The sequence below is a fragment of the Ranitomeya variabilis genome, chromosome 5, assembly GCF_051348905.1.
Source record: "Ranitomeya variabilis isolate aRanVar5 chromosome 5, aRanVar5.hap1, whole genome shotgun sequence".
NCBI classification, from domain to species: Eukaryota; Metazoa; Chordata; class Amphibia; order Anura; family Dendrobatidae; genus Ranitomeya; species Ranitomeya variabilis.
Genome location: NC_135236.1, coordinates 210,538,054 through 210,826,411, shown reverse-complemented (window position 1 = coordinate 210,826,411; position 288,358 = coordinate 210,538,054).

The following is a 288,358-nucleotide window of genomic DNA, read 5'->3' as shown; positions in this document are numbered from 1 at the left end:
GTGTATGGCATTTGATACTGACTGGGAAGTCCGGGGTTAAACAGGATGGGTGGGACATGTGTATGGCCGTATATAACCTAGTGGGGTGAGGTATTCCGGTAACCCTGATGAAGAAGAGCTTAGTCTCTTCGAAACGCGTTGGTTGAACCTTTTTCTCCCCTTTCTGTGGAACGCTACGGCGATCCGTACTGTTAGTGACGTCACTAGTAGGCGGGGCCTATCAGCCATCCTACTTTCACTTTTGTTTCCCCTCGTGGTATCCAGGAAGCGCTACCGGCCGGGGTGCTCCTGGTGCCACAGTGTGCCTTTACATCTGGCACAACGTGCTATACACACCCCGGACAACTACCCATACTGCATACAGGGCTCCACCACGCATCACGGAAGTAACCAAGAGGTTCTGGACACGCTACAATAGGTAAGCGTGGCAGCTTCAGTGTTACCTTTGAGTATGTGCGGGTAACTATTAATTACTAGCACAGCGTGAGTCCACTGCGACTGATATTTTTAAGAATAGCAGCAGCCACGCCTGCATTTGAGCATTACATGTGTGTTTCGTCTTATTATATCCTCCTCATTGAAGCGCGGCTTCTAGTTTATTTGTGTATTTTGGTGTTTATGCGGGTGGGTACTACCCGGCGTTGAAGCTCGCAGCTAAGTAGTCTTTGTACCTGTTTGGGCGAGCGCCAGTGTTGACTTTTGTTTCCTGTATTTTCCCAAGTGCCTTTACACTTCGGCAGCCCCCAAATCTCCTTCTCTTCTCCTTTTCTGTTCCTGTTTGCGACGTTTGTTACTTCTCTTTCCCCCAAATACACGGCTTGTTAAACATGGCCCTAAATATTTTATGGCAAGATAGGGACCACCGCATTTCTTTTATTAAGGAGCGATTTATACACAATCAATCAGCGGTAATAGAGTCCAATAAAGCTAGAGGACTGTTGAAAACCCTGGAAAAGCTGTTATATATAGAAATGCGCGATATGTGGGAGATAGCCTCTCTAGAGAAATACATACAAGCACAAACAGCCCCGAAAGGACTAACCATTTATAAGACATTGGCTGGCGATTTTGGGGATCACAATACACAGTTAGAATGGGACAGCATGTTTAAGGAGTTTTCCTTAAAAGCAGTCCAGTTCATAATAAATAAGAGATCCTTGAATCTAAATAAAACCAGTGAGTCCATTGTGGACACGTTCGATCAATTGAAAAAATGTATCAATGTGGGTGATTTCAAAGAACCAGTAGACAACATTTTGTATAGGCTGAAAGAGAAGGAAAAGGACATCATATCCAGAAAAATTAAGAAATTCAAAAGGGATAACATACCAGAGCGGTTATACATAAATAAGGCAGGCCATGCATCATATGAAAGCCCACAGTGTGTATCCAATGAATTGGTAACGCTGGATGAGTACAATCCAACACCGTCTCAGAAAGATTCTGAGATCTCAATGGAATTTTCAGTATACGCCAACTCTAATTCCACACAGTACACTCCGGTTCCGAATCGCCGGGAACCTCCCCTATTAAGTTTAGGTTCCCCGAATGCAATGGCCTGCAATGACCCGTTAGATGTCACCTCATACCTAAATACCCCTACATTGGACAGTACACGGGCAGGACCAAGTGGAATCCCCCGGGGTCCAGCCACTACATCCAATAGGTTCTCTCCACTCTCATTGCATGAGGATGACGAGGAAGTTGTGGAACCTTTGAGACAGCCTGGTCCCCGTGAGGGAGAACATGGAGGGCGGGATTTGAATTGTAGGAAAACGGGTAAGGACATCATCTGTGGTCCTCGCATTCCATCATTGAAATACAATATCACCAATAGTAAGAACAGTAACAAAAGCAATAAAAAAGGTGTACCAACCAATACAAAGGTACCTATATCCCGTCCTTCAAACAAACAGGATTTTTTCAGGGTAAGAACAGCAAAAGCAAAAGAGGTAGGAGGGGGGGGAAACGCTCCAAAAAGAAAATAGATAGCCAGGAGAGTGGCCACGAGCAACAACAACAACAAAAAATATATAATTTGAGTAATTATCAGCTATCAGGCAGTGAAATATCTTTGTTGCAAAAGGGATTGAAATTCTCCCCCACCACTACAGCCAACCCATTCAACCTGTACATCTCCGTGAAAAAATATCTGCGCAATTTAGCGGTAAAAAAACACTTTTTAAAAAAGGAAAATACAACTATTGTGAACGCCAATACAACTGGGTCCGCATTCATCCACACGTCACTGGCGAACCCCTCTAAATTCACCCCTGTGCAGGAGTTCTCTAGCGCTTTCCGCACGTTCGACACATTGGTGACGGCGGACATTAGGAAAATAGGGGGGAAAAAACGTTATAAGAGTGTGTCCCATAACCTAACTGTGCACGAACGAGCAGCCATAAAGGCTTTGCAGGACAATAATGAAATTGTGGTACGGCCGGCGGACAAGGGTGGGGGTATAGTGATTTTGAATAGATCTATGTACCGGGAGGAGTCTATGAGACTACTTAACGATGAAGTTACATACAAAAAACTGGGCTCTGACCCAACTTCACGTTTTGTCAAAAAACTGGACATTCTGTGTTTAAAAGGAAAATCTTTGGGTATTTTGAGCAAAAAAGAATTTGAGTTTGTAATGAATCGTACTCCGAACATAGCGGTCTTTTACCACATCCCCAAATTGCATAAAGATCCAACATGCCCCCCTGGAAGGCCAATCATCTCAGGGATTGGTAGTCTCACTTCCAATCTCTCTAGATACGTTGATATCCACTTACAGAAGTGCATGCCCCTAATCCCGGCCTACTTAAAGGACACGGGTCATGCGTTGCAGGTTCTAGAAACGGTGAAGTGGAAACCCAACTACATTCTAGGAACGCTGGATATAAAGTCGCTATATACGGTGATAAACCAGGACAGGGGTTGTGAGGTGGCCGGTCACTATCTGGAGCTATTAGGCATTTACACCCAAACGCAAACCTTATTCATTCAGGATTGTATCAGATTTATTTTACACCATAATTATTTTCTATACGAGGATCAATTTTTTCTACAAAGGTGGGGCACGGCTATGGGGACTCGTTTTGCCCCTAGCTATGCGAACCTATATGTAGCCAACTGGGAGGAGTCAAAGATCTACTTAAATGGACAACTCCGGGAGGGTCTAATATTTTGGCGAAGATTTATCGACGATATCCTGTTTATATGGGAGGGTGCACGAAATGACCTTGACGGGTTCATATCAAATTTAAATGAAAATGAATATGGCCTGGAATTCACCCCCACAGTCAGCAACACAAGTGTCAACTTTTTGGACCTCAACATTTTTGTTGAGGGCAACCAACTGTGCACCAAATGCTATCGCAAAGAGGTGGATGTGAATAGCTTCATCCACGTTACAAGTTGTCACCTCCCTGTATGGCTCACTAATGTCCCGAAGAGCCAGTTTACCCGCATAAAGCGTAATTGCACAAAGGAGACTGATTATAGAGATGAATCGGAAATCTTAACTCAACAGTTTCTCGAGAAGGGTTATTCACCTACCCTATTGGAACGAGCAAAAAGGGAAATGGCAGTGATACCGAGGAGGGAGTTAATTCACCCGACTAAGCCAGCCACTTTTGAATTGGGTGACATTAGGGACCAGATAGGTCAATTACCGTTTGTTACTCAGTTCCATATGGGGTATTCTCATTTTAGAAAAATAATTGAGAGACATTGGGCAATTTTACGTAATGATAAACTGGTGGGGGAATACTTGCCTTCACACCCACGTTTTGTATTTAGAAAAGCCCAATCCTTGGGACTTATGCTGGCCCCCACTACCAAGCTGGCCATAGGGAAAGGATTAAAACGATCAACAACTTCCTCTCAAACCAATACAGGTTTTACACCGTGCGGCACCTGCTTCGGATGCATAAATACCAGTTTTAAGAAGGAGCGACAATTTACTTTTAGGGACACATGTGGCAGCAGGGAGTTCGCCATTAAGGAAAATATCACCTGTTTTTCAACAGGGGTCATCTATTTGATCCGATGCCCCTGTAACAAATTGTATGTGGGACGGACCAAAAGGTGCCTGATGACCCGAATTAGTGAACATCTGAAAAATATTCAAAAGGGTCACCTAGGCCATCCTTTATCGAAACACTTCGTGGATAAACACAATGGACGGATTAAAGGAGTATTCTTCATGGGTATAGCAAAGGTTTATCAAAATCCGAGAGGGGGGGACTTTATCAGGAAAATGTCGAGGGTGGAAACACAGTGGATTTTCACCCTGGACAGCCTGGCCCCAGGAGGTTTAAACCAGGAGTTAGAATTATTTGCTTTCCAATGATGACGTTTTCTTGGACCGTATCCTATTGGGGATAACGGTGACATCACGGCGCCATTTTTTAATATTAATCTAATTTTTAATATTAATCTAATTTTGATATTAATATTAATCTAATATTCATGTAATGATATGATTGAGGTTGATACAACTTCTAGAGCTGGTAATATTCACAGTGTGGAACACTGGGGTCTACAACCGGATTTAATCTAATATGGGAGTGTATATTGAGTGTATTTTTAGATTTTTAGATATTTATACATCTGCAGGTCATCCTCTGGGCGAACATTTTCTTCCCAGCACTCCCTTGTGGAGGCATAGGTGGATTTGACGCTAAATTGCAGATGCTCTGATCCTGTTTTTTAATTAGATACTATTTATGGTTTTAATTTTAATGTCTCATTTTGTATTTACAGCTAATAAAGGTTTATGGTTTTAATTGTGGTAAACATTACAGTAATTAGTACAAGTGTGGTGGCGTAGAGGTTCTCTACACATTATAACCTACTATCTATGATGTCTAATTCTGTTGAGTGCATGTGTATGGCATTTGATACTGACTGGGAAGTCCGGGGTTAAACAGGATGGGTGGGACATGTGTATGGCCGTATATAACCTAGTGGGGTGAGGTATTCCGGTAACCCTGATGAAGAAGAGCTTAGTCTCTTCGAAACGCGTTGGTTGAACCTTTTTCTCCCCTTTCTGTGGAACGCTACGGCGATCCGTACTGTTAGTGACGTCACTAGTAGGCGGGGCCTATCAGCCATCCTACTTTCACTTTTGTTTCCCCTCGTGGTATCCAGGAAGCGCTACCGGCCGGGGTGCTCCTGGTGCCACAGTGTGCCTTTACATCTGGCACAACGTGCTATACACACCCCGGACAACTACCCATACTGCATACAGGGCTCCACCACGCATCACGGAAGTAACCAAGAGGTTCTGGACACGCTACAATAGGTAAGCGTGGCAGCTTCAGTGTTACCTTTGAGTATGTGCGGGTAACTATTAATTACTAGCACAGCGTGAGTCCACTGCGACTGATATTTTTAAGAATAGCAGCAGCCACGCCTGCATTTGAGCATTACATGTGTGTTTCGTCTTATTATATCCTCCTCATTGAAGCGCGGCTTCTAGTTTATTTCTTTATACAGATCTATTTATGATCTTAAATAATAAGCCTTGGCTGCATCAAGCAGCATACATAGGTGTGGATACTTTCACTGTTGTATTCTGTATCATAACGCTACACATTTGGATATATATGTAAATTGTAGCTTTTCGTTAACAGTGGAGTACTGTACAAAGTATACCTAATAGTAAAGGGGATGAAGGGTAATATGAAATGGAATAATTGGTTTCTGAGAGTAAATAGATTTATTTAGTTTGATACTCCTAGTTCAATAGAGATGTACAGAAACATGCTAAATTACATCCAGAGACATTGTAAGCGTAATAATCTATGGGTGGTACATTGAGATCTGAGGGTCATGTGACCAGGAGCGCCGTAATTATCCACTGAGTACACCCATCAGCAATATACCAGGGTCAGTACCTGTGATCAGCTGACCGGGTGTCCGGTATGATCTGAGAATATACAAATAAACGAGTACCTACTAGGACCTGAGGTCAAATGGTATATAGGTCGTCATTGCGCCTGCACAATTTGCAGCAAATAACTAACGTACCACGGTCAGTATATGTGATCAGCTGACCGGATAGTCTGATATTGTCTCTAGTACGCACTCGCATAAGCGAAATAGCACCGACCAGGACCTGAAGTCACATGGTCTGTATGGACGTCGCAGCGCTAGTGCAAACCCTAGCAAATAATGTAGGAAACCGTCGGGAATGTATAACGCTCGATAATCGAGATGAGCTGACGGGTTCCTATTCTCTTATTGAGAACGCATGGGTAATAGTAAACTAACGCTGACCAGGACCTTAGGTCACATGGTACGGTTGCTATGGTATCCACATAAGCTGTAGAAAATGAAAACTAGCGCTGACCAGGACCTTAGGTCACATGGTACGGTTGCTATGGTACCTACACAAGCTGTAGAAAATGAAAACTAGCGCTGACCAGGACCTTAGGTCACATGGTACGGTTGCTATGGTATCTACACAAGCTGTAGAAAATGAAAATGTGTAGAAACGGATTATAAAGAGAACGCTAGAAGGTATGAGAGAAGTAAGTTAGAATAAGGGGTATCAAATAAATATATGGAAAACATAAGACTAAATATAAAGAAAAGAAATAATTTTTTTTTTTTTTTTCTTGGAATAGTAGGAGGAAGTGATGTCAGACGCTAAAAATTAGCACCACCCTCCAACCCATCTCCCCTCTCTATAAAATGGCAGTGAATAGTGAACAGGTGGGAGACCATTTTTTCTTATACACAGTATCTCGGCATACAGAGAGGTCATACCCTGCCACTGCAGGTGACTTCGTTCGGTTTTCTTTAGCCCGGTTAAACTTCCCCTGATGAACCCCCCAAACGGGTGGGGAAACGCGTAGGGAAGATACACACTTTTGTTCAGGGAGGCTATATCTGACCAGGGGCACTGAAAAATAGGCTCACACTTGGGTACTGCCCTTGTAAGGGCGGGAGTTGACTGCAGAGGGCACGACAGGGTAAAAGAGGCCCCCGTGTTCCCCACTCCCCCCCCCTATGTCGTTTATTTGGTCTTGATGTCCTTTCTCCCCATCATCTGGTCTCTTGGTATATGGAGCAGTATCTGAGGGCCAGCTAACAATTTGGGTGAGATTGTGCCATTTTTTATCTAGTGCACTGTTAATTATGAGCACTTTATGTATACAATTTTGAATTATGTTTTTATTTTTAGGTGTATTAATAAATGCTAAGTTTTACTAGGATTTAAAGGGCTGACTTTGCTGTTAATTATTACAGGGAGAATTTACCCAAAAAAAAGGCCAAGTATTACACAGTGGTTTTCGGTGGCACACAATGAGAGACAGATGCCACACACAGGACTGGCACAGCGGCAGACTTGCCAATCTTTATTTCCCACTAATAATTTTTTTTTTTTACAGGGAGAATTTACCCCCCCAAAAAAAATGGCCCACTATTACACAGTGGTTTTCGGTGGCACACAATGCGAGACAGATGCCACACACAGGACTGGCACAGAGGCAGACTTGCCAATCTTTATCTCCCACTAATTATTTTTTTTTTACAGGGAGAATTTACCCCCAAAAATAAATGGCCAAGTATTACACAGTGGTTTTCTGTGGCACACAATGACAGACAGATGCTACACACAGCAATGGCACAGAGGCAGACTTGCCAATCTTTATCTCCCACTAATTATTTTTTTTTTTTCAGGGAGAATTTAAAAAAAAATAAAAAAAAATTACACACTAGGTTTTCTGTGGCACACAATGAGAGACAGATGCCACACACAGGACTGGCACAGAGGCAGACTTGCCAATCTTTATCTCCCACTAATAATTTTTTTTTTTAAAGGGAGAATTTACCCCAAAAAAAGGCCAAGTATTACACAGTGGTTTTCGGTGGCACACAATGAGAGACAGATGCCACACACAGGACTGGCACAGCGGCAGACTTGCCAATCGTTATCTCTCACTAATAATTTTTTTTTTACAGGGAGAATTTAAAAAAAAAAAATATTACACACTAGGTTTTCTGTGGCACACAATGAGAGACAGATGCCACACACAGGACTGGCACAGAGGCAGACTTGCCAATCTTTATCTCCCACTAATAATTTTTTTTTTTAAAGGGAGAATTTACCCCAAAAAAAGGCCAAGTATTACACAGTGGTTTTCGGTGGCACACAATGAGAGACAGATGCCACACACAGGACTGGCACAGCGGCAGACTTGCCAATCGTTATCTCTCACTAATAATTTTTTTTTTACAGGGAGAATTTAAAAAAAAAAAATATTACACACTAGGTTTTCTGTGGCACACAATGAGAGACAGATGCCACACACAGGACTGGCACAGAGGCAGACTTGCCAATCTTTATCTCCCACTAAAATTTTTTTTTTTACAGGGAGAATTTACCCCCCCCCCAAAAAAAAAAGGCCCAGTATTACACAGTGGTTTTCGGTGGCACACAATGAGAGACAGATGCCACACACAGGACTGGCACAGAGGCAGACTTGCCAATCTTTATCTCCCTGCAGTAATCTCAGGAAAGTATGGCAGGCAGCTATAAAAAGGACTGCTGCACAAAAAAGTGGGGACAAACACACAAGATAGCTGTGCAGAAAGGAAGGAACAACAGGATGTGTGCTTTGAAAAAAGCAGTTGGTTTGCACAGCGGCGTACACACAAAGCAACGCAGCTATCAGGGAGCCTTCTAGGGCAGCCCAATAAGCTACAGCGCTGAGGAAAAAAAAATGTAGCTTCCACTGTCCCTGCAAACAAAAGGTGGTGTTGGACAGTGGAAATCGCTACAGCACAAGCGGTTTGTGGCTTTATGTACCCTGCCTAACGCTCTCCCTGCTTCTGACGAAGCGGCAGCAACCTCTCCCTACGCTCAGATCAGCAGCAGTAAGATGGTGGTCGGCGGGAACGCCCCTTTATAGCCCCTGTGATGCGGCAGAAAGCAAGCCAATCACTGCAATGCCCTTCTCTAAGATGGTGGGGACTGAGATCTATGTCGTCACGCTGCCCACACTCTGCGTCCACCTTCATTGGCTGAGAAATGGCGCTTTTAGCGTCATTGAAACGCGACTTTGGCGTGAAAGTCGCGTACCGCATGGCAGACCCCACACAGGGATCGGGTCGGTTTCATGAGACGCCGACTTTGCCAAAAGTCGGCGACTTATGAAAATAAACGATCCGTTTCGCTCAACCCTAGTGATAAACTAGGGTCTCAATCAATATTGCTTCCCTTATATTTATAACTTGCTTTTTTTTAAAAAAACATCTCCTAGTAGATCAGGAACTTTCATGATTGGATCTGACACCCTTGCCCTGGTCACCTGTATGTGTCTCCTGGTTTGAAGATATACCAGATAGCCGTGGTGTACCAGAGGGACATAGAAACCCTTCCTGGTCAAAGTGTCAGACTATGCACACCATGGGCAAACCTGGGTTTTTTAACCACCCCATTACTACATGAACCTAAGTTCACCGCCAGTTGAAGATGTAAGTGCAGCGCCCCAGAGTCCTGGTCATTGCAGTACTGTCGCTCCGCCACTAAGGGGAGTGATGGTACGTCTGATGGCACTTAAGGAGTTCACCTGACCAGGTATCACAGTCACACATTACACTTCACACTCTGGCCACCAGGGGGAGCAAAGGGTTCTATGTATTAGGCCACTCCTCACAATCTGGTAAAACTGGGGGCTGGATAGGAAGTTAGACAGAAAGCTGACTGGGTTTTGCCCAGGCAACACCTAGTGAGAGAAGAGGTTGCTTGGGAAGATACAGGGGGGTCCCTGTCAGGGGTGGGATCCTGACAGAGGCCTAGCAAAAAGGACAGAACGTTACGGAACCGCGCCTGCAACTTCATTGCGGTGGTATCTTAAGAAAGGATAAGAAGCGAGGTTTATTGTGGAGAAGTGAGAAACGAGATCACAGCACAAAGGCGAAAGAACCAGTAGGAGTCGTGCCCCGAGATCGGCAACATTCTACTGAGGCACCTAGCCGGTGGCCGGAACGCCGAGGAAGTATTGGGCTCTACACATTACTTCAAACCAACGGCAGGGCAGTTAATTATAGGTTGGCTGCCTCACCTAAATCACCTAATGAAGACAACGGAGGCAATTGTGGGAGAGGGGCGTCTCTAGGGTCCCTATAAAATAACTCCAGGCCTACCCCGTCATACGGGTGCATCCTATCCATATCATCTGGGGGATGGAGAGAAAGAACAGAAACATACACGACAGTTGTGAGGACTATCCCGTGGTGCTCAGCAGGAAAGTACTACAACACCCAGGCGCTAGTAGGTAGGCACTGATTTCCACCTGCAAAGGGAATTCTGGATGTGCCTTCGGACCGGCCGGTCTCAGCCAGCCCAGTTAACAGTGCTCTGGATTGCGGATACCGAAGCCTTCAGTAAAGAGGTAAAGAGACTGCAACCCTGTGTTCTCGTTATTTACTGCGACCTACACCACCACCTACACCTTTTATTGGGCGCCCCTTAGCAGGACCACGGACCGGGTCAGGCCACCGTGACATCCTCAGAACCGATAGACCCGGTACCGAGTACCCCGCCGTCCTGCGTCCAGGGGCGCTCCAAAAGCACAAAATATGAAGCATGTCCCAAACACTTTGGCTAATGAGAGAAATTGGCTAAATAAAAAAAAAAAGATATAATGTTGACATACATTCAAAAGAAAATAATTAAATATAAATAAATAATTATACAGGTGAGTTGAGCCCACTTCATCCGTGATTCTTTTCATAATAAGGTGATCTGTGAAAACAAAAAATTATACTAAAGGTGGGTAATGGACAGAGGGATAGTCAGGGAATCATTTTTACTTTACATAACAGTTTAATTTTAGACCCATTGGTTTAGGGTTTTAAGCCTATAAACTCACTCGAGCTTACACATGTTGTAATTTTTATCAATTAAATGAAATAGCACTTTTGTATACTGTACTGTTAATGATTTGATATCAGTAATTTTGCACTGTCACTTTAGAATACCGGGTTACTAGTGTACACTTTAATGCATATAATTAATTAAGGTAATATTTTTCACTTGATATGTTAACAATATGTAATTGTAGCATCCGTTTAAATATCTGAATGTACACACTTAACATTGCTGGAGAAAGGCTCTCAGTAGCCGAAATATTGCCACGCCACTAGGGCTAGTGAAAGTCCTTTTTTTGCATCTTATACAAGCATTGGCATGGGAGTGCTGCCTCTTTATTTCATTTTATATTACATTGCAAGGAAGGGATTCCAAGCGTGGGAGGCCTGGCAGCTGAAGTAATTTTTTTGTGTGCGCTTTCCCAGTTTACTGATAGATAGATAGATAGATAGATAGATAGATAGATAGATAGATAGATAGATAGATAGATAGATACATAGATAGATACATAGATAGATACTTTGATGATATGGTCATGATTAGGGTTGAGCGAAACGGGTCGATCATTTTCAAAAGTCGCCGACTTTTGGCTAAGTCGGCGTCTCATGAAACCCGATCCGACCCCTGTGCTTGTCGGCCATGCGGTACGCGACTTTCGCGCCAAAGTCGCGTTTCAATGACGCGAAAAGCGCCATTTCTCAGCCAATGAAGGTGAACGCAGAGTGTGGGCAGCGTGATGACATAGATCCTGGTCCCCACCATCTTAGAGAAGGGCATTGCAGTGATTGGCTTGCTGTCTGCGGCGTCACAGGGGCTATAAAGGGGCGTTCCCGCCGACCGCCATCTTACTGCTGCTGATCTGAGCTTAGGGACAGGTTGCTGCCGCTTCGTCAGAAGCAGGGAGAGCGTTAGGCAGGGTCCACTAACCACCAAACCGCTTGTGCTGCAGCGATTTCCACTGTCCAACACCACCTTCGGTGTCCAGGGACTGTGGAAGCTATTTTTTTTTTTTTTTCCCCTCAGCGCTGTAGCTCATTGGGCTGCCCTAGAAGGCTCCGTGATAGCTGTATTGCTGTGTGTACGCCACTGTGGAAACCAACTGCTTTTTTCAAAGCACATATCCTCTTGTTCCTTCCTTTCTGCACAGCTATCTTTTTTGTTTGTCCACACTTTTTATTTAATTTGTGCATCAGTCCACTCCTATTGCTGCCTGCCATACCTGGCTTACATTACTGCAGGGAGATAGTAATTGTAGGACAGTCCCTGTTTTTTTTTTGTTTTTTTTGTGGGAGATTAAGATTGGCATTTCTGCTACAGTGCCATCCCTGTGTGTGCCATCTCTCACTGAGTGGGCCATAGAAAGCCTATTTATTTTTTCCGTGATTTGTGTTCTAAATTCTACCTCAACACAAAAACACTACATCAATCAGTGGGAGAAAAATATTGGCCTCAGTCAGGGCTTGTGTGCCACTGCTGTGTGTGCTATCTCTCATTCAGTGGGCTATAGAAAGCCTATTTATTTTTTTTTTTTTTTAATATTATTTGGTTTCTAAAGTCTCGCTGAAAAAAAAAAAAAAACCTAAAAAAACAGTGGGAGAGTAATATTGCCCTTTCAGCTTGTGTGCCAGTCTTGACTCCTGGGTGTGCCACCTCTCTCTAATTGTGGGCCATAGAAAGCCTATTTATTTTTTCCGTGATTTGTGTTCTAAATTCTACCTCAACACAAAAACACTACATCAATCAGTGGGAGAAAAATATTGGCCTCAGTCAGGGCTTGTGTGCCACTGCTGTGTGTGCTATCTCTCATTCAGTGGGCTATAGAAAGCCTATTTATTTATTTTTTTTTTTTCTTATTATTTGGTTTCTAAAGTCTCCCTGAAAAAAAAAAAAAAAACATAAAAAAACAGTGGGAGAGTAATATTGCCCTTTCAGCTTGTGTGCCAGTCTTGACTCCTGGGTGTGCCACCTCTCTCCCTCTCATTCAGTGGGCCATAGAAAGCCTATTTATTTTTTTTTTAAAATATTATTGGGTTTCTAAAGTCTCCCTTAAAAAAAAAAAAAACATAAAAAAACAGTGGGAGAGTAATATTGCCCTTTCAGCTTGTGTGCCAGTCTTGACTCCTGGGTGTGCCACCTCTCTCCCTCTCATTCAGTGGGCCATAGAAAGCCTATTTATTTTTTTTAAAAAATATTATTGGGTTTCTAAAGTCTCCCTTAAAAAACAAAAAATACATAAAAAAACAGTGGGAGAGTAATATTGCCCTTTCAGCTCGTGTGCCAGTCTTGACTCCTGGGTGTGCCACCTCTCTCTCATTCAGTGGGCCATAGAAAGCATTTTTTTTTTCCTTGATTTGTGTTCTAAAATCTACCTCAACACAAAAACACTACATCAATCAGTGGGAGAAAAATATTGGCCTCAGTCAGGGCTTGTGTGCCACTGCTGTGTGTGCTATCTCTCATTCAGTGGGCTATAGAAAGCCTATTTATTTATTTATTTTTTTTCTTATTATTTGGTTTCTAAAGTCTCCCTGAAAAAAAAAAAAAACATAAAAAAACAGTGGGAGAGTAATATTGCCCTTTCAGCTTGTGTGCCAGTCTTGACTCCTGGGTGTGCCACCTCTCTCTCTCATTCAGTGGGCCATTGAAAGGCTATTTTTTTTTTTGGTTTTTTTAATATTATTTGGTTTCTAAAGTCTCCCTGAAAAAAAAAAAAAAAAACATAAAAAAACAGTGGGAGAGTAATATTGCCCTTTCAGCTTGTGTGCCAGTCTTGACTCCTGGGTGTGCCACCTCTCTCCCTCTCATTCAGTGGGCCATAGAAAGCCTATTTTTTTTTTTTTTAAATATTATTGGGTTTCTAAAGTCTCCTTTAAAAAACAAAAAATACATAAAAAAACAGTGGGAGAGTAATATTGCCCTTTCAGCTTGTGTGCCAGTCTTGACTCCTGGGTGTGCCACCTCTCTCTCATTCAGTGGGCCATAAAAAAGCATTTTTTTTTTTTTCCCTTGATTTGTGTTCTAAAATCTACCTCAACACAAAAACACTACATCAATCAGTGGGAGAAAAATATTGGCCTCAGTCAGGGCTTGTGTGCCACTGCTGTGTGTGCTATCTCTCATTCAGTGGGCTATAGAAAGACTATTTATTTATTTATTTTTTTTCTTATTATTTGGTTTCTAAAGTCTCCCTGAAAAAAAAAAAAAAAACATAAAAAAACAGTGGGAGAGTAATATTGCCCTTTCAGCTTGTGTGCCAGTCTTGACTCCTGGGTGTGCCACCTCTCTCCCTCTCATTCAGTGGGCCATAGAAAGCCTATTTATTTTTTTTTTTAAATATTATTGGGTTTCTAAAGTCTCCCTTAAAAAACAAAAAATACATAAAAAAACAGTGGGAGAGTAATATTGCCCTTTCAGCTTGTGTGCCAGTCTTGACTCCTGGGTGTGCCACCTCTCTCTCTCATTCAGTGGGCCATAGAAAGGCTATTTTTTTTTTTGGTTTTTTTAATATTATTTGGTTTCTAAAGTCTCCCTGAAAAAAAAAAAAAAACATAAAAAAACAGTGGGAGAGTAATATTGCCCTTTCAGCTTGTGTGCCAGTCTTGACTCCTGGGTGTGCCACCTCTCTCCCTCTCATTCAGTGGGCCATAGAAAGCCTATTTATTTTTTTTAAAAAATACTATTGGGTTTCTAAAGTCTCCCTTAAAAAACAAAAAATACATAAAAAAAAACAGTGGGAGAGTAATATTGCCCTTTCAGCTTGTGTGCCAGTCTTGACTCCTGGGTGTGCCACCTCTCTCTCTCATTCAGTGGGCCATAGAAAGGCTATTTTTTTTTTTTGTTTTTTTAATATTATTTGGTTTCTAAAGTCTCCCTGAAAAAAAAAAAAAAACATAAAAAAACAGTGGGAGAGTAATATTGCCCTTTCAGCTTGTGTGCCAGTCTTGACTCCTGGGTGTGCCACCTCTCTCCCTCTCATTCAGTGGGCCATAGAAAGCCTATTTATTTTTTTTTTTAAATATTATTGGGTTTCTAAAGTCTCCTTTAAAAAACAAAAAATACATAAAAAAACAGTGGGAGAGTAATTTTGCCCTTTCAGCTTGTGTGCCAGTCTTGACTCCTGGGTGTGCCACCTCTCTCTCATTCAGTGGGCCATAAAAAAGCATTTTTTTTTTTTTCCCTTGATTTGTGTTCTAAAATCTACCTCAACACAAAAACACTACATCAATCAGTGGGAGAAAAATATTGGCCTCAGTCAGGGCTTGTGTGCCACTGCTGTGTGTGCTATCTCTCATTCAGTGGGCTATAGAAAGACTATTTATTTATTTATTTTTTTTCTTATTATTTGGTTTCTAAAGTCTCCCTGAAAAAAAAAAAAAAAACATAAAAAAACAGTGGGAGAGTAATATTGCCCTTTCAGCTTGTGTGCCAGTCTTGACTCCTGGGTGTGCCACCTCTCTCCCTCTCATTCAGTGGGCCATAGAAAGCCTATTTATTTTTTTTTTAAAATATTATTGGGTTTCTAAAGTCTCCCTTAAAAAACAAAAAATACATAAAAAAACAGTGGGAGAGTAATATTGCCCTTTCAGCTTGTGTGCCAGTCTTGACTCCTGGGTGTGCCACCTCTCTCTCTCATTCAGTGGGCCATAGAAAGGCTATTTTTTTTTTGGGTTTTTTTAATATTATTTGGTTTCTAAAGTCTCCCTGAAAAAAAAAAAAAAACATAAAAAAACAGTGGGAGAGTAATATTGCCCTTTCAGCTTGTGTGCCAGTCTTGACTCCTGGGTGTGCCACCTCTCTCCCTCTCATTCAGTGGGCCATAGAAAGCCTATTTATTTTTTTAAAAAAATATTATTGGGTTTCTAAAGTCTCCCTTAAAAAACAAAAAATACATAAAAAAACAGTGGGAGAGTAATATTGCCCTTTCAGCTTGTGTGCCAGTCTTGACTCCTGGGTGTGCCACCTCTCTCTCTCATTCAGTGGGCCATAGAAAGGCTTTTTTTTTTTTTGGTTTTTTTAATATTATTTGGTTTCTAAAGTCTCCCTGAAAAAAAAAAAAAACATAAAAAAACAGTGGGAGAGTAATATTGCCCTTTCAGCTTGTGTGCCAGTCTTGACTCCTGGGTGTGCCACCTCTCTCCCTCTCATTCAGTGGGCCATTGAAAGCCTAATTATTTTTTTTTAAAAATATTATTGGGTTTCTAAAGTCTCCCTTAAAAAACAAAAAATACATAAAAAAACAGTGGGAGAGTAATATTGCCCTTTCAGCTTGTGTGCCAGTCTTGACTCCTGGGTGTGCCACCTCTCTCTCATTCAGTGGGCCATAAAAAAGCATTTTTTTTTTTCCCTTGATTTGTGTTCTAAAATCTACCTCAACACAAAAACACTACATCAATCAGTGGGAGAAAAATATTGGCCTCAGTCAGGGCTTGTGTGCCACTGCTGTGTGTGCTATCTCTCATTCAGTGGGCTATAGAAAGACTATTTATTTATTTATTTTTTTTCTTATTATTTGGTTTCTAAAGTCTCCCTGAAAAAAAAAAAAAAAACATAAAAAAACAGTGGGAGAGTAATATTGCCCTTTCAGCTTGTGTGCCAGTCTTGACTCCTGGGTGTGCCACCTCTCTCCCTCTCATTCAGTGGGCCATAGAAAGCCTATTTATTTTTTTTTTTAAATATTATTGGGTTTCTAAAGTCTCCCTTAAAAAACAAAAAATACATAAAAAAACAGTGGGAGAGTAATATTGCCCTTTCAGCTTGTGTGCCAGTCTTGACTCCTGGGTGTGCCACCTCTCTCTCTCATTCAGTGGGCCATAGAAAGGCTATTTTTTTTTTTGGTTTTTTTAATATTATTTGGTTTCTAAAGTCTCCCTGAAAAAAAAAAAAAAACATAAAAAAACAGTGGGAGAGTAATATTGCCCTTTCAGCTTGTGTGCCAGTCTTGACTCCTGGGTGTGCCACCTCTCTCCCTCTCATTCAGTGGGCCATAGAAAGCCTATTTATTTTTTTTTTTAAATATTATTGGGTTTCTAAAGTCTCCCTTAAAAAACAAAAAATACATAAAAAACAGTGGGAGAGTAATATTGCCCTTTCAGCTTGTGTGCCAGTCTTGACTCCTGGGTGTGCCACCTCTCTCTCTCATTCAGTGGGCCATAGAAAGGCTATTTTTTTTTTTGTTTTTTTAATATTATTTGGTTTCTAAAGTCTCCCTGAAAAAAAAAAAAAAAACATAAAAAAACAGTGGGAGAGTAATATTGCCCTTTCAGCTTGTGTGCCAGTCTTGACTCCTGGGTGTGCCACCTCTCTCCCTCTCATTCAGTGGGCCATAGAAAGCCTATTTATTTTTTTTTTGAAATATTATTGGGTTTCTAAAGTCTCCCTTAAAAAACAAAAAATACATAAAAAACAGTGGGAGAGTAATATTGCCCTTTCAGCTTGTGTGCCAGTCTTGACTCCTGGGTGTGCCACCTCTCTCTCTCTAATTGTGGGCCATAGAAAGCCTTTTTTTTTTTTTTTTTTTTAATATTATTTGGTTTCTAAAGTCTCCCTGAGAAAAAAAAATAAATAAATTAGGTGGGAGATTAATATTGACATTAGTGCTTGAGTGACAGTCCTGCGTGTGTGTCATCTCTGTGATTTTGTGCCACAGAAAACAGAGTGTGTAACATTGTGCCTGATTTTCCTTGTGGTCTCACCAACCTGTTAAGGGATATTGAAATCATACTGAAGTTATAGCTCACCGTGTAAGTTGTTTGACAGCAACAAATAAAGTTACTTTGGTTAAGATTTTAAAACAATGAGGAAGTCTGGTGCAAGAGGTCGTCGTAGGCGTTCATTGTCAGCTGGTAATGATGGTAGTGGTAGTGGAGCATCAGGTGGTCGTGGGGATAAAAATATTCCACCTAAGTCTGGAGCTGTGGAGCCAGTTTCGTCGTCAGGCTACACAAGGCCTCGAACGCTCTCTTTTCTGGGAGTAGGAAAACCGCTTTTAAAGGCGGAGCAGCAACAGCAAGTTTTGGCTTACATTGCAGACTCAGCCTCTAGCTCTTTTGCCTCCTCTTCCGAAACTGGTAAATGTAAAAGCAGCGCGTCGCTTGTGGATGTTCACGGTCAGGGACAAGTCGCTTCCTTGTCCTCCTCAGCAAAAACTACAACAAGAGAGAAGGATGCAGCAGGCGACACAACGGGTCACTCCATGGAGCTCTTTACACATACCGTCCCTGGCTTAGAAAGTGAAACATTTAACAGGCCATGCCCATTACAAGTATATTCTGACATGGAGTGCACTGATGCACAGCCACAGCCAGAGTACTATGCTGCTCCTTTGACTCAGACCACCACATTGCCCTCTCAGGGTACAGATCCACAATCAGACCCTGATGAGACTATGTTGCCCCGCCACGAACGCTATACCACCGACCGACACAGTGACACAGACGAAGTTGCACACGAGCTCGAAGAGGAGGTAATAGATGACCCAGTTATTGACCCCGATTGGCAGCCATTGGGGGAACAGGGTGCAGGCGGCAGTAGTTCAGAAGCGGAGGTGGAGGAGGGGCCGCAGCAGGCATCAACATCGCAACAGGTTCCATCTGCCGGGCCCGTATCTGGCCCAAAACGCGTGTCAAAGCCAAAACCTGTTGGAGCACAGCGTTGCCATCCGGTTAAAGCTCAGTCTGCAATCCCTGAAAAGGGATCCGAGTCTAGGAAGAGTGCAGTCTGGCATTTTTTTAAACAACATCCAACTGATCAGCGCAAAGTCATCTGTCAAAAATGTTCAACTAGCTTAAGCAGAGGTCAGAATCTGAAAAGTCTAAATACTAGTTGCATGCATAGACACTTAACCACCATGCATTTTCAAGCCTGGACTAACTACCAAACGTCCCTCAAGGTTGTAGCACCCTCGGCCAATGAAGCTAGTCAGCAACGCAACATCCCTTCCGTCACTGTAAGGCCACCATTTTCCGCACCACCGGCAGTATCTGTGCAGGTTTCTTTGCCAGCCAAAAGCAGTCAGGGTCAGGGAATCACCAGTTTTGTAGGAGGAAATATTGCATCTAGGGCACCGGCGGAAACAATACCGTCTCCAACCGTCTCTCAGTCTGCCATGTACACCGGCACACCCGAAAGTTCCACGATCTCCAGCTCTCCAGTCCAGCTCACCCTACATGAGACTCTGGTTAGAAAAAGGAAGTACTTATCCTCGCATCCGCGTACACAGTGTTTTAACGCCCACATAGCTAGACTAATCTCGTTAGAGATGATGCCCTACCGGTTAGTTGAAAGCGAAGCTTTCAAAGCCCTGATGGAGTACGCTGAACCACGATACGAGCTACCCAGTCGACACTTTTTTTCCAGAAAAGCCATCCCAGCCCTGCACCAGCATGTTAAACAGCGCATCGTCCATGCACTCAGGCAATCTGTGAGTACAAAGGTGCACCTGACTACAGATGCATGGACCAGTAGGCATGGCCAGGGACGTTATGTGTCCATCACGGCACACTGGGTGAATGTGGTGGATGCAGGGTCCACAGGCGACATCAATTTAGGGACAGTTGTGCCTAGCCCACGGTCTAGGAAACAGTTGGCTGTAGGCGTTCGCACCCCCTCCTCCTCCTCCTCCTCGTCCTCCTGCAGAAGCTACAGCTCTTCCACAGAACGCAGTCTGCCAACCACTCCATCGGCAGATGACACTGTTGCACACCAGTTGTCCCATTATGGGCCAGCTACTGCCAAGCGTCAGCAGGCTGTATTGGCTATGAAGTGCTTGGGCGACAACAGACACACCGCGGAAGTTCTGTCCGAGTTCTTGCAACAAGAAACGCAGTCGTGGCTGGGCACAGTAGATCTTGAGGCAGGCAAGGTAGTGAGTGATAACGGAAGGAATTTCATGGCTGCCATCTCCCTTTCCCAACTGAAACACATTCCTTGCCTGGCTCACACCTTAAACCTGGTGGTGCAGTGCTTATTGAAAACTTATCCTGGGTTCTCCGACCTGCTCCTCAAAGTGCGTGCACTTTGCTCACATATCCGACGTTCGCCTGTACACGCCAGCCGTATGCAGACCTATCAGCGGTCTTTGAACCTTCCCCAGCATCGCCTAATCATAGACGTTGCAACAAGGTGGAACTCAACACTGCACATGCTTCAGAGACTGTGCGAACAGAGGCGTGCTGTTATTTATTTGTGGGAGGATACACGGGCAGGCAGTAGGATGGCAGACATGGAGTTGTCAGGTGTGCAGTGGTCTAAGATACAAGACATGTGTCAAGTCCTTCAGTGTTTTGAGGAATGCACACGGCTGGTTAGTGCAGACAACGCCGTAATAAGCATGAGCATCCCCCTAATGCGTCTGCTGATGCAAAGTTTGACGCACATAAAGGAGCAGGCGTCTGCACCAGAGGAAGAGGAAAGCCTTGATGACAGTCAGCCATTGTCTGGTCAGGGCAGTGTACAGGACGAGGTAGCGGGTGAAGAGGAGGTGGAGGACGAGGAGGATGATGGGGATGAGTATATTTTTAATGCCGAACCTTTCCCGGGGGCACAGGAAATTGGTTGCGTGTCACGGCCGGGTTCTGGTTTTTTGAGGGACACAAGTGACGTAGATTTGCCTGCAACTGCCCCTCAACCAATCACAACCGGAGATTTGACAACTGGAACTTTGGCCCACATGGCGGATTATGCCTTACGTATCCTAAAAAGGGACACACGCATTACGAAAATGATGAACGATGACGATTACTGGTTGGCCTGCCTCCTTGATCCACGCTATAAAGGCAAATTGCAAAATATTATGCCACATGAGAACTTGGAACTAATATTAGCAACCAAACAATCAACTCTTGTTGACCGTTTGCTTCAGGCATTCCCAGCACACAGCGCACGTGATCGTTCTCACACGAGCTCCAGGGGGCAGCAGACTAGGAGTGTTAGGGGTGCACACATCAGAAGTGGCGTTGGACAGAGGGGTTTTCTGACCAGGTTGTGGAGTGATTTTGCTATGACCGCAGACAGGACAGGTACTGCTGCATCAATTGAAAGTGACAGGAGACAACATTTGTCCAGTATGGTTACTAACTATTTTTCATCCCTTATCGATGTTCTCCCTCAACCGTCATTCCCATTTGATTACTGGGCCTCCAAATTAGACACCTGGCCAGAATTGGCAGAATATGCATTGCAGGAGCTTGCTTGCCCGGCAGCAAGTGTCCTATCAGAAAGAGTATTCAGTGCTGCAGGTTCAATATTAACCGAAAAAAGGACTCGTCTGGCTACCCAAAATGTTGACGATCTAACATTCATTAAAATGAACCACAACTGGATTTCGAAATCTTTTGCCCCACCTTGCCCGGCCGACACCTAGCTTTCCTATGAAAAGCTCTTGCCTGTGAATTACTTTTCTAATGTCTAATTTGCTGCAGCTGATTGTACAGCATACGACATGTTTACACCTCCCTAAATGGCAAAACTCCCCACACGGGGCCGTGGTATCGCGACTTGGCGCAAGCACCCGTGAGACTGCTGTTTGTCTGAAGAGGTGGGTGTGCTCGCTTTTGGTTGACGGCATTGCTACTGGGTCCCTCATAGTACAATGTAGTGTCTCTGGCGGTGGTGGTGCGCACCCAACGTCAGACACACCGTTGTAACATGAGGGGCCCTGGGGCGGTCCCGCCGGCCTCAAGAGAGTTCCCCCCTACCCCAGCTCAAAATGTGCTCTACCACGTGCAAAATTATGTCGCACAGCTCCACCAATCTTTAGTCTATTCGCTGACATCATTCAATGTCTGGCACTGACAATACAAATTTGTAGACATCTATGATGCAACTTAAAGTAGTCTGTGTCTGTGTCCTATATTGGCACCATTAAATAGTTACTGCCAAATTACTATGTCAGAAACTCAGCAGATGAGCCCACCCCTGTACCTAAGTATGCCACCTTTTTTTTTGTTTTGGTTGTTTTGCGAGACATTAACATCTATTTATATTTTGGGAGTACTGGGACAGACACTCCTTGCACTACTCCTCCACTCACCACCAAGCTGCCCGTGTATCCATGTAACCGCTGTAAAACTGCCATGAGCCTATTGTTTGTTATTTTAGGCCTTTGAAGCCTGTCTGCGGTCCCTCCTTCCACTAGTCCTCCACTGACCAGACCACTGCTGCCCGTGTACCCCTGGAACCAATTATAAAGTGCCTACAGCCAGCCCATTTTTTTATGTTAGGCCTTTGAAGCCTGTCTGCGGTCCCTCCTTCCACTAGTCCTCCACTGGCCAGACCACTGCTGCCCGTGTACCCCTGGAACCAATTATAAAGTGCCTACAGCCAGCCCATTTTTTTATGTTAGGCCTTTGAAGCCTGTCTGCGGTCCCTCCTTCCACTAGTCCTCCACTGGCCAGACCACTGCTGCCCGTGTACCCCTGGAACCAATTATAAAGTGCCTACAGCCAGCCCATTTTTTTATGTTAGGCCTTTGAAGCCTGTCTGCGGTCCCTCCTTCCACTAGTCCTCCACTGGCCAGACCACTGCTGCCCGTGTACCCCTGGAACCAATTATAAAGTGCCTACAGCCAGCCCATTTTTTTATGTTAGGCCTTTGAAGCCTGTCTGCGGTCCCTCCTTCCACTAGTCCTCCACTGACCAGACCACTGCTGCCCGTGTACCCCTGGAACCAATTATAAAGTGCCTACAGCCAGCCCATTTTTTTATGTTAGGCCTTTGAAGCCTGTCTGCGGTCCCTCCTTCCACTAGTCCTCCACTGGCCAGACCACTGCTGCCCGAGTACCCCTGGAACCAATTATAAAGTGCCTACAGCCAGCCCATTTTTTTATGTTAGGCCTTTGAAGCCTGTCTGCGGTCCCTCCTTCCACTAGTCCTCCACTGACCAGACCACTGCTGCCCGTGTACCCCTGGAACCAATTATAAAGTGCCTACAGCCAGCCCATTTTTTTTATGTTAGGCCTTTGAAGCCTGTCTGCGGTCCCTCCTTCCACTAGTCCTCCACTGGCCAGACCACTGCTGCCCGTGTACCCCTGGAACCAATTATAAAGTGCCTACAGCCAGCCCATTTTTTTATGTTAGGCCTTTGAAGCCTGTCTGCGGTCCCTCCTTCCACTAGTCCTCCACTGGCCAGACCACTGCTGCCCGTGTACCCCTGAAACCAATTATAAAGTGCCTACAGCCAGCCCATTTTTTTATGTTAGGCCTTTGAAGCCTGTCTGCGGTCCCTACTTGCAATACTCCTCCACTGACCACAATGCTGCCTGGAGTGCCTGCCTGTGTATCCATGTAACCGATGTAAAACTGCCATGACTGCCTACTGTTTGTTATTTTAGGCCTTTGATAGCCTGTCTGCGGCCCCTACTTGCAATACTCCTCCACTGACCACAATGCTGCCTGGAGTGCCTGCCTGTGTATCCATGTAACCGATGTAAAACTGCCATGACTGCCTACTGTTTGTTATTTTAGGCCTTTGATAGCCTGTCTGCGGCCCCTACTTGCAATACTCCTCCACTGACCACAATGCTGCCTGGAGTGCCTGCCTGTGTATCCATGTAACCGATGTAAAACTGCCATGACTGCCTACTGTTTGTTATTTTAGGCCTTTGATAGCCTGTCTGCGGCCCCTACTTGCAATACTCCTCCACTGACCACAATGCTGCCTGGAGTGCCTGCCTGTGTATCCATGTAACCGATGTAAAACTGCCATGACTGCCTACTGTTTGTTATTTTAGGCCTTTGATAGCCTGTCTGCGGCCCCTACTTGCAATACTCCTCCACTGACCACAATGCTGCCTGGAGTGCCTGCCTGTGTATCCATGTAACCGATGTAAAACTGCCATGAGTGCCTACTGTTTGGTATTTTAGGCCTTTGATAGCCTGTCTGCAGCCCCTACTTGCAATACTCCTCCACTGACCACACCAATGCTGCCCGTGTACCCCTGGAACCTATTTAAAAGTTCATAGAGCCTAGTTATATATTTTATTTACTATTAATAAGGCCATGATGGACTACGCTGTACCACGCTACAAGCTAACCAGTCGACACTTCTTTTGCGAGAAAAGCCATCCCAACCCTCCACCAGCATGTAGAAGACCACATTGTCCATGCACTCTGGCAATCTGTGAGTACAAAGGTGCACCTGACAACAGACGCATGGACCTGTAGGCATGGCCACGGAAGATTACGTGTCCATTACGGCGCAATGGGTTAATGTGGTGGATGCATGGTCCACAGGGGACAGCCTACTAAGTCTGTCTGCAGTCCCTAATTCAAATTGTCCTCCACTGTCTAAATTGGAGCTTCCACCTTCTGGCTTTCGGCCTATAGTATCAGAAATTAAACTGCATTTGGCCTTCAACTTTGGTTAGGGCCTACTAACGGCTTCTGCTCCTCCCTGGTGTTGCCCTCAACTAAATAAAGCTGAGCTTCAACCTTCCGGCTCTCATTAAGTGGTTTTTAAAAAAAAAAATGGTGGTTAGGGCCTACTAACGGCTTCTGCCCCTCCCTGGTGTTGCCCTCAACTAAATAAAGCTGAGCTTCAACCTTCTGCTCCAAATTACCATTTTAAAAAATGCAATAGGCTTTTCCGGCCTACTAAAGGTGTCTGTCTGTGTGCCCCTGCCTGGTGTTGTCCTCAACTAAATAAAGCTGAGCTTCAACCTTCTGCTCCAAATTACCATTTTAAAAAATGCAATAGGCTTTTCCGGCCTACTAAAGGTGTCTGTCTGTGTTCCCCTGCCTGGTGTTGTCCTCAACTAAATAAAGCTGAGCTTCAACCTTCTGCTCCAAATTACCATTTTAAAAAATGCAATAGGCTTTTCCGGCCTACTAAAGGTGTCTGTCTGTGTTCCCCTGCCTGGTGTTGTCCTCAACTAAATAAAGCTGAGCTTCAACCTTCTGCTCCAAATTACCATTTTAAAAAATGCAATAGGCTTTTCCGGCCTACTAAAGGTGTCTGTCTGTGTGCCCCTGCCTGGTGTTGCCCTCAACTAAATAAAGCTGAGCTTCAACCTTCTGCTCCAAATTACCATTTTAAAAAATGCAATAGGCTTTTCCGGCCTACTAAAGGTGTCTGTCTGTGTGCCCCTGCCTGGTGTTGTCCTCAACTAAATAAAGCTGAGCTTCAACCTTCTGCTCCAAATTACCATTTTAAAAAATGCAATAGGCTTTTCCGGCCTACTAAAGGTGTCTGTCTGTGTGCCCCTGCCTGGTGTTGCCCTCAACTAAATAAAGCTGAGCTTCAACCTTCTGCTCCAAATTACCATTTTAAAAAATGCAATAGGCTTTTCCGGCCTACTAAAGGTGTCTGTCTGTGTGCCCCTGCCTGGTGTTGTCCTCAACTAAATAAAGCTGAGCTTCAACCTTCTGCTCCAAATTACCATTTTAAAAAATGCAATAGGCTTTTCCGGCCTACTAAAGGTGTCTGTCTGTGTGCCCCTGCCTGGTGTTGTCCTCAACTAAATAAAGCTGAGCTTCAACCTTCTGCTCCAAATTACCATTTTAAAAAATGCAATAGGCTTTTCCGGCCTACTAAAGGTGTCTGTCTGTGTGCCCCTGCCTGGTGTTGCCCTCAACTAAATAAAGCTGAGCTTCAACCTTCTGCTCCAAATTACCATTTTAAAAAATGCAATAGGCTTTTCCGGCCTACTAAAGGTGTCTGTCTGTGTTCCCCTGCCTGGTGTTGTCCTCAACTAAATAAAGCTGAGCTTCAACCTTCTGCTCCAAATTACCATTTTAAAAAATGCAATAGGCTTTTCCGGCCTACTAAAGGTGTCTGTCTGTGTTCCCCTGCCTGGTGTTGTCCTCAACTAAATAAAGCTGAGCTTCAACCTTCTGCTCCAAATTACCATTTTAAAAAAGGCAATAGGCTTTTCCGGCCTACTAAAGGTGTCTGTCTATGTGCCCCTGCCTGGTGTTGCCCTCAACTAAATAAAGCTGAGCTTCAACCTTCTGCTCCAAATTACCATTTTAAAAAATGCAATAGGCTTTTCCGGCCTACTAAAGGTGTCTGTCTGTGTGCCCCTGCCTGGTGTTGTCCTCAACTAAATAAAGCTGAGCTTCAACCTTCTGCTCCAAATTACCATTTTAAAAAATGCAATAGGCTTTTCCGGCCTACTAAAGGTGTCTGTCTGTGTGCCCCTGCCTGGTGTTGCCCTCAACTAAATAAAGCTGAGCTTCAACCTTCTGCTCCAAATTACCATTTTAAAAAATGCAATAGGCTTTTCCGGCCTACTAAAGGTGTCTGTCTGTGTTCCCCTGCCTGGTGTTGTCCTCAACTAAATAAAGCTGAGCTTCAACCTTCTGCTCCAAATTACCATTTTAAAAAATGCAATAGGCTTTTCCGGCCTACTAAAGGTGTCTGTCTGTGTGCCCCTGCCTGGTGTTGCCCTCAACTAAATAAAGCTGAGCTTCAACCTTCTGCTCCAAATTACCATTTTAAAAAATGCAATAGGCTTTTCCGGCCTACTAAAGGTGTCTGTCTGTGTGCACCTGCCTGGTGTTGTCCTCAACTAAATAAAGCTGAGCTTCAACCTTCTGCTCCAAATTACCATTTTAAAAAATGCAATAGGCTTTTCCGGCCTACTAAAGGTGTCTGTCTGTGTGCCCCTGCCTGGTGTTGCCCTCAACTAAATAAAGCTGAGCTTCAACCTTCTGCTCCAAATTACCATTTTAAAAAATGCAATAGGCTTTTCCGGCCTACTAAAGGTGTCTGTCTGTGTTCCCCTGCCTGGTGTTGTCCTCAACTAAATAAAGCTGAGCTTCAACCTTCTGCTCCAAATTACCATTTTAAAAAATGCAATAGGCTTTTCCGGCCTACTAAAGGTGTCTGTCTGTGTGCCCCTGCCTGGTGTTGTCCTCAACTAAATAAAGCTGAGCTTCAACCTTCTGCTCCAAATTACCATTTTAAAAAATGCAATAGGCTTTTCCGGCCTACTAAAGGTGTCTGTCTGTGTGCCCCTGCCTGGTGTTGTCCTCAACTAAATAAAGCTGAGCTTCAACCTTCTGCTCCAAATTACCATTTTAAAAAATGCAATAGGCTTTTCCGGCCTACTAAAGGTGTCTGTCTGTGTGCCCCTGCCTGGTGTTGCCCTCAACTAAATAAAGCTGAGCTTCAACCTTCTGCTCCAAATTACCATTTTAAAAAATGCAATAGGCTTTTCCGGCCTACTAAAGGTGTCTGTCTGTGTTCCCCTGCCTGGTGTTGTCCTCAACTAAATAAAGCTGAGCTTCAACCTTCTGCTCCAAATTACCATTTTAAAAAATGCAATAGGCTTTTCCGGCCTACTAAAGGTGTCTGTCTGTGTTCCCCTGCCTGGTGTTGTCCTCAACTAAATAAAGCTGAGCTTCAACCTTCTGCTCCAAATTACCATTTTAAAAAATGCAATAGGCTTTTCCGGCCTACTAAAGGTGTCTGTCTGTGTGCCCCTGCCTGGTGTTGTCCTCAACTAAATAAAGCTGAGCTTCAACCTTCTGCTCCAAATTACCATTTTAAAAAATGCAATAGGCTTTTCCGGCCTACTAAAGGTGTCTGTCTGTGTGCCCCTGCCTGGTGTTGCCCTCAACTAAATAAAGCTGAGCTTCAACCTTCTGCTCCAAATTACCATTTTAAAAAATGCAATAGGCTTTTCCGGCCTACTAAAGGTGTCTGTCTGTGTGCCCCTGCCTGGTGTTGTCCTCAACTAAATAAAGCTGAGCTTCAACCTTCCGGCTCTCATTAAGTGGTTTTTAAAAAAAAAAATGGTGGTTAGGGCCTACTAACGGCTTCTGCCCCTCCCTGGTGTTGTCCTCAACTGAACAAAGCTGAGCTTCCACATTCTGGCTTTCGCCCTATACTATCAGATATTAAACTGCATTTGGCCTACTAGTGTGGTTAGGCCCTTGAAACAGTGTCTGCTGCTCTTGGGTTTGCTACTCCACTGAACAAAGCAATGCCGCCTGTTTAGTCCTGTTACCAATTTTGAACTGCATTTAGCCTACTTTATTCTTTGGCCCTATATCTGTTTCCTCCTCATCTTGCCCATTGCCCAGCCACTGCTAAATGAGTCTGCTGGTACATTGACCTAGACCACTACATTCCCCTTGTACTCTACACAGCCAGAATCTGACCCTGCTGAAAGTAAGGTTCCCCTTCCCGCATGTTATACCACCTTACACAGGGACAAAGAGGAAGGTGCAGATGAAAGTGCAGGTTCCTTCATCAGGTGGGGGGGCATACTCGTTGGCGACGTCACTGGCACAGGGCCCCTCAGAGTACGCAAAAGTGTCGCTGCTGGTGGGAGGCGCCCCCGCCATGCAAACACACCGCCGTACTTTGAGGGGCCCTGTGCCAGTGCCAATGCGAACAAGTGGGCCCCCCCCTGCTTGCTCAGGATCACAGCACTTGCAACGTTTAAATACTTACCTTTCCCTGCAACACCGCCGTGACGTAGTCCGCATTTCCTGGGCCCACGAAAAACTTGAGCCAGCCCTACTCCCCCCACAACTTTCCCCCAATTCCCTATGCCCAACTATTATTATACAGTTAATTAAGATTGGCAAGCTTCAGAAACAAGAATGGATGTTTTTGGCATTAAAATGGGCACTGTAGGTGTTTTCCTGGCCTCCACTCACTGCCGACTATGCTTCCCCATTGACTTGCATTGGGTTTCGTGTTTTGGTCGATCCCCGACTTTTAGCGATAATCGGCCGACTGCACTCGACTCGACTCTGGACAAAATCGGGTTTCCCAAAACCCTACTCGATCTTAAAAAAATGAAAGTCGCTCAACCCTAGTCATGATTATTTTTTTTGCAATTTCATTTTTAGGTGAAATCACTAAAAAGTGTAAATTGTAGTAAATGCACATACTATCTATCAGTATGTTATTTTGTTTTATTGTTTAATATCTGAAAAGGGGGCATTTCACTAACAATTTAATTCACTTGTAATTTGTTTTTTTTCATTTTAAATAGGTAATGAGGTGTCGACCAAAACCCACACAGTCATTAATTTCACAGAATTTATGACTAAATTGATCAAGGTGTTCACATGATCATATTATATATGCAGGTACAAGGAACAACTAAGATTAATGTACTATGGAGACTGTTGTTTGTCCAGCACCTCTGTTTGATGTTATTGATCTAATGAATGCTCTTATCTTGCAAATGGCAGCTAGACACATTAACTGCGGCATGATTTATTCAATGTGATCAGTGGGTGATATTCAGTGTTAATCAGATGTCCAGATATTGTTATCATTTACTTAGGCTTTTAATTTATATTTAATTGAAAGGGTATGGGTTTAATGTAAGGCCACCAAGCGCCGCCTCCTTCTATTCATATTGTTTAAATAGCTCAGTCATTTATCATTCCTAGAGGCCAATAACTTTCTTAGTAATAAGTATATTGCATAGTTATTGACTTACATACAAAGTATGTAGAGCAAAAACATATATTTTTACATTTACACGCACTTTCTAGGCATGTGATATGGGAATGATATTTGTAGCATATTAATTAATTTGGCCAACGCTGAAATATTTCTACCCCTATTCAACTAGCTGTAATTATTGTTGTAGGGGTACAAATATTAAAAGATATCTTCTATGGATAACGTTATCTTTTATTTTCTGTTCTATTCTAGTTTTGCTTTTAATTTTCTGTTAAAGTGTCTATTTAGGTATGTAACTATTTGTAATTATAATATAACTAGAACCTGTTTGGCAATGACAAGCAGCGTTAAGGTCACAAAATGCAGTCAAAGATGTTCTAAAGAGATTAACACAGAAATGCCAAGCTGAGTCAATACAATCTGGTAGTCTGGAAAGAGATACAAAGCCATTACTAAAGCTCCAATACTCCACAGGACCACATTGAAAGCCATTATCTAAAAATTCAGACAACTTGGAACAGTGTTGAATCTTTTCTAGAGGGACGAGCCTACCAAAATTTCACTTAGATTGCATCAACGACTAAAGAACCCAGTTGAATACCAAAATAACGGCAGAACTCAGTTATCTCAGTAAAGGTCAGTATATATGATTCTAAAATATAAGATACTTGACCGAAATTACTGCAAGGGGAAATCTGTATGACACAACTGCTGACAAAAAATGACACAAATGCTAGCCTCACATTTGCCAAAAAACATTTAGATGATCTGCAAAACTTTGGGGATAATATTCTGTGGACTGATGAGTCAAAAGTAGTGTTGAGCATTCCGATACTGCAAGTAGCGGGTATCGGCCAATATTTTCTGTATCGGAATTCCGATACCGAGTTCCGATATTTTTGCGATATCGGAAATCGGAATCGGAAGTGTGCGGTGCGTATGGTTCCCAGGGTCTGGAGGAGAGGAGACTCTCCTTCAGGCCCTGGGATCCATATTCATGTAAAAAATAAATAATAAAAATAAAAAATATTGATATACTCACCCCTCCGGCGGACCCTGGCGCTTAGCGGTGCCTCCGTTCCTAAGAATGCAGGGAGGGAATGACCTTCGATGACGTCGCGGCTTGTGATTGGTCGCGTGAGCGGTCACATGAGCGGTCACGCGACCTATCACAAGCTGCGACGTCATCGAAGGTCCTTCACTCTCATTCTTAGGGAACGGAGGCAGACGCTTGGACCGGTGAGAGCCGGGGCCGTCAGAGGGGTGAGTATATCAATATTTTTTATTTTTATTCTTTATTTTATACATGATTATGGATCCCAGGGCCTGAAGGAGAGTTTCCTCTCCTTCAGACCCTGGGAACCATTCCGATATTTTGTGTCCCATTGATATGCATTTGTATCGGGTATCGGTATCGGCGATATCCGATATTTTTTGTGTATCGGCCGATCCAATCCGATACCGATACCTTTGCATATCAGAAGGTATCGCTCAACACTAGTCAAAAGTGGAACATTTTAGACATGGGTCTTGTTACATCTAATGTAAAGCTAACACTTCATTTCACCAGAAAATCATCATATCAACATAAAAAAGTGATAGCATTGTAACGGTGTGGAGCTGCTTTGCTTTTGTAGAACCTGTAAAATTTGTTAGAATGGATGAACTCATGAAAACAGCCCCTCGTTCTCTGTCAGAAAATCCTGAAGGAGATTGTCCACCTATCAGATCATGACATAAAGCTGAAGCACAGTTTAGTTATGCAGCAGTCAAATTATCCATAGAGTGTCTATATCTGAATAGCTCAAAAGTAACAAAATAATAGTTTAAAGGAGTTTTTCCACGGAATAAAAATAAGTTCCACAATTGGATATTTTTTTTATAAAATGTTCCTGTGCAGAGATAATCTAATAAATGTGCCCCTGCAATCCTATACTGTTATGTCTGTAAACTCTTTGCTTCCTCCTCTGCCCAGGACCTGTGGTATGATGAGACCATGTTCCTGCAAGGTCAAGCACGTCCATTGCACAGTGCACAGCAGGGGCACATTCATAACATTATCTCAGCATGGAGAGATTTTTTTTTAACCCCTTTCTGACCTCGGACGGGATAGTACGTCTGAGGTCAGAACCCCCGCTTTGATGCAGGGCTCCGGCGGTGAGCCCGCATCAAAGCCGGGACATGTCAGCTGTTTTGACCAGCTGACATGTGCCCGCAATAGCGGCGGGTGAAATCGCGATTCACCCACCGCTATTAACTAGTTAAATGCCACTGTCAAACGCAGACAGCGGCATTTAACCGGCGCTTCCGGCCGGGCGGCCGGAAATGAGCGCATCGCCGACCCCCATCACATGATCGGGAGTCAGCGATGCATCAGAACGGTAACCATAGAGGTCCTTGAGACCTCTATGGTTACTGATGCAGGCCTGCTGTGAGTGCCCCCTGTGGTCGGCGCTCACAGCACACCTGCATTTCTGCTGCATAGCAGCGATCTGATGATCCCTGCTATGTAGCAGAGGCGATCGAGTTGTGCCAGCTTCTAGCCTCCCATGGAGGCTATTGAAGCATGGAGAAAGTAAAAAAAAAGTGAAAAAAATATAAAACTTTAAATCACCCCCCTTTCGCACAAATGAAAATAAATCAATAAAAAAAATCAAACCTTCGCATATTTAGTATCGCCGCGTTCATAATCACCAGATCTATCAATAAAAAAAGTATTAATCTGATTGCTAAACAGCGTAGCGATAAAAAAATTTGAAACGCCAGAATTACATTTTTTTGGTTGCCGCGACATTGCATTAAAATGCAATAACGGGCGATCAAAAGAACGTATCTGCACCAAAATGATATAATTAAAAATGCCAGCTCAGCATGCAAAAAATAAGCCATCAACCAACCCCAGATCATGAAAAATGGAGACGCTACGAGTATCTGAAAATGGCGCAATTTTTTTTATTTTTTTTAGCAAAGTTTTGAATTTTTTTCACCACTTAGATAAAAAATAACCTAGTCATGTTAGGTGTCTATGAACTCGTACTGATGTGGAGAATCATAATGGCAGGTCAGTTTTAGCATTTAGTGAACCTAGCAAAAAAGCCAAACAAAAAACAAGTGTGGGACTGCACTTTTTTTGCAATTTCACCGCACTTGGAATTTTTTTCCCATTTTCTAGTACATGACATGGTAAAACCAATGATGTCGTTCAAAAGTACAACTTGTCCCGCAAAAAATAAACCCTCACATGGCCATTTTATTGGAAAAATATAAAAGTTATGGCTCTGGGAAGGAGGGGAGTGAAAAACAAACACGGAAAAATGGAAAAATCCCAAGGTCATGAAGGGGATAATGACTTCCTATTGTGGACCTTATTTTCATTCCAAGATCTAGTGAAAAAAATTAACTTTTCTCCATGGGAAAACCCCTTTAAACTGACTAAAGTCCCTTTGAGATTCTGTGCCAAGACCTTTAAGCATTTCAAGACAGAATACCCTCCATTGTAGCCAAACAGACATTTCTGCAAAGCAAAATTACCAAAGCCATGTAAAAGACTCACTGTAAGTTGTTGCAAGTGTTTGATTGTAGTTACTTTTAAACATGAGTGATAAAAAGTTTCAAAAAAATAACATACACGTGCTTCTCACTAAATTAGAATATCACCAAAAAGTTAATTTATTTAAGTTCTTCAATTCAAAAAGTGAAACTCATATATAAGTATTATATAGTCACTACAGAGTAATCTATTTCAAGTGTAAATTTCTGTTAATGTCGAAAAATATGGCTTACAGCCAATGCAAAACCAAAATATATTATCTCAGAAAATTTGAATAATTAACAAAAAAAAACCTGCAAAGACTTCCTAAGTGCTTAAAACGATCCCTTAGTCTGTTTGAGCGGGCTTCACAATCATGGGGAAGACTGCTGACTTGACAGATGTCCAGAAGGCTGTCATTGACACACACCACAAGGAGGGTAAGCCTCAAAAGGTCATTGCAAATGAAGCTGGCTGTTCACAGAGTGCTGTGTCCAAGCTTTTTAATGGAAAGTTGAGTGGATGGAAAAAGTGTGGTAGAAAAAGGTGCACAAGCAACCGGGATAACCATAGCCTTGAAAGGATTGTTAAGAAAAGGCCATTCACAATTTGGGGGAGATTCACAAGGAGTGGACTGCCGCTGGAGTCATTGCTTCAAAAGCCACCACACACAGACGTATCCAGGACAGGGGCTACAAGTGTCACATTCCTTGTGTCAAGTCACTCATGACCCATAGACAACGCCAGAAACATCACACCTGGGCCAAAAAGAAAATGAACTGGACTGTTGCTCAGTGGTCCAAGATGGAAATTTCATTCTCCAGCAGGACTTGGCACCTGTCCACACTGCCAAAAGTGCCAGTACCTGGTTTAAAAACAACAGTATCACTATGCTTGATTGGCCAGCAAACTCACCTGACCTTAACCCCATAGAGAAACTATGGGGTATTGTCAGGAGGAAGATGAGAAACACCAGACCCAACAATGCAGATGAGCTGAAGGATGCTAGTAAAGCAACCTGGGCTTCCATAACACCTCAGCAGTGCCACAGACTAATCACCTTCATGCCACGCCACATTGATGCAGTAATTGATGCAAAAGGAGCCCCAACCAAGCATTGAGTTCATTTACTGAACATACATTTCAGTAGGCCATTTCGGATTTTGAAATCATTTTTTCAAGCTGGTGTTATAAAGTATTCTAATTTACTAAGATAATGACTTTTGGGTTTTTATTGGCTGTAAGCCATAATCATCAACATTAACAGAAATAAACACTTGAAATAGATCACTGTGTTTGTAATGGCTTTGAATAATATATGAGTTTCACTTTTTGTATTGAAGAACTTAAATAAATTAACTTTTTGATGATATTCTAATTCAGTGAGAAGCACTTGTAGAATGATCATTGAAAATCCTCTCTGGCAGAATCTAATAGGCCTTTGAACGTGGCAAACCTGGAGGCCGCTGTTACGCTATGTGTCATCATACCAACTTATTGGCACCCTGTGATTGCGTTGCAGGGGGCCTTGAGCTTGGGCTAAAAAAGGAAGCATTTTTCCCTGTCAAACTCATCATGCAAAATCGTTATTGACTGCAACATCTGAGTAGTTAAAGGGGTATTCCCATCTCCAAGATCCTATCCCAAAATGTAGTAGGTGTTCTAATAATTTTAGTAAATAGTGCCAATTAGAATTGTAGTATAGTTCTTCTGATTAGCTATGTTGTTTTCCCCATGTGCAGAACATTGCCGTAGCTTAGATCTTAGATCACTTGAAACTGCTGGGATCAGAGCTAGTTCTGGACCCAGTAGATGCACTGGGAGCTCAACTGCACATTACAGCTTGAACCCGCTGTAGATAGGACAGACACATCATCTGTGCATGCTGCATAATGATGAAGTACAAGCACTGTATATAACCGAGCAGCAAGTCACATCACATCAGTGCCTATGTGTACATTATTTTCCGTTAAGATAGGTTAAACAACTGCGTAATAAATGCAAAAATTAATCTAATTTGCTATTGAAAGTCATATTCCTATCCTAAAATTTAGCCACTTTCATGTATCTGTACAGCCAAGTGGTCAGGGAAATCATATGAGGCCCGACATTAAACATATGTTGTGTCCCCTTAATTGCCAGGATTGTAGGGGTCCTTGTGGTATGCCGTAAATTTGTGAAATGATATAAACCCCTTTAAAAAACTGATTTGATTGGCCAGTAAATAAATAAACATCATGTGTAAATTCACGAGCGTTGCTTAAGCTTCTGATAGGGATCGCAGTGTGCACTATTTGTCGAGAGCATTTAAGCTTTCCAAAAAACAACAGATAATTGCTGATCTGCTTAATTAAAGAAAGTCATTTTCTGTCACATTTGCAAGGACAAATTAAATAATTAACCTTAGTTAATGAGAGATAATAAGATTACACCCTTGTAATGAATAAAGGAAAATTTCCAGAAATTACCAAGCATGCCTTCTAGATAATGGTGATTTTCAGAAAAGTACAATGGTTAGTAAATTTCTAAATGCCTGTAAAGCAGTGAGGATTTTTATTCTTTGTAGCATTAAGATGTAACTTGAGATAAATGGGTAATTTAAGTCTGTTAATGAGTATTTATGTAGATGCATTAGACAGGTATACAAATTGACATCATATTGATAACATGAACATTTTCATTTACAGTGACCAGTGCCACCATGAAGATAGATGAATGGTGTATCTTGTGTTCACTACTCTAATGATGATATAATTAGATTCACTGATTTACCCTCCGTGCTTATGGGCCGGTTGCAATAGGGTAATGAAAGAGAGACAGTACTTAACATCTAGTAGGATCGACAAATATAAGGCAAGAGCAAAATCATGTCTAAAAATAATTAATCTATATTGTACATTAGATGTTTAGAAATGCTTATTAGTTTTTTTATTTTTAGCTTTGATGGTAGGTTAGTGGCAAAAATGAATATAGCAAAAGTTGGTAACTAACCACTTTGACATTCTGAAGCTTGCACAGAGACTGGGGGCAGCACCACCTAACTGATCATAATTAAAGGTCCCTTATTTATTTCCTCCTAGATTTTTTGTTAGTTTCTTGATATTAGTGTTTCTATTTAGAACTCCTTTTATTGGCATGGCTTGTCTGGCTCCTCTTTCCTGATTTGTACAGAATATCAGGCACTGCTAAATCATCAAAGTCTTTGGCAAATCTGACTACTCTACTGCATTATTCGCTACTATACCTGGCAGATTTGCCTACTTGGCTTTTTATTCTTTCTGGACAACTTACTAAAAAATCACAGACAGACAATATTTTTTTACTGACACATTGAAAAATCATAATAATAAAAATGTGGTATTGCTGTAAATGTATTGACCCGAAGAATAAAGCTGCCTTATCAATTTTACCCCACACGGAAAAGCATAAATAAAAAAAATAAAACAAAATCCTAAATTGATGGTTTTGTTCATTCTTCCTCCCAAAAATCAGAAAAGAAAGCAATCAAGAAAGGTCATGTGACTGAAAATGGTACCAATAAAAACATCAAATTGTCCAGCAAAAAACTAGCACTCATATGACTTTGTCGGCAAAAATATGGAAATATTATACCTATCAAATATGGGGATGCAAAACGTTTTTTCAATAAACAGCGTCTTTTACTGTGTGATGGCAGCCAAACATAAAAAAGTGATATAAATCTATTATCACTGTAATTGCACCGACCCAAAGAATAAAGTCACCTAATCACTTATGCCACACGAGGAACGGTGTAAAAAAATAAATACAACCCATTCTTGAGCTACTACTAATGTTTTCATTGTGTCTCCCAAAGACAGGTTTTGCTCACATCTATCCTCTGAGCCCTTATATTGGGGTTTCTGTGTAAATCTCTGCAATACGTGATTCAGACGGAACCCTTGGTGGTAGATTCACTATAAAAAGGCAGATGGAGGCACTGTGGACGCCAACTGGCCTATGATCCAGGGGTGTCCATTTTTTATGCATGAATAAAAGCATGGCTGGCCACTGTTTTGTGCCCTTCTGAAATAAAGGACAACGCTAAACAGATGTCAGACACAGTTCAGAGTAACTCTTCTGTCTCATAGTGAATGGATCCCTCTGGAGTTTCATCTGAATCATGTTCTTGGAGATTTAGATGGAAACCTTAATGTAAGTGCTCAGCGTAGAGCACAGGATAAATGTGATCCCAAATGTTATGTAAAATGTTCCCAATTAAAGCTTCAACTCATTCCATTTAGCATCCACGTGTTTGCCATTTCTGTAACAATGAGAGCCAGCCTTATTTACGGGTGCATGTTTTAGGAGACATGAGCTGGGCACTACCACATACTAGGCGCTAAAATGTACTGGTGACTATGAAGTACTGGGCACTACAATAGCAGTTTGCAAATTTCACTCTACAACATCCACTGCTGCTTGTTTCTGGAAAATACCCATTGAGTTAACCCATTCACCACCAGAGCTTTTTTCGGTTTTGCGTTTTCGTTTGCTGCTCCCATCCTTTCCAGAGCCATAACTATTTTATTTTTCTGTCAACATGGCAATGTGAGGGCTTGTTTTTTGTGGGACGAGTTGTACTTTTGAACAACACCATTGGTTTTACAATGTTGTGAACTAGAAAACAGGAAAAACATTCCAAGTGCAGTGAAATTGCAAAGAAAGTGCAGTCCCACACTTTCCTTTTGTTTGGCTTTTTTGCTAGCTTCACTAAATGCTAAAACTGACCAGCCATTATGATTCTCCAGGTCATTTCGTGTTCATAAACACCAAACATGTCTAGGCTCTTTTTTATCTAAGTGGTGAAAAAAATCCAAACTTTGCTTTAAAAAAAAAAAAAAAAGTGCAATTTTTTTCTCCAATTTTGATGATCTGGGGTTGGGTGAGGAATTATTTTTTTGTGCGCCAAGTTGATGTTTTTTGTGGTACCATTTTGGTGTAGATATGTTCTTTTGATCGCCTGTTATTACATTTTCATGCAATGTCATGGCGACCAAAAAAACGTAATTCTGGCATTTTGACTTTTTTTTACCACTATGCCGTTTAGCAATCAGGTTAATCTTGGTTGTCATGCCGACACACAAATGACTCCCGATCACGTGACGAGTCAGCAGTGTGCATATTTCCGGCCCGATGGCTGGAAACGCGCATTACGTGCCGCTGTCAAAGCTTGACAGCGGCATTTAACTAGTTGATAGGCGTGGGTGGAACACGATTCCACCCATGCCTATTGCGGGCACATGTCAGCTGTTCAAAACAGCTGACATGTCCTGGCTTTGATGCGGACTCACCGCCGGTGCCCACATCAAAGCGGGGGTACTGCCATCGGACATACTATTCCGATGGCAGTAAGGGGTTAAAATCGACACTAGACCTGTAGATAGATTCATAAAGGGGTATAATATCCCAAATAAGGTCACTTTAGGGGGGAATCTGCTTTTCTAGGACTTAGACGCTCTGTATATGAAGTCCACAAACTATTCTAAGAAAATCTGTGTTTTAGGAGGCAAATAGTGCTCCATCTATCCCGAGTCTCCCCGTATAGCAAAGTAGTACTGTACAGCCACATATAGGGTATTTCTACATTTAGTAGAAATTGTAGGACAAGGTTTTATGCTATTTTTACCATTTCCTAGTGTGAAAATGTAAAATCTGCGGCTAAAATTACATTTTGGTGGCAAAAATGTAATTATTTTTTCTTCACTGCGCAATGGTATAAAATTCTGGGGACACATCTGTAGTGTCAATAGGATCACTGCATGCCCTAGATGAATTCATTGAAATATGTAGTTTGTAAAATGGGGGTCACTTATGTTGGTTCTGCTGTTCTGGCACCTCAGGGGCTCTACCAATACGAGGTGGCACCCTCAAACCATTGCAGCAAAATCTGAACTCCAATATGGCGCTCCTTCCCTTTTGAACTTTTCACTGTGCCTGAAAAATAGTTTTTGACCACATATGGAGTATCGGTGTAATCAGGAGATATTGCACAATTAATTTTGGGGTCCATTTTCTCATGCTATCCTTCTGAAAATAAAAAAAACTGGGTCTAAAACAACATTTTTTTGTGGGAAAAATATTTTTTTTTCTCAATTTCACAGACCAAAATTCTGTGAAGCACCTTTGGGTTCAAGGTGCTCACCGCACAAATAGATAAATTCCTTGAGGGGTCTATTTTCCAAAACGGGGTCACTTATGGTTGGTTTACTCTGTTTAGGCACATCAGTAGCTCTCCAAACACGACATGGCGTCCGCTCTTGGTTCCAGCATTTTTTGTGTTCAAAAAGTAAAAATGTGCTTCTTTCCTTACAAGACCTGCTATGCGCCCAAACAGTGGATTTCCCCAACATATAGGGTATCAGCGAACTCAAGAGAAATTGCAAATAGCAAATTTGGGGCTGAAGTAAAATTTGTGAGGAAAAAAGTCAAATGTTCATTTCAGTTAGCTATTAAAAGTTATTAACCACAGAGGACTCTCAATTCTAAATATTTTTCTATCCACTGGTTAACACGGTACCAAGATATATATCTTTCCTGTATCAAAATGGAGGATACCAGAATGTACCGCATCTTTATGGAACTAAAACCACTTCTGAAGAAACGTGCACAAATGGACGACATTTTTTTCCTATCTAAATGCAAAAAGCAGAATCTAACCCCCAAAGGACTCTGGATTACAAACCCAATTCTTCATACCTACAATACCCATTATGCACAAAACCTTTGTCACAGGACTTCTGAGATTAAGGAATCACCTTTTGCATGTCTGCTACAGCATAAAAGAGTAAAGTCCAAGGGCAATTTGAAACTCTGAGAAAAACACTTACAGTAGACACAGACCAAAAATTACAAACTATGGACCTATCTGATTCATAACAAGGAAAAGAAACTACGCAGATTGCGTCTCAATTCAGGACTCTATGCAAATAGATATAAAACAAAGCCAAAACCTGACAACTTGGACAACCACTCCATTCCAGACACAAAAGCATCTAACTGTGACATTAATGTTTCAGATTATAAACCCAACAAAGTGGAGCTGGCCGGCCGTGCTTTCCAGAGGACTCTCATTTTGTCCTACTAAGGCCCTGGATAAAACTAAACTCTGCAGTGATGTGGAACATTTTTTTCAGGAGACTGCGCCTGAGGGAAAATTTTAATGATACAGAGGATTCAGAAAACACTCGGACTGAAGGAAAAGGGATCCTAACAACCAAGAAGAGGTCAGACTGGACACCTCCACCTGGACGCAACCCTTATTTGGATAAATATATAGACTTCTTCAGACATTTGATAAAATCCACCATCATAGACACTAACAGGAGACAAGCATCCAACGTCAGTGCCCAGGATAGAAAGGCCATACAGTCTCTGAAAACCAACCAAGAAATCATCATCAAACCTGCTGACAAGGGTGGTGCAATTGTCATGATGAACACATCAGGCTATATGAAGGAAGCAAACAGACAACTTATGGACACACGCTACTACAAAAAATTGGAGTCGGATCCTACACAGGACTATTACAAGGAACTAAACAAGTTAGTATCTTGTCTGCCCAACGAATCCATAAGAGCCGATGACCTGATACCAGGAAGTCCAAGAACAGGGACATTCTACATGCTTCCCAAAATCCACAAATCTGGAAATCCAGGAAGACCAATTATTTCATGTGTGGGCACCCTTACTGAGCAGGTATCTTGGTAGAGGGTATTCATAAACCACTGGTAAATTATACACCCAGCTTCATTCAGGACACAACTGACCAACTGAATAAACTATCAGCAATAGGTCCTCTACCAAAAGGAACCATCCTAGCCACCATGGATGTGAAATCTTTGTACTCTAATATCCTACACCAGGATATATTAAATGCCTGCAAATTCTTCCTGGAAAACACAGAGACTGATGCTGATTCTGTGCTGAAACTTATAAAATTCATCCTCACCGCAATTACTTTGAATTTGACAACAAGATATATCTACAGAAGACTGGCACAGCAATGGAAAGTAAAATGGCCCCACAGTATGCAAATCTTTTCATGGCCAAGCTTGAAAGCGACTTTTGTCCTCATGTCCCATCAGGCCCCTGGCCTACTACTGCTAAATTGATGATATTTTAATCATCTGGACGGAGTCTGAGCCACAGCTAAAGATGTTCCATGAACAGTCTAATCAATTTCATCCTACCATCAACTTGACACTCAACTACTCCTGCACTGAAATTAACTTTTTGGACATCATCATTAAGCTGCTGAACAATGAAATAGAATAAACCCAAGAAGAAAATTAGCTGTTTACGGTTCACCCACATTGCTCACAACCTCAGTGGGGGAGCATATAAATAGGGAGAACCACCAATAATTATAAAGAGGACACTCCTGCAATATTAAGAACCAAAAAAGAATTGGAGTATATGTCCAAAAGATTAATATTCCAAATTTTATTAAATAAATAGCACAGATAACAAGACAAACATTTAAGCAACACATAAATATATATATATATATATATATATACATAGATTCAGTTAAAGTGGGTAGTACAGACCAAAAAACCGGTGCTGTCCATTTCCAACGCCGTATAAATATAACAAGTAATGTGCATAATGCAAAGTTTTGTACCAAGACACAGGGGACATATGTTGGGTCGTATATAAAAACACCCGTGCAGCCCTGTACACAGGCTAGCACTCAGGTAGCCAATAGTCAAAAACCCGACCTCCTGCACTTACCACAAAGATGGCGTCAGACCTGGACAGCACCGTTGCCCCAACGCGCGTTTCGCGTCGGCTTCGTCAGGGTGTTTTTATATACGACCCAACATATGTCCCCTGTGTCTTGGTACAAAACTTTGCATTATGCACATTACTTGTTATATTTATACGGCGTTGGTAATGGACAGCACCGGTTTTTTGGTCTGTACTACCCACTTTAACTGAATCTATGTATATATATATATTTATGTGTTGCTTAAATGTTTGTCTTGTTATCTGTGCTATTTATTTAATAAAATTTGGAATATTAATCTTTTGGACATATACTCCAATTCTTTTTTGGTTCTGAACAATGAAATAGAAGCATCCCTGTATCAGAAGCCAATCGACCTTCCAACATACCTTAAATGAGACAGTTTCCATCCAAAACACATAAAAAATTATATTGTCTACAGCCAAGCCATCAGATACAATCGTATATATATTCCAACCCCATGGATAAAGATGAACACCTTGGTCGCCTTAGAAAGACCTTTTTGAATCAGGGCTACCATCCAAGAACAATTGAGAACCAGATTACAAGAGCCACCAGAATATCAAGGAATCCCCTGCTACATTACAAAGCTAAAGAAGAAAACAACCTGGTGCCTCTAGTGGTCACCTACAATCCAAATCAGGAGGTGCTAAGGGGAGCTGTAGGGAAATTACAACCTTAACAACAAAAAGTTGCTCGCTTGTAATCCATTTTTCCAGACCCCTCACTACTGTGTTTTAGGCAGCCCCCAAATCTAAGAAATATCATTGTCAGAAGCTCCCTGTCCTCTCCAACAGCTGCAGGAACCTTTCCTTGCAATCAGAAAAAATGTAAACATGTCCACTTATAATGACTACGGACAAGATAAAGATCCCCAATTCACATCAGGACTACAAGGTACCAGGCTTTCAGCTGCGTCACTTCTAATGTGGTGCACCTAATCATTTGTACTAAATGTCCAACTGGGGGACTGTATGTAGGAGAGACAGGGCAGAAACTGAGAACAAGAATGAACTCTCAGCGCCATACAATAAGAGAAAAAAGAATGGATCTACCTGTGGCAATACTTTTTTGTCTTCCCAATCATAACATTATGGACATGAAATTACTTGTATTAAAAGGTAACTTCAAATCTCAAAGAGACAGACGAGTTTGGGAGTATAATCTGATGATGATCTTTGTCACTCTTAGTGCAGGAATGAATGTGTCGCATGGATTTATGTCTCTTTACATCAACTAAGGAACTAAGCAGTTTGCTCCTCAGACCATGTGGGGTCATCACAACAGAACCAGACCCCAATCAGAGGACAATAAAACATTCCTTATCTAAGAACTGGTCCAATATGTATGGACATAACTGTTTATCACTCATGGTAATTCTGTTTCATGTCACCCGTCTTATCTGTTTTTTTTTCCTTTTTCTGTGATGTGTTGTGCATAAATATATGAATTATTTCCATGCTGGGATCCACCAGTATGAAGGGGGCTGAGGAGCTGTACCTGTTCTACGCAGGACAGATACTGGCATCTGTCTGTAACAACAGCTACCAGAGGGAGCTCCAGTCACTGCTATAGAAACATATAGATGTTGCTGTGGGTGGGTTACTATGCTACAGGTCCCCATCACTGTATTCTTGGGAATCTCTTACTTACCATATTCTGCTAAATTATGGTTTTGCAGTATATAGAACAAGCAATAAAAAAGATTGCAGGTTCAACTCCCTTTAAGGGACTAAACAAAATGTAAAAATATAAAATAAAATAAAAATAAGTAAAGAAAAAACACTGTGAAACATGAGAATTGCCATTTTTCAGTTGGAGTACTTCTCATAGGAAATGTAAGAAATAGCAATGCAAACATTGTACGTACCCCAAAATGGTTTCCATGATGTCACTCAAACAACAAGCAAAGTTCAGAATTTTTTAATGCACTAAACTATAATAAAAAAAATCCAGTACAAGATTGGTAACATCATAGTGAATCTTATTTGTAATAGATGATCGAATCTGCCAAGATTCGAATTGGTGAACTCACACAGGAAAATTTGATGCGCAGTAAAGTTATTCGATGCAAATTAAATGTTCCTTACTATAACAAATGTAGGATGTAAAAAAAAATTGAATACATGACCACTAATGCTGCCATTCATGCAGCAAACTATCCATCATCCAACTTTTTTTCCCTCTTCCACGTCATGCTCATCCACTATGGCTACTATGGTCTCTTCATTCTAGGTCATGTCTTCCAGCTTGACTAGACCTCTGATGTCACTGCGAGTAATGCTGACATTAAATATTAAATTAAAAAAAAGAAAATTTTGTTTGTAAAGTTCCTCAGGAGAACTGCCAAAAGTTCTCGTATGCCTAGGCATCACATTTGCAGCAGGTCATAACAGCCAAAGGAAATTCTGCAAAGTGTTTAACTTGAAAGAATTGGATAACACTTAGACTGCAATAGTCATTAAAAGTTACATTTTCTGTTGAATTTGGAAATTATGTTGAGTTATTTAATTTTTTTAATAAATTTAGCTTATAAACCTGATTTGCAATTGGGGTTGAATCAGTTGAGTTGTAATTATAGATGTCAGTAAAAAGTAGTAACTCAATACATTTTTGCTTCCCTCAATTTCTTTTTCTATATTGTTGATACTGATGGAATTTTTGGCCTCCTGGCTCTAGTCGTTCCGTCATAACCAGTCCATCACCATCATTATATAATATCCTTTTGTCCATATTTCCTCCATCTGAAAAAAAGTGGGAAAAAGAATGAAGGCTATTAGATAAGGTTCCAATTGTAAATTTTGTAAAAATATTAGAAAGGGCAACATAAATTAAACTAGTACCCACTGCTTCAAGAAAAATCCAAAAGAACAAGAGACTCATATAAGCAACTGAAGAACATATAGATTTCTTGCAGATACAGGACCTGGTCAGCTATAAATCTGGGCCCCCAGGGCTAAAATAGTTACCGAATCACCATCTAGAAAGTTATTAATTAAATAATTACAAAGGAAAAATATAATAATCACTTTTTAAATATTATATTAATTATACAGTTTGTCTTTTGAATAAAATGAAATATGTCTCAATGTAATATAGCAAAATAATTGTATAGAGTGAGGAGATAGTGAAATAGAGTGATAGATATATGATAGATAATAGATATTTGTGATGTATGTGCATTTATGCATGTATTGAACAATGTTTACTGCAGACATCTCCGAACAGTAGAGCAATTACATTAAATCATAACATCTTTGTCCCAGCCTACGGAGCTAACAGCAAGGTCTCATTACAGAAGGAATATAACACCATCATTTCCTTGGTCCCAGAGGACACAGACACATAACATAAATAAATTATGTACGAACTGTTAGAAATCAAATCACACTGCTGATATATAATATTGGTACAATAAGTGTAATGCAAATCGAAGAATATTCCGCCTTTGTAAGAGTGATTTGACTATGATTGCAGCAATCTAGGACAAAGCTTACGAGCGCATCTTACAAGCTTTCATTAATTAAATGGCTCTTCAATTATCATAAAAACTAAATCATGGGATATTTACAACTGTCTTATAATTTAAGTAAGTTTTGCAAATGGCCATGAAGGAATAGGACTCATTCTGCCTGTGTTTTCATCAAAGCTTCCCAGCAGTGGTTGAGTTCTGATCGAAGGCAAAATCCATTTGAGTTAACATAGTAACCTCAAGGGGATGTTAAAATGATTCTTGAATAATTTTCAAATCTAATTGTGTTTGCTCTTCAAACTGCTGTAAGGCCTTTTCAAAATTCATTGGCAAACAAGTAAAATCCTACAGGATTTTATGATTTATCTGGTAAGATTTCATTGTGAGCGTTAAAGCAGAAATAAGCAGCAGCTTCTGAGGCGCTCTGCCTTTAAACACACAGTTTTACAGATCAATTTGTCCTTCAGTATCGCGCTGGTTTACTATGAATATGCAAAAGCCACAGGATGTGAACTAGGGGATCTTCAGACTATAGTGTTACACAATAACTCTGTACAAGCCGCATAGTAAGTCTACTACGACAACCAGTGCTGCAGTATCTACCTGGCAGCCTGTCTAAAATACGCTTTGCCTTTTGGCACAAGTCTCATCATTATGTTCTAATATCTGTGGTATTCCAAAGAATATCAGGTAAAACTGAATCATTTCTGTTAATAGGTTCCTATCTATCTATACAATTCAAACATGTAAAATATCACATTATTTTCGAGAAACTGTGAGCACCATAAAGGTAGAGATAAAAAACAACTTTATATATGTAGTTATTTGTTATATATAATATATTGTAGCTATATATAAAATAACTAAAATTTATTATAAACTATATATATATATATATATATATATACAGTGTATATATATATATATATACACATATACATATAATGACAATGTCTGTAAAAAAAATATTATGGAATAATGGCACTATGTAAGTGAGTAAAATAAATTTATAATATTCAACTAAATATATACTGTCGATATTGATAATCTTTATGGTTTTCATTCTCTACTCATCTCCTTATTCCCAGTTTATCAATGTCATAATGTGATAACTTTTTGTCCTCTGTGTCCATATTTCCACAAGATGAAAAAGAGAGAAAAACATTAGATAATGTCAGAAATGTTAGAAAAAATATTAGAAAGGGCATATATGTATGTCCAAAAAACTCATTACAACATTAACAGCAAAAAGTTCTCATGCATCAATTGTGGAATTATGACATAAAGAAAGAAAGCAAAAAAAAAAAATACTATGTGCATAAAAATACTCTTAAAGATCTATAAAACTCTGATGAGCTTTTTTTAATATCACACTTTATAATAGTATGAAAGAATTCATTAATTTAGACATGAGACAATTTTACAATGAAATCTTTAACCATCGGTTTAGAGTCCAAATTGGCTGAATCATGGTGCGAAAGAAGGTTAAGTTGGGAAATGGAAGAAAAGACAAAAAAGGCTGAAATTACTCCAAAAGAGGAATAAAAAGCATAGTAACAACGCATGGATCTATCTATTTATCGATCTTTGATTTATTTATCTATCTCACTATCTTTATATCTATCTATCCCATATCTATCTATCTATCTATCTATCTATCTATCTATCTATCTATCTATCTATCTATCTCACTATCTATATATCTATCTATCCATCTGTCTGTCTGTGTCTATCTATCTATCTCTGCTGCATTTCTTTCTATATATCTATTAGCAGAGCAGCATACATAACTCACATTAGCACTGGGAACGACTTTTGCATCACTCTTAAGGAAAATTATTCACTTTATAATTAGTCTCTGTCCATCTTTAGCTTTTTCCAGTCAATAAGATGTAACTGGATGTTTCTTTCTCGCCATTCAGCAGATGAGTAAATGGTGCTCATTAGCATTGGGTACAGCAAAACCTCAACAGCTTCCAGTCAATAGGAAATCAGGGACTAATGTTACAAGTTTGCTTCTTCTGTGAAGAGGTTACAGGATGTAAAAGCACATACAGCTAATTGCTTTATATATTTATTTGTTTCTTAGCAAATCTTTCAGTGTTGCTCAATATCAGCGACCTAAAAAGTCTGGCATATCAACAAACCATTTTTTTTTTGACAGTTCACTATGTGATGTATACATTTTTATTTATGGCTATGATTATGGCTTTAGATCTTGTGATAACTGTTTTTGTTCATGTGCAATATTCTTAAGAATTTCTATAACTTATAAAGATACCTGTTAATAGAAAATATTCTGAGTTTCAATGTGAAACGTGTATATCACTAAAGTGATTGAACAAGTTAGGCAACAAGTGTGATGACTGCAAGCTGATTTCCTATTGCTGTGAATAGTAGGTGAACAGCGGGCAATGGACGTTCATGAACCCATGTTTAGTAAGGGAAGCTTCACATGAACGCGTTTGGTCCAACTTTGGACCCAGTGTCAGACTGGGGCGAAAAAGCCCCACCAATAACCTCAGGGCCGCACTTTTCAACTACATGCAAGTGTGACGTTATCCTCAATCACAAATTTATATAACACTGAAGGGGGTATATTGTTAAATGAATACGATGCCTCCAAAGTGTGTACACAGCGATTCAAGTATATTATGCCAAGTTCTGCTCATATAAGAGAGTGCTGGCCCACTCCTGCACAGGGGCCCACCGGAGGAGTCTCATGTTCTCCTGTGGGCCAGTCCAAGCATTGTCAATGAAAAAATGGACAGCACAAGGAGAAAACTCAGATCAATATTATTCAATAGGAAAGTGCAGATGAGCCATTTTTTTCATGTACCGAATCTTCGCATGAAAAAAATCCCATGCCCTAGCTTCCACATGTTGGATGAGACTAATTCAAGTCTGAGTGCAAAAAAATTGGATTTCGTACAGTGCCACTTTATAGCATCTGATTTTTACATATACATTGCAAACTGTATTTAGCCTTGTACATTTTTTATATAATTGCTGCGGTAGATTAACGGATTGCACACGGATTGTACAAGGATTTACAAATGAGAAAATAACTTGTCGGCGTTTTCTGGACTATTTTTATATGATCATATGAAACACAATATTGTAATTATTTACTCCCAAATCCATACTTTTTCAGTAAGTCTATATTCATACAACTGTATTTTCAGCCCTGATTTCTGTCAATGGAAAAAAGTGACAGCACTCACATCAATGTTATTGAACAAGGCTGCTCAGAACCTTTCTTTCTACACGAATTGAATTCCTGCTTGAAAAAAAATTGTAACATGCCTCATTCTCTCCCGTGTTTTGGATGACACTCGCCTAATCAAGTGTATGGGTGCACGAAAAAAAAAATCGGATCCTATACTGTTCAACCCTAGCGTCCTATTTATACAGATAAATTGCCATTTTTATCAACGGAAACTGTTTTTGGCATTATAAATTTTATTCACTGCTAATGAATGAAAACAAATGGCGTATATAAGATAATACAGATGAAAAATTGTCCAATTTTTTTTTATGAAATTTTTTTTTATATATGCTTGTGTGATTTTAGCCTCATAAAAAATATGAAATCTCAGCGACTCAATAATATTTGCTGAAAAAGGACAAAACTGCAATATGATATACAGTCCATGTAACAGACTTGTGAGCGCTATGCTAATAGCTACACGTGTTTGGAAGCATAATAAAGTCACTCTGTAGCTGGTGTTTATGTTAACATTTTCACCCCTTTTTCTTTTTATACTTGTTTTAACTCAATATACTGAAAAGAAACACTTTAACCCTCTTACTGCTCAGTGACACCATCTGTGAAATCCCGTGTAATTAAGTTAGGCCAGGATTAAATGAATGAGACTACTTGTGTATGGGGCAGTGTGCTCCAGTTATCCGAGTGTCATATTCACAAGCTTTGTGTACATATCATTGTATGTTATTGCTTTTGCTCCTGTCTACACTTTTTGTTTGTTTTGATAATTTTTCAATAATATTGATGCATCTGAATAGTGAAGTAATTGGCATCAAATATTTGATATTCCACTATTTAGTTAAGCCCTTGACTGGAGGATGCTATTTCCTTTTGCCAGTGGTGGTATAAACCAATATGTAAGCATGAAAGGAGAGTAAGTGCAGAGAATTTTTCAGGGTTTGTAAAAGGAAAGTGTAACATTTTCTTACAACTGGAAATCAACGCTTTAAGGGATGTCCTCAAGTTTCAATATCTATGGGGATAACATCCTAATTGATGGGGGTCTAGCCTCTGGATTCTCTACTGATTTCAAGAACTGGATGTGAATGTAGCAATGGTCGATCATGTGCACTGTAGCTCCATTCATTCTTATGGGAGTGTTAAAGACCAGCTGAAAGCAGAATGAATGGGGTGCCAGTGCACATGATCCACCATGGCTCCATTCACATGGGTCTCTTCAGTGATCGGGAAGTTATGGCTTATTGATAGTAAAAAGCATAGCTTGCCCGATGAGTGATAATAGTCTAACTATGGCTAAGCACATGTAGAGGTTTTGCGCTCCCAAAATGTACGACCACCTCCAATGTGTGACTCTTGAATGAAGCCCTCAAAATATCACCACAAAGTGATACTAAAGCTTGTGGCTATTTGACTGGTCTATCTGTAAAATTTAGACTATTGCTGCTTTTATGACTGATGTTTTAAGGGGAATCAGCACTTGATTTTTCCCAACTATTTTGATAGCAACATAATGTAGAAACAGAGACCCTGATTCTAGCAATATGTCATTAACTGGGCTGTTTGCTGTACTTTTGATTATATCATTGTTTTATAAGCAGGAGAGTAAGGAACTAGTAAACCTGCTGCCACTTAGTCCTCATTATATTCATTAGCTCTGTATAACCGTGCCCCCACCACTGATTGTCAGGTTCTTTTCTATAAACAATGTACAAAGAAAGCTGTTGATCAGTGGAGTGAGAGGAGAACAGGTACATCCACAGAAATTAAAACAGTGACTTCATTAAAACAAAAGTAAACAGCAGCACAGTAAGTGGCACATCGCTGGAATCAGGGTCTCTGCCCATACATCCGCTGCTTTCTGATGAGATAGGTTGTACATATCGGTAACACAATGATTAAATGTGCCACACATAAATGAGCCTTTTGTGGGATGGATCTATCATGTGCACTATCCCAAAGGAGTTTTCTACCATTATATTATTACTAGATGGAGGCCTGATGATATCGCATCGGGAGGGCGGTAATGTCACGATGGGGGCAGGCTTTGCAGTGTTGAGAATCTCTCCCCCATGTGCTCACCCACCTATCCACTCTCTCTTTCCCCATGTGCTGACTTCTCCCGTCTGTGCTCCTAAAGGCATCCTGTGATAATCTAATGACTTTTGCTTCAGGGGACTCATGTGCTTGACGCCTACGCTTATATGCATTGTTTTTCTCCCAGCGATGCTGTTGCTCTTCAAGAGTCTCATTTGCCCGTTGTTGTCTTCGACATTGTGCCTTTGCTGCTTTCCTTTCATTGTCATTGGCGCACTTTTTAAGAGGAGCCATGTTGGCATTGATATTTGCTTTTTAAAGGGGTTTTCCCACGAACAAAAGTTCATTTTAAAAATTGTCTGTGTCTGACCATGTACCGAACATACCACAGCTCCTGGACAGGGGAGGAAGCAAGAGACAATACTGACATTACAGCAGGAGATTGCAGAGGAAACATTTTGTGAGGCCAAATATTTTTTTAAAAACAGTGAAATATTTTATCTCACAAAATGAATCCACTGTGATCCCCTGCTGTAATGTCAGTATTATCTTTTGCTTCCTCCCCTGCCCAGGAGATGTGGTATGTTCGGTACATGGTCAGACACAGACAATTTTTAAAATGAACTTTTGTTCATTGGAAAACCCCTTTAATGTGACCAGCTTCCTCTGCCTGTAGACACGTCGCGCATCTGCCTACGGGATCAGCCGAATGATTCACTGCGCCTGCGCGTAATTCATGCAGGCGCAGTAAATCAGACTGCCACCATCTTTGTGCAGACAGATAGAGGCGGTCACATTAAAACTGCGCATGCGCTCCTCCTGTACAAAGATGGCAGCAATCAGTGAATCATTCGGCTGATCCTGGCGGTGGCGTGTTCGCGATGGTGTTCCGCTGGTGGTACCATGCAAGAGACTGCGTGAGTTTGTGAGTGTGAGTGTATGTATGTGAGTGTGTGTGAGTGTATGAGTGTGTGTGTGTGTGAATGTGAGTGTGAATGTGAGTGTGTGAGTGTGTGTGTGTGAGTGGGTGAGTGTGTAAGTGTGTGAGTATGTGTGAGTGTGAGTGTGTGTGAATGTGAGTGTATGAGTGTGAGTGTGTGAGTATGTGTGAGTGTGTGTGTGGTACGTACGGTGTATAGAGTGTGTGTGGCGTGACGGTGTTCCGCTGGTGGTACCGTGCAATAGGTTGGTAGCAGCAGCAGCAATTTCCATATTGAGACACCCATCACTTGGGTGTCCCAATATGATGGTCGGTGAACTTCCTCCATGACATCTGGACAGAAAAGGAAATGAAAACATTACATGGCAATTATATAAATAGATTACAATTATGCATGCACTGTTTTATACAGACAGCTTTCAAAAACAATATCTCCATGTATACAATAATAAAGTGTATTGACTATTTTTACTTTATTGTAAAAGCAGAGAGTGACATTTTATATTGTAAGCTCACAAGAAGTAATATTCTGAGAAATTACATAAATGGCACTACACTTCTTCCGAGACTAATATGAAAACTTACATTAAAGGGGTTGTCCAGTCACAACATATTGATGACTTATCCATGGAATACGTTGTCATTATCACATCAGTGACAACCGGCACCCTTACCCATCAGCTGTTATTAGCTCTGGTTGCCTCTTAAATGGAAACACTTTAAACAGCAAAACTCAGCTCTGTTAAATGTGTGACAGCCATAGTCAGGTAATGCAGAATAGCTCCTATCAAAATAATAGTAATAGCTGATTAGTATGGGTGCCAGGTGTCGGACCACCGCCGATGAAATATTGATGACCTTTGATACATTGGCTCCTTCTAAATTGCATGGTTTGTAATATATTAAAACAGTTAGGCCACGTTCAATCGCTCAGTATTTTGTGAGTTTTTTACCTCAGTATTTGTCATAAAAAACATCTACAATAATCTTAACCCCTTTCTGACATTGGACATACTATCCCGTCGAGGTGGGGTGGGCCCGTATGACCACCGACGGGATAGTACGTCCAGAGCGATCGGCGGCGCTCACGGGGGGAGCGCGGCCAATCGCGGCCGGGTGTCAGCTGACTATCGCAGCTGACATCCGGCACTATGTGCCAGGAGCAGTCACGGACCGCCCCCAGCACATTAACCCCTGGCACACTGCGATCAAACATGATCGCGGTGTGCCGGCGGTACAGGGAAGCATCGTGCAGGGAGGGGGCTCCCTGCGTGCTTCCCTGAGACCCCCGGAGCAACGCGATGTGATTGCGTTGCTCTGAGGGTCTCCTACCTCCTTCCTCGCTGCAGGTCCCGGATCCAAGATGGCCGCGGCATCCGGGTCCTGCAGGGAGGGAGGTGGCTTACCGAGTGCCTGCTCACAGCAAGCGCTTGGTAAGCCTGCAGTGCTGTGAGGCAGATCGGTGATCTGACAGAGTGCTGTGCATACTGTCAGATCACCGATCTGTGATGTCCCCCCTGGGACAAAGTAAAAAAAAAAAAATTTCAACATGTGTAAAAAATAAATAAAATAAAAAATTCCTAAATAAAGAAAAAAAAAATTTATTATTCCCATAAATACATTTCTTTATCTAAATAAAATAAAAACAATAAAAGTACATATATTTAGTATCGCCGCGTCCGTAACGACCCCACCTATAAAACTATATCACTAGTTAACCCCTTCAGTGAACACCGCAGGAAAAAAAAAAAAGAGGCAAAAAAACCGCTTTATTATCATACAGCAGAACTAAAAGTGGAATAACACGTGATCAAAAAGACGGAAATAAACAACCATGGTACCGCTGAAAATGTCATCTTGTCCCGCAAAAAACGAGCCGCCATACAGCATCATCAAGAAAAAAAGAAAAAAGTTATAGTCCTCAGAATAAAGCGATGCCAAAATAATTATTTATTCTATAAAATAGTTTTTATCGTATAAAAGCGCCAAAACATAAAAAAATGATATATGAAATGAGGTATCTCTGTAATCGTACTGACCTGAAGAATAAAACTGCTTTATCAATTTTACCAAACATGGAACGGTATAAACGCCTCCCCCCAAAAAATTCATGAATAGCTGTTTTTTTGTCATTCTGCCTCACAAAAATCGGAATAAAAAGCGATCAAAAACTGTCACGTGCCCGATCATGTTACCAATAAAAACGTCAACTCGTTTCGCAAAAAACAAGCCCTCACATAACTCTGTGGACCAAAATTTGGAAAAATTATAGGTCTCAAAATGTGGAGACGCAAAAACTTTTTTGCTATAAAATGCGTCTTTTAGTGTGTGACAGCTGCCAATCATAAAAATCCGCTAAAAAATGCTATAAAAGTAAATCAAACCCCCCTTCATCACCCCCTTAGTTAGGGAAAAATAATAAAATTTAAAAAAGTATTTATTTCCATTTTCCCATTAGGGTTAGGGCTAGGGCTAGGGTTAGGGTTAGGGTTAGGGCTAGGGTTAGGGTTAGGGTTAGGGCTAGGGTTAGGGTTGGGGTTAGGGTTAAGGTTGGGGCTAGGGTTGGAGCTAAAGTTAGGGTTAGGGTTGGGGCTAAAGTTAGGGTTAGGGTTGGGGCTAAAGTTAGGGTTAGGGTTTGGATTACATTTACGGTTGGGATTAGGGTTGGGATTAGAGTTAGGGGTGTGTCAGGGTTAGGGGTGTGGTTAGGGTTACCGTTGGGATTAGGGTTAGGGGTGTGTTTGAATTAGGAATTCAGTTAGAATTGGGGAGTTTCCACTGTTTAGGCACATCAGGGGCTCTCCAAACGCGACATGGCGTCCGATCTCAATTCCAGCCAATTCTGCATTGAAAAAGTAAAACAGTTCTCCTTCCCTTCCGAGCTTTACCGTGCGCCTAAACAGGGGTTTACCCCAACATATGGGGCATCAGTGTACTCGGGACAAATTGTACAACAACTTTTGGGGTCCAAGTTCTCTTGTTACCCTTGGGAAAATATAAATTTGGGGGGCTAAAAATCATTTTTGTGGGAAAAAAAATATTTTTTATTTTCACGGCTCTGCGTTGTAAACTGTAGTGAAACACTTGGGGGTTCAAAGTTCTCACAACACATCTGGATAAGTTCCTTGGGAGGTCTAGTTTCCAATATGGGGTCACTTGTGGGGGGTTTCTACTGTTTGGGTACATCAGGGGCTCTGCAAATGCAACGTGACGCCTGCAAACCAATCCATCTAAGTCTGCATTCCAAATGGCGCTCCTTCCCTCCCGAGCTCTGCCATGCGCCCAAACAGTGGTTCCCCCCCACATATGGGGTATCAGCGTACTCAGGACAAATTGGACAACAACTTTTGGTGTCCAATTTATCATGTTACCCTTGTGAAAATACAAAACTGGGGGCTAAAAAATCATTTTTGTGAAAAAAAAAGAATTTTTATTTTCACGGCTCTGCGTTATAAACTGTAGTGAAACACTTGGGGGATCAAAGCTCTCAAAACACATCTAGATAAGTTCCTTAGGGGGTCTACTTTCCAAAATCATGTCACTTGTGGGGGGTTTAATATTTAGGCACATCAGGGGCTCTCCAAACCCGACATGGCGTCCCATCTTAATTCCAGTCAATTTTGCATTGAAAAGTCGAATGGCGCTCCTTCCCTTCCGAGCTCTGCCATGCGCCCAAACAGTCATTTACCCCTACATATGGGGTATCAGCATACTCAGGACAAATTGCACAACAACTTTTGTGGTCTAATTTCTTCTCTTACCCTTGGGAAAATAAAAAATTGGGGGCGAAAAGTTAATTTTTGTGAAAAAATATGATTTTTTATTTTTACGGCTCTGCATTATAAACTTCTGTGAAGCACTTGGTGGGTCAAAGTGCTCACCACACATCTAGATAAGTTCCTTAAGGGGTCTACTTTCCAAAATGGTGTCACTTGTGGGGGGTTTCAATGTTTAGGCACATCAGGGGCTCTCCAAACGCAACATGGGGTCCCATCTTAATTCCAGTCAATTTTGCATTGAAAAGTCAAATGGCGCTCCTTCCCTTCCGAGCTCTGCTATGTGCCCAAACAGTGGTTTACCCCCACATATGGGGTATCGGCGTACTCAGGACTAATTGCACAACAACATTTTGGGTCCAACTTCTTCTCTTACCCTTGGGAAAATAAAAAATTGGGGGCGAAAATATAATTTTTGTGAAAAAATATGATTTTTTATTTTTACGGCTCTGCATTATAAACTTCTGTGAAGCACTTGGTGGGTCAAAGTGCTCACCACACATCTAGATAAGTTCCTTAGGGGGTCTACTTTCCAAAATGGTATCACTTGTGGGGGTTTTCAATGTTTAGGCACATCAGGGGCTCTCCAAACGCAGCATGGTGTTCCATCTCAATTCCAGTCAATTTTGCATTGAAAAGTCAAATGGCGCTCCTTTCCTTCCGAGCTCTGCGGTGCTTCCATACAGTGGTTTACCCCCACATATGGGGTATCAGTGTACTCAGCACAAATTGTACAACTTGTGGGGTCCATTTTCTCCTGTTACCCTTGGTAAAATTAAACAAATTGGAGCTGAAATAAATTTTGTGTAAAAAAAATGTAAATGTTAATTTTTATTTAAACATTCCAAAAAATCCTGTGAAACACGTGAAGGGTTAATACATTTCTTGAATGTTGTTTTGAGCACCTTGAGGGGTGCAGATTTTAGAATGGTGTCACACTTGGGTATTTTCTATCATATAGACCCCTCAAAATGACTTCAAATGAGATGTGGTCCCTAAAAAAAATGGTGTTGCAAAAATGAGAAATTGCTTGTCAACTTTTAACCCTTATAACTCCCTACCAAAAAAAAAAATTTCGTTCCTAAATTGTGCTGATGTAAAGTAGACATGTGGGAAATGTTACCTATTAAGTATTTTGTGTGACATATCTCTGTGATTTAAGGGCATAAAAATTCTAAGTTGGAAAATTGCGAAATTTTCAAAATTTTCGCCAAATTTCCATTTTTTTCACAAATAAACGCAAGTTATATCGAAGAAATGTTACCACTATCATGAAGTACAATATATCACGAGAAAACATTGTCCCTTGAAGCGTTCCAGAGTTATAACCTCATAAAGGGACAGTGGTCAGAATTGTAAAAATTGGCCCGGTCATTAACGTGCAAACAACCCTTGGGGGTAAAGGGGTTAATACAAGTCATTACTGGTACCAAAGGAGATAGGACCCTGCCCGTGAGGACTCACATTCTACAATGAATGGGTGAGGATACAGTAGGCAAGGGTAGAGCTGGTCATGCAGCGGTTTGGTGGATCAGTGGTTACTGCAGGTTGTAGGCTTGTCGGAAGAGGTAGGTCTTCAGGTTCTTTTTGAAGGTTTCCATGGTAGGCGAGAGTCTGTGGGGTAGAGAGTTACAGAGTATAGGGGGATGCGAGGGAGAAATCTTGAAGGCCATTGTGGGAAGGGGAGATAAGAGTGGAGTATAGAAGAAGATCTTGTGAGGATGGGAGGTTGAGTGCTGGTAAGTACAGGGAGATGAGGTCACAGATGTATGGAGGAGACAGGTTGTGGATGGTTTGTATGCCATGGTTAGGGTTTTGAACTGGAGTCATTGGGTAATAGGGAGCCAGTGCAGGGATTGACAGAGGGGCGAGGCTGCGGAATAGCGGGGGGACAGGTGGATTAGTCAGGCAGCAGAGTTTAGAATAGATTGGAGGGGTGCAAGAGTGTTTGAGGGTAGGTCACAGAGCAGGAGGTTGCAGTAGTCAAGGTGGGAGATGATGAGGGCATGGACTAGGGTTTTTGCATATTCTTGTTTGAGGAATGTACGGATCCGTGAAATATTTTTGAGTTGAAGTCGGCAGGAAGTGGAAAGGTCTTGGCTATGTGGATTGAAGGAGAGATCAGTGTCAAGGCAGTGAGCGTGTATCAGATGTTACCATTTCAACTCATCCTTCTGTATACGTTCAGAACAGATTCTTGTGTGATTTTATGTGAGATCCACTGGACATATTCATATTAATTTTCACGGTCATGGCATCTGCACTTTGGGTCTACAGCATAATACACAACCTATCTGTACACAATATTATATAATCCATGTTACTACAAAACCCATTATACATACATTTGATAACTAAAAAGGCTGTGGAGTATAATAACTTCTTGCAAGCAAATATATCTATTCTTTAGGCTTTTTACTATCCGCAGGCACTCATCTATTCTGAAATGATAATGATACAGAATCATTTCTTAATAGATATGCTGCAGCTTATTAGCATTTTGCTGAAAACATTCTAACAACAGAAACCAAAATAATTGCATTTCCACCAGTGAATCCTGGATTCAAAGGTAACATGTTTCCAGTCTATATTTCAGCAAGGGTGTTGCTTGCCATTAAGACTCTGAGTGGCACGTAGCTTAGGGAGCCACTTCTGTAACAAAGAGGTTGAAATCAATAAGGAATCTTTATTGCCATAATTTGTGCTGCTGCATAACCTCAGTGAGTCTTCCTATAATTTCCTCCGCATTATACTCTTCAGCATGCCTCTGCCCTATTATACACATGTCCTTTACCACTAACATAGATTTACTGGCAATGTAAAAAAAATGTAGGAACGATTAGAAGAGAGTGTTCATTACTACGCTGGTGGCTTGAAGATAATGTTACTGACTAAGGGAAAACTGTCCTAGAATACAGATATCCTGGTTTCTTTTGCTGCTAATGAAGAACATTAGACGTTAGAAGCGGTCATGTATTGAAAAACATGCTGAACAATACGATATCTTATATTCTGTATATACAAAGTTATGTTACATCATTGATATATTAAAAAATTGCATAAATTCAGTTAAACATACAGACAAAACAATATAAATGTTAGCATATATATATAAATGTACTAGATGGTGGCCCGATTCTAACGCATCGGGTATTCTAGAATATGTATGCGTAGTGTATAGCACAGCCCACGCAGTACATTGCGCAGCCCATGCAGTACATTGCGCAGCCCACACAGTACATTGCGCAGCCCAAGCAGTATATTGCGCAGCCCACGCAGTACATTGCTCAGCCAACGCAGTACATTGCGCAGCCAACACAGTACATTGCGTAGCCAGCGCAGTACATTGCGCAGCGCACGCAGTACATTGCACAGCCCACTTAGTACATTGCGCAGCCCACGTAGTATATTGCGCAGCCCACGTAGTATATTGCACAGCCCACGTTGTACATTGCGCAGCCCATGTAGTATATTGCGCAGCCCACATTGTACATTGCGCAGCCCACATTGTACATTGCGCAGCCCACGTAGTATATTGCCCAGCCCATGTAGTATATTGCCCAGCCCATGTACACTGTGTTCCAAATTATTATACAAATAATATTTCCTCATATTTTCTCTAAATTACCTATCTGAATTGCAGTCATTGTTATTTTCCAGTCATCTACTATTCTAGTATAATTGCAATGTTTTGGAACAAACTGCCTATGAAAACAGTATCTTTTAAAAAAAAATAAACACTCAAAATGCATGTTCCAAATTATTATGCACAGCAGAGTTTTCAACCTTTTTTATTTTATTTTGAACAAAAAAATGGTCAATTGTGAAGTTATAAGCATTATCAGCTTATTACAAAACGAAATCAAACAGTTTTCAAGTGAAAACTTTATTCTAGGTGATGTTACATTTGCACATAGGACCCCTTGTTCGAAAGAAGCTTCTGAACTCTCTCGTCCATTGAATTTGTCAGTGTTTGGATGGTTTCTGCTTCAATTATTTTGCATGTGGACAGAATACCCTCCCAGAGCTGTTGCTTAGATGTGAACTGCCTCCCGCCATCATAGACACTCCTTTTGATGATGCTCCAGAGGTTCTCAATGGGGTTGAGGCCAGGGGAAGATGGTAGCCATACCATAAGTTTGTCCTCTTTTATGCCCATAGCAGCCAGAGATGCAGATGTTTTTTGCAGCATGAGATGGTGCATTATTATGCATGAAAATGATCTTGCTGCGGAAAGCACGGTTCTTCCTCTTGAACCATGGCAGGAAGTGTTTTTAGAAACTCCACATAGATTATGGAATTCATCTTTACCCCTTCAGGGATCATAAAGGAGCTGACAATCTCTCTCCCCATTATTCCAGCCCAAAACATTACTCCACCTCCTCCTTGTTGGCGCCTTAGCCATGTTTTCATGGGGTGTCCATCAACCAGCCATCCTCCACTCCATCCATCTGGACCATCGAGCATTGCACGGCACTCATCAGTGAACAAAACAGTTTGGAAGTCAGTCTTCATGTATCGTTTGGCCCACTGGAGCTGTTTCTGCTTGTGTGCAGTGGATAGAGGTGGTCGACAGGATGGCTTAGGCTACGTTCACATTTGCGTTGTGCGCCGCAGCGTCGGCGCCGCAGCGCACAACGCAAACAAAAACGCAGCAAAACGCATGCACAACGCTGCGTTCTGCGCCGCATGCGTCGTTTTTTTCATTGAATTTGGACGCAGCAAAAATGCAACTTGCTGCGTCCTCTGCGCCCCGACGCGGGCGCCGCAGCGACGCATGCGGCGCAAAACGCAAGTGCGCCGCATGTCCATGCGCCCCCATGTTAAATATAGGGGCGCATGACGCATGCGGCGCTGCTGCGGCGCCCGACGCTGCGGCGCTGGCCGCAAATGTGAACATAGCCTTACGCACCTCTGAGGCACCAGCAGCTTCAAAAACTTGTCTGCTGCTATGACAAGGCATTTTTGCAGCTGCTCTTTTAACCTTACGCAATTGCCTGTTGGAAAGGGTCCTCAATTTTTCCTTATCAGCACGCACACGTGTGTGCTGGGAATCAGGTACAGACTTCTTGATTGTGCGATGATCACGATGAAGTGTCTTGGCAATGTTGATTGTAGTCATACCTTGACCTAAATACTCCACAATTTGTTGCTTCTCAGCAGCCGTCACATCCTTTTTCTTTCCCATTTTGGCCAAAAATGTAGGCTGCTTAATAATGTGAAACAGCCTTCTTAAGTAGTCTTGCCTTTATTTGGACACACCTGCCAAACTAATGTGCACAGGTATCTGCAATTGCTTTCAGTGATATAAAGAGCCCTGACACACATCACCATCAATGAGTTTAAATGACAAACAAAAAAATTCTAACCTTATCACTCCTAAACTCTTTGTGCATAATAATTTGGAACACAGGGTAGTATATTGTGCAGACTTAATGAGGTTGAGATCAAGGCTTTGTGGGGGCCATACCATCACTTCCAGGATTCCTTGTTCTTCTTTATGCAGAGGATAGTTCTTTTTGACATTGGCTGTATGTTGGGGGGGGGGGGGGTCATTGTCCTGCTATAGAATAAATGTTGTAAATAATCATATGCCTCCCTGATAGTAATGTATGATGGATAAGTATCTGCCTGGATTTGCCACCATTTAGAACATCATTATTCCTAACAAACTCTCCATCTACATTTGCTGAAATGAAGCCCCAAACTTGCAAAGAACCTCCAACATGATTCATTATTGCCTGCAGAAATTCATGATTGCAGCGGTCTCCTGGTTGTCAGGGAAACAACTGCCCTCTGTTATAGCCAAATATTACACATTTTGTCTCATCAGTCAGTCCATAACACCTGCTGCCAGTTTTCGGAACCTTCATTCTTATGTTTACTTGCATAGTTGACTCACTTTGCCTTGTTACCATGTCAGATGTATGTATTCTTCCATGAAGACCACTTCTGGCCCAGATTCTCCCCCCAAAAAGTAGATAGTGTAGCTAAGTTGCACTTGTTTTGGGTTTCTGAACCTGGCTAAATGGCTTGTCTGTTGGCTACAGGTTCTGTATTAGAGATTATCTGCAACTCAATGGGGTAGATGAAGTTGTGCTGAGGAAATGAATGGTTGGAAGTTTAAAGAAGTGTTTACACCAGAGCATGGTGAGGAGGGCAATTACTGTACAGGAATATAAAGTAATGTAGATAAAGAACTGGCCCTTAGTAATGAAAATAATGCAGTGGATATAGTGGGAAAAGTACTGAGGGCACTACAAAATAATTTACAGGATCGCTAGCCACATATTATTTAGTGAAGTACAGAAAACATGGAAGAAAAAGAAGTGTGCAAACACAAGGCTAGGATCACCATTAAATGCGTCAATAATTTCAATTAAAAACAAATATGTACACAAAACAAAATAGACACGTTTAAAAACAGTTAAAAAGCAATATGATTACTAGCTGGAGGACCATGTAAGGACCAACCAGACTCCTCTACTGTGTGCACCTGGGAAATTATATACTAGGAATGTTATGAGTATAATACACCAAAAAAAGCAAAAAACTCCTGGGAAAAGAAAAGTTCGAGTTATCATAGCAATCGATCCAATGTAAAGTGACAGGCTATATGCATGAATCTGTGAACTTGAACAAGCAAGATATTCCTGAGAGAAAATGCCCCATAGAGCAAAAGAAAATATATAAAATATATATGAATGAAATAGTTAAATAGTTCAAGTAGCAAAGCAATGAGTGCGTTAATAATAAAGTAACAGACAACATGCATATAATGTACAGTATATATATATATATATATATATATATATATATATATATATATATATATATATATATATAAAATATATATGCACTGTATAAAGTTGAACGGATGGAATACTCCTAAGCAATTAGGCCCCCTGAAGCGGTATAAGAAAGGAGGCAAAATGATGGTGTCCTGAATGTAAAAGAAATGACACCTATAGTGAAAAAACAAAAGTCCCAGGAGAAAGCTATGTAATAGACCTGTTGATGAAAAAGATAAATGAGTATCACCCAGTCATAGCGTTGTATGAGGAGGAAGGAGCCCCGCGCATATTGCCAAGGAGCGTGGCTTCCTCCCCTGATACGCATGGGGCTCCATCCTCCACATACAATGCTATGACTGGATGATACCAAAACTTTTTCTTGCCTTCAGTATTTGCTGATAACATTCTGCATTCATCTTTCCTTCAACTTTGACTAAGTTTCCTGTGTCTTTGTAGCTCAGACATCCCCAAAACATCAGCGATCCACCTCCGTGCTTTACAGTTGGAATGGTTTATAGTTGTATTGTAAATAAACACACAGCCTGAATAAAGTGCTATATTTGAAATAAAACAAAACACACTTTTTCATTTTTATTTAAAAATGAAAAACACAGTTATACTCACCTAACGTCCATTCCATTGAATCCCTCGTCTCCTGTAATAAAACAAAATAAAAAACAACAATATCCCTCACCTGTCCGTCATTCAGTCTTTTGTCCTTATCGATGTCTGGGGGATAAACACTTTTCAACCTGGACGGTGCAAAGATGTGACAGTCCAGGCTGAGAACCACTGGTAAATGAGCTGGTAAATGGGCTGCTGCGAGCTCAGCCTCAGTGACTAGCTGTGACATCAACAAGGTTACTGCAGGGCACTGAGGCTGCATTCCCAGCCGGCAAATGAACAGCGGTGACCTCAGTGAGATCACCGCTTGTCACTTGCACAGTGGGAAAAGCCTCACGATGCAGCGCTGAGCTCAGAGAGTTCACCGCAGGTCACTATTTCTCACAGTGAACTGCGGTGAACTGTCTGAGCTAAGCACTGCACCATGAGACTTTAAATAAATAAACATTCTAAAAAAATTACTTAGGTTCCCCTGTTTTTTGATAACCTGCCAGATGAAACCCACAGCTCTGGGCTGCAAGCCTCAGCTGTCAACTTTAACAAAGCTGGTTATGAAGAATAGGGGGGTTGCCATATTTTTAATTATTTAAACAAATGATTAAAAAAACTACATGGGGTCTCCACCACTTTTGACAACCAGCCAAGCTAAAGCAGACAGCTGGGGGCCGGCATTCTCAGACTGGTAAGGGGCCATGGATATTGAACCCCCAGGATAGCAGCCTGCAGCCACACAGAAAAGGCGCATCTATAAGACACCTACCATCGTATCAGTTGCCATACGCTGGTGTGACTCCAGCCTTATCCATGGACTTTTACATATTCTTTTGCAGATTACAGTGTTATACAAGCCTCCAGAAACTTGTTTAAAAAATGATCTGTATTATACTGCTCACATATAGACTATTCCATGGTATGGAGCACATTTCGTTGGTATATAACCCTCAAAATTTTTCGGTATCATATTGCTCACCCATAGGGTATTAAATCTTCTTGGGTACATTTTGTTGCTATATAAGCCTCAAAAACTTTGTTATAAATGTATCACTATTATAATGCTCACCTATAGACTATTCTGTGCTCTGGAATACATTTTGATAGTATATAACTCTCAAAAAACTTATTTAAAATGTATCAGTATCATATTGCTCACCCATAGGGTATGACATCTTCTTGAGTACATTTATTTGCTATATAAGGCTCCAAAAACTTGTTAAAAATGTATCGGCATTATATTGCTCATCCATTGGGCCTTACATATTCTTGGATACATTTATTTTGTATATAACCCTCAAAAAGCTTGTTCAAACATTTAGACTGTGTGCACACATTGCAGATTTGGTGCGGTTTTGTCCTGCCTTTTCTCTCGGATTTGTGACAAAACCTAAAGCAAAACCTGATGTCAGCAAAGTGAATGAAAAAAACTAAAGTGTATTGCACACTTTGAATATTTTTGACTTGAAGATTTGTTTTGTTTTAAACATTTTTTATTGGGTTATATAACACAAATAAACAATAATGTAAAACTACATAACAGGGTGTGTGTGTTTTTTCAATAGAATGTTATCAAAAGTTCTTTCATTAGGTCGTGAAGTTTGTCTTCATTTTCCTACTTTTTTATAAGGAAGGAGTCTAACCCAATGTGTACACACCTATAGATTTTAAATTATAACATTGATATAGAGAGGCAGATAGAAAAAGTAGGGTGGGGAAAATCAGATGAAGGAGAGGAGGTAGGGGAGAGGCAGGGGAGTCCTCCATGTAAGAATGGATAGTGGTATCGGTGGTTAGTGCCTTACAGCAGAGGTGTCAAACTGCATTCCTTGAGGGCCGCCAACAGGTCATGTTTTCAGGATTTCCTTAGCATTCCACAAGGTGCTGGAATCATTCTGTGCAGGTGATTAAATTATCACCTGTGCAATACAAGGAAATCCTGAAAACATGACCTGTTGGCGGCCCTCGAGGAATGCAGTTTGACACCTCTGCCTTACAGCGTCATGAGACCTATGTAACAAGAATTAATCTCTCATGAAAGCTTGTTAGTTTTTAGGGTGGATGCCAGATCTTCATTCAGTCGCTGTGTGAGACTGCTGACTCATCATCCTTAAGTATTGACTTGAAGATTTGATACAAAAAAATAATCTGCAGCATGTCAATTTTCTGTGCGTTTTTTTCCTGCAGGTCACAGGTGAGGATGTCACCATCAGTAGCCATTCTAACCAATTTGTGTCAATTTCTATGCATGTTATCAGGCTGAAATCACCAGGGTATGTGAACTTTTGATCAGGGTCATTTGGATGTTTTGGGTTGTCATTATGATTTAAAAAGAGAAAACACAGTAGTTTGAGAATAAATGGCTTCACCCAACCACTAACCGTGAGTGGCAAAAAAGTTTTGGTGTTATTCATATTCTCTGACAAAATGGGTATGTAAACTTTTGAGCACAACTGTATAGACTAAGTTAGAGATAGGAGATGATTGGCAAATGGAAGCATGGATTTTCAATGGAGATTCCAAAGTCTCCCATGATAAGTGTGGTAATGTCATAGGATAGAAAGTGTGAGTGCCACATTGAAAAGTGTTCCAGGAGTGAGTTAATTTGGCAGGAGTGTTAAGGGATGGAAAACTTTGATGGTGTGTGCCTGAAAAGAGAGGAACATGAGTGTGGGTACTGTGAAATAAGCTGAAAATCACAAGAATCTCAGTTTAATGAAAAATGCAGGTTAACACCTTCACCAAATGAAAGAGATGTAGCTGCAGTACTGTTCAAATGTTGAATACAGGTTTTAGCAAGTGCCAGAAGGTAAAGATAATTTGATTGGAACAAATCATAAATATAGGTACAATGACTGGGAGTTCCAGAGGGCATAGTTATATGAAATGAAGAAGACATGCATAGCTTGTTTTCTGGTGTGCCAGGGTTAGGGAAGATGTCTCCAGCACAGGGTCAGACTGGCCTGGTGGGGTACCGGGGAAATCCCCAGTGGCCCTTGGCTGTGGGAAGAAGAAGAGGAGGAGAAGAAGAAAGAAAAAAAAAGGCTGCCCTTTTTAGGGGCGCAGGCCCTTTAATAGCACAGGTAGCGTTAGTGCAGGGGCGCGTGCACACAGAATTAGGGCTAGCGGAACGCACCAAATAATAAGAAAGATAGAGTAAGGTGCGTTCGCAGCCCAGGGTCCACCGTGCAGAGATGGAACCTGCTGCCAAGTAATGACGGACTATATGGCGGTACAATGTGGATACACACACGGGTTAACTTCACCCTGTGTAAAGGAAGCGAACCCTGTTGCGTCACAGGGCTGTGGTACCGCACCAAGAGCGCAAGCAAGGAGTCTCAGAACTCAATCCCAAGACACAGGATTTGAGTTCATATAGAACTCTTGCGCTCGACACCGCAACTGAGGTGTCAGAGTTAAAGAAATAATAATAAAGATACATGAGAATGCGTGCGGTGCCGCACTGGCGGACGCCACTAACCACCCAGGTTTGGGTCAGGAAAGCTTTGTGAAAGCGCGCGGCGCCGCACTGGCGGTCACAGCAGTTAGACGCTGTATTGTGTGTCACGTGCTGATGGCTAAGTCGGGCGCTAGATAGCAATCATCCACCTTACGCGAGCAGTCATACAGAAGGGAGGGGATAATTAATGAACGACTTTCACACATCAACACACACGCGTTTACAAGTTTACACTAGCGCATGGCCGTGCGGTCATGTGAAGCTTATATAGTTGCAGCATGAACAGGACCTTCCAAAAAAGGACCAATGGGAAGCTGCCACAGAAGTTGAGCACCTTCAGGACCTTCCTGGAGGACCAATGGGATCTGCTGCAGTATCTGAGCATGTGACCCTCGATCTCCAACGGGAGATCTTGCCCTGGGCATGCTCAAAAGGGGAAAAGCAGGACTTAGTCCCAAAAGCGTCTGCTCGCTGCTGCCCAGCACTGGCTTCAATGGCAGAAGCTGGAAAAGCAATAATAACCCTATGCACAGAGTGGGACTGAGCAAGACACTGGGACCAATGTCTCCGCTGAGCAGACTCCACTGCGGCTGGAGAAGAATGGGAGACCGCAGCAGACATGGTTCAAGATTCCCCCTGTGCAGCGGCGGGAACTCGACTCCTAACATTACCCCCCTCCTAGGGCCTCGCTATGCTCAAAGGCTGCAATGAGCAGCGGAGCCCGAATGTGCTCTACAGGTTCCCAGGTTCTGTCCTCAGGGCCGTGGCCCTTCCAGTCCACCAGATAGTATTTTTTGCCACGTACTACCTTGCACCCCAAGATAGCATTCACCTCATGCTCATCCGTGGACGAACCCGATGTCCCAGCAGATGATTCAGAAAACCGGGACATATAGACGGGCTTTAAGAGGGAAACGTGGAAGGTGTCGGTGATACCAAGGCGCGGAGGAATAGCCAAACGGTAGACTACAGGGTTAACCTGTTCCAGAACCTTGAAAGGACCAATGTAGCGAGGCGCAAACTTAGTGGACTCAACTCGCAGCCTGATGTTACGGGCGGAGAGCCACACTAAGTCGCCAGGAGCGAAGGTCGGATCGGGGCGCCAGTGAGCATTGGCAGAAACCCTCATTCTCTCCTTGGAAGCCCGAATGGCATCCTGTGTGTGGTCCCAAATGTCACGTGCCTCCACTGCCCAGTCTGCCACCCTGGAATCAGTGGATGACACGGGCATGGGCACAGGGACATGCGGATGCTGGCCGTAATTAAGAAGAAAAGGAGTCTGCCCAGTGGAATCGGCTACGGCGTTGTTCAGAGCAACTTCTGCCCAAGGTAGCAAAGATGCCCAGTCATCCTGCCTAGCAGAGACAAAATGTTGCAAATATGTCACCAGAGTCTGGTTGGCCCTCTCTACCAACCCATTCGTCTCAAGATGATATGCAGAGGAGAGATTTAGTTCTATGCTGAGTAAACGACAGAGCTCTCTCCAAAACCGAGACACAAACTGGGGACCCCGGTCACTGACAATTTTATCAGGCATGCCATGTAAACGGAAAATATGTTTAATAAACAACGCCGCCAAGGCCCGTGCAGAAGGTAACCGTGGAAGCGGCACCAAGTGCACCATCTTAGAGAAATGATCGGTGACAACCCAGATAACGGTGCAGTTACGAGACTTGGGTAAACCCACCAAGAAGTCCATCCCGACCATCTCCCAGGGCCTGTCTGCCACCGGCAGGGGGTAAAGTTGCCCAGCAGGCCATTGCCGAGGAGACCGATTCTTGGCGCAGGAGACACACACCCGAATATAGTCCCTGACATCACGGGCCATATGCGGCCACCAGTACGTCCTCGCCAAAAGCTCAGATGTCCTCTTGGTCCCAAAATGTCCACCCACCCTGGACGAGTGAGCCCAAGAGAGAACCTCCGGTCGCAAATTAGATGGAACAAAAGTCTTGCCTGGGGGCACAGACTCGAGCGAAACCGGAGCCACAGTTCTCAGGCTCTCAGAAGGGACAATAAGCCGAGGCTCCTCCTCCTCAGATGACACTACGGAGCGAGAGAGAGCGTCGGCATGAATGTTCTTCTCCCCGGAGAGAAAATGGAGAGTAAAATGGAACCGGGAGAAGAACAGGGACCATCTAGCCTGGCGAGAATTCAGCCGCTGGGCCGTCTGTAAGTACACCAAGTTCTTGTGGTCTGTGAACACTTGAAAGGGAAAGCGAGCTCCCTCCAAGAGGTGTCTCCACTCTGAGAAAGCCAACTTCATGGCTTGCAACTCCCTGTCCCCGATGGAATAATTCCTCTCCGCTGGTGAAAAGGTCTTAGCGAAGAAGAAGCAAGGATGCTTCCGACCTTGAGCATCCTTTTGGAAGAGGACTGCTCCAGCACCAACGGATGAGGCATCCACCTCCATAATAAATGGCTTATCTACATCGGGGCAATGTAGGATGGGAGCGCTAGCGAAGTGTGACTTAATCAAGAGAAAGGCTTTGGAGACCTCCTCTGACCACAACTTGGGATTTGCTCCCTTCTTGGTGAGGGCAACCAAGGGAGCTACCAAAGTTGAGAAGTGGGGAATGAACTGGCGATAGTAATTAATGAACCCCATAAAGCGCTGCACCGCTTTGAGAGAATGGGGTTCCTGCCAGTCCATCACAGCCTGTAGCTTGGCAGGATCCATAGCCAATCCTTGGGCAGATATGATATAGCCAAGGAAAGGCAAGGACTCCTGCTCAAATACACACTTCTCCAACTTGGCATAGAGGGAGTTAGCCCGTAGGAGGTCGAAGACCTTGCAAACATCTCTCCGGTGGGAGTCTATATCTGGAGAGTAGATGAGAATATCATCCAGATAAACTACGACCGAGGTGGAAAGCATATCCCGGAAGATGTCGTTTACAAAGTCTTGGAAAACGGCTGGGGCATTACAGAGCCCGAAGGGCATCACCAGATATTCATAGTGCCCATCCCTGGTGTTAAAAGCCATCTTCCATTCGTCCCCCTCACGGATGCGAATCAGGTTGTAAGCACCCCGCAAATCTAATTTAGTAAATACCCTTGCCCCCCATAGCCTATCAAAAAGCTCAGATATCAGGGGTAGTGGGTACTTATTTTTAACGGTGATGGCGTTAAGACCCCTGTAGTCTATGCATGGACGCAGTTCTCCACTCTTCTTCTGTACGAAGAAGAACCCAGCCCCTGCAGGTGACACTGACTTCCTAATGAATCCTCTTGCCAGATTCTCTCGGATATACTGTGACATTGCCTCGGTCTCCGGGAGAGACAAAGGATAGACTCGACCCCGGGGAGGCTCATCACCAGGCAAGAGGTCAATAGGACAGTCATAGGGGCGGTGAGGCAGAAGGGTCTCCGCAGCCCTTTTGGAGAACACATCTGCATAAGGCCAATATTGCTTTGGAAGAGAGGATAAATCTGCGGGTACCTTAGTAGTAGCAACCTGAACGCTCTCCCTCTGACATCTACCCCCACAAGATTCACCCCATCCTAAAATTCTGCCTGTGGACCACTCGATATGAGAAGAGTGATACCGTAGCCAAGGCATCCCTGACAGGATCTCATCGATTCCCTCAGGAATGATGAGCAGAGATATAATCTCCTGATGAGATGGCGACAAGGACAGAGTGAAAGGGATGGTCTGGTGTGTTATCTGTGAGGGCAGTGTTGACCCATTCACCACTCCTACAGTTACTGGTTGAGCTAGCATTACCAGGGGTATTGCATGACGTTGGGCGAAGGCAGAAGACATAAAATTGCCCTCCTCCCCAGAATCAACGCAGAGCTCTACCGAGTGAGTGAATGAGCCTATTGTAATTGTCCCCTTAAAGGACAATTTGGAGGCAAACGTCGCCGTGTTTAGTGTACCTCCACCTACTACCACTAGACGCTGACATTTCCTCGACCGCTGGGGACTTCTGGTGGCAAGATGTCCTGACTGCTGGCAAACAAAACAAACCTGGAGTGCACGAGCGGTCCAGGACTTAGATCCCTCTCATGACACTTCCATGGTCTCATGTGACTCAGGGGCCTGGACTGGAGATTCCAAAGGTTTGGTGAAGGTGGGAGCCAGCCGAAACCTCTGCCTACACTGGGCTCGCTCTAACCTCCGCTCGTGAAAACGGAGGTCAATACGAGTGGACACTGCTATTAACTCCTCCAGTGTGGCGGGAATCTCCCTAGTGGCCAGGGCATCCTTCACGTGGTCGGCCAGCCCTCTCCAAAATATCGGAATAAGGGCTTTATCTGACCACTCCAGCTCAGATGCTAGGGTGCGGAAGTGGACGGCAAAATGGCTGACCAAGGACGAGCCCTGAGTCAATGCCAACAGTTGGAGCGCCATATCATGGGTGACACGAGGTCCTAAAAAGACCTGTTTCAGAGTGCTCAGGAACAACGAAGCACTCTGCACCCATGCTCCCACAGCGGCGTAGCCCACTCCAACGCCCTGTCCATCAGGAGAGACAAAATAAACCCCACCTTAGCCCGTTCTGTAGGGAAACGAGAGGCCAGAAGCTCAAGATGTATAGAGCACTGACTCACGAAACACCTACAAGACTTACTATCACCAGAAAATTTTTCTGGCAGCGGGAGGCGAGATAGAGTTGGTACAGGGGTGGCAGTGGACAAGGTGGCTGCAGCCACGCTGGCAGCCTGAACAGCAACTGCGGTTACATCCACAGCTGAGGTTGTGCGCTCGAGAGCCGCCAACCTACCCTCCAGCTGCTGGATGTACCACAAAGATTGCTGTTTGTCCGTCATTACTAGCCAGACCCTGGCGCTAGTGTAATGTTAGGGCTAGCGGAACGCACCAAATAATAAGAAAGATAGAGTAAGGTGCGTTCGCAGCCCGGGGTCCACCGTGCAGAGATGGAACCTGCTGCCAAGTAATGATGGACTATATGGCGGTACAATGTGGATACACACATGGGTTAACTTCACCCTGTGTGAAGGAAGCGAACCCTGTTGCGTCACAGGGCCGCGGTACCGCACCAAGAGCGCAAGCAAGGAGTCTCAGAACTCAATCCCAAGACACAGGATTTGAGTTCATATAGACCTCTTGCGCTCGACACCGCAACTGGGGTGTCAGAGTTAAAGAAATAATAATAAAGATGCACGAGAGTGCGTGCGGTGCCGTGCCGCACTGGCGGACGCCACTTACCACCCAGGTTTGGGTCAGGAAAGCGCTGTGAAAGCACACGGCGCCGAACTGGCGGTCACAGCAGTTAGACGCTGTATTGTGTGTCACGTGCTGATGGCTAAGTCGGGCGCTAGATAGCAATCATCCACCTTACGCGAGCAGCCATACACAAGGGAGGGGATAATTAATGAACGACTTTCACACATCAACACACACATGTTTACAAGTTTACAGTAGCGCATGGCCGTGCGGTCATGCGAAGCTTATATAGCTGCAGCATGAACAGGACCTTCCAAAAAAGGACCAATGGGAAGCTGCCACAGAAGTTGAGCACCTTCAGGACCTTCCTGGAGGACAAATGGGATCTGCTGCAGTATCTGAGCATGTGACCCTCCAACTCCAATGGGAGATCTTGCCCTGGGCATGCTCAGAAGGGCAAAAGCAGGACTTAGTCCCAAAAGCGTCTGCTCGCCGCTGCCCAGCACTGGCTTCAATGGCAGAAGCTGGAAAAGCAGTAGTAACCCTATGCACAGAGTGGGACTGAGCAAGACACTAGGACTGATGTCTCCCCTGAGCAGACTCCACTGTGGCTGGAGAAGAATGGGAGACCGCAGCAGACATGGTTCAAGATTCCCCCTGTGCAGCGGCGGGAACTCGACTCCTAACACACCGCCTTCGATACCGGAACGGTAGTGTCGCACGTCCTGCTCGTTACTGGTAAGTGTGCGCCCGTCATCACCGGCATTTGATGTCAGTGTCATGCACTGCATGACAGGCACAGCTGGCAGCCATTTTACTATGTGTGCGCTGAACCTGCAGAGGAGGAGGATGAGGATGCTGCCCGGCGCTGGGAGCGCAGGAAGGTAAGAGGAATCTTTTTTTTCTCTCTCTCTCTGTGTGCATGAGAGCACAGGATAGATATATGGGGGGCAGGATGGATATATGGGGGGCAGGATGAATATATAGGAGGCAGGACAACGGACCAGTATGGATACATATGGCTGGCCAGGATGGATACATATGAGGGGCCAGGGTGGATACATATGGGGCCCAGGGGGCCAGGATGGATATATGGGGCCAGGTTGGATATATGGGGGCCAGGATAGATATATGGAGGGCAGGACAAAGGTCCAGAATGCATATATATGGGGGGCCAGGATGGATGCATATGGTGGGATGGATATATGGTGGAGACAGGATGCATCTATATATGGGGGCCAAGATAGATATATGGGGGGCCAGGATGCAGAAATATGGGGGAGCCAGGATGCATATATATATGGGGGGCCAGGATGGATATATGGTAGAGACAGGATACATACTGTATATATGGGGGGCCATTATGGATTAATGGGGAGGCAGGACAAGAAACCAGGGACCAGGATGCATATACAGTGCCTTGCGAATGTACTCGGCTCCCTGGAACTTTTCAACCTTTTCCCACATATCATGCTTCAAACATAAAGATACCAAATGTAAATTTTTGGTGAAGAATCAACAACAAGTGGAACACAGTTGTGAAGTAAAACGAAATGTATTGGTTATTTTAAATTTTTGTGGAAAATCAAAAACTGAAAAGTGGGGCGTGCAATATTATTCTGCCCCTTTAACTTAATACTTTGTTGCGCCACCTTTTGCTGGGATTACAGCTGCAAGTCGCTTGGGGCATGTCACTATCAGTTTTGTACATCGAGAGACTGAAATTCTTGCCCAATCTCCCTTGGCAAACAGCTCGAGCTCAGTGAGGTTTGATGGAGATCATTTGTGAAAGGCAGTTTTCAGCTCTTTCCACAGATTCTCGACTGGATTGAGGTTTGGACTTTGACTTGGCCATTCTAACACCTGGATATGTTTATTTGTGAACCATTCCATTGTAGATTTTGCTTTATGTTTGGTATCACTGTCTTGTTGGAAGACAAATCTCCGTCCCAGTCTCAGGTCTTTTGAAAACTCCAACAGATTTTCTTCAAGAATGGTTCTGTATTTGGCTCCATCCATCTTCCCATCAATTTTAACCATCTTCTCTGTCCCTGCTAAAGAAAAGCAGGCCCAAACCATGATGCTGCCACCACCATGTTTGACAGTGGGGATGGTGTATTTAGGGTGATGAGCTGTGTTGCCTCTACGCCAAACATATTGTTTGGCATTGTTGCCAAAAAGTTTGATTTTGGTTTCATCTGACCAGAGCACCTTTTTTCCCACATGTTTGGTGTGTCTCCCAGGTGGCTTGTTGCAAACTTTAAATTACACTTTTATGGATATATTTGAGAAATGGCTTTCTTCTTGCCACTCTTCCATAAAGGCCAGATTTGTGCAGTGTACGACTGATTGTTTTCCTATGGACAGACTGTCTCTCCTCAGCTGTAGATCTCTGCAGTTCATCCAGAGTGATCATGGGCCTCTTGGCTGCATCTCTGATTGGTTTTCTCATTGTTTGAGTTGAAAGTTTAGAGGGACAGCCGGGTCTTGGTAGATTTGCAGTGGTATGATACTTCTTCCATTTCAATATGATTGCTTGCACAGTGCTCCTTGGGATGTTTAAAGTTTTGGAAATCATTTTTATCGAAATCCGGCTTTAAACTTCTCCACAACAGTATCATGGACCTGCCTGTTGTGTTCCTTGGTCTTCATGATGCTCTCTGTGCTTCAAACAGAACCCTGAGACTATCACAGAGCAGGTGCATTTATACGGAGACTTGATTACACATAGGTGGATTATATTTATCATCATTAGGCATTTAGGACAACATTGGATCATTCAGAGATCCACAATCAACTTCTGGAGTGAGTTTGCTGCACTGAAAGTAAAGGGGCCACATAATATTGCATGCCCCACTTTTCAGTTTTTCATTTTCCACAAAAATGTTAAATAACCAATAAATATCATTCAACTTCACAACTATGTTCCACTTGTTGATTCTTCACCAAAAATTTACATTTGGTATCTTTATATTTGAAGCATGATATGTGGGAAAAGTTTGAAAAGTTCCAGGGAGTCGAATACTTTCGCAAGGCACTGTATATGGGGGAATCGGGATGCATATATATGGGGGCCCAGGATGCATATATGTGGGGTATCCAGGATACACATATATCGGGGGCCAAGATGGAAATATTGGAGGTCAGGATGCAGATATATGGGGGACCAGGATGGTTACATGGTAGAGCCAGGATGCATATACAGTACAGACCAAAAGTTGGGACACACCTTCTCATTTAAAGATTTTTCTGTATTTTCATGACTATGAAAATTGTACATTCACACTGAAGGCATCAAAACTATGAATTAACACATGTGGAATTATATACTTAACAAAAAAGTGTGAAACAACAGAAAATATGTCTTATATTCTAGGTTCTTCAAAGTAGACACCTTTTGCTTTGATTACTTCTTTGCACACTCTTGGCATTCTCTTGATGAGCTTCAAGAGGAAGTCACCGGAAATGGTTTTCACTTCACAGGTGTGCCCTGTCAGGTTTAATAAGTGGGATTTCTTGCCTTATAAATGGGGTTGGGACCATCAATTGTGTTGTGCAGAAGTCTGGTAAGATACACAGTTGATAGTCCTACTGAATAGAGTGTTAGAATTTGTATTATGGCAAGAAAAAGCAGTTAAGTAAAGAAAATGAGTGTCCATCATTACTTTAAGAAATGAAGGTCGGTTAGTCCGAAAAATTGGGAAAACTTTGAAAGTGTCCCCAAGTGCAGTTGCAAAAGCCATCGCTACAAAGAAACTGGCTCACATGAGGACTGCCCTGAGGATAAGTTTATCCGAGTCACCAGCCTCAGAAATCGCAGGTTAATAGCAGCTCAGATTAGAGACCAGGTCAATGCCACACAGAGTTCTAGCAGCAGACACAGCTCTACAACAACTGTTAGGGCTCATTTCCACTGGCGAGGAAAACGGACGAGTGCAATCCGATAAAAAATCGGATTGCACTCGGACCAATGTTATTCAATAGGTGTCTTTTCTTTTGCGATTTTTTTCTCAGCCGAAATCGGACTGAGAAAAAAATCGCAGCATGCTGCGATTTGCTGTGAGTCTCGGACGAGACTCGCCAATACAAGTCAATGGGTGGGAGAAAAAAAACGGATGGAATACGGACCATCCGTATTACATCCGTTTTTTACGGATACATCACCATTCTGTGGCCTAGAACACTGTCCATGGTCCTGAAAATGACTGTCTAAAAATAGTTGCAGAGAAAAAAAACGGATTGCATACGGATGTCATACGGATGTAAAACGGATGGTGCGATTAAAAATCGCAATGCACTCGCATTACACTCGCATGACAATCGCATGACAATCGCATACGCTACATCCCTTTTTTCGGTCCAGATTACGGACCGATTTGTCTCTCGCCAGTGGAAATGAGCCCTTAAGAGGAGATTTTGTGCAGCAGGCCTTCATGGTAAAATAGCTGCTAGGAAACCACTGCTAAGGACAGGCAACAAGCAGAAGAGACTTGTTTGGGATAAAAAACACAAGGAATGGACATTAGAACAGTGGAAATCTGTGCTTTGGTCTGATGAGTCCAAATTTGAGATCTTTGGTTCCAACTACCGTGTCTTTGTGCGACGCAGAAAAAGGTGAATGGATGGACTCTACATGCCTGGTTCCCACCGTGGAGTATGGAGGAGGAGGTGTGATGGTGTGGGGGTGCTTTGCTGGTGACACTGTTGGGGATTTATTCAAAACTGAAGGCATACTGAAGCAGTATGGCTACCACAGCATTTTGCAGCGGCATGCTTTTCCATCTGGTTTGCGTTTAGTTGGACCATCATTTATTTTTCAACAGGACAATGACCCCAAACACACCTCCAGGCTGTGTAAGGGCTATTTGACCAAGAAAGAGAGTGATGGGGTGCTACGCCAGACCTGAACCCAATCAAGATGGTTTGGGGTGAGCTGGACCGCAGAGTGAAAAAACGGAACTTCTTGTGTTTCTCCCTTCTACTAACCTCACTCTACCCAACATCGAAATTACCCTGGAGGGTTCAACCATAGCTCCCAAGCAGCATGCCCGCTGAGTTGGGGTGATATTCGACACCGAACTTTCCTTTACTCCCTATATCCGATCACTCACTCGCTCCTGTCACCTGCATCTTAAAAACATCTCCAGAATCCGACCTTTTCTCTCCGTTGAAACTGGTAAGACTCTTACTGTCGCTCTTATTCATTCCTGTCTGGACTACTGCAACTCTCTTCTGATCGGTCTCCCTCTTACTAAACTTTCTCCTCTCCAATCCATCTTGAATGCTGCAGCCAGAGTCATATTTCTGTCCAGCTGCTTCACCGATGCCTCCATCTTGTGCCAGTCATTACACTGGCTACCCATTCGCTACAAGGTCCAGTATAAACTCATCTCTCACCCACAAAGCTCTCCATAGTTCTGCACCACCCTATATCTCCTCTCTCATCTCTGTCTATCACCCTACATGTGCCCTCTGTTCTACAAATGACCTAAGACTAAGGGTGTGTGCACACGTTGCGGATTCTCTGCAGATCCGCAGCATTTTTTGCAGTGCAGAAACACTGCAGATCCGCAATTGATTTACAGTACAATGTAAATCAATGAGAAAAAAAAATGCTGTGCACACTTTGCAGAAAATCCGCTGCGGAAACGCTGCGGTTTTAAAGAAATAGCATGTCAATTCTTTTTTGTGAATCTGAAGCGTTTTTGTACCCATTCCATTATAGAAAACCGCAGGGGTAAAAAACGCATCAAATCCGCAAGAAAAGCGCAGCAAAAACGCACAAAAAACACTGCGGAACCGCACAAAAAACCGCAGGTGCGTTTTCTGCCAGGAGAGACAGAATCCGCACCAGAAATTCCTAAGCCGAATCCGCAACGTGTGCACATAGCCTAACATCCCCTGTAATCCGAACCACACACCTCCGTCTCCAAGACTTCTCTCATGCTGCACCAGCTCTCTGGAATGCACTTCCCCAGATGATCAGACTGATACATAGCCCCGACCTATTCAAGCACGCTTTGAAAACCCATCTCTTCAAACAAGCCTACCACATCAACTACTCAGTAAACTAACTTTGCCCTGTTCCCTCCTTCCAAATATTACTCTGACTCTGCACCCTACTATTCATCTGTCTCCACACCCTCCATACACATAACTGCACTTGATACTTGACTATTGCACTTAAAGGGACTCTGTCACCTGAATTTGGAGGGAACAATTTTCAGCCATAGAGGCGGGGTTTTCGGGTGTTTGATTCACCCTTTCCTTACCCGCTGGCTGCATGCTGGCTGCAATATTGGATTGAAGTTCATTCTCTGTCCTCCGAAGTACATGCCTGCACAAGGCAATCTTGCCTTGCGCAGGCGTGTACTATGACAGTTATGACAGGTAACTCGAGCCTTTTTACAGGGACTCTATCATGCCCCGGGCTCTATGTGTTACTGTGTCTTCAGGTGTGTGTGGCGGACAGGTAACTTGCAGTTCAGCTGTCCTGTCGGTCTCTGATATAAGGCCTAGAGTCCCTTACAACCTCGGTGTGCCGAACACCGGTTATCTGCGCTTTGCCAGGGAGACAGTCTGCTCGCTGCTGTCCTCCCCCTGGTGTCCTCGCCTGTGCCTCGCTCTCCTTCACTCTCACTGAACGATGTCCTTTCCTTCTGTATCTCTATCCAGTAGCTGCAGCACTTTCTCGTGGCTGCATGGCCCCTAATACGTTCTTCCTGCCTCAGACTTCTCCAGTCTGCTTCCTGGCACTTTACTTACTGAAACTCTAACTAACTTTCCCTCCAAACCACAATATCCATAGGGGAGTCACCTAGGAATAGGATCAAAGCTCCCCCTTATGGCCTGGAGTGTGAACATGTTGTGTACATGGTGATTACCTGATGAGAGTTATCGCTTCCAAGCATAACATCACTCTCCCTGTGAGGAAAGCAATGCTACTGTGATGACCAGGACCATGGGGCACCACACATATATGAGGAACCAGGATGCATATATATGGGGGAGCCAGGTTGGATATATATGAGGGAGCCAGGATGAATATATATGTGTGAGCCAGGATGCATATATATGGGGGGCCAAGATGGATCTATCTGGGGGCAGGACATATGTATGTGGGTCCAGGATGGATATATGGGGGAGCCAGGATGAATTTTTAGGGGAGGGTGGGGGGCCAGGACAAGGGACTAGGATAGATATATGGGGGTCCAGGAGAGATGTATGGGAGGCAGGACAAGACATATGGAAGCCAGTATGGATAGCTGGGGGATCAGGATGGATATCTGGGGGCCTGACTGGACAAGGAAAATAGGGGTCCAGGATGGGGCATATCTACTATATAATTGTCTAAGGGTCACTTACGTCTTTCTTTCTGTCTGTCATAGAAATCCAAGTCACTGATTGGTTGTGGCAAAATGCCCACGACCATTGCCACGATCAATCAGCGACGGCCATAGTCTGGCAGCGAAATGGCCGCTGCTTTACTGCCCTGCAGTCAGCGCTGAGCGCTCACACAGGGTTAATGCCAGCGTTAACGGACCGTGGTGTAGCGCACTCCGTTAACGCAGCTATTAACCCTGAGTGACCAACTTTTTACTATTGATGCTGCATATGCAGCATCAATAGCAAAAATATCTAATGTTACAAATAATAATAAAAAAAAGTTTATTCTCACCTTCCGACGTCAGGCGCTGTCCTTAGCAGTGCAAGCGGCAGGTTCCGGTGCCAAGGATGCTATGTGAGAAGGACCTGCCATGACGTCACGGTCATGTGACCATGACGTCATCACAGGTCCTGCGCTCATACCAACCCTGGGACCGGAAGCTGCCACGTGCACCGCACACAGGCGCCAGGACTTCAAGGGGTCTTCGGAAGGTGAGTATATGTTTATTTTTTACTTTAAGTCTTTTTTAACCATGCATATAGTGCCCACATTGCTATATACTACGTGGGCTGTGTTACATACGGCGTGGGCTCTGTTATATACTACATCTCTGTGCTATATACTAAATAGCTGGGCAATATATAACGTGACTGTCCAATATACTACATGGCTGTGCAATATACTACATGCTCTGTGTTATATACTATGTAGCTGTGCAATATACTATGTGGCTGTGTCGGTTCTGTTATGTACTACGTCGACTGTGCAATATACTACGTGGCTCTGTTATATACTACGCGGCTGTGCAATATACTACGTAGCTATGCAATATATTACGTGCCTCTACAATTTACTATGTGGCCATGTTATATACTACGTGGCTCTGCTATATACTATGTTGCTGACCAATATACTACATAGCTGTGCAATACACTACGTAGCTGTGCAATACACTACATGACTATGTTATATACTATGGCTGTGCAATATACTATGTGCCTGTGCAATATACTACGTGGCTCTACAATATACTACGTAGCTATGTTATATACTACGTGGCTCTGCTATATACTATGTGGCTGACCAATATACTACATACCTGTGCAATACACTACGTGGCTATGTTATATACTACGTGGGTTGTGTTACATATGGCGTGGGCTCTGTTATATACTACATCTCTGTGCTATATACTATGTAGCTGGGCAATATACAACGTGACTGTCCAATATACTACGTGGCTGTGCAATATACTACATGCTCTGTGTTATATACTATGTAGCTGTGCAATATACTATGTGGCTGTGTCGGTTCTGTTATATACTACGTCGACTGTGCAATATTCTATGTGACTCTGTTATATACTACGTGGCTGTGCAAAATACTACGTAGCTATGCAATATATTATGTGCCTCTACAATAAACTACATGGCTATGTTATATACTACGTGGCTCTGCTATATACTACGTTGCTGACCAATATACTACATAGCTGTGCAATACACTACGTGACTGTGTTATATACTATGTGGCTGTGCAATATACTATGTGACTGTGCAATATACTACGTGGCTCTACAATATACTACGTGGCTATGTTATATACTACGTGGCTCTGCTATATACTATGTGGCTGACCAATATACTACATACCTGTGCAATACACTATGTGGCTATGTTATATACTACGTGGCTGTGTTATATACTATGTAGCTCTGCTATATAATATGTACACTGTGTTACATACTACATAGCTGTTTTATACTACGTAGCTATGTTATATAATACGTCGGTTGTGTTATATACTACGTCACTGTGCAATGTAGTATGTAGCCTGTGCTATATACTACCTACAAATTCTAGAATACCTGATAAGTTAGAATCGGGCCACCATCTAGTTATAAAATAAAGGGGGCCAGGCTGGGTGAGATTATTAAATAAAGTGGGCCAGGATGAGGACATTTTCTCTCTGAACCCTGCTCATACAGGTAATATACAGATAATCAGGTTTTTAAATACATCAGATAGGGATTGCACACATCAGTTAGGACTGCTCTATATGGGTATACCTTGACGTTTGGTGGAGCAGCTTAGTATACATTTTTTGCAAAAAAACGTATCAACCAAATACCCTGTTTTTTATATCTTTTTACTATCACTTGCTGATTACTGTGATTTTTTGTAACGGAGTGTTTTTGGTTTTACCATGCTCTTTTGTGTCTTCAAGTTTCTTGGTGGTGTGTGAACTTGTTCCTGCAGACTTATTCACTATGCAAGTAGCCCATGTGTTTCTGTTTCCATAATTGTTCTCTTGTGTCTACAAGACTAGGGAGTTATCCACCACTCCTTGTGGGCTATCTGCACAAAAGCTGTTCCATTCAGCGTGTCCACATGGACATTTCCTCTCTGAACCCTGCTCATACAGGTACTATACAGATGATCAGGTTTTTAAATACATCAGATAGGGATTGCATACATCAGTTAGGACTGCTCTATATGGGTATACCTTGACTTTTGGTGGAGCAGCTTAGTATACATTTTTTTGCAAAAAAACGTATCAACCAAATACCCTGATTTTTTTTACATCTTTTTACTAGCACTTGCTGATTACTGTGATTTTTTTGTAACGGAGTGTTTTTGGTTTTACCGTGCTCTTTTGTGTCTATTAGTTTACGATGACAAGTGGGGAACATGATTTCTTTAGGGTCCAATTAGGGACATTATTACTACTGTAATATACTTTACTTTTTAGGAAACTGTTTTCCATAGAGGGGACAAAAGAGGGGTCCTGTTACTGTGCAGGGTGGCACTACATCTCTGGAAGTGATATATACAGAGCTCCTGTGTATAATGTCATTGGTGATCACTGTATTACCTGTACACTATATACCATTGTATTACTTGTACACTATATACAGATCTCCTGTGTATTATGTCACTGGTTATCATAGTATTACCTGTACACTGACACTATATACAGAGCTCCTGTGTATAATATCATTGGTGATCCCTGTATTACCTGTACACTAACAATATATACTGAGATCCTGTGTATAAAATCACTGGTGATCACTGTATTCCCTGTACCCAGTGCTGGGGTGTATAATATCTGTTGTGAATTCCGCTCTTGGGCTCCCTCCGGTGGTTATAAGTAGCATTTTTGTGAGTTCTGCTCTTGGGCTCCCTCCTGTGGTTTTGAGTGGTATGGCTGCTTCTTGGATTTAGCATCAGCAGCTGTTTTCACTGATCGTCTTTCTGGCTCTGCTATATTAGTCTGGCCTTTTCCCTAATTCAATGCCAGTTGTCAATTGTTGAGCTTGGAGTCTTGGCTCTCTGAGGATTTCCCTGTCATTTTGACCATTTCAGCAAAGCTAAGTCCTTGCTTGTCTTTTTGCAGTTCACTTGTTGTGCACTTTGTTGTTTAGCACTTTCTATGTTTTGCTCATTTGCCCAGCTTATCAGTATGTATCTAGTCAGCTAAGCTGGAAGCTCTGGGCAGCAGAGTTTGCCCTCCACACCTTTAGTCAGGTGTGGAGATTTTTGCATTTCTCTGCGGTGGACTTTTTCTAGTTTTTATTACTGACCGTACAGTGTTCTGTCCTGTACTAATTCTTTCTAGCTAGTAGTGGCCTCCTTTGCTAAATCTTGTTTCCTACTACGTATGTCATTTCCTTCTCCTCTCACAGTCATTATTTGTGGGGGGCTGTCCTATCCTTTGGGGATTTTCTCTGAGGCAAGATAGCTTTCCTGCTTCTACCTTTAGGGGTAGCTAGATCTCCGGCTGTGACGAGGTGTCCAGGGAGTGACAGGAACATCCCACGGCTACTGCTAGTGTCTGTGTTAAGATCAGGAACTGCGGTCGGTATAGTTACCACCTGCTCAGAGCTAGTCGCATGTCGCTCCTTAATCACCAGACCATAACAGTACAACTGGCCAAAAATGAGCTGAATGCATCTCAAAAGAAGGAAAAGAAAAAGAGTTCTGAGCCATTTTTTTTTCTTTAGTCTGTTTTGTCTTTTTCCTTCCTCTTAATCTCTGGGTGATTCAGGATTTGGATGCGGGCATGGATGTTCAGGGTTTGTTTTCTCATGTGGATCAGCTTGCTGCAAGAGTACAGAGTATTCAAGATTATGTTGTTCAGACTCCGGCCTTAGAGCCTAGAATTCCTACTCCAGATTTGTTTTACGGGGATAGATCTAAGTTTTTGATCTTTAAAAATAACTGCAAATTGTTTTTTGCTCTGAAACCCCGTTCCTCTGGTGACCCCATTCAGCAAGTAAAAATAGTTATTTCTCTGCTGCGTGGTGACCCTCAGGACTGGGCATTCTCCCTTGAGTCAGGGGATCCGGCATTGCTTAATGTAGATGCATTTTTTCAATCGCTTGGATTATTGTATGACAAACCTAACTCTGTAGAGCATGCTGAGAAAACACTGTTGGCCCTGTGTCAGGGTCAGGAAGCGGCAGAATTATACTGCCAGAAATTTAGAAAATGGTCTGTGCTCACTAAATGGAATGAGGACGCTCTGGCAGCAATTTTCAGAAAGGGTCTTTCTGAAGCCCTTAACCCCTTCCTGACATCCGACGTACTATCCCGTCGAGGTGGGGTGGGCCCGTATGACCGCCGACGGGATAGTACGTCATAGCCGATCGGCCGCGCTCACGGGGGGAGCGCGGCCGATCGCGGCCGGGTGTCGGCTGCATATCGCAGCTGACATCCGGCACTATGTGCCAGGAGCGGTCACGGACCGCTCCCGGCACATTAACCCCCGGCACACCGCGATCAAACATGATCGCGATGTGCCGGCGGTGCAGGGAAGCATCGCGCAGGGAGGGGGCTCCCTGCGGGCTTCCCTGAGCCCCCCGCAGCAACGCGATGTGATCGCGTTGCTGCGAGGGTCTTACCTCCCTCCCTGCCTGCTCCAGACCCGGATCCAAGATGGCCGCGGATCCGGGTCCTGCAGGGAGGGAGGTGGCTTCACAGACGCCTGCTCAGAGCAGGCACTGTGAAGCAGCCTGCACTTCTCGCAGATCAGTGATCTGTCAGAGTGCTATGCAAACTGGCAGATCACCGATCTGTATTGTCCCCCCCTGGGGCAAAGTAAAAAAGTTAAAAAAAAAATTTCCAAATGTGTAAAAAAAAAAAAAAAAAAAAATATTCCAAAATAATGAAAAAAAAAAAAAAAATATTATTCCCATAAATACATTTCTTTATCTAAATAAAAAAACAAAACAATAAAAGTACACATATTTAGTATCGCCGCGTCCGTAACGACCCCACCTATAAAACTGCCCCACTAGTTAACCCCTTCAGTAAACACCGTAAGAAAAAAAAAAAAAAACGAGGCAAAAAACAACGCTTTATTACCATACCGCCGAACAAAAAGTGGAATAACACGCGATCAAAAAGACTGATATAAATATCCATGGTACCGCTGAAAACGTCATCTTGTCCCGCAAAAAACAAGCCGCCATACAGCATCATCAGCAAAAAAATAAAAAAGTTATAGTCCTGAGAAAAAAGCGATACCAAAATAATTATTTTTTCTATAAAATAGTTTTTATCGTATAAAAGCGCCAAAACATAAAAAAATGATATAAATGAGATATCGCTGTAATCGTACTGACCCGAAGAATAAAACTGCTTTATCAATTTTACCAAACGCGGAACGGTATAAACGCCTCTCCCAAAAGAAATTCAGGAATTGCTGGTTTTTGGTCATTCTGCCTCACAAAAATCGGAATAAAAAGCGATCAAAAACGGTCACGTGTCCGAAAATGTTACCAATAAAAACGTCAACTCGTCCCACAAAAAACAAGACCTCACATGACTCTGTGGAGCAAAATGTGGAAAAATTATAGCTCTCAAAATGTGGAGACGCAAAAACTTTTTTGCTATAAAAAGCGTCGCTGGTTTCACACTTGCGTTTTTGTCTGCAGCGTTTTTTGCACAAAAAAACACATGCGTTTTTTCCCTATATTTAACATTGAAAATGCATGCGTTTTTTTGTAGACGTTTGGTCGCGTTTTCAAACGCATGCGGTTTTTTTCTGCATGCGTTAATTTTCAGAAATACAACCTGCAGTATTTTCTTGGTGTTTTTAAGCACATGCGTTTGTTTGCGTTAAAAACGCATGCATTTTTATCAAAAAAAAACAGAAAACACACTGAAAAGCCACCCACCACCATCAAGGTGATAAAGGGATCCAAACCCTAACCCTAACTCTACCCCTAACCTCACCCCTAACCGTTTAATGAACATTTTCTGACAGTCATAGTGCCACGTATTTCAGTGCCACGTATTTCAGTGCCACGCATTTCAGTGCCACGTATTTCAGTGCCACGTATTTCAGTGCCATGTATTTCAGGGCAACGTATCACGTATTTCAGTGCCACGTGTTTCAGTGCCACGTATTTCAGTGCCACGTATTTCAGTGCCACGTATCACGTATTTCAGTGCCACGTGTTTCAGTGCCACGTATTTAAGTGCCACGTATCACATATTTCAGTGCCACGTATTTAAGTGCCACGTATTTCAGTGCCACGTATTTCAGTGCCACGTATTTCAGTGCCACGTATCACGTATTTCAGTGCCACATATTTTAGTACCACGTATTTCAGTTGCACGTATTTCAGTGCCACGTATTTCAGTGCCACGTATCACGTATTTCAGTGCCACGTGTTTTAGTGCCACGTATTTAAGTGCCACGTATCACATATTTCAGTGCCACGTATTTAAGTGCCACGTATTTAAGTGACACGTATTTAAGTGCCACGTATTTCAGTGCCACGTATTTCAGTGCCACGTAATTAAGTGCCACGTATCACATATTTCAGTGCCACGTATTTAAGTGCCACGTATTTCAGTGCCACGTATTTCAGTGCCACGTATTTAAGTGCCACGTATTTAAGTGCCACATATCACATATTTCAGTGCCACTTATTTAAGTGCCACGTATTTCAGTGCCACGTATTTCAGTGCCACGTATTTCAGTGCCACGTATTTCAGTGCCACGTGTTTCAGTGCCACGTATTTCAGTGCCACGTATTTCAGTGCCACGTATTTCAGTGCCACGTATTTCAGTGCCACGTATTTCAGTCACGTTTAGGGTTAGGGTTAGGGGTAGGGTTAGGGTTAGGGCTAGGGTTGGAGGTAAAGTTAGGGTTGGGGCTAAAGTTAGGGTTGGGGCTAAAGTTAGGGTTAGGGTTTGGATTACATTTACGTTTGGATTAGGGTTGGGATTAGAATTATGGGTGTGTCAGGGCTAGGGGTGTGGTTAGGGTTACCGTTGGGATTAGGGTTAGGGGTGTGTTTGGGTTAGGGTTTCAGGTAGAATTGGGGGGTTTCCACTGTCCAGGCACATCAGGGGCTCTCCAAGCGCGACATGGCGTCCAATCTCAATTCCAGCCAATTCTGTGTTGAAAAAGTAAAACAGTGCTCCTTCCCTTCCGAGCTCTCCCGTGCGCCCAAAAAGGGGTTTACCCCAACATATGTGTTATCAGCGTACTCGGGACAAATTGAACAACAACTTCTGGGGTCCAAGTTCTCTTGTTATCCTTAGGAAAATAAAAATTTGGGGGGCTAAAAATCATTTTTGTGGGAAAAAAAAGATGTTTTATTTTCACGGCTCTGCATTATAAACTGTAGTGAAACACTTGGGGGTTCAAAGTTCTCACAACACATCTAGATAAGTTCCTTGGGAGGTCTAGTTTCCAATATGGGGTCACTTGTGGGGGGTTTGTACTGTTTGGGTACATCAGGGGCTCTGCAAATGCAACGTGACGCCTGCAGACCAATCCATTTAAGGCTGCATTCCAAATGGCGCTCCTTCCCTTCCGAGCTCTGTCATGCGCCCAAACAGTGGTTCCCCCCGACATATGGGGTATCAGCGTACTCAGGACAAATTGGACAACAACTTTTGGGGTCTAATTTATCCTGTTACCCTTGTGAAAATACAAAACTGGGGGCTAAAAAATCATTTTTGTGAAAAAAAAAAGAATTTTTATTTTCACGGCTTTGCGCTATAAACTTTAGTGAAACACTTGGGGGTTCAAAGTTCTCAAAACACATCTAGATAAGTTCCTTGGGAGGTCTAGTTTCCAATATGGGGTCACTTGTGGGGGGTTTGTACTGTTTGGGTACATCAGGGGCTCTGCAAATGCAACGTGACGGCTGCTGACCAATCCATTTAAGTCTGCATTCCAAATGGCGCTCCTTCCCTTCCGAGCTCTGTCATGCGCCCAAACAGTGGTTCCCCCCCACATATGGGGTATCAGCGTACTCAGGACAAATTGGAAAACAAATTTTGGGGTCCAATTTATTCTGTTACCCTTGTGAAAATACAAAGCTGGGGGCTAAAAAATCATTTTTGAGAAAAAAAAAAAAATTATTTTCACGGCTCTGCGTTATAATCTGTAGTGAAACACTTGGGGGTTCAAAGCTCTCAAATCACATCTAGATAAGTTCCTTAGGGGGTCTACTTTCCAAAATGGTGTCACTTGTAGGGAGTTTCAATGTTTAGGCACATCAGGGGCTCTCCAAACGCAACATGGCGTCCCATCTCAATTCCAGTCAATTTTGCATTGAAAAGTCAAATGGCGCTCCTTCCCTTCCAAGCTCTGCCATGCGCCCAAACAATGGTTTACACCCACATATGGGGTATCAGCGTACTCAGGACAAATTGCACAACATTTTTTGGGGTCCAATTTCTTCTCTTACCCTTGGGAAAATAAAAAATTGGGGGCGAAAAGATCATTTTTGTGAAAAAATATGATTTTTTATTTTTACGGCTCTGCATTATAAACTTCTGTGAAGCACTTGGTGGGTCAAAGTGCTCACCACACATCTAGATAAGTTCCTTAGGGGGTCTACTTTCCAAAATGGTGTCACTTGTAGGGAGTTTCAATGTTTAGGCACATCAGGGGCTCTCCAAACGCAACATGGCGTCCCATCTCAATTCCAGTCAATTTTGCATTGAAAAGTCAAATGGCGCTCCTTCCCTTCCAAGCTCTGCCATGCGCCCAAACAATGGTTTACACCCACATATGGGGTATCAGCGTACTCAGGACAAATTGCACAACATTTTTTGGGGTCCAATTTCTTCTCTTACCCTTGGGAAAATAAAAAATTGGGGGCGAAAAGATAATTTTTGTGAAAAAATATGAATTTTTATTTTTACGGCTCTGCATTATAAACTTCTGTGAAGCACTTGGTGGGTCAAAGTGCTCACCACACATCTAGATAAGTTCCTTAGGGGGTCTACTTTCCAAAATGGTGTCACTTGTAGGGAGTTTCAATGTTTAGGCACATCAGGGGCTCTCCAAACGCAACATGGCGTCCCATCTCAATTCCAGTCAATTTTGCATTGAAAAGTCATATGGCGCTCCTTCCCTTCCAAGCTCTGCCATGCGCCCAAAGAATGGTTTACACCCACATATGGGGTATCAGCGTACTCAGGACAAATTGCACAACATTTTTTGGGGTCCAATTTCTTCTCTTACCCTTGGGAAAATAAAAAATTGGGGGCGAAAAGATCATTTTTGTGAAAAAATATGATTTTTTATTTTTACGGCTCTGCATTATAAACTTCTGTGAAGCACTTGGTGGGTCAAAGTGCTCACCACACATCTAAATAAGTTCCTTAGGGGGTCTACTTTCCAAAATGGTGTCACTTGTAGGGAGTTTCAATGTTTAGGCACATCAGGGGCTCTCCAAACGCAACATGGCGTCCCATCTCAATTCCAGTCAATTTTGCATTGAAAAGTCAAATGGCGCTCCTTCCCTTCCAAGCTCTGCCATGCGCCTAAACAATGGTTTACACCCACATATGGGGTATCATCGTACTCAGGACAAATTTTACAACAACTTTGGGGGTCCATTTTCTCCTGTTACCCTTGGTAAAATAAAACAAATTGGAGCTGAAATAAATTTTGTGTGAAAAAAAGTTAAATGTTCATTTTTATTTAAACATTCCAAAAATTCCTGTGAAACACCTGAAGGGTTAATAAACTTCTTGAATGTGGTTTTGAGCACCTTGAGGGGTGCAGTTTTTAGAATGGTGTCACACTTGAGTATTTTCTATCATATAGACCCCTCAAAATGACTTCAAATGAGATGTGGTCCCTAAAAAAAAATGGTGTTGTAAAAATGAGAAATTGCTGGTCAACTTTTAACCCTTATAACTCCGTCACAAAAAAAAATTTTGGTTCCAAAATTGTACTGATGTAAAGTAGACATGTGGGAAATGTTACTTATTAAGTATTTTGCGTGACATATGTCTGTGATTTAAGGGCACAAAAATTCAAAGTTGGAAAATTGCAAAATTTTCAAAATTTTCGCCAAATTTCCATTTTTTTCACAAATAAACACAAGTTATATCGAATAAATTTTACCTTTAACATGAAGTACAATATGTCACGAGAAAACAATGTCAGAATCGCCAAGATCCGTCAAAGCGTTCCAGAGTTATAGCCTCATAAAGGGACAGTGGTCAGAATTGTAAAAATTGGCCCGGTCATTAACGTGCAAACCACCCTTGGGGGTGAAGGGGTTATAGATGTTATGGTGGGGTTCCCCATGCCTGTTGGTTTGAGCGAATCTATGTCTCTGGCCATTCAGATTGATCGGCGCCTGCGCGAACGCAAAGTGGTGCACCATATGGCAGCGTCCTCGGAGCAGAGTCCTGAGCCCATGCAATGTGATAGGATTTTGACTAGAGCGGAACAGAGGGGATACAGACGTCAGAATGGGCTGTGTTTTTACTGTGGGGATTCTGCCCATGCTTTTTCTGATTGCCCTAAGCGTATTAAGAGGGTCGCTAGATCTGTTACCATTAGTACTGTGCAGCCTAAGTTTCTCCTGTCTGTGACCCTGATTTGCTCATTGTCATCTTTTTCTGTCATGGCATTTGAGGATTCGAGCGCTGCTCTGAACTTAATGGACTTAGAATTCGCTAGGCGCTGTGGTTTTTCTTTGCAGCCTTTGCAGAGTCCCATACCTTTAAGGGATATTGATGCTACACCGTTGGCCAAGAATAAACCTCAGTATTGGACTCAGCTGACTATGTGCATGGCTCCAGCACATCAGGAAGATTGCCGTTTTCTGGTGTTGCATAATTTACATGATGTTGTTGTACTGGGTTTTCCATGGTTACAAGTATACAATCCAGAGCTGGATTGGAAATCAATGTCTGTGACTAGTTGGAGTTGTCAAGGGGTACATAGTGACGTTCCTTTAATGTCAATTTCCTCTTCCCCCTCTTCTGATGTTCCTGAATTTTTGTCAGATTTCCAGGATGTATTTGATGAGCCCAAGTCCAGTTCCCTTCCTCCACATAGGGACTGTGATTGTGCTATTGACTTGATTCCTGGCTGTAAGTTCCCTAAGGGCCGACTTTTCAACCTGTCTGTGCCTGAACATACCGCCATGCGGAGCTATGTAAAGGAGTCTTTAGAGAAGGGGCATATTCGGCCATCTTCCTCACCATTGGGAGCGGGATTTTTTTTTTGTTGCCAAGAAGGATGGCTCCTTGAGACCATGTATTGATTATCGCCTTCTTAATAAGATCACGGTCAAATTCCAATACCCTTTACCTTTGCTCTCTGATTTGTTTGCTCGGATTAAGGGGCTAGTTGGCTTACCAAGATTGACCTTCGAGGGGCATATAACCTTGTTCGTATTAAACAGGGTGACGAATGGAAAACTGCATTTAATACGCCCGAAGGCCATTTTGAATACCTGGTGATGCCTTTCGGGCTTTCTAATGCTCCTTCTGTATTTCTGTCCTTTATGCATGATATTTTCCGCAATTATCTTGACAAATTCTTGATTGTGTTTTTGGATGATATTTTGATTTTTTCCAATGATTGGGAGTCTCATGTGAAGCAGGTCAGGATGGTATTCCAGATAATTTGTGATAATGCTCTATTTGTGAAGGGGTCTAAGTGCCTATTTGGAGTTCAGAAGGTCTCTTTTTTGGGGTTTATTTTTTCTCCTTCGTCTATAGAAATGGATCCTGTTAAGGTCCAAGCCATTCATGACTGGATTCAACCCACATCTGTGAAGAGCCTTCAGAAATTTTTGGGCTTTGCTAATTTTTATCGCCGTTTCATTGCCAACTTCTCTAGTGTGGTTAAACCCCTGACCGATTTGACGAAGAAAGGCGCTGATGTGACTAATTGGTCCTCTGAGGCTGTTGAGGCCTTTCAGGAGCTTAAACACCGATTTACTTCTGCCCCTGTCTTGCGTCAGCCGGATGTTTCTCTTCCTTTTCAGGTTGAGGTTGACGCTTCTGAGATTGGGGCAGGGGCCGTTTTGTCACAGAGGAATTCTGATGGTTCCTTGATGAAGCCATGTGCCTTCTTTTCCCGAAAGTTTTCGCCTGCGGAACGCAATTATGATGTCGGCAATCGGGAGTTGTTGGCTATGAAGTGGGCATTTGAGGAGTGGCGACATTGGCTTGAGGGAGCCAAGCACCGCATTGTGGTCTTGACCGATCATAAGAATCTTATTTACCTCGAGTCGGCCAAGCGGCTGAACCCTAGACAGGCTCAGTGGTCCCTGTTTTTCTCCCGTTTTGATTTTGTGGTCTCATATCTTCCAGGATCTAAGAATGTTAAAGCGGATGCCCTCTCTAGGAGTTTTTTGCCTGATTCTCCTGGAGTCCTTGAGCCGGTTGGCATTCTTAGGGAAGGGGTGATTCTGTCTGCCATATCCCCTGATTTGCGGCGGGCGCTTCAGGAATTTCAGGCTGATAAACCTGACCGCTGTCCTGTGGGGAAGCTGTTTGTTCCTGATAGATGGACAAGTAAGGTAATTTCTGAGGTCCATTGTTCTGTGTTGGCCGGTGATCCTGGGATTTTTGGTACCAGAGATTTGGTTGCTAGGTCCTTTTGGTGGCCTTCCTTGTCGCGGGATGTGCGTTCTTTTGTGCAGTCCTGTGGGACTTGTGCCCGGGCTAAGCCTTGCTGTTCCCACGCTAGTGGGTTGCTTTTGCCTGTGCCTGTCCCGGAGAGGCCTTGGACGCATATTTCCATGGATTTTATTTCGGATCTACCTGTGTCCCAGAGGATGTCTGTTATCTGGGTGGTTTGTGACCGGTTCTCTAAAATGGTCCATTTGGTACCTTTGCCTAAATTGCCTTCCTCATCTGATTTGGTTCCATTATTTTTTCAGCATGTGGTTCGTTTGCATGGCATTCCAGAGAATATTGTGTCTGACAGAGGTTCCCAGTTTGTTTCCAGGTTTTGGCGGGCCTTTGGTGCTAAGATGGGCATTAATTTGTATTTTTCTTCGGCGTTCCATCCTCAGACAAATGGCCAAACTGAGCGAACTAACCAAACCTTGGAAACCTATTTGAGATGCTTTGTGTCTGCTGATCAGGATGATTGGGTGGCTTTCTTGCCGTTGGCCGAGTTTGCCCTTAATAATCGGGCCAGTTCGGCTACTTTGGTTTCGCCTTTCTTTTGTAATTTTGGTTTCCATCCTCGTTTTTCTTCAGGGCAGGTTGAGCCTTCTGATTGTCCTGGTGTGGATTCTGTGATGGACAGGTTGCAGCAGATTTGGATTCATGTGGTAGACAATTTGACGTTGTCTCAGGAAAAGGCTCAGCATTTTGCTAACCGCCGTCGGTGTGTTGGTCCTCGGCTTCGTGTGGGGGATTTGGTCTGGTTATCCTCTCGTCATGTTCCTATGAAGGTTTGTTCCCCTAAATTCAAGCCTCGGTTTATTGGTCCTAATAAGATTTCTGAGATTATCAATCCAGTGTCTTTTCGTTTGGCCCTTCCAGCCTCTTTTGCCATCCACAATGTTTTCCATAGATCTTTGTTGCGGAGATATGTGGTACCCGTTGTTCCATCTGTTGATCCTCCTGCCCCGGTTTTGGTTGAGGGGGAGTTGGATTATGTGGTTGAGAAAATTTTGGATTCTCGTTTTTCGAGGCGGAGGCTTCAGTATCTTGTCAAGTGGAAGGGTTATGGCCAGGAGGATAATTCTTGGGTGGTTGCCTCCGATGTCCATGCTGCCGTTTTGGTTCGTACTTTTCATTTGGCTCGTCCTGATCGGCCTGGGGGCTCTGGTGAGGGTTCGGTGACCCCTCCTCAAGGGGGGGGTACTGTTGTGAATTCCGCTCTTGGGCTCCCTCCGGTGGTTATAAGTAGCATTTTTGTGAGTTCTGCTCTTGAGCTCCCTCCTGTGGTTTTGAGTGGTATGGCTGCTTCTTGGATTTAGCATCAGCAGCTGTTTTCACTGATCGTCTTTCTGGCTCTGCTATATTAGTCTGGCCTTTTCCCTAATTCAATGCCAGTTGTCAATTGTTGAGCTTGGAGTCTTGGCTCTCTGAGGATTTCCCTGTCACTCTGACCATTTCAGCAAAGCTAAGTCCTTGCTTGTCTTTTTGCAGTTCACTTGTTGTGGACTTTGTTGTTTAGCACTTTCTATGTTTTGCTCATTTGTCCAGGTTATCAGTATGTATCTAGTCAGCTAAGCTGGAAGCTCTGGGCAGCAGAGTTTGCCCTCCACACCTTTAGTCAGGTGTGGAGATTTTTGCATTTCTCTGCGGTGGACTTTTTCTAGTTTTTATTACTGACCGCACAGTGTTCTGTCCTGTACTAATTCTTTCTAGCTAGTAGTGGCCTCCTTTGCTAAATCTTGTTTCCTACTGTGTATGTCATTTCCTTCTCCTCTCACAGTCATTATTTGTGGGGGGCTGTCCTATCCTTTGGGGATTTTCTCTGAGGCAAGATAGCTTTCCTGCTTCTACCTTTAGGGGTAGCTAGATCTCCGGCTGTGACGAGGTGTCCAGGGAGTGACAGGAACATCCCACGGCTACTGCTAGTGTCTGTGTTAAGATCAGGAACTGCGGTCGGTATAGTTACCACCTGCTCAGAGCTAGTCGCATGTCGCTCCTTAATCACCAGACAATAACAAATATCACTGGTGGTAATAACAGTGTTGTTAGTATTGTTGTTTGTATTCATGATCAGTATTGTAGTATTCCATCACTATATGGTGGTAATTTGTGGTATAGTCACAGTGTGGTGGTTTTTATCCCCTGTATGCCATATTATTTGGTGATTATATGGTCTGGTCATGGTGTGGCGTATTTATTCTTTGTATGTGGTATTATTTGGTCACTATTTGGTATGGTCATGGTGTGGTGGTATTTCTTTTATGTATGTGGTTTTATATGGTCACCATGTGGTGGAATATATAGTCTAGCTATAGTATGGTGCTATTTCTCCTTGTATGTGGTATTAGTTTGTCCCTATATGCTGATAATATGTGGTATTATTTGGTCACTATGTGGTCTGGTCATGGTGGAGTGGTAATTCTCTCCTGTATGTGGTATTATTGGTCTTGGTATAGTGGATTGTATTGTGCATGGCGGTCACTTGTTCTCTCTGATATTAATTAGGAGAAGATTGCTTATTTTCATTAGAGATTAAATACTTGAAACACAGTGGCAGAGATGCACTTACAGGAGTTCTCCTGTGAAAAAAGTAATCACCTCTCCACAGTATAAGTGATGACGTACCGACTGGTTGGGGTCTGACTACTTGAACCCAATCGGCAGAATGTGGAACTTTTATCCCCATTAGACTGGAGTAGCATGTCCATCTTGACCACTGAGAATAAAGTGAACAGACAGTTTAGAGGTTTGTGAGAGTGTCTCCTGTGCTGAATAAATGGAGTACAAATCTATAAGAGAATAAAGAGAAAGCGCACCATGTTCATATCAACCAAGACAACCAATGATGAGATGTTAAGACAGGAGCTCATCTTTGATGTGCAGCCAGGCACAACCCTGTAGCTTGCATATAAGTCAAAGGGGTTGCTGCTGCACCCAATGGGCCCCAACTGTTTCCAGAAATGTTAAGGAGAAATAAATCTTTTCTCCTGGAGTCCAAGTATGTTTGAGCATCTTGAATAGCATACCAGTCTATAACTCTAACTGCCATGTTTAACAGCAAGAACACTTTGACAATCTGGCACTTTGACAAAATGCATGCGTCCGCCTTGCACTTGTGCCTTTCCTTGGCCTGCTTCCCTTATTATTCCATTGTTTTCTATTTTAAATCCGCCATGTGGTTCCTGAGGTTTGGGGCTTTTTATTTAGTGCTCATTGTTATGATCTTGATATTGTTATTTACGAGGGGTGTGGCTCACAGGATTCTTTGGGGAAGTGTCTGTTAGCTACTCTGTATAATTACCTTGTGAGGAATGCCAACTTGGAAAGATCATATAAAAGTTGCATATTGAGCATACTAAATATACAGATTCATATTTCTAGAACAGTAAGGTGGGTTTTGAAAAAAGAATATCATCAAATTGCTCATGGGTGCAGTATGAATAAAATAAAAGCAAAAACTGGCCACTATTGGCTTTGAGACAAATCCTCTTGAAGGGAATGATTGCACTGCAGTACCAAAACAGGTTATCAAACTTGGGTTTTTTCAGTTTGGAAAAACAAATGCTTAGGAGGAATCTAATTACAATGTGCAAATATACTATATGAATGGACAATACTGACATCTTTCTAATTATTTTTTTTATACCTAAGCCGGATAAGAGGGTTACCTCTACATTTAGCAAAAAATTATCATGACAAGCAGCTATTCTTTGCAGCGCAAGCAGTGAGTTGGAACTTTTCTGACATACTCAGGAGAAATTGCGTAACAAATTGTACCTTTCATTTTCTCTCATCATCCCTTCTGAAAATTAGAAACTTGAGGCTAAAGCAACATTTTAATGGATAAAAATGGTAATTTTCTTTTACTAAGCCCAAAGTTCTACAATTCTGTGAATCGCTTGAAGGTTAAAATTGCTCACTACACCCCTAGTTGAATTTCTCAAGAGGTGTAGTTTCCAAAATGGAGTCACTTGTGGGTTTTCTGCTGTTTTGGCTTGGCAATCTATTCCAGTTAAAATTGTGCTCTAAAATTCATTTGGCGCTACTTCTCTTCTTAGTCCTACCATGTTTTTGGCTAAAGCAACATTTTTGCGTGAAAAATGTATTTTATCATTTTAACGACTCCACATTCTGAAATTCTGTGAAGCACCTATGGGTTTAAAGTGCTCACCACACCTCTAGACATGTTCATTGAGGGGTGTAGTTTCCAAAATGGGGTCACTTGTGGGGGGTTTCCACTGTTTAGGCACATCTCAGGTTCTGTGAACACGACATGGCGTCAGCTATTGATTCCAGTGGATTTTGAGTTCCAAAAGTCAAATAGTGCTCCTTCCCTTCTGATCCTTGCTATGCACTCAAACAGTAGTTTTCTACCTCATATGGGTTGTTGGTGCACTCACGAGAAATAGCACAACAAGTTGCATGATCCATTTTCTCCTGTTAGGCCAGGGTCACACTTGCGTGTGTAATGCAAGAAACTCGCGCAAGTCTCCTGCATCAATACCCGGCACTGCCGCCGGCACTCGGGACCGGAGTGTGCGGCTGCATAGAAATACATGCAGCCATACGCTCTGGTCCCGAGTGCCGGCAGCAGTGCCGGGACTTGATGCAAGTTCCTCGCATTCAACTCGCAAGTGTGACCCAGGCCTTAGATTAAGCATTCAATTATTTAATATCATTGTGTATACAATGTATATGCCAGGATAACATGCTACATTAGATAAACAGACATGTAAGTGTTCCCTTATCCTTTGATCATTTATTTTGCTACTAATGCTTTGACTGACTAATATGGACTTCAAAGTCCTACATAACAATTTATATAAATAAGGATATAATCTAGATATGGTTTGTTAATATTTACACTAAATGTATTCAGGAAAATATATTTTATGTGGTCGCCCATTGGGTTACTCTATTTAGAATATATTTGTCTTTAATTTTTTAAATGTAATAAAATTTGTATTTCAAGAGATTATATGTCCCTTTTTTGTTCTTTGGTGGTGTTCTTTAGTGGAGATGCTATGCTCTTAAATGTTGGTAGTTATAATGTATATAATGTCTGAATAGTCCATTGTAAAATTTGTCCTGATTCCTGTCCCCTCTGTTACTGCTTTAGCCTCTAGGCAACCCTGAACCTTTATTGCAGATGTATGACAACATTAGTCTTGCTTTATTCATGGAATTTTTGGTGCCGCTAGATCAGGGAGTTATGGGGATAATTGTTTGGTTTTGATTACTTCTATGGGGCTGTCTACTATTTAAAACCCTGGGTCTCTTACTTCTACTATCAGTCAATGACTTGTGCCTTCCTGGCTTGCAGCCTTAGTCCTTCCTCTTGGGTTGTCTTCTTGATTTTTCTTGTTTTCTAACCTTGGCTTGAATTGACTATCTGCTTACTTTCCACTTTTGTCCCTCATGTAACCGCTTGGCATTGAACCCGCATGGGACCCTTTATTCCCTTTGCTTGCTCCACCGGTCAGCAACTACTCTGTGGCTCCAACCAAGATGTCCCTGAGTAAGTTCAGATTCCTGCACAGAGGTTAAATAAATGGTGAATTCCAGGGACACCCCTGGGATCTGGTAAACAGAATGACTGGCGCTAAGCCTGTCCATGTAAGCTATATTCACAGCTGCCAGGCTTCCATGAACAGTGCAACCATGACATCCATCCTTGCATATATTATAAATTAAAGGTATTAAAAACAACCTTGTACATATTGGGACCCTGCAACTATTTCATGCTGCCTTAACCATTAGCACAAACAAACACTGGCTCTGCTATTGCAGACATGTATGTAGTCCAACTAGTTCTCCATGCTTTACTCCTCTTAACTGACAGTTCTATCCCTAAGTACACATACGGAGAGATTTGTCATTATAGGGTAGTGGGAAGGGGAAGAGTCCTTGGGGAACTACCAAATACCTCCAGACAATGTTTAAAAATATGTCTTTCTGAAGACTGTAGCTGTGAAACATATGTCACAAATTACCAAACTTTTCTCTGATTTATGATGCAAAAAGTTCGGGCAGCATGATATTAAGATCCTTTAATAAAACCTTTTTAACAACACAAAGATAAGGTAACTGTTATTGTGAAAGTGGCTTTAATGTGCTTTTCAAAGAGTAAAGGAACAGAATTTGTAAATTATTATTTTAAAGTGAAACTATGTTCTTCTGATGAAACAACAATTAGCTGCTGCCTACCTAATTTCTGTGGCTACACTGCAAAGAAAAGAAAATGAATGAGGCTTGTAAACTGCCACCAGCAATCACTAAATCATCACACATTTTTTTCTGCCAGATCAATTCTTGTTGCCATGCAACAAGCTGCATATAGACAGTTTTATGGGTTCATGCGCTTTTAGTTTGGACTGTCTCAATACAGATTTCCATGTACTGATGATATTATTGGGTCTGTGTTGAATATCCCCTTAAGAGGCACAAAAATTGAAAATGAAAAGCTTAATAATAAGTGTTAACTGCCTAAGTAGCAATATATCATACACATGCAATTGTAAAATTGCGGCACAGTTTGAGATTGTACTTGATTGTCCAAGTATGTTCTTTAAAGTAATTTGATTTTTCTTTCAAAATAGTAATGATTTTTTTTATCATGGGAAAAACACAAAATGTGACAGCAGATGAAAGAAGAATGATTTTTTCAAAGTCAAATCATTAATAAATGAGAAGATTTCCCCCAGTACTACACTGGTGCAGTTTGTACTTTCATTTTACTAGAATGAGCACAAAATCTGGTGAGATCCGATTCTCTGCACCATCTGCAAAGGAAAAAAGCCAATTCAGCATCTGGATGGTAAATGGTGCTTCGTGCTCAAATCTGGGAAGGATTTAGGATGAATAAATCAATTAGCCTGATTCGCTGTTTTGACGAATCACTAGTCCATGGATTATAATGGGAAAATGGAATCATCTGTTTTTCTCATACATTGTGCCAAAAGCAAAGTACAAATGTAGTAAATTAATTCAAATATGCATTCATAGCATTACGATTCAGCAAAATGCAAATCTAAGAAAAATGTTCCACTGCTAGGAGCCTGAAGTTTGTTACTTAGATAATATACACTGCTCAAAAAAATAAAGGGAACACTAAAATTCCACATCCTAGATATCACTGAATGAAATATTCCAATTGTAAATCATTATTCATTACATAGTGAAATGTGTTGAGAACAATAAAACCTAAACATTATCAACGTAAATCACAACTAATATCCCACGGAGGTCTGGAGTTGGAATGATGCTCAAAATCAAAGTGGAAAATGAAGTTACAGGCTGATCTAACTTCAGTGGAAATGCCTCAAGACAAGGAAATGATGCTCAGTAGTGTGTGTGGCCTCCACGTGCCTGTACGACCTCCCTACAATGCCTGGGTATGCTCCTGACGGGGCGGCAGATGGTCTCCTGAAGGATCTCCTCCCAGGCCTGGACAAAAGCATCTGCCAACTCCTGGACAGTCTATGGTGAAATGTGACATTGGTGCATGGTGCGAGACATGATATACCAGATGTTTTCCATCAGATTCAGGTCTGGGGAATGGGTGGGCCAGTCCATAGCTTCAGTGCCTTCATCTTGCAAGAACTGCTGACACACTCCAGCCACATGAAGTCTGGCATTGTCCTGCATTAGGAGAAACCCAGGGCCAACCGCACCAGCATATGATCTCACAAGGGGTCTGAGGATCTCATCTTGGTACCTAATGGCAGTCAGGCTACCTCTGGCGAGCACATGGAGGGCTGTGCAGCCCTCCAAAGAAATGCCACCCCACACCATTACTCACCCACTGCCAAACTGGTCATGCTGAAGGATGTTGCAGACAGCAGATTGCTCTCCATGGTGTCTCCAGACTCTGTCACGTCTCTCACATGTGCTCAGTGTGAACCTGCTTTCATCTGTGAAGAGCACAGGGAGACAGTGGCGAATTTGCCAATCCTGGTGTTCTGCGGCAAATGCCAAGCGTCCTGCACGGTGTTGGGCTGTGAGCACAAACCCCATCTGTGGATGTCAGGCACTCAGACCATCCTCACGGAGTCAGTTTCTAACCATTTGTGCAGACACATGCACATTTGTGGCCTGCAGGAGGTCATTTTGCAGGGCTATGGCAGTGCTCCTCCTGTCCCTCCTTGCACAAAAGCTGAGGTAGCGGTCCTGCTGCTGGGTTGTTGCCCTCCTACGGCCCCCTCCACATCTCCTGGTGTACTGGCCTGTCTCCTGGTAGCGCATCCAGCTTCTGGACACTACGCTGACAGACACAGCAAGCCTTCCTGCCACAGCTCGCATTGATGTGCCATCCAGGATGAGCTGCACTACCTGAGCCACGTGTGCGGGTTGTAGAGTCCGTCTCATGCTACCACAAGTGTGAAAGCACAACCAACATTCAAATGTGACCAAATCGTCAGCCAGAAAGCATTGGTACTGAGATGTCGTCTGTGGTCCCCACCTGCAGAACCACTCCTTTATTGAGTGTGTCTTGATAATTGCCAATAATTTCCATCTGTTGTCTATTGCTTTTGCACAACAGCATGTAAAATTGATTGTCAAACTGTGTTGCTTCCTAAGTGGACAGTTTGATTTCACAGAAGTTTGATTTACTTGGGGTTATAGTCTGTTGTTTAAGTGTTCCCTTTATTTTTTTGAGCAGTGTAGTTCTGTATATCAGCCATGTTATAAAACATGCCTTTTTATTATACAGCACATGTAAAGGAGTAAAATACAGTTTCTTCCAAAAAAATTAACCAGCAAAAGAAGGAAAAGGGTGCTCCTATAAGGTTATAGTAATTTACTAGAAGAGTAAATAGCTACTTTGAAAGGGAAACTGTCACCACGTTTGACCAATCTAAGCTATAAATATGGGCATACATGTTATAGACTTCTGAATAAAGTCATCTCTGTACTGTATGCCTCATATCAGATGCCTTGTTGAGAAATCATTTTTATCACTTTAATTAAATGACCTGCTTTTAAATGTTTGGGTTTTTTTTTCCATGTTCACTAAATGCAAAAACTGACCTACCATTGCGATTCTCCAAGTCTTTATGAATTCACAGACACCAAACATGTATAGGTTATTTTTTATTTTAATAAAATCCAAAATTTGTTTAAAAAAAAATGGCACCATTTTCTGAAACCTGCATGCTGAGCTGACATTTTTATTGATTCCATTTTGGAGTAGATACGGTCTTTGATCTTCTGTTATTGCATTTTATTGCAATGTTGCGGCAACCAAAAAAACTTAAATCTGATTTTTTTTTCTTGTTACGCCATTTAGCGATCGGGTTAATAATAATAATAATAATAATAATAATAATTTTTATTTATATAGCGCCAACATATTCCGCAGTGCTTTACAACTTATAGAGGGGACTTGTACAGACAATAGACATTACAGCATAACAGAAATCACAGTTCAAAATAGATACCAGGAGGAATGAAGGCCCTGCTCGCAAGCTTACAAACTATGAGGAAAAGGGGAGACACGAGAGGTGGAGGGAGACACGAGAGGTGGAATTATTTTTCTTAAAATAAACACATATTTGCGCTAGAAAAATGACTGTCCTGAGGGAGAAGATGGTTATCCAATGGTCAGCAGACCGATATAAAAGTTGCAAGTCGATATATAAATTAAAAGTTCACTTTGTGAGAGCCAGGAAAGATCTTTCTATATGGTGTTTGTAAGTACTATACACTTGAACCCATGAGGTAGTCAAAACACACAATAAACAATGTCAATGTTCCGCGTTAGGAAAAATACACTGCAGGATGCAGGCATATTGAATTAACTTTCTTTAGGATGACCAGAGAGTGGAGGATATTTGGCAGGTTGCATTGTATAGAGCAATGAATGAGGAGTAATGATGTAAGTAAAGCGCTGTCCCAGGTGTATTCATTAACATGGGTATTTAAATCCTCGCTTTACTAGTAGGACCATCCCTGAAGAAGGAAGCCGGAATCTCCGAAACGCGTTGGATGGTAATGGTCCTTCTGCAGCTCTGTACCGATCTCTAGTCACCTGATCCCCGCTTGACCCGCTATGTCACATAGGTCCTTGTCAGCAGGATTACACATGCCGCAAGCACCCAGACACAGTGAGAGAGCAGTGGCTGCACAGCAGGATGGAAGAGCACTCAGAGCGGCTGTCACCGGCCGGGACAAGGCTCTACTAATATCGTTACTCCTCATTCATTGCTCGTTTTGAGGTTGAACAGGAAAAAAGGCATGCGAGCTTGGCAAAAAGCTGGTACTATGTTGCATCATTCAGCCCCATCTTTCCTGGCTCTTCCAATGTGAACTTCTACTTTATATACGGACTTGAAAATTTTATATCAGTCTGCTGACCATTGAATACTAATCTTCTCCCTCAGTACAGTAATTTTTCTAGTGCAAACATATAAGTGCTTGTTTTGATTATACTGTATTTGTGTGGCAGTTTTGTGGTTATTGTTTTATTTGCAGCTGAAGAGTGCCACAGTATATAAGCACTAGAGCTGAGCGACTTTTACTTTTTTCGGATCGAGTCGGGTTTCGCGAAACCCGACTTTGTCAAGAGTCGGGTCAGGTGAAATCGGCCTATTATTGCGTAAAGTCGGGGGCCGACTAAAACACGAAACCCAATGCAAGTCAATGGGGAATCAAAGTCGGTAGTGAGTGGAGGACAGGAAAACACCTACAGTGCCCATTTTAATGCCAAAAACATAAATTCTTATTACTGAAGCTTGTCAATCTTAATTTACTTTATAATAATAGTTAGGCATTGAAACTTGGGGTCATTTGGCTAAAGTTATGGGGGGGTAGGGCTGGCTCAAGATTTTCGTGGGCCCAGGAAACGCGAAATACGTCATGGCGGCGGAGCAGGGAGAGGTAAGTATTTTAACTTTGCAAGTGCTGTGATCCTGAGCAAGCAGGGGGGTCCACTTGTTGGCATTGGCACTGGCACAGGGCCCCTCATAGTACGGCGATGTGTTTGACGGCGGGTGGCGCCTCCCACCGGCAGAGTCATTTTTGCGTACTATGAGAGGGGCCCTGTGCCAGTGACGTCGCCAATGAGTATGACCCCCCCACCTGATGAAGGAACCTGTACTTTCACCTGCACCTTCCTCTTTGTCCCCGTGTAAGTTGGTATAATATGCGACAAGGGTAACCTGACTTTCAGCAGGGTCAGATTCTGGCTGTGTAGATTGCAAGGAGAATGTAGTGGTCTGGGTCAATGTACCAGCAGACTCATCTAGCAGTGGCTGGGCAATGGGCAGGAAGAGGAGGAAACACAGTTAGTAGGCCCAAATAATAAAGTAAGCTGAATGCAGTTCAAAATTGGTAACAGGACTAAACTGGCGGCATTGCTTTGTTCAGTGGAGGACAACTGTAATGAGGGGGAGACACAGTTAGTAGGCCCAAATAATAAAGTGGGCTAAATGCAGTTCAAAATTGGTAACAGGACTAAACAGGCGGCATTGCTTTGTTGAGTGGAGGACAACTGTAATGAGGGGCTGACACAGTTAGTAGGCCCAAATAATTAAGTAGGCTAAATGCAGTTCAAAATTGGTAACAGGACTAAACAGGCGGCATTGCTTTCTTCAGAGCAGGACAACTGTAATGAGGGGCAGACACAGTTAGTAGGCCCAAATAATTAAGTAGGCTAAATGCAGTTCAAAATTGGTAACAGGACAAAACAGGCGGCATTGCTTTGTTCAGCAGAGGACAACTGAAATAAGTTGCAGACACAGTTAGTAGGCCCAAATAATAAAGTGGGCTAAATGCAGTTCAAAATTGGTAACAGGACTAAACAGGCGGCATTGCTTTGTTCAGCGGAGGACAACTGTAATGAGTTGCAGACACAGTTAGTAGGCCCAAATAATAAAGTGGGCTAAATGCAGTTCAAAATTGGTAACAGGACTAAACTTGCGGCATTGCTTTGTTCACTGGAGGACAACTGTAATGAGGGGCAGACACAGTTAGTAGGCCCAAATAATTAAGTAGGCTAAATGCAGTTCAAAATTGGTAACAGGTCTAAACAGGCGACATTGCTTTGTTCAGTGGAGGACAACTGCAATGAGTGGCAGACACAGTTATAAGGCCCAAATAATAAAGTGGGCTAAATGTCTGCCAAAAAATTGTTCATAAATAAACAGGTGGCATAGCTAGGAACAGGGGTGGGCTCCTGTGCTGAGTAGCAGACAGTGGTAGTAGGCACAAAGTATTAAATGGTCTAAATGGAGGCCAGGGCCTCTGTATATTTTTACTATCATCTATCATTTCAACAAATTTGTATTGGCAGTGCCATTGAAGGATTTAACAGCCCAGACTACAGAGTGGTGGAGCAGGGACAGGTAAGTATTGCAAGTGGTAGAGCACTGTTCGAGCTGGGGGGGAACAATCTCTCGTGGGCGGCGGTACTGGCATAGGGCCCCTCATATTACGACGGTGTGTCTGATGTTGGTTGTGCACCACCACCATCAGAGACACTTCATTGTACTATGAGGGACCCTGTGCCAGTACCATCGCCCAAGAGTGGGCACACCCACCTGTCCAGGCTAACGCCATTCGCACGGGTGCTTGCGCCAGGTGGTGACCACGGCCCTGTGGGGGGAGTCAGCCCATTTAGGGAGGTATAAAAATGGCCTATGGTGGACATTCAGCAGCTGCAAATGGAGGAATTGGAGCAATCAGTAAGAGGAGGCCAAAAGAAAGACATTTTTCAGGCAAGCTACGTGTCAGCAGGGGAAGGTGGGGCCAAATAATTTGAAATCCATGATTGGTTCATTTTAATGAAGGTTAGATCATCAACATTTCGGGTAGCCAGACGTGTCCTTTTTTCGGTCAGTATTGAACCAGCAGCACTGAACACTCTTTCTGATAGCACACTAGCAGCTGGGCAAGCGAGCTCCTGTAATGCATATTCTGCCAATTCAGGCCAGGTGTCTATTTTAGATGCCCAGTAATCAAAGGGGAATGACCTGTGAGGGAGAACATCGATAAGGGAGGAAAAGTAGTTCGTAACCATACTGGAGAAATGCTGTCTCCTGTCACTTTGAATCGATGCAGCAGTACCTGTCATGTCAGCGGTCATTGCAAAATCACTCCACAACCTGGTCATAAAACCCCTCTGTCCAATGCCACTTCGGATTTGTGCACCTCTATGCTGATGGTTCAGCATACGGCTGGAGTGTACGGGCGGCCGGCGGATGTGCAAGCAAAGTCTTCGCACCTTCAGGAGCAAGGCTAGTAACTCTGGATAATTTTTGAGGATGCACTGCACCACCAGGTTCAAGGTGTGAGCCAGGCAAGGTATGTGTTTCAGTTCTGAAAGGGCTATGGCAGCCATAAAATTCCTTCCGTTATCACTGACTACCTTGCCTGCCTCAAGATGTACACTGCCCAGCCATGACTGCGTTTGTTGCTGCAAGTACTCGGCCAGTACTTCCACGGTGTGTCTGTTGTCGCCGAAACACTTCATTGTAAGTGGCAGAACGTGGCTGGGTGATATACGAAAAACTAACAGAACTGACGTATGTCCACTTTGTAACAATTTGAATCTCCCTATTTTTGGGGGGAGACTGCACCAAAACTCAGGCCCAGTGTATAACACAACACAATGTAAGTGGCAGAACGTGGCTGGCTGATATAGTGGCTTCCTTTTTTGGAAGTGCATCTGAACAGCAAGGTGGATTGCTGTTGAGGGGAGATAGAGAGAAAAAAAAAAAAAATCTATAAATCTTCAGCACAGCGAGTGTGAGCGAGCTGAGTGTGACCTGAGCGTAAGTGTGAACGGCGGTAAGTGTGTGACTTGTGATTCAGTGAAGAGGTATTTGGAAGGCCTTTAACAAATACCTGTGTAAATTGGTGTGAGTTGCTGAATTGGGAGTAGCTATATTCATAAGGAGTTAACTTAGGGTGGGGGCTCATAATTAAGGGGATATAAGGGGCAGCTGTTTGGGGCTCAAGTCCTTTTTGGAAGTGCATCTGAACAGCAAGGTGGATTGCTGTTGAGGGGAGATAGAGAGAAAAAAAAATCTATAAATCTTCAGCACAGCGAGTGTGAGCGAGCTGAGTGTGACCTGAGCGTAAGTGTGAACGGCGGTAAGTGTGTGACTTGTGATTCAGTGAAGAGGTATTTGGAAGGCCTTTAACAAATACCTGTGTAAATTGGTGTGAGTTGCTGAATTGGGAGTAGCTATATTCATAAGGAGTTAACTTAGGGTGGGGGCTCATAATTAAGGGGATATAAGGGGCAGCTGTTTGGGGCTCAAGTCCTTTTTGGAAGTGCATCTGAACAGCAAGGTGGATTGCTGTTGAGGGGAGATAGAGAGAAAAAAAAAATCTATAACTCTTCAGCACAGCGAGTGTGAGCGAGCTGAGTGTGACCTGAGCGTAAGTGTGAACGGCGGTAAGTGTGTGACTTGTGATTCAGTGACTTTGGAATCAGGGAGTTTCCAAGGGAGGAATTGCTTCTGTTTTTTTTTTTTTTTTTTAATTAATACTTTGTATTTATTTTTAATTAGCGTTTCTGTGTGGTGAAATCCCCATTAGGAAATGTGCTCCACAATTGTTAATGCCATCCAGTGCACATCTTGCCACATGTATGCAATCCTTGACCGGCCGGTCGAGGGTGCATACTGCTGTGCGAGATGTGAGCACGTTGTGCATTTGGAATCACAGATTTTGGATCTAAATGTGCAGCTGGCAACACTGAGATCCATAGACAATATGGAGAGGAGTCTTCTGCTCACAGAGCAGACGCTCAATGGGATAGATGAGGGGGGGATGGTAGGATGGAGCTGCAGGACAGTGAAGTAGCTAGCTGGGTGACAGACAGAAGGCGGGGTAGAGGGAAGAGTGCCAGGGAGGCTAGTCCTGATCTGGCACACCCCAATAAGTTTGCTAAGTTGGCAGATGAGGGGGGTGCCAGTACAGGGGTAGCACTGCTGCAGCCAGGCATGTCCTCTGAAAGCCGGAGGAGTGACTGCTCCAGTAAGGAGGGAAATAGGAGAGCAGGGCAGGCCAGACAGGTGCTGGTAGTGGGGGACTCAATTATTAGGGGAACAGATAGGGCAATCTGTCACAAAGACAGGGATCGTCGGACGGTGTGCTGCCTACCTGGCGCTCGAGTCCGACACATCGCTGATCGGGTGGACAGATTACTGGGAGGGGCTGGTGAGGACCCAGCGGTCATGGTGCACATTGGCACAAATGACAAAGTTAGAGGTAGGTGGAAGGTCCTTAAAGATGATTTCAGGGAATTAGGCTGCAAGCTGAAAGCAAGGACCTCCAACGTGGTATTTTCCGAAATACTGCCTGTACCACGTGCCACGCCAGAGAGGCAACGGGAGATTAGGGAGGTTAATAAGTGGCTCAAGAATTGGTGTAGGAAGGAGGGGTTTGGGTTCCTGCAGAACTGGGCCGACTTCTCAGTTGGCTACAGGCTCTACGCTAGGGACGGGCTGCACCTCAATGGGGAAGGTGCAGCTGTGCTGGGGGAGAAAATGGTTAGAAGGTTGGAGGAGTGTTTAAACTAGGGATTGGGGGGGAGGGTATTCATTTTATAGGAGGGGAAGATAGTGCAGATAGAGACCTGGGCACAAATATGGAAGTTGGGGGTGGCGGTGGCATGGGGGGTGGGGTTAGAACAGTTAATAATTTAAGAAAGAATAGAGGTACAGAGAGTAACATCAAGTGCATGTATACTAATGCCAGAAGCCTCGCCAACAAAATGGATGAATTAGAACTAATGTTGTTGGAGCATAATTATGATATGGTGGGGATATCTGAGACGTGGCTGGATGAGAGCCATGACTGGGCTGTTAACTTGCAGGGCTATAGCCTGTTCAGAAATGACCGTACAGATAAGCGAGGGGGAGGGGTGTGTCTATATGTAAAATCTTCCTTAAAACCCATCCTGCGTGATAATATAGGTGAATTTAATGAAAATGTAGAGTCCCTGTGGGTGGAGATAAGGGGAAGGGGAAAAAATAATAAACTACTGATAGGGGTTTGTTATAAATCTCTAAAAATAATGGAAGCAATGGAGAATATCCTCGTAAAGCAAATAGATGAAGCTGCGACTCAAGGAGAAGTCATTATTATGGGGGACTTCAACTACCCTGAAATAGATTGGGGAACAGAAACCTGCAGTTCCAGTAAAGGTAATCGGTTTTTGACAACTATGAGAGACAATTACCTTTCACAATTGGTTCAGGACCCAACAAGAAGGGGGGCACTGCTAGACCAAATATTAACCAACAGGCCAGACCGCATATCAAATATAAGGGTTGGGGGTCACTTGGGGAATAGTGATCACAAAATAATAAGTTTTCATGTAACCTTTAATAAGATGGGTAGTAGGGGGGTTACACGGACACTAAATTTCAGGAGGGCAAATTTCCAACGGATGAGAGAGGATCTTGGTACAATTAACTGGGATGATATCCTGAGACATAAAAATACACAAAGAAAATGGGAGACATTTATTAGCATCCTGGATAGGACCTGTGCACAGTATATACTGTATGGGAATAAACATACTAGAAATAGGAGGAAACCAATATGGCTAAATAGAGCTGTTAGGGGCGCAATAAGGGACAAAAAGAAAGCATTTAGAGAATTAAAGGAAGTAGGTAGTGATAAGGCATTAAATAAATACAGAAAATTAAATAAATTCTGTAAAAAGCAAATCAAGGCAGCAAAGATTGAGACAGAGAGACTCATTGCCAGAGAGAGTAAAAATAATCCCAAAATATTCTTTAACTATATAAATAGTAAGAAACTAAAAAATGACAGTGTTGGCCCCCTTAAAAATAGTCTGGGTGAAATGGTGGATGAGGATGAGGAAAAAGCCAATATGCTAAATGACTTTTTTTCATCAGTATTTACAAAAGAAAATCCCATGGCAGACAAAATGACTAGTGATAAAAATTCCCCATTAAATGTCACCTGCTTAACCCAGCAGGAAGTACAGCGGCATCTAAAAATCACTAAAATTGGCAAATCTCCGGGCCCGGATGGGATACACCCCCGAGTACTGCAGGAATTAAGTACAGTCATTGATAGACCATTATTTTTAATCTTTAAAGAGTCCATAATAACAGGGTCTGTACCACAGGACTGGCGTATAGCAAATGTGGTGCCAATATTCAAAAAGGGGACAAAAACTGAACTCGGAAATTATAGGCCAGTAAGTTTAACCTCTACTGTGGGTAAAATCCTGGAGGGCATTCTAAGGGATGCTATACTGGAGTATCTGAAGAGGAATAACCTCATGACCCAGTATCAGCACGGGTTTACTAGGGACCGCTCATGTCAGACTAATTTGATCAGCTTCTATGAAGAGGTAAGTTCCGGACTGGACCAAGGGAACCCAGTGGACGTAGTGTATATGGACTTTTCCAAAGCTTTTGATACGGTGCCACACAAAAGGTTGTTACATAAAATGAGAGTAATGGGGATAGGGGAAAATATGTGTAAGTGGGTTGAGAGCTGGCTCAGGGATAGGAGACAAATGGTGGTTATTAATGGAGCACACTCGGACTGGGTCGCGGTTAGCAGTGGGGTACCACAGGGGTCAGTATTGGGCCCTCTTCTTTTTAACATATTTATTAATGACCTTGTAGGGGGCATTCAGAGTAGAATTTCAATATTTGCAGATGACACTAAACTCTGTAGGGTAATCAATACAGGGGAGGACAATTTTATATTACAGGATGATTTATGTAAACTAGAAGCTTGGGCTGATAAATGGCAAATGAGCTTTAATGGGGATAAATGTAAGGTCATGCACTTGGGTAGAAGTAATAAGATGTATAACTATGTGCTTAATTCTAAAACTCTGGGCAAAACCATCAATGAAAAAGACCTGGGTGTATGGGTGGATGACAGACTCATATTCAGTGGCCAGTGTCAGGCAGCTGCTACAAAGGCAAATAAAATAATGGGATGTATTAAAAGAGGCATAGATGCTCATGAGGAGAACATAACTTTACCTCTATACAAATCACTAGTTCGACCACACTTAGAATACTGTGCACAGTTCTGGTCTCCGGTGTATAAGAAAGACATAGCTGAACTGGAGCGGGTGCAGAGAAGAGCAACCAAGGTTATTAGAGGACTGGGGGGTCTGCAATACCAAGATAGGTTATTATACTTGGGGCTATTTAGTTTGGAAAAACGAAGACTAAGGGGTGATCTTATTTTAATGTATAAATATATGAGGGGACAGTACAAAGACCTTTCTGATGATCTTTTTAATCATAGACCTGAGACAGGGACAAGGGGGCATCCTCTACGTCTGGAGGAAAGAAGGTTTAAGCATAATAACAGACGCGGATTCTTTACTGTAAGAGCAGTGAGACTATGGAACTCTCTGCCGTATGATGTTGTAATGAGTGATTCATTAATTAAATTTAAGAGGGGACTGGATACCTTTCTGGAAAAGTATAATATTACAGGGTATATACACTAGATTCCTTGATAGGGCGTTGATCCAGGGAACTAGTCTGATTGCCGTATGTGGAGTCGGGAAGGAATTTTTTTCCCCATGGTGGAGTTACTCTTTGCCACATGGGGTTTTTTTGCCTTCCTCTGGATCAACATGTTAGGGCATGTTAGGTTAGGCTATGGGTTGAACTAGATGGACTTAAAGTCTTCCTTCAACCTCAATAACTATGTAACTATGTAACTATGATATAAGACAAACTAACAGAACTGATGTATATCCACTTTGTGACAATTTGAATCTCCCTTTTTTTGAGGGGAGACTGCACCAAAACTCAGGCCCAGTGTATAACACAACACAATGTAAGTGGCAGAACGTGGCTGGCTGATGTACGACAAACTAACACAACTGACTTATATCCACTTTGTGACAATTTGAATCTCCATTTTTCTGGGGGGAGACTGCATCAAAACTCAGGCCCAGTGTATAACACAACACAATGTAAGTGGCAGAACGTGGCTGGTTGATATACGACAAACTAACAGAACTGACGTATATCCACTTTGTGACAATTTGAATCACCCATTTTTTGGGGGGAGACTGCACCAAAACTCAGGCCCAGTGTATAACACAGCACAATGTAAGTGGCAGAACGTGGCTGGCTGATATACGACAAACTAACAGAACTGACGTATATCCACTTTGTGACAATTTTAATCTCCCTTCTTTTGGGGGGAGACTGCACCAAAACTCAGGCCCAGTGTATAACACAACACAATGTAAGTGGCAGAAAGTGGCTGGAAGATATATGAAAAAATACAAGGACTGTAGTACAATTTCAATCTCCCTACAATGATCTCAGGGCTAGGGTTGAGCGACCTTTACATTTATAGGATCGGGTCGGGTTTCACGAAACGAGACTTTTTCAAAAGTCAGGTCGAGTGAAATCGGCCGATCCTATAAAAAAGTCAGGGTCGGGGTCGGCCGAAACTCGAAACCCAATGCAGTGCATTGGGTTTCCAATGGTTCCCAGGGTCTGAAGGAGCGGAAACTCTCCTTCAGGCCCTGGGATCCATATTTAAGTGTAAAATAAAGAATTGAAATAAAAAATATCGCTATACTTACCATCTGATGCGCCCTTGTACTAAGCGGGAACCTTCCTTCCTTAGAATCAGCCTTCCAGGACCTTGCGGTGACGTCGCGGTGACGTCGCGGCTTGTGATTGGTCGCGCGGCCGCCCATGTGACCGCTCGCGTGACCAATCACAAGCCGCAACGTCACCGTGACGTCACTGAAGGTCCTGGAAGGGCTGATTCTTAGGAAGGAAGGCTGCCGGAAAGAAGCCGAGGGTGAGTATATTCCTATTAGGTATATACTCAACCTCGGACGCGCCCTGCTTCTTTCCGGCAGCCTTCCTTTCTAAGAATCAGCCCTTCCAGGACCCTCGGTGACGTCACGGTGACGTCGCGGCTTGTGATTGGTCGCGCGAGCGGTCACATGGGCGGCCGCGCGACCAATCACAAGCCGCGACGTCACCGCGACGTCACCGCAAGGTCCTGGAAGGCTGATTCTAAGGAAGGAAGGTTCCCGCTTAGTACCAGGGCGCATCAGATGGTAAGTATAGTGATATTTTTTATTTTAATTCTTTATTTTACACTTAAATATGAATTCCGATACCAATTCCCGATATCTTAAACATATCGGGAATCGGTATCGGAATTCCGATTCCAGATTCAGAAGATCGCCGACTTCATGGCCGACCCCACACAGGGGTCGGGTCGGGTTTCATGAAACCCGACTTTGCCAAAAGTCGGCGACTTCTGAAAATTGCCGACCCGTTTCGCTCAACCCTACTCAGGGCAAGTATGGCAGCAATACAAAGGACTGCTGCACACAAAAGTGTGGACAAATAAACAAGATAACTGTGCAGAAAGGAGCAACAGGATTTTTGCTTTTAAAAAAGTAGTTGGTTTGCACAGCAGCGGTGCAAACAGCAATGCAGCTATCAGGGAGCCTTATAAGGCAGCCTAATAAGCTACAGAGCTGATGCACAAAAATATGCCCTCCACTGTCCCTGCAAAAAAAAGGTGGTGTTGGACAGTGGAAATCGCTACAGCACAAGCGGTTTGGGGGTTAATCTTCCCTCCCTAACTATATCCCTTCTTCTGATGAAGCTGCAGCAACCTCTCCCTATGCTAAGATCAGCAGAAGTAAGATGGCGGTCGGCATGCACGCCCATTTCTACCCCCTGTGACACCGCAGAAAGCAAGCCAATCACTATCATGCCCTTCTCTAAGATGGTGGGGACCGAGACCTATGTCATCATGCTGCCCACACTCTACGTCCTCCTTCATTGGCTGAAAAATTGTGCTGAACGAGTTATATGAAACGCGACTTTGGTCGAAGATCGCCGACCGCATGGCAGATCCCACAGTAGGATCGGGTCGGGTTTCATGAAACCCGACTTTGCCGAAAGTCGGCGACATGAAACCCGACTTTGCCAAAAGTCGGCGATTTTTGAATTTGTTTAATCCGTTTCGCTCAACCCTAATAAGCACCACTACCCTGAAAGGATGTAGATAATTATTTTTTTATATTGAAAGATCGGGCGATTCTGAACACGGCGATACCAAATATGTGTATATTTGATATTTTTACTGTTTTATTTTGAATGGGGCGAAAGGGGGGTGATTTGAACTATTATACACAGTATTTTTTTAATTTTTTTTAAATATTTTTAAGAACATTAATTTTTACTTTTTGCTTGCTTTAACCCCTTTACCCCCAAGGTTGGTTTGCACGTTAATGACAGGCCAATTTTTACAATTCTGTCCACTGTCCCTTTATGAGGTTATAACTCTGGAACGCTTCAACGGATCCCGGTGATTCTGACAATGTTTTATCGCTACATATTGTACTTCATGATAGTGGTGGAATTTATTTGATATTACCTGCGTTTATTTGTGAAAAAAATGGAAATTTGCTGAAAATTTAGAAAATTTCGCAATTTTCCAACTTTGAATTTGTATGCCCCTAAAATCAAAGAGATATGTCATGCAAAATACTTAATAAGTAACATTTCCCACATGTCTACTTTACATCAGCACAATTTTGGAACCAAATTTTTTTTTGTTAGGGAGTTGTAAGGGTTAAAAGTTGACCAGAAATTTCTAATTTTTACAACACCATTTTTTTTAGGGACCACATCTCATTTGAAGTCATTTTGAGGGGTCTATATGAAAGAAAATACCCAAGTGTGACACCATTCTAAAAACTGCACCCCTCAATGTGCTCAAAACGACATTCAAGAAGTTTATTAACACTTCAGGTGTTTCACAGGAATTTTTGGAATGTTTAAATAAAAATGAATATTTTACTTTTTTTCACACAAAATTTATTTCAGCTCCAATTTGTTTTATTTTACCTAGGGTAACAGGAGAAAATGTACCTCAACAGTTGTTGTACAATTTGTCCTGGGTACGCTTATACCCCATATGTGGGGGTAAACCACTGTTTGGGTGCATGACAGAGCTCGGAAGGAAAGGAGCGCCACTTTACTTTTCAATGCAAAATTGACTGGAATTGAAATAGGATGCCATGTTGCGTTTGGAGAGCCCCTGATGTGCCTAAACATTGAAACCCCCACAAGTGACACCATTTTGGAAAGTAGACCCCTGAGGAACTCATCTAGATGTGATGTGAGAGCTTTGAACCCCCAAGTGTTTCACTACAGTTTATAAAGCAGAGCCGTTAAAATAAGAATTCTTTTTTTCCCCAAAAAATTATTTTTTAACCCCCAGTTTTGTATTTTCCCAAGGGTAACAGGAGAAATTGGACCCCAAAAGTTGTTGCCCAATTTGTCTTGAGTATGCTGATACCCCATATGTGGGGGGGAACCACCGTTTGGGCGCATGGGAGGGCTCGGAAGGGAAGGAGCACCATTTGGAATGCAGACTTAGATGGAATGGTCTGCAGGCGTCACATTGCGTTTGCAGAGCCCCTAATGTACCTAAACAGTAGAAACCCCCCACAAGTGACACCATTTTGGCAAGTAGAACCCATAAGGAACTTATCTAGATGTGTGGTGAGCACTTTGACCCACCAAGTGCTTCACAGAAGTTTTTAATGCTGAGACGTAAAAATAAAAATCATATTTTTTCACAAAAAAGATCTTTTCGCCTCCAATTTTTTATTTTCCCAAGGGTAAGAGAAGAAATTAAACAACAAAAGTTGTTGTGAAATTTGTCCTGAGTACGGCGATAACCTATATGTGGGGGTAAACCACTGTTTGGGCGCATAGCAGAGCTCGGAGTGGAAGGAGCGCCATTTTACTTTTCAATGCAAAATTGACTGGAATTAAGATGGGACTCCATGATGCGTTTGGAGAGCCCCTGATGTGCCTAAACATTGAAACCCCCCACAAGTGACACCATTTTGGAAAGTAGACCCCTTATGGAACTTATCTAGATGTGTGGTGAGCACTTTGACCCAACAAGTGCTTCACAGAAGCTTATAATGCAGAGCCGTAAAAATACAAAATCATATTTTTTCACAAAAATGATCTTTTCGCCCCCAATTTTTTTATTTTCCCAAGGGTAAGAGAAGAAATTGGACCCAAAAAGTTGTTGTGCAATTTGTCCTGAGTACGCTGATACCCCAGATGTGGGGTAAACAACTGTTTGGGCGCATGGCAGAGCTCGGAAGGGAAGTAGCGCCATTTGACTTTTCAATGCAAAATTGACTGTTATTGAGATGGGACACCATGTCGCGTTTGGAGAGTCCCTGATGTGCCTAAATATTAAAACCCCCACAAATGACACCATTTTGGAAAGTAGACCCCCTAAGGAACTTATGTAGATGTGTTTTGAGAGCTTTGAACCCCCAAGTGTTTCACTACAGTTTATAACGCAGAGCCGTGAAAATAAGGTTTTTTTTCACAAAAATGATTTTTTAGCCCCCCCTTTTGTATTTTCCCAAGGGTAACAGGATAAATTAGACCCCAATAGTTGTTGTCCAATCTGTCCTGAGTACGCCGATACCCCATACGTGGGGGGAACCACTGTTTGGGCGCATGGCCGAGATCGGAAGGGAAGGAGCGCCATTTGGAATGCAGACTTAGATGGATTGGTCTGCAGGCGTCACGTTGCATTTGCAGAGCCCCTGATGTACCCAAACAGTAGAAACCCCCCACACGTGACCCCATATTGGAAACTAGACCTCCCAAGGAACTTATCTAGATGTGTTGTGAGAACTTAGAACCCCCAAGTGTTTCACTAGTTTACAACGCAGAGCCGTGAAAATAAAAAATCTTTTTTTCCCCACAAAAATGATTTTTAGCCCCTCAAATTTTTATTTTCCCAAGGATAACAAGAGAACTTGGACCCCAAAAGTTGTTGTCCAATTTGTCCTGAGTACGCTGATACCCCATATGTTGGGGTAAACCCCTGTTTGGGCGCACAGGAGAGCTCGGAAGGGAAGGAGCACTGTTTTACTTTTTCAACGCAGAATTGGCTGGAATTGAGATCGGACGCCATGTCGCGTTTGGAGAGCCCCTGATGTGCCTGAACAGTGGAAACTCCCCAATTCTACCTGAAACCCTAATCCAAACACACCCCTAACCCTAATCCCAATGGTAACCCTAACCACACCCCTAACCTTGACACACCCCTAACTCTAATCCCAAACCTTATCCCAACCGTAAATGTAATCCAAACCCTAACCCTAACTTTAGCCCGAACCCTAACCCTAACTTTAGCCCCAACCCTAACCCTAAATTTAGCCCCAACCCTAACCCTAACTTTAGCTCCAACCCTAGCCCCAACCCTAACCCTAGCCCTAACCCCAACCCTAACCCTTACCCTAGCCCTAGCCCTAACCCTAATGGGAAAATGGAAATAAATACATATTTTAAATTTTATTATTTTTCCCTAACTAAGGGGGTGATGAAGTGGGGTTTGATTTACTTTTATAGCATTTTTTATAGCGGATTTTTATGATTGGCAGCTGTCACACACTAAAAGACACTTTTTATAGCAAAAAAGTTTTTGCGTCTCCACATTTTGAGACCTATAATTTTCCATATTTTGGTCCACAGAGTCATGTGAGGTCTTGTTTTTTGCGGGACGAGTTGACATTTTTATTGGTAATATTTTCGGACACGTGACAGTTTTTGATCGCTTTTTATTCCGATTTTTGTGAGGCAGAATGACAAAAAAACAGCTATTCATGAATTTCTTTTGGGGGAGGCGTTTATACCGTTCCACGTTTGGTAAAATTGATAAAGCAGTTTTATTCTTCGGGTCAGTACAATTACAGCGATATCTCATTTATATAATTTTTTTATGTCTTGGCACTTTTATACGATAAAAGCTATTTTATAGAAAAAATAATTATTTTGGCATCGCTTTATTCTGAGGACTATAACTTTTTTATTTTTTTGCTTATGATGCTGTATGGCAGCTCGTTTTTTGCGGGACAGGATGACGTTTTTTTAGCGGTACCATGGCTATTTATATCCATCTTTTTGATCTCGTGTTATTCCACTTTTTGTTCGGCGGTATGATAATAAAGCGTTGTTTTTTGCCTCGTTTTTTTTTTCTTCTTACGGTGTTCACTGAAGGGGTTAACTAGTGGGACAGTTTTATAGGTTGGGTCGTTACGGATGCAGTGATACTAAATATGTGTACTTTTATTGTTTTTTTATTTAGATAAAGAAATGTATTTATGGGAATAATATATATATATTTTTTTACACATGTGGAATTTTTTTTTTACTTTGTCCCAGGGGGAACATCACAGATCGCTGATCTGACAGTTTGCACAGCACTCTGTCAGATCAGCGATCTGACTTGCAGAGTTGCAGGCTTACCAGCGCCTGCTCTGGACCCGGAAGTAGTCCCTGCAGGACCCGTTTGCAGCCCCGTGGCCATTTTAGATCCTGGGCCTGCAGGGATAGGAGGTAAGAGACGCTCGGAGCAACGCGATCACATCGCGTTGCTCCGAGGGTCTCAGGGAAGCACGCAGGGAGCCCCCTCCCTGCCCGATGCTTCCCTATACCGCCGGAACCTCCGATCATGTTTGATCACAGTGTGCCGGGGGTTAATGTGCACATAGTGCCGGATGTCAGCTGCGATAGTCAGTACTATCCCGTCGGTGGTCATACGGGCCCACCCCACCTCGACGGGATAGTACGTCCGATGTCAGAAAGGGGTTAATAGTTTCCATTGGAAGACTAGAAACTGCAGTACTTTGATCGCCTCTGCTATACACAGGCAATGATCATCTGTATAGATCAGCTGTCATGTACCCGGAAAGGTGGGGGCTCCTGTGCTTAGCAGAGGGAGTCCGACTTGGGCATACTATTACGCCACATGTCAAAAAATGGTTAAAAACTCAAGATGTGGGATTTGGGGGTTTAACCCCTTGGTGACAGAGCCAATGTTAACCTTAATGACCATGCCAAATTATTGAAATCTTACCAGTGTCAATTCATATGGTAATAACTCTGGAACGCTTCAACATATCATAGTGATTCCTGGACTGTTTTTTCGTGATGCATTATACTTTATGCTAGTGGTAAAGTTAGCTAGATATGTTTTGCATTTATTTGAGAACATATCGGAATTTTGGTGAAAATTTTTAAAAATTAGCAATTTTCAAACTTTCAATTTTTATAGCTTTAAACCAGTTAGTCAAGCTGTACAAAATAACTCTACAATAATATTTCTGATATGCCTACTTGATATCTGCATCATTTTTCAAATGTAATTTTATTTTGTTAGGGTGTTACAAGGGTCAAAAGTTTAGTCACAATGTCTAATTTTTTCAATAAATTTGCAGCACCTGTTCTTTAGGACAGAATTAAATGGACATTGTGGGGCCTATATCTGGTAAACTCTACCAAAGTAATACCATTTAAAAAATGCACCTCTCAGATACTTCAAAACTGTAGTCGGGAATTTTTTTTAACCCTTCAGGTGCTACACAGAAATTAATGTGAAGTACAATAAAAAAAATTATAATTTTTACTCTAAAATGTTGCTTTAGCCCCAATTTTTTCACATTACAAAGAATAGAACAAGAAAATGGACCCCACAATTTGTTACCTAGTTTCTGATGAGCGCTGTGATACTCCACATGGTTGGCAGAAACCTCTGTTTGGACAAGTGGTAGGGCTCGGAAGGAAAGGAGCACCATTTGAATTTTGAAACACAAATTTGGCTGAAATAGATTGTGACATCATATCATATTTACAAGGCCCCTAAGCTGCTCAAACAGCAGAAAACCCTCACAAGTGACCACATTTGAGAAACTGCACCCCTAAAAGTTTTTATCCAGTGGTATAAAGAGCATTTTGAACTTACAAGTAGTATACAGAATTTGATAATATTAGGGCGTCATTATTTTTCACAAAAATCTTGCTTTAACCCAACATTTTTCACTTTTGCAAGAAGTAACATGAAAAAGTGGACCACAAAGTTTGTTACCCATTTACTTCTGAGAGTGACGGTACCCCACATGTAATCAAAAAGTTATGCTTGAACACACAGCATAGCTCGAAGAGAAGGAGCACCATTTGAATTTTGGAACACAAATCTGGAATTTGGATTAAATAGATTGCAGGCAGCATGACACACTTGCACGCCTCTTAGGCATCCAAAGAGCAGAAAACCCCCAATCCCATTTTGGATACTACCCCCATTAAGAATTTTTTCCAGGTGTATAAGTGAGCATTTTAAATTCACAGGTACTACTCAGAATTTGATAACATTAGGTGGTCATATTGAAAATGTTCATTTTTTTTCATAAAACTTTTGCTTAAGTCCCAAACTTTTAGTTTTTCATTTGGTAACATGAAAAGTGGACCAAAAATGTGTTACCCACTTTCTTCTGAGTGTGGCGATACCTCACATGTAGTAAGAAAATTCTGTTTGGACACATAGCAGGGCACAGAAGGGAAGAAGTGACATTTGGTATTTGAAGCTTAAATTTGCCTTGAATAGATTGTAAATGCCATGTCACATTTGCAGAGCCCCTGACATGCCAAACCAGCAAAAACCCCTACAAATGACCCAATTTTGGAAACTAGACCCATCAAGGAATTGATTTAGAGGTACATTTTTAACCTTCGGGTGATTCACAGTAACATGTAACATAGTAACATAGTATTTAAGGTTGAAGGAAGACTTTACGTCCATCTAGTTCAACCCACAGCCTAACATGTTGATCCAGAGGAAGGCAAAAAAAAAACATGCGGCAAACAATAAGCTCCACATTGGGGAAAAAAATTCCTTCCGGACTCCACATATGGCAATCATCTTCTTAAATTTTAGTAGTGAATCACTCATTACAACATCACATGGCAGAGAGTTCCATAGTCTCACTGCTCTGTAACGGGGGCGAGGGTGGTAGTTGTACCGAGGGATTGCTGCTGCTTCCTCATCATACCCCGATGCTCCGCTACAGAAATATCATGTCCATTTTGTGGTGTGCTGTGTGTGTCAAGTAGTTCACCCACCTGTGAGTCAGAATACTTCACAGCATACAGGGCTCCAATCCATCACACACACACAAATGTTATCAAATTCCCGATTCATTTTCAGTAAAACTTTACTCAATTCGTCCCGGATATCACGGGAGGTAACCCACAGACAAGCCACCAACCCTTCCAGACTGCCTCGCTTTTCATGTGCTTTAAGATCTAACATCTCGAGACCTGCTTCCCTCGGTGCTTCTTTTGTCTCTTTCAAGTGTAACTCACCACACAACCACTACCACTCCTTCTAGAACATTTCCTCTCACTGTGCTCTAGTTCCTCCCACTACCTGAAAATTACCTCAGAAAGGCACTCTCCCTTTGTCTACACTGGCTCCACCCCTTTTCTCAACTGTCACTACTTTGACTGAAACCAGTTCTCAACGCAATCTAGTCTCCACTTTTCAGTGCCCCCTTAACACTAACCCACAACTACACTGCCATAACCCTTACCAATGCTGACCTACCACTGCCACTGACTGTCCTTATTCCTGTCCCTAACACACAAATATCAGAACAGTGTCAGCCATTATCATATTAAACAGTGTCAACTATCATAAACTACACAGGGCACACAGCAAACACAAAACATACCCAGTTTCATTAGGTAAGCATGCACAGGAATGCAGGGCTCAAACCAGCAGCCTGCACACCCCCTTACATACCTCCCTCCTAAAACCATGTTCGTCCCCGACCATAGGGTACTGGTAGAATATACACATCACAATAAGTACAATGCAATGTAATGGCATCTTAATAAAACATCAATAATGTCAACAATTATTATAAATTACAACAAAAGAACATTGCTCCAGTCTACCACGTTTGACCCGTTTCTGGTCAGCACTGGTACCGGTCCCACTTGGTTGGGACCCTGGAACAAACAGTTCAGTTCTTTTCTCACCAGCTCACCTTCACATGAACACAATCCGGGCGTAACCTGGCTCGACCCTCGGGTTGTCCAGACACCAATATAGATCCATTTGACCCCGGTCTCCTCTTCCTGAGACCCGAACAGACAGACAGTTCTCCATAGGACTCTCCAGGTCCACTGACCAGTCCTAAACTGACTTGAATGTCCACACTCTTATTCATGGCCCACATGGCCAAATTACTACAGCTCTGACCATTCAGGTGCATGCAGTCCATTCTCTTCTGACCCAGCTCACTCATTAGGTCATCCTGCATATGATTCCTCCCCCCTCCTATTTCCAGACCACAGTCCCTTTAACTAGAACGCATACCCATAGAAATCTACACATTCATGCACCTGGGGCCTATTAGGCCTGTTTACAATTATCATGGAATAACTCAAATAAAAATACTTTTCAAAGTTTATTGCAAAGTAAGGATGCATTCCCACTAGCGCAGGGGTCCGCCAGGACGGGATTCCGTAATGGATGTGACCTCCTGGTGACTCCAGCTAAGGCTGGCGGACGCATACCTGGGGCCTCGCAGGCCTGTCAGGTTACTTGTTTTCTATTTTCTGTAAAATTACTTTAGTTTGAATTTTGAAGCTCTAAGTATTCCTCAGGTATATAGTTGTTAGTAATTTCCAGTTGTTCATACATTTTTATGTTATAGGCATTTCGGTATAACAACCTTTTTTTGGGACTACCCCATATTCACGCACCTGGGGCCTTTTAGGCCTGTGTGCAAATAACACGTAATAACTCAAATAAAAATACTTTTCAAAATTTATTTTACAATTGCAAGGTAAGGATGCATTCCAACTAGCGCTGGGGTCTGCCAGGAGGGGATCCGTAGTGGATCTGACCACCTGGTGACCCCAGCTAAGGCTGGCGGAATCCCGCCATTCCGGCAGCCTTAGCTGGAGTTACCAGGAGGTCAGATCCCTTATGGATCCCCTTCTGGCGAACCCCAGCGCTACTGGGAAAACAGCCTAAGATGTGTATATTTCAAAACATAATTATGTGCATAAAACAACAAAAAAGTATGTAAATGGGCACGCCAAATATAGGCATTCTATATGCAATTTTTTTATGAAAACATTTTTTGGTTGTAGCAAACTTGGTGCAGGAATATTTATTTGTAACTTTACATATTCCCCCGACAATTCTCGCATATTATTTTTTCTGCTGAATGTTCCTTGCATACATTTTGTCCGCAAGTAGAACAGAAACGCTCCGATTTTCTTTCCTTCTTTGCTGGACAAATATAGCAGTGCTTTCTTTTTTTTTCTTTTTGCTCTGGATGTTCCAGAAAGCGTATTCCACATCGGATCATTGCCTCTGTAATTTGCCTTGATAAGCATATCATGCTGCTTCTCTCCATCATAGTAGGCATCAAAAGTTCATAACAAAGTTCTGTCAAAAATAGACGTCTCTTGTCTTTCCTGTTGGCATGGAATTCTGGATTAGTTTGACAATAAACAATGTAGATATTGAGGGCTGACACGTCAATGATATTGGAAAAAAGGGCAACAGGCCAACGTTTAGTCTGCCTTTTGCACGAATACTCTCCAATCATTTCGTCCATCTTGTCGACACCTCCTTTTGTCTTATTATAATGCAGTATGATTTCAGATCACATGACCATGTTGTCATGCAGAATCCACACTCTTCCCAGCAATAGCAGAGTCATAAAAGTTCTTCCCCAGCAACAATACAGACAAAAAGACTGAGTATCACATGTAAACCTAGTACAGGGCTAAAAGGCCCCAGGTGCGTGAATATGGGGTAGTCCCAAAAAAAGGTTGTTATACCGAAATGTCTGTAACATAAAAATATATGAATAACTGGAAATTACTAACAACTATATACCTGAGGATTACCTAGATTTTCAAAATTCTAACTAAAGTACTTTTACAGAAAATAGAAAACAAGTAACCTGGCAGGCCTGCGAGGCCCCAGGTATGCGTTCTAGGGTTAAAACATTTGTGCTGCTCAGTTTACCTCTTGCAAACAAAATTCAGATTAAACAATGACATTTCACAGATCTTATCATCACAGTCTCTGGAGCAGCCACACACAGTTCAGCAACAGTCTATAGGGCACCGTCTCTTCATAAGGTCTGTGTCCTGCAATCCAGCAGAAGGGGTGCAACAGACGCAACAAAACTTGGAGGGGGAAAAACAGTTCAAAACATTTCTTTAACTGCAGCCACTCTCACCGCACTGTTTTCAGGGCTCCTGCCCATGGGACGCAGAGCAGTCCTCACAGCATTACAGGGCTCTTGCTCTCAGGGACACAGAACAGTCCCACTTTTTCACATCTGGTGCAACTAGCACAACTTTCTGATCCAGGGTGCAGTTACAGTCACTGTCGCCACTTATCATTAAGAGGGGTACTGGAGGAGCATCCACTAGCCTCTGCTCCACTTCCCCTCCAGTCCCGCACATCATCTAAAGGGCTCCGTGCCCATGCTCCAGCCATCACCGGTGACTCCAGAGCTGCTGCTGATGGATCATCCTCCCATTCTCCAGGAGTCTGCTGCTGGGAATAAGGTTTCTTTTTCTTTCACTGCGCCAACCGCAGACGGGCACAGCTCACAGGGTGATCTACCCTGGCCTCAGGCCACAGTCTCTGCCCTACAGATTTTCACGCCATTTTCAGCTTAGAATGCCCACGATGGACGGAGCTATCTCCTGCTTTTCTGGAGACTAAGCTCCCTTAATCATGACATTCAAACATGTCATGATTAAGGGTGCTTAGTCTCCAGAAACGCATTGAGATTCTTACCCATATGATTTGTGCTGAAGTTTGTATCCTCCATGTTTAAGTTTGTGAATAAAGGAAACTTTTTTTCACGGATTCGGTGAAGCTGGACATTTTCTTCTTTTGGCCCCACTGTGGTCACATACTGCGGTTTAGGCACAGTGGGGCTCAGAAGGAGAGGGCATTTGGATTTGGGGGCACAGATTTCACTGAGTTTTATGAGAGTGGGTATTGGAGATGTGTCACTTTAATCAAGAGTTTTTATTTTACTAGTAATGTGGGAACCCCCTATATTTCCAGTAACAGATGACAAAACTTAGAGTTTTTTGTTGGTAACATTTTTTACGTAACATTTTTTGATTGCTTCAGGTACAAGTCTGGGTTCACATTCTTGTGTACGATACTGAGAACTTGCAACGTGTTTCCGTATAAATCCCGCAAAAATGTGATTCAGATGAAATCTTCAATAAAACTACCTACCATATTGAAGCAGATGGAGACACTTTGGAATCTCCTTGGCATTTTTTCAACTTTTATCCATCTTTTTAGGTGTTCACAGAACTATGGTCATCCACACTGGTGTGCTATAAAGACACCTAAGATGATGGGTCATTGCCATATCAAAGACCAGACAGAGTCCAAAGTGACTCCATCTGCCTCATAAGTGAGTGGTTCCATCAGTGTTTTGTCCAAATGGCGCAAGATTTGGGGATTTACACATAAACCCCGACGTAAGCACTCAGCAGAGAGCACAGAATAAATGTGAGCTAAGTCTTATTCTAATTTTTGGGAGGTGGAATGAACATATAGACAGCAATTCAAGAACAGTTTATTTTTACTTTTGCGCTGTTCACTATATAGTATGAGCGACTAGACAGATTTGTTCTTTGGGTCAGTGCAATTCCAGAGATAACAGATTTATATTGTTGTTTTATGTTTTGCTGCTATCACACAGTAAAAATGCTTTTTTATTAAATAAAAAAAAGTATTTAATCCCAATATTCCGAGCTGCAACTTTGTTATTGCTTGGTGAGCAGAGTTATATGAGGGCTTATTTTATTCAATAATCGTTTTTATTTATTTTATTTTGCGCCATTCACCGTGTAGTAAAAAGTGATAAGCCTGATTTATTCGTCGGGTTAGTACGATTTCAGTGATACGAGATTTACAGTATATACCATAGTTTTTTATGCTTTGCTTCTTTAACAGAGTGAAAACAATATTTTACAAAACTGAATTTTTTTTGCATCACTAAATTTGGAGAGCTATAACTTTTTACATATTTCCCGAATGAGCCATATTAGGGCTTGCTGTTTGCAGGATGATTTTTATTTATACCTTCTTTATGCATAACTTTATTATGCATAACTTTTTGACTGCTTATAATTAATTTTTTTTGTGTGTCAGTATGACTAAAAAGGAACATTTATGGTATTTACCATATAGAATAAATAAAATGCTAGTTTTATGGATCAAGTCGTTTCGGACGTGGCAATACCAATTATGTGCACTTTTTTGTGTCTTTGTTTTATCACAAATGTTGCGTTTTTAGTGGCGAAATGGCTTTTCATGATTTTTACAGTATTGGTTGAGCAAAATTACGCCATGAAGACCGTGTTCATGAACTACATTTAACGCTTTTAGGTAAAACTGTAACACTGATGTCTAACTCACATTGAAAAAGAAGAAAATCAAACTTTAATCAGTCTTTTGTATATTTGTCAATGAATGCTAACACATCCTTCTTTAGAGAATTATTATACTAAAAGCACAATGGTAAAATTCCATGCAGGTTGCTCAATTAATCACTTAAGGTACCAAATGTAAGATAACTTTGATTCCAGATGTCTAACTGGGGCAAAATCGCTATGTGATGTGATCACAGGTTGCCAAAAGATTGCAGTCGTGCTGACAGGCCTGCTATGTATGGATGCTCATCAGGTCCTCTCAAAGGCAGACATAATATGTTACAGTGTAGATGTATTGCAGTGTAATATAAGAACAAGATTATGTCACCTAATGGGACAAAAAAAATAAAGAAGAAAGTTTTAGAAAAATATTTGTAGTAAAAATAAAAATAAATTAAAAAATCATAAATGATGTTGCCAAATCTGCCACAACACTTTTTGTATGAAAAAAAAAATTGAATGCCAAAATTGCTTTTTTTTGTTTATTTCTCCTAAAAATAATAAAAATAAAACACAATGAAAAGTAAGGAAAAAGTTATAGGTACCCCAAAATGACACCATGGAGAATAGTACAAGTTGTCCTATGAAAATCAAGTCCTCATACAGTTTGATCAATAAAAAATAGAAATGTTATGGGTCTTTGAACACAGACCTCAGAGATAACAGCTGATCACTGGGGATTAGAGAAGCTGAATATACATCGATCAGCTGACCACCAGTTGGCCTCTTTTTAAATAGAAGTATTCTCGAAACATGGTTCTATAGAGATAAATTTAAAAGAACATTACTCTCATCTTTAACATTTCAGTAGGAATGTGACTGTTCAGAGTAATTATAGTTGTTAAGTTTAGAGAGATATTTTACAAAATGCCTCATTTTTTGGCAGGAAAGCTCTTTCTAAATTGCCGCAAATTAGTTTTATTACAAACAAATGTCTTCATCATTTAATTTTTTTGACACGAAATCTGCAAGAGAACTTCCAGTTTATTATGCTGTCTTGAAAAGGGCAGTTTAATAAGGTTTTAGTACACATACTTAATTGCACAATAGTTATTGACAATGCCTTTAAATAGTTGCATATTTGCCAAATTTAGATAATGGAAGTTGAATGGCCATTTAATGTCTCAACTTGTTCTAGCAGAATATAAATTGTCCCTGGCATTACAAGCCAAACTCATCTAGAGAAACTGAAAAATAAATCCAACAACTGTGAAAGTAATAAAACATCGCATTTATTGGTAAATTAAAATATGAAAACGAAAAATTTAAAAACCGTGATAGTATAATGGTTGACGAGTTTCGAGCTACACTAGCTCTTAAACATGAAAAAAAAATTAAAAACCATGATAGTATAACGGTCGCATTTCAAGCTAGACTAGCTCTTAATCATGATTAAGAGCTAGTCTAGCTCAAAACGTGTCAGCCATTATATTATCATGGTTTTTAAAATTTTCTTGTTTATGTTTTAATCTACCAATAAATATGATGTTTTATTACTTTTGCGATTGCTGGATTTTCCAATTTTTTTTTCATGGTTTACTCACTAAGGAAACCAGCCTGAGGGCTACGTGCACCAAACCCTTATTCCAGGAATCTCTCAACCCGGTGAGCTGGTGCTTTCTCCATTGTGTTTTTTTTTAATCTATCGAAGCTCTTGTTGATTAACATAATTTATACAATCAGATGAGGATTTACAAATTAGCCCTTTTCCAGCATCTCTTTTTAATTACTTATGATTATCTACAGGGCACATACATTTTACAATAATTTCTCTAATAAGTAATCACAATAATGGTACAAGGTGTTTTGGTGCCTAAGGCAAAGACAAGTAGCAGCTCCCATGGCTCCATTAAGTCCACAGATAAATATACATTGTAATCACATGGTTCAACTAACATTACTGCTTCTGTGACAACTGAAAGCAATAACTACGCAGAAGATAAAAGAATTAATACATGGAATGAACAGAGATCTGACTGAGCTAAAAATACAATTACAAAAAATGTTGACTTGAAGTGAAATGAAATATTGCCTCAAAGCAAACTATCCAAGACACATGCCTTTATGACTTTTCTTCTAGAGTATTAAGCACGTTTTAGGTTTTTGAAAATATTGCCTGACACTCAGGAAAATTAGTCCCTGGAAAACAAGCAAAGTAGGGACCCTTACTTGCTATTTTTAGCTGTTATTATATTTCAGGCACATATAATAAAGCCAGGGTCAGATATTGCTGCCAAATACACCACTTAATACATATACTCTACATTCATATACTGGCCGAACAACATGCAAATATTAGAAATCTTAATAAAAGCCCATATAACTATTGCATTGTTTTGTTACTCAATTCCTAAAATACCACCATTCAATATATCTGGTTTTCATTATTGGCCTCTGTGTAAATGGTGGTCCTGGGCATTTGATCAATTTACTACTATCTTCCCTCTATTGCTCTACCATACCAAAGCTGTCAAGCGACTTCATCTGTAGACCCTAGACAGGAAAAATCACACACTCAAATTAGTTACAGAGTGATTCAGCACTTATTTCTAGGAACAAAAATTCTCCTGACCGGTCTCCTGACCGTTCTAAACTTCAGTTTGACTCATCCGGTATCAAGCAGAACGCATCTCCAGTAAAAAAGTTTTCTCCATTTGTGGCAGCTGCCCCACATTCTAGGTTTTCAACAGTGGTGGTCTTCAAACTGATTATTAAACTGGTCCTTTTAACTTTTCTCCTTTCTCATCTTTATATTAGAACCCTGAAAAACCTCTACCATATTCTGGATAACGGTCTATCGCCCTACTTGGCTTTTGACACTATACTCTAACCCTTCAGTGCTTCTACTATTGTTTAGTAGAGATGAGAGAGCACTAAAATGCTTGGATGCTCGTTACTTGAACTGAGCAATTCCTAATGCTCAGGTGCTCGTTTTGAGTAATGGGTATACAGTGCCTTGCGAAAGTATTCGGCTCCCTGGAACTTTTCAACCTTTTCCCACATGTCATGCTTCAAACATAAAGATACCAAATGTGAATTTTTGTTGGCACTGTATATATTTACATATGTGTCTCACTGACATATACTGTATATATATATATATATATATATATATATATGTATAGACTATATATATGTTTTCACAAATATTTGAGGCCATGGATCCATTATATGTCCATTTTGCAAGCAGGTGAGAAAATCTCGCCATACAGATGCCATACGGATGTCACACGGATGCTTAGATGCGAGGAAATCACATCCTCGCACTGCACACAGATGGCATACAGATCACTGTTCAGGGAACATTTCTGCGATTCTCGTCCCTGTAAAACGGACCGATTTTATATATTTTTATACGTTGTGTGTGACTCCAGCCTGACTGTGATTGTCATTTTGTATTGGTTAATGGAAATTTAAACTAGTGTGGCCTCACTCATCTGCAGCATAAAACACTTAGGAGCTGCTTACTTAACATCTTCTGCTGTATGCCAGCAGTTTGATCCAGTGCATTTGCTGGGCGCTTGTAAAATTTACAAATTGGCTCGTTGCCTAAATGTATATATCTGCGGTAAATATCTATTGACAGCTGTATTATCTGCTGCTCTTCTTATGAAAGAAACAGAGCTGCTGTCTCTGGCTCTCTAAAAATGCAGAGATCTAAAAGCCACTACGTAAAGTGTATGTCTAGCATTAAACACCATTTCACGGTTGACATACAGCATTAATCTACATAAAATTGAGTAACTTTGTAAATGCACTGCATTTATCGTATACGAATTACTGACTTACAGCCTGTATCGTGGCCAGGACCAGGTATGCACTGGCCTTTGGACAAAAGAGTCACAAAGGTCCCACTTATGACTCAATTTCTCTTATCTACTGTGTATATTGTACACAAGTATGTACAAGTTAGAGGGCTGTGAATATTTTAAAGTTGGAAGTCTCCAGCTTTGACAAATTTTACCAAAAGTTTGATTTGTAGCTAATTGCGAGTACTGCAAAGTCTCCAATTGATCTGAAAACAGGTGTATAATATTCTTATGTCTCCTACAACTTTGTAGCAGGCTCAGAAGCAGAGCCCACTCCACAGAGGGTTGATGCCGGCTTTATTATACAGCTGACATCTGACGTTAACAGCAGCAATCAGGACTCTCGCTAATCACTGAAGCTAAACATACCCAGAAAAGAAGATAGAAAGCTGTTTGTAATTTATTCTTTTTTAAATTGCTTAAAATGTGGCACTGCACCTATTGAGTAATGTTCACACATTCAGTATTTGGTCAGTTTTTTACCTCAGTATTTTTAAGCCAAAACCAGGAGTGGGTGATAAATACAGAAGTGGTTACATGTTTCTATTACACTTTTCCTCTGATTGTTTCACTCCTGGTATTACAAATACTGAGGTAAAAAACTGACCAAATACTCTATGTGTGCACGTGGCCTTCAGGGACAGAAGATTTTTTGGGGATTTTATACCTACTTTCATAGAAACACAACTACAACTTTTTTTATATAAAAGTATGTCATGCTCAATCAAACACTTTGCAAAATGTCAAATGTTTTTCATTTTATATGCAACTAGATGGTGGCCCAATTCTAACGCATTGGGTATTCTAGAATATGTATGTATGTACGTCGCGCTTAGCACAGCCACGTAGTATATAGCACAGCCACGTAGTATATAACACAGCCATGTAGTATATAATACAGCCACTTAGCATATAGCACAGCCACGTAGTATATAGCACAGCCACATAGTATATAGCAGCCACATAGTATATAGCAGCCACATAGTATATAGAAGCCACATAGTGTATATAGCAGCCACATAGTGTATAGCACAGCCCACGTAACAGACAGCCACGTAGTATATAACACAGCCATGTAGTATATAGCAGCCACGTAGTATATAGCAGCCACATAGTATATAGCACAGCCCATGTAATATATAGCACAGCCCACGTAATATATAGCACAGCCCATGCAGCATATAACACAGGCCACGTAGTATATAACAAAGGCCACATAGTATATAGCAGCCATGTAGTATATAACACAGCCCACGTAGTATATAGCAGTGTGGGCACCATATCCCTGTTAAAAAATAAAATAAAATAACAAATAGTTATATACTCACCCTCCGGCGTCTACCGAAGCTGTCCCGATGCACGCAATGCTTTTGCCAGCTTCCGTTCCCGGGATGCATTTCAAAATTACCCAGATGACTTAGCGGTCTCGCTGGTCATCTGGGTAATTTCGCAATGCATCACTGGGAACAGAAGCTGGTGGCAGCATCGCACGCATCAGTGGATGGCAGAAGTTGAGAATAGCACAATTTTTTATTTTTTTTATTATTTTTAACATTATATCTTTTTACTATTGAGGCTGCATAGGCATCATCAATAGTAAAAAGTTGGTCCGGGATGGGGCAACACACTGGCACAGACTGGAGGGGAGTAGGGAGGGGGCACTCACTTGAGGAGAGTAGGGAGGGGCCAATTCACGGCCGGACTGTACCCGTCGCTGATTGGTCGCGACCAATCAGCGACGTGAGATTTCCGTGACAGACAAACAGACAGAAGTGACCTTTAGACAATTATATAGATAGATGTGACAAAATTTCAGCTGAATGTATCATTGTTGCATCATTCTTTGCGCCCAATGACTGCCCTGCAAAGTGATCATGGTGCGACCATGGGTTGCTATGACAGCCAAGGGTTTGTTGAAGACCCCCTTGTCTGTTATCACATCCTGTGGCTGGACTCAGAAGGAGATCATGATTTTTACTATATGCAACAATACTGACATTTTACACTGGGCTTAATATTAGGTTTCTACTTCCTATCTTTCCCCTTCCTAGGAAAGAGTTATAATTTATATTGTGCATATTCACTCATTTTCCCTGGCATAAATTAGAACATAAATGTGGCTTCTTTTCCACTCTGCTCTGTTGACATTGCTTGACTCCTGACATCATGCTGATTGACAACCTAGTTACCAATTTTTTTTTAAGTACATAGTAAAAAAAAAAAGACCATGTAGAATACAGATGAAAGGGCACCAATTTTAAAATGTTATCTGGAAAATATTCTTACTCAAATCAACTTCTTATAGGATAATTCCGAGTGGTGCAAAGCTGAAGCTTGAATATATTCAAGACTAAACAGAAAAGCAGCACTCACCCAATCCTTAAGGTTAGAAGTCCTTTATTACACTCATCTGCACATTGTTTCAGCGGTGTGTAGGAGAAACAAGGGATTTAGGAGAGGGAAGAAACACTGATGACGGACGTTTTGCGTCTGGCTAACGCTTCTACAGATCCATTCTCCATGAAACAACCAGCAGCATGTTTTCTGGTTGCGATCGTTTAATAATCTGTTTGCACAGGCAGGCTGCTCTTCAGATGTATACTGAATGATTGTTCAGTGCGCATTGTCTAACTTTGTTCTGGCAGCAGAGGTCCTGTATCACGCACCGAACAAGCGCTTTGCTCGTTCATCGGATAGTCATCAGTCAGTTTAGACACCACAATTATCGTGAAAAAGCAATCCTAGAAACGCTCATTCACAATAGCCATGTAGTGTAAATGCTTTTCATATTGCTTTTGAGTAACAAGAATAAAGAGGAGTTTACGCAAGAAATAACTAAGTCAAATGGTTGTAGGAAAGCCATCTATTTTATTTTCTGCTTCAAATTAGCACTTACCTGGGAAAGTTCCTTCACGCAAATTGATATAATCTATATAATAGCATCTTATATATGTGAAGTTCTTTTAAGATAATGTTCAAATGGGCATATTTTTTGGTACAAGTACTGTCTGTGGAAAAAACTTACGTCACACAGATAGCATTATTATGACCAATGTTATTCCATTAGGCTGTTCACATGACAGATTTTTTTTACATGGACTGGTTGCCCAAGTGAAAAAAAATCACCAAAAACACTGTTTTTTTCTGTATTTCGGATGAAACTCAGCTACTGAAGTCTATGAGTGCACACAAAAAAATCAGATACCGTATGGATTATCCATGCAACATCCAAATTTTTATGGATACATTGCAGTTCTTAAAGGGAACCTGTCACCCCGTTTTTTCAATATGAGATAAAAATAGTGTTCAATAGGGCCTGAGCTGTGCTGTACAACAGTGTTTTTATTATCCCCTGATTCCCCACCTTTGCTGCCAAAATACCTTAGTAAAGTCACCGTTTTCGGCTGTCAATCACGCAGGTCTGGTCAAATGGGCGTGGTGAAATCGCTGTTTCTCCCCCACCTCTTGCTTTTCTTCACGGCGTTGGCGTAGTGGTTCGCGCATGCGCAACAGCCGAATGCACTGAGCAGCAGCAGAAAAAGAGCGCGATCTGCGCTATTCAACGGTTTATCGGTGGCGGCGGCCATCTTCCTGAGGCCGCGCATGCGCAGATGGAGTGTTCTGCTTCCCGGGGCTTCAGGAAAATGGCCGCGGGATGCCGCGCATGCACAGATGGAGATCGCGGCGGCCATTTTCCTGAAGCCGAGATGTGAACTCCTTTAATGAATCTAAATTAACCAAAACTCACGTCATTCCCATTCCATTCAAGCCAGGGTCTCCTGTAATAAAACAAAGCTAAAATACAACCATATCCCTCACCTGTCTGTCATTCTGTCCCACGTTGTAATCCATGTTTGGTAATAAACAGTTTTCAACCTGGACAATGCCAAGATGTGACCATCCAGCCTGAGAATTACTAAGGAATCAACTGCTGCAAGCTCAGTATCAATGACTAGCGGTGACATCATTGAGGTTTTCATCAGTCACTGAGGCTGCATTCCCAGGCGGGTCCCTGAACTGTGGTGACCTTGGAGAAATCACAACTATCACAGTGAGAAAAGTCTCAGTGATCATTCTGATCTTAGGAGTTCACTGGGAGATACTGAGCAGTGGTAGCATACGTGGCTTAGTGTCTCTGCTAGATGGCAGGCTGTACAGTTGCATCATGCAACAATGCAGCCTGCCATCTAGATGTAACAGAGCTAGACCTGTCTCTGATCAAATGGAATATTATCTTCTTTATGAACAGTAAATGAATATTGTGGCTTATTATTTTAATTCTGTTACAGGAGACATTGGCTTCAGTGGACTGGGTGGTGATTTGAGTATGGTTAAATTTAGATTCATTAAAGGATCCTATGATATTCTTACAATTAAAGGACTTTATTCTGGATGTGTGATTTTTACAATATAACCATAAGATTAGTAATGTATAGGCATCTTATAGACACCTCTCCATTACTAAGCTGTGGGATTGATGTCACTGGACAATATAAGAGTGACATCAACCCCACAAATATGAACCCCACTTGCCACCACCACAGGGCAAATGGGAAGAGCCGGGCAAAGAGCCAGAACTGGTGCATCAAATAGATGCACCTTGTCTGGGATGACTGAGGACTGCTATTTTTAGGCTAGGGGGAGAAAATATTCATGGGCCCCTTACCAGCCTGAGAATACCAGTCCCCAGCTATCTGCTTTAGCATGACTAGTTGTGAAAAATGGGGGGGAGACTCCATGCCATTTTTTAAAATTATTTATTTAAATTAAATAAAAAAATACAGCGTCAGGACCCCTCTATTCCTGATAACCAGCCTTTCTAACACTGACAGCTGAGAGTTGCAGCCCGCAGTTGTCAGTTTTGCCTTGCTGGTTATCAAACATAAAGGGGAACCACACATCATTATTTTTATATATTTATTTATAGCATAGGCATCAGCTGATGAATTGCTTCAACAGGTGCCGCCTGCTCTCCCTGTTAATAGTTGAATTCAACTTCTCAACATTGTCTCCTGCTAGTGCTGAAAGCAGCGTGCTCAGGGGACAGTGATGTGAGCTGTATTGTACAGCACCCGGTGCCGGTGAACAGCAAAAACTGTACCTCTGATTTACAGGAGCCAGTATGTGTCACACTGATGACACACTAATGACATCCCTGTGACATCAGTGTGCACATGTGCGGGACATTTTTGTGGTGCGAAAAACACTGATGTCTGAAAGAGCACTTGGTGAACTTGTTATTTACCCAACTTTGGCTGACTTTTAGGAAAAAAGCTCGGGAGTCCGAATTCAAATCCGAATGTGCAACATTTGTAACAAATTTGAGATTGACAAACTTTTTCCGAGAAAGTTCGCTCATCTCAAGTATTCATCCTCAGAACCATAATCTCTACATGAATAAAATTACAAAATCATCATCAATACATAAGCACATAAATAGAACAGCTAAACCAGTAATAGTACATAAATGCAGAAACAGAACCATCATCAGTAAATAAGTACATCACGATAACTATCATCAGTACATGTAAAAATAGTAAAACTGCAGAAGCAGAAGATGCAGAAGATGTAAATAATGTAGATAGTAATGTAAATAATGATGAAATGGAATGCAGGACTGGGGCTCGGGTTGGAGCTTGGGTGGAGTATGGCTATACCTGAGAAGGTGGCTCTGACCCGGGCCCCCAGCGGTGACCCAGAAACCATGGCAAATGGTCCTGGTATCCCAACTGGTCCAGCAGAGGTAAATGAGCTGAATGTGAATGAGGGGAGTGTGGGTGAGGCTGAAGCAGAGATGGTAGTGGCAGTAAATGGAATGTTGGTGAGAATGAGGAGGGGGGGAGGTGGTAGTGGTTATGGGTTTAATGAAAGTGGTTGTCAGCTCTTTCGGAACTCCTAAGGTGAACCCACAGAACCAGGACAACAAACCTCCCAAGGGCGAGAAGGCCAGGTAGACCACCCCCAATACAGGGAGCGTTAGGGGCAGGCCCGAGGGAGACTATTGCCACAGAAGCTGATACCCGGGGACAGTAAGTATGAGCGGAAAAGACGCAGAACTGGCTAAAACAGAGACACAGGACTGACTGGCAATGACCGAGACAAAGAATAGACAGGGCATGGCGAACGCCCAGGACAGACTGGATATGGTGGGAATACAGGACAGGCAGCGTATGGCAGAAACACAAGACAGGCAGGTTATGGCGGGAACACTAGACAGGCAGGGTATGGCAGAAACACTGGACAGGCAGGGTATGGCGGAAACACAGGGCAGGCAAGGTATGGTGGAAACACAGGGCAGGCAGGGCACAGCGGAAACACAGGACAGGCAAGGCACGATGAACGCACTGGACAGAGCAAGGAACAGCGAACGCACAGGACAAAGCAAGGCATGGCGAACGCACAGGACAGAGCAAGACACAGAGGGACCTGGGTAAAATGAGGACAAATGACAATCAGGCATGGAGCAGAGGAAGGAGTTACCTTAAATAGGAGAGACGCAGAAGGACTTCTGGGTCAGGGTCCTCCAGGGTCAGAGAGAGGAGGAAGGGAGCATCAGTAGAGCAGAGGAAGGAAGTGCGTGTGCGCGGAAGGAGTTGGAGAGAGGAGTGAGCACACGCACCCAATGGGAGCTAGGGGCCGGTGGCGAGACTGGAGGAGAAGAGACCGGAAGGCGCGCTCACCGCATGAGCGTGCCGGGTTGGGTAAGTATGCCAGCGAACAGGGAGCGGAGCACACTGAGTGGCGCCATGACAGTACCCCTCTCCTTACTCCCCCCTTTCTAAGACCAGAAAGGAATCTGGCTAAAATGCGAGAAGCCTGTATGTTTTCACGGGGTTCCCAAGACCTCTCCTCGGGACCAAAACCCTTCCAATCGACCAAAAAGAGAGTTTTACCTCTAGACCTTTTCATGGCAAGAATATCTTTAACCTCAAAAATGTCCGGGTCAGAAACTGGCAAAGGAGTTTGAGCAGGAGAAGCATGGAACTAATTGAAAACGACTGGTTTCAAAAGGGAAACATGAAAAGAGTTGGGTATGCGAAGAGAAGTGGGCAATTTCAATTTGTAGGCAACGTCGTTAATACGAGCCAAAATCTCAAAAGGACCAATGTACCGAGGACCCAATTTATACGAAGGAATTTTAAGATGAATGAACCTGGAAGACAACCAGACCTTATCACCTGGCTGATATGATGGAGGATCCAGGCATCTCTTATCAGCATGTCTCCTAATCCTGACCTGAGCCTGTTCAAGAGCAATTTTGGTCTCCTGCCAGACCCTGGAGAACTCCTCGGACAGAAGATCGGCCGCTGGTACACCCGAGACAGGGAGCACCGGCAGAGGAACTCCAGGATGTTGTCCATAAATGATGAAGAAGGGAGATTTGGACGAAGAGTCATTGATATGGTTATTGTACGTGAACTCGGCCCACGGAAGCAAATCAGACCAGTTATTATGATGACTGTTGGAAAAATGACGGAGATAAGTCATTAGAATTTGGTTAGAGCGCTCAGCTTGTCCGTTGGACTGTGGATGGTAAGCAGTAGAGAAATCCAAAGTAACATTCATCAGCTTGCATAGAGCGTGCCAGAATCGAGAGGTGAACTGGACTCCTCTATCAGAGACTATGTGTAGAGGAAAACCGTGAATCCGGTAGATATGGGCTATGAAGATTCTTGCCAACTCTGGAGCGGAAGGTAAACCAGGCAAAGGGACAAAATGAGCCATCTTGGAAAATCAATCCACGACTACAAAAATGACTGATTGTCCAGAAGAGCGAGGAAGATCCGTAATAAAATCCATGGCGATGTGTTGCCAGGGAGCCGAGGGAACTGGAAGCGGATACAAGAGACCGGAGGGTAAATGTCTAGGAACCTTGTTCCTTGCACAAGAAGGACAAGAGGCAACAAAACTTCGGACGTCTTGTAGAAGAGATGGCCACCAATAATAGTGTGTGATGAGAGTGAGTGTCTTCTTGTACCCTACATGGCCTGCTAATTTGGAGGCATGACCCCAAGGTAGAACTCGAGACCTCTTGTTAGCCTGGACGAAGGTCTTACCTGGAGGTAAAGAAGACATGCTGATCGGAGCTACAAGAATGATCTTGCTGGGATCCATGATATGTGAAGGTTCTTCTTCTACATCGGATGCAAGAAAAGATCTGGACAAGGCATCAGCTTTAAAGTTTTTGTTGCCAGGACGGAAATGTAATTCAAAGTCAAAGTGGGCAAAGAATAACGACCATCTGGCCTGCCAGGGATTTAGTCTCTGCGCAGAATGGATGTATTCCAGATTCTTGTGGTCAGTGTAGATCTTGAAAGGGTGAACAGCTCCCTCCAGTAAATACCCCCACTCCTCCAGCGCCAACTTGATGGCCAATAGTTCTTTGTCACCAATGGCGTAGTTTCTCTCTGAGACGGAGAAGATTTTGGAAAAGAAACCACAAGTAGCCAATTGTCCGGAAGATGATCTCTGGGATAGTACCACGCCAGCGCCAATGGCAGAAGCATCTACCTCAAGGATGAAAGGCTTGCTGACCTCAGGACGACGAAGTACAGAAGCAGAAGCAAAGGCTTGCTTAAGAGACCAAAATTCTTCTTCAGCTTCCGAAGTCCAGATGTGAGGATTAGACCCTTTGCGAGTCAAGGTAGAAATTGAGGAGACCAGAGTAGAGAAATGTGGAATAAACTGCCGGTAGTAGTTTGCGAACCCGAGAAAGCATTGAATTGCCTTTACCCCTTGAGGACGTGGCCAGTTAAGAACAGCAGACACTTTATCAAGATCCATCCGTAAGCCTGAGTCAGAGATGACATAGCCAAGAAATGGTAACAAAGATTGTTCAAAGACACACTTCTCGAATTTGGCATAAAGTTGATTCTGTCTAAGACGAGATAGGACTTAGCAGACATCTTCCTGTGGGAAGCAAGATCCGAGGAAGACACAAGAATGTCGTCTAAATACACCACCACACAGGTGTAGAGTAGATCCCGGAAGACATCATTCACAAATTCCTGGAACACCGCTGGAGCATTACACAGGCCGAAAGGCATTACAAGATACTCATAGTGGCCGTCTTGGGTATTAAAGGCAGTTTTCCACTCGTCTCCAGAACGAATACGGATTAGGTTGTAAGCTCCGCGAAGTTCTAATTTCATGAAAATTCAGGCTCCCCTAAGGCTATCAAACAGCTCTGGAATAAGAGGTAGAGGATACTTGTTTTTAATCGTGAGATTGTTGAGGCCTTGGTAGTCAATACATGGACGGAGGGATCCATCTTTCTTCTTTACGAAGAAAAAACCAGCACCAGCAGGAGAGGAGGACTTGCGAATAAAGCCTTTTGCCAAATTCTCCTGGACATATTCAGTCATGGCCTGGGTCTCGGTTGGAGACAATGGATAGATACGACCCCGGGGTGGAGTGGAGACAGGTACAAGATCGATTGGGCAGTCGTATGGCCAATGTGGAGGCAGGATCTCTGCTTCTTTCTTGTCAAAGACATCCAAGAAAGACAAGTATGAGGAAGGTAAATTGGCGGGCACAGAACTTGGACGGGGTGGTTTTTGTGGCTGAACAGGAAGCAGGCAGTTACTCTGACAGAAGTGTCCCCAGTGCAGGATTTCACCAGACCACCAATCAAGACAAGGCTCATGAGTCCTCAACCAAGGAAGACCAAGCAAAATAGTATGGGACAAGGAGGGCAGCACATAGAAGACGATCTTTTCTCGATGCAGGATTCCAATTTATAGTTCCAACTCTTCTGTAACCAAGGTAACGGAATCTGGAGTTGCAAACAAGTCATCAGGGGTTCCAGAGGTTGCCTGGCCTTCTCCTTTGGGGGGTGAGCGAGAAGCCCTCAGAGGGGGTGGCTATACCAGAGTCATAAGACAAAAGTATGGCTAAGGAAAAGATGGATGAGATGGTTTGCTTGAAAAGGTGTATGGTTTTTAATAATGTCATGAGATCCCATGATAGAGGAGCTTTCGGAGTTCAACTGGCTTATGACAGTGTCGTGTTAAATAGTATAATTCGTGAGGCTCACCTGATGGATGTCCACATCAGGCATACCCAGGTCACACATTGTTCACCTACTTTCGAGGGAATAGTTGTAGATCTAGGATAGACAGGCTTTATTTTAAGGAGGCTAAAGTAGAGGGTTCTTATTTAATGTATCCTTGTGCATATTGGTGGCATGATTTTGTCAATCACAACAAAAGTGATTTTTTGGGGGTTCCCTTGATGAAAATTATTCATGTGGTTTGCCACGGGAGTCTCTCTCTTGTTCACAATGTCGCGAAGATGCTCACCAGCCCTCTTGCAAAATTCCCTTCTAGTTTTTCCCACATACTCCAGACCGCATTCACAAGTAGCTTTGTAAATGATGCCTTTAGTCCGGCAATTGATGAAATGCCGGATGGAGTACGTGGTGCCGGTGACATTACTTGAAAAGCTTTTTGTAGATGTAATAGAGGAACAAGCTTTACAACTACCACATTTAAAGCAGCCCTTAATCTGATTTGTCACCGGACCAGGTCCTCCCTTGGAATGGTAATGGCTGTGGACCAATCTGTCGCCCAAGGACCTACCTCTTCTGTATGTGATCTGTGGAAATGAGGAAATGTGTTCTTTAATGTCTCTATCCATCAGGAGGACTGCCCAGTGTTTTTGGAGGATGGCTTTTTATATTACTTGCTCCACTGGAATATTTTGTGATGAAGCGAATAGTAGTGTCATCCTCTACCTTTGGTTTTGGCATCAGTAATTAATTCCTTTCTTTCTCTGTTTACAGACTTTTTGTAGGCCCTGCTCAAGATTCCTTTAGGGTAACCCCCTTCCATAAACCTTCCTCGGAGGTCATTAGCTTGTTCATGGAATGTACCAATGTTTGAGCAGTTTCTACAGATTTTCAAGTATTGACACTTGGGATTTCCTCTCCTGAGTGGAGCTGGGTGGTTACATTCCCATCTTAGGAGGGAATTTGTTGTCTTATCTTTCCTAAGGGTCTTAGTTGATATCGCCCCAACTTTGTTTTTCTCAATACATATATCCAAAAACTCTAGTTTAGTGGGACTGGCCTCATAGTTGAAGTGGAGGCCTATGTTGTTAACATTAAGACATTCAACAAAGATACCAAATCCTTTTTATCTACCTTTTTGGTCCACCCCCATTTCTGTGATGGTATAGGGTTCACTTTTGTCACAGGGGTTCCCCCCCCTTTTTTTTGTTTTCATGTGATTCTATTTTGACATACCTAAACACATACCTAAGTCACAGGGCATCTGCATTTCCCTGTGACTTCCTTGTCCGATGTTCAACTGAGAAACTAAATTTTTGTAGGGCCAGGAACCATCTGGTGACCTGAGCATTCCTCTCTTTTGTGTTTCTCATCCAGAAAAGGGGTGATTGGTCAATTACCAAATGAAACTGATGCCTGAGCAAATAGTAGCATAGGGACTCCAAGGCCCATTTAATCACCAAGCACTCTTTCTACACTACGCTATAATTTTTCTCTGCCGGGGTAAGTTTCCTGCTCAAGTAGGTAACTGGATGCTCATCCCCATTCACCTCTTGTGACAGCACCGCTCCCAGACCTACCTCTGAGGCATCTGTCTGCACAATAAACATTTCCTTTAAGTTGGAGCTGAAGATGACTGGCTGGCTGTTCACACATCGACTTCAAGGACTGGAATGCTTCCTCCGCTTGAGGATTCCAGCGGACCATAACTGGCTTCTTACCTTTTAACAGGTCAGTTAGGAGTCCAGATTTCCCCCGCAAAATTGGGTATAAACTGGCAATAGTACCCAATGATGCCAAGAAATGCCCTCACCTGTTTGGTACGCAATGGCTTGGGCCAATTTTGGATCGCCTCAATTTTGTTTACCTGGGGTTTGATAACCCCATGGCCGATCAAGTAACCTAAGTTCCGGGCTTCCGTGAGTCCTATCGCGCATTTCTTTGTGTTCGCTGTTAAGTCCGCGATTGTGAGAGACTCCAATACAGCTTGTACCTGGGACAGGTGGGTGTTCCAATCTGCACTAAAGATGACTATGTCATCGAAATATGCAGACGCGTATTTCCGATGGGGTTCTAGCACTACGTCCATCAGCCTCTGGAATATAGCCAGATCCCCATGTAACCCAGAAGGTAAGACGACATATTGATAGAGACCCTCTGGTGTTATAAAAGTGGTCTTTTCTTTTGCTGACTCTGTTAATGGGACCTGCCAGTAACTTTTTGTGTGGTCGAGCATGGTCCACCCATGGCATGGGATAGAGGTCACATTTTGACACCTCATTTAATTTCCTGAAGTAATTACAGAAGCGTAATGACCCACGTGGTATTGGAATTAGGACAATGGAGCTGGCCCAATCACTTCGGGACTCCTCAATGACTCACAACTGGAGCATTTGCTTCACCTCGGCCACAATGGCTTGCCTTCAGGCTTCTGGCACACGGTACAGTTTCGCACCCTTACCCAGGGCAGCAGGTTGTATCACAGACATCCTCCCTGGCAGCTCTGAGAATACGTCTGTATTCCGCTGCACCAGAGCCCAAGCCTCCCACCTCTGTTGTTTGGTGAGAGCAAAATTTATTTTAACCTGACCCCCAGCTGTGTCCGTGGTCGGTGCCAGAGAGATCCTCGTTGGTATGACCAGAGTCGCTTCTGTGACCAAACATTCCCGGTCCTTCAAGACTTAGAACTGGTTGACATGGTACAGTTGCTCGGGTTTCCTTTTCCCACGTTAGTACACTCTATAATTCACTTCTCCCACCTTCCCCTGTATCTCATACGGCAATTGCCACTTGGCCATGAGCTTACTCTCTGCAGAGGGCACTAGTAACAACACCCGATCCCCTTCCTTAAAAGGTCCTGACTGTGGCTTTTTTATTGTACGTGCACGTCTGCGCGGCCTGGGCATCTATTAGATGCTCTTTTACTATGGGCCTTTCTGCTGCAATCTGGTCCTGCATGCTTGCCACGTGCTCGGTTATGCTCCGATGTGGAGTTGGCTCCTGTTCCCACGTCTCTTTAGCTACATCGAGCAGTCCCCTTGGATGCCTGCCATACAATAGCTCAAACGGGGAAAAACCTGTGGACACCTGTGGTACCTCACGGATAGCAAACATAAATTAGGGCAATAACATGTCCCAATCCCTCCCATCCTTGGCTACCAGCTTCTTGAGCATGGCTTAAGGTCTTGTTAAACCTTTCTACCAACCCGTCGGTTTGTGGGTGGTACACTGACATGCAAAGCTGTTTAATCCGGAGCAGCTTGCATTACTTCTTGGTCACCTTGTGCATAAATGGAGTTCCCTGATCCGTAAAGCTCTCCTTTGGTAGACCAAGGTGACAAAGCACGGCAAATAGCTCATGGGCTATTAGTTTTGCTGAGGTGTGGTGGAGAGGTATCGCCTCTGGGTACTGTGTGGCATAGTCCACTATGACCAAGCTATGTTGATGGCCATGGGCGGATTTCATGATAGGCCCTACCAGATCCATTGCTATCCGCTCAAGGATACCTCTATGATGGGCACAGGTACCAATGGACTCCGGTAGTTCATAGTGGGTGAGGATAGTTGGAACTCCAGACACATGTCACAGTACCTCTGGACCTCCGCGTGGACCTCAGGCCAAAAAAATGCTGCAGTATGCACTCCTTTGTCTTTTTGGCCCCAAAGTACCCTCTCAGCATGTGGATATAAGCCATGTTGAGTACTGCTCAACGATAGGATTGGGTCACCACCAGCTGTTCCACCAACTCATCCTGGATTTTATCCACCCTGTATAACAACTCCTGGTGCATAACCAGGTGGGGAAACACTGTCTTAGCACCCAGTTACTGAGCCACTCCATTAATCTCTACCACTCATTCTTGGGCCCGGGCCAGGGTGAGATCTTAGAGCTGAGCTATCCCGAATTTACCAAGGAACACCTCCAGCTTGGGGATCGGTGGGGTATCCTTGACCTCTCATGCCAGTACTTCTAGGGGAAGCCTATTGGGGTTACACTCTGTCCCTATGTTGGCGACCCCTATGGCAGGTATCCCTGACTCAGGATCTTAAGGTTCCACACCCGGAATAACATTTACCTTGGGAGGGTTAGCCCTGGTCTCCAGAATAGGGGCACGTCTCTACCCAACACAGGCCCATATGGAAGTGTCTTCACCACTCCAATGACATTTCATTTCTCCACACAGTGTGGAAAGTTCCACAAAGTCAACTATCACTGCAGCCCTCCACCAGTTGGGCCTTTATGGTTGAGTGGCCTGATGGAAGCCTCTCCTCAGTGCAACACATATGCAAGCCTTCATAGAGTTTGCTAAAAAACACATGAAGGACTCCCAGACTATGAGAAATAACATTCTCTGGTCTGATGGGGGTGTTTTTCAGCTGCAGGGACAGGACAACTGGTTGTCATTGAAGGAAAAATGAATGCCAAAGGTTCACCTTCCAACAAGACAATAACCCTAGGCACACAGCTAAAACAACAAAGGAGTGGCTTCAGAACAACTCTGTAACCATTCTTGACTGGTCCAGCCAGAGCCCTGACTTAAACGCAATTGAGCATCTCTGGAGAGAGAATGGATTTCCACCAACGTTCACCATCCAACCTGATGAGACTGGAGAGGATCTGAAAGGAGGAATGGCATAGGATCCCCAAATCCAGATGTGAAAAACTCGTTGCATCATTGCCAAGAAGACTCATGGCTGTACAAGCTCAAAAGAGTGCTTCTACCCAATACTGAGCAAAGGGTCTGAATACTTATGACCATGTGATATTTCAGTTTTCCTTTCTTTATAAATTTGCAAAAATTTCTACATTTCTACACTGCTTTTTTCAGTCAACATGGGGTGCAGAGTGTACATTAATGTGAACAATTAACTTTTTTGAATTTACCAAATGGCTGCAATGAAACAAAGAGTGAAAAATTTAAAGGGGTCTGAATACTTTCTGTATCCACTGTATGTTCTCAGCCTGGTTACATTTTCTGTGCTCTATGAATATTGTTATAAAAAGGGTTGTCTTCGTAGCCCAGTTCTTGTATTTGGATATGGGGATTACATGATCTGTTATGCTATGGTTGTAAACACTGCAGATTGAAAAGAGCCTTCTTATTACACTTCTTTGATTTCTGCACTCCAGCCGTATGTGGGGGTACCTGTTAGGTGCCGGGATTCTCCCTTTGCACAGGATAGATCCCAAGCCTTATATTCCTCTGCAGTCTCCCATTCAGTTCCAACCACAGTGGATGTTGCTCAGCAAAGATGTCAGTCTCAGCATCTTACTCAGACTCAGTCTGTGAGCATGGTTACTGCTGCCTTCCCAGGTTCTGCTTTAGAAACCAATAATAGACTGCAGCGAGCGATCGCTCCTGAGTCGAAGTCCTGGTTTCGCTCTACTGATCATGCTCGTGAGACGACTTCTCTTTGGTGCTCGCCTGTCACACGCTCAAGTCCTGGTATGGCTCCGGATTGGCCAGTGAGCGAGGTCCTATCGATTGACAGAAACTATAAAAAGATTTTTGGCGCTCCCGTCGGTGCGCTAAGATCATATATGTTTGGTGTGTGTGAGGAACCTAACGGTAGTGTGGACTTGGCTGTATGTGCTCAGGGCTGGCTCAGTGCCTTTAGAATTCCAGCTTCTCCAGAGAGGAGATTGTGTGGTGGAATTCAGGCCAGGCGCTAGTGCCTTTAGAATTACGGCCCCTCCGGAGAGGAGATCTGTGAGTGATTGGAGTCCACTACCGGTTCCCTTGCCCCAGTGAAGCTTGCGTACTCCTGTGGAGTTAACAGGGTGCGCATTTAGCACCATATTTCTCTGCGGCTGTGTGCTGATAAACACGGTACTAAAGCAGAGTTCCTTTCCATTGCTGTGTGCGATTGGCACAGCCACGTGCTTCTCCACTGAGTGACGTTAACTCAGTGCGAGTCACTTTCGCTTGCTGCTTGCATTCGCCATTGTCTCCTAGCTGCAGTTTGCCATCTCTGCAAGGTGGACCCCGGGTGGCGATCGCACTTTATTTTCATATTTATTTAGTCCGTTCCGCCAACCCTAACAGTACCTCACGGATTTGTGTTGGGACCAATTCTTTTTAACCACTTTATTAATGACCTTGTGGATGGGATTGAGAGTAAAATGTCAGTCTTTGATGACAACACTAAACTATGTAGGATATTAAAATGACCTTGACAGTACAATATTACAAAATGATCTGAAAAAGATGTCTGAATGGGCAAACACTTGGCAAATGAAATTTAATGTTGATAAATGTAGCGTAATGCCCATAGCATGGAATACTATTGCTGCATATATTAAAAGGAAGTATACAATGGGCCACAGAACAGGAGAAGTACTTGTATAGTATGGTTAAAAGTAAACTGAGCAGCAGTACTCAATATCAAGCAGCAGCTGCAAAAGCAACCAACATTTTAGGGTCTATATGAAAAAAAAAAAAAAAAATATGATCCCAACGTATTGTTACCCCTTTATAAATCACTTGTGAGGCCACACCTAGAATATGGGATCCAGTTTTGGGCTCCAAATTATTAAAGGATATTCAGAAGTTTGAGTCAGTTCAAAGACGGGCAACAAGATTATTACACAGAATGGAAAGCGTCTTATATGATGAGAAGTTGGAAAAGTTAGGCTTGTTTAGCTTAGAAAAAAGTTTGTTTTTTATTATTAACTGTCAACTTTTAACACATTGCAGAAGATTTCATCAGTCTCAGAAGACTAACATGACCTCCAGAGCGATCGTATGGACTTTGCTTTAACAACTTACAGCTATTATTTCACATCACATGTTAAAGTGCAGCAAATCAGTAAGGACTAATATAGCCTGATTAAAAGCCTAAGCAGGGATTGCAGCAGCCATTTTAAAATGACTTAGGATAGGGCGAGTACGTCAGTATTCACAGTTCAACACCAGAAGCTAGAAGGAAAATGACTAAAACATTGGACAAATACTCCAGACAGTAATACCGTATATACTCGAGTATAAGCCGACCCGAGTATAAGCCGACCCCCCTAATTTTGCCACAAAAAACTGGGAAAACTTATTGACTCGAGTATAAGCCTAGGGTGGAAAATGCAGCAGCTACCGGTGAATTTCAAAAATAAAAATAGATGCTCCATACCGTTCATTATTGCCCCAAAGGAGGTTCCATATAAAGCTGTGCCATATATAATGCTCCATACCGTTGATTATTGCCCCATAGATGCTCCATATATAGCTGTGCCATATAGAATGCTCTGCACCGTTCATTATGGCCCCACAGATGCTCCTTATAAAGCTGTGCCATATATAATGCTCTGCACCGTTCATTATGGCCCCATAGATGCCCCATATACAATGCTCTGCACCGTTCATTATGGCCCCATAGATGCTCCATATAAAGCAGTGCCATATATGCTCTGCACTGTTCATTATGGCCCCATAGATGCTCCTTATTAAGCTGTGCCTTATATGCTCTGCACTGTTCATTATTGCCCCATAGATGCTCCTTATAAAGCAGTGCCATATATAATGCTCTGCACTGTTCATTATGGCCCCATAGATGCTCCATATAAAGCAGTGCCATATATGCTCTGCACTGTTCATTATGGCCCCATAGATGCTCCTTATTAAGCTGTGCCTTATATGCTCTGCACTGTTCATTATTGCCCCATAGATGCTCCTTATAAAGCAGTGCCATATATAATGCTCTGCACTGTTCATTATGGCCCCATAGATGCTCCATATAAAGCTGTGCCATATATGCTCTGCACTGTTCATTATTGCCCCATAGATGCTCCTTATTAAGCTGTGCCATATATGCTCTGCACTGTTCATTATGGCCCCATAGATGCTCCTTATAAAGCTGTGCCTTATATGCTCTGCACTGTTCATTATGGCCCCATAGATGCTCCTTATAAAGCAGTGCCATATATGCTCTGCACTGTTCATTATTGCCCCATAGATGCTCCTTATTAAGCTGTGCCATATATGCTCCGCACTGTTCATTATGGCCCCATAGATGCTCCATATAAAGCAGTGCCATATATAATGCTCTGCACTGTTCATTATTGCCCCATAGATGCTCCATATAAAGCAGTGCCATACAGTGGGGCAAAAAAGTATTTAGTCAGTCAGCAATAGTGCAAGTTCCACCACTTAAAAAGATGAGAGGCGTCTGTAATTTACATCATAGGTAGACCTCAACTATGGGAGACAAACTGAGAAAAAAAAATCCAGAAAATCACATTGTCTGTTTTTCTATCATTTTATTTGCATATTATGGTGGAAAATAAGTATTTGGTCAGAAACAAACAATCAAGATTTCTGGCTCTCACAGACCTGTAACTTCTTCTTTAAGAGTCTCCTCTTTCCTCCACTCATTTCCTGTAGTAATGGCACCTGCTTAAACTTGTTATCAGTATAAAAAGACACCTGTGCACACCCTCAAACAGTCTGACTCCAAACTCCACTATGGTGAAGACCAAAGAGCTGTCAAAGGACACCAGAAACAAAATTGTAGCCCTGCACCAGGCTGGGAAGACTGAATCTGCAATAGCCAACCAGCTTGGAGTGAAGAAATCAACAGTGGGAGCAATAATTAGAAAATGGAAGACATACAAGACCACTGATAATCTCCCTCGATCTGGGGCTCCATGCAAAATCCCACCCCGTGGGGTCAGAATGATCACAAGAACGGTGAGCAAAAATCCCAGAACCACGCGGGGGGACCTAGTGAATGAACTGCAGAGAGCTGGGACCAATGTAACAAGGCCTACCATAAGTAACACACTACGCCACCATGGACTCAGATCCTGCAGTGCCAGACGTGTCCCACTGCTTAAGCCAGTACATGTCCGGGCCCGTCTGAAGTTTGCTAGAGAGCATTTGGATGATCCAGAGGAGTTTTGGGAGAATGTCCTATGGTCTGATGAAACCAAACTGGAACTGTTTGGTAGAAACACAACTTGTCGTGTTTGGAGGAAAAAGAATACTGAGTTGCATCCATCAAACACCATACCTACTGTAAAGCATGGTGGTGGAAACATCATGCTTTGGGTCTTTCTCTGCAAAGGGGCCAGGACGACTGATCCGGGTACATGAAAGAATGAATGGGGCCATGTATCGTGAGATTTTGAGTGCAAACCTCCTTCCATCAGCAAGGGCAAGGGCATTGAAGATGAAACGTGGCTGGGTCTTTCAACATGACAATGATCCAAAGCACACCGCCAGGGCAACGAAGGAGTGGCTTCGTAAGAAGCATTTCAAGGTCCTGGAGTGGCCTAGCCAGTCTCCAGATCTCAACCCTATAGAAAACCTTTGGAGGGAGTTGAAAGTCCGTGTTGCCAAGCGAAAAGCCAAAAACATCACTGCTCTAGAGGAGATCTGCATGGAGGAATGGGCCAACATACCAACAACAGTGTGTGGCAACCTTGTGAAGACTTACAGAAAACGTTTGACCTCTGTCATTGCCAACAAAGGTTATATTACAAAGTATTGAGATGAAATTTTGTTTCTGACCAAATACTTATTTTCCACCATAATATGCAAATAAAATGATAAAAAAACAGACAATGTGATTTTCTGGATTTTTTTTTCTCAGTTTGTCTCCCATAGTTGAGGTCTACCTATGATGTAAATTACAGACGCCTCTCATCTTTTTAAGTGGTGGAACTTGCACTATTGCTGACTGACGAAATACTTTTTTGCCCCACTGTATATGCTCTGCACTGTTCATTATGGCCCCATAGATGCTCCTTATAAAGCAGTGCCTTATATGCTCTGCACTGTTCATTATGGCCCCATAGATGCTCCTTATAAAGCAGTGCCATATATGCTCTGCACTGTTCATTATGGCCCCATAGATGCTCCTTATTAAGCTGTGCCATATATGCTCCGCACTGTTCATTATTGCCCCATAGATGCTCCATATAAAGCAGTGCCATATATAATGCTCTGCACCGTTCATTATGGCCCCATAGATGCTCCTTATAAAGCTGTGCCATATATAATGCTCTGCACCATTCATTATGGCACCATAGATGCCCCATATACAATGCTCTGCACCGTTCATTATGGCCCCATAGATGCTCCATATAAAGCAGTGCCATATATGCTCTGCACTGTTCATTATTGCCCCATAGATGCTCCATATAAAGCAGTGCCATATATGCTCTGCACTGTTCATTATTGCCCCATAGATGCTCCATATAAAGCTGTGCCATATATGCTCTGCACTGTTCATTATGGCCCCATAGATGCTCCATATAAAGCAGTGCCATATATGCTCTGCACTGTTCATTATTGCCCCATAGATGCTCCTTATTAAGTTGTGCCATATATGCTCTGCACTGTTCATTATGGCCCCATAGATGCTCCTTATAAAGCTGTGCCTTATATGCTCTGCACTGTTCATTATTGCCCCATAGATGCTCCTTATTAAGCTGTGCCATATATGCTCTGCACTGTTCATTATGGCCCCATAGATGCTCCATATAAAGCAGTGCCATATATAATGCTCTGCACTGTTCATTATTGCCCCATAGATGCTCCATATAAAGCAGTGCCATATATGCTCTGCACTGTTCATTATGGCCCCATAGATGCTCCTTATTAAGCTGTGCCATATATGCTCCGCACTCTTCATTATTGCCCCTTAGATGCTCCATATAAAGCAGTGCCATATACAATGCTCTGCACCGTTCATTATGGCCCCATAGATGCTCCATATAAAGCAGTGCCATATATGCTCTGCACTGTTCATTATGGCCCCATAGATGCTCCTTATTAAGCTGTGCCATATATGCTCTGCACTGTTCAATATGGCCCCATAGATGCTCCTTATAAAGCAGTGCCATATATGCTCTGCACTGTTCATTATGGCCCCATAGATGCTCCTTATAAAGCAGTGCCCTATATGCTCTGCACTGTTCATTATGGCCCCATAGATGCTCCTTATAAAGCAGTGCCCTATATGCTCTGCACTGTTCATTATGGCCCCATAGATGCTCCTTATAAAGCAGTGCCTTATATGCTCTGCACTGTTCATTATGGCCCCATAGATGCTCCTTATAAAGCAGTGCCATATATGCTCTGCACTGTTCATTATGGCCCCATAGATGCTCCTTATAAAGCTGTGCCATATATGCTCTGCACTGTTCATTGTTGCCCCATAGATGTGCCATATAAATCTGTGCCATATATAATGCTCTGCACCGTTGCCCCATAGATGTGCCATATAAATCTGTGCCATATATAGTGCTCTGCACCGTTGCCCCATAGATGTGCCATATAAATCTGTGCCATATATAATGCTCTGCACCGTTGCCCCATAGATGTGCCATATAAATCTGTGCCATATATAGTGCTCTGCACCGTTGCCCCATAGATGTGCCATATAAATCTGTGCCATATATAATGCTCTGCACCGTTGCCCCATAGATGTGCCATATAAATCTGTGCCATATATAGTGCTCTGCACCGTTGCCCCATAGATGTGCCATATAAATCTGTGCCATATATAGTGCTCTGCACCGTTGCCCCATAGATACTCCACATAAATCTGTGCCATATATAACGCTGCTGCTGCAATAAAAAAAAAAAACACATACTCACCTCTCTTGCTTGCAGCTCCTTAGCGTCCCGTCCCGGCGTCTCTCTGCACTGACTGATCAGGCAGAGGGCGGCGCGCACACTATATGCGTCCTCGCGCCCTCTGACCTGAACAGTCAGAACAAGAGGACGGGAAGACGGAGCGGCACCCGGCGGGTGGAACGTGGACAGGTGAATATAAAATACTCACCTAGTCCCGGCGCTCCTGGCGCTCCCCCTGCCTGTCACACTGTCTTCGGTGCCGCAGCTCTTCCTCTGTCAGCGGTCACCGGCACCACTGATTAGAGAAATGAATATGCGGCTCCGCCCCTATGGGAGTGGAGTCCATAATCATTTCTCTAATGAGCGGTCCCATGTGACCGCTGAACAGGGGAAGAGCTGCGGCACCCGAAGACAGTGTGACGGGCAGGGGGAGCGTCAGGATCGCCAGGACTAGGTGAGTATGCCTCAGCGCCCTCTCCCCCTCACCCGCCGACCCCACCGCCGACCGTGACTCGAGTATAAGCCGAGAGGGGCACTTTCAGCCCAAAAATTTGGGCTGAAAATCTCGGCTTATACTCGAGTATATACGGTAAGTTGAATAACTGCAGCCATGAAGAAGATGAAAGTAGTGGTGCTGAAATAATGGTTATTATTTTATATTTTACATCAACTACTATTTAATACTGTTTAATTGTGCATGGGTTTTTGTCTCCAGAAATAGTGTTAAATTGCCAATACTTCACTGTTTAAAAAAAACACAGGAAGTTCCTGTTCACTCAGCTTGTGTATACAGGGTGGGCCATTTATATGGATACACCTAAATAAAATGGGAGTTAAAGTTACGTTAAAAACCAAGCACATCATTGTTTTTCTTGTGAAATTCTCAATATGTTTGATGTGTCACATGACCCTCTTTCCATTGGAAAAAATAATGTTGGATCCAAAATGGCCAACTTCAACATGGCCGCCATGGTCACAACCCATCTTGAAAAGATTTCCACTCCCATATACTAATGTGCCACAAACAGGAAATTGATATCACCAACCATTCCCATTTCCATATGGCCCACCCTGTAAATCTGGAGCACACTTTCGCTTTCACTTTTGCAAGCTGACGGACAAGATGCCAAGATCGTAAACTGTAAGAAATACCAGTTGTAAGCTGTGCTTTCATTGTTTTTGAATAAATATATATTCACTGTTGAACATCTGGACAGTACAGAGACTAATCCGCTGCCAACAAGTAGTCTGAAAATAATAAAAACCTTCAACTTGATAGAGGGAGAGAAAGGTATAGTGAATGTACCATAACCAGTGCCAGTGTGATTGATCAGTGACATTGTGTGGCTGGCGTCTGTCATACTATATTTGAATTACAATTCCTCTTTTTTCATTCTTAATGCGCTAAAAATAAGAAGAAAAACAGCAAGATAGTTTTTACAGAAAAAAATCTGAAATCAGTATGAGAGGGTGTGCATTATTGTCACAAGAAACTTTACAAAGATTTAATTTCTTGTGCAATTTTTTTTCTCAAGGGGGAATAATTTTTTTGAAAAATAAAAAAAAATTCAAAATCCAGATATTTAACTGTGACTGTCCACCTCAAAGTGTGTGTTGCAAGCAACTATTTGTTTTTTCATATATGTTGTGCTAGTCACAGTTTACAACAGTACATGCCACATTAATTAATCTTCCTTTTGCAGGTGCTGACTTTTTGGTTGTTTAAACTCTTCACAACAGATGACGTCATCGGCCATGCCCCTGCCTTTGATGTGGACTCACACGCTCAACGCACATCTTTCCTGCACTTGATAGCTGACTTAATTAGCCATCAAGTGCCTCTAACAGCCATGAGTGGGTTAGAGATCCACCTGCAGCTGTTAATCAGTTAAATACCACTGTCAATCACTGACAGCAGTATCTAACACACACAGACTGGAAGTGCGCTATTGATCCTGCTCGTCGATGCTCTCATCACATGATTATGGGGCACCAATGGGTTGTCATGACAGCCAGGGGTCTGCATAAGACCCCCATGTCTGTCATCACAATCCTCCTATGAATGCTGGCCATAGGAGATCATGATTTTTGCTATACAAAGCAGTGCCAGCACAGGCGAACAGACGATCACAGCTTCAAGTCTGATTGGTAAATGGCAGCATTATGGATTTTTGCTCGCAGCAGCATTACAATAAAAGGCAGTAAGAGGCAATCAAAACCTCATATCTATCCTAAAATGATATCAATAAAAACATCAGCTAAGGGGACACAAAATTTATTTCAGAAAATGGCCAATTTATTTTTTTTTACAAATTTCAGATTTTTTTCATCACTTACAGGTGCTTTTCACAAAATTAGAATATCACCAAAAAGTTAATTTATTTCAGTTCTTCAATACAAAAAGTGAAACTCATATATTATAAAGAGTCACTACAAACAGAGTGATCTATTTCAAGTCTTCATTTATGTTAATGGTGATGATTATGGCTTACAGCCAATGAAAACCCAAAAGTCTTTATCTCAGTAAATTAGAAAAAGTAACAAAAATCACCTGCAAAGGCTTTCTAAGCATCTAAAAAGGTCCCTTAGTCTCTTTCAGTAGGCTCCACATTCATTTGGAAGACTGCTGACTTGACAGATGTCCAGAAGGCAGTCATTGACACACTCCACAAGGAGGGTAAGCCACAACAGGTCATTGCTAACTTAATGGAAAGTTGAGTGGAAGCAAAAAGTGTGGTACAAAAAGGTGCACAAGCAACCAGGATAACCGCAGCCTTGAAAGGATTGTTAAGAAAAGGCCATTAAAAAATTTGAGAGAGATTCACAAGGAGTTGACTGCTGCTGGAGTCATTGCTTCAAGAACCACCACACACAGATGTATTCAGGACATGGGCTACAAGTGTCGAATTCCGTTTGTCAAGCCACTCATGACCAATACACAACACAATGCCAGAAGTGTCTTACCTGGGCCAAGGAGAAAAATAACTGGATTGTTGTTCCGTGGTCCACTGTGTTTTATCAAGACCAAAGTCAGTGCAGCCGTCTACCAGGAAATTTGAGAGCACTTTATGCTTTCCTCTGACGACAAGCTTTTTGGGGATGGAAATTTCATTCTCCAGCAGGACTTGGCACCTGTTCTCACTGCCAAAAGTACCAATACCTGGTTTAAAAACAACAGTATCACTGTGCTTGATTGTCCAGCAAATTCGCCTGACCTTAACCCCAAAGAGAATCCATGAGGTATTGTCAAGAGGAAGATGAGAGACACCAGACCCAACAATACAGACAAGCTGAAGGCTGCTATTAAAGCAACCTGGGTTTCCATTTCGGATTTTAAAATAATTTTTCAAGCTTGTGTTATAAAACATTCTAATTTACTGAGTGTTAGGTGTCGAGTTCCCACCTCTGCACAGGGGGAATCTCGAACCATCTCCGCTGCGGTCTCCCATTCTTCTCCAGCCACAGTGGAGATGTCGGACCCAGCGTCTGCTCAGGCTGATACTGTGTGACTGGTTACTGCTGCCCTTCCAGGCTCTGCCTTTGTAGCCAGCACTGATCAGCATCAAGCAGGTCTTTCTGCTTTTCCCATACTGAGCATGCCCACGGGACAACCTCCCATTGGAGGTCGGGGGTCACATGCTCAGGTCCTGTTGCGGCTCCTATTGGACCATCTGGAAGGTCTTGTAGCACTGCTGCTATAAAAGGTTTGCATGGCCGCTCGGCCATGCGCTAGTGTATACTTGAAAACGTGTATGGTGATTTGTGAAAGTCACTCATTAATCATCCCCTCCCTTGTGTATGACTGCTCTTGTAAGGAGGATGATTGCTATCTAGCGCCCAACAGAGCCATCAGTACTTAACACACAATACAGCGTCTATTGCTGTGACCACCAGTGCAGTGCCGTGCGCTATTAGAGCGCTTTCCTGACCCAAGTCTGGGTGGTTAGTGGCATCCGCCAGAGCGGCACTGCCTGCACTCTTGTGCATAAAAATTATTATTTAAGTTATACTCTGACACCCACTAGCAGTGTCGAGCGCAAGTGCTCTAGACGAATTCTAATCCTGAGTCTTGGGATTGAGTTCTGTGACTACTTGCTTGCGCTCTTTGTGCAGTACCGTGGCCATGTGACGCAACAGGGTTCGCTTCTTTCATACAGGGTGAAGCTAACCCGTGTGTGTATCCTCATTGTACTGCCATATAGTCTGTCATTACTCAGCAGCAGGTTCCATCTCTGCACGGTTGACCCCGGGCTGTGAACGCACCCTTTACCATCTCTCTAATTATTTGGTGCGTTCTGCTAGCCCTAACACTGAGATAGCGACTTGGGTTTTCATTGGCTTTAAGCCTTAACAGAAAAAAACACTTGTTTTGTAATGACTTATATAATATATAAGTTTCACTTTTGTATTGAAGAACTGAAATAAATTAACTTTTTAATGATATTCTAATTTTGTGAGAAGCACCTTTAAATAAAAAATAAAATAAACATGTTTGATACTTAGGTACTCTTACTTACCTGGGAAATCATACTGGTAGGTCACATGGTAAATAAAAAATGAAAAAAACATTGTAGAACTGTCCTTTGTTTGCAATTTCACCACATAATGAAATATTTTTCATTATGTGGCAGAATGAATGGTGTCATTCAAAAGAAAAACTCGCCCCACAAAAAACAAGCCATCATACAGCTATATGACTGGAAAACTAAAAAAGTAATGGCTTTTGAAAGAAGGAGATGAAAAAACTAAAATGAAAAATGGAAAATTGCCCCCTTGGGTGAAGGGTTTAACTACCTAGCATTTCTTATTTTGTCATTTTTGGGAAGAGCATTGAATTTTGTTGAAAACAAATGGGAAAAATGTAGACAAGTGTGCACTCCTGTTTTTGTACTGTTGTACAATTTGACAATTGTACATTGTGTGCAAGTGAGTAATTTGACCATATCATTTTTTGCAAATTTTCCATCTTCAAGCTGTATAAACTTGAATTCTTACTGGTTTGAAGCAGATCTGGCAATGTGTATTTGTGTAATAAATGAGTGTGTGACCTAATGATATGAACACCCTTTATCAAGGTGTGCAGAATTATGTCAGCTTGTTTTCTTTTAGCAAAACGGGCCAAAAAATACTTTTAAGGCACTGTAAGGAATAAAAAATTGTTAATTGTCTACCATAAATTTTTAAAATATTAGCGCTGGATAAGCAATAGACCAGACATCTACTTTGACAGGTGGAGATGGGGTACTGCTATTGTCTGTTATTATGAGCTAGTTAGACCTCTGTTGAGGTTGAAATCTAATTATCCCCCAGACATGGATTACGGCGTGGGCCAGAACGACTCACAAGTGAGGGATATGTTTTTTTTTTATTTTTGCTTTATTACAGGAGAACGAGGGCTTCGATGGAATAGGCGTTAGGTGAGTATAACTGTATTTGTTATTTTTAAATAAAAATGGAAAGAATGTTTTGTTTTATTTCTAATAAAAGGCTTTATTCTGGCTGTGTCTCTATTTACCATATAACTATAGGTATTATATATATATAAATATTATATACTGTATATTAGTAATGGATAGGTATCTTATAGACACTTCTCCATTGCTAAGCCGTGGGTTTGATGTCACCTTACAATACAAAGGTGACATCAACCCCACAAATATGAACCCCACTTGCCACTGCTACATGGCAAGTGGGATGAGCCTTTTCTGAGAAGCTGCGGACTGCTATTTTTAGGCTGGGGGGGTCAATATGCATGGCCCCTTATCAGTCAAAGAATACCAGCTCCCAGCTGTGAGCTTTAGCAAGGCTGGTTGTCAAAAATGAGGGGACTCCATGTCTTTTTTTAATTATTTATTAAATAATTAAAAAAACACCATGGGACCCCTCTATTCTTGATAAACAACCTTGCTGAAGCTGACAGCTGATGGTTGCAGCCACCAGCTGTGAGTTTTGCCTGGCTGGTTATAGAAAATACAGGAGAACCAATGCCGTTTTTATTAATTTATTTATTTGAGTCGCCAGGGCCTTGGGGTACTTGGTACTGGGTCTGGTCATTGTTAAAGGGGAGGTTACGGTTGTGGTGACCTGGTCTGTGGCCCTGGGTGCCCAAGTAAAAGGGATGGTCTTTAAAGGGGATGTGAAAATAATAAAAGTTTGTGATGCCACCTGTGGTTCTCGGTCAAAATGGTCCTCTGGGGTGATGGTTTTGCAGCAAAGATGCTTTCACTTCCCACAGGTGAAGTGGGGTCCCCAGGGCTCCCTGTTATGATCTGGTGGCCTAGGAGCAGCATGGACGAGCTCTGGAGTAGGTGACCTCTATACTGACCGCAGACCCTGAACTTAACACCGCAACTATAAGTAGCCGTGGGATGTTCCTGTCACTCCCCCGACACCTCGTCACAGCCGGAGGACTAATTACCCCTAAAGAAAGAAATAGAAAAACTATCTTGCCTCAGAGAAAATCCCCAAAGGAAAGACAGCCCCCCACAAATATTGACTGTGAGAGGAGAGGGAAATTACAAACGCAGACTGAAAACAGAATTTAGCAAAGGAGGCCACGCTACCTAGAAAGAAAAGACAGGACAGAGTACTGTGCGGTCAGTATTAAAAAAATCCACCACAGAGAATACAAAAATCTCCACACCTAACTAAAGGCATGGAGGGTAACTCTGCGACTCCAGAGCTTCCAACATGGCTGAATAAATCCTTACACAGACAAAGCTGGACAAGAAAAAACATAGCAATTCACTGAACTATAAAGTCCACCGCATGTGGACTGCAAAAACAAAGCCAGGACTTATCTTTGATGATTTGGACAATCCAGCAGGAGAAACCAAGCAGAGATGTGAATCCTCCAGAAAAACAATGGACAACTGGCACTCACTAAAGGGTGAAGCCAGACTAAATAGCCCCGTCCAAAGTGGAAGCACCTGATGACTGCTGTGAAGGACAAACAGCAGCACTACCACTTATAGCCACCGGAGGGAGCCCAAGAGCAGAACCCACAACAGAATTCACAACAGCTCCCGGTGTGCTTGGTCAGAGTGGTGTGCTGCCAGAATAAATGAAGGACACAGAGTTGCAATGTCTTTACCTGGTTTATTGTTGGAAGTCAGTTTTAGTCCAGGGTACTGGCAACAGGTGACGGTGGAGTCCAGGCAGCCTAGAAATGGATTGAACCCCATTGGTCAGATCAGATTGGGAGCCTTCCACTATGCACTGAATAATAGTCCCTTGCTGCCTGCGGCTTTCTGTCAAGGTCCTATTTCTCTCCCGTCCTGGGACAGTACCTGCACGGTATGCAACTCAAGCCATTTCCTTGGTGTCTCTATTCACGGTGACTCCAGGCTCTGGTTGTTGCTGTGCCTCAGGTGTAATGAGGGCAAGTCCCTTTCAGTTTCCTGCGGTTCTGCCATGGGACTTGTAGTTCCTCACAGCCTTGGGCTCTCGATGCCCGGTTTCTTTGCTCTAGCTTGGAGGGAGCCCACTCCCACTCACAGCTCTCCTCTAGCTCCTGACTTCTCCTGTGCTCCTTGTCTGAACCAGACTAACTCCTCCTCCAGACCAGAATGTATATTATCTAGGGAAGCTCCCCTGAAAATGGGTTCAGAATTCCCCCTTCTGGCCTGGAGTCAGAATGTGTTGAATGTACAGCTTACCTGCCAAAGGGATTTTCCTCATTTTCAGGCATGGCATCTCCCTCCCCGAGAGGAAGGCAATGCCACTGTGGTACCCGAACTCCTGGGGTGCCACATATTTATTATTAGAGCAGGCAGAGGCTGATAAATAACCCCAGCAGCCGCTCCTGCTGTCACTGTTATTAGCGGCAGAAGGGGTAGGCTGAAGGGAGTACTAGTCCCATCAGCCTTCACCTGCTGTCTCTTTTATCACTTAAATATAAGTCTCATCATTCTCACCTGCTCACGCTGATCATCGGCAGAGCAGAGGAGAAAAATGGGAGCTGTGTTCAGCACCTGGTGCCGAGGAACAGCGCTTGCTGTAACGCTTCTTCCCTGGTGCCAATGCATGTCACACTGATGACATCTGTGTGTCTTATCCAAGTGCATATGTGTGGAACATTTTGTGTCCCATTCTGACATTAAAAAACGGACATGTCAGCATGTTTTTCCCACAGACACATGGTCCGTGGAAACACACAGACATGCGCACAGATCCATTTACTTGAATGGGTCTACGTGTGTACGTGTCTGAGTGAAAACTGTCACCACACATACCGGAGACACGGATATGTGAAAGAGGCCTAAATCTGGTATTGCTGTAATTGCACCCACCAGAAGAATAAAGTTATGTAATCACTTAGGCCTCTTTCACACTTCCGTCGTTTGGCATCCGTCGCAATCCGTCGTTTTGGGCAAAAAATGGATCCTGCAAATGTGCTCGCAGGATGCATTTTTTGCCCATAGACTTGTATTAGCGACGGATCGTGACAGATGGCCACACGTTGCGTCCGTTGTGCGACGGATCCGTCGTGTTTTGGCGGACCGTCGTCACGAAAAAAACATTCAAGGGAACTTTTTTTGTCCGTCACGTCGCCACTTTCGACCGCTCGTGCACGGCCGAAACTCCGTCCCCTCCTCCCTGGACTTCAGAATGGGCAGCAGATGCGTTCAAAAACTGCATCAGCTGCCCACATCATGCACAAAATTCACAACGTCCATCAGTACGTTGGCCCAACGCATAGCGACGGACCCGTACCGACAAAAGTGTGAAAGAGGCCTTAGGCTATGTGCACACATAGGAAATGTGGTGCAGAAGTTTCTGCACTAAATCTGCATCTCCTGGCAGAATCCGCAGGTGCGTTTTTTTGTGCATTTTTTATGCGTTTTTTTGTGCAGTTTTTGTGCAGATTTTACCACTGCAGATTTCTATTAATGGAGGGGTGCAGAAACGCTGCAGTAACACACAAAAGAAGTGACATGCACTTCTTTGAAATCTGCAGCGTTTCTGCGCAGATTTTTCTGCACCATGTGCGCAGCTTTGCACCAATTCTGCACTAAATCTGCATCGTGTGAACATACCCTTATACTGCTCAAGGAAAGGTGTAAAAAATAAATAAAACCAATTCTTCACATGCTGTTTATTTCTTCATTCTGCCTCCCAAAGTAACACAGTAAGTCTTGGTGCACATTTATCCTGGGCTGAGCGCTTGCACCGGGGTTTCTGTGTAAATCTCTGAAATACGTGATTCAGACGGAACCCCCGGAAAAAGATTCCCTATAGTGAGGCAGATGGAGACACTGGGGTTGCCAACTGACCTGTGATCCGGTGTTGTACATCTTTTTAGGATTGCATAAATGTGCCATCGACCACAGTTTTTCTTAAAAGAAGGACACCGCTGATCAGAGGCCAGATGGAGTCCAGAGTAACTCTGCTGCCTCAATATAGTGAATGGATCACTCAGGGGTTTCATCTGAATCACTCCACTGGGAGATTTAGATTTAAATCCCAAAGTAAGTGCTCAGCATTAGAGCGCCAGATAAATGTGATCCCAAATTATGTACAATATGTTCCCAATAAAAGCTTTAACTCAATCCACAAAAAAACAAGCTCTCACTCTGACATCTGTTAATGGAAATATAGGGGAATTCCACATTACTGGTTGCGCAAAGGCTCTGCAAAAGCGAAATGGCTCCTCACCCACCAAAAGAAATTCAGCAAATTATCCACTGCCAAATCCAAATGCCCCCTCCCTTCTGAGCCCCATAATATACATAAACCACATAGTGTGTCCACGTTTGGTATTTCTAAAGTGATGAGAGCCCACCTAACTTATGGGTGCATGTCTCCAGAAGTATGGGTTGGGCATAACATACTGGTGACTGCAACATACTGGTCACTAGAGCGTACTGCTCACTACAACGGTAGTTTGCAATTGTCACTCAGCAACATTTATTGCTGCTTGTTTCTAGAAAATACCCATGAAGTTAAAATAGTCACTGCAACTATAGGTAAATTTTCCATGGGGTATATTTTCCCAAATTGGGTCACTTGAGGGGAGTTTCTGCTCTTCTAGTAATTAGGGGCTCTGTATATGGAGTACGCAAAATGTTCTAGGAAAATCTGCACTCCAGGAGGCACATACCGCTCTGTTCCTCCTGAATCTCTCCATAATGTAAAGCCACATATGGGGTAATGTCATGTTCAGTTGAAATTGTGGGACAAATTTTGGTTCTTCTTGTGTTAAAATGTAAAATCTTTGGCTAAAATACAATTTTGGTGGTAAAAATGTAGTTATTTTGTCTTCACTGCCCAATGGTAGAAAATTCTGTGACACACCCATGGTGTCAATATGATCACTGCACACCTAGATTAATTCATTGAGAGGTATAGTTTGTAAAATGGGGTCATTCATGGGGGGTTCTGCTTTTCTGGCACCTCATGGGCTCTCCCAGTGGGTCATGGCACCTGCAAACCATAGCAGTAAAATCTGGCGCTCCTTGCCTTCTGAACTTTGCACTGTGCCTGAAAAATATTTCCCAATTACATATAGGGTATTGGCGCACTCGGTTTGTTGCAAAAAAAATTCCTATCAGCCCTTAGAAAAATTAAAAACATTGAGCTAAAACAACATTTTAGTGCTAAAAATGTAATTTATTCTTTCTTCACCGCTCAGTGGTATAAAATTCAATGAGGCACATGTGGTGTCAATATGATCACTGCCCCCCTAGATGAATTAATTGGGGAGTGTAGTTTGTAAAATGAGTTCAGATATAGGAGATTTCTGTTGTTCGTTGTTCTGGCACATCAGGGGCTCTACCAATGTGACATGGCACTCTCAAACTAATTCCGGAAAAATCTGAACTCCAATATGGCGCCTCTTCCCTTCTGAGCTTTGCACCGTGCCTTAAAAGTAGTATTCCCCTACATATGAGTTATCAGCGTTCTCAAGAGAAATTGCACAACAAATTGTATGGTGCATTTTCTCTTGTTACCGTTACAAAAATACAATATTTGGAGCTAAAATAACATTTTTGTGAGGAAAATGTGATTTTATTAGGCTGGTTACACATTTGCATTGGGCAGAGCTGCAGAGGGCTGCGTACTTCCCCATTAAGCACCGCCCACTGCCGCACCTCTTCCATTCAGATCCGTCTACGTCTGCATGCGTCCCGCATACCTATTTTTAACATTGGGTATGCAGGCCATGCAGATGTATGCAGATGTGCCAGCATGCATCATTTTGACGCTGCGGCGAACTACGTCAAACGCAACATGTTGCATTTTGTTGTGGTCGGCGCAGCATCAAAAAGACACATGAAGACGCATTCACATACATCCGCATGGCCTGCGTAGCCAATATTAAAGATAGGTACGCAGTATGCATGCAGATGTAGGTGAAGCTGAATGGAAGAAGTGCGGCAGTGGGCGGGATTAATGAAGGAAGTACGCAACCCTCCTCAGCTCTGCCCAATGCAAATGTGAAACCAGCTTTATTTTAATGGCTCAAGGTCATAAATTTCTGTGAAGCACCTGAGGGTTCAAAGTGCTCACCACACATCTAGATAAGTTCCTTGATGGTCTAGTTTCCAAAATAAGGTAACTTGTGTGGGGGGTTCCACTGTTTAGGCACATCAGGGGCTCTCCAAACACGACATAGCATCTGATCTCAATTCCAGCCAATTTTGAGTTGAAAAAGTCAAACAGTGCTCCTTCCCTTCCAAGCTCTGCCATGCGCCCAAATAATGGTTTACCCCCATATGTGGGATATGGGGTAGCAGCATACTCAGGACAAATTGCACAACAAATTTTGGTAAAATAAACAATTGGGGCCAAAAACTCATTTTTATGGAAAAAACATGTTTGTTTGTTTTTTATGGGTCTACGATATAAACTTATGTGAAGCACTTGGGGGTTCAAAGTGCTCACCACACATCTAGATAAGTTGATTGTTAATTGGGGGGTCTAGTTTCCAAAATAGGGGGTTTCCACTGTTTAGGCACATCAGGGGCTCTCAAAACGTGACATGGCATCCAATCTTAATTCCAGCCATTTTGCCATTGAAAAAGTCAAACGGAGCTCCTCCCCTTCTGAGCTCTTCCATGTGCCCAAACAGTGGTTTAACCCCACATATGGGATATCAGCGTACTCAGGAGAAATTGCACAACAACTTTTGGGGTCCTATTTTTCCTGTTACCCTTGGGATAATAAAAAAAATTTGATCTGAAGTAAATTTTTTGTTAAAAAAAGTTAAATGTTCATTTTTAAAAAAAATATCCCATAAATCAGAGGTGTCAAACTGCATTCCTCGAGGGCCGCCAACAGGTCATGTTTTCAGGATTTCCTTAGCATTCCACAAGGTGCTGGAATCATTCTGTGCAGGTGATTAAATTATCACCTGTGCAATACAAGGAAATTCTGAAAACATGACCTGTTGGCGGCCCTCGAGGAATGCAGTTTGACACCTCTGCCATAAATTCCTGTGAGGCACCTGAAGGGTTAATAAACTTCTTGAATGTGCTTTTGAGCACCTTGAGGGGTGCAGTTTTTAGAATGGTGTCACTTTTTGCATCTTATGTCACATAGACCCCTCAAAGTGACTTCAAATGTGATGTGGTCACTAAAAAAAATGGTGTTGTAAAAATAACTTCATAACAAAACAATTGTTTCCAAAATTGTGTTGATGTAAAGTAGACATGTGGGAAATGTTACTTATGTATTTCGTGTGACCTATCTCTGTGATTTAAGGGCATGAAAATTCAAACTTGGAAAATTACGAAATTTTCAAAATTTCCATTTTTTTCACAAATAAACGCTAGTCATATCAAATAAATTTTACCACTATCATGAAGTACAATATGTCATGAGCAAACATTCTAAGAATCACTGGGATCCATTGAAGCATTCCAGAGTTATTACCTCATAAATGGACAGTAGTCAGAATTGTAAAAATTGACCGGTCATTAACGTGCAAACCACCCTCGGGGGTTAAGGGGTTAATCAACAAAGTGAACATTATTTCATTGATAGGAGAGTAATCCTGATTTCAAAAGATATCTCTTTATTACCTTATACAAACTTCCCTTTTCTTATCCCTCTTACTAAGTGCTAATGTTCTTTTTTTTTTAATCTGTATTTGATTTCTATTTTTTTGTACCTATTCTTTTTTTGTTTTACTTTACAATTTTTCTACTAACCCTAAGTTGTTAATCACAATTTGTGTCTTCAGGAACATGGTATTCCTCAACCTCCTAGTTTTCTGATTGTTGTGGAGCACACACTTTTAACCAACAATTCAAAGCTGCAGAATCGTTACTTATTAGGCAGGTTTGCACCGTTAGGACAGTTGAATGGAATCTGGCTGGGATCAGGAACTCTTGGTGTGATCTATAGATTCCAGATTTTCTCAGTCAATGCTTACAAGCTCACTATGAAAGAGTGCACATGTTCCACCACCATTGTGCGTCAGCTGTGAGACAACACAGGATGTAAGAAAAAAACTCACCACTCACCTGTCCCATTGCTCTTGCAGCCCATTGCCCTTTTCTCATGCATCTTATGTTCCCTACGCATGTTGCATGCATCCTCTTCATCTTTTTGAAACAAGTTCTGATGTCACTGGTAATCATGCTGTCACTTAGGCAATGTATTTTGTGACGTCTTTACGTGTGTCATTATGACACAGTTCGCAGTGGCAACTGAGGCCTGGTCGAGCCTGAAGCCATGACCTGGTGTGAAAAGAATGTGGTAGAATGGGAAAAGAAGATATGTAGATGACCAGTTGGAGGAATCAAGGGACAGTGGGAAAGTTGCGTGATGTGCTCAATATTGTTTATTTTTTAATAAACTGCCATAGCTTACAACAGGTTATTGAATTTGCTAAAAAAAATGTATTCTTGAGAATTCAATTCCACTCAAATAAATTTCCTCATCTCTAGTGTGTATAACTTTCTGCAAGCAAGTATCCCATTTACCTGTTCCTATCTTATGTCTGTGGTTAACCATTTGCTTATTTATTGCCTACATTTCTGCATGTCCCCATTTGTTTGCTGATAACAACGACTCTGCCATTAATCATTTGTTTGCTGCAAGTCTTTGACTAATACATCTACACTTTCTGTGTAGACCCATACTCCTGGCTTTGTGTCTACTGTTGTTTTTTTTTCCACTCCCGTCTGCTTGCTGATCCATGTGCTGTCTGCCATAACCTTTAACTCTATTTCTTAGTGAATTCATCTGATAAAGAGAACCCATGAGAGTAAATTTCACTGTTTGGTTATGTTAAGGGTCCACCACATTTTGGTGCTTAGTTTTAACGATTTTTGCATTAAATAATTGTCATAAAGTTATAAATGTTGAATGCATGTAATAACCTGCTTCATCCTCTAGTTACACAGTATACCCTTCAAGTCATTTGTTAACCACTAAACATCATACTGCAAAGCCGGAGATAAGGATACTTCTGACTGATGACTTGCAAACACAATATGAGCATCATCATTTATCAAACGACCTAAACTCATGTGGAACTTGGAACATAGACCATGGTCAGAATGCAAATGATTTCCACTCTCTGCTATCAATGACACTCAACAAGTAGGAGCTCTTTAAAATATCAAAATACTTGTTATTGTAACAGCCAGTTCTGCCAATATTCCATGGAACAGCTACTTCACAATTCAAGTAGTCAGTTATTGACTTGCGGCAATCTATATCTGCATTAAAAAGGTGAGTTTTGGATTAATGTGGAGCTGAAAGCCCAATTGAGGCTCTTTTCCTACCAGCCTGTCTCTGTAATTGCAGCATGGATTTCACCAACCACAAAGGGCAAAATGATTGTGATCATCCGCTGCAGTCAATAGAACATCGATTTTGCTTTTACAGGCTACAATTCGCACAAAATATGGAAACCCATATTGCAAAAATAAAATGAAAGAAGGGGCATCGTCAACCTTTTTAAACATACTCTCATTTGTAAAGAATGATATTTTCACTACTGTGATATGAGTTAGAAAAGAGTCTAAAATAAATAATATAGGTTTGAAAAAATAATTAAAAACAGCAGAATATCCCTGTCCTAAAATTAGGAAGTTGTGGGATTTATTCGAATTCACAACAGAACTCTATAATATAAAGAACTGGCATTAAGAATATAAGAAGATACTTTACAATCTTTATTTATATAGATCCAACATATTTCAAGCACTTTACAATTATGTGTGTACAGTTAGAGAAAAATCATATTGTTGCAAAATTATTAAAAAGTCAAACAAAAGGAATGAGGGCCCTGCTCATAAGAGCTTATAATCTATGAAAAGCTACGTACGAAGTAGAGATGAGTGGATCAAAACATTTCCTGAAATTCACGCAAATTCAAACATTTTGAGGTTCAATTTGCGGTTTTCAAAAAAAAAAAGCTTGACCAGCACCATTTCTCACACTGCTTAAGCATCAGAGAGAGCAGGCTAACATCATTTTACATTGCAGCACAAGTCTCCCCATAATTCCCTGCAGCTACCACAATTTTTACAGCAGAGTCGTTTTCAATCTCCAGAGTCACTGGATAAGTCTCTCTCTTCTGTACAGTGTATGCACTTATGGTTAACGGGGTCCTCTCTTTCTTTCTTCTGCAGAGTGTAAGCTCTTATGGTTAGCGGAGTCCTCTCTCTCTCTCTCTGTAGAGTATAAGCTCTTATGGTCAGAGGAGTCCTGTCTCTCCTATCATGAGTTCTTATGGTCAATGAAGTCTTCTCTTTCCTGTAGAGTGTAAGGTCTTATGGTCAGAGGAGTCCTTTCTCTTGCATGTAAATTGTGAGCTCTTATGGTCAGCAATGTTCTCTTTCCTCTCCTACACATATATTTTCAGTGTAATTTCAAACTTTTGAGTATGGAGATTAGCATAAATTTATCCCCTGACAAATCAAATTATGGGGAAAAATTCAGCTGATTCAAATTTTAAACACCCGCTAATCTCTAGTTAAAAGTCTGTGATTCTACAATTCGGGTACAAGGAGAGAAGGAGACGTTGTTCAATTAATATTTCTTATAAATTAATTCCTTGGTAACAATAAATTTCTTCTGTTCCTGTTTAAGAACAGAGACTGCTTTATCGGTTAGGCTCACTAGAATTCATTTAAAGGAAATCTGTCACCCAATTTTTAGCATATAAACTGTGGCAACCGCCATTAGGGGCTTATCTACAGCATTCTGTAATGCTGTAGATAAGCCCCCGATGTAACCTGAAAAATAAGAAAAACAAGTTAGATTACACTCACCCAGGAGCGGTCCGGTGTGGTCCGGGTCCGATGGGCATCGCAGGTCCGGGTCCGGCGCCTCCCATCTTCATGCGATGATGTCCTCTTCCTTGCTTCTGTTGCGGCTCCTGCGCAGGCGTAATTCTCTGCCCTGTTGAGGGCAGAGCAAAGTACTGCAGTGCGCAGGCACCGGTAAAGGTCAGAGACCCGGCGCCTGTGCACTGCAGTACCTTATGCTGCCCTCAACAGGGCAAATCAGTATGCCTGTGCAGGAGCCACAACAGAAGCAAGGAGGAGGACATCATCGCATGAAGATGGGAAGTGCCGGACTCAGACCCGTGACGACCATAGGACCCAGACCGCACCGGACCGCCCGTGGCTGAGTATACTCTCACTTGGTTTTCTTTTCTTTTAGGTTACATCAGGGCTTATCTACAGCATTACAGAATGCTGTAGATAAGCCCCTAATGGCGGTGGCTGCAGCTTATATGCGAAAAATGAGGTGACTGATTCCCTTTAACAAAATGCCGACAAATGTTTTTATGTCACATTTAATTGATTGTCATTTTATCTCATATAAAGTGTCCATAGACAAACATTTACAAGATGCTATAACTGCAATTCTATAAATACCATAAAACAAGTAACAGCTATAATTATTTATGTGATGTTAGTGTAGCTGCTGTGACAGCAAAAAAAAACCTCTGGGAACAATGCAAAAAAATCAACAGAATTAATTCTATCTCATGTTTAATCGTTAAGTCTTGGCCCATCTCTCACTATAACTAGTATGCTGACAGGATTCTTCTAGTTGCCTCTTACAGTATATTAAACTGCTTGTCTTAACATTGGAAAAATAAAGGTAAAAAAATAACGAAATATAAATAAAGAAGGAAATAAAAATCTGAAGCAACATGGCAAAATTATGGTAAAGTAAGTTAAGTTATAATACAGCAACAATATGTGACTTCTTTTTTTTCTGATATATTTCATTTTATACATTTTTGCTCTGTGACTCAGAATACCAAAGACCACAGTGTATGGGGGCGCTGCAATACATTGGGGCTCTACACTGTATGGGGACATAATGTATGGGTACTAGACTGGCAGACTTGCAGTTCTCCAGAAAAAAAGCTTAGTGTGGATGTTACAAAATAGTCATTGCAGCAGTAGATGAATTCATTGAGAGGTGCAGTATCTAAAATGAGGTCACTTTTGTTTTTTTTCTGCTGTTCTGGCACCTTAGTCACCGTAAACTATTCTAGCAAAATCTGTGCACCAAAATCCAAATAGCGCTCCTTCCTTCTCGGCCCCGACTTGTGGCTAAACAGTAATTTCTGATAACATATGGGGCAGCACCGCATTCAGGAGAAATTGCGCAATAAATTGAGGGGTCTAGTTTCAGCTATTAACCCTTGTGTACCTGACAAATTTACAACAAAAACAAAAAAAATGTTTTACAACTAAAATGTCATATTTCCACATCTCAATGTTATAAAATTCTGTGAGCTATGGGTTCAAAATACTAACTATACCCCTAGATGAATTCCTTGAGGGGCCTACTTTCCAAAACGGGGTCAATTATGGGGGGGGTTCCGCTGTTTTTATTTCTTGTCATGGGCTCTTCATATGCAACATGGCATTCACAATCTATCCCAGGCAAATAGCGCTTTTTCCTTTTCTAGCACAGGCATGTGCTAAAGCAGAAGTTTTTGACCACACAGGACAAAGTGAGCAACATATTATGAGGTCTGTTTTATCCATTGTGAAAATTACAAATTTTGAGCTAAAACAACATTTTTGTGAAAAATATGAAAATGTTCAATATGAGAACTTAATGTTATCAAATTCTCTGTAGTACCTGTGGGTTCAAAATGTACACTATACCCCTGAATAAAACCCTACAGGGTTGTAGTTTCTCAAATGGCATCACTTGTGGGGGGGGTTTCACACGACGCAAGCCAACCATTCCATCAAAGTTTGCATTCTAAAACGTCATTCCTTCCTTTCTGAGGCCTGCCGTGCACCCAAACAATGGCTTTCCTCCACATATGGGGTATCAGCATGCTCAGGAGAAATTGTCCATTTTTTCTTGTTACCCTTGTGAAAATAAAAAATTTGGAGCTAAATGTACATTTTTGTGGGTAAAATTTACTACTTTATAAACTTCTGTGAAACACTTGGGGGTTCCAGGTGCTCATGATACATCTAGATAAGTTCCTTAAGGGGTCTGTTTTCCAAAATGGGGTCAATGGTGGGTGGTTTCCACTGTTTAAGCACATCAGGGGCTCTCCAAATGCGACATGATATGCCACTTTCGATTCAAGCAATAAAATCAAACTGTGTTACTTCCATCCTGAGACCTGCCGTGTGAACAAACAGTGGATTTCCCCCAAATATGGGGTATCAGCATACTCAGGAGAAATTGCACAATAAATTGTACGTTCAATTTTCACCTGTTTCCCTTGTGAAAATAACAAATTTGGAACTAAATTAAATTTTTTGTGAAAAAAGTGAAATGTTTATTTTTCCTTCCACATTGCTTTAGTTCCTGTGAAGCACCAGAAGGGTTAATAAACTTCTTGAGTGTGGTTGTGAGGATTTTAAGGGTGCAGTTTTTAGAAAGGTGTCACTTTTGGGTATTTTCTGCCATATACACCACCAAAAGTCACATTAAATGTGAGGAGGTCCCTAAAAAAATGGTTTGTAATTTTTTGTAGGAAAAACGAGAAATGGCTAATCAACTTTTAACCCTGATAACTTCATAACAACAAAAAAGTTTAAAAAATGATGCAGATGTAAAGTAGACATTTGAGAAATGTTATTTATTAACTATTTTGAGCAATAAACTTTCTGATTTAAGGGCATAGCAATTAAAAGTTGGAAAATTGCAAAATTTTCAAAACTTTTGCCAAAGTTCCGATATTTTCACAAATAAACACGTCATATCGAACAAACATTACCACTATTATGGAGTACAATATGCCAGGAAAAAACATTCTCCGAATCAGTGGCATCCGTTGAAGCGTTCCAGAGTTATAACCATATAAAGTGACATTGGTCATATTTCAAAAGTTTGGCCTGGTAATTAAGGGAAAAATTGTGCTGGTCACTAAGGGGTTAAACTCCCTTAAATTCGCTGAGGAGCATTGAATGGCCTGTAGTTTTTCTTATGCATGATTGGTACTCTCCACAAGAATACATATTCCCCCTTACAACCTGTGTCAAAGGCCACTAACCACTAACCTTGCCAAGTCAGATCTCTTGATTTGCACTGAAAAGGAGTATAACACCCAGAAACGTGTCTGTACATAGTGTCTGGTTTGGATTTTTATCCTAAATCATGTGCCAAGGCTAATTAAAGGGTCGATATAGACTTTTAGGATTGCTACATCCAATAGAGATCAAGCTCTCTTCTTCTTTGAATAGGCTGATTTCATGTTTTTTATTTTTACAAATACAAAGAGCACAGAAGTACACTGTGTGTGCCATGATATATGCTAACTATAAATATATGAATTTGTAAATTTATTAAATAAACTGCTTACTACCATATAGATTATACATAAAAAACTGAGGCACTTACCGCACAAATCAGTCAATCCATGCATGCTCCCCAGCCAACACAGTGCAGACAAATACAGACAATTCAATGGAAAATCCCCTTGATATTTATTACAAGCCACAAATAAACTGAAATGTATATGTGAGTTGAATCTGAGTCAATTCATGCCATTTGTACAAACAGAAAAATGTAGGCTATGTTCAAAGATTTAAAAAGCCTATGTCATTATTTACTAAAAATATGGTGTGCATTTATATGCTTATTCTCCGCCAACGTAGTGTGCATTTTTTTAATTATAAATTACCACCTACTAATTGCTTAGAACATTCTGTCCTGTCATCCTCTCTGAATTGGTTGTGATGTGATGAGTCCTTAATTTATGTAAGATCAGGAATAGGAGTGCTGATCAGGAGAGTCATTTACAATATGAAAGCTCTGCAGGAATTTCATTTAGATGGCATGGTTCACTTAGTGTATGTATTTCCTTCACATGCTTATGGTTTTAAATGTATTCAGTCGTCAGACAAACATTGAGGAAATTGAGACAACACACCAATCTAGATGTTGTCAACAAGAACCATGATTGGAATTAACTTGTACGTAGGCTGCAAAGGCTGTGAGGAGCAGAGCTGCTCTGACTGAGAAGGTAAATCAAATCTTCTGCCAATACATTCTGTGGCTGTCCAGATAAAACGTTGGACTAAGCTGGCGAACTTTCACCTTTCACCCAAACTCTCTAAGCCAAAGTACAGATTAAAAAAAATCAATAGCTTCAATCGATAGAAAAATATTTTTAGTCTCTAACTAAACGATATGTTTTGACAAGGCCAAAGAGGTGTACGAAAGAAGGGTAAAAAGATAAAAGACAGAAAATTAGGATTTTGCTTTATTAGATCACAAATCATGTTTGGTGGAGGTTCTTTACTGTAGGAAATAAAATGTGAGTAAGTGAGTTTATAGAATTACATGATATACGATATTTTTTTAATTTTCTATCAATGCTTCTTAATTATTTTATACATCTGCTGCTCCCTGAACTAGGCAGATATATGTCCCGAGATTTGTGACAGGCTATTACTAGGAATGTGCTAATATAATAAAACAGAGCATCTTCCACATTACTAAGATAGGCAATGTAGCAGAAATGTTAACTAGAAAGAAAAACAGCCATTGTGTAAAGCAATTATTTACTTTTATTTTTTTTCTTTGCTGAATAAATAATACATAAACCCCTTCCCGACCTGTGACGCCATGTAGGCATCATGACAGTCGGTGCCAATCTGACCTGTGACGCCTATGTGGCGTCATGGAGGGATCGCGTCCCTGCAGATCGGGTGAAAGGGTTAACTCCAATTTCACCCGATCTGCAGGGACAGGGGGAGTGGTACTTCAGCCCAGGGGGAGTGGCTTTGCCCCCACATGGCTAAGATCGCTCTGATTGGCTGTTGAAAGTGAAACAGCCAATCAGAGCAATTTGTAATATTTCACCTATGAGACTTGGTGAAATATTACAATCCAGCCATGCCCGATGCTGTAATATCATCGGCCATGGCTGGAAACCGCGATCTGCTCCCTGCACTGACTGACAGTGGCGATCTGCCGCCGCTGTCAGTCTTTCCTCCCCTCCATTCTGTGCTCTGCTGCCCTCCACTGCCTTCCTCTCCCCTCCTCTCCCCTCCATCCTGTCCAGCGCCCCCCCGCTGTCTGATCCCACCCCCCGTACCGCTGGAGTCCCGGAGACCCTCCCGGTGTCCCTCCGGCATCTAAGATGGGCACCGCCATCTTCCAAAACGGCGGGCACATGCGCAGGGCGCCCGCCGAATCTGCTGGCCTGCAGGTTCGTTACAGGTACATTTTGATAACTGTGATAGGTTATATCACAGTGATCAAAATAAGAAAAATAGTAAATAAAGCCCCCCCTTATCACCCCCCTAGGTAGGGAAAATAATGAAATAAGTAAAATATATTTATTTCTATTTTTCCACTAGGGTTAGGGTTAGAACTAGGGTTAGGGTTAGGGCTAGGGTTAGGGCTAGAGTTAGGGCTAGGTTTAGGGTTGCAATTAGGGTTAGAATTAGGCTATGTGTACACGGTGCAGATTCGGCTGTAGATCCGCAGCGGATTGGCCGCTGTGGATTCGTGGCAGCTTTCCATCACGTTTACAGTACCATGTAAACCTATGGAAAACCAAATCCACTGTGCCCATGGTGCGAAAAATACTGTGTGGAAACGCTGCGTTGTATTTTCCGCAACATGTCAATTCTTTGTGCGGATTCTGCAGCGTTTTACACCTGTTCCTCAATAGAAATCCGCAGGTGAAATCTGCACAAAAAACACTGGAAATCCGCAGTAAATCCGCAGGTAAAACGCAGTGCGTTTTACCTGCGGAATTTTCTAAAACGGTGTGGAAAAATCCGCACACGAATCCGCAATGTGGGCACATAGCCTTAAGGTTAGGGCTGGAACTAGAGTTAGGGTTGGAATTAGGGTTAAGATTAAGGTTAGGGGTGTGTTGAGGTTAGGGTTAGGCTTGTGGTTAGGGTTATGGTTAGGGTTGGGATTAGGGTTGGTTGTGTGTTGGGGTTAGGTTTGGGATTAGGTTTAGGGTTGGGATTAGGGTTAGGGATGTGTTGGGGTTAGGGTTGTGGTTAGGGGTGTTTTGGGGTTAGGGTTGTGATTACGGTTATGGTTAGAGTTGGGATTAGGGTTAGGGGTGTGTTGGGGTTAGTGTTGGAGTTAGAATTGAGGGGTTTCCACTGTTTAGGCACATCAGGGGGTCTCCAATCATGACATGATACCACCATTGATTCCAGCCAATCTTGTAATCAAAAAGTCAAATGGTGCTCCCTCCCTTCCGAGCCCCGACGTGTGCCCAAACAGTGGTTTACCCAAACATATGGGGCATAAGCATACTCAGGAAATATTGTCCAAAAATTTTGGGGGTCTAATTTCTCCTGCTACCCTTGTGAAAATAAAATATTGCGGGCTAAAAATCATTTTTGAGGAAAATAAATGACTTTTTATTTTCATGGCTCTGCGTTATAAACTTTTGTGAAGCACTTGGGGGTTCAAAGTGCTCACCATACATCTAGATAAGTTCCTTGGGGGCTCTAGTTTCCAAAATGGGGTCAATTGTGGGTGGTTTCTACTGTTTAGGCACATCAGGGGCTCTGCAAACGTAACATGACGCCCGCAGACCATTCCATCAAAGTCTGCATTCCAAAACATCACTACTTCCCTTCTGAGCTCTGCCATGCGCCCAAATAGTGGTTTACCCCCACATATGGGGTATGAGCGTACTCAGAATAAACTGGACAAGAACATTTGGGATCCAATTTCTCCTGTTACCCTTGTGAAAATAAAAAATTGTGGGCTAAAAAATAATTTTTGAGGAAAGAAAAATGATTTTTTATTTTCATGGCTCTGCGTTATAAACTTCTGTGAAGCACCTGGGGGTTTAAAGTGCTCATCACACATCTAGATGAGTTCCTTGGGGGGTCTAGTTTCCAAAATGGTGACACTTGTGGGGGAGTTCAAATGTTTAGGCACACAGGGGCTCTCCAAATTCGACATGGTGACCGCTAATGATTGGAGCTAATTTTTCATTCAAAAAGTCAAATGGCGCTCCTTGCCTTCCGAGCCTTGCCGTGTGCCCAAACAGTGGTTTACCCCCACATGTGAGGTATCGGTGTACTGAGGATAAATTGCCCAACAAATTTTAGGATCCATTTTATCCTGTTACCCATGTAAAAATGAAAAAATTGAGGCTAAATGAATTTTTTTTTGAAAAAAAAGTACTTTTTCATTTTTACGGATCAATTTGTGAAGCACCTGCGGGTTGAAAGTGCTCACTATGCATCTAGATAAGTTCCTTGGGGGGGTCTAGTTTCCAAAATGGGGTCACTTGTGGGGGAGCTCCAATCTTTAGGCACACAGGGGCTCTCCAAACGCGACATGGTGTTCGCTAAAGATTGGAGCCTATTTTTAATTCAAAAAGTCAAATGGTGCTCCTTCCCTTCCAAGCCCTGTCGTGCGCCCAAACAGTGATTCCCCCACATATGGGGTATAGGCATACTCAGGACAAATTGTACAACAACTTTCAGGGTCCAGTTTATCCTTTTACCCTTGGGAAAATAAAAAAAATTGTTGCTAAAAGTTCATTTTTGTGACTAAAAAGTTAAATGTTCATTTTTTCCTTCCATGTTGCTTCTGCTGCTGTGAAACACCTGAAGGGTTAATAAACTTCTAGAATGTGGTTTTGAGCACCTTGAGGGGAGCATTTTTTAGAATGGTGTCACGTTTGGATATTTTCAGCCAAATAGACCCCTCAAAGTGACTTCAAATGTGAGGTGTTCCCTAAAAAAATGGTTTTGTAAATTTTGTTGTAAAAATAAAAAATTGCTGGTAAATTTTAACCCTTATAACTTCCTAGAAAAAAAATTTTGTTTCCAAAATTATGCTGATGTAAAGTAGATATGTGGGTAATGTTATTTATTAACTATTTTGTGTCACATAACTCTCTGGTTTAACAGAATAAAAATAAAAAATTTGATAATTGCAAAATTTTCCAAATTTTCACCAAATTTCCGTTTTTTCCAAATAAATGCAAAAATTATTGACCTATATTTACCACTAACATGAAGCTCAATATGTCACGAAAAAACAGTCTCAGAATTGCTGGATCTGTTGAAGCATTCTTGAGTTATTACCTCATAAAGGGACACTGGTCAGAATTGCAAAAAATGGCCAGGTCATTAAGGATAAAATAGGCTGGGTCATGAAGGGGTTAAAGTAGATGAAATGACATTTCTGAAATTCTACTTCAGATTTTACCAGTGTTTTTTTAACTTTACCCTGAAGAAGTTATTTTGTAGACTATCAAAAATATTATTTTCGTGTAATCCTGTGAGAAGTTATTCCCAAGTAACAGAATGCTGATTTACTAGAAAGTGGAGCATGTTTATCAGTGTATTATTAGTTGTTTTTTTTAGTTTTTTGGTATAGATACACTAAATAAATGTTTCCTCCAGTTACGCAGTATAGTTATTAGTGATGAGCGAATATACTCGTTACTCAAGATTTCCCGAGCACGCTCGGGTGTCCTCCGAGTATTTTTTAGTGCTCGGAGATTTCATTTTCATTGCCTCAGCTGAATGATTTACAGCTAATGTAAATCATTCAGCTGCCGTGATGAAAACCTAATCTCCGAACGCTAACAAATACTCGGAGGTCACCTGAGCGTGCTCGGGAAAACCTGAGCAACGAGTACACTCGCTCATCGCTAATAGTTATACGTTCCCTATAGCACGCTTTCTAGCGTATTCAGGTGGAGTTTTATAACCCACATGTGACTCATTTAACAATATTTTATCTGACCTAGAGTTCTCTTCTTATCACACACCACATTCATCAATTAGGTGCATGCTCTGTCAATAATTCTGAGTCACAGTGCACTAGAGAATGTCCTCTGGTTCTACTGAGGTGAGTTACAAGTACCAATAACTACCAACTTTTGCTCCTGAGTCACTGAATAAATAGTTATTCACAAAATATTAAAGAAGTACTCCCATCAAAATTTGCATCCTCTTAATATATTGTCATCATCATATTACATAGCATTATGTACTTACAATTGCTCATTTTGCCCTTCTACGCAGTTAATTCTTCAGTTTTCCATTAAGTCTATAACATCACATGATGATGTTCGTCCTTCGTTTTCGAAGATGACCTTGACTTCAGGGTTAGAAGAGAATTAGTAGTTATGGGTCCAGAGGTGGCTGATGAGTCCAATCCGGGCCCTGAAGGTTTGCCCACATACTTGACATAAGGAACAGATGTGGTCAGTACACCAGATTCTACTTGTGCCTTGCGTACAGTGCGCTTTCTTTTTGCGTCAAAGATTTTCTTATCTTCAGCTGCATGTGCTCCTGAGGTGATCCTGCCCTGCCAACCTGGACGATCCAGGGCAACCTCTTCCCATTCATTGGTGTTGACTTCCAGGTTTTTGAGAGACACCTTAAAGCAGTCTTTATAGCACTTCTTCTGCCCCCCAACTGCTCGCTTTCCTTGGCATAGTCCTCCGTGTACAGCAGTTGTTTCGGTAGTCGGCTGTCAGGCATTCTGACCACATGTCCAGCCCACCTGGCTTGGACTTTCAGCAGGAGATTGTAAACGCTGCAGAGCCCAGTTTGTTCCAGAATTGCCGTGTACGGGACATTGTCTTGCCACCTGATGTGGAGGAGTCTGCGGAGGCAACTCATGTGGAAATGATTAAGCTGTTTAGCATGCCGGCTGTACACTGTCCAGGTCTCGCTAGCATGGAGAAGTGTGGTGAGGACCACCGCGCAGTAGACCTTCAGCTTGGTGGTAAGGCTGAGTCCCCTTCGTTCCCAGACGTTCTTACGCAGTCTCCTGAAGGCGGCACTGGCTTTGGCAATTCTGCTATTAACCTCAGCGTCTATGGTTACCTCACAGGAAAGTGTGCTGCCTAAGTAGGTGAAGTTATTGACTGCTTTGAGGTTTTGCTCCTTCACTGTGATACGTGGCTCCTTGTACAGTTTTCCTGGAACCGGTTGATACATGACTTTGGTTTTTCTAATGTTGATCTTGATACCAAAACTGTTGCAAGCTTGTGAAAAACAGTCCATTTCATGCTGCATCTGCTGTTCCGTGCTAGCGTTAAGTGCACAGTCATCAGCAAATAATAATTCACGGATAACAGTCTCATGCACTTTCGTAACCGCCTTCAGGCGTTTTGGGTTGAATAGCTTGCCATCAGTCCTGTACCTAACCTGGATTCCATATTCACAGTTGTTAAAGGCATCACTTAACATTGCAGAGAACAGTATACTGAACAGGGTTGGAGCAAGCACACAGCCTTGTTTTACGCCGTTTGTTACTGGGAAAGCCTCAGATACGTCTCCATCGTTCAGAACCTTTACCATCATGCCATCATGGAACTGCCGGATGACTGGGATGAACTTGCTCTGGCAGCCGAATTTTGCCATGATCTTCCACAGGCCGTCTCTACTGACTGTGTCGAAAGCCTTGGTCAAATCAACAAAAGTTACATAAAAGGTCACAGTGTTGCTCCTGGCACTTTTCCTGAAGTTGATGTGCTAAAAAGACCATATCTACTGTTCCATGTTTAGCACGGAAACCACACTGGCTTTCGGGTAATAGTCCTTGCTCAAGGTGATGTAAAAGGCGGTTGAGCAAGAGACGAGCCAATATCTTGCCTGCAGTGGACAGAAGGGAGATGCCTCGATGGTTGTCACAAGATTGGCGATTACCTTTCCTCTTGTATATGTGAATTATGCTGGCATCTTTCATCTGTTGTGGAACCTGTTCCTTTGTCCACATATATTGGAATAGTTTGGTCACCGTTTGCATCAGAACAGGGCCGCCATTTCCGGGTGCTTTTCGACAAGAAAGTTGCTTTTCTGCTTTCCTGACTTCATCTCCACTTGGAAGAACATCAAGCTCCTTGTTGAGTTCTACCTGGGGCAGGCGAGCAATAGCCTCATCATTGATATTGGCAGGGTGATTAAGAATATTATTAAAGTGCTCAGCCCACCGTTCCAGAATTTGTTTCTTTTCTGTCAGCAGCTTAGTTCCATCTGCGTTAAGCAGAGATGAAGAGCTTGATGACTGGGGTCAATATACAGCTTTGAGCGCATCGTAGAAGTGTTTCTGGTCATGGGTATCTGCATAGCCCTGAATTTCGTCGGCCTTCTTGCTAAACCAGATATCCTGCATCTCGCGTAGCTTGATTTGTACCTTTCTTTTTATGTTGGTAAAGGCACCTTTCTTAGCTAACATCACATAATTAAAAACTGACTAGCTGAATCCTTTTAAGCGCTATGTAGAAACAGGAGGTCAATTTCCTTTGCACAAGTCAGGATTCATTGTAAATGTCTATAGCAGGGGGGAGCAGTGGAGCAGCTGGGTCAGGACTTGAAGAGGAAGGTGATTTATGCAGGGACAAATGAAAAATGATGTGGGTAGAAAGGCAAAATGAGCAATTGTAAGTACACAGTGCTATATAATATACTGTAATTTTTGCAATACATTAAGAGCATACAAATTTGATGGGAGTGCTTCTTTAAGTTACCCTGTATATGTAGGATAGCAGTCATAACTCCAGCAATTTCGAGAAAGGGGCTGTAAGAGCTAGGAAATGAATAGAGCAGAGGTGTTTTAACCCAACAAATGATGAGGAATCCAGCTCAACCAGGTAGTGAAAAAAACGGCTTTCTTTATTCACTTCAAATCATGTTCAGTGGAGGATAAAACATCAGCAACAACAAAGGATAAAATGCGATATCAATGCGTTTCTGGTAAACAAGCACCCTTAATCATGAACAATCCTGATTAAGGGTGCTTGTTCACCAGAAACGCGTTGATATCGCATTTTATCCTTTGTTTTTGCTGATGTTTTATCCTCCACTGAACATGATTTGAAGTGAATAAAGAAAGCCTTTTTTATCACTACCTCGTTGAGCTGGATTCCTCATCATTTCTTCGATTCCTCCACACCCTGACACAGCGGTTCTGTGCGCCGAGTTCCCAAGGATGCCGATTATGGTGAGCTGGACTTTGTTTTAACCCAACCCCTGCTCAATTAATTGTATGGGATTGCTTTTTATTTTGTGAGTACCTTTTTAAAGGGGTATTCTCACGTTTAGAAGTTATCCCTTATTCATATGCTCCGTTGATTCTTAATAGTACCGCTAGAGATATCGGAGCACAGCACTCGACTGAACTTCAGCACTCCCATAAGAATGATTTATCACCACTCCATTCACACAGTTCTTGGAATCAGTGAGGATCCCAACAGTCAGACCCCAAATGATTGGAAGTTATCCCTTATTCAATTAAAAGAGGATAACTTATAAATTTCCAAGTATGTTGTTCTTGGACTGTAGAGAAGGAATGTCTTATTTTAATGAATCTCATGCAACAGGCAGTAGAGTAGATGTAGGCACAGGCAGACGAAGTAGAGTATCTCATCATTTCAAGATTAGTCTAAACAGTTTGCAGACATGGAAACACATTGCTCTGCTTTATAGCTGTAGACATACAAATTATAATATGTTAATCACAAATATCACTATCTTATTTTAGATGTCTGGAAGTATAAACAAAATGGATACAAAAATGTGCATAGCCTTTCTCAGCTTAGTCGATGTATGTGTTAGGGTTGGCAAATTGCACTAAAATAAAATATAAAATAAAGTGCAATCACAACCCAGGGTTCAGAGATGAACCCTGCTGCTAGTGTGAACAATGACGGAACTAAACAGCAAGGGTTACCTTGAACACACTGAGTTAATGCCACTCAATGAGAATGAAACACTGAGCATTAAGCTCAGTTACTTCATCGAGAGGTGCGGAATGAGTATGTGAAGTGCTATACCCTGTTAATGTCAGAGGGATAATGGCTCGTGGATTGGGCTTGCTCTGTAACTAAACAGTGCTAACTGCACACACAAATGAAGTTGATGCTAAGCCAAGAGAGAGAGCTCTTTGACACTAGGTACCATACCCCATCGCTTTCACGAGAAGTATAGCATAAGGGTTGAGCTTGCTCTGTAACTGAAATGTGCCAATCGCGCACATGAACGAAACAGATGCTAAGCCAAGCAGCTAGTTACCCCAGTCCTGACACTACTGAACCTGTGCCTGACCGACAACCTAAGCATGAAGCAGAGTAAAGACACAGGTGTTGAGCCAAGGGAACAAAACCGCATAAGTGTGCAACCTGTCAGCCAACATGTACAGTCTCAGAGCAAAGACACACACACAAACGTGCAGTGGTAGAGTATCCAGCCACACACATCAAATAAAAATGACACTAGCGCGCAAATGTGCGTGAGAGCCTTTTGTATGCTAGGCTCTACCCCAAACACTCATGCCCAGTCGGCTGAGACATCGGCCATGGGCCAATCCGGAACTGTCACATCACCAGAGCAGTCAGCGTCTGACCACCAATGAGAAGCCAGTAAGGTGATCTCTGGACTTAGAATCCAGAGCGCAAGGCTGCACCCGCAAATCACTGGTTACCACAGACTTGACTGGAGAGCAAGCGGTAAGGAAATGTATACAATGAGCCTGAGCAAGATGCTGGGACCTACATCTGTGCTGAGCAGCAATCAGAGTGGCCGGACCTGACTGGGAGACTGCAGAAGCAGATAATGCTTGGGATCTATCCCGCGCAGAGGGATAATCTCGGCACCAAACAGTATGACTGTACATTATGGGAAATTAAGAAATGTGTGAAGTAAACAGCTAAGAGTGTCCACAGCATAATAAACTTAGTGTAAATGTGAAAGAAAAGAGGACAAATCCTTAATGATCTGAAAAATCTTCATTTTTCTTTTAAGAACTGCCACGCTAGGTTTTAAGGATAGCCACCCGATTTAGTACATAATCTATACCAATGGTATTATTTTGTTCTAAAGATTGAAAATATAAACTAACAATTGGTACTGTAGTGTGGCTAATGGTCGCGTAGCCGATGGGAGTTATGTGTCGCAAATGTGGCTTGTCTCTATGATGTAGCCCGAAGTGTTTTCTCTAGTGCATGAAAGCAATAAGAGGTTCATTTGTTGCTTCTGGGACTGGGTTATGGGTAGCGGTGACAGATGGCCAAGTCTAGCTACCCACATACCACACCTCTGTTTGTGGTTAACTGCCTATATAATGGAGGCTGTTGTTTGGCACATGGTCTGTATGTTGGCAGGGAGAAGGTCTCCTGTGTGTGTGTTTGGCTCCAGACTGAGCCTGAATACTGGATGCTACCCCAGCCTGTGTGCCAACAGGTCTAAAGGCCCCGTCTCACATAGCGAGATCGCTAGCGAGATCGCTGCTGAGTCACAAGTTTTGTGACGCAACAGCGACCTCAGTAGCGATCTCGCTATGTGTGACACGTACCAGCGATCAGGCCCCTGCTGCGAGATCGCTGGTCGTGTCAGAATGGCCTGGACCTTTTTTTGGTCGTTGAGGTCCCGCTGACATCGCTGAATCGGTGTGTGTGACACCGATCCAGCGATGTCTTCACTGGTAACCAGGGTAAACATCGGGTTACTAAGCGCAGGGCCGCGCTTAGTAACCCGATGTTTACCCTGGTTACCAAAAAAAACAAACAGTACATACTCGCCTTTCGGTGTCCAGGTCCCTTGCCGTCTGCTTCCTGCTCTGACTGAGCCGCCGTACAGTGAGAGCAGAGCGCAGCGGTGACGTCACCGCTGCGCTCTCGCTGTACGGGCGGATCTCAGTCAGAGCAGGAAGCAGACGGCAAGGGACCTGGACACCGAAAGGCGAGTGTGTACTGTTTGTTTTTTTTGGTAACCAGGGTAAACATCGGGTTACTAAGCGCGGCCCTGCGCTTAGTAACCCGATGTTTACCCTGGTTACCCGGGTGCTGCAGGGGGACTTCGGCATCGTTGAAGACAGTTTCAACGATGCCGAAGTCGTTCCCCTGATCGTTGGTCGCTGGAGAGAGCTGTCTGTGTGACAGCTCCCCAGCGACCACACAGCGACTTACCAACGATCACGGCCAGGTCGTATCGCTGGTCGTGATCGTTGGTAAATCGCTTAGTGAGACGGGGCCTTAACGAAGTAGAGTCCTGCTATGGACATTTGCATTTTGTTTGCCTGAACTGAAGGCTGTTTGTTTTCTGTTTGACTTCTGGGTTTATGAAGCAAAAAACCCACATGAACTTTTAATGGAACAAGCCTCCTGTCTTCCTCCTGTCGCACCCAAGTGAGTAGAACCCCTATATTACTGAAATCCCTTTAAGATAGTGTCATACACAGTGTAAAATTTGGACTATGGTATGTGTTGTTTGTCTCATGGAAAGCATTTTTTTATATAGAAAGACTTAGAGTCCTGGTAATCTCAGGATGACACACTGACTAGCACATACTGCCTCTTGTGGTCACAAAATATGTAACTGTGAGCACAGTTTGGAGGGGGTCACCTAGGTAATATTGACTTTTTAATTTATTTTTTAGTATGATGGTTGGTAGAGGAGCTGCAAAACAGCCAAATTCTTTACTTTCTTTTTACTCCTACTATGTGACTTGATTATGCGACTAGAGATTAAAGCATATTTTTTAATCAAAATTCACCACCGTCACCCAAATTTCCCCCAAAACAGATTTGCGATGAATCTTAACACCTTCAGCCCCAAGCCTGTTTTCACCTTCATGACCAGGCCAAATTTTACAATTCTGATCATTGGCACTTTATGAGGTAATAATTCTGAAATGCTCAAATGCATCCTGATGATTCTGGGATTTTTTTTTGTGAAACATATTGTGCTTCATAGTAGTGGTAAAATTTAATCGACATGACTTCCATTTATTTGTGAAAACATCAGAAATTTGGTGAAAATTTTTCAAACTTTTAATTCTTATGCCCTTAAATCAAAGGGATATTACACACAAAATAGTTAATAAATAACATTTACCACATGTCTACTTCACATAAGTAAAACTGACCCAAATTTTTTATTGTTAGGAAGTTATAAGGGTTAAAAGTTGACCAGCAATTTCTCATTTTCCAATAAAATTTACAAAACCATTTTTTTAGGGACCACATCACATTTGAAGTGACTTTAAGGGGCCTATATAAAATAAAATCCACAAAAGTGACACCATTCTAAAAACTACACCCCTCAAGGAGCTCAAAACCACATTCAAAAAGTGTATTATCTCCCAGATGCTTCACAGAAATTAATAGAATGTGGAAGAAAAAATGAACATTCAACTTAAAAAAAAAATGTTTTGACCCAATTTTTTATTTTCATAATGATAACAGGAGAAAACGGACCTAAAAAAATGTTGTGCAATTTCTCCTGAGCATGCTGATATCCCATGTGTGGGGAAAAACCACTGTTAAAGTACACGGCAGAGCTCGGGAGAGAAGGAGCACCATTTGACTTTTTGAATACAAAATTAGCAGGAATCGAGAGTGAATGGCATGTTGGATTGGGAGAGCCTCTGAGTTTCCTTAATAGTGGAAATCTACAAGTGACCTTATTTTGGAAACTATACTCCAAAGGAATTTATCTAGATGTGTTGTGAGCACCTTGATCCCCCAGGTGCTTCACAGAAAATTATAACGTTGAGTTGTGAAAATAAAAAAAATAAATTTTTTCAGCAAAAATGTTATTTCATTCCCCAATTTTTTTATTTTCACAAAGGATATTAGGAGAAAATGGAGCCCAAAATCTGTTGTAACATTTCTCCTGAGTACACTGATGCCCCATATGTGATGGAAAACTACTGTTTGGGTGCACGGCAGGGCTATGACAAAAAGGAGTGAGTGAGTTGTGGAATGCAGACTTTGATTGAATGGTTTGTCATGTTGCGTTTGGAGAGCCTGTGATGTACCTAAACAGTGGAAAACCCCCAAAATGACCCCATTTTAGAAATGTAACCCCCCCCAAGGAATTTTTCAACTTGTGTGGTGAACAAATTGAACCTCCAGGTGCTTCACAGAAAATTATAGCGTTGATTTGTAAAAATTTTTAGCCCCAATTATTTATTTTTACAAAGGTAAAAGGAGAAAATAAACCCTAATATCTTTTGTGCAATTTCTCCTGAGTATGTTGATACCCTATAAATGGAGGAAAACTACTGTTTTGGCTCACAGCAGGGCTTGGAAGGGAAGGAGTGACATTTTGGAATGCAGACTTTGATGGAATGGTCTGCGGGCATCATGCTGCATTTAGAGACTCCCTAATGTACTAAAACATTGGAAACCCCCCACAAGTGACCCTATATTCAAATTTATCTAGTGTGTCCTGGTATGTGAATTTTATAATGTGGTGGAATACATATTTTATATAGAGTGCATCCGGTTGGCATACGTTAGTTTTGTAGTGTAGATCAGGTTGACATACAGTACGTGAGTTCTGTAGTGTATGTCAGGTTGGCATGTGTTAGTTGGGTAAGTCAGAAATTAATTTAGTAGTCCATGAATGTGTGAAACAGTTTGTAGTATTCTTTTATACATAGACCAAGTTTGTCGGAGCAGTTGTCGCATTGATAAGTTGGCACCTCTTTTGTGACTTTCCTTTCTTTGTGGTTTGAGGGACCATAATAGGGAAATGTTGGCCTTGTATGATACCAGCACCTTCAGTTCTGGAAGAACAGGGCCTTGCTTCTTCTTCATCTCCAAACATTAGGACCTTGATTACTACCTCTTGGAACTGAAGGTACCTACCGGTCTGTTACACACATTGTGATAGAACAAAATGGTTGTACATTGCCATCTGTGCAATGTGCACAACCAGCTTCTTGTACCACACTTTGATTTTTCTCAATGCTCTGTATGGCTGAAGAATTTGATCAGCTCCCCCATGTTCTTGTTGTACCCTAGTAAAAAGTCTGGTTTGGTGACCTATGTAGAGGTACCTCATACAGTGGTGGGGGTTCGGCCATCACCATGTATAATGGTCAAGAAACGGACATCCTTCTTGTCCTTGTTCTTGATCACCAGTGTATTGTCACTGCTTTGGGTTCTACTCTCACCCTTTCTGAGCAGCTGCCCAATTAGCATATAAGAGAGGCCTCTCTGATTTTTGCCGACAGTACCACAGGCTATGGTAGCTCACACACAATTTGAAGAACCAGACATGAACTATCAGGAGAGATGTGACTAGTCTAATGCTGCCCCATAGTCAGTTTCTCCATACATCGCTGTGGTTGATTGACAGGTCTGTTTCTATGTACACACACAAGACAGACCTGTCAATCACCATAAGCAGAACAGGGAAAAGCGGGCCAGGGATTATAGGGAGAGATGTAAGTAGTCTAGGCTGGCTACTCCCTACCCCAGTTTGGGTGATTGCCAAGTCATTTTAAACTGTTTTCTCTTAAGCGCCGGAAGGTTTCGAAGAGAAAATACTTGGCTGCAATTGTGCATTCAGGCTATGATTCATGCTATTTGTGGTTTGGGCAGCATGAATTAAATGATAGATTCACTTTAAGAATTCCATAATAACAGGGTTTGGTACATAGTAAATGTGGTGATAATATTCAAAAATAATCAAATCAAAAACTATAAGCTATAAGTAAACTATTTATAGGCTATAATGAACTTTAACCTCTATGGTTAATAAAATATTTGAATGCTTTCCAAGGGACGCTATCCTGGAGTATCTTAATGATCACAACTTTATGAACCATCAAGCAGCATAGGTTTATGCGGAAATTGCATTTATGAATCTTGTCAAACTATCTGATCAGCTTCTAACGGGTGGTAAATTCCAAACTGAAGAAGGGTAAGGATATAGAATTTATCATTGTGGACTCAATCTCAACTTGATACAGAAAAGAGCAATATAAAAGGCTGACTCATGAAACGAGAATGATGGGTCTAAGGAAAAATGTTTGTAAAAGGGTTAACACTAGAGATGAGCAGATCTGGCAACATTTCAATTTGCAAAATCATGCAGATTTTACCAGGATATATTTCATTTGCAACTAAGATATTCCATGTGAATTGAAAGTGCCTTACTATACTCTGGGGTTTCTTCTGACTGCAGAGCTTAATAAATGTAAGATGAAAAAGGAAAAAATCCAATACTCACCTCATCACTTATGTTTTCGTCCAGTCCCCCCTGTTCGATGTCCACCATTTTGTCCTCCACACTTATTTCTGCTGTTGTATGCTGCATCACGAGTCTCTTCACACTGGTCTGGAATTTTCGGGTACAACCAGATCTCGAATGCCCTGTGGGTTGTAAGGTTGTGACATACATTGTAAGGTCGCAATGTACATCTTAACGTCATGATGTCACTACAAGGGCCACAGTCTTACATGAAGAGGTCGGAGATGCAGAACGCAACAGCAGACAGAAGAGGTGCAGAGGACCTGGCAGCAATGATGACTAGGCAGGTGAGCAGTGAGGTATTGTTATTTTATCTTTTGCTTGCCATCTATGGTCCTATTGTAGAATTTGCGTGGCTCGTTTTACAAAAATTACTTATTCTGGAAAATACAGAATTTTGCCAAATTCAAGAAGAATTCAATTTAAGTTTGATAAATTTGTTCCTCTCTAGTTAAAAAATGTCTCAATGATAGGAAACAGAGGGTGATTAATAATATTATTTTAATAATCTGTTAATTAAATACCTTAGTGAGGGCATGTAAGGCAGAATTTCAATATTTGCAGATGATAATAAGCTCTAGAAAGTAATCAACAAAGAGGAGGAAAGCACAGGTCAGCAAGGGTTAAATTGTATGAATAGTAGGGGGTGATATTTATATATTTTTGATCACTAAACTCTGTAAAAATATTGAAAAAATTCCATCATGTGCAGCTTTTTCACAAAACTGATTTCAAAGGTTTTTTCTTGCACCATACTTTTACCGCTTTGCGTGAACTTTGGTGGATGATTTTGGTGTCATTAGATTGATTAGAAGTTAATCAACGCTGTACTGCATTTGGCTGCAGTGGACAGAGAAGATTTTCTTAACCCAGCTTCCAACAAGTGTGTGTTACAGAACTGCACATAGGACTAGGGTAGAAGGGGGAAAACTGACCCTGCACTACGACTAGGCTGATACCCTACGATGGAGTGGGCGACCCATTCCTAGAGAATAGACTCACTGACGATCCTAGGTTAATCTCAAGCGAAGACCTATAGATAGGGGGAAGGGGATCCCTGAAAGATATAAGGACTGGGTACAAAATTGGGTCACCTCCTAATAGAAGGCACAGAGAAGGTTGCAGAAAGCAACAGAAAACAAAAACTAGACTAGCTGAACCAGAGGTCCCAGAACTGCACAAACTATACACACAGAAGACAAAGCAAAGCACCAAGCTAGAACTCAAGCAAATTAACACTGTTGTCCAGCAAGAACTGGGAGGCAGGTGCTGGTTAATAAAGACTGATACAACCACATGACCCAAGACCAACCCAGCACCAGAGGAAAAAGACCAACAGCCAGAAGACCACAAGAAATTGGCGGATAGTCACAAACTAAACAGATTCTAACAGTACCTCCCCTTTAATGAGGATCCCACAGATCCTCTAGGCCTGGCCTTATTCGGAAATCTCCTGCGAAAAGCCTTAATTAACCTTAATGGTGAGACATCCACAGCTTTCACCCAGGAATTGTCCTCAGGACCGAAACCCTTCCAGGGCACAAGATACTGTAACCCTCCTCTGTGCCACCTGGAATCAAGAATGCGCAAAATCTCAAACTCGCAGTCCTCATCAACTGAAGGAGCAGACGGCATAGTCACCTTATCTGGCGTGTCAACTTTCTTCAGCAAAGACACATGAAAAACTGAATTAATTTTCCAGGATGAAGGAATGTGTAATCTCACCCCTGTCGAGTTGACAATCTGAACCACTTTGAAGGGTCCTAGAAACTTAGGCCCCAACTTTTTAGAAGGGATCTTCAAATGCAGATTCCTAGAGGACAACCAAACCATGTCCCCAACAACAAACCTCACCTCCCTTCTTCTCTTGTCAAAATATTTCTTATTATTTTCCTATTAGCCTGTTTCAGATTATGGCACACACTGGTCCAAACCCTTTCCAAATTTCCAGAAAAACTCTCCTCCTCAGGCACCACCGCCCCAATCCTAGAAAAAGGACCGAAAGATGGATGCTTCCCAGTACAACAAAAGAAAGGAGAACACCCAGCCGAAGAAGACGTATGATTATTGAGAGCAAACTCAGCTAATGGTAGATATTCTGACCACATCTCCTGATTGTCCGCTACAAAACATCTCAAAAACTGCTCAACGTCCTGGTTCTTCCTCTCGGTCTGTCCATTGTGGATGATAACCTGACGAAAATGACAAATGAACCTTAAGTCTGTCACAAAAGGCACGCCAAAAGCGAGCCACAAACTGTGGTCTCCTATTGGAGACAATGTCCGTGGGAACACCATGGAGTCTGACAATCTCTTTCACAAAAGCACTGGCAATTGTCTTAGCGCAGGGTAATTTATTTAATGGAACCAGATTACACATCTTACTAAACTGGTCCTCAACCACCCAGATGACAGAAAAACCCTCAGAGACCGGCAGATCAGTGATAAAATCCATTGCAATCCATGGAGAACTAGGAACCTCTAAAGGGCAAAGCAACCCTGCCACCGGAGCATGAGAAGCCTTCGACCTAGCGCAAACGGAACACTGATGCACCCACTTGACAATTTCTCTTAGCCACCCCGGCCACCAGAAACTCCGAACAATCAACTTTCTTGTTTTAGCAATCCCTGGATGACCCGCCAAACAAGACTCATGACATTCCGTAAACAAAGCTCTCCTCAAGGCTTTAGGCACAAATAATTTCTCATACGGAGTGTTAGTTGGTGCCACATCCTGGGCTTTAAAAATGCTATTTTCCAACGCAGAACCTAATGCTGCCACCTCCACCCCTCTCTGCAGAATAGACTCCTCCCTTTCAGTATTTACCGCTGGGGAGAAACTTTGAGACAAAGTATCAGCTTTAACATTCTTTGTCCCAGGGATATATGTCACAGAGAAATGGAACAGGGCAAAAAACAATGCCCAACTGCTTGATGGGCATTCAAACGTTTGGCAGCACTCAGATAGATCAGATACTTATGATCAGTAAAGACTTGTATAGGATGTCTAGAGCCCTCCAAAAAATGTCGACAATGCTCAAACGCAAGCTTAATAGCCAGCAATTCTCGGTTCCCAACATCGTAGTAGAGCTCCGCCTCCAAAAATTCACCTCTACCAGAAACGACATCAAAACAGGAGCAGAGCTAAACCTCTCCTTGAGATGCTCAGAAGCCTTAACAGCCGCTGGGGACCATTGGACAGTATTGGAAACCTTCTTAGTAAGATCACTAAGGGGTTTTGCGATAACAGAAAAATTATTTATGAATTTTTTATAATAATTAGCAAACCCCAAGAATCTCTGAATCGACTTCAAGCATTCAGGTCTAGGCCACTCCAAAACCGCCTGAACCTTCACCGGGTCCATCTCACAATCATCACTGGAAATAAAGTACCCCAAAAAACTAATTTTCTGTACCGGAAATTTGCATTTCTCCAGATTGGCAAAGAATGTGTTTTCTCTCAGAATCTGCAGAACCTCGCGGACTCTCTGCCAATGCGACTCCAGATCGGGTTAGTAGATCAAAATATCATCCAAATAAACAATAACACTCCTACCGATCAATGGCCTCAGAATGTCGTTAATGAAATTTTGAAAGAACGCCGGAGCATTTGTAAGGCTGAAAGGCATTGCTAGACACTCAAAATGACCTTCCGGGGTATTAAGGCTGTCTTCCATTCATCACCTTCTTTTACCCGCAGCAAATTATATGCCCCACAGAGATTGATCTTAGAGAACCACTTGGCTCCAACTAATTGGTTAAACAAATCCGGAATTAGCGGCAAGGGGTAAGGATTGTGCACAGTAATCTTATTAATCTCCCTGAAATCCAGACACGGCCTAAGACCCCCATCTTTTTTTTTACAAAAAAGAATCCCACAGCCACAGGGGACTTAGAGGGTCTTATATGACCTGCAGCAAGACTAGTTTGCAGGTATTCCTTTTAGTCCTCCCTCTCGGGAATCGTCAGATTAAATAAATGACTCTTAGGGAGAGTAGCACCTGGGAGGAACTCAATAGCGCAATCGTAATCTCTATGAGGTGGTAGAGCTTGTGACTCCACTTCTGATAATACTTTCCAGAATTCCTGAATGGCTTCAGGTAACTCACTTTTCACAACAGCAGCAATGTGTACGTCACAACATTTTCCATAACCTTCCTGACCCTAGGATCTTATCGTACTTGACGGCCAGTCCAGTACAGGATTGTGCATTTTTAACCAGGGTAACTCCAGGACAACTGGAAAAGGCAATTTATCAAGTACAAAAAAACTAAAGATTCCTGGTGTTCCATATTCACAGTGAGTGGAAACCCGGTAACCTTTCGAGAAACGCACCCATGCTCTAGAGGAGTGTTATCAGTTGCCACTACAGGAAAAGAGCATGTTAAAGGTACAGAATCAATATTATACTTGTCTAGAAATTGTTGATCAATCAAATTAAGTGCAGAACCACAGTCCACCATCACTTGAAAATCAATCGAATGACCACAACAGGTAGAACTACCAGAAAAAGAAACTCCTGCGGACCGTAAAAATGCAATGCGAACGGGAGGGTTACTCTGATTGACCATTTTTGTCTCTTTTCCTTGTTATGCATCCTTCACACTGTTTAATAAAATGGTCAGCCTTACCACAATAAAAGCATAGCTTCTCAGAGAAGCTTCATTCCCTTTCCTGGGAACGAGAGGACATTGCCCCAAGTTGCATCGGTTCCCCACAGCCAACGGAACTCTCCTGAGAGACTGGATCGAGCAAAATTGAAAACTTCTCCTTATTCTGTCTATCTCTCAATCTTCTATCCACCCGGATATCTAACTGCATAGCAGCCTCAAGTGTTGCAGGTGCAGGATCATTCAAACCTGCTAAAACTAACTCTTGAGTGCTGGATCATTCCAGCTGACCTCTGCAGACCATCGTCTGAACTGGGTACAATATCTCTCAGCGTCGCTGGAACCCTGTTTCAGCCCTCTGAGTTCTGCCTCAGCTGTAGTGACCCGATCAGGATCATCATATAATACCCATATAGCAGAAAAAAAGCTTCTACTGACATCAAACAAGGGTCATCCGGACGCAATGAAAATGCCCAAACTTACGGCTCACCTCGCAATAATGACATAATAATCCCCACACACTGTAATTCAGCCCCTGAAGACCTGGGTCTAAGCCAAAAATAAAGTAAACATGCATTGTTAAACGAAAAAAATTCCTGTTGGTTACAAGAAAAACATTCAGGCAAACCCACCTTAGGTTCTTCAGAGCAGATTCCAGGGCAATTATTCATGTGCTGTTGTAAGCTGGCAACTTCTAAAGTTAACCTTTGCAGACGTTGCGCAAGATCTTGAACGCCTCAATAGAGCAGACAAAGTACGCCTGCGCCGAAGCAGCAGCGTGAAGACAAGAAGAGGACGTCATTGTAAGAAGATGGGAGGCCCCAGACCGGACCACAACGCCCATTGGATCGGACCACCCGCCCAGGTGAGTATAATCTAACCTCTTTTTCTCATCTTTCAGTTTACATCGGGGGCTTATCTACAGCATTCCAGAATGCTGTAGATAAGCCCCTGATGCCGAAGGGCTTAGCTCACCTTCGATTTTGGGGGTGACAGGTTCCCTTTAAGTACCTGTGTACCAAGTTTTAGGGACTGTCCCATCATATGTTCCTACATCAACAACCATTGTATGGAGAGAAGTGCTATCAGTTTGAGAGGAAAACTTTACTAACAAGAGGCAGTGGCCAACTTTTTTATAGTGTGAAACAATTAATGAAGTCTAAATGAAGATAAAGGCTAATATTATATTTAATTTCACCAATTAGGTACATACATATTTATTGTAGTTGGGTAAAGGAAATGTACAGTAACATAACAATCCTTCACTTCCATTGCAGATGGAAAATTAATGAGCTGAAAAGATTATTGCTATTCCTCTGTCATCATAAATAAATAGAAATCCATAATTTAAAGAATAATTGCATTTTACTTAATACTCTTCCCATATAGTTCCCCTATGGAGGTTCTTAAAGAAGTATAAACCCTGGTCTTCAACTACTTCTTGTAATGCTCCGACAGTTGAATGTTTTAGTTTCACACACTCATCATAACATAGCAGCTAAGGCAATTAATCAAGTCATTGTTACCAGCATCAATATACTGAAGGGCAGTGTCATTTTTCTGATGATGTTGGTTACGGAAACATAGCTAATCAAAATGCTGCTTAGTGTAATGGCTCCTAATCACCAAGGGAGTAGGGACCCAAAGTTACAACTTCTGTGTCTGTAAGCACAAAACATCATTATGTAAATTTGCCACTTCTTCTATTATATGATGTAATTAACAGTAATTTCCCCTAGAGAGGGAAATTGTGTGCAAATTTAGCAAGGGTATGTCTAATCTAAATGTGGCAAAAATCACCCATAAGTCATAAAGCATAGAACGGTATTGATCCCAGCTGCTGAAATCAATGCTGATGTATATTTTGATATATGCCCTATATAACCACACATGGTCTCATATTGACTTCCACAAGACATGAAAATAGTCACTATAAATGCTACAGTGTTCATTCTATTTAACCATTTGTATATGATAAAATGAACAGGACAAATTCATCATATCAATTACTTTGCAAAAGATAATTATTACATTTAGCATTCATCCAGTACAATACTGCATCTGATTTCAACATACAAGCAGGATTTTAGTACCTGATATAAGCTTTGTGATGCAGTGACTGATACATGTGAGGGTCACTGTATGTTCCCCCTAGGATGCACACAGAGGCATATTGAGGCTGTGAGAGTACAATGCAGTCACAGGTGTAGCTGTGGTTGCAATGCAGACTATACATATATAGTAACGGGCTAGTAACGGGTTGGACCCCCTTTTGCCTTCAGAACTGCCTCAATTCTTCGTGGCATAGATTCAACAAGGTGCTGGAAGCATTCCTCAGAGATTTTGGTCCATATTGACATGATGGCATCACACAGTTGCCACAGATTTGTCGGCTGCACATCCCAAAGATGCTCCATACAAGGCGGGATGGATCCATGCTTTCATGTTGTTTACGCCAAATTCTGACCCTACCATCCGAATGTTGCAGCAGAAATCGAGACTCATCAGACCAAGCAACGTTTTTCCAATCTTCTACTGTCCAATTTCGATGAGCTTGTACAAATTGTAGCCTCAGTTTCCTGTTCTTAGCTGAAAGGAGTGGTACCCGGTGTGGTCTTCTGCTGCTGTAGCCCATCTGCCTCAAAGTTCGACGCACTGTGCGTTCAGAGATGCTCTTAGGCCTACCTTGGTTGTAACGGGTGGCGATTTGAGTCACTGTTGCCTTTCTATCAGCTCGAACCAGTCTGCCCATTCTCCTCTGACCTCTGGCATCAACAAGGCATTTCCGCCCACAGAACTGCCGCTCACTGGATTTTTTTTCTTTTTCGGACCATTCTCTGTAAACCCTAGAGATGGTTGTGCGTGAAAATCCCAGTAGATCAGCAGTTTCTGAAATACTCAGACCAGCCCTTCTGGCACCAACAACCATGCCACGTTCAAAGGCACTCAAATCACCTTTCTTCCCCATACTGATGCTCGGTTTGAACTGCAGGAGATTGTCTTGACCATGTCTACATGCCTAAATGCACTGAGTTGCCGCCATGTGATTGGCTGATTAGAAATTAAGTGTTAACAAGAAGTTGGACAGGTGTACCTAATAAAGTGGCCAGTGAGTGTATATATATATATATATATATATATATATATATAGGTCTTGGACATGCTGGTTGTCCAAGGCAGATTTAGGGAAAACCTACCTCTGGGCTTTTTGTGTTTTGAAATGGCCAAGGCAGCTGAAAAGCCTTGCACCCACAGCATACACAGCAGTGCAGTCACGCACAGCAACCGGTCTGTGGTGGACTGGCGTGTTTAGTGACTGTAAACTGGAGGATATGGTTCCTGGCTCCAATCCAGGGGATATCGCGTACTGTGCAATGCTGTGAGTCGAAACATTAACTCAGCAGGGCAGTCACCCACGGCACCAGTCAGAGGTGAACTGGCATGTTTAGCAACTGTAATCCAGAGGGTATGTGCCCCGCTGTGAACCAGAGGTGGACTGTCTTGTTCCCAACTGCGATCCAGAGGTGGACTGTTCTGTTTCCCAGCTGTGATCTGGAGGAAATCGTGTGCTGTGTAATGCTGTGCGCAGAAACATTAACATGGTGGGGCAGTCACCCACGGCAACCGATCAAAGGTGGACTGGCATGTACAGTGACTGTAATCCAGAGAATATGTGCCCAGCTGCGAGGTGGACTGTCTTTTTTCTGGCTGTGATCTGCAGGTGGACTGTCCTGTTTCCTGGCTGCGTTCCGGAGGATATCATGTGCTGTGTTTTTTGTTTATTTGAACATTAAAGAGACATTTTCCTACCACTGCACTACATATGGTGGAGAATGCGGACAGTGTGAACTGAGGCATGCCCCAAAGCATGCTGCATGAACATGCCTGCTGGGAAAAAGGAGGAGCTTTTGAAGCAGGTGTTTCTCATGCAGAAAGAGGAACTGCAGTTCCAGCAGGAGTAACAGCAAGAGGCTCTGCAGTTCCAGCAGCAGCAGCAGCAAGAGGCGCTGCAGTACTGGCAGCAGCAGCAAGAAGCACTGCAGTTTCAGTAGCAGCAACTGGAGCATTAACGGTGTAAAGTGGAGACCCCTAAGGTGAGGGGTGATCAGAGGGTGTACCAGTGGTTCTTTGCTGAGACTCGTCCCACCAGGTCTCAGGCGTATGACTTATTACAGTTGGTGGAGGAACTTTGACCCCAGCCCAGATGGTAGAGAGATTGGTGGTCGACCAGCTGATGAAGGCTCTGCCGGCTGTCATGCAGCGTTGGGTGGGGCAAGGGGACCTGAGCACTCTGGACCAGCAGATAAGCTGGATTGAGAGGTATACAGCCACTCAGGACTTTGTACAGGAGCAGGAGTGCAGGTTTACTCACCGAGTGTCTATGTATGCCCAGCCAGTTTGTACCGCCCCTACAGGCACTGCCGGCAGTGAACCATGGCTGTGCCAGGTACTCATGAATGGGTACCATACAAAGGATCTCCTAAACCTGGGGAGCATAGTGACTTTGGTTCATGCGTTTCTTGTTGCTGGGGACAACCCCAAAGGATGGAAAGTGGAGGCGATGGGTATCCATGGGGAAATCCGGGAGTACCCGTCTGCGGAGGTCACTTTTTCTACATCATGTGGGGACATTAAACATGTGGTGGGAGTGGTGAGGACCCTTCCATATGGGGCTGTGTTGGGGAGAGTCTTGACAATGTTCTGGTCCCTGTGGGAGACCAGGGTAAACCCTCTCAAGAAGATCCCAAGTCAGTGATACCTGCCATAGAAATCACCCACCTAGGGACAGAGTGTAACCCTGATAGGCTCCCCCTAGAGGTATTGGCAGGAGAGGCTGAGCATGTTGTTCACAAAGATCTCGAGTCGGGGATACCTGCAATAGGGGCCACCAACCTAGGGACAGAGTGTAATCCTGATAGGTTCCCTCTAGATGTTGTGGCAGGAGAGGTCGTAGAGACCCCACTGCACCCGGAGCTGGAAATGTCCCCTGGTAAGTTTGGGACAGCTCAGTTCCAGTGTCCCACGCAGAGACACAGGTATAAAAACTCATGTATAAAAAGAAAGCCAGGAGAAACTGGGAGTGTGTGGTCACAGAGGTGACTAGGGATGTATGCACGAGGAACCCTCTGGCACCGGCCAAGGATGTGGCCGGGGGTCAGGGTAAAAAGGATAGGGCTCTTGCTAGACAGCAGTATTGGGAGGCTCAAGTTCGGGTGTGACGTGGTATGGATGAATGCCTAGAGGTGCCGGTGCGGACATTGACATTTCAGCATGACATGGACACCGAGGAACGGGTAAAAGTACAGAGGAAACAGTACCAAGGGCTCAAAGGCAGGTTCTTAGGTCACAGGATGAGCTGTGGGGTTAGTGAACCCCAAACAAACAAGGTCGAGACCACCCAAAACTGTCCCAAATCTACTGTTAGTCAGGAAAGTGGGCGTGTCTTCTGCAAAGAAGAATGGGGAGGTGGGTTGTCACGTAACAAAGTATGGAGGAGAAACACAAAGGGGAGGGATGCATGCATCAATCATTGGTTTTGGTCCCTACTTTAGTTTCTCAGTACAGTGTCGGGCGGGGGTGTCACAGGGTCATGCGGGTGCCCTGTCACACACCCATGTGGGCTGACAAGTGTTCAACCCCACAGATTTGAACAGAGGGAGGGGGTACTTGAGGCAGTGACTGGTGTTACATGTGAGGGTCACTGTATATTCCCCCCAGGATGCGCACAGAGGCATATTGAGGCCATGAGAGTGCATTGCAGTCACAGGCGTAGCTGTGGTTGCAATGCAGACTAAAGTGAGTATAGGTCTTGGACATGCTGGTTGTCCAAGGCAGATTTAGGGAAACATCATACAGGGAGCAGGGAAAAGGATTAGTGGTGCTTCACCAGAATACCACTCAACAGCAACAGCAAAAAGGAAAAGAAAAAGTTCCAGCACCAGGCGTCTCTTCATAAAATCTTTAGTACTTTATTCTCATGTCAAGAAAAAAACATCATGTGGCATGCAGCTCCTAAACGCCTAGGCATTTAGGGGCTGAATCTCCACATGTTTTTTTCTTGTGTGGCGCCCCTAGGGGTATTTGCCACAAAAATAGTTATTGACACCAAATACAAATATTAAAATAGCAAGACTGCACTACCATCTCCGGCCAGAAGGGGGAGCTCCAGAGACTCCCCTTGATCTATTCTGGTCTGAGAAAAGGACTGGCAGTTTGGTTGAGGAGCTGAAAGTGAGAGGTCGTATAATTGAACTCCTAACAGCCCTATGACGGATTATAGGCCCGTAATACCCATAGTAGGAAAAGAGGAATAGAGAAAAAGGACATTGTGAGAACCGGGTAGCAATAATTTCTACCCAAAATAGGCGCAGAGATGGATACCGGATCCGTGGCTATATTCATTATATATAATACAGCAATCGGAAGAAAGTGAGGTGATATCAGCTTCACCAGGGTAAGACGCAGCAACAGACACAGAGTTCAGCGGTACTCCTAAAGGGGGTAAGCCGACAAAAAGGACTCAGGTTGTCCGTCGAACCAGAGCACAGAAGAGACAGATTGGGTCGGCAGCCAGTTCACATACAGCAGCAGGGCCATACAGAAACTGCGCATAATAAGAGGTGGAAATCCTGACAGGGTCAAAGTAATTCAGAGTTCTTATACAGACTCCGGTGACAGTATTGGTTGCAAATCCCTTTTTGTTGAAGTAAACTGGTTAAACGTTTCAGCGCCTCAGTCTTTCATTTGGACAATAGCCATCGATCCAGGATCGGGGTCATCACAGCTGAGAGGACCTGCTGCTGATCAAGTAAGTGTCTGTTCCTTCATGATATCCCTTGCACTGTGCATCGCCTGAGGCCACAGCACCGGGTCAAGCCACTAGTGACATCCCCCTCAAGAGACGGACCTCTTTGATCTGGTGCTGGGTACCTCGGTCTCCCGGGCGTCACACTTGACATGAGAATAAAGTACTAAAGATTTTAGGAAGAGACGCCTGATGCTGGAGATTAAGGGAAAACCTGCTCTGGGCTTTTTGTGTTTTCAAACAGACTACAGGATGATAGTGGTGCAGTCCGTTTCATTCCAGTTTTTCCTTGTGGCTGATGGCCACAGATTCAAGTTAAAAACCCTGCAGTATAGGGTTTTGGTGTGTCAGGTTCAGAGTCAGTGTAAGTCTGGTGTTTGGAGTACAGAGCAGAAGGCTCTGCAGCGCTCCACCTGTGTGAGGCAACACAGGCCAGCGGAGCCAAATGGCCAAGGCAGCTGAAAAGCCTGGCACCCACGGCATACACAGCGGTGTAGTCACCCACAGGAACAGGTCAGAGGTGGACTGGCGTGTTTAGTGACTTTAAACTGGAGGATATGGTTCCCGGCTGTGATCTGGAAGATATCGTGTACTGTGTAATGCTGTAAGTAGAAACATTTAACATGGCAGTGCAGTCGCCCACGGCAACCGGTCAGCGGTGGACTGGCATGTTTAGTAACTGTAATCCAGAGGATATGTGCCAGGCTGCGAACCGGAGATGGACTGTCCTTTTTCCGGCTGTGATTCAGAGGTGGACTGTCCTGGTTCCCGGCTGCAATCAGGAGGATATTGTGTGCTGTGTTTTTTGAGCTGAACATTAAAGAGACTTTTTGCTTTGAACTTTGCTGGGTCACTGCCTCATCACTGCACAGAGTGCTACCACTGCACTACAGATTATAACATAATACATAATGTACGATAAAAAAATACAATAAATAGCATGACAAAACAAGCAATAGACTTTTAGGGTGTGTGCACTCATATGGTATCTGCAGCATTTTTTTTCCCTGCAAATACTATGTGGTTGACAATAAAAATGCTGCTTATAAATGCATTTTTTTGAATTTTCTCATGTGTTTTCGAGATGTTTTCTATGCTTTTTCTTTCCCATTAAGTTTAATAGGTGAAAAACACTGCAAAAATGCTGAAAGAATTGACATGCTGCAGATTTTGAAACTGTTTCAAATCTGCAAGGAAAAAATAATGGCATGTACATGAGATTTCAGTAATCTTATTCACTTTGCTGGTATTGTAAAACACTACTTTTTTTGTGGCAAGAATGTGGAGGGGGAAATAGCGGCAAAAATGCAACATGTGAACAAGCTCTTACAGAGGCAGAAAGGGTCTTACCAACAACGGCTTATCATCTACAATTTATAGATATATAAATAGGTTAGGCCTAGGTCAGCAGAGGGAATTTACTTTTCACAAAGTGAGTGACTTTTTAAAATTATCAAATTAATTATTAATGCTTTTTTGCATCAATATAGTCTCTAACAGTATAGAAAAAACAAATCTAATATCCTTCAGTAATGTGGCTAAATGCTTACAGAAAAATTACACTTTTTGGAATGATGTATTCTAAAGGTGAATATTTTTTTTATAATTCGTTAGCGAAATTATTTTATATTTTGTTTTACATAGTAAAACACATCGAAAATGTACGTAATATCTACAATTACTTTTACAAAGAAAATCATAGCACAGTATAATCCTTTCATTATAGTATGTACAGCAATATGAAATATGTTTAGTTTTTCCTTTATAAAAGAAGTCATTTTCCACTCACCTAGCCTGATTGACAGCTCCTCTTTTGCTGATATTTCACAATGTTCAATACAAACTGCAACTGTCAGTCAGGCTGGTTGGGTGGGTGATGACTGAACACACTTGGACTCATGAGATATTGCATCTATAGCTGGACTTATAAAATACTCAGATTAATGAGGATTATACAGCCTATCTGATGGGGAATTTCAAAGCAAATACACCAGTCTCATCAGGTATACAAAATCTATTTAAAGAGGTGGTCTAATACTCTAACTGATATTACTATAAATGCCTAATTATAATGCCCCCTAAAGAACCCCACATAACTTTTCTGCCAATTTCATGTTGTCTTGTACCTTTCTGCTTCATTTCTTGTTCCCTGGCTCTTTGTTGTCACAGCCATCATTTTCTCTTCAGAATCCTATCTTCCCTTTATGACTACATTTCCCATCAGACTTTTTGATGGGCTGCAAGCCAGTAGTGAGCACACGTCTCAAAACTCTGCCTAAAACCATCCCATTATATCCCAAACTTCACATTCAGCCTCAGTATTATCTCCTGTTATGGACACTGTAGCAAGAAACAGATGTAATGTACAAAGCTCCAGAACAGCAGCCCAGCAAATAAAGATTAACCCCCTCTACCCCTCATTGAATGATGCTATCCAAATCATCCAGATCGTCGTGGGACAGCATGGATTATCTTCATGTCAGACAGGTGATGGATATGGTTGTTTATTACTTTTTTCTTTCCAGAGGACATGGGCATCGGCGTTAAGGCACAAAGTGAGTATATCTTTACTTTTTTATTTTTATTTTAAATAAAGGTAACAGTGTATTTATTTCAATGAAAGCATTTTATTCTGGCTGTGTCTTCTTTACAATCTAACCATGGGGTTAGTAATGGGGGCATCTTATAGACACTTCTCCGTTACTAACCTCAGGGCTTGATGTCAGCAGACATAAAACAGCTGATACAAACCCCACAAGTATTACCCCACTTACCACTGCACCAGGACAAGTAGGAAGAGCTGTGAGCTGCAATTTTTAGGCTGGGGTGGCCAATATCCTTGGCCCCCTACCAGTCTGAGAATACCAGCCCCCAGCTGTTTGCTTCAGCTTGGCTGGTTGTCAAAAATGGGGGGAACCCCATGCCATTTATTAAAATGATTTATTAATTAAATAATTAATAAATCTCTATTAACCTCATCACTATTAGCTCCTTTTTCCTATATTTCTTCCAGACGCATGTGCTTCAATTAGAGCCTAGTCTATTGACTTTTGTTTAATTGCTCCAAAATACCCATTTCCTATCTTCTGCAGTCCACTTTTTGTACTTTTTTGCAAACTTGAGCCGACGCTTCTTATGATCATACCATAGTCGAGGCTTCTTCAACTTTTTGGGGGCCACAATTCCGGATTTGTGTAACATGCATTGCGCAGTGCTTGCATGGATGTCTGTGATCTCACTATTACAAAGCATACAAACCAAGTCCACTGCCGTGTTTGTCATGCCAGAACTGATAGACCTTGTGATGAGCCGGCTTGTTAAATCCGATATTTTAAAAGGACGTCGCTTGATTTTTCAATGATAAACTTCATTTCATATTCTTAAAAACTGTCATGGAACTCACATGATGCAGTTTGGCAGTTTTCTTGGCCAAGAGACCTCTATCGATGAGCTGGATAATGCTGTTTCTCTTTTCTTGAGAAATCTTCTTCATGGCTGCTCCTCGATTCAAACCAGTGACCTTTTGCATGGGAATCAATCTAATAACACATTAAGCAATTAGGGAATGTGAGAACAGGTTGCAATTTGTAGTATGCAGGAAGAAAATTACTTTTCCACCAACAAGAGCAAAACAGTAACAATGCAGTGAGATGACAAGAATCTGCATAACTAATCATATGCTAAATAGTTGCAAGTCACATTTAAGCATGACATAGCCAAGATGATTGACTATAAAATGATTATAGTCTCATGTTGAAGCAGTAGTATATGATGAGATATGCAGCCTGAAAGCCAAAAGTTCCAAACATTGCTACCCTTTTGCTTTTCAGTGTATATACACACTGCTATATTTCCTCAATATGATGAAAACATTTGTATCTCTTTTCCCATTCACCTATTCATCCATCATTCAGTGAGGGCAGTAGGAGATAATCGTATTTGCCGGGCTGCTGTTCTGGTGCTTTGTGGATTACTTCTATTTCCTGTTAAGTGTCCATAACAGGAGATAATGCTGAGGCTTTTGCTCATCAGTGTACATTACAAAGGGTATGAAGCAGTGTATGTACATCTACTGTATATATACTCTGATCTATATATTGCAATACAAGGGAGAGCTGTGTCTGAAGTGAAAACTGCTTTTAGTAAAGTTCTTATCTATGGCTGTTATTTTACATGAATGTTATTTGTAACATAGTAACATAGTAACATAGTTATTAAGGTTGAAGGAAGACTTTAAGTCCATGGATTTCAACCCATAGCCTAACCAAACATGCCCTAACATGTTGATCCAGAGGAAGGCAAAAAAAACCCATGTGGCAAAGAGTAAGCTCCACATTGGGGAAAACAAATTCCTTCCCGACTCCACATATGGCAATCAGACTAGTTCCCTGGATCAACGCCCTATCAAGGAATCTAGTGTATATACCCTGTAACATTATGCTTTTCAAGAAAGGCATCCAGTCCCCTCTTAAATAAGAGCAAATGTAAAGCATTAGCCATCCCCTTTAATAATATATACAGTTTGCATCATTACATTTTTTGCCAAATCTACTTTAAAGTTGTTTTTTGTCTTTCTTTTTTTATATTGTATAATATTTGGCAAAGAGAGAGTAAGAAAAAGATATATGAAAGAATGTATTGTTGTCTTTGAAGTTTGGTTATTCACTTTAGTAAAGAAAATCATTTTCCCTATAAAATGTTAAAATGGCTACATTCCCTTACTTGTGAGGACATTGCTGGCTTAAGGCACAATTCTTCTGATTTTTATTATCTTTATACACTTTTTATATATCTTATACAACTGAAACTTTACTGTTTACCCAGGAACCATCAGGAGAATATATAAAAATACATCAGAACAACTTCATGTACTGATACCTTTCGTTCTGTTGATTTATGGAGTCATGTAACTACTATCAATTGTAAACTGAACAGAGTTACCAGGAAACAATCACAAGTTTGAGGTTACTTATACAGCAGCATATTGTTATGTGGTTGTGGTTTAGTTTTTTAAAGCTAGCCATATTGGTAGGTGTTTTTGGCAATAGAGATGAGTCTACTCCCGTGGCATCCTATATAAGCGCATTGTGCAGATGAAGCTAGGGATAACACACTTCACATTTTTAAGTATTTGAACCCTTACCTTCTGGAAAGACAGATGGAATACTTACTGAATTTGTTGCAATAAGAACCATCTCCTTACATACCACATCGGGCTGTAGAAGGAATTATTTATTGAATAATTTATGCCAGGCTTCTTGAATAAAAAATTACTAATCACAATACTTTGAGGCACACCATGTTTGCACAAAAATGTGTGATTTTTTTTCCTCTGACATTTTTTCTAGAGTGGTAAGAAAAGTGGGTTTTGGTTTGAATATAACGGCACAGGCAAAATTAGTTTGACTTATTTATTATAAATACACAATATTGGGGTAAATGATAGTAGGTGTGGCTCATAAGTTGTGCTCTGACAATCTTACATATGGCAATGGAGTTTGGGCAGTGGCGTAACTACAAAGTTATGGGCCCCGGTGCGAACTTCCAAATGGGGCCCCCCCCGCCATAAAATTCAATGTAAGCCCCATAGAATACAATGCAGCCCCCCTCATAGTATAATGCAGCCCCTCCATACAGGGGCAGTGACAAAGACACGAGCAAATGGTGACGAGGGGGCAGAGGAGAGGGAACAAGGGGGCAAGGAAGACAGGCACTAGGGGACACATGGGGGCTAGGAGGCAGGGGAGAAGGTTACAAGGGGTCTAGTGGGCAAGGGAGACTGACACAAGTGGGCAAGGGAGACTGACACAAAGGGCACACGGGGACTAGTGGACAAGAGAGACTGGCACACGGGGACACGGACTAGTGGGCAAGGGAGACTGACACACGGGGAATAGTGGGCAAGGGAGACTGATACAAGGGGACTAGTGGGCAATGGAGACTGACACACGGGGACAAGGGACAAGCACAAGGGGACAAGGGAGACAGGCACAAGGGGACACATAGGGACTAGTGAGCAAGAGACTGACACAAGGGGACAAGGGATACAAGCACAAGGGGACACACAGGGACTAGTGGGCAAAGGAGACTGACACAAGCACAAGGGGACAAAGGAGACTGACACAAGCACAAGGGGACATAGGAGACAGGCACATGGGGACACACAGGGACTAATGGGCAAGGGAGACTGGCACACGGGGACACAAGCATAAGGGAGACAGGCTCAAGGGGACACACAGGGACTAATGGGCAAGGGAGACTGGCACACGGGGACAAGGGACACAAGCATAAGGGGACAAGGGAGACAGGCACATGGGGACACACAGGGACTAATGGGCAAGGGAGACTGGCACATGGGGACACAAGCATAAGGGAGACAGGCTCAAGGGGACTCACGGCCCCCTGACCTGCCAGAGCCGCTTGCAGCTGCGACCGTAGTAGTTACGCCGCTGCCTCACACACACACATACTACAGATATCACACACACACACTACAGATATCACACACACACATCATACTACAGATATCACACACACACACACACATCAGTTATTACACACACTACAGATATCACACACACATCATATTACAGATATCACACACATACTACAGTTATCACACACACACACACTACAGATATCACACACACACACAGACATACTACAGATATCACACACACACACACATCATACTACAGATATCACACACACACACACACACACACTACAGATAACACACACACACACACTACAGATATCACACACACACATCATACTACAGATATCACACACATACTACAGTTATCACACACACACTACAGATACCACACACACACACACACACACACACACACACACACACACACACACACACACACACCAGAGATACCAGCTCATATACACAACTCACAATCTCCTCTCTGGTACAGGGGTGGCTGATGTAAACCGGCTGCAGCTCCTCAGCTTCTCCTGACTAAGGCTAGTTTCACACTAGCGTCGGGAACAACCCGTCGCTGTGCGTCGGGCCGACGTTCCCGACGCTAGTGTGGTCTCCGCCGCACAACGGGGGCAGCGGATGCATTTTTCCCATGCATCCGCTGCCCCATTGTGAGGTGCGGGGAAGTGCGGGGAGGTGGGGGCGGAGTTCCGGCCGCGCATGCGCGGTCGGAAAAAGTGGACCGTCGGGAGCAAAAAACGTTACATGTAAGGTTTTTTCTCCCGACGGTCCACTACCACACGCCCAAGCGTCGCAAAACGGACGTGACGTTTGGCAATGCGTCGCTAATGTTAGTCTATGACGAAAAAATGTATCCAGCAAGAACTTTTGCTGGATGCGTATTTTCGGCAAAACGACGCATTTGCGACGTATTGCAGTTAACGCTAGTGTGAAACTAGCCTAAAGCGGCTCTGTCCCGCACCTCCCCCCTGCTCTCGCCTTCTGTCCCGGGGTTATTTTGGCTTTCTCTTAAAGGGAACCTGTCACCCCGTTTTTTCCGTATGAGATAAAAATACTGTTAAATAGGGCCTGAGCTGTGCATTGCAATAGTGTATTTTGTGGACCCCGATTCCCCACCTATGCTGCCGAAATACATTACCAAAGTAGTCGTTTTCGCCTGTCAATCAGGCTGGTCTGGTCAGATGGGCGTGGTGTCTTCCCCCAGATCTTGCTTAGTTTTCCGTTGGTGGCGTAGTGGTGTGCGCATGCCCAAGGTCCCGAATCCACTGCACAGGGGAGTGAAAATAGCGTGATGTGCGACATTTCATTGGTGATCGGTGGGGGCGGCCATCTTCCTTTGGCCGCGCGTGCGCAGAAGCGGCGCTCTGCTTGCCGCGGCTTCAGGAAAATGGCCGCAGGATGCCGCGCGTGCCCAGATGGAGATCGCGGCGGCCATTTTCCTGAAGCAGAGATGCGACACCTCGTACACACCCGACTCCGCTCCGTACACCCCCGGCTCCGCTCCGTACACCTCGTACACACACGGCTCCGCTCCGTACACCTCGTACACACACGGCTCCGCTCCGTACACCTCGTACACACACGGCTCCGCTCCGTACACCTCGTACACACACGGCTCCGCTCCGTACACCTCGTACACACACGGCTCCGCTCCGTACACCTCGTACACACCCGGCTCCGCTCCGTACACCTCGTACACACCCGGCTCCGCTCCGTACACCTCGTGCACACCCGGCTCCGCTCCGTACACCTCGTGCACACCTGGCTCCGCTCCGTACACCTCATGCACACCCGGCTCTGCTCCGTACACCTCATACACACCCGGCTACGCTCCGTACACCTCATACACACCCGGCTCTGCTCCGTACACCTCATGCACACCCGGCTCTGCTCCGTACACCTCATGCACACCCGGCTCTGCTCCGTACACCTCATGCACACCCGGCTCTGCTCCGTACACCTCATACACACCCGGCTCTGCTCCGTACACCTCATACACACCCGGCTCTGCTCCGTACACCTCATGCACACCCAGCTCTGCTCCGTACACCTCATGCACAACCAGCTCTGCTCCGTACACCTCATGCACACCCGGCTCCGCTCTGTACACCTCATACACACACTGCTCTGCTACATCCACCCAAACCCCTCCTGACCTCACACAAAAGCTTACCCTCCTCCAGCATGATGACAAACAGCACTGCACTACTGTCCTGCACTACACGGAAGCCCTTGATCATGTGACTCCAACTCCTCCCCTCCTGTGACCTCATCACAGGTCCTGTGCGCACAGAGCAGTGGCAGCTATAGTAGTGGTGTGCGGCTCTCTGCGGTGGAGGGGCTCTGCTGCGGGTCAAGTGCAGTCCCACCCGTGATCGCGAGTGCACGCGCAGCAGGGCCTGTAAGGAAGAATTATTTAAAGGGCCGGCGGCCCATTTTGTAGCTTAGAGTTCTTAGGAGCCCGCCCAGTCTGCTGGACTGGGTGGGCCCCTAAGCACTGCGGGCCCCGTCGCAATTGCGACCCCTGCGACCGCGGTAGTTACGCCCCTGAGTTTGGGGTACAATTGATGTATGAAACACCAGAAGATTTCTCCCTCTTGAGCTTTGTTCTATTTGTGTTAGTAGTAGTAGTCAACGGATACAGATTCGGCAATGGTGAAATTGGGTACCATCTGCTTTCTGCACCTCCATTTAAACTGTGCATTTGAGTCTCAGCACAGAAAACGCAATGACATTACTAGATCGGAGTCATGTAGACTCAGTCCAAAGTGTTCCAAAAATCGTACTGCCACTTTATTATTATTATACATTTTTTATAGCACCATTTATTCCATGGTGCTTTACATGTGAAAAAGGGAGCAAATATAGACAAATGCAATAAAGATGAGCAAAAAACAAGGCACTAACAGGTACAGAAGGAGAGAGGACCCTGCCCTCGAGGGATCACAGTCTGCAGGGGATGGGTGAGGATACACTAGGAGAGGGTAGAGCTGGTTGTGTGGTGGTTCAGTAGGTTGAGGATCACTGCAGGTAGTAGGCTTGTCAGAAGAGGTGAGTCTTCAAGTTCTTTTTGAAGGTTTCTATGGTAGGCGACAGTCTGATGTGTTGGTGTTAGGGCTAGCGGAACGCACCGAGTAAATATAGATGTTATTATTGGTGTGTTCACAGCCCGGGGTCCACCGTGCAGGAGGAACCTACTGCTAGCAAATGACGGCACTATATGGCGGTTTAAGCGAACTCTGTTACTTCACAGAGTCGCGCGGAAACAAGACGCTGTGCCCTGTTAACCCCACAGGAGTTCACAGCTAACTGCCGAGCTGGAGGCAGTCTGTGGTCACGCAAACATACAATCTCCTCACCGGAGGAGCCGGTATTCTAGGGGCTTATTTCAGCCGGGGCCCTAAATCCACGCACACAATCTCCTCGCCGGAGGTGTCGGCATTCTAGGGGCTTATTTCAGCTGAGTCCCTGAACACACATAAATGTGACCACACTGGCGCATGCACATAACAGATTTGATACTAGCGCATTGCCGTGCGGCCATGCGAACCCTTCATAGCTGCAGCAAGTACATGACCTTCCTAGAAGGACCAATGAGAGGCTACCACAGAGCCTGAGCACCGTCAGGACCTTCCTGGAGGACCAATGGGTTTTGCTGCAGTATCAAAGCATGTGACGCTCGACCTCCAATAAGAGATCTCACCCTGGGCATGCTCAGAAGGTGAAAAGCAGGACTTAGTCCCAAAAGCGTCTGCTCGCCGCTGCCCAGCACTGGTCTTAATGGCAGAACCTGGAAGAACAGCAGTAACCAGGCGCAGAGTATCTGCCTGAGTCAGACGCTGGGACCAATGTCTCCTCTGAGCAGGCTCCACTGTGGCTGGAGAAGGATGGGAGACCGCAGCAGAGATGGCTCGACATTCCCCCTGTGCAGAGGCGGGAACTCGACACCTAACAGTTGGGATAGAGAATTCCAGAGTATGGGGGAAGCACGGGAAAAGTCTTGGAGGAGGTTGTGGGAAGAAGAGATGAGAGGGGAGTAGAGAAGGAGATATACTTAAAGATATACCAGTATTATGAGCTACACATGGCAAATTTTACTCACCTGCATAACCCATCTCCAGGTTTCGGCGCTGCTCCCTTCCTCACTTCCATTTGCTGTAGTCCATACCAGGATTCACAAGTTGCCAAGACCGTTTAAAGGGTACTCTGAGGAGATAAAAATGTTTGTACAACCCTGCCCTCATAAACTATAAAGATGTGATGCCCAGTGAGGAGCAGCTCCTGTCACACTGAATTACCAATGTTCTAAAGATAATGAAAATGCACTGGGCATCACATCCTTATGAGGGCAGGGACAGTACACATTTTTTTATCTCCCCAGAGTATCCCTTTAAGACCGATTCAGATACTCATTTGTGTCTGAGTTTTCAATGATCTAAGAATTCAATTAAAGTGCTTCATGAAATTTTTCTCACCAACCAGTTCTATCAGCTGGCTATTATGCTGACTACAACATGCATTTAATTCTTGTGTCAGAATTGTAACTAGAGAAGAGAAGATTAGTGTTGAGCGATACCTTCCGATATCCAAAGGTATCGGTATCGGATTGGATCGTCCGATATCCAAAAAATATCGGATATCGCCGATACCAATACCCGATACCAATGCATATCAATGGGACACAAAATATCGGAATGGTTTCCAGGGTCTGAAGGAGGGGAAACTCTCCTTCAGGCCCTGGGATCCATATTCATGTATAAAATAAAGAATAAAAAAAAAAATATTGATATACTCACCCCTCCGACTGCCCCAGCTCTCACCGGTCCAAGCATCTGCCTCCGTTCCTAAGAATGCAGAGTGAAGGACCTTTGATGACGTCGAGGCATGTGATTGGTCGCGTGACCGCTCATGTGACCGCTCACGCGACCAATCACAAGCCGCGACGTCATCGAAGGTCCTTCACTCCCTGCATTCTTAGGAACGGAGGCACCGCTAAGAGCCAGGATCCGCCAGAGGGGTGAGTATATCAATATTTTTTATTTTTATTCTTTATTTTTTACATGAATATGGATCCCAGGGCCTGAAGGAGAGTCTCCTCTCCTCCAGACCCTGGGAACCATACGCACCGCACACGCCTGGGAACTTATAGGAACTTCCGATTCTGATTTCCGATATCACAAAAATATCGGAACTCGGTATCGGAATTCCGATACAGCAAATATCGGCCGATACCCGAATGCTCAACACTAGAGAAGATCGATTTGCGGGACTCCAGTCGAGGGTCCAGGTCAGTGGTACATGGCTGCATAGTAGGAGACCCATGAATCTTTTACCCTCCAGTGTTCCTTGTGCGGCATTTGATACATCAGGGAAGGTGCGACATCATCTATGCGACATGATGCACAGATGACATCTCTCCAGCCTTGGCTCATCAAAAGTCATGCTGAAGGAAGCCAGAAGGTAAGAGATTCGCAGGAATCCCATCTATCGGCGAGGCACTACTGACCTGGTCCCTGGACCAGACTCCAGAGACTCAATCTGTTAATCATTACTTGTTATCCTATGAATGCTGTAAGTAAAACACATTTTGTTTGGAGCTGCTCACACTACAAAACTATCCTGTACATGGCTAGACTCCTAAATCTGTGTCTTTGGGTGCTCCAGCGTATCCAGCTATTCCGGTCCTTGCTGTTCCATATACTATCCGGCAAGTCCTGCCAACTATGCCATCATCATCTTTGGTCCGTGTTGTTCACCATGACTTGCAACTAAGAGAATCCACCTCAGCAGCTGAGCCCATTCCAGTAGGTTTAGCCCTGTTCCAGGTTTTACATTGGTTCCTTGGAGCTTCAGATCACACTTCATACAATTGTAGGTATCATGCAGACATCTATTAATCTATCGTATCGCTCTCATCTAAGTTCATAAAATGATTGATACATCTTCAATATGTTCTGGAATGTCCACTATAAAATAGCTTTGGTGTGAGCATTGCATCTTTGGTTCAGATTTCATCAGAATTAAACAGATTGCCATTACTTCCTAAAAGTAGGTCAAGAAATGATTTAAGTGTGTTTTGTAAAATGATTCTTTCATGAAAGATGATTTGGCGTCGAGCAATTCATCTCCTGTGATTGAAATACTGTTGATGTTATCAGGTTTAAAAGCTTTCAAGGAGAGTGAACTATTCGTTCTGTAAAAATTAATTAACAAAAACGGATGTCATGTCTGTCCCTGACCATTTCAGAAACATATGACAGTGTTTAGACCTGAACCATGTGGACTGTTACATTAATTATTATACTCCCCCCAATTACAGAAAACTATTGAATGTATTATTTTGAATCATATAACATGAGTAACAGAATGGGGTGAATATTCTTATTTATCTCAAAGACTGGAGTGATTCAGTTGTGCATAAGTGTGCTGTGATTGTAAAGGTAAGAATAAAATGTGCTTGCTATTGCTGAGATAGAACTTTGTCATGAACAATGGGAAACAGCCACAGGGAAGCACAGAGATATCTGCGCTTGTCTCCTCGCTGCTGGATTTATACTACACAGAAGATCATTAAGAAGAAGAGTGATTGAACCAGAGAAGCTAAACAAAGGGCTCACATACATAGAAATGCAGTAGATTAGGTAATCTTCAAGATATTTTTATTTACACATAACTTATGATGCACTTGTTTCTTCCCCTCCTGTTCTAGAGGAAAAGGCTAAAAATGTGATAAATGGAAATGTTAAGTGTATTATGTTAAAGCCTTTTGTATTAACAAAAAACTCCAACCGTCTGGCAGAAACTCCCTACTCCTTTCAATCGATGCTTGCTGCCACAAGGCATCTAGTCATTTTTGATTCGATCTCCTATAGCCTTCTCTTCAATGAAGTGGCTCAGCAGGCAGAGGAAGGACAGCTGCCTAGCCCTGGCGTCCAAGCCACCAGTGAATCTGAAAAAGGAGAAGATGGAATAATGCACCACAACGTTAGTACATATGTCTGTAAAATAGGGAGAAAAGGGTGCTGCTGATTATTAAGCTGTGACCTTCAACATACTCATAAACTCAAGGTTCAAAAGACTGTAAGGCTATTGGTCTCTGATCTCATCTCAAGGTGATAGTCACCTCTGGCCTTTCTGCAGACTGCAGGCCTACTGTCCATCCATCTTAAAGCAGCTTGACATTGGCTTCTCTACCCATTTTACAGCCAATGAACATTTTCTATTGATTTATTGATCTCTGTCTGCCTGTGGAAGGAGCTCAGAACAGACTCTATGTGCTCTTGCAGCCTCTTGCATAGATTTTTATTTCTTCTTTTTATCCCAGCCGTGCTTGCAGTCTGTGGTGAAGTAGAAATTAGACCATGCGGGAGCCCAATTTGTTGGCAGTGAATGTGCCAGGCTCCAGATGGAAGAGAGGCTTGTTTCTTCATACTCCCATCTCCATGAATTGAAACATACTCGTCGCTCCTGCTACCAAGGCTTCCATTTCTTTAGTTTCTTTAGTACTGCACAAACAGCACCTATTAAACATCATGCAGAGCTTATTAAAATGTTACTGATATACTTTAACAATAAGAAACAGATATTAAAACACAAAGATCCACAGTAAAGCTATTATAAAAATCTGAATAAAAAGAGATTAAAATAACAATGGCTGGATATAGGAATTCCCTTTTAAATTGAGTAGCTGAAGGGGTAGAGATAATGAAGGATTTAATCCGGCACACCCATTTTGGTAATATATTCGGTTACTCTATTTAATTCCAGCTAAAACATATTAAAGTCTTAGTCTTAGTCTTTGACTAAGGGGGCGATTTTTGCTCCAGAAACATGTCAGGTTTCTTTTAATATGTTTTAGCTGGAATTAAATATTGTATCCTCATATTTTACGAGAATGGGCGTGCCGGACTAAATCCTTAGTTTCCTCTGCTGTGGCTGTCTTCAGCTGGATCGGCACCCTCTGCAGTGATTTCCAAAACCCCAGCAGCAATTCTCAACGGTCACGTCTGCAGCTCCTAGTCCTCCCTCTATCCTAGCAGGTGGGGTAATACCTAATAATATTTGAATATGAACAAGTTACCATATAATACTAAATAACAATTTGGTCATAAGCATATACTTTTTCTGCATTGTAATGGCGGCAATGTTTTCAAAAGTAAGGATTGAACATATAGCCATTTAAGACAAAGCAATTTGATTTTCCATGTATACGCTTTAGCTTTTATCCTCACTATCTTCCAGGAGCCATAATCTTTCTCATTCTCCTGTTGATATAGACATATGAAGGCTTACTTTTTGTGGAACAAGCTTTAGTTTTAAAGGGAACCATTCATTTTTACAATTTAATGGTCTGGACAATTTGGAAAAAAATCCAAGTATGGATGGTGAAATTGTGAAGGAAAAAATTCCTCAATTAATTTTTGGACATTATGTTTAGAATATTCAATTATTTAATGTATACTAGAAATGACTTGTCAACATGATTCTTGAAGTCTGTATGATTACACCAATAATAAAATGCAAAGCTTTTATTTTTATTTACGTAGAGAAAACAAATTTGGAAATTTATATTAATAAAAATATCTGTGTCATTTTTTTTAGATGAATAAAACACTTTCACCTGTGAGGCCATGGAGTTTGCTGGAGTGTCTTTTTGTGTGGTGAGCTGTCTCTTTTACAGATACCATTTTGGGGTAGCTATGATATTTTGATAGCTTTCTATTACATTTATTGATTTATGAATGCAATCCAAAGACTGATCTACACATGAGTACAAATATGGCAGACATGGGGCCTTCAGCATACTCTCTGCTGACATGGCAAACCATTGACTTACTGCAGTCACTTTGCAGAGGTACGCTGAGTGCGTGGAATGACATGCCTCCTGGCTTGCATTCTTTAAGTGCATCAAAAAAGGGGATTCAATGCAAGTAATGGTAGATCACTCAGCAATTAATGATAAACTGTCATTTTTCATCATCTTTATATGTTAAAGGGGTTGCTCGGTCTTATTCTACAAGTCTGCAATCACTCTATGTGACTGCAGATTTGTGAATCCTATCAGCGAGTGCACTGCACGCTTTGAGAATTCTCCAATGCCGGCAGGTGACTGCAAGTATGCAATTTTCATACATGCGTTCACATGACGAGTAGATGTGCCGCGCTGAACTCACTTTTTTCAATTAACCTCTTAAGTGTGTCTAGAGCCTTTTTTTAACTGAGTGCTTAACATCTTTGACAGCTGATGGCTTCTTTGACCATTTTTCCAGCATTTTCAGCATTTTGGAAGGTATTTTTATTGCCTTTTTTTTGTACTTTTTTTTACCTCCATTCAACAATGCAGAAACACAAGCAAAAACGATGGCAAAAAGCTCAAAAAGATGCCCAGGAGCTTTCTGGATGTCTTTTTTGCCTTCTTATGACTTGTATTGCAATGTACTGAGCATCTTCATAGAAGAAAATGTCAAAAGAGTGGTAAGGTTACTACTTTCAACCACTTGGTGTCTTTTGGAAACCTAAAGCACTTTAGGAACACTCAAAAGACCAAGAATAAACACAGCTTGTCGCTTTTGTATAGAAATGCATATATTATTTTGTTCACTTGAATATTTTGTGGGTGATTTTTTCAAGCAGGAATTGTCTACAATTGGCAGACAATTGTGAGAGAATCAACAAACATTCAATGAGTTTCTACTCTACGGATGAATACACTTCTCAATGTAGACCATGGTCAACCATACTAGGCCCCACTCTTGCCAATTATGACCAGAAAACTGAGGTTACAATGAAGATGAGCACACAGAAAATTAAAGGCTGCAAAAAAGGCTTGCATCTTCTCACCGTACTACCTGCAGCACTGACCTTATTCCCTCTCACCTCTTTCAGTCCCTCTCTCCGGCTGCCACTACCTACATAACTAAATTATTTAACCTCTCTCTTTCTTCCGGTATTTTTCCCTCCTCCTTCAAACACACCATCATAAACCCGTTACTAAAAAAATCCCTTGACCAGAACTGTGTTGCTATCTCTAGATCAGTCTCTAATCTCCCATTTATCTCTAAACTTCTTGAATACTTGGTCCACTCTTGTCTAATCTACTAGCTTTCAAACAACTCTCTTCATGACCCTTTACAATAGGGCTTCAATTCTTTACACTCTACAGAATCTGTCCTTACTGAAGTCTCAAACCATCTTGTAGACTACAAAACTAATGGCCACTAGAGATGACCAAACCTTTTAAGACTCAGTTTGGTTCAGTTCACCAAATGTCTCAATGTTTGCTGAACATGTTTGCCCAACATAGTCGCAAAATACTTTGACTAACCTACCCAAACCCCATTAACTTCAATGGGAGGCAAAACCAAACCTATACACAGCACCTTAAGTGGTGACATAAAGCTTCCCAAGCAGCTCAAATTATGGGGCATACACCATGAAAAGTGGCATCAATTGAACCACAGTAGAAATTTGCAAATGGCACAACAGCAATCAGCCATGGGCCATACATGAGGTATCAGGGTCTGGATCATCATTTAAAGCTTCTATTTTAAATTTCAATAAGACCTGTAACCTTCTTTGCTGGGAGCTCAGATGCCTCATGCAACAGCTCATTGTTTTGTTCCCAGCCACACTCAGGAGGCATAAACATCAGTTTCATAGAGTACTGTTGGTAGAAAAAATATAAAGAAACTAACACAGTTGTTGACTGATCAATGTACCCACAGTAGAACTTTTCATAATGGCACAGAAGCAGTCAGCCATGGGCCATGCATGAGGTATCAGAGTATGGGCCAGAATTTAGAGATTTGAATTGAAGTTTCAATTAAGACCTGGTGGTTAAGGGAGCAGTATAAGCCTTCCTTGCTGGGAGCCCTGACACCTCATGCAACAGCTCTTTTTTTTTCTCAGCCACACTCAGTGGCACAAACATCAGTTTCATAGAGTACTATTGGTAGAAAAATGTAAGGAAAGAAATACAGGAAGTTGATTGATCAATTGACCCACAGTAGAACATTTAATAATGGTACAGAAGAAGTCATCCGTGCATGAGGTATCTAGATCTGGACCAGCATTTAGAGCTTTGACTTGAAGTTTAAAGTAAAACCTGGTGGTTAAGGGAGCAATGTAAGCCTTCTTTGCTGTGAGCCCTGATACCTCATGCAACAGCTCAATTTTATTTATTTTTTTCCTGTCACATTCAGTGGCACAAACATCAGTTTCATAGAGTACTATTGTAGAAAAATGCTAAATTTGCGACAGTAACACATGGTATAAGTATTGGCAGTGGAACACTTAAAACAAAATTATACAAAAAGACCTCAGCCTGCACATATTTACAGCTACCGATCTTTCTCTCCTTAATAAGGGGTTATAATTCTCACCAGCGGCTGTCTTTGATGCATTTACTGCCATCAAGGACCTTCATATGTTTGCCCAATCGTTGATATTCAAAAAATATTTTTTGGACGACAACCTTTCCCAATGATTTCCCACAGAGGAAGAACAAATAGCACTATGCACTTTGGAGGATCTTGCCACCTAGCACAATATTTCTGAAGGATGTAAGGTACCTTCATTTATTTGTCCAAATTCCAAGAGATTCCCCCCATCCTCTTGCCCTAATGTTGATCTTTTTGTGCAGATCGTCACCAAAGAATTTCTTAAGATTCCACATCATATTTATCAGGATAATCTCAGTAGTGAGGAGCAGGGGCGTCTGCACGTCCTTCAGAATTTACCTGATGTAGTATTTAAACCTGCAGACAAGTGGGTAGCATGGTGGTGTGGCCTAAGGTTCTTTATGGACGAAGCATTTCAGTGCGAAACACACGTCGGGTGTGGTGGGTCCCCAGGAGTACTCCATTGGTAACTATATTTATGCTTATTATGTTATAACTGGTGTATCGCTATATTTATTGTTATTGGTGCTCCCTTGTACATCGACATACAACACTATTATATGTATATTTAATTCAGAGCTGTAACGAATTGTATATATGGTACCACTTATTTGGAGTTACAACCTGGGCTACCCACCTTTGTTTGCCTGTGCTTGTGGCAAGATACCTAGCCTTTTATAGTTGATTTTATGGTGTTTAATAAAGATTATGTATATTTTACTGGCTTAGTGTGAAGGTGTTTTTTTCGGTTAGCTATTATTATGTACTTCATGGCCCTATATGGTGGATATATTTAGGTGTGTCTCACTGTTATTAGCGGCAGCAGGTGTCAGCTGATGGGAGTTGTACCAGTTGAACTTTATACCTTCAATTACAACTGAGCGCTCACGCTGTCACGCACATACTAGCAGAAACCGGAAGTTAGCAGAGGATACGGAGGATACTTGTTGCTCTAGCACCCTCCCTATGTTGGAGGGGCTAGAAATTGTGATCATTAACGCTCCATTGGTCAGAAGCACATTTTGAACAATGCGCACTGTCTCTTTAAGAGACCGGGAGTGCGCATGCGTGACCTAAGCACACAGCCCGAGAACCTGCTGGGTGCATGCCAAGAAGCAGAGGAGGAAGGGGAAGCAGAGGCTGTGTCAGGACAGCGTGGAGCCGGCACAGAGCGGGAGTCCCGATGGGGACCCCGTGAAGGTACAGGGACCAGACCGGGTGTAACAAAAGCCATGCATACAAAGATACAGAGATGAGGAACCATGCATAACCAGATAGGGATGAGGAGCCATGCATACTGGGATAGGGATGATGGGGTCATGCATACAACAATGGGGACGAGGAGCCATGCATACCAGGATGGGAATGAGGAAGTCATGCATATCAGGATAGGGATGACGGGGCCATGCATGTAAGGATGGGGATAAGGGGAGGGTACAATGCATACCAGGATGGGGATGAGGAGGCCGGGCATACCATGATGGGGATGAGGGGGCAATGCGTACCAGGATGGGGATGAGGAAGTCATGCATACCAGTATAGGGATGAGGGAGCCATGCAAAAAAGGATGAGGATGATGACATCATGCATACCAGGATGGGGATGAGGGGACAATGCATACCAGGAAGGGGATGAGGAGGCCAAGCATACCAGGATAGAGATGATGGGGCCATGCATACAAGGATGGGGATGAAGAGGCCGTGCATACCAGGATGGGGATGAGGGGACAATGCATACCCAGCTTATACTCAAGTCAATAAGTTGTCCCAGTTTTTTGTGGTTAAATTAGGTGCCTAGGCTTATACTCGGGTTGGCTTATACTTGATTATATACTGTACATTTTCACCACTAAAATATTTTATCCTCAGATTTTTAATTTTCACCAGTGGTAATAGGGAAAAATGGACCATTCAAATTGCTGCATAATTCCTTACTCCATACATCGCACAGTACCATTTGGTCACACAACAGTGCATGTCAGGGAAGGAGCATTATTTGACATTGAAATGCACAATTTCCTGGAATAGTTTGCGGGCCCCATTTGCAGAGCCCCTGAGTGCCAGAAAAGCAACTTAATCTACAAATGCAAATCCATGTGAGCGTAAAGTTACTATTTGGCCCCAAAGGTGGTTTCCAGAAATAAGCAGGCAGTTGATGTTGCAAAATATCAGTCGGATTTAAATCTCTGAAATAGAGGATTCAGAAAGAATTATTCACTGAAATGAGGCAGATGGAGTCACTTTGGACTCTGTATGGCCTCTGACCTAAGTCAGGTAGAGGTGCACAAAACTGTGGTCAACTGTGCTTTTGTGCATGCCTAAATAGATGGGACACTGCTGGCAAACAGGCCATATGGAGTCTAATGTGCCATCAGGGCTCTATCTGAATCCTATTTTACAGAGATTTAGACAGAAATTTAGAAAGTGTAGAGCACAGGGTAAATGTGAACTGAGCATTACACTGATTTTTGGGAAGTAGAATGAACAAAGAATCATCATTTAAAAAAAATGTTTTAAAACTTTTATCATGCCAATTAAGTGATAAACAGCTTTATTCTTTGTTTCAATTTGATTACACAGATACCAGATTTATGTAGCTTTTTAAGTTTTGCCACTTTCACATGCTTAAAATAACTTTCTTCTTTGTGCAAAAAAAATGTTTTGAGAGCTATATCTTTTTCATTTTTCCCCAAACATTTTTGAGGGCTTCTTTTGATCAATGATCTATTTTTAAGAACATTCACAAAATATTCAATGCTGAGTATATACTTTGAGAAGCTTCTGGAATTGTCTAGAACATTCTAGAACTTTATTGAACAGTCCAGAAGTGTACATAGCAGTGTAAATACAGATATCTTAAAATAGCCATTTCATTTGCTGTTCTGCAAAGCAAATGAACTTGTGTACACAGATGCAGTTAATTTAGATGGCATCAAGATGTTGCATATAACTGTCTGACGCACTTTTTTATTTCTGCAGCCAATTGATAAAGACAAAAGAAAAAAATACTGTGAGAAAGCTTCTGCTAAGATGTGTGAGACCTACAAGGCATACTTTGGCATGCCTGTTGGGGATCAAAACAAACCATTGACATCTGATTTCCAGAGTAAGCACTGCAAGAATGCTCTTGGAGGTAAATAAATGACTGCTGCTCTCTTAGAAGGTGTCACGCGGTTGGTTTGTGAAACCATCGTGCCATGGGCTGCGGAGAGCCTGGAGGGATGTGACCAAGCTACAACCGGACTATTCACTAGAGCCTCTGATGGTGAGGTTAGACTTGGCTCATCAGGTACCACTCCAAGGCAGACCAACGGTCACGCTGCAGCTGTACCTGAAGGACAGACTGAATGGAGCAGCAAGCGGAGCTTGTATCAGAGACACAGTTTATGTCTGAGAGCAGCTAGCGGGATTAGCTTCTGAGTGCAGCAAGCAGGATTTTCTTCTGGGTGCAGCAAGCGGGATTTGTACTTGGAGTACGACAGGCAATATTTGTACTTGGAGTACAGCAGGTAGGATTTGCACTAAGAGTACAGCAGGCAGGATTTATACTTGGAGTATGGATGGCATGATTTGCACTTGAAGTACAGCAAGTAGGATTTGTACTAGGAGTATAGCAGGCAGGATTTGTACTTGGAGTATAGCAGGTAGGATTTGTACTAGGAGTAAAGCAGGCCGGACCTGCACTGTTATACGACCTTATACAACATAGACTGAAACAGGAATGTGTCTCAAGCACTTCCACAGAGGAGAGGAAGCTATATATATATACATATATATATGTATATATAATGCCTCAAAAACATTGGCTGAGGAGGAAATAGCAAGTGCATGCAATGTGCCTTTAAGAGGGCGTTTGCTCTTAGAACATAGCCAGGGGCCTGGCAGGAAGTGCTGCTGGGAGCATGTGGTGCATGAGAGAAAGAGGAACCAACTGCAATGTGGGTGAGTGAACTGACTTCCTGGGAAGCCAGTATGGTGCTAACAGTACCCCCCCTTTATGCCCCCTCCTCTTCAGACCATCGAGGAACTTGCAGAGAAGGATCGGAGGGTGGATATTCTCCTTGGGCTTCCAGGACCTCTCTTCAGGACCAAATCCCTTCCAGTCATAGAGGAAGAAGGTCTTGCCTCTCACCCTCTTCATGGCCAAGATGTTCTCCACTTCAAAAACATCATCCGAGGCTGTTGGCATGGGCGTGGTACTGGGATCCTGGAAGAAGGGTCTCAAGAAGACTTACTTCAGTAGAGATACATGAAAGGAATTTGGAATCCGCAGAGAAGAAGGCAGCTTCAATTTATAGGAGACCTCGTTGATCCGCTTCAACACCTCGAAAAGTCTGATAAAACAAGGAACCAACTTGTAAGAAGAGATCTTCAGGCAGACGTACTTGGATGAAAGCCATAACTTGTCTCCAGGACGGAAGCATGGAGGATACAGGTGCCTCTTGTCCACATGTTTCTTCATACGAACTGAGGATGCTTCCAATGTGACTCTAGTGTCCTCCCACAACTTTACAAAATTCTTGCCAAGGACATCTGCCGCAGGAACATCAGAATGAACCATCACTGGAAGGGGAACTTTGGAATGCCGACCGATCACAATGTAGAATGGCGACTCTCCAGAGCCTTCACCAACATGATTTTTATATAATAACTCAGCCCAGGGAAGTAATTTCTCCCATACATTATGGTGGGCATTGACAAAGTGTCGCAGGTAGTTGCCCAGGACCTGGTTGACATGCTCCACTTGTCCATTGGACTGAGGGTGATAAGCCGAGGAGAAGTCCAATACGATATCCAAATGTTTAGAGAGTGCTCGCCAGAATCTGGAAGTAAACTGCGAACCTCAATCAGATACGATGTGGTGAGGAAACCCATGCAGGTGGAAAATATGCTTAATAAAGCTGTCAGCGAATTCAGGAGCAGACGGAAGAGCAGACAATGGGGTAAAATGCGCCTTTTTAGAGAAGAGATCCACCCCTACTCAGATGATGGTGCAATCCTCGGAAACTGGCAAATCCATAATGAAGTTCATTGCTACGTGCTGCCAAGTAACGGACTGTATGGTGATGGCAGGAGAGAACCGGTAGGAAGTCGTCTAGGAACATTATTGCGGGCACAAGTCGGACAGGCATCCACATAGGCATAGATATCTTTCCTCATGGATGGCCACCAGTAGAGTTGAGTGACTTTTACTTTTTTTGGATCGAGTCGGGTTTCGCGAAACCCGACTTTGTCAAAAGTCGGATCGGGTGAAATCGGCCAATTATTACGAAAAGTCGGGGGCCGACTGAAACACGAAACCCAATGCAAGTCAATGGGGAATCAAAGTCGGCAGTGAGTGGAGGACAGGAAAACACCTACAGTGTCCAGTTTAATGCAAAAAACATCAATTCTTATTACTGAAGCTTGTCAATCTTAATTTACTTTATAATAATAGTTAGGCATTGAAAACTGGGGTCATTTGGCTAAGGTTGTGGGGGGGAAAGGCTGGCTCAAGATTTTCGTGGGCCCAGGAAATGCGGAATATGTCACGGCGGTGGATCAGGGAGAGGTAAGTATTTCAACATTGCAAGTGCTGTGATCCTGAGCAAGCAGTGGGGACTAGGGTTGAGAGAAACGGGTCGGCCATTTTCAGAAGTTGCCGACTTTTGGCAAAGTCGGGTTTCATGAAACCCGACCCGACCCCTGTGTGGGGTCGGCCATGAGGTCGGCGATCTTCTGAATCTGGTATCGGAATTCCGATACCGAGTTCCGATATGTTTGCAATATCGGGAATCGGTATCGGAATCCATATTTAAGTGTAAAATAAAGAATCAAAATAAAAAATATTGATATACTCACCCTCGGACGCGCCCTGGTACTAACCGGCAGCCTTCCTTCCTAAGAATGAGCGCGTGAATGACCTGCGGTGACGTCGCGGCTTGTGATTGGTCGCGTGAGCGGTCACATGGGCGGTCACGCGACCAATCACAAGCCGCGACGTCATCTAAGGTCCTTCATGCGCTCATTCTTAGGAAGGAAGGCTGCCGGAAAGAAGCAGGGCGCGTCCGAGGGTGAGTATATACCTAATAGGAATATACTCACCCTTGGACGCGCCCTGCTTCTTTCCGGCAGCCTTCCTTCCTAAGAATGAGCGCGTGAAGGACCTTAGATGACGTCGCAGCTTGTGATTGGTTTCGTGACCGCCCATGTGACCGCTCACGTGACCAATCACAAGCCGCGACATCACCGCAGGTCATTCACGCGCTCATTCTTAGGAAGGAAGGCTGCCAGAAAGAAGCAGGGCGCGTCCGAGGGTGAGTATATACCTAATAGGAATATACTCACCCTCGGACGCGCCCTGCTTCTTTCCGGCAGCCTTCCTTCCTAAGAATGAGCGCGTGAAGGACCTTAGATGACGTCGCAGCTTGTGATTGGTCGCGTGACCGCCCATGTGACCGCTCACGTGACCAATCACAAGCCGCGACGTCACCGCAGGTCATTCACGTGCTCATTCATAGGAAGGAAGGCTGCCGGTTTGTACCAGGGCGCGTCCGAGGGTGAGTATATCAATATTTTTTATTTTGATTCTTTATTTTACACATTAATATGGATCCCAGGGCCTGAAGGAGAGTTTCCTCTCTTTCAGACCCTGGGAACCATAGTATCCCATTGCACTGCATTGGGTTTCGTGTTTCGGCCGACCCCAACTTTTTTATAGGATCGGCCGATTTCACTCGACCCGACTTTTGAGAAAGTCGGGTTTCGTGAAACCCGACCCGATCCTATAAAAATTAAAGTCGCTCAACCCTAGTGGGGACCCACTCGGCATTGACACTGGCACAGGGCCCCTCATAGTACGGCGGTGTGTTTGATGGCGGGTGGCACCTCCCACCGGCAGAGACACTTTTGTGTACTATGAGGGGCCCTGTGCCAGTGACGTCGCCAACGAGTATGCCCCCCCACCTGATGAAGGAACATGCACTTTCATCTGCACCTTCCTCTTTGTCCCCGTGTAAGGTGGTATAATATGCCCGAAGAGGAACATGACTTTCAGCAGGGTCAGATTCTGGCTGCATAGAGTGCAAGTGGAATGTAGTGGTCTGGGTCAATGTACCAGCAGACTCATCTAGCAGTGGCTGGGCAATGGGCAGGATGAGGAGGAAACACAGATATAGGCCCAAATAATAAAGTGGGCTAAATGCAGTTCAAAATTGGTAACAGGACTAAACAGGTGGCATTGCTTTGTTCAGTGGAGGACAACTGTAATGAGCGGCAGACACAGTTAGTAGGCCCAAATAATAAAGTGGGCTAAATGCAGTTCAAAATTGATAACAGGAATAACCAGGCGGCATTGCTTTTTTCAGCGAAGGACAATTGTAAGGAGTGGCTGACACAGTGAGTAGGCCCAAATACGTAAGTAGGCTAAATGCAGTTCAAAATTGGTAACAGGAATAACCAGGCGGCATTGCTTAGTTCAGCAGAGGACAATTGTAAGGAGTGGCTGACACAGTGAATTCTATCACATTGCATTAAATCAGGTGTTTGTTCAGACAACACCACCAGAGGATTAGCGGTTTTGCGCTCCCGCAAACGCCGGTCAATTTGAATAGCCAGCGCCATGGAATCATTCAGACTTGTAGGAATGGGGAAACCCACCATCACATTCTTAATGGCTTCAGAAAGGCCATTTCTGAAATTTGCGGCCAGAGCACACTCATTCCACTGAGTAAGCACGGACCATTTCCGAAATTTTTGGCAATACACTTCAGCTTCATCCTGGCCCTGAGAAATAGCCAGCAAGGCTTTTTCTGCCTGAACTTCAAGATTGGGTTCCTCGTAAAGCAATCCGAGCGCCAGAAAAAACGCATCAATATTTGCCAATGCCGGATCTCCTGGCGCTAGCGAGAAAGCCCAATCCTGAGGGTCGCCCCGTAAAAAAGAGATAACAATTTTAACTTGCTGAGCTGAATCTCCAGATGAACGGGGTCTCAGAGATAGAAACAATTTACAATTATTCCTGAAATTCCTAAACTTAAATCGGTCTCCAGAAAACAGTTCAGGAATAGGTATTTTAGGTTCAGACATTGGACTACTGGTAACAAAATCTTGTATGCCCTGCACACAAGCAGCAAGCTGGTCTACACTTGTAATCAAGGTCTGGACATTCATGTCTGCAGCAAGCACAAGCCACTCAGAGGTAAAGGGGAGGAAGAGAGGAAAAAAAAAAAAAAAAAAAAAACCTCAGAATTTCCTTTCTTATAATCCCACTTCAGCAATGCATTAAACATTCAATGTGGGCCTGGCATACTGTTATGACCCCAATGGCAGAGGGTCTCAGAAATAATTACTAAGTCTGCAAACACAAAAAACCAGCTCATAGGGCAGTGGTAACTGAGCTGACCATATATCTAATCCTAGCACCACAAATAGCAGCAGGCGGGGAACGTGCCTACGTTGGTTCTAGACGTCTCGCGCCAGCCGGAGAACTAACTAACCCTAGAAGGGAAAAGAAAGACCTTTCTTGCCTCCAGAGAAAAGACCCCAAAAGTTGGATACAAGCCCCCAACAAATAATAACGGTGAGGTAAGAGGAAAAGACAAACGTAAGAATGAGCTAGGTATTTAGCAAAGAGAGGCCCACTAGCTAATAGCAGAATATAGTAAGATGACTTATATGGTCAGCAAAAACCCTATCAAAATATCCACGCTAGATATTCAAGAACCCCCGAACCGTCTAACGGCCCGGGGGGAGAACACCAGCCCCCTAGAGCTTCCAGCAAGGTCAGGAATCACATTTAGTACAAGCTGGACAAAAATGAGAGCAAGCAAATAACCAAAAAACAAAGAAGCAGGACTTAGCTTAATTTTGCACGAACCCGGACCAGCAGACAGGAGCAAACAGAAAGGATCTGATTACAACGATGCCAGGCACTGGACTAAGGATCCAGGAAGCTTATATAGCAACTCCCCTGGACTAACGACCCAGGTGGGTGCCAAACTGAGGAAAGACAATCCCAGAGTCATATCACTAGTAACCACAAGAGGGAGCCAAAAAGTCTAATTCACAACAGTACCCCCCCCTTAAGGAGGGGTCACCGAACCCTCACCAAGACCACCAGGGCGATCAGGATGAGCAGCGTGAAAGGCACGAACTAAATCGGCCGCATGCACATCAGAGGCAACCACCCAGGAATTATCCTCCTGACCATAGCCCTTCCACTTGACCAGATACTGAAGCCTCCGTCTGGAGAGACGAGAATCCAAGATCTTCTCCACCACGTACTCCAACTCGCCCTCAACCAACACCGGAGCAGGAGGCTCAACAGAAGGAACCACAGGTACAACGTACCGCCGCAACAAAGACCTATGGAACACGTTGTGAATGACAAACGACACCGGAAGATCCAAGCGAAAGGACACAGGATTAAGGATTTCCAATATCTTGTAAGGACCGATGAAGCGAGGCTTAAATTTAGGAGAGGAGACCTTCATCGGAACAAATCGAGAAGACAGCCATACCAAATCCCCAACACGAAGTCGGGGACCCACACCGCGGCGGCGGTTGGCAAAACGCTGAGCCTTCTCCTGTGACAACTTTAAGTTGTCCACCACATGATTCCAGATCTGCTGCAACCTATCCACCACAGAATCTACCCCAGGACAGTCAGAAGGCTCCACATGTCCCGAGGAAAAACGAGGGTGGAAACCAGAGTTGCAGAAAAATGGCGAAACCAAAGTAGCGGAACTAGCCCGATTATTAAGGGCAAACTCAGCCAACGGCAAGAAGGTCACCCAATCATCCTGATCTGCCGAAACAAAACACCTCAAATAAGCCTCCAGAGTCTGATTAGTTCGCTCCGTTTGTCCATTAGTCTGAGGATGAAAGGCAGACGAAAACGACAAATCAATGCCCATCCTAGCACAAAAGGATCGCCAGAACCTGGAAACAAACTGGGATCCTCTGTCAGACACAATATTTTCAGGAATGCCATGTAAACGAACCACATTCTGAAAGAACACAGGAACCAGATCGGAAGAGGAAGGCAGCTTAGGCAAAGGCACCAAATGGACCATTTTAGAAAAGCGATCACACACCACCCAGATGACAGACATGCCCTGAGACACCGGGAGATCTGAAATGAAATCCATGGAAATGTGTGTCCAAGGCCTCTTCGGGACAGGCAAGGGCAAGAGCAACCTGCTGGCATGAGAACAGCAAGGCTTAGCTCGAGCACAAGTCCCACAGGACTGCACAAATGACCGCACATCCCGTGACAAGGAAGGCCACCAAAAGGACCTAGCCACCAGATCTCTGGTGCCAAAAATTCCCGGATGCCCTGCCAACACCGAGGAATGAACCTCGGAAATGACTCTGCTGGTCCACTTATCAGGAACAAACAGTCTGTCAGGTGGACAAGAGTCAGGTCTACCAGCCTGAAATCTCTGCAACACACGTCGCAAATCAGGAGAAATGGCCGACAAGATAACTCCCTCTTTAAGAATACCAACTGGTTCTGTGACTCCAGGAGAGTCAGGCACAAAGCTCCTTGAAAGAGCATCAGCCTTCACATTCTTTGAACCTGGTAAATACGAGACCACAAAGTCAAAACGGGAGAAAAACAATGACCAGCGGGCCTGTCTAGGATTCAGGTGTTTAGCAGACTCGAGATACATCAAATTTTTTGTGATCAGTCAAGACCACCACACGATGCTTAGCACCCTCGAGCCAATGACGCCACTCCTCAAATGCCCACTTCATGGCCAGCAACTCCCGATTGCCAACATCATAATTCCGCTCAGCAGGCGAAAACTTCCTAGAGAAGAAAGCACATGGTCTCATTACCGAGCAACCAGGGCCTCTCTGCGACAAAACGGCCCCTGCCCCAATCTCAGAAGCATCCACTTCGACCTGAAAGGGAAGTGAGACATCAGGCTGGCACAAAACAGGCGCCGAAGTAAACCGGCGCTTCAACTCTTGGAACGCCTCCACGGCTGCAGGAGCCCAGTTAGCAACATCAGAACCTTTCTTGGTCATTTCCGTCAAAGGTTTAACAACGCTAGAAAAATTAGCGATAAAACAACGGTAGAAGTTAGCAAAACCCAAGAACTTCTGAAGACTCTTAACTGACGTGGGTTGAGTCCAATCATGAATAGCTCGGACCTTGACTGGGTCCATCTCCACAGCAGAAGGGGAAAAAATAAACCCCAAAAAGGGAACCTTCTGTACTCCAAAGAGACACTTTGAGCCCTTAACAAACAAAGCATTCTCACGCAAAACCTGAAACACCATCCTGACCTGCTCCACATGTGAGTCCCAATCTTCAGAGAAAACCAGAATATCATCCAGATAAACAATCATAAATTTATCCAGATACTTCCGGAAAATATCATGCACAAAGGATTGAAACACTGAGGGAGCATTAGAGAGCCCAAAAGGCATCACCAAGTACTCAAATTGACCTTCGGGCGTATTAAATGCTGTCTTCCATTCATCTCCTTGCTTAATGCGCACAAGGTTGTACGCACCACGAAGATCTATCTTGGTGAACCACTTGGCACCTTTAATCCGGGCAAACAAGTCCGACAACAGAGGCAAAGGATACTGAAATTTAACAGTGATTTTATTCAGAAGCCGATAGTCAATACAAGGTCTCAAAGATCCATCCTTCTTGGCCACAAAAAAGAATCCCGCACCAAGAGGGGAAGAGGATGGACGGATATGCCCCTTCTCCAGAGACTCCTTGATATACGAACGCATTGCGGCATGCTCAGGTAAAGACAGATTAAATAGTCTTCCCTTAGGAAATTTACTACCTGGAATCAAATTTATGGCGCAGTCACAGTCCCTATGAGGAGGCAGAGCACTGGACCTGGACTCTCTGAATACATCCTGATAATCAGACAAATACTCAGGAACTTCCGAAGGAGTAGAGGAAGCAATAGACACCGGCAGGGAATCAGCATGAATTCCCTGACAGCGCCAACTTGACACAGACATTGCCTTCCAATCCAAGACTGGATTGTGGGTCTGTAACCATGGCAGACCCAAAACGACCAAATCATGCATTTTATGCAGAACAAGAAAACGAATCACCTCCCGATGTTCAGGAGTCATGCACATGGTTACCTGCGTCCAAAACTGCGGTTTATTTTCCGCCAATGGCGTAGCATCAATACCTCTAAGAGGAATAGGATTTACCAACGGTTCAAGAACAAAACCACAGCGCTTGGCAAATGACAGATCCATAAGACTCAGGGCAGCACCTGAATCCACAAACGCCATAACAGGGTAAGAAGACAATGAGCAAATTAAAGTCACAGACAAAATAAATTTAAGTTGCAAATTACCAATGGCGACAGGACTAACAACCCTTGTTAGGCGTTTAGAGCATGCTGATATAACATGTGTAGAATCACCACAGTAAAAACACAACCCATTCTGACGTCTATGATTTTTCCGCTCATTTCTAGTCTGAATTCTATCACATTGCATTAAATCAGGTGTTTGTTCAGACAACACCACCAGAGGATTAGCGGTTTTGCGCTCCCGCAAACGCCGGTCAATTTGAATAGCCAGCGCCATGGAATCATTCAGACTTGTAGGAATGGGGAAACCCACCATCACATTCTTAATGGCTTCAGAAAGGCCATTTCTGAAATTTGCGGCCAGAGCACACTCATTCCACTGAGTAAGCACGGACCATTTCCGAAATTTTTGGCAATACACTTCAGCGTCATCCTGGCCCTGAGAAATAGCCAGCAAGGCTTTTTCTGCCTGAACTTCAAGATTGGGTTCCTCGTAAAGCAATCCGAGCGCCAGAAAAAACGCATCAATATTTGCCAATGCCGGATCTCCTGGCGCTAGCGAGAAAGCCCAATCCTGAGGGTCGCCCCGTAAAAAAGAGATAACAATTTTAACTTGCTGAGCTGAATCTCCAGATGAACGGGGTCTCAGAGATAGAAACAATTTACAATTATTCCTGAAATTCCTAAACTTAAATCGGTCTCCAGAAAACAGTTCAGGAATAGGTATTTTAGGTTCAGACATTGGACTACTGGTAACAAAATCTTGTATGCCCTGCACACAAGCAGCAAGCTGGTCTACACTTGTAATCAAGGTCTGGACATTCATGTCTGCAGCAAGCACAAGCCACTCAGAGGTAAAGGGGAGGAAGAGAGGAAAAAAAAAAAAAAAAAAAAAAAACCTCAGAATTTCCTTTCTTATAATCCCACTTCAGCAATGCATTAAACATTCAATGTGGGCCTGGCATACTGTTATGACCCCAATGGCAGAGGGTCTCAGAAATAATTACTAAGTCTGCAAACACAAAAAACCAGCTCATAGGGCAGTGGTAACTGAGCTGACCATATATCTAATCCTAGCACCACAAATAGCAGCAGGCGGGGAACGTGCCTACGTTGGTTCTAGACGTCTCGCGCCAGCCGGAGAACTAACTAACCCTAGAAGGGAAAAGAAAGACCTTTCTTGCCTCCAGAGAAAAGACCCCAAAAGTTGGCTACAAGCCCCCAACAAATAATAACGGTGAGGTAAGAGGAAAAGACAAACGTAAGAATGAGCTAGGTATTTAGCAAAGAGAGGCCCACTAGCTAATAGCAGAATATAGTAAGATGACTTATATGGTCAGCAAAAACCCTATCAAAATATCCACGCTAGATATTCAAGAACCCCCGAACCGTCTAACGGCCCGGGGGGAGAACACCAGCCCCCTAGAGCTTCCAGCAAGGTCAGGAATCACATTTAGTACAAGCTGGACAAAAATGAGAGCAAGCAAATAACCAAAAAACAAAGAAGCAGGACTTAGCTTAATTTTGCACGAACCCGGACCAGCAGACAGGAGCAAACAGAAAGGATCTGATTACAACGATGCCAGGCACTGGACTAAGGATCCAGGAAGCTTATATAGTAACTCCCCTGGACTAACGACCCAGGTGGGTGCCAAACTGAGGAAAGACAATCCCAGAGTCATATCACTAGTAACCACAAGAGGGAGCCAAAAAGTCTAATTCACAACAGTGGCTGACACAATGAGTAGGCCCAAATAAGTAAGTGGGCTAAATGCAGTTCAAAATTGGTAACAGGAATAACCAGGCATCATTGCTTGTTTCCACGGAGGACAATTGTAAGGAGTGGCTAACACAGTTAGTAGGCCCAAATAAGCAAGTAGGCTAAAAGCAGTTCAAAATTGGTAACAGGACTAAACTGGCGGCTTTGCTTTGTTCATCGGAGGACAATTGTAAGGAGTGGCTGACACAATGAGTAGGCCAAATAAGCAAGTAGGCTAAAAGCAGTTCAAAATTGGTAACAGGACTAAACTGGTGGCTTTGCTTTGTTCAGCGGAGGACTATTTTAAGGAGTGACTGACACAGTGAGTAGGCCCAAATAAGCATATAGGCTAAAAGCAGTTCAAAATTGGTAACAGGACTAAACTGGCGGCTTTGCTTTGTTCAGCGGAGGACAATTGTATGGAGTGGCTGACACAGTGAGTAGGCCCAAATAATTAAGTGGGCTAAATGCAGTTCAAAATTGGTAACAGGAATAACCAGGCAGCATTGCTTGGTTCAGCAGAGGACAATTGTAAGGAGTGGCTGACTGTTATGATCTGGTGACCTTGGAGCCACATGAGAGACTTCCTCAGGAGTAGGTGGTACCTGTACTGACCGCAAACCCTAAACTAACACGCAACTAGAAGTAGCCGTGGGATGTACCTAACACTTCCTAGACACCTCGACACAGCCGGAGGACTAAATACCCCTATAGATGGAAATGGGAATTCTATCTTGCCTCAGAGCAGAACCCCAAAGGATAGGCAGCCCCCCACAAATATTGACTGTGAGTATAAAAGGAAAAACACACGCAGGCAGAAAAACAGGATTTAGCAAAAGAGGCACTTCTAGCTAAATAGAAAAAGATAGGACAGAATTCTAAGCGGTCAGTATTAAAATCCTAAAAATATCCACAGCAGATAATACAAATATTCTACATCTAACTAAAGACATAGGAAGTATATCTGCATCTCCTGAGAATCCAGCATGACAGAAAAATCCAAACAAAGTCTAAGCTGGACAAAAACACTATGAATTGCACTGAATTGCAAAGCACACTGCATGTGTGCACAGAGACAAAAAACCAGACACTTATCTTAGCTGAATTGGCAGCAGGGCATGAGGAGCCAGAGAGAGATGCAATCCCTCCAAGTACAATGGACAACTGGCATGGACTCATGGATCCTGCACACCTAAATACCTAATAGAGCTACAATCAGCAGAAACACCTGCCCGGATTACAACCCCAAGACAACTGCACTACCACCAACAACCACCGGAGGGAGCCCAAGAGCAGAATTCACAACAGCTGACACAGTGAGTTGGCCCAAATAAGTAAGTGGGCTAAATGCAGTTTAAAATTGTTAACAGGAATAACCAGGCGGCATTGCTTTGTTCAGCAGAGGACAATGGTAAGGAGTGGCTGACACAGTGAGTAGGCCCAAATAAGTAAGTAGGCTAAATGTCTGCCAAATTTTTTTTCAGAAATAACCAGGTGGCACAGCTAGGTACAGGGGTGGGCTCCTCTGCTGAGTAGCAGATAGTGGTAGTAGGCGCAACGTATTAACTGGTCTAAATGGAGGCCAGGGCCCCTGTATATTTTAACTATCATCTATCATTTCAACAAATTTGTATTGGCAGTGCCATTGAAGGATTTAACAGCACAGACTACACAGTGGTGGAGCAAGGAGAGGTAAGTATTGCAAGTGGTAGAGCACTGTTCAAGCTGGGGGGAAACAGTCTCTCGTGGGCTGCGGTACTGGCACAGGGCCCCTCATATTACGACTGTGTGTCTGACATTGGTTGTGCACCACCTCCGTCAGAGACACTTCATTGTACTATGAGGGACCCTGTGCCAGTGCCATCGCCCAAGAGTGGGCACACCCACCTGTCCAGGCAAACCGCACTCGCATGGGTGCTTGCGCCAGGTGGTGACCACAGCCCTGTGGGGGGAGTCAGCCCACTTAGGGAGGTATAAAAATGTCCTATGGTGGACATTCAGCAGCTGCAAATAGAGGAATTGGAGAAGTCAGTAAGAGGAGGCCAAAAGCAAGACATTTTTTAGGCAAGCTACGTGTCAGCAGGGGAAGGTGGGGCCAAATAATTTGAAATCCATGATTGGTTCATTTTAATGAAGGTTAGATCATCAACATTTCAGGTAGCCAGATGAGTCCTTTTTTCGGTCAGTATTGAACCAGCAGCACTGAATACTCTTTCTGATAGCACACTAGCAGCAGGGCATGCGAGCTCTTGTAATGCATATTCTGCCAATTCAGGCCAGTTGTCTATTGTAGATCCCCAGTAATCAAAGGGGAATGACCTGTGAGGGAGAACATCGATAAGGGCGGAAAAGTAGTTCGTAACCATACTGGAAAAATGCTGTCTCCTGTCACTTTGAATCGATGCAGCAGTACCTGTCGTGTCAGCGGTCGTTGCAAAATCACTCCACAACCTGGTCATAAAACCCCTCTGTCCAATGCCACTTCAGATTTGTGCACCTCTAACACCTCTGCCATGTTGCCCACTATGGCTCATGTGAGAACCATCACCGCCGCTGTGTGCTGGGAATGCCTGAACCAAACGGTCTACAAGAGTTGCTTGTTTGGTAGCCAATATTTGCTCAAGGTTCTCATGTGGCATGATATTTTGTAATTTTCCTTTATATCGTGGATCCAGGAGGCAGGCCAACCAGTAATCGTCATTGGTCATCATTTTGATAATGCGGAGGTCCCTTTTTAGGATACGCAAGGCATACTCAGCCATGTGGGCCAATGTTCCAGGTGTCAATTCACTGCTTGTGCTGGGTTGAGGAGCACTTTCTTGCAAATCAACATCACTTGTGTCCTGCAAAAACACTGTACCTGACCTTGCAGCACCACCAGTTTCTATTGCCCCCTGAGAAGCATTCTCTTCCCATAAATATTCATCCCCATCATCCTCCTCCTCCTTCTCTTCGTCCGCCACCTCATCCAGGAGAGTTCCCTGAGCAGACAATGGCTGACTGTCATCAAGGCTTCCCTCCTTGGCTGCAGACGCCTGCTCCTTAATGTGCGACAAACTTTGCATCAGCAGACTCATTAGTTGGATGCTCATGCTTATGATGGCGTCGTCTGCACTTACCAGCTTTGTGCATTCCTCAAAACACTGAAGGACTTGGCAGAGGTCTTGTAGCATCGACCACTGCACACCAGTCAACTCCATGTCTGCCATCCAAGTGCCTTCCCGTGTATGTGTATCCTCCCACAAATAAATTACAGCACGCCTCTGTTCGCAGAACCTCTGAAGCATGTGCAGTGTGGAGTTCCACCTTGTTGCAACGTCGATTATTAGGCGGTGCTGGGGAAGATTCAGCGATCGCTGATGGTTCAGCATACGGCTGGAGTGTACGGGCGAGCGGCGGATGTGCGAGCAAAGTCTTTGCACCTTCAGGAGTAGGCCTGGTAACCCCAGATAATTTTTCAGGAAGCACTGCACCACCAGGTTCAAGGTGTGAGCCAGGCAAGGTACGTGTTTCAGTTCTGAAAGGGCTATGGCAGCCATAAAATTCCTTCCGTTATTACTGACTACCTTGCCTGCCTCAAGATGTACAGTGCCCTGCCATGACTGAGTTTCTTGCTGCAAGTACTCGGCTAGTACTTCCGCGGTGTGTCTGTTGTCGCCCAAACACTTCATTTGTAACACCGCCTGCTGACGCTTACCACCAGCTGTTCGATAGTGGGACACCTCGTGTGCAACACTGGCAGCTGCGGATGGAGTGGTCGTGCGAGTGCACTCTGTGGACGAGCTTTCGCTTATGGAGGAGGAGGAGGGGTGGCAAACGCCTACAGCCAATTGTTTCCTAGACCGTGGGCTAGGCAGAACTGTCCCACTATGGCTGTCCCCAGTGGACCCTGCATCCACCACATTAACCCAGTGTACCGTGATGGACACGTAATGTCCCTGACCATGCCTACTGGTCCATGCATCTGTTGTGAGGTGCACCTTTCCACTGACTGATTGCCTCTGTGCATGGACAATGCGGTCTTTGACATGCTGGTGGAGGGCTGGGATGGCTTTTCTCGCAAAGAAGTGCCGACTGGGTAGGTCATAGCTTGGTACTGTGTAGGCCATCAGGTCTTTGAAAGCTTCACTTTCAACCAACCGGTAGGGAATCATCTCTAACGAGATTAGTCTAGCAATGTGGGCGTTCAAACCCTGTGTACGCGGATGAGAGGATGAGTACTTACTTTTCCTAACAAGAGTCTCTTGTAGGGTGAGCTGGACTGGAGAGCTGCATATGGTGGAACTAGCGGTGGTGGTGGTGGTGGTGGATATGGCGGATTGAGAGAGGGTTGGTGATGGTATTCTTGATGTTGGCCTACATACAGTGTTTCCTACCAATAACCTTGTGATTCCCTGACTGCTTTGGCCTTGCGACGATACCTCCACATTTGCTGCTGGTGGTGCCCTAACCGGTGGGCTTACAGTGAGGGAAGCAATGTAGCGTTGCTGACTACCTTCATTCTGAGCAGGTGCACCAACGGTACATGACGTTTTTTAGTTAGTCCAGGCTTGCAAGTGCATGCTGGTTAAATGTCTACACATGCACGTTGTATTTAAATTTTGAAGATTCTTCCCTCTGCTAAAGGTCTTTGAGCATTTCTTACAGATAACTTTGCACTGATCATTCGGTTCTTGGTTAAAAAATTGCCACACTGCACTGTTCCTACTATCGAACACATTTTCAGGCATTGCACGCTGTGCTACTTTCACCGGATGGCCACGCTGTCCTAAAACTGTTTTTGTTTTTGACACATTTTTGGCCTGATACGGGCCTGCCAGATGACAGCTGTTGCGATGTAGATGGCTGCTGCGGATCATCCTCCTCCGCTTCTGAGCTACTGGCAGCGGCACCCTCTTCCCGCTAAGGCTGCAAATCTGGGTCAACAACTGGGTTATCTATCACCTCCTCTTCAATGTCATCTGCACCTTCCTCTGTGTCACCGTGTAAGGTGCTATAGCTTTCGGGACGGGGCACCAAAGTCTCATCAGGGTTAGATTCTGGCTCAGTACACTGCGAGGGCAATGTAGTGATCTGAGTCAATGGAACAGCATAATAATCTAGCTGTGGCTGTGCATCAGTGCACTCCATGTCCGATTCATCTTGTAATGGGCAGTTAACAATTTCCCTTTCTAACCCAGGCACGGTATGTGTAAAGAGCTCCATGGAGTAACCTGTAGTGTCGCCTGACGCATCCTTCACTTTTGGTTTGGGTGAAGGAAACAAGGAAACGTCTTGTTCCTGACTGGGAGCATCCACTGATGACTCGCTGCTTTCATATTTGGAACTTTCTGAAGAGGAGGCGAAAGAGCTATAGGCTGAGTCAGCAATGAAAGCCAAAACTTTTTCCTGTTGCTTTAAGACTTATTTTCCTACTCCCAGATAAGGGAGCCTTCGAGGCCTTGTGTAGCCAGACGATGACGCTGGCTCAACACATCCAGCCTTAGGTGCTATTTCGCTTTTCCCACTACCACCAGATGCTCCACCACCACCACCACCATCAGTACCAGCTGGCAACGACCGCCCACGGCCTCTTCCACCAGACTTCCTCATTTTTGGGAAAATGTAACCAAAATAACAACCATTTTATGGTACTGTAAAACAAGGTAGAAGGTGTATATAAACTTGTTGAGAATTTAAATCTCCCTTTTTATATTGAGGAGACTGAACCCACACTCAGGCCCAGTGTATAAAACAACGTAATGTGAGTGGCAGCAAGTGGCTGGCTAATATGCGACAAACTTAGAGGACTGAGGTATATCCACTTTGTGAGAATTTAAAAATCCCTTTTTATTTTGGGGAGACTGAACCCAAACTCAGGCCCAGTGTATAAAACAACACAATGTGAGTGGCAGCAAGTGGCTGGCTGATATACGACAAACTAAGAGGACTGAGGTATATCCACTTTGTGAGAATTTCAATCTCACTTTTTTTTGAGACACTGAACCAAAACTCAGGCACAGTGTATAAAACAACACAATGGAAGTGGCAGCAAGTGGCTGGCTGATATACGACAAATTAAGAGGACTGAGGTATATCCACTTTGTGAGAATTTAAATCTCCCTTTTTATTTTTGGGAGACTGAACCCAAACTCAGACCCAGTGTATAAAACAACGCAATGTGAGTGGCAGCAAGTGGCTGGCTGATATACGACAAACTAAGAGGACTGAGGTATATCCACTTTGTGAGAATTTAAATCTCCCTTTTTATTTTGGGGAGACTGAACCCAAACTCAGGCCCAGTGTATAAAACAACACAATGTGAGTGGCAGCAAGTGGCTGGCTGATATACGACAAACTAAGAGGACTGAGGTATATCCACTTTGTGAGAATTTCAATCTCACTTTTTTTTTGAGACACTGAACCAAAACTCAGGCACAGTGTATAAAACAACACAATGGAAGTGGCAGCAAGTGGCTGGCTGATATACGACAAATTAAGAGGACTGAGGTATATCCACTTTGTGAGAATTTAAATCTCCCTTTTTATTTTTGGGAGACTGAACCCAAACTCAGACCCAGTGTATAAAACAACGCAATGTGAGTCGCAGCAAGTGGCTGGCTGATATACGACAAACTAAGAGGACTGAGGTATATCCACTTTGTGAGAATTTCAATCTCACTTTTTTTGGGGGGACACTGAACCAAAACTCAAGCACAGTGTATAAAACAATACAATGGAAGTGGCAGAAAGTGGCTGGAAGATATATGAAAAAATACAAGGACTGTAGTACAATTTCAATCTCCCTACAATGATCTCAGGACAACTATGGCAGCAATAAAAAGGACTGCTGCACACAAAAGTGTGGACAAATAAACAAGATAACTGTGCAGAAAGGAGCAACAGGATTTTTGCTTTTAAAAAAGCAGTTGGTTTGCACAGCAGCGGTGCAAACAGCAATGCAGCTATCAGGGAGCCTTATAAGGCAGCCTAATAAGCTACAGAGCTGATGCAGAAATATATAGCCTCCACTGTCCCTGCAAAAAAGGTGGTGTTGGACAGTGGAAATCGCTACAGCACAAGCAGTTTGGGGGTTAATCTTCCCTCCCTATGTCCCTTCTTCCGATGAAGCTGCAGCAACCTCTCCCTATGCTAAGATCGGCAGAAGTAAGATGGTGGTCGACGTGCATGCCCCTTTATAGCCCCTGTGACGCCGCAGAAAGCAAGCCAATCACTGTCATGCCCTTCTCTAAGATGGTGGGGACAGAGACCTATGTCATCACGCTGCCCACACTCTGCGTCCTCCTTCATTAGCTGAGAAATGGCGCTGAATGCATCATATGAAACGCGACTTTGGCGCGAAGATCGCCGACCACATGGCCGATCCCACACTAGGATCGGGTGGGGTTTCATGAAACCCGACTTTGCCGAAAGTCGGCGATTTTTGAATTTGTCCAATCCGTTTCGCTCAACCCTAGCCACCAGTAATGAGGAGAGATCAATTGTAATGTCTTCCTTTGCACCGTTTGACCAGCCCCCTTGGAGGAGTGACCCCAAGACAAAACCCTCTTCTTCTCAGATTCACCCACATGTGTTTTTCTGGGAGGAATTTGCGACAGGCAGAGAGGGGTGACCATAACCATCTTAGAAGGTTCAATGATAAATTGAGGATCCTCCTCTTGGTCCCCAGACAGAAATGAGCAAGAGAAAGCATCAGCTCTGACATTCTTGTCACCGGACCTGAAATGCAAAAGAAAGTTAAAACAAATACCACCTGGCTTGGCGAGGATTAAGTCTCTGAGTGGACTGGAGATATGCCAGATTGTTATGGTCCATGTAGGTCACTACTGAATAAACTGCATCCTCCAGTAGGTATCGCCACTCCCCCAGAGCCATCTTAATGGCGAGCAATTCCCGGTCCCCGATTGAATATTTATGTTCTGGAGTGGAGAAGACCTTGGAGAAGAAGCCACAGGACACATAGCAACCCGAAGAGGATTTCTGCGCAAGCACAGCTCCGGCCCCTAATGAGGATGCGTCCACATCAAGGAAGAACTGTTTATTCAGATCCAAATGATGCAGAAGGGGTGCAGTGGAGAAGCACCATTTGAGAGAGTGGAAGGCCTCTTGAGCCTCAGGGGTCCAGTTCTTGGATCGGCTCCCTTTCGGGTCATGGCAGAGATGGAAGCAGTCAGAGTGGAGAAGTTCAGAATAAATTGCTGATGATAATTAGAAAAGCCAAGTAATCTTTGGATTGCCTTGACTCCCATGGGCAGCAGCCATTTAAGGATGGAAGAGACCTTCTTGGGATCCATCCTGAGTCCAGGATCTGAGACAATTTATCCCAAGAAAGGAAGAGAAGAGTGTTCGAAAATGCACTTCTCATACTTGGCATTAAGTCATTTCTCCCTTAGACACTGGAGAACTTGCCAAACTGCTCGTCTGTAGGAGGCCAGATCTGGGGAAAGTATCAGAATATCGCCCAGGTATACCACAACGCAGGTGTAAAGCAGGTCCCAGACGATATCGTTGATGAACTCCTGGAAAATGGCCAGTGCATTACTGAGACCGAAGAGCATCACTCCGTATTCATAGTGTCCATCCCTGGTGTTGAAAACAGTCTTCCGTTCGTCTCCCCGATGAATGAGGATTAGATTGTAGGCACCTCTTAAATCTAATTTGGTGAAGATCTTGGCACCTATCGGTCAAACAACTCTGCGGGGATAGGATTTTTATTTTTTACCGTGATCTTTTTGAGACCTCAATAGTCTATACAGGGTCATAGAGATCCGTCCCTCTTTTTGACGAAGAAAAACCCAGCCCCACAGGTGTGGAGGATTTCTGAATAAATCCCCTGGCCAAATTCTCCTAAATGTATATCGACATAGCTTGGGTGTCAGCTGGAGACAGAAGGTAAATTCGGCCTCAAGGGGGGTAGACCTTGGAATCAAGTTGATAAGACAGTTACACGGCCTGTGGTACGAACAAAGTCTCTGCCTCCTTCTTATCAAATACATCGGTGAAGGACCAATAGGCAGATGGCAAACCGGGCAGCGATGCCAGGTTAGACGGGGCTTTAGCTGGGCATACGGGAGCCAGACAACTTCAATGACAGGAATGGCCCCAGCGGAGCACCTCTCCAGTTCTCTAGTCCAAGACAGGTTCGTGCTGACTCAGCCATGGTAGGCCAAAGAGAAAGGCGTGAGGCATGTTGGAGAGGACATAGAAGACCAATTTCTCTGTATCGAGCATCCCAATACGGACCTCAAGTGGCTCAGTAGCCAAACGAACCATCTCCCGAAACGTTCTCCCACCAACAGATGTTATTGCCAGGGGGTTCTGGAGTGGATGAACTGGGATTTGAAACCAATCCACTACAGCCTGAAGGATGAAATTTCCGGCTGCCCCAGAATCCAGATATGCTGACTCAACAAACTGGGATTTACCGGTTGTCACGGCCACAGTAAGAATCAGCGGTTGAGAGACATCCTTTCCATTTAGAGAGACCTCTCTTACCGCCCAAAGAAGCCGCGCTTCTCCAGTCCTTGGAAAAAACAGAGCCAGACGCTGTGGTTTCCTTCACTACCACACTCATGGAAGCGGAGGTCTATACGGATGGTGAGAGAGATCAGATCATCGAGGGTGGTTGGAAGATCTCAAATGGCTACCACATCCTTAATATCTCCAGAAAGCTCCTTCCAGAATGTCGCCACCAAAGCTTTGTTATTCCATTTGAGTTCGGATGCCAGGGTGTGAAAGCGTACTGCATATTGCCCCACAGTAGAATTGGACTGTCACAAACAGAAAAGAGCTGAAGTTGCTGAGGTGGTTCGCCAGGGCTAATCGAACACTTTGTGGAAAGCTTCCAAGAAAGCTGGCAAATTGGAGATGATCAGATCCTCTCTCTCCCATAATAGATTCAGCCACACCAGTGCCTCGCTTCTAAGGTGCGAGATTAGAAATGCCACTTTTGCTCAGTCCAGCGGGAAGTGGTGTGGAAGAAGTTTAAAATGTAGCTGGCACTGGTTTACCAACTTGTGGCAGAGCTTCGGATTGCTGTCAAAACATGGTGGAGGTGCGAGTTGGGCAGCAGGATATTGAACTAAGAAAAATGTCTGGGAAGTCACTGGAGGAGACACATCTGTTTCGACTTGCTGGAACTCTGTAGGAATATTTAAGGCCACCAACTTAGTGGTTAAGGACTGTACCTGTGTGGACAGCTTTTCCTGTGCGTTCTTCAGTCGGTAAAGCTCCTGATACATGGTCTGTATGGGCAGGGTCTGGGATCCAGTGGGATCCATGGCTTGAGCAAACTGTCACGCTCGTGGTTTGTGGAACCACTGTGCAACGGGCAGCGAAGAGCCTGGAGGGGTGTGACCAAGCGATCACCTGACTGTTCACTAGAGCCTCTGATGGTGAGGTTATACTTGGCTCCCAATGAATGCCAGGTACCACTCCAGGGCAGACCAACGGTCACGCAGCAGCTGGACTTGAAGGACAGAGTGAATGGAGCAGCAGGCACAGCTTGTATCAGAGACAGATTTTGCGACTGAGTGAAGCTAGCAGGATTATCTTCTGAGTTCAGCAAGAAGGATTTGCTCTGAGTGCAGCAAGAGGGATTTGTACTTGGAGTATGGCAGGCAGGATTTGTAATTGGAGTACAGCAGGTAGGATTTGTGCTAGGAGTACAGCAGGCAGGATCTACACTGGTATGCGACCTTACACAACATAGACTGAAACAGGAATGTTGCTCAAGCATCTTCCCAGTGGAGGGGAAGCAATATATACATAATGCCTCAAAACCATTGGCTGAGGAGGAAATGGCAAGTGCACGAGCTGGCCCTTTAAGAGGGCAGGAGCGCTCGTGCATGTGCCCTTAGAACATAGCCAGAGGCCCGTCTGGAAGTGATGCTGGGAGCATGAGAGAAAGAGGAACCAACTGCTGTGCGGGAGAGTGAACTGACATTCCGGGAAGCCATCATGGTGGTTACAGAAGGCAGGTTTTTATTTTTATTTTGCTAAATTTTGAGATTAATTAAATTTTAAGAGCTGTAATTAAGACTTTTTTTTCACAAATTTCAATGTTATAGCAAAATATACAATACAATATATACTGAATCCTATCAACAACCAAGAGCCTAATGCCCCATAAATGTACATGACACTTATTGAATGCACAAGTGAAGTTTTTATTATTAAAGTAAATAACATACAAAAATTACTGATACGTTTAAAAAGGATGATGGGAATGAGGTGAGAGACTACAAAGGAAAACCAGCCGCATGAGAACACACACATAAAATAGTAAGGGTACTTCCAATCAGCAGCCCAAATAATACATGTCTCCAGAACAGCAAGGCATTATACTGAACGCTGATGAGTAGGGTTGAGCGAAATGGATCGTTCATTTTCCTAAGTCGCCCACTTTTCGCAAAGTCGGCGTCTCATGAAACCCGACCCGATCCCTGTGTGGGGTCGGCCATGCGGTACGCGACTTTCGCGCCAAAAGTCGCGTTTCAATGATGCTAAAAGCGCCATTTCTCAGCCAATGAAGGTGGACGCAGAGTGTGGGCAGCGTGATGACATAGATCTCAGTCCCCACCATCTTAGAGAAGGGCATTGCAGTGATTGGCTTGCTTTCTGCCGCGTCACAGGGGCTATAAAGGGGCGTTCCCGCCGACCGCCATCTTACTGCTGCTGATCTGAGTGTAGGGAGAGGTGCTGCTTCGTCAGAAGCAGGGATAGACAGTGTTAGGCAGGGTACATTCACCCCCAAACCGCTTGTGCTGTAGCGATTTCCACTGTGCAACACCACCTTTTGTTTGCAGGACGGTGGAAGCTACATTTTTTTTTCCTCAGCGCTGTAGCCCATTGGGCTGCCCTAGAAGGCTCCCTGATAGCTGCGTTGCTGTGTGTGTACGCCGCTGTGCAAACCAACTGCTTTTTTCAAAGCACAAATCCTGTTGTTCCTTCCTTTCTGCACAGCTATCTTGTGTGTTTTTCCACACTATTGTGTGCAGCAGTCTTTTTTATAGCTGCCTGCCATACTTTTAATGAGATTACTGCAGGGAGATAAAGATTGGCAAGTCTGCCTCTGTGCCATTGCTGTGTGTGACATCTGTCTCTCATTGTGTGCCACCGAAAACCACTGTGTAATACTGGGCCTTTTTTTTTTTTTTTCCAAATTCTCCCTGTAAAAAAAAAAATAATTAGTGGGAGATAAAGATTGTCAAGTCTGCCTCTGTGCCATTGCTGTGTGTGGCATCTGTCTATCATTGTGTGCCACCGAAAACCACTGTGTAATACTGGGCCATTTTTTTTTTTCTAAATTCTCCCTGTAAAAAAAAAATTATTAGTGGGAGATAAAGATTGGCAAGTCTGCCTCTGTGCCATTGCTGTGTGTGGCATCTGTCTCTCATTGTGTGCCACCAAAAACCACTGTGTAATACTGGGCCATTCTTTTTTTTTTTCTAAATTCTCCCTGTAAAAAAAAAAATAATTAGTGGGAGATAAAGATTGTCAAGTCTGCCTCTGTGCCATTGCTGTGTGTGGCATCTGTCTCTCATTGTCTGCCACCAAAAACCACTGTGTAATACTGGGCCATTTTTTTTTCTAAATTCTCCCTGTTAAAAAAAAAAAAAATTAGTGGGAGATAAAGATTGGCAAGTCTGCCTCTGTGCCATTGCTGTGTGTGGCATCTGTCTCATTGTGTGCCACCGAAAACCAGTGTGTAATACTGGGCCAATTTTTTTTTCTAAATTCTCCCTGTAAAAAAAAAATAATTAGTGGGAGATAAAGATTGGCAAGTCTGCCTCTGTGCCATTGCTGTGTGTGGCATCTGTCTCTCATTGTGTGCCACCGAAAACCACTGTGTAATACTGGGCCATTCTTTTTTTTTTTCTAAATTCTCCCTGTAAAAAAAAAAATAATTAGTGGGAGATAAAGATTGTCAAGTCTGCCTCTGTGCCATTGCTGTGTGTGGCATCTGTCTCTCATTGTCTGTCACCAAAAACCACTGTGTAATACTGGGCCATTTTTTTTTCTAAATTCTCCCTGTTAAAAAAAAAAAAAATTAGTGGGAGATAAAGATTGGCAAGTCTGCCTCTGTGCCATTGCTGTGTGTGGCATCTGTCTCATTGTGTGCCACCGAAAACCAGTGTGTAATACTGGGCCATTTTTTTTTTCTAAATTCTCCCTGTAAAAAAAAAATAATTAGTGGGAGATAAAGATTGGCAAGTCTGCCTCTGTGCCATTGCTGTGTGTGGCATCTGTCTCTCATTGTGTGCCACCGAAAACCACTGTGTAATACTGGGCCATTTTTTTTTTCTAAATTCTCCCTGTAAAAAAAAAAATAATTAGTGGGAGATAAAGATTGGCAAGTCTGCCTCCTTGCCATTGCTGTGTGTGGCATCTGTCTCATTGTGTGCCACCGAAAACCAGTGTGTAATACTGGGCCATTTTTTTTTTCTAAATTCTCCCTGTAAAAAAAAAATAATTAGTGGGAGATAAAGATTGGCAAGTCTGCCTCTGTGCCATTGCTGTGTGTGGCATCTGTCTCATTGTGTGCCACCGAAAACCAGTGTGCAATACTGGGCCATTTTTTTTTCTAAATTCTCCCTGTAAAAAAAAAATAATTAGTGGGAGATAAAGATTGGCAAGTCTGCCTCTGTGCCAGTCCTGTGTGTGGCATCTGTCTCTCATTGTGTGCCACAGAAAACCACTGTGTAATACTGGGCCTTTTTTTTTTCTAAATTCTCCCTGTAAAAAAAAAAATAATTAGTGGGAGATAAAGATTGGCAAGTCTGCCTCTGTGCCATTGCTGTGTGTGGCATCTGTCTCATTGTGTGCCACCGAAAACCAGTGTGTAATACTGGGCCATTTTTTTTTTCTAAATTCTCCCTGTAAAAAAAAAATAATTAGTGGGAGATAAAGATTGGCAAGTCTGCTTCTGTGCCAGTCCTGTGTGTGGCATCTGTCTCTCATTGTGTGCCACCGAAAACCACTGTGTAATACTGGGCCATTTTTTTTTGGGGGGGTAAATTCTCCCTGTAAAAAAAAAATTAATAGTGGGAGTCTGGGAGATAAAGATTGGCAAGTCTGCCTCTGTGCCAGTCCTGAGTGTGGCATCTGTCTCTCATTGTGTGCCACCAAAAACCACTGTGTAATACTGGGCCATTTTTTTGGGGGGGTAAATTCTCCCTGTAAAAAAAAAAATTAATAGTGGGAGTCTGGGAGATAAAGATTGGCAAGTCTGCCTCTGTGCCAGTCCTGTGTGTGGCATCTGTCTCAAATTATTGGGGCACAGAAAACCTAGTGTGTAACATTGGGCCTGATTTTCCTTTCAGTGTCAGGCACCTATAAAGGTATATATAAATCCAACAGAAGTTTGAGTTCACCTTATAAGTTGTTTTACAGTAACAAATACCGTTACTTTGGTTACGTTTTGCAAACAATGAGGAAGTCTAGTGGAAGAGGTCGTGGCCATGGGCGGTCATTGTCAGCTGGTAATGATGGTAGTGGTGGTGGAGCATCAGGTGGTCGTGGTAAAAGCAGTACAGCACCTAAGTCTCGAGTTGTTGAGCCAGGTTCGTTGCCTGGCTACACAAGGCCTCGAACGCTCTCTTTTCTGGGAGTAGGAAAACCACTTTTGAAGCCGGAGCAGGAGGAACAAGTATTGGCTTTCATTGCTGCCTCTACCTCTAGCTCTTTCGCCTCCTCCTCGGAAAGTGCCAAATGTCAGAGCAGTGCATCGTCAGTGGATGCTCCCGGTCAGGAACAAGTCGCTTCCTTGTGTCCTTCACCCAGAACAACAGAGAAGGATGCGTCAGTCGACACAACAGGTTACTCCATGGAGCTCTTTACACATACCGTTCCTGGGTTAAACAGTGAAACAGTTAACAGGCCATGCCCATTAGAAGTTGAATCGGACATGGAGTGCACAGATGCACAGCCACAGCCAGATTACTATGCTGTTCCTTTGACTCAGACCAGAACATTGCCCTCGCAGTGTACTGAGGCAGAATCAAACCCAGCGGAGACTATGGTGCCCCGTCACGAACGCTATACCACCGGCTTACATGGTGATACAGACGAAGTTGCACACGACATAGAAGAGGAGGTCATAGATGACCCAGTTGTTGACCCCGATTGACAGCCATTGGGGGAACAGGGTGCAGGCGGCAATAGTTCTGAAGAGGAGGAGGAGGAGCCACAGCAGGCATCAACATCACAACAGGTTCCATCTGCCGGGCCCGTATCTGGCCAAAAACGCGTGGCAAAACCAAAACCAGTTGGAGGACAGCGTGGCCATCCGATTAAAGAAGCTCAGTCTGCAATGCCTGAAAAGGTATCCGATAGTAGAAAGAGTGCAGTCTGGCATTTTTTTAAACAACATCCAAATGATCAGCGCAAAGTCATCTGTCAAAAATGTTCAACTACCTTAAGCAGAGGTCAGAATCTTAAAAGTCTAAATACAAGTTGCATGCATAGACACTTATCCACCATGTATTTGCAAGCCTGGACTAACTACCAAACGTCCCTAAAGGTTGCAGCACCCTTGGCCAATGAAGCTAGTCAGCAACGCTACATCCCTTCCCTCACTGTAAACCCACCATTTCCTGCACCACTTGCAGTATCTGTGCAGCTTTCGTCGCCAGGCCAAAGCAGTCAGGGAATCACTAGGTTTGCAGTAGGAAACACTGCATGTAGGGCACCGGCAAGAATACCATCTCCAACCCTCTCTCAGTCACCCATGTCCACCGGCACCACCGCTAGTTCCACGATCTCCAGCTCTCCAGTCCAGCTCACCCTACATGAGACTCTTGTTAGGAAAAAGAAGTACTCATCCTCGCATCCGCGTACACAGGGTTTGAACGCCCACATTGCTAGACTAATCTCATTAGAGATGATGCCCTACCGGTTAGTTGAAAGCAAAGCTTTTAAAGCGCTGATGGACTACGCTGTACCACGCTACGAGCTACCCAGTCGACACTTCTTTTCTAGAAAAGCCATCCAAGCCCTCCAACAGCATGTTAAAGACCGCATCGTCCATGCACTCAGGCAGTCTGTGACTACAAAGGTGCACCTGACAACAGATGCATGGACCAGTAGGCATGGCCAGGGATGTTAGGTGTCCATCACGGCACACTGGGTGAATGTGGTGGATGCAGGGTCCACAGGGGACAGCAATATTGGGACAGTTCTGCCTAGCCCACGGTCAAGGAAAGAGTTGGCTGTAGGTGTTCGCCCCCCCTCCTCCTCTTCCTCCTCCTCCTGCAGAAGCAAGAGCTCGTCCACAGACCGCAGTCGCACATCCACTCCATCCGCAGCTGCCACTGTTGCACACCAGGTGTGCCATTATGGGACAGCTAGTGGCAAGCGTCAGCAGGCTGTATTGGCAATGAAGTGTTTGGGTGACAACAGACACACCGCGGAAGTTCTGTCCGAGTTCTTGCTGAATGAAACTCAGTCATGGCTGGGCACTGTACATCTTGAGGCAGGCAAGGTAGTGAGTGATAACGGAAGGAATTTCATGGCTGCCATAGCCCTTTCCCAACTGAAACACATTCCTTGCCTGGCTCACACCTTAAACCTGGTGGTGCAGTGCTTCCTGAAAAGTTATCCGGGGTTACCCCACCTGCTCCTCAAAGTGCGCAGACTTTGCTCGCATATCCGCCATTCGCCCGTACACTCCAGCCGTATGCAGAACTATCAGCGGTCTTTGAACCTTCCTCAGCATCCCCTAATCATCGACGTTGCAACAAGGTGGAACTCCACACTGCACATGCTTCAGAGACTGTGCGAACAGAGGCGTGCTGTTATGTTTTTGTGGGAGGATACACATACACGGGCAGGCAGTTGGACGGCAGACATGGAGTTGTCAGGTGTGCAGTGGTCGAAGCTACAATACCTGTGTCAAGTCCTTCAGTGTTTTGAGGAATGCACATGGCTGGTTAGTGCAGACAACGCCATAATAAGCATGAGCATCCCCCTAATGCGTCTGCTGATTCAAAGTTTGACGCACATAAAGGAGCAGGCGTCTGCAGCCGAGGAAGAGGAAAGCCTTGATGACAGTCAGCCATTGTCTGGTCATGGCCGTGTAGAGGACGCGGTAGCGGGCAAAGAGGAGGAGGAGGACGAGGAGGATGATGGGGATGAGTACTTTTTTAAAGAGGAAGCTTCTCCTGGGCCAACAGAAATTAGTGGCGTTGCAAGGCCGGGTTCTGTTTTTTTAAGGGAGACAAGTGACTTAGATTTGCCTGTAACTGCCCCTCAAACCAGCACAACCGCAGATTTGACAACTGGAACTTTGGCCCACATGGCGGATTATGACTTGCGTATCCTCAAAAGGGACCCACGCATTATTAAAATGATGAGTGATGATGATGACGATTACTGGTTGGCCTGCATCCTTGACCCTCGCTATAAAGGCAAATTGCAAAATATTATGCCACATGAGAACCTCGAACAAATATTAGCAACCAAACAAGCTACTCTTGTAGACCGTTTGATTCAGGCATTCCCAGCACACAGCGCCGGTGATGGTTCTCACACGAGCTGCAGGGGGCTACAGGGCAGAGGTGTTAGAGGTGCACAGATCAGAAGTGGCGATGGACAGAGGGGTTTTCTGACCAGGTTGTGGAGTGATTTCGCAATGACCGCAGACAGGACAGGTACTGCAGCATCTATTCAAAGTGACAGGAGACAACATTTGTCCAGTATGGTTACTAACTATTTTTCATCCCTTATCGATGTTCTCCCTCAACCGTCATTCCCATTTGATTACTGGGCATCCAAATTAGACACCTGGCCTGAATTGGCAGAATATGCATTGCAGGAGCTTGCTTGCCCAGCAGCAAGTGTGCTATCAGAAAGAGTATTCAGTGCTGCTGGTTCAATATTAACTGAAAAAAGGACTCGTCTGGCTACCCAAAATGTGGATGATCTCACCTTCATTAAAATGAACCACTCCTGGATGTCAAATTATTTTGCCCCACCTTTCCCGGCTGACACCTAGCTTTCCTATAAAAAGGTCTTGCTTGTGGACTGGTCTTACTGAGTGTTCCAATCTCTTAATTTGCAGCAGCTGTTTGTCCAGCATACAACATGTTTACACCTCCCTCAATGGGAAAACTCCCCCCACGGGGCCGTGGTCTCGCCACTTGGCGCAAGCACCCGTTAGAGTGCCGTTTGTCTGAAGAGGTGGGTGTGCCCGCTTTTGGTCGACGGCACTGCCACTGGGTCCCTCATAGTACAATAAAGTGTCTCTGGCGGTGGTGGCGCGCACCCAACGTCGAACACACCGTTGTAACATGAGGGGCCCTGGGACGGTACCGCCGGCCACAAGAGAGTTCCCCCCCCAGATCAAACTGTGCTCTACCACGTGCAAAATTATCTCGCACAGCTCCACCAATGTTTAGTCTATGCGCTGACATCATTCAATGCCTGGCACTGACAATACCAATTTGTTGACATCTATGATGCTAGTTAAAGTAGTCTGGGTCAGTGTCCTATATTGACACCAGTAAATACTTACTACCAAATTACTTTGTCAGAAACTCAGCAGATGAGCCCACCCCTGTACCTAAGTATGCCACACTTTTTGTTTTTTGTTGTTTTGCGAGACATTAACATCTATTTATTTTTTGTGAGTACTAACTGGGTCAGACACTCCTTGCAATCCTCCTCCTCCGCTGACCACAATGCTGCCTGTGTATCCATGTAACCGATTTAAAACTGCCTTGAGCCTATTTTAAGTGATTTTAGGCCTAGTACACCTGTCTGCGGTCCCGCGCAATCCTCATCCACTGACCACAATGCTGCCTGTGTATCCATATAACCGATTTAAAACTGCCTTGAGCCTATTTTAAGTGATTATAGGCCTAGTACGCCTGTCTGCGGTCCCTCCTTGCAATCCTCATCCACTGACCACAATGCTGCCTGTGTATCCATGTAACCGATTTAAAACTGCCTTGAGCCTATTTTTTGTTATTTTAGGCCTTCATTAGCCTGTCTGCGGTCCCTCCTTGCAATCCTCATCCACTGACCAAAATGCTGCCTGTGTATCCATATAACCGATTTAAAACTGCCTTGAGCCTATTTTTTGTTATTTTAGGCCTTCGTTAGCCTGTCTGCGGTCCCTCCTTGCAATCCGCATCCACTGACCACAATGCTGCCTGTGTATTCATGTAACCGATTTAAAACTGCCTTGAGCCTATTTTTTGTTATTTTAGGCCTTCGTTAGCCTGTCTGCGGTCCCTCCTTGCAATCCTCATCCACTGACCACAATGCTGCCTGTGTATCCATATAACCGATTTAAAACTGCCTTGAGCCTATTTTTTGTTATTTTAGGCCTTCGTTAGCCTGTCTGCGGTCCCTCCTTGCAATCCTCATCCACTGACCACAATGCTGCCTGTGTATTCATGTAACTGATTTAAAACTGCGTTGAGCCTATTTTTTGTTATTTTAGGCCTTCGTTAGCCTGTCTGCGGTCCCTCCTTGCAATCCTCATCCACTGACCACAATGCTGCCTGTGTATCCATATAACCGATTTAAAACTGCCTTGAGGCTATTTTAAGTGATTTTAGGCCTAGTACGCCTGTCTGCGGTCCCTCCTTGCAATCCTCATCCACTGACCACAATGCTGCCTGTGTATCCATATAACCGATTTAAAACTGCCTTGAGCCTATTTTAAGTGATTTTAGGCCTAGTACGCCTGTCTGCGGTCCCTCCTTGCAATCCTCATCCACTGATCACAATGCTGCCTGTGTATCCATATAACCGATTTAAAACTGCCTTGAGCCTATTTTAAGTGATTTTAGGCCTAGTACGCCTGTCTGCGGTCCCTCCTTGCAATCCTCATCCACTGACCACAATGCTGCCTGTGTATCCATATAACCGATTTAAAACTGCCTTCAGCCTATTTTAAGTTATTTTAGGTCTAGTACGCCTGTCTGCGGTCCCTCCTTGCAATCCTCATCCACTGACCACAATGCTGCCTGTGTATCCATATAACCGATTTAAAACTGCCTTGAGCCTTTTTTTTGTTATTTTAGGCCTTCGTTAGCCTGTCTGCGGTCCCTCCTTGCAATCCTCATCCACTGACCACAATGCTGCCTGTGTATCCATGTAACCGATTTAAAACTGCCTTGAGCCTATTTTTTGTTATTTTAGGCCTTCGTTAACCTGTCTGCGGTCCCTCCTTGCAATCCTCATCCACTGACCACAATGCTGCCTGTGTATCCATGTAACCGATTTAAAACTGCCTTGAGCCTATTTTAAGTGATTTTAGGCCTTCGTTAGCCTGCCTGCGGTCCCTCCTTGCAATCCTCATCCACTGACCACAATGCTGCCTGTGTATCCATGTAACCGATTTAAAACTGCCTTGAGCCTATTTTTTGTTATTTTAGGCCTTCGTTAGCCTGTCTGCGGTCCCTCCTTGCAATCCGCATCCACTGACCACAATGCTGCCTGTGTATTCATGTAACCGATTTAAAACTGCCTTGAGCCTATTTTTTGTTATTTTAGGCCTTTGTTAGCCTGTCTGCGGTCCCTCCTTGCAATCCTCATCCACTGACCACAATGCTGCCTGTGTATCCATATAACCGATTTAAAACTGCCTTGAGCCTATTTTTTGTTATTTTAGGCCTTCGTTAGCCTGTCTGCGGTCCCTCCTTGCAATCCTCATCCACTGACCACAATGCTGCCTGTGTATTCATGTAACTGATTTAAAACTGCCTTGAGCCTATTTTTTGTTATTTTAGGCCTTCGTTAGCCTGTCTGCGGTCCCTCCTTGCAATCCTCATCCACTGACCACAATGCTGCCTGTGTATCCATATAACCGATTTAAAACTGCCTTGAGGCTATTTTAAGTGATTTTAGGCCTAGTACGCCTGTCTGCGGTCCCTCCTTGCAATCCTCATCCACTGACCACAATGCTGCCTGTGTATCCATATAACCGATTTAAAACTGCCTTGAGCCTATTTTAAGTGATTTTAGGCCTAGTACGCCTGTCTGCGGTCCCTCCTTGCAATCCTCATCCACTGATCACAATGCTGCCTGTGTATCCATATAACCGATTTAAAACTGCCTTGAGCCTATTTTAAGTGATTTTAGGCCTAGTACGCCTGTCTGCGGTCCCTCCTTGCAATCCTCATCCACTGACCACAATGCTGCCTGTGTATCCATATAACCGATTTAAAACTGCCTTCAGCCTATTTTAAGTTATTTTAGGTCTAGTACGCCTGTCTGCGGTCCCTCCTTGCAATCCTCATCCACTGACCACAATGCTGCCTGTGTATCCATATAACCGATTTAAAACTGCCTTGAGCCTTTTTTTTGTTATTTTAGGCCTTCGTTAGCCTGTCTGCGGTCCCTCCTTGCAATCCTCATCCACTGACCACAATGCTGCCTGTGTATCCATGTAACCGATTTAAAACTGCCTTGAGCCTATTTTTTGTTATTTTAGGCCTTCGTTAACCTGTCTGCGGTCCCTCCTTGCAATCCTCATCCACTGACCACAATGCTGCCTGTGTATCCATGTAACCGATTTAAAACTGCCTTGAGCCTATTTTAAGTGATTTTAGGCCTTCGTTAGCCTGCCTGCGGTCCCTCCTTGCAATCCTCATCCACTGACCACAATGCTGCCTGTGTATCCATGTAACCGATTTAAAACTGCCTTGAGCCTATTTTTTGTTATTTTAGGCCTTCGTTAGCCTGTCTGCGGTCCCTCCTTGCAATCCTCATCCACTGACCACAATGCTGCCTGTGTATCCATATAACCGATTTAAAACTGCCTTGAGCCTATTTTAAGTGATTTTAGGCCTAGTACGCCTGTCTGCGGTCCCTCCTTGCAATCCTCATCCACTGACCACAATGCTGCCTGTGTATCCATATAACCGATTTAAAACTGCCTTGAGCCTATTTTAAGTCATTTTAGGCCTTCGTTAGCCTGCCTGCGGTCCCTCCTTGCAATCCTCATCCACTGACCACAATGCTGCCTGTGTATCCATGTAACCGATTTAAAACTGCCTTGAGCCTATTTTAAGTGATTTTAGGCCTTCGTTAGCCTGCCTGCGGTCCCTCCTTGCAATCCTCATCCACTGACCACAATGCTGCCTGTGTATCCATGTAACCGATTTAAAACTGCCTTGAGCCTATTTTTTGTTATTTTAGGCCTTCGTTAGCCTGTCTGCGGTCCCTCCTTGCAATCCTCATCCACTGACCACAATGCTGCCTGTGTATCCATGTAACCGATTTAAAACTGCATTGAGCCTATTTATATATTTTATTTAATATTAATAAAGCCATGATGGACTACGCTGTACCACGCTAGAAGCTAACCAGTCGACACTTCTTTTGCGTGAAAAGCCATCCCAACCCTCCACCAGCATGTAAAAGACCGCATTGTCCATGCACTCTGGCAATCTGTAAGTACAAAGGTGCACCTGACAACAGATGCATGGACCTGTAGGCATGGCCACGGAAGATTACGTGTCCATTACGGCGCAATGGGTTAATGTGGTGGATGCATGGTCAACAGGGGACAGCCTACTAAGTCTGTCTGCAGTCCCTAATTCAAATTGTCCTCCACTGTCTAAATCTGAGCTTCAACCTTCAGGCTCTCATTAAGGGCTTTTTTAACCAAAAATTGTTCGTCGGGGCCTATTAACGGTGTCTGCCCCTGCCTGGTGTTTTTCCTCAACTGAATAAAGCTGAGCTTCAACCTTCTGGCTCACATTAAGTGCTGTTTTTTAAAAAATTGGTGGTTACGGCCTAATAACGGTGTCTGCCCCTGCCTGGTGTCGTCCTCAAGTGAATAAATCTGAGCTTCAACCTTCTGGCTCTCATTAAGTGCTGTTTTAAAAAAAATTGGTGGTTACGGCCTACTAACGGTGTCTGCCGCTCCCTGGTGTCGTCCTCAACTGAATAAATCTGAGCTTCAACCTTCTGGCTCTCATTAAGTGCTGTTTTTTAAAAAACTTGGTGGTTACGGCCTACTAACGGTGTCTGCCGCTCCCTGGTGTTGTCCTTAACTGAATAAATCTGAGCTTCAACCTTCTGGCTCTCATTAAGTGCTGTTTTTTAAAAAACTTGGTGGTTACGGCCTACTAACGGTGTCTGCCACTCCCTGGTGTTGTCCTTAACTGAATAAATCTGAGCTTCAACCTTCTGGCTCTCATTAAGTGCTGTTTTTTAAAAAACTTGGTGGTTACGGCCTACTAACGGTGTCTGCCGCTCCCTGGTGTTGTCCTCAACTGAATAAAGCTGAGCTTCAGTCTTTAGGCTTTCGGCCTATAGTATCAGATATTAAACTGCATTTGGCCTTCAACTTTGGTTACGGCCTACTAATGGTGTCTGCCGCTCCCTGGTGTTGTCCTCAACTGTATAAATCTGATCTTCAACCTTCTGGCTCTCATTAAGTGTTTTTTTTTTTTTAAATGGTGTTTTTTTTTTAAAAAATGGTGGTTAGGGACTACTAACGGTGTCTGCCGCTCCCTGGTGTCGTCCTCAAGTGAATAAATCTGAGCTTCAACCTTCTGGCTCTCATTAAGTGCTGTTTTTTAAAAAACTTGGTGGTTACGGCCTACTAACGGTGTCTGCCGCTCCCTGGTGTTGTCCTTAACTGAATAAATCTGAGCTTCAACCTTCTGGCTCTCATTAAGTGCTGTTTTTTAAAAAACTTGGTGGTTACGGCCTACTAACGGTGTCTGCCGCTCCCTGGTGTCGTCCTCAACTGAATAAATCTGAGCTTCAACCTTCTGGCTCTCATTAAGTGCTGTTTTTTAAAAAACTTGGTGGTTACGGCCTACTAACGGTGTCTGCCGCTCCCTGGTGTTGTCCTTAACTGAATAAATCTGAGCTTCAACCTTCTGGCTCTCATTAAGTGCTGTTTTTTAAAAAACTTGGTGGTTACGGCCTACTAACGGTGTCTGCCGCTCCCTGGTGTCGTCCTCAACTGAATAAATCTGAGCTTCAACCTTCTGGCTCTCATTAAGTGCTGTTTTTTAAAAAACTTGGTGGTTACGGCCTACTAACGGTGTCTGCCGCTCCCTGGTGTTGTCCTTAACTGAATAAATCTGAGCTTCAACCTTCTGGCTCTCATTAAGTGCTGTTTTTTAAAAAAACTTGGTGGTTACGGCCTACTAACGGTGTCTGCCGCTCCCTGGTGTTGTCCTCAACTGAATAAAGCTGAGCTTCAGTCTTTAGGCTTTCGGCCTATAGTATCAGATATTAAACTGCATTTGGCCTTCAACTTTGGTTACGGCCTACTAATGGTGTCTGCCGCTCCCTGGTGTTGTCCTCAACTGTATAAATCTGATCTTCAACCTTCTGGCTCTCATTAAGTGTTTTTTTTTTTTTTAAATGGTGGTTAAGGACTACTAACGGTGTCTGCCGCTCCCTGGTGTCGTCCTCAAGTGAATAAATCTGAGCTTCAACCTTCTGGCTCTCAATAAGTGCTTTTTTTAAAAAAAATGGTGGTTGGGGCCTAATAACTCTGTTTGCCGCTCCCTGGTGTTGTCCTCAACTGTATAAAGCTGAGCTTCAGTCTTCAGGCTTTCGGCCTAAAGTATCAGATATTAAACTGCATTTGGCCTTCAACTTTGGTTACGGCCTACTAACGGTGTCTGCCGCTCCCTGGTGTTGTCCTCCACTGTATAAAGCTGAGCTTCAGTCTTTAGGCTTTTGGCCTATAGTAGCAGATATTAAACTGCATTTGGCCTACTAGTGTGGTTGGGCCCTTAAAACAGTGTCTGCTGCTCCTGGGTTTGCTACTCCACTGAACAAAGCAATGCCGCCTGTTTAGTCCTGTTACCAATTTTGAACTGCATTTAGCCTACTTTATTCTTTGGCCCTATATCTGTGTTTCCTCCTCATCCTGCCCATTGCCCAGCCACTGCTAGATGAGTCTGCTGGTACATTGACCTAGATCACTACATTCCCCTTGCACTCTACACAGCCAGAATCTGACCCTGCTGAAAGTAAGGTTCCCCTTCCCGCATGTTATACCACCTTACACAGGGACAAAGAGGAAGGTGCAGATGAAAGTGCAGGTTCCTTCATCAGGTGGGGGGGCATACTCGTTGGCGACGTCACTGGCACAGGGCCCCTCAGAGTGCGCAAAAGTGTCGCTGCTGGTGGGAGGCGCCCCCGCCGTGCAAACACACTGCTGTACTTTGAGGGGCCCTGTGCCAGTGCCAATGCCGAGTGGGCCCCCCCTGCTTGCTTAGGATCACAGCACTTGCAAACTTGACTTGCTTACCTCTCACTGCTCCACCGCCGTGACGTAGTCCACGTTTCCTGGGCCCACTAAAACCTTGAACCAGCCCTACCCCCCACAACTTTTGCCAAATGACCCCCAATTTCCAATGCCCAACTATTATTATAAAGTTAATTAAGATTGACAAGCTTCAGAAACAAGAATGGATGTTTTTGGCATTAAAATGGGCACTGTAGGTGTTTTCCTGGCCTCCACTCACTGCCAACTATGCTTCACCATTGACTTGCATTGGGTTTCGTGTTTCGGTCGATCCCCGACTTTTAGCGATAATCGGCCAACTGCACTCGACTCGACTCTGGACAAAGTCGGGTTTCGCAAAACCCGACTCGATCTTTTAAAAATGAAAGTCGCTCAACCCTACTAATGAGGGGGGGACAAGAAGGAGGCAAAGACGTCTAAGGTATAGTGGCCAATGGCTCATAAAAGCTTGCTCCTATCCCTAATTTGTATCCCTCCATACTACAGTGATGCCCATAAAGTGCAAAGTGACCTGAAAGGCGCCTAAATGACATGCCATATACTGGGCTTACCCATGTGTGCGCTCCCGTGCAGTCGGTATCCAGCAAAGAGCCCCGACGCGCGTTTCGCGTGCTGTGCTTTCTCGGGGGGCTGTGTGGATACTGATTGTGCCGGGATTATATAGGTACAAGTTGCTTACATGACTGATTGCCAGGCGAAAACATGCGACGCATGTGGGAGGGTCCTCACGCCAGTCGCGCGCCTCTTCCGGCCATCACAGCGATGCACAGAGAGGGAGAAATCCTCCCGTGATGTCAGAGGTCTGGGCGCCGCTGTTTATTGATGCCTTAGGAGGCGCGGTCTGCCCAAGAGTCCACCACGCATGCGCACCATCGCAGCAACCATTTTGGATAAGGGAAAATGTTCTGGCAAATCAAAGAAAGCAGGTAAAATACACTATGGACCTAAAACCGGACAGTAAACTGTGCGCGATGCATGAAAAGACGTTAGCTACATACCCTGCTCCAGTAATGCCATGCTATTGGATCAAAAAAGTACATAAGAGATGACATAAATACATAACGGCAGTTAAAATGGAGTCTAGTTCTTCCTATATGACAGACATGATGTAAGGATCTCCATACAGTCACTGCTCCAAATGTCACTGTTGTTTCCTCTTAAGCTTAATCACATAGTCCTTAGACATCACTTGAGCTAATGCATCCGAACACGGTAGTGTAGATGTAGATACGTCAGGGGATGGTAAATAAACAATAAAAATCACTGAAAAGAAAAACAAACAATGTAAATACAACATACACTGAGATAAAAAACACATATAGAGGGAGAGAGGGTTACTGTAAGACACGCCTTATAAAAATGGAACAAAGGACAATTTCTCATTGAGGCCATTTGGGGCCATTGTCCCCAATGACACTATCCGCCGACACTCGATTTGCGCTAGTGTCCTTTTGAGGTCACCACCCCTGATGCCAGAATGGACCCTATCGATACCTCGCACTGTAAGTGCACCTGGATTGCAGTCATGATGTGCCCTGAAGTGCCTCGGTATCGTTTTAAGTTCCGAGACATCAACAGCACCTCTGGCTGCCACAATGTCCCTGACATGCTCCCAGACCCTGACACGGAGTTCACGGGAGGTGAGGCCCACATAGATCAGATTGCATGTACAGGTAGCATAATATACTACATAGGTGGTGCTACATGAAATGTAGCTAGTAATCCGGTACTCCCTACCTCCACCTGCCGCCGAAAAGGTAGTGGCCCGTACAATGTTCCTACATGCTTTACAGGAGCCACATGGGTAACAGCCCCACCTCGGTGGTCCTGATCCAAAAATTCTCAGGGGAATTGGGCTGTAATGGCTCCTCACCAGTTGGTCTTTAATACTCCTAGGCAGGCAGAATTTTGTTTAGGGTGGGTTCCGTTTTTAGCACTGACCAGTGCCTCTGCAGGACCTCCCTAATGTCCTCCCATTTGTTGTTAAATGTAGAGATAAATCTCAGGGGTTGATCCCTTTTGTTAGGACGGACACGGGAGGTCCGCAGAGTAACCGATCCCTGGGAGTGCTCCTGGCACGGAGATATCCCCTTTTAATGGCTCTCCCACTGTACCCCCGATCCCGGAAGCGACTGGAAAGGTCCCGAGCCTGGCACTCAAAGACTCCATCCGTGGAGCAAATCCGTTTCATTCTGAGAAACTGGCCTATCAGTATGGTACGTATTGTAGATCTTGTATGTGCTGAGGTGGAGTGTAACAAAGCATTGACTGACGTTTTTTTTCTGAATACGTCAGTCTGTATCTCCCCATCCTCGCATCTACAGATCTTTATATCTAGAAAGTCTATGTTGTCCACAGCTATCCTGTGCGTAAGGCGAATGTTACGGTTGTTCTGATTTAGTCCACGGATGAAGTCCAAGAGACCACGCTCAGGGCCCTGCCAGATTAACAGCACGTCGTCGATATACCGATACCAGCACTGCACATGGGAGGCGGTGCATGTGCCCTCACCGTAAACCTCCCTCTCCCAAAACCCGAGAAAGAGGTTAGCGTACGAGGGCGCACACGCCGCGCCCATGGCAGTGCCGCGGTTCTGTAAGAAATATCGATCTTTAAACGTGAAGAAATTGTGTGTCAATACAAATTGTAATAGCTCCAGGATCAGGGTGCACATTGGGGAGCCCACATTACTCATACTCAGAAAATACTCAACGGCCTCCAACCCATCAGTGTGTTATATACAAGTGTACAAAGACTCAACGTCAATCGTCGCAAATATCATATCTGCTTCTAATATCAGGCCATTGAGTTTCCTCAGGACGTCCGTGGTGTCCCTGACATAGGAGGGGAGTGACTCCACCAATGGATGTAAATAATGTTCAATGAATTTGCAAATGGGGTCGCATAGCCCTCCCATAACGGGTCTTTATGAACCTTCGGCAGCAGGTAGAAGGTAGGGATAACCGGATATTCCACCATAAGACCCTTAAACACCTTTTTAGATATAATCCCCTGTGTCAGGGCCCGGTCTAAAATCCCAAACAGGGTACCGGAAAAACCTGGTAATGGATTTGCAGTCAGAGGTGTATATGACTCACGGTCCCTGAGCTGGCGGAAGGCCTCCCTCTCATACTTAACCGTTGGCCAGACGACCACATTCCCCCCCTTATCTGCCGGTTTAATTACAACGTCATGCATGGACCGCTGTTCTTTGAGGGCCCTGCGTTGTGCTGATGTCAGATTATCACCCCTCCTATCACTTGAGATTTTTTTAAAATCCTCCAATACTAATTTATTGAAGATGTCAATCTGAGGGCATAAAGAGAAGGGGGGGAATGTGGTACATCTTGGCACAACGGAAGCAGGAAAGGTACCTGTAGCCGGTGGATCATTTTCTGCTGCAAGCTCCTCCAAGGCAGCCAGCGCCTCCCGTTCCAAAGTCGTGTCAGGGCTAAAGGTATCCAAAGGTTTAGCATGCAATTTTCGTAAGATGACCTTCCTCAAAAACAGTTGGGTATCTTTCATAGCTGTAAAATAGTTAAAATTGTTAGTGGGAACAATGGTTAGCCCTAGACCTAGAACCTGTATCTGATCCTCAGATAACACACGTTCAGATAGGTTAATTACCTCCAGACTATTAGTTGATTTAGATTTTTTCTCCCGGGATTGGGGTGGGGTAAAGCGACGCTTTATACAATATATACTGTATTAATATCTCACATACATATCACTAGTGATATGTGAAGTAAATCAAATTCTAAATTCGAATCTTATCTAATTTGCTTAAGGTACCGTCACAGTAAGCGACGCTGCAGCGATATCGACAACGATGCCGATCGCTGCAGCGTCGCTGTGTGGTCGCTGGAGAGCTGTCACACAGACAGCTCTCCAGCGACCAACGATGCCGAAGTCCCCGGGTAACCAGGGTAAACATCGGGTTACTAAGCACAGGGCCGCGCTTAGTAACCCGATGTTTACCCTGGTTACCATTGTAAATGTAAAAAAAAAACAGTACATACTCACCTTCTGATGTCCGTCAGGTCCCTGGCCATCTGCTTCCCGCACTGACTGTGAGCTGTGCTGTGCTTTACGGCCGGCCGGCGCTCACAGTCAGTGCGGGAAGCAGACGGCTAGGGACCTGACGGACATCAGAAGGTGAGTATGTACTGTTTTTTTTTTTACATTTACAATGGTAACCAGGGTAAATATCGGGTTACTAAGCGCGGCCCTGCGCTTACTAACCCGATATTTACCCTGGTTACCATGTAAAACATTGCTGGCATCGTTGCTTTTGCTGTCAAACACGACGATACACGCCGATCTGACGACCAAATAAAGTTCTAGACTTTCAGCAACGACCAGCGATATCACAGCAGGATCCAGATCGCTGCTGCGTGTCAAACACAACGATATCGCTATCCAGGATGCTGCAATGTCACGGATCGCAATCGTTATCGTTGCAAAGTCGTTTAGTGTGAAGGTACCTTTACAGTTTGGAACAGGGGAGAAAAGAGAGCCGCGCGTTTTTCCAACCAATAATTTGACGTGAACCGACTGGCCACTCAACCAATTGCTACTTCTGCATGGTGCACCCTCCCAAATGTCGAACTGGCAAAAACTCATCTCCTGTCATGTATCCTGACATTCCTTCATCCATCGTCTTAGTACCGTACTGCCCAGAGCTCCCTATATCAACTCCACCAAACAGATACCAACCACCTTCAGGAAAAGCAGCAAATTACTGTATACTCCGAATATGTTGAAGATCCCGATTTCAATTTTTTAGATGCAGCTGAGGAACGGAAGCCTTACTACCCTAACCAAAAAGACCTCAATGATCTGATCAGAGACCTTGGTGTCACAAAGTCCAACGCTGAGCTTCTGACATCAAGGCTCAAACAATGGAACTTATGTGATGAAAGCGTCCAAGTCACAGATCAGAAGAAGTGTCACAAACCTTTTTCCAGCTTCACTCGTCAAGATGGACTGTGCTTTTGCAACAATGTGGCTATAGGAATGACCAGTAATCCCAAGTAGTGGCACCTGCCTATACATAGTTTATGCAGGAGCTTCAAATCTGTGCTGTTTCACAATGGGAACAAGTATCCAATGCTTTGGACCTGACAGGAAGCCTATCATTCATATAATATAAGATAATGGTAAATAGGTATCTTGTAGTGGGTTAAGTATATGCCATAATTTTTCAAAAAGCAGCTGACTCCACTAGGTAGTAAGATTGTGATTTCCTCACCAGCAATTTGACCAGGTAGGAGTTGAGTTGGCATACAGCAGATTATTGAAAACATACACTGGGAGCAAAGGGTCCCCGTGTATGAATTGTGTGTGGGCCTTCCTCTTTAAAGGGATTTTCCATTTTTTTATTGTTTTCATGCCCATATGTTTATGTTTGTGTGAAGAAAAAATAATAAAATCAGAGTTACCCATCCTCCCCTTGTTTAGCAATTCCTCTCTTCTATTGATCAGGTTTATGTTTAAAGGCTTTTTGCAATGACATCATGACTAAAACTCACGTGACTACTTTAGCTAATCATTATGGAGCGCCCCCACTGCCGCAGGGCCGAGGGGTACCCAGTACCGGGCCTCTGAGTCTCTGTTCTGGGGTTGTCACGGTGGCTAGACCCGGTCCGTGACCCTGCTGAGGGGCGTTCAATGAAAGGTGTGGATGGTGGTGGTGATGTTGTGGTGGTGTGGTGCAGGTCGCAGTAAATAACGAGGACACCAGGTTGCAGTCTCTTTACCTCTTTACTGAAGGCTTCAGGATCCTCAGTCCGGAATACAGTTAACCGGGCTGCGCAAGTCCGGCCGGTCTGATGGCACCTCCAGGGTTCCCTTTGCAGGTGGAAATCTGTGCCTACCTTCTAGCGCTTGTGTGTTGTGGTCCTCCCCTGCTGTGCTTATGGGATAGTCCCCACAACTGTTGTGTCTGTTTCTGAAGTTCCCTCACAACTCGATTATGATGTTCTGCTTCGTCCCCCAGATGATATGGCTAGGACGCACCCGTATGACGGGTAGGCTCGAAGTTCTTCCGGGACCCTAGAGTCGCCCCTCTCCAAATGTTGCCCCCTATGTCTTCTTAGGTGATTTGAGTGAGACAGCCCGCCTATAACTGACTGTCCTGCCATAGGTTTGAAGTAAGGCCTGGAGCTTAATACTTCCTCGGCGTTCCGGCCACCGGCTGCGCGCCTCAGTAGGATGTTGCCTCGACTTACAGCACGACTCCTACTGGTGTTTCTCCTTGTTGCGTTGATCTCGTTTCTCACTCAGCACAATGAACCTCGCTTCTTGTCCTTTCTTGGGGTACCGCCGCAATGAAGTGCAGGCACGGTCCCATAACGTTCTTTCTGTTCGCTAGGCCTCTGTCAGGATCCCACCCCTGACAGGGACCCCCCTGAGTCTTCCCCTGCAACACCCTCTGCCACAGGATGTTGCCTGGTTCCAACCCAGTCAGCTTCTGACTAACTTCTTATCCAACCCCCAGTTTTACCAGATTGTGAGGAGTGGCCTAATACATAGCACCCTTAGCTCCCCCTGATGGCCAGACTGTGAAGTGTATTGGTGTCTGTGATACCTGGTCAGGTGAACTCCTTCAGTGCCATCAAACGTACCATAGCCCCCCTTAGTGGCGGAACATCGGTACTGCAATGACCAGGACTCTGGGGCGCTGCACTCCCCCCCCGGTTAAATCCAGTACTCCTGGACTGGAAAGAAAACAACAATACATGTCAGCAAAAAGACATACAATTTTGAAATGCAATAACAATAAGTAAATTTGAACAGGGCTTTCCTTTATGGGAGGTGAGGACACTTGAACGTTACAAACATGGTTAAATACTTTAAATAACATACTATAAATAACTTTTCTTACCCAACCGGGTATTCTACTAAGTGCAAATTTTTGAACAATAATTTAACATTGCCTTTAAGGACATACACACTGAATCCACTAAAGACCTTCTTATAAAACACTATAAGGCTAATCAACTTTTCTTCATTTTCCATCTTTACATCTGCAGGACCGCCTGTCTATCTGCCCTAGGCCTACTGTCTCTCATTCTGTTGCAGGACTGCCCCTTTCCGCCCGGGCCTACTGCCTTTCTGCTACTATACACAGTATAGAACTTATCAACCTTCTCTCAGTTCAAGATCACTGAGCCATCTCGGTATGGCTCCTAGGAGGACTCACCAACTAACCCCATACGGGTTCACTTCCTGTCCTCATTTTCTATCACATTATTAAACATTTCTTACAATTAACTAGCTAACTACATATAACTTTTATATGTGAGCATCATTCGACTTTAAGTGCTATTGGCGAACGTCCCCTTTAAGAAGGGACCAAGTCTCTATGAGGTAGTGCAACTTCTCAAGCTGCAAGTCCGTATGCAGCAAGGACTCCGGTACTGCTTCCAGGAACAGTTTCTTCGCAAAGAGTCCTTTTCTTTGTAAAACCAGTAGAGGGCACCTTTAAGAAGGTGCAAACTATTTACAATAAGTTTGTAATCATGCAGTGTTCATGATCCAGCAGTTCTTTGCAACAGTGATGAACAAGAAACAAAAACAAAAGCAAAAAGGCAAAAATAGGGATCCCGGGTAAACAAAGGGATCCCTTTAAGAGTAACCCTGGTCGGGTTGTAGCAGCAAAACAGCAAAAAAAAGTTAAACAGTTAACTATTTACATGTTCAAAATATTAGGCCATTTACTTGAACCACTCAGGAGGCAGCACCGGCGGAGGCAACCCTTTTGGGTATTGCCCGCCGCCTGGTACCGCGTAAGGGGGTTTGTTGTCCCATCTGGGGGTCTGCGTGCCCACTGTCTTCAGTTCTGGGGCAGCAGGGGCACTGACCACCTGGGGAGGCGCCTCCTTGGCCACGACGGTGGTTGAGGTGACGATGCTGCAGGTCGTGGTTTTGACAATGGTGCACGTTGGAATGACCACGGTGGTCTTGGTGATGATCATGGGCTGACCACAAGGGGGCACCTTCGCTATGAGGGACAGCTTCATCGGCACCTTAGTCGGGGGTGTCACGGGGTTTCGCTTCTTATGGACATTCAGGGCGAACCACCCCTTTTTACCAAAATGCCGGGTGTAGGTGACTTTGTTCCCCGGGTAGAGATCCCGGTCTGGATGGCCTTTTCTGAGATGAGACTCCACATCCCGCCAGTTGACGAAGACTTCGGCGTACAGGTCCGGCTCTTTGATAAAGCCCCAGCCTCCGCGGAGCTTGAAGGCGACGATGGTGCCCTGCCTGCGCGGGGCCTGGTGAGCGGTGGGGTCCTTGCGGGCCCGGTCCTTGACCGCCAAGTCTTTTTGGTGGTGGGCCGCCAGCCCGGCCTGGTACGCCTTTTCCTTCTCATCCCACTGCTGTTCCAGCTGGGCCTGGTATTCCTCCTAGCTCAGGGCCTGCACCATCTCCCCTTCCTGTGTTTTCACCTCGGGGAACCCCATGAGGTTGGATCCTGGGTTCACCCAGCGGCACACTGTGCGCTTCGCATGGACCTCACACAGTAGGGTCGTTGGTGGAATCGGGGCTTTCAGGAAGTGTTCCATACCCGTTGTCTCCTCCCATGGTAACAGGTGCTGGAGTCTATGGGTCCCAGGGAGAGGGGGTGCCACGACGGGGCCTATCAACAGACCCCCAGCCAGCGGGACAGGGTCGGCGGACTCACCATTCTGTGCAGGCCCCTCCTCCTTGGTCGGCTCCGCTGGCAGTATGGTAGATGGGAATGTCGGCTGGAGTTCCGGCAGCGATGCAGGGTCAGGCGTTGGAAGATCCTCCGCCAGCGCCTCCATCGGCAGCTGGAGGAGTTGTTCGATCAGGCCTTCCATTTCAATCTGCAGGAGGCCGGTCCCAATCGCGGAGAGCTGACCACTGTGCTCGTCCGGGTGGCTGGGGGAGTCCTCGGCTCCGACCTCGCATTCCTGGTCTGAGCGACTGGTCATGACGTCCTCCACGTGGGTCACTTCCTGGTCTTTTTCCCGCTCTCTCCTTCGTGGGCGGTTTCGTTTTCTCTGCCTCCGCCCACCATTGAGAATCAGGAGGCGGATCTCGGCTGCTGATGGACACGTCCTCAAGATACAGAAATACTTAGACCGGGCGGCCATTGTCTTTCGCGCTCTTCAGCTGGTCCACGCCTACTCCACGCCCCTCTTCTCCTCCTGCACTCTCCTCAGCGCTGTAATGGCGGCTGGTTTTGGCGGCAGATGGCAATCCACATTCTTTGCAATAAGTCACAGTCCAAGTATAATAAATCACAGTTCCAAGGCACACATGACCTGTTTCTTCAGGCTTAAGTAGATCCTGTTCGTGACGCCAAGTTGAAGCGCCCCCACTGCCGCAGGGCCGAGGGGTACCCGGTACCGGGCCTCTGAGTCTCTGGTCTGGGGTTGTCACGGTGGCTAGACCCGGTCCGTGACCCTGCTGAGGGGCATCCAATTAAAGGTGTGGATGGTGGTGATGTTGTGGTGGTGCGGTGCAGGTCGCAGTAAATAACGAGGACACCAGGTTTCAGTCTCTTTACCTCTTTACTGAAGGCTTCAGGATCCTCAGTCCGGAATACGGTTAACCAGGCTGCGCAAGTCCGGCCGGTCCGATGGCACCTCCAGGGTTCCCTGTTGTGAACTCTGTTTTTGGGCTCCCTCTTGTGGTCACAAGTGGTACTGTGTGAGTGCTGTCTTTGGTCTCCCTCTGGTTGCTCTTTGTGTCATTCTGCAGGTCTGAGGCTGGATCAGCTGTCTCGTTATCTGTTAGCTGGTTTCCTATTTAGCTCACCTGGACTTTCAGTGTTTGCCTGCTGTCGATGTATTCAGTGCTATTTTGATCTCTCCTGAATTCCTTCGCTATCAGTCTCTCCAAGAGAAGCTAAGTTTTTTGTTTGGTTATTTTTTGCTCATCAGTGTTCAATATGTTTTTTGGTTATTTACTTGTCCTTGTCCAGCTTGCTAATATGTGATTTCCTTGCTTGCTGGTAGCTCTAGGGGGCTGAGTTTCTCCCCTCACACCGTTAGTTGGTGTGGGGGTTCTTGAATTCTCAGCGTTGATATTTTGTATAGGGTTTTTTTACTGACCGCACAGTTCCCTGCCTGTCTTCTGCTATCTAGTATAAGTGGGCCTCATTTGCTGAATCTATTTTCATTTCTACGTTTTGTATTTTCCCCTTACCTCACCGTTATTATTTGTTGGGGGCTTCCTATATCTTTGGGGTCATTTCTCTGAGGCAAGTGAGGTCTTATTTTCTCTATAGGGGTAGCAAGATTCTCAGGCTGCATCGAGACGTCCAGGAATTTAGGCACGTTCACCGGCTACCTTTCGTGTGTTTGTTAGGATCAGGTTGCGGTCAGTCCAGTTACCACCTCCCTAGAGCTTGTTCTATGTTCAGTAACTTAGCTAGTCATTTCTGTGATCCTCAGCCACTAAGGATCATAACAGTACAGCAGGCCCAAAAGTGTTTAATGCATCGCAGAAGTGGGATAAGAGAAGTCCTGAGTACAATTTTTTTTTTCTCTCCCTTTGCTGCAGTCTGTCCAGCTTCTCTCATCCCCTTAATCTCTGGGTGGCTTTGAGTTCAGCTGCAGACATGGATATTCAGAGTCTGACTTCTAGTGTGGATCATCTTGCTGCAAGGGTGCAAAGCATTCAGGATTTTGTTGTTCACAGTCCTATGTCTGAGCCAAAAGTACCTATTCCTGAGTTGTTTTCTGGAGATAGATCTAGGTTTCTGAATTTTAAGAATAATTGTAAATTATTTCTTTCTCTGAGACCTTGTTCCTCTGGTGATTCCGCTCAGCAAGTTAGAATTGTTATCTCCCTGTTACGTGGCGACCCTCAAGACTGGGCTTTCTCCCTGGCGCCAGGAGATCCTGCATTGCTGAATGTGGATACGTTTTTTCTGGCGCTTGGATTGCTTTATGAGGAACCTAATCTTGAGAACCAGGCAGAAAAGGCCTTGCTGGCTCTCTCTGAGGGCCAGGATGAAGCTGAGGTGTATTGTCAAAAATTTCGGAAATGGTCGGTGCTTACTCAATGGAATGAGTGTGCCCTGGCTGCAAATTTCAGAGAAGGTCTTTCTGAAGCCATTAAGAATGTTATGGTGGGGTTCCCCACGCCTGCAAGTCTGAATGACTCAATGGCTTTGGCCATTCAGATTGATCGGCGTTTGCGGGAGCGCAAATCTGCGCACCATCTGGCGGTGTTTTCTGAACAGAGACCTGAGTCTATGCAATGTGACAGAATTCTGACCAGAATTGAGCGGCAAAATCATAGACGTCAAAATGGGTTGTGCTTTTACTGTGGTGATTCAACTCATGTTATCTCAGCATGCTCTAAGCGTGTAAAAAAAATCGCTAAATCTGTCACCGTTGGTACTATACAGCCTAAATTCATTTTGTCTGTTACTTTAATTTGTTCTTTGTCATCCTACTCGGTTATGGCTTTTGTGGATTCAGGTACTGCCCTGAACCTGATGGATTTGTCATTTGCCACGCACTGTGGTTTTGTTCTGGAGCCTTTGGAATTCCCTATTCCACTGAGGGGAATTGATGCTACACCATTGGCTGAGAATAAGCCTCAGTATTGGACTCAAGTGACCATGTGCATGACTCCTGTACATCAGGAGGTGATTCGCTTTCTTGTGCTGCATAATTTGCATGATGTTGTCGTTTTGGGTCTGCCATGGCTGCAGGCCCATAATCCAGTTCTGGATTGGAAAGCTATGTCTGTTTCAAGTTGGGGTTGCCAGGGGATTCATGGCGATGCTCCTTTGGTGTCAATTGCTTCTTCTACTTTTTCTGAGGTCCCTGAGTTTTTGACGGACTACCAGGATGTATTTGATGAGCCCAGATCCGGTGCCCTGCCTCCTCACAGGGATTGTGATTGTGCTATAAATTTGATTCCCAGAAGTAAGTTCCCTAAGGGACGACTTTTTAATTTGTCTGTACCAGAACATGCCGCGATGCGGAGTTATATAAAGGAGTCTTTAGAGAAGGGATATATTCGCCCGTCCTCCTCCCCTCTTGGTGCAGGATTCTTTTTTGTGGCCAAAAAGGATGGTTCTCTGAGACCTTGTATAGATTATCGTCTTCTAAATAAAATCACGGTCAAATTTCAGTATCCTTTGCCATTATTATCTGATCTGTTTGCTCGGATTAAGGGGTCCAGTTGGTTCACCAAGATAGATCTTCGTGGTGCGTATAACCTTGTGCGTATTAAGCAGGGGGATGAATGGAAAGCAGCATTTAATATGCCCGAAGGTCATTTTGAGTACTCGGTGATGCCTTTTGGACTCTCTAATGCTCTTTCTGTGTTCCAGTTCTTCATGCATGACATCTTCTGAGAATATCTGGATAAATTTATGATTGTGTATCTTGGATGACATTTTGGTCTTTTCTGAGGACTGGGAGTCCCATGTGAAGCAGGTCAGGATGGTATTTCAGGTCCTGCGTGCTAATGCCTTATTTGTGAAGGGCTCAAAATGTCTCTTCGGAGTACAGAAGGTTTCCTTTTTGGGTTTTATTTTTTCTCCTTCTACTATTGAGATGGACCCAGTCAAGGTCCAGGCTATTCATGACTGGACTCAGCCTACATCTGTTAAGAGTCTTCAGAAGTTCTTGGGTTTTGCTAATTTTTACCGTCGCTTCATTGCTAATTATTCTTGCGTGGTTAAACCCTTGACGGATTTGACCAAGAAGGGTTCTGATGTGACTATTTGGTCTCCTGTGGCCGTGGAAGCCTTTCGGGAGCTGAAGCGCTGGTTTTCTTCGGCTCCAGTTTTGTGTCAGCCTGATGTCTCTCTTCCTTTTCAGGTCGAGGTTGATGCTTCTGAGATTGGAGCAGGGGCTGTTTTGTCGCAGAGAAGCTCTGATTGCTCTGTGATGAAACCTTGTGCTTTCTTTTCAAAGTTCTCAACTGCCGAGCGGAATTATGATGTTGGTAATCGGGAGTTGTTGGCTATGAAGTGGGCATTTGAGGAGTGGCGACATTGGCTCGAGGGAGCTAAGCATCGTGTGGTGGTCTTGACTGATCACAAAAATCTGATTTATCTCGAGTCTGCCAAGCGGCTGAATCCTAGACAGGCTCGTTGGTCGTTGTTTTTCTCCCGTTTCGATTTCGTGGTCTCGTACCTGCCTGGTTCGAAGAATGTGAAGGCTGATGCTCTTTCTAGGAGTTTTGTGCCTGACTCTCCGGGAGTTTCAGAGCCGGCTGGTATCCTCAGAGAGGGAGTGATTTTGTCTGCCATTTCCCCAGATTTGTGACGAGTGCTGCAGAAATTTCAGGCGGATAGACCTGACCGTTGCCCACCAGAGAGACTGTTTGTCCCAGATAGATGGACCAGCAGAGTTATTTCCGAGGTTCATTCTTCGGTGTTGGCAGGCCATCCTGGGATTTTTGGTACCAGAGATTTGGTGGCTAGGTCCTTCTGGTGGCCTTCCTTGTCGCGGGATGTGCGTTCTTTTGTGCAGTCCTGTGGGATTTGTGCTCGGGCTAAGCCTTGCTGTTCTCGTGCCAGCGGTTTGCTTTTGCCTTTGCCTGTCCCGAAGAGGCCTTGGACACACATTTCCATGGATTTTATTTTGGATCTTCCAGTCTCTCAGAGAATGTCTGTCATCTGGGTGGTGTGTGATCGTTTTTCCAAAATGGTCCATTTGGTGCCCTTGCCTAAGTTGCCTTCCTCCTCCGATTTGGTTCCTCTATTTTTTCAGAATGTGGTTCGCTTGCACGGCATCCCTGAAAATATTGTGTCTGACAGAGGATCCCAGTTTGTGTCCAGATTTTGGCGGATCTTTTGTGCTAAGATGGGCATTGATTTGTCTTTTTCGTCGGCCTTCCATCTTCAGACGAATGGCCAAACCGAGCGAACTAATCAGACCTTGGAAACTTATTTAAGATGTTTTGTTTCTGCTGATCAGGATGATTGGGTGACTTTTTTGCCATTGGCCGAGTTGCCCTTAATAATCGGGCTAGTTCTGCTACTTTGGTTTCGCCGTTTTTCTGCAATTCTGGTTTTCATCCTCGTTTTTCCTCGGGTCAGGTTGAGCCTTCTGACTGTCCTGGGGTGGATTCTGTGGTGGATAGGTTGCAGCAGATTTGGAACCATGTGGTGGACAATTTGAAGTTGTCACAGGAGAAGGCTCAGCGCTTTGCCAACCGCCGTCGCGTTGTGGGTCCCCGACTTCGTGTTGGGGATTTGGTATGGCTGTCTTCTCGGTATGTTCCTACGAAGGTCTCCTCTCCTAAATTCAAGCCTCGCTTCATAGGTCCTTATAAGATTTTGGAAGTCCTTAACCCGGTGTCATTTCGTTTGGACCTCCCAGCGTCGTTTGACATTCATAACGTGTTCCATAGGTCTTTGTTGCGGAGGTATGTGGTGCCTGTGGTTCCTTCTGTTGAGCCACCTGCCCCGGTGCTGGTTGAGGGCGAATTGGAGTACGTGGTGGAGAAGATCTTGGATTCTCGTATTTCTAGACGGAGGCTTCAGTATTTAGTTAAGTGGAAGGGCTATGGTCAGGAGGATAATTCCTGGGTTGTCGCCTCTGATGTTCATGCGGCCGATTTGGTTCATGCCTTCCATGTGGCTCATCCTGATCGCCCTGGGGGTTTTGATGAGGGTTCGGTGACCCCTCCTCAAGGGGGGGTACTGTTGTGAACTCTGTTTTTGGGCTCCCTCTTGTGGTCACAAGTGGTACTGTGTGAGTGCTGTCTTTGGGCTCCCTCTGGTTGCTCTTTGTGTCATTCTGCAGGTCTGAGGCTGGATCAGCTGTCTCGTTATCTGTTAGCTGGTTTCATATTTAGCTCACCTGGACTTTCAGTGTTTGCCTGCTGTCGATGTATTCAGTGCTATTTTGATCTCTCCTGAATTCCTTCGCTATCAGTCTCTCCAAGAGAAGCTAAGTTTTTTGTTTGGTTATTTTTTGCTCATCAGTGTTCAATATGTTTTTTGGTTATTTACTTGTCCTTGTCCAGCTTGCTAATATGTGATTTCCTTGCTTGCTGGTAGCTCTAGGGGGCTGAGTTTCTCCCCTCACACCGTTAGTTGGTGTGGGGGTTCTTGAATTCTCAGCGTGGATATTTTGTATAGGGTTTTTTTACTGACCGCACAGTTCCCTGCCTGTCTTCTGCTATCTAGTATTAGTGGGCCTCATTTGCTAAATCTGTTTTCATTTCTACGTTTTGTATTTTCCCCTCACCTCACCGTTATTATTTGTTGGGGGCTTCCTATATCTTTGGGGTCATTTCTCTGAGGCAAGTGAGTGTTATGATCCTAGTGGCAAGGATCACAGGTCGGACAAGCTAAGTAACTGAACAGACTACTACCTCTGGGAAAGTGGTAACTAGATTGACCGCAACCTGATCATATCTGCAAACAACTATAGGCAGCCGTGGAAAGTTTACCTAAAAATCCTAGACGTCTCGTCACGGCCTGAGAAACTGACTATTCCTAGAGAGAAAGTAAGTCCTCACTTGCCTCAGTGGAAGACCCAAAAGATATAGAATAGCCCCCCACAAATATTAACGGTGAGTTAAAGGGAAAGCACAAACGCAGAGATGAAATCAGATTTAGCAAATGAGGCCCGCTAATACTAGATAGCAGAAAATAGGAAGAGAACTGTGCGGTCAATGAAAAACCCTATTCAAAATATCCACGCAGAGATTGCTCGAGCCCCCACACCAACTAACGGTGCGGGGGAAGCAACTCCGTACCCCAGAGCTTACCAGCAAAAAGAAATCACATGTTAGCAAGCTGGACTAGACTCATCATACACAGAAATCATATTGCAGGCAGATGAGCAAAAAATATTCAAACAGAACTTAGCTTATCCTGAAGAGGCAGAAAACGAGATAATCAGGAGTAATCAGAATAGCACTGAATACATTGACAGCCGGCAACAAGTGGAAATGAAGCAGGGCTAAATAGGAGCCTCCCTGGTGAATAACGAGGCAGCTGATCCAGCAGACCCGCAGGATAATAAACCAAACCACCAGGGGGGGCCAAAAAACCAAAGTCACACAATACCATCTGTGACCACAAGAGGGAGCCTGAAAACGGAGTTCACAACAGTACCCCTCCCATTGAGGAGGGGTCACCGAACCGTCATCAAAACCCCCAGGGCGATCAGGGTGAGCCACATGGAAGGCACGAACCAAATCGGCCGCATGAACATCAAAGGCGACAACCCAGGAATTATCCTCCTGACCATAGCCTTTCCACTTAACCAAATACTGAAACCTCCGTCTAGAAATACGAGAATCCAAGATCTTCTCCACCACGTATTCCAATTCTCCCTCAACCAGCACAGGGACAGGAGGCTCAACCGAAGGAACCACAGGCACCACATACCTCCGCAACAACGACCGATGGAACACATTATGAATAGCAAACGATGCCGGGAGGTCCAAACGAAATGACACAGGGTTAAGGACTTCCAAAATCTTATAAGGACCGATAAACCGAGGCTTAAACTTAGGAGAGGAGACCTTCATAGGAACAAAGCGAGAAGACAACCACACCAAATCCCCAACGCGAAGTCGGGGACCCACACAGCGACGGCGGTTGGCAAAGCGCTGAGCCTTCTCTTGTGACAGCTTCAAATTGTCCACCACATGATTCCAAATCTGATGCAACCTATCCACCACAACATCCACTCCAGGACAGTCAGAAGACTGGAGCCTGAAAACGGAGTTCACAACAAGTGAGGTCTTATTTTCTCTATAGGGGTAGCAAGATTCTCAGGCTGCGTCGAGATGTCCAGGAATTTAGGCACGTTCACCGGCTACCTTTAGTGTGTTTGTTAGGATCAGGTTGCGGTCAGTCCAGTTACCACCTCCCTAGAGCTTGTTCTATGTTCAGTAACTTAGCTAGTCATTTCTGTGATCCTCAGCCACTAAGGATCATAACAGTTCCCTTTGCAGGTGGAAATCTGTGCCTACCTTCTAGCGCTTGTGTGTTGTGGTCCTCCCCTGCTGTGCTTACGGGATAGTTCCCACAACTGTTGTGTCTGTTTCTGAAGTTCCCTCACAACTCGATTATGTTGTTCTGCTTCGTCCCCAAGATGATATGGCTAGGATGCACCCGTATGACGGGTAGGCTCGAAGTTCTTCCGGGACCCTAGAGTCGCCCCTCTCCAAATGTTGCCCCCTATGTCTTCTTAGGTGATTTGAGTGAGACAGCCCCCTATAACTGACTGTCCTGCCATAGGTTTGAAGTAATAGTACTAAGAAAATACACCGCACTCACGGATGGAATATATTGCAAAATAAGTCATATAACAATTTATTAATGTATATACATATCAAAGACAGCAGTGCAAATTTATGCAACAGAAAGCGTATACATAAATGACGTTTCGAACCCAACCGGGTTCTTACTCATATAACGCTGTGGAGAAATGGGGAGATATAAACACATAAATCATAACAAACCATAAAAAAATCATGTCAAAAGCAAAAACATCACACAAAAGGGCAAAGAGCCCAAAAGGGGGGGTAGCCCCAAGGAAAAAAGACCAGTAAAGACATAGACACGTCCCAATCAGGAGGGGTGGAGAGTACTGCATAACCACCAGAACACACCAGAACCACCATAAAGTAACACTAGAGTGAGTAAAGGGAGGTCAGATTTACCTTGTAGTGATATGTAGTAAAGAGAATTTCTCTTTACTACATATCACTACAAGGTAAATCTGACCTCCCTTTACTCACTCTAGTGTTATGACCCCAATGGCGAGGGTCTCAGAGGAACGTGGAAGTCTGCAGAATACAAAAATCCAGCTCATAGGGCAGTGGTAACTGGGTTGACCATATATCTACTCCTAACGCCAACACTAGAAGTAGCCGGGGATCATTCCTACGTTGATTCTAGATGACACGCGCCAGCCGGAGAATCTAGCTACCCCTAGTAGAGGAAAACAAAGACCTTTCTTGCCTCCAGAGAAGGGGACCCCAAAGCTGGATAGAAGCCGTCCACAAATAATGACGGTGAGGTAAGAGGAAATGACAAACACAGAAATGAACCAGGTTTAGCACAGAGAGGCCCGCTTACTAATAGCAGAATAAAGAAAGGTAACTTATATGGTCAACAAAAACCCAAGGGCAAGAGCAAACCGCTGGCACGAGAACAGCAAGGCTTAGCTCGAGCACAAGTCCCACAGGACTGCACAAATGACCGCACATCCCTTGACAAGGAAGGCCACCAAAAGGACCTGGCCACCAGATCTCTGGTGCCAAAAATTCCCGGGTGACCTGCCAACACCGAGGAATGAACCTCGGAAATGACTCTGCTGGTCCACTTATCCGGGACAAACAGTCTGTCAGGTGGACAAGACTCAGGCCTATCAGCCTGAAATCTCTGCAACACACGTCGCAGATCCGGAGAAATAGCTGACAAGATAACTCCATCTTTAAGAATACCAACAGGATCAGCGACTCCAGGAGCATCAGGCACAAAGCTCCTAGAAAGAGCATCGGCCTTCACATTCTTTGAACCTGGTAAATACGAGAAAACAAAATCAAAGCTGGAGAAAAACAATGACCAGCGGGCCTGTCTCGGATTAAGGCGTTTAGCAGACTCGAGATACATCAGATTTTTGTGATCAGTCAAGACCACCACACGATGCTTAGCACCCTCGAGCCAATGACGCCACTCCTCAAATGCCCATTTCATGGCCAACAACTCCCGATTGCCCACATCATAATTTCGCTCGGCAGGCGAAAACTTCCTAGAGAAAAAGGCACAAGGTTTCATAACAGAGCAACCAGGGCCTCTCTGCGACAAAACGGCCCCTGCCCCAATCTCCGAAGCATCCACCTCAACCTGAAAGGGAAGTGAGACGTCAGGCTGGCACAAAACAGGCGCCGAAGTAAACCGGCGTTTCAACTCCTGGAAAGCCTCCACGGCAGCAGGAGCCCAGTTAGCTACATCGGAGCCCTTCTTGGTCATATCCGTCAAAGGTTTCACAATGCTAGAAAAATTAGCGATAAAACGACGGTAGAAGTTAGCGAAGCCCAAGAACTTCTGAAGACTCTTAACTGACGAGGGCTGAGTCCAATCAAGAATAGCTCGGACCTTGACTGGGTCCATCTCCACAGCAGAAGGGGAAAAAATGAACCCCAAAAAGGGAACCTTCTGTACACCAAAGAGACACTTTGAGCCCTTGACAAACAAAGAATTTTCACGCAAAATTTTAAAGACCAACCTGACCTGCTCCACATGCGAATCCCAATTATCAGAAAAAAACAAAATATCATCCAGATAAACAATCAAAAATTTATCCAGATACTTCCGGAAAATGTCATGCATAAAGGACTGAAAAACTGAAGGCGCATTGGAGAGCCCAAAAGGCATCACCAAGTACTCAAAATGACCTTCGGGCGTATTGAATGCGGTTTTCCATTCATCACCTTGCTTAATGCGCACAAGGTTGTACGCACCACGAAGGTCTATCTTGGTGAACCACTTGGCACCCTTAATCCGGGCAAACAAGTCAGACAACAGCGGTAACGGATACTGAAACTTGACAGTGATCTTATTTAAAAGCCGATAATCAATACAAGGTCTCAAAGATCCGTCCTTTTTTGCCACAAAAAAGAATCCCGCACCAAGAGGGGAAGAAGACGGACGAATATGTCCTTTCTCCAGAGACTCCTTGATATATGAACGCATAGCGGTATGTTCAGGTACCGACAGATTAAACAGTCTTCCCTTAGGAAATTTACTGCCTGGGATCAAATCTATAGCACAGTCACAGTCCCTATGAGGAGGCAGTGCACTGGACTCAGACTCACTGAAGACATCCTGATAATCAGACAAATACTCCGGAACTTCCGAAGGCGTAGAGGAAGCAATAGACACAGGCAGGGAATCCCCATGAATACCACGACAGCCCCAACTTGAGACTGACATAGCCTTCCAGTCCAGGACTGGATTATGGGTCTGTAACCATGGCAGCCCTAAAACAACCAAATCATGCATTAAACATTTAATACTGGCCTGGCAAACTGTTATGACCCCAATGGCGAGGGTCTCAGAGGAACGTGGAAGTCTGCAGAATACAAAAATCCAGCTCATAGGGCAGTGGTAACTGGGTTGACCATATATCTACTCCTAACGCCAACACTAGAAGTAGCCGGGGATCATTCCTACGTTGATTCTAGATGACACGCGCCAGCCGGAGAATCTAGCTACCCCTAGTAGAGGAAAACAAAGACCTTTCTTGCCTCCAGAGAAGGGGACCCCAAAGCTGGATAGAAGCCCCCCACAAATAATGACGGTGAGGTAAGAGGAAATGACAAACACAGAAATGAACCAGGTTTAGCACAGAGAGGCCCGCTTACTAATAGCAGAATAAAGAAAGGTAACTTATATGGTCAACAAAAACCCTATCAAAATCCACACTGGAAATTCAAGAACCCCCGAACCGTCTAACGGTCCGGGGGGAGAACACCAGCCCCCCTAGAGCTTCCAGCAAAGGTCAGGATATAGATTTGGAACAAGCTGGACAAAAATACAAAACCAAAACAAATAGCAAAAAGCAAAAGGCAGACTTAGCTGATATAACTGGAACCAGGATCAGTAGACAAGAGCACAGCAGACTAGCTCTGATAACTACGTTGCCAGGCATAGAACTGAAGGTCCAGGGAGCTTAAATAGCAACACCCCTAACTAACGACCCAGGTGCGGATAAAAGGAATGACAGAAAAACCAGAGTCAAAAAACTAGTAACCACTAGAGGGAGCAAAAAGCAAATTCACAACACTCTAGTGTTACTTTATGGTGGTTCTGGTGTGTTCTGGTGGTTATGCAGTACTCTCCACCCCTCCTGATTGGGACGTGTCTATGTCTTTACTGGTCTTTTTTCCTTGGGGCTACCCCCCCTTTTGGGCTCTTTGCCCTTTTGTGTGATGTTTTTGCTTTTGACATGATTTTTTTATGGTTTGTTATGATTTATGTGTTTATATCTCCCCATTTCTCCACAGCGTTATATGAGTAAGAACCTGGTTGGGTTCGAAACGTCATTTATGTATACGCTTTCTATTGCATAAATTTTCACTGCTGTCTTTGATATGTATATACATTAATAAATTGTTATATGACTTATTTTGCAATATATTCCATCCGTGAGTGCGGTGTATTTTCTTAGTACTATTACCTGGGACTTTTTGTCCGTTACACCAGCACCTTCTAGTGATATAGCACGACTAATCCTTCCTTGATATAGGTTTGAAGTAAGGCCTGGAGCTTAATACTTCCTCGGCGTTCCGGCCACCGGCTGCGCGCCTCAGTAGGATGTTGCCTCGACTTACAGCACGACTCCTACTGGTGTTTCTCCTTGTTGCGTTGATCTCGTTTCTCACTCAGCACAATAAACCTCGCTTCTTGTCCTTTCTTGGGGTACCGCCGCAACGAAGTGCAGGCGCGGTCCCGTAACGTTCTTTCTGTTCGCTAGGCCTCTGTCAGGATCCCATCCCTGACAGGGACCCCCCTGAATCTTCCCCTGCAACACCCTTTGCCACAGGATGTTGCCTGGTTCCAACCCAGTCAGCTTCTGACTAACTTCCTATCCAACCCCCAGTTTTACCAGATTGTGAGGAGTGGCCTAATACATAGCACCCTTAGCTCCCCCTGGAGGCCAGACTGTGAAGTGTATTGGTGTCTCTGATACCTGGTCAGGTGAACTCCTTCAGTGCCATCAAACGTACCATAGCCCCCCTTAGCGGCGGAGCATCAGTACTGCAACGACCAGGACTCTGGGGCACTGCAATTATCTTCAGCAGCTTGTGTCCTGTACCTCAGCATGACAGATTGGCTCAGTGACTGGCTGCAGCGGTTCCTGGAGTATTTGTCATGATGTCACAGTACAGCCTGTACACAAACACCAGAGCAGTAGAAAGGCATTTCTTGACCCGGAGAGGATGAGTAATTCTTATTATTTTTTCAGTATTTTACCCTAGCACAAGCCTGTGAACATACCGTATTTTCCGGCGTATAAGACGACTTTTTAACCCCTAAAAATTGTCCCAAAAGTCGGGGGTCGTCTTATACGCTGGGTACGGCGTGTGCAGGGAGCGATCCTGGATGTTCCCAGGGTCTGAAGGAGAGGAAACTCCTTCAGGCCCTGGGATCCATATTCATGTAAAAAATAAAGAATAAAAATAAAAAATATGGATATACTCACCCCTCCGAGAAGCCTGGCTGTCACCGCTGCAAGCGTCTGCCTCCTTTCCTAAGAATTGCAGAGCGTGAAAGACCTTCGATGACGTCACAGTCAGGTGACCAGTCACATGAGCGGTCACGGACCAATCACAAGACCGTGACGTCATCGAAGGTCCTTCACGCTCTGCAATTCTTAGGAACGAAGGCAGACGCTTGCAGTGGTGACAGCCAGGCTTCTCGGAGGGGTAAGTATATCCATATTTTTTATTTGTATTCTTTATTTTTTACATGAATATGGATCCCAGGGCCTGAAGGAGAGTCTCCTCTCCTTCAGACCCTGGGAACCACACGCCGTATAAGATGACTGGGCGTATAAGATGACCCCCGTCTTATACAGCAGGCATATCCCAAATTCCATATTTTATATGGAAAAGTTGGGGGTCGTCTTATACGCCCAGTTGTCTTATACACCAGAAAATACGCTAAATTAAAATTGAAAATCCTTTTATAGAACACATTTCATACAACAAAAACATGTTGGATACACATTGGAAAATTATTGTGTGCATATCGTATAATTACAAAACACACTTCACAAAAGCACTGTACACACATCAAAAAAACACAGCACACATCAGACATGCCATGCAATCACAATGCCCACATCAGACATCCCAAACAACACACTCATCAGACATGTCACATAACCACAGTACACACATCACACACATCAAACAAACAAAACACACATGTCACACAAGCAAAGAGCACAGTATACATTTCGCAAAAACACCTAAGGGTGCTTCTGTGGCCGGCACACAGGTTGTACTCAGGTAATTTTCTAGTCTATTCACCCTATGCATGTCTCAAATAAATTTTTAATAGGAGCCAATTATTTTGGAAACAATTGTTGCATTTACCCACGTAGTACATTGTGTGTCTTATACCCATGTGTGATATTTCCATTTATTATTTTATTTGTTGTTTTTAATATTCGGGAATTTAATAAAATATATAATATTTTTAAAATTTCTTGCACATTTCATAGCACAAAGCACAATGCACACATCAAACACAGCACACACGTCAGACACATAACACAGGCACAGCGCACACATCATACAGGTCACACAGACATAGGACACACATCAGACGTGTCCAAATGTACAAGTCAGACAAGAACATTGCAAACATCAGATACAGTGGCATGTAAAAGTTTAGGCACCACTGATCAAAATTACTGTTATTGTGAACAGCTAAGTAAGTTGAAGATTAAAATATAACTAAAAGGCCTAAAGTTAAAAATGACACATTTTAAAAATTACAAAAAGGAAAATGGGTCAATGCAAACATTTGGGCACCCTGCATGGTTAGTACCTAGTAGCAACCCCTTTTGCAATTATCACAGCTTGTAAACACTTTTTGTCCTTGGACAATACTTCCAATTCTTTGAAATTCCTGGGTCATATTGCATGAACTGCTATTTTGAGGTCTAGCCACAGATTTTCAATGATGTTCAGATCATGGAACTGTAAGGACCATTACAAAACCTTCAGCTTGTGCCTCTTGAGGTAGTCTATTGTAGGTTTTGATGTGTGTTTAGGATCATTATTAGTGATAAGCGAGTATACTTGTTACTCGGGTTTTCCCAAGCACGCTCAGGTGGTCTCCGAGTATTTGTGAGTGCTCGGAAATTTAGTTTTCCTCACCGCAGCTGAATAATTTGCGGCTACTAGACAGCTTGATTACATGTGGGGATTCCCTAGCAACCAGGCAACCCCCACATGTACTCAGGCTGTTTAGCAGCTGTAAATCATGCAGCTGTGTCAACAAAAACTAAATCTCCGAGCAGTCACAAATACTCGGAGATCACCGAAAACCCGATCAACGAGTATACTCACTCATCACTAATTATTATCCATTTGTAGAAGCCATCCTCTTTTCAACTTCAGCTTTTTTACAGATGGTGTTATGTTTGAATCAAGAATTTTAAGAAACTTAATTGAATCCATTCTTCTCCCTACCCAAGAAATGTTTTGTGTGCCATTAGCTGCAACACAACCCCAAAGCATCATTGATCCACTCCACATGCTTAATGGTTAGAAAGATGTACTTTTCCTGAAATTCTGTGCCCTTTTTCTCCACACATACCTTTGATCATTGTGGCCAAAGATTTCTATTCAAATTTCATTGGTCCACAGGACTTAGATCAAAAATATATCAGGCTTTTTTAGATGCTCTTTTACATACCACTGCAACTGAATTTTATGGTGAGGACGCATGAAGGTCCTATTTGTGCAGATGTCTCTGAACAGTAGAACAATGTGCCACAACTTGAGAGTCTGCTAAATCTTTTTAAGGTCTTTTACAGTCAAGCGGGGTTCTAATTTCCTCTTTTACAATTTTTCACTGAAATTTTACTTGGTCTTCCAGACCTTATCTTGACTTCCACTGTTTCTGTTTACTGCCATTTCTTAAATACATTTGAAACTGAGGAAAGGGCAACTTGAAAATATTTTGCTATCTTCTCATAGCCTTCTCTTGCTTTGTGGGCCTCCACCATTTTAAATTTCAGAGTGCTAGACAGCTGCATAGAAGAACCAATGGCTTTCGTTTTATGGCACAAGGTTAGAGGAGGCTGGGTTTTTATAAAGCTGGGAAATTTGCAACACCTTGCCTTTCCAATGATGATAGTGAACAAGCCATAACCCTAGCAGGCAAATTAAGGTCTGAAACTTTGATCAAAGTTATCTGAGCACATAACTCTCCAAGGGTGCCAAAACTTTTGCCATGGCCCATTTTAGTTTTTTTACATTTTTAAAATGTAAAAAATGGCAGCAGATATATTTTTTAGCCTAAAATACAAACAAAATGTGTCATCTTTAACTTTAGCCCTTTGTGTTTTGGGCCATTATCCTGTTTGAGAACCCATTACTCAGACCAAGCTTTCTGACATTGGGAAGCAAATTTAGCTCCGGTGTGCCTTCATAGTTGTGAGATTTCATCGTACACTCAACGATTTCATCGTTCACATCGTACACAAATTTAAGGCATCCTGTGCCAAATACAGTGCAGCAGCTCCTCAATATAACCGAACCTCCATCATGTTTCACAGTAGGAACAATGTTCTTTTCTTTGTATGCTTCATTTTTGTATCTGTAAACATAGAGCTGATGTGACTTGCCTCAAAGCTGCAGTTTTGTCTCATCCATCGAAACTACATGCTCCCAGAAGTTTTGTGTCTTGTAAAAAATGCATTTAGGCAAGTTTCAGTCTCACTTTTTTTATCTCCATTCAAAGGTGGTTCTTCCTCGGTTGACTCCCCTGAAGTCCATTTTGACCAAGACAATGAAGGACGGTGTGATCTGACACTGATGTACCAAGGAATTGGAGTTCACCTCTCTGGTTATTTGTATTTTCCATTTCTTCAATTTGTTATCAATTTTTGTTTCTTGCGGCCATGTCCAGGGAGGTTGGCTACAGTCCTAAAACTTCTGAATAATACATGCAACTGTAGTAACAAAAGCATCCAGCTGTTTGGAGATGTTTTATAGTCTTTACCCTTAACATGTTTGTCTATAATTTTCTTTCTAATCTTTTCAGACAACTGTCTCCTTTGTTTTCTTTGATTTTGTTCACTGTGGTACATACCATAATACCAAACAGCACAATGACTACTTTTCACCAATAAAATAGGCAGGCGAATTGATTTGAGGAAATTTAAGTTGAAAACTAAGTTATTTCACTGACCATTGTGGGTTTTTCTCACTGTAACAGAAAAGTAGAAGGGTACCAACAATTTTGTCCATGTATGTGTATAAGTATTAACTCAAAGCCAATACTGAAACTCCTTGTTTTCTCCTCAGTCAAAATGTAACAAGGTTCCCTTTTACTATGCTTCATTCCTAATGATGGTCTCATCTTATGTCTGAGAGGGGCTTCTCAGCATCAGCATCCTCAGGTATAAGAGACTGGGAGCAACTGCTACCCTTTTATCTATTATCGCAAGTCCTTTGCATATTTGGCTTTATTTAGTAGTAGATTGTAATGCAAAGCTATGGTTTATTTAGCAGTGCAAATTGAATAAAACACCAAAGAAAGAAGCTTTACAAGGGGCCACATATCAATTAAAATAGTAAATTTTATTGAACAACTTCATTAAAAAAAGCAATACACCACAGATACAGAAGAATTCTGGGTGGGTACTATTAATAATTCATAGGCTAATGTTCCATAAGCAAGTAAATATATAAATCATTTATGCCTCATCATATGTAGTTTTTGTTGTAATTGCTAATACACAAAAGAGGTAGAAAGGCCTCCACATACCAGAAGACAACAGCAAACAAGCATGCCACTATGTTATACACCATAATACAAATAAATCCCCATAGTAAGGGCAAAGTTGCACAAGGCAGAGCAGGGGCTTGTATATGTGTCAAGTAAAAAATAGCACTTATTAAAAAAAAAACCATTGTACAAATCTCTTCCATAGTAGCAGAGTAAGGTATGCATAGGTGTCCATTATATTAGCATAGCAGAAGAATGCCTGTATAGTAAACCAAAGTATAATTACTTGAAGATAGAACCCAGGGAAACACCACACCCGACGTGTGTTTCACTTGGTCCAGGTTTAAAAAAAACTTTTTATGAAGTTGTTGAATAAAATTTACTATTTTAGTTGACATGTGGCCCCTTGTAAAGCTTCTTTCTTTGTTGTTATATTGTACATTTTGCTCTATGGCTGACTTTATCTAGGATAAAATTTGGTGTCTCTCTGTGTAAATTGAAGCATAAAGTAAAAAGCTCTATGGTTCATTTATTAGAGTTGTCAGTAATGAACATCTCTTTGGTAAATTTTAAGCAAATCACTCTATTATGGTTTTGTTCTACTTTTTCTGTACTAGTTGTGCAGCTCTTCAAGTAAAGTCAATTCATCACTGATTATATTACTTACGCCAGCTTTTAATAAATCCGTACGTAAAAATGGCCACTTTGCTAGCAATAAAAATTGACTGACACTAACCAGAATCAACAGCTGTAATTACTGAAATATAATGAACAATGATAACAAAATGTTGTTTGCAAAGAATTCAAACAAGAATAAATCTCACTCTTGACAAGTAATGTACTTTTATGTTATTGTTTTCTGGCATAAAACTTTGTAAAATCATAAAAACAAATCAATCCAAACCATGAAAATAAAACAAAAACTATCATTCTACTATAAAGGAAATTTCAGGCTTTGGCTGCTGACTTTTGTCCTGAATAACAACTTTAAAATCTAATGATGTCTGTGATATGACAATGCACATGTCATTCTTGACATTCAATCAATTGCATCTTTTGTTTTGATGACAAGTGCTGATTCCTATATCATTAAGTTCTTAGCAGAGAGCCGTAAACAGTTACGTGAAATCTCTTCTGCCAAAAACTTTATAGCAGACTTAAATTCATGGTCTTAAAAGTGATATATACTAGTTATTAAATAGTATAAGTATACTAGTATGCTAGTCACTACTAATTTGCTTCTAATGTTTCAGCTTTGGCTGGTGGCACCAGTAGCCTATCATTGCCGTGACTAGCTGGTCATGTGAGCCTTGGTCCCACACCCCTCCTGTGATAAGCACCTCACTGTCTATGGACTTTGTTCATATAGAGCCTGGTGTGGGCTGGGGCAACTTTCCCAGCTTTGCTTCACTGCTAAATCTAAAAGCTCTGATTGTGTCAGAACTTCCACACCTAGTAATCTATTTGATACATTATTGGATTCAGCTTCTCTTTGCCTACATCATTCTGCTCTCAGATGAGTTAGCAAAAAACTGCTGACAGATTCCCTTTTAAGTGCAATTCCGTATTAAGAAATAATGGCATATCATCAGGGTATGCATTAATTCCTGATCTGTGGATCTCAACTGATCATAAGTCAACTCTCCCAAATCCGAAAAGTAAAAGAGCAGCAGCCCCTTTTGAAGTTTCTTTGCATAGTATGACTGCATGCATACTAATTAGAATACTGCAACACATTTTCAGTCCAGTGATGCAATAAGTGTCAGGAAGTACTTACCCATTGAAAAATGTGAAAATCGCTGCAAGTAAAAACTACTCTTAGTATTCTGCATTTTTTTCATATTGAAGACACTAGGTAAAACTTTAAGTTTTTAATGATACTGTAATGATCTATATTAAAAATTACACTATACCATATTAGCCAGAAAAATATACGTAAATATTAGAGATGAGTGAAACTTTCAAGGTTCGGTTCAGTTCGATTCACCTAACGTTTAGATATTCGCTGAACATGTTAGCCAAACGGTTTGACGAACGTACCTGAATCACGTTAGATTCAATTGGAGGCCAAACCAAATGTACACACATCAAGTTAAGGGGTGACAAAAGCCTCACAAACATCTAAAATTAGGGGCAGACACCAATAAAAGTGGCATCAATTGAAGAACAGTAGAAATTTGCCAATGGCACAGCAGCAGTCAGCCTTGAGCCATGCATGAGGTATCGGGGTATGGCCCAGCATTTACAGCTTGGAACTGAAGTTTCAATAAGGACCTGGTGGTTAAGGGAACAGTGTAAGCTTTCTGAACTGGGAGACCTGATACCTGATGCAACACCTCCAATTTTTTTTTAGTATTATTATTCCACCTACACTCAGATGGTACAAACATCAGTTTCATACAATACTATTGGTAGAAAAATATAAGGAAAGTAACACAGGTAGTTGACTGATCAATTGAACCACAGTAGAACCTTTTGTAATGGCACAGAAGCAGTCAGCCATGGGCAATTCATGAGGTATCAGGGTCTGACCCAGAATTTACAGCTTGGATTTGAAGTTTCATTGAGGACCTGGTGGTAAAGAAAGCTGTGTAAGCCTTCTTAGCTAGGAGCCTTGAAACCTCATGCAACACCTCCAACTATTATTTTTTTTCTTTCAGCCACACTCAGATGGGACAAACATCAGTTTCATACAGTAATATTGGTAGAAAAATGTAAGGAAAGTAACACAGGTGGTAGTTGACTGAAAGTAAGTGCAGGCCTGCCTGTGTGGGAGCCATACTCACACAGGCAACTCACGAGATGGAGACCCAACTTGGAGTCTCCACATTTCAAAAAATAATTGTCACACACCACTAAAGTGTCAGTAATCTCCACAGAGTAAAAATATTATAATGAGCCTCTGACACACCTTCCACCACAGGCAACCTACTAAATGGAGACACAACTTGGAGTCATCACATTTAAAAAAAAATGTCAGACACAGCTAAAGTGGCATTAATTTCCACAGAGAAGAAACAGTATAATAGGCCTCTGACACATCTTCTACTACAGGCAATCCATCAGATGGAGTCCCAACTTGGAGTCTCCACATTTCCAAAAATATTTGTCACACACTACTAAAGTGGCATTAATTTCCACACAGTAGAAATATTATCCACCTCAGGCAACCCACCAGATGGAGACGCAACTTCAAAAAATTGTTTGTAACATCAGCAGCAGTAGCAACAGCAGGCACGGACGGTACCACAAAGATGGCACAGCTTGCAAAAGTTACTGGAGATCCATGACTTGTTCATTTTGATGAAAGAAGGTTTACACTTTCAAGGGACACCCAAATGCGCTTATCCATCAGGACACCACCAGCAGTGCTGAAGACATGTTTTGAAAGAACGCTAGCTGCCTGGCATGACAAAACCTCCAAGGCGTGACAGGCGAGCTCAGACCAGTCTTCCATTTTTGAAGACCAAAATGCAAAAGGGTCCAAACCCTCCTGATGGCATTGATATTGAGCTCCAGACACTAGTTCACCATCCTCTCCAGTCGTTCTTAACATGTCAGACTTGTCCTCTGTTCTGATGTTGCTCTGGCTGGCCTGAAAAATGTGTGAAATGACTCACAGAAATTGCTTATGCCACTTACACTGCTGCTGCTGCTAATATTTTTGCAATAATGCCTTGATGTTCATGGGCTTGGACAACTAAAACTGGGATGCACAATGTGTGCCTCACTGCTGTCTTTTGGAAAACCAGTCTTAAGATTGTCTGCAAGTGTGTTTTGATTCTTCAGCATGCACGCATCCCGTTCCAGGAGGGAAGAATCTGGCTAAATTTACTCTTGTACCATGGATCTATCAGAGTGGTAACCTAGTTGTCAAAACTATTTCTAATCCTAAGAATTTGGGCATCATGCTGAAGATCTCTGTAGTAATGCAAGTCGATGACCTGTGGGGTGCGATCATCAAAAGTGAGCACACAGCGATCATGTTTTCTACAGCAGCACATCCAGGCCAGGATAGTGGAGGAGATAATGCTGTACCACCAGGTTGAGGACATGAGTCATGCAATGCACGTGTGTGAGGTTTCCCAGCGTAGATCCGCCACCAGGTTTATACCTTTATCATACACGACCTTCCCTGGCTCTAGGTTTAGTGGAGACAGCCATTGCTCTATCTCAGCCTGGATAGCTGTCCACAACTATTCAATTGTATGACTGCAATCCCCAAGGCATATTTGAACAGTGCCTGATTGCAATGAGCCATGGCTGCGCAGAACTGAGATGGGTGAGATTCTATCTGCACTATTGAAACACGTGACAGATTAAGGGAGAGGTTGAGGGCACAGGAGGAGGCCCTATAGGAGGTGGAGGAGCCAGAAGCAGTGGAGAAAGTGTTAGATACACAGGTTTGCCCCGCAAGCTTTGGGGATTCAAAAATATTTGGAGCAGCCCCTTGACCGCCTGCCCCCACAGCCACCAGAGTCGCCCAATGCCCAGTAAGTGAGATGTAATGCCCCTGCCCATGTTCGCTCATCCAGGTGTCAGTGGTGAAATACACCCTGGCAGACGTAGATTTTTTCAAGGAACAAGTGATGTTGTTGTCGGTGACATGATAGTGTAGTGCCACACCAACAGATTGGATGTGGTGGAATTTAAGCTCTTAGCTTTGTAATGTGTAGGAGGAAACATTCTTTTACATGACCACAACTGCAGGACCGAGGGCTGGCTGCTGTGCTGAGAGAGGACGGAAAAAGGAGAACAGGACAAACTGCTGGACTGTGAATGAGTTGCAGGCGCAGATATTATGGCGGATTGAGAAAGATGTGTTATGCTAGGTTATACAAAAGCAGCAGTCATATCCACTTCCATAACAGCTGATGGTCTCTTACTCACCCTGATTGTAGGGGGTAATCAAGTGGAGTTTCTGCAGCCATAGACTGGTGTGAGAAGACTTGGCATGGTGACAGAGGAGAAAGAAGCAGCAAATGGGGTTGATGGGAAGGCCGGTGGTTGTCGATGCCCACTAGTCCTCATTTTAGCAATTTATGCCTCTACTGAGTTTTTTTGTAAATTTGACAGATAACGTTTGTTGGGTCATTTTTTGCAGTCTCAAAAAATGCCTAGGCTAAACAACCCTTGCCGCCCCTGTGAACTTCACACTCCTTATGAACTGCAGGTCCACAGCCAGAGCTGGGGCTGAGGATGCAGTGCTTGTCATGGTTGCATCACTTTGTGTCTGTGTGGGAAGACGCAATGTAACCTTCTCATCTTCCTCCTCCAACTCCGCTGATGAGCTATTCTGCTGCAACCTCATTTTCAACCTCTCCTCTTCCTGCCCTGACACCACAGTACAGTCTATGCGCACCTCTGGTCAATGAGTCTCATCAGGATCATCTCCACTCTTGGTGGTGACGAGGGTCTGAATTCTGCTCGGACCCTACTTCATCCAGTTCCGAACAGCTCTGCAGAATAACCCATCTATGGTTCTCCACAGTCAGTTGGGCATTTAGAAATTTTGGATACAGGGGGAAACAAGGGTGATTGGGGTGCCATATCTGAGGATTGTACTGTCTGTGATGTTAAGGTGGAGGAAAAGGAGGAGCGGACACTTGATGAAGCGCTTGCCATCCACTGTAGCACATGCCATTTCTGAGCATCATCTACAAAGTGTACCGTTGTGCGGCTGGTAAATAAAGGGAGTCGAATAGCCCGTCCAGTAACAGATGTTGTCAGTGGTCTTTGTATAGCACGAGACGGTGTTTATTCAGTTGAGCTTTCATTAACATTAATACCTAACCCACATACACATCAAACACCAAGCCTATTCCCCCTTCAACTATGACCTTGCTTTTTCCAACTTTTGTTGTAAGTAGCCTTCCCCTCTTGTAACCTGCTGTTTCACAACCTTAGGCCCACAGCTCTCAGTCACCAGTCTCTAAATGAACAATCACTATTTATTTTCTTAGATAGTGTGCCTGATCAACACTGTTAGGCCATGTGCACACGTTCAGTATTTTTCGCGTTTTTTTCGCGTTTTTTCGCTATAAAAACGTGATAAAAACGCGAAAAAAACGCTAACATATGCCTCCCATTATTTTCAGTGTATTCCGCATTTTTTGTGCAAATGTAGCCTTTTTTTCCGCGAAAAAATCGCATCGCGGAAAAAAAAGCAACATGTTCATTAAAATGCGGAATTGCAGGGGATTCCGCACACCTAGGGGTCCATTGATCTGCTTACTTCCCGCACGGGGCTGTGCCCACGATGCGGGAAGTAAGCAGATTATGCGCGGTTGGTACCCAGGGTGGAGGAGAGGAGACTCTCCTCCACGCACTGGGCACCATATAATTGGTAAAAAAATAAGAATTAAAATAAAAAATAGTCCTATACTCACCCTCTGATGGCCCCCGAAGTGTTCCCGCCTCTGTGCTGCACGCTGGCTTCGGTTCCTGTAGCTGGTGTGCGGTGAAGGACCTTGCCGAATGACGTCACTGTCCTGTGATTGGCCGAGACCGCTCACGTGACCGTGACGTCATGGAAGGCCCTGCGCGCACACATCAGCTATAGGAACGGATGCCGGCGAGGAGATCTGATGTCTGCGGGTGAGTATAAGCATTTTTTTTATTTTTTTTATTATTTTTAAACGTTCTATCTTTTACTATAGATGCTGCAAAAGCAGCATCTATAGTAACAAGTTGGTCACACTTGTCAAACGCTATGTTTGACAAGTGTGACCAACTTGTCAGTCAGTTTTCCAAGCGATGCTACAGATCGCTTGGAAAACTTTAGCATTCTGCAAGCTAATTACGCTTGCAGAATGCTAAAAAAACGCAAAAAAAACGGAAAAAAAAACGCAAAAAAAAAATGCGGATTTCTTGCAGAAAATTTCCGGTTTTCTTCAGGAAATTTCTGCAAGAAATCCGCAACGTGTGCACATACCCTTATACCTAACAAATTTTAACTAGGAATCTGGCCTTCTGATTTGCCACCAAATTACAAATGATTTGGATTAGCTAATTGCCCCTCCAGGTTGCGCCTAAATATTAGGCCTAACGATTTTTAAGTGGAAATCTGGCTTTTTGATTTGCCACTGAAACACAGTTTTATCACAAATGATTTGGAGTAGCTAATTGGCTCTCCAGGCTGCACCCCAATATTAGGCCTAACAAATTTTAAGTGGAAATCTGGCCTTCTGAATTGCCATTGAAACAAAGTTTTATCACAAGCGATTTGGAGTAGCAAATTGGGTCTCCAGAGACTGCTACACAGTTTTTGCACAATATAGTTCAATGCTGGAAGATCGATTTCACACAGGACAGGAACCTATCTAACTAACTGAAAAGTTCACTTGCAGCACTATCAGGAGTGGTTTCTCTGCACTGTGACACTGAGAAAATGGCACCAGTAAAACAAGATGTCCGCTTTTTATATGGCCAAGGTTATGTGACTTTGACAACCAATCACAGAAGACCTTGTAACATGACGTTGTGGATGGTTTCTGCACCCTGATTGGCTGCCGGAATTAACACACATAAAGTTAAAGGGAAAAAAAGAAGAGCGTGCAGCTCCTTTAATCGATCCTCAACCCCACCCCTCATCAAACACGTCCCACCATCCTCCCCGCTCATCATACAGCACCACTATCCTAGCCAAAGTAATAACAAAAGCATTAGTGGAAATGCAATTATTTACTGAACTGTGACCAAATTTTGCTGACTTTGTGTTGAAATGCTTGTGAAAGTGATCATGAATCCGAATGTGCTACGTTCGTGCCGAATTTGACATTGGCAAACATTTTCCGAACAAGTTTGCTCACCTCTAGTAAATATATTTATACCAAATTAAAACAAAATGTATTCTAGGAGTGATACCTTTATAGGCTAACCAGAAATATTAACTTTACAAGCTTTCAGAGCAAAGATGC